Source organism: Anabrus simplex, chromosome 4, assembly GCF_040414725.1.
Source record: "Anabrus simplex isolate iqAnaSimp1 chromosome 4, ASM4041472v1, whole genome shotgun sequence".
Lineage (NCBI taxonomy): Eukaryota > Metazoa > Arthropoda > Insecta > Orthoptera > Tettigoniidae > Anabrus > Anabrus simplex.
The window spans coordinates 48,032,117-48,305,524 of record NC_090268.1 but is presented as its reverse complement, the minus strand read 5'-3'; the positions used below and the strand labels follow the sequence as shown (position 1 = coordinate 48,305,524).

Sequence of the window (273,408 nt, the reverse complement as noted above, 5' to 3'; positions counted from 1 at the left end):
GTTCCTTCAATGTAACTGGCTTTCCCACAAAATCAATTTTCTTTTGAACGCTTGAAATTTTTCCACCAAATCGATGATATTGTGCTTTTCGCCCTAAAGCAAAGTGTTCAAAGTATTCAGAGGGGCAGTAATATCACTTAAAATTGCCAAGTCCACCACCTACTTAGGATCAGGCAAAAGAATTTCGGGTCGCTCTTTCATGTCACAAAAGGTATCTATTGCGTTCTGCAAGTAGAATACACGATGAAGCACATTCGCCTTGCTCAGCCATCTCACTTCTGCATGGAACAGGATATCCGGATATTTGTACTCCGCTTCAATGTAATCCAAGAACACTTTGAATTGACGGTGCGTGAGTCCATGGGAGCGAAGATAATTTACCATTCGCACAACCGTCCCCATTACGTCTTTAAGCTTGGCGACTTTTGCACAGATTGCCTCCTGGTGTATCAAGCTATGGATCGCCGCCATTGGGGTCCTACCACTCTCAGCCATTTTTAATTTTACATAGCTGAGGAACCCCATGCATAGACCATGTAAAGCAGGAGCTCCATCTGTCATTACAATTGTTAGACGCTCCCATTTTAATCCCATTGGCTCAAAAACACCCTCCACAGCTTGGAAAATATTGAAACCGGTAGAGGTGTCTTTGAGAGCTACCAAGTCTAGGAAATCCTCAGTGACCTGAAGGTCATCATCCACCCCTCGAATGAAAATAACGAACTGAGCTGTGTCCACAAGGTCAGCTGATTAGGGCAATGGAAAATGATAAAAGAATTTGCTGCCTTCTCCATTAATTGCTGTTCCATATCAACGGCCATATTGTCTATTCTGCGAGCCACAGTTTGAGGAGAAAGGGAGATCTTGTCAAATTTCTCAACTTGCTCCATAGGACGAATACATGCTGCCATGTCCATTAGGCACTCCTTGATTAATTCCCTTCAGCAAAGGGTTTCACAGCTTTGGCAATTCACATCGAACATTTGTAGCTTGCTCGTAAAATGGGTCCACCAACCTCGACTCTCCTCTATCTCCTGTCAGACAAAATATGGCATGTCACTATTTAAGTGTTCTTCTGATAGTTAAATCATTTCTTATTTCACGTTTGTAAACAAGCATTTTAAAATTAAGACAATAATACTTGCAGAATAGTGCTACTTGAAATTTTCTTTCAATTCTTCCAGCTTCGATTGGCGACTGGCGTCAGTCAAATCACCATAATCATCCCTGAGGTTGGCACTGTAGTGCCGTTCCAAATTGTGTTTTTTAAACACATTAAATCTTGGCAGTACACTAAACATTTGGCATGTACTTTATACGCTGTACAGAAAAGTGAAATTTCTCATTCTGCTTTAAAGGCTGCTGCTTCACCACTCCTCCTTTTCTTTGTATGATGTTCAATGATGACAACTGCGAAACTGATTTAGTTACACGCTGTCAACACAGCACATAGAACCAGACTAGTGACTGATGGATTGACTGCTCACTTCAGCGTGGCAAGCAGACCATGTGCTCAGCGAGCCAAGCTCTTCCCACCACTACCAAAACTACCTTTAACCAAAGCGCTCGGAGCGCTGGTTTAGAGCACGTCCAGAGCACTAGCGCTTAGGGAGCACTGTGTGGATGGCCCTGAGTTAGACTAAAACTAGCACGCTGATACTTTACTATGTTTGTTGCGATTAGTTACTTGAAAGGCATTTCCAGTCAGTGGCCTTGGTAGTTTCCTTGCAATGATGGAAATAAACTAGTGCAGTGTCTCCCAGATGTCACGCGACCACTCCAGAGTTCATGTAGGATCTACTTATACTTTTTAATCATCAGTTCTACACATCAACCATGGAGATTCACTCACTTGAATGCAATTTTAGTAAAACCATTCACAACAAAATCCACACTGAATCCATTCTGCCCAGTTTTTAAGAGCTATATCATTGGCATGTGAACACACAGTGTCATTCTTTTTGTTAGAAGATTTTCTTATTTTGCTAACTGGTGGTTTTCTGTTGGCTTCCCGGAGATCTTGGATCTGGTAGTGGGATGAGAACTTTAGCCTTGGAGTAATTTTCTTGTAGCTTTATGCTGGTAACATTCAATGTGAATCCCAACTGCTGCATTTCAATTACATATTTGACCAGGCTTAGTTCAATTTTTCTTAACAGAACAAAGGGTCTTCCTAGTTTCTGTATCTCGTGAAGTTCTTCGTCATTATGATGACTCACATGGACTTCTAGGGAGTTCCACGGTACACTAAACAATTTTAGAAGTCTTGTATAGTATCCAGTTCTCACTAACAACCTTTACTACAACACTTAGAAGTCAATTATTAGTAGGCCTATAGCTGTCACACCACAATTTTTGAATTCCCGCTCACCCAGATGCACCAGCTCGAGATCTGTATGAAAGAAGGCCAAATTCATAAGCTTCCCCAGCTCCCTCCATTACTCATAACTAGCATCAAAGCATACCAAAAGCAATTGAGCCTTCTTTCTGCTATGGATTTATAAAACAAATATTGTTTCTCTATCATGCACACAGTTTACGCTAACTTCAACACATTCAACACACTACTTCCCCATTTTCTCTTCCTAATTCACATTTTGATTTCCTCTGCTGTTGTATCTGTGGCTTCTTGGTCTGTGCCATCGTGGTCACTGCAGGTCCACAGTCCAAGGAAATTATTCTCTTTGAAAATGCTCTCTACTCCATTTAGTATTACCGTTATAGAAGTTCAAATGAAGTATCACGATATTACCACATACCACAATAATACCTAACTTTACCCTACACAAGATTCTAGGAATGATCTGATCTCACTGAACATATCATCACTGCTGGGACAAAACCTCCTATGTGAAATATTTTAGCTTAGAACTTTGGCCTGTAAGGTTCTGTCATCTAAGGTGCAACATTGTGTGAATGTGGTCAAGGCATTCGCGCTCTTCATAATGTATGAGCTGCGGGTCAGTATATCTCCAAAAATATTATCACATAGGAGGTTTTGTCCCGGCAATGATGATATGCAGCATTATGTGATGTTCTCTTGCAAGCATAAAACATTTCCATATACAGTGAACGCTCACTAATTCTGACTAATGGGGACAAGACCTAGTCTGAATTACTGAAGGTCCAAATCACAGAAATGTTTTCTAAAATAATTATCTGAAACTATAATGAGTAATATAATACATATACAATATATGTAATAGTTGAATAAAAACTATACTGAGCGGCACAAAAAATGCAACACCCAATAAATGACGTGTAATTATTGTGTAATTAACTATTTAATCAAAGTGAAGCACTTCAATAATTTTTTTAAGATGGGGTATGTTATTGGCATATCTTTGCAAGCAACAATGAAGTGTTGATTGTTTATTGCCCTAGCCTCAATAGTTTTTCCCTGCGCAACCTGGAAAACACATCGCTGGATGTGAGCCAATAATGATTTCCCGCTCTCGTAGCGCTTATTGTTGTACTTTAAATGTTCCCCTTTCAATCACACGTGTTTGTAGGATCCTTCTGTGATTGAGGGGCTGATGACCTCGATGTTAGGCTCCTTTAAACAACAAGCATCATCATCATATTTCTGTGATTGTCTTAATCAGCTTTCTGGAGTAAACATGTCGTTTAAGGCTTGAAAAAGCTGCGAAAGCTGTTGCTTTGGCAGAAGATGGTCGCAGCATGCGTTACGTGGCAGAAGTGTTGAGGACTACACCTTCCGTAATTTCCAGAACCGTACGAAGATACAGGGAAACTGGAGGCTTTGCAAGGAGACCAGGATCAGGCCCGAGAAGAGCAACATCGGAGAGAGATGACCGCTTCTTACAACTTCAAGTTCTCTGCAACCGTCACACCACCGCCGTTGAAGCACAAAATCGACTCCACCAAGTTCGAGGGGTCAATGTTAGTGAGAGAACCATTCAAAAAAGACTGGAAGAAAATAATCTTCAATCCAAAATACCCCCTACAGATCTGGAACTCACCACAGAGCATCACACAACTCGACTATGTTTTGTAAGGGAAGATCTTGGCTGGACAGTACAACAATGGGATCAAGTGTTGTTGCGATTTGGCCTCCAATCACCTGCTGGAAGAGAAAGAGTCTGGAGAAGGTCAAGAGAAAGGTATTCTCCTTGCACATTCTCATTCAGGATGCCTTTTCAGGGTGGATCTGTGATGGTGTGAGCAGGAATCAATAAAGCTGCGAGGATGGATTTGGTCTTCGTGGAGAATGGGAGCCTTACCGCACATCAGTATGTGGAGGAAATCCTTTTAGAGCATGTTGTGCCTTTCGCTCCATTTAGGCCTACTGGTGATGATTTTATACTAATGTTCGACAATGCACATCCACATGTTGCGAGAATTATGCAAGAGTTCTTGGGTGAAACAGGGATTCGTGCTATGGCTTGGCCTGGTCAAAGCCCTGATTTGAATCCTATTGAGCACGTTTGGGACCAGTTGGGGAGAAGAGCCTGTCCAAACTATCCAGAGACCCTACAGGACCTATGGAATGCCCTCCTGGAAGAATGGGAGATGATTCTTCAGCAGGACATTACCGCATTAATCAGGAGCATGCCTGAAAGGTCGAATGCCATCATTGGTGCAAGAGGTGGCAATATGCACTTTTGAAGATGCGAACAGAGGTCCCCAAGATCATCTCCGAGGTCTGTGAAGTGTATAACATCAAACAGATGTGCATTACTTTTATGAGCTTACTCAATATTTCCTTGAAATTTGCATCATCTCTGGCTTAATTTGTTTAATTTATTTATAATCGTCTTTTCTTTTCAATGTTAGACTCTTGGATGGGGCCGTACCACAATATTCTATCATAAGATAGTGGATTAGTGTCATAAGAGTGTCATAAATTTAAAACAAATTTCAGTTTTGAAAGAAATTGAAGTGTTGTGTTTTTCATGCCGCTCAGTGTACATGAACGTAATATTATGTGGAATGCTGTACAGTATATTTCATTTTAAAGCAACTAATATTATCACAATAATGAACAGTACGATTAAGCAAATTAAAGTTATAATATTCAAAGGTTTCATCAAACAATCTTGATAATACACTACTGTACATACACAGTTTACGGAACATAATAAAAAATGGAAGTCTATACAAATTAAAGTGTGTAGTGAAATGATTCCCAATACAGTATTGCAACATTTTACTTCACATTGAAATCCAGTCCAAATTAGAGAGGGTTCACTGTATTAAAATAAACATTCATGCAACTCACACATCTTACATAACACTGTCCTCAACCATACTAACACACAGTTTCATTCACAGCAGATGCCGTCCACCCTCACCGGACAATCTGCCTTACAAGGGCAGTGGCAGGCTTTCAATGGACAAACAAAATAATAATAATAATAATAATAATAATAATAATAATAATAATAATAATAATAATAATAATAATAATAATAATAATTGGTACGGAGTTTTCCATGGTAGTTAGAGGTGAAAGAAGGTGCTGGGATGAATAGGTCTCAATCTATGAAATTAAAGTTAATTTAAAATTTAACAAGGTTATATTTTCTTTTTAAGATCAAGAAATAACAAATATAACAGGTACTCAGTAGCCTAGCAACAAATCCAACATGTACAATTACAATGTTACAGGATTTGGACTCCAAGAGCCAGACACATAATTCTTGAGCAATTAGCCCAACTTTAGCCAGATACCAGGTTTGACAAAGGGGCAGAAAACCCCAATCATGCCCAGGAGCTCTTGCTCCCAATTACACAGTAAAGCCTCCTCGAGGCACGCAGAAACAATTTTTTGGGGAAGAGCAACCCGCTCTCAAAGTTCCAGTCTATCAAAGGCCACACCAAACTCCACCTTCAAGTTGACCTCCAAGCACATGAAAACAGGGGTAAAAATACCCAACCTACTGAGGCCTACTCAATAAAGAAACAGGACAATTACATGGCCTCCAAAATACCAACTTGAGAGGAGGCGTCCTTGCACTCCTAATACACTTTATTTAAAACCTATTTGGCACTAGGCCGCATATGCAAGGGCTAATCCCATACTAAAGAGGTGACACGATAGGAAAACTTATTACATTACGAAACGAAGAAAAATGGTTGAGAAAACGTAGTCACCTCAAAAACAATATGGAAGGGAGCTCGAGAGGGTTAGGCACTCTCTATCCCAATTTGTAGTTTAAAGAGATAGAATTTATACCAAGAGTCTTTTACATTTTAGAGGAAAATTACATGGTAAGAGGTATCGAACCTGCCCCGAGAGTTAAACTGCTGAGCTAGCAAGAAAAGAAGTTATTAGAAGGCCATTACCTTATTGAAGAACTGCTGCCCGAAGAAAGAGGCGCTTCCCGCCCCCTGCTACTTAATTTACACAATGATAGGTGTTACTGAAGTGGCGCGGAGACCCGAAAATCAGCAGTTTATATACCCTCGCGGAACATTCGAGACCTTTCATGAATGAGAACGCCCGCCCACAAGCCTTTTATTGGACGACCAAAAGATTACATGTCAAGACTGAAGAAGAAAACCAGGATTGGTGGAAAATTAATTACAAAAATTACTCATTGGTCGAATTCAAAACTGGCGGAAAGAGAAGGGTTATACAGCCAACCTAAACAATGACTGAAAGAAATTTAACAAAGAACAAACTTATGCATACTAAACTTCTTCAAAAATGTTCTTTCACTTCGCACTAGGGTGCACCGTTGTATTTCTTCAGTAGTGCCATCTAGAAGAGAATGTTCACACTTCTCACTACAGACAAAACAAAAATAAATCGAAAAAGACACAGTTCAGAACTCTTCAAAATTTACAGATAGCGACATCTTCTGATAACCTTTAGAATTAACATGGTTGTTAGAGTTCAGGCTTCCTCCAGTAGAGGAGTTTCAACTGGTGCAAAGTTTGAATTAGCGGCACGGAGGTGTACCGCCTGGTACAATAATAATAATAATAATAATAATAATAATAATAATAATAATAATAATAATGATGTGTTTTTGTTTGTTATTTTAATTTTCTTATTCATTATTTTTGTAACCAAATGAATGAAGTCTTACGTACATGAATCATTTCAGTTCAATTGATGTTCCCTATTATTATTGAGTTGATTTTGAGTCGATCTCATCTTCATGTAAATTGTGAAAAATGTATTCCATATTTTAAATCCCTGTCATATGAATGTAAATTAAGTAACACATCTGGTTTTTTATAGTATTTTATTATTATTATTATTATTATTATTATTATTATTATTATTATTATTATTATTATTATTATTTATTCAAGATTGCTAAGTATCTTGATTAAAGCAGGATTCATGACTATCCTGGTATGTATTTATCATGTCAGAAGCAAATGACAGAACAGATAAGTTCATAAGTTAGCTGCATCAAATGTCTACACCAGATGTGTTTTTGTTTGTTATTTTAATTTTCTTATTCATTATTTTTGAAACCAAATTAATGAAGTCTTACGTACATGAATCATTTCAGTTCAATTGATGTTCCCTATTATTATTGAGTTGATTTTGAGTCGATCTCATCTTCATGTAAATATGGTGAAGAATGTATTCCATATTTTAAATCCCTGTCATATGAATGTAAATTAAGTAACACATCTGTTTTTTTTTAATAGTATATTTACAAAACACCTACAGATATATTATAATTTCATGAGCTCAACTCTGCCAAATGACATAAGTATAAAGTCTTATCCAAACCTGGATGTAAGCTTCTTAGTTTAGTGCCCTCAGTTAAATCAAAGGACCAATGATCAGGCACCCTTAACTGGAGTTTATTTTTTGTGCTAGGGTGACTTGATCTATGCCACTCCCCATCCAGTTTGCAACATGCACTCTGTCCATTAAAGAACTTGGCACTAAATAGTATAATGACCATAATGCTTATTTTTCTTCTACCTCTTTTCCCACACTCTGGTAGGGTCACAGGTGCAAACTGTGTTGCATCGCATATCTGGTCTCCACTCTGTTTTACAGCTGGATGTCCTTCCTGTCACTAACTCTATGCGCAGGAATGTATTCAGTATTGTATCTTTCTATGGTAGTTGGTAGTGTGCTGAGTGTATCCAAAGAGATGAGTATTGAGACAAACACAAACACCTAGGCCCTAAGCTAAAATCTCGTATCTGGTCAGGAATCTTACCTGAACTGCCTACAACTGCTCTCTGAACTTGAATTAGGCAACTACAGTGCTTGCAAGTTCATATACGAGGCCACTTGTAATTCAAGTAACAACCAGCTACAATTATTGAAGTAGAGGGATGTGATAGCTGAGTGATATCATCACTGGCTTCATATCAAGTTGCCTATGGTTTGTGCCCCAGTCATTCAGACTCTACATAAAACTGTCTTCAATCTAAATGCTACCTCGGCCGTTGCTAACAACATGCAATTGAATGTCATTTACATTGATGTAGCTAAATCATTTGACTCCATTAAACTACAAGCTGCTCATATACAAACTATCCCACAGGTACAGTATAATGGTGATCTTTTAATTCTTATAAAAATATCTTCTCAGTTTTCAACAGCCAGTCATATTTCCAGGTCCCCAGGGAGGAATTATATCACCTCTGCTACTTTCTCTCTTTATAGATGACCTCACAGATGAAATAAAGAACATCCTATGTTCCATATTACTATATTCAGATGATCTAAAAATGTTCAAAATCATAGCAAACTCCAGTGATTGTGAGTGTATTCAAAATACTTTGGACTTGTGCTATGACTGGGTGATTAGATGGAAATTCAAAATGAATGCAGAAAAAAGTGTTAAAATGTCAATCTGCCTAAATGAATGTGAGCTTACCCACAGGTACTGTGTGAAATAAATGACACTCCACTGAAGGGTGTTACTGAAGTCAAAGATCTTGGAATAATTCATAAGAACAAGTTAAATTTCTCTTTTCATATAGACCAAATAAAATCCCATGCCATGAAGTATCTTGCACTTTTATTCCGATTTACTGAAATTCATGACTTAAACACTCTTAAACTATACTTATGCATTTTATGTTTTTCCTATCATTGATTTGATCATCAGCTGTCCCCTTAAATCAGGGTCTCTCAAACACACAAAATCTCACGCGTGCAAACCGAGGAGCAGAGGTTCTGTGCACAGTGCATCAGCCCAACTCAGCTCTGTTCAGACCAGAGTTTTGTCTCGGGACAACTCGGCTAATCTCGGCTCAACTCTGCTCGGGTGGTGGAGCGCTGCAGAGTAAGTGAGGAAGAGGGAGACAGGTGGAGCGAGCAAGACAGGCGAAGGAAATGAGAGAGCGCTATTGCTCAAACACGAGGAGTGGGTCAACCTAGCCAAGTCATCTTTTGCACTGCGCCATGCAATGCACTCTGATAGGCCCTGCCTTAAATGTCAATAAAATTAACCATATATTCTCATTCCTTGTGTAAATGTGAAAGCCCGTAACCCCAATCTGAGACAGTTTAATACCAAAAAAATTCTTCATAATTCAACATCATTGACCTGAGTAAATGTCTGCAGTACACAGAATTCATAACCTTCACAGAATTGTTAATGGTACTTTTAAACGTACATCTTTGGTACCTGATTTCCCGTTACATGATCATCCTCATAAAACCTGAAATAAACCGTTATTCCATGTTCGTCATGTGTGCCTAACACTCCATATTCTCCTGACTTCCCACAACAGCAAGTGCCCTGCATGAAATTGACATCTTCATTCCCTATCAACTCTTCAAAACCAAACTGAAATGTACACTAAAAGAGCAAGCTCTTGAATCTCTGTAACAACCTGGCCAGAATGTTACCAGTGACAAGGATATGATTATAGCTGGGTTTTTCTTGTTTCTTTCTTGTTATTTAATTCCTAAAGAACTCATTAATATGAAGTCCACAGTGTTACCTTTTATCACCAGTTGTTTTTTTTTTTTACTGTTACTATTTTTTATTGTTGTACTATGAGTGTAAAATAGAGTAGGCCCTACTCCATATCTGTACCTGATTACTACTAAGTAAATAAAAATATATAAAATATAATATTAACAGACATAAAACTGCTTTGGATTAAAACATATATCCTACAGTACTCACTAGGTGACTTGTGTTCTTTTATGAATATTATATTGTGTAATTAATTTAATAATCTGGTCAGTATTGCAAATTACCTCTCAATGAAGTCCTAACTCAATTTATACCTCCTCATATTACAAGAGTTGATAAAATAATAAATGTTACTGTTAGCTTTTAGTGTAAATTTAAGATATATTAATTAAGTTTTTTAATTAAGGTTTGTGGTGGTGGATGTAATTTAAAGCTGCAAAATAATGTGATTATTGGCTCATTTCACTACAGCTTCCACAGCCTGTAATACTAAGCATAATAACTCACCATATAATTTATTATGTTTAAAATGATGCATACATTATCTCTGTCTCACATCATAAATAGAACCTTGAAAAGAATTCTTTCTGTGGAAAAGGAATTCTATCAGCAAAAATATTAAATAACAGATGTATTATGGTACTTATTCACAGCTGGAATCAAAATTAATGGAAAACAAGTACATTCTATAAGATTTGCTGATGATATTGCCATACTAGCAGAAACCTCAAAATGAATCCAAGGAAAACAAAAACCATGACAGTATGCAAACTCAAGAAAACACCTACAACACACATCAAAATTGGTTCTAATAAAATTGAACAAGTAAAACAGTTTTGTTATCTAGGAATCTAATCACGAGTGATAATCAGAGCATATCAGTAGTCACAAAAAGGATAGCAATGGCATAGAGAGCCTTCCAAGAAAAAAAACATCTGCTGGCCAACAGACATAAAGATACAGTATTCAAACTTAAAAAGCTGCAAAAACCTTTGTATGGAGTGTGGTTCTGTACGGTTGCAAAAGCTGGACATTAGGAGAGCAGGAAAAGGCTACAGGCAATTGAATTATGGATCTGGAGGAGAATGCAGAGGATAAATTGGACTGAAATGAAGAGCAATACCAAAGTCCTTAGAGAGATAGGAGGAAAACGGGGTCTGGTAACTGAAATTCAAAAACGGAAAATAAAATTTATTAGTCCCATTCTGCAGCATGAAGAGTTCCTTTGTAACATCATTGAAGGAAGAATTGCAGGGAAAAGAGGACGAGGAAGAGGATGACCCAGAGTGTCTTATTTCAAGAATCTGCTCCAGAGAATGAACTGCAAGACCTACGCTGAGTTGAAAAGACTTCTATGGCTGCGACGACAAAGCTTAGCCTTTATAAGATGATGATGATGCTTAGTCACAAGCCAAATATTCATGATTACAGAAATACAGTACAAAAGAAAATGAAGTAGAAGATGGAAATAGTGAAAGAGAGAAATGAAATTACCCTTAAGCTTTCAATAATGAGGCCCAAGGGTCTTTGAAGAAAATAAAGTCATGAGAGACTGACAAGGAAGATATACAGGGTTATTACAATTGATTGAAGCGATTTCATAAATTCACTGTAGCTCCATTAATTGACATATGGTCACAAAACTCAACAGTCACGTAGAAAAACTCAAAAAGTTTTGGTCTGCTGAAGTCGCACTTCAGATTTCTGCCATGAGAGCACAGCAGCAGTGAGCAGTGCACAGCGAGACAAGATGGTGACAGGAGCCAAGAAAGCATTTGTTGTGCTTGAAATGCACTCACATCAGTCTGTCATAACAATGCAACGACGCTTCAGGACGAAGTACCACAGAGATCCACCAATTGCTAACTCCATTCGGCGATGGTATGTGCAGTTTAAAGCTTCAGGATGCCTCTGTAAGGGGAAATAAACTCCCGATGACAAAATCAAACACCTTGAATTTTTGGCACGGTTGTAACAGTGTATGGAAGAGGACGAGTTTAGTACGAAACTTGTCTTGTGATGAAGCAACATTTTTTGTTAATGTGCAGTGATCAGACTCAATGTGCGAATCTGGGGGTAGAGAATCCCCATGCTATCGTGCAGCATATTCTAAATTCGCCAAAAGTTAATGTGTTTTGAGCAGTCTCACGGTTTAAAGTGTACAGCCCCTTTCCTTCTGCAAAAAATCCATTACAGAACACATGTATCTGGACATGCTGGAAAATTGGCTCATGCTGCAACTGGAGGACAGTGCAGACTTCATCTTCCAACATGATGGTGCTCCACCCCACTTCCATGGTGATGTTCGTTAATTCTTAAACAGGAGATTGCCAAACCCATGGATTGGTCGTGGTGAAGCTCCATGCCTCCACGTTCTCCTGACCTAACCCCATGCGATTTCTTTGTGTGTGAATATGTGAAAGACTCAGTGTTTACACCTCCCCTCCCAACAAACCTGCCAGAACTACAAGTTTGCATCAACCATGCTTTTGAATCCATTGATAGGGACATACTGCGCTGAGTGTGGGACGAACTTGATTATAGGCTTGATGTCTGCAGAATCACTAAAGGGGCACATATCAAACATTTGTAAATGTCAAAAGCACTTTGAGTTTTTCTATGTATGTGCAAAGCCTTGTGACACTATGTCAAATAATAGAGTTATTGTAGAGCTTTGGAATCGCTCAAATCATTTGTAATAACCCTGTAAATTAGATAGCTGTAGTTTTCTTCTTATTGTTATCACAGAAGCATCATAATAACGGGGAAAATGTTCAGTCCTATCCCCAGCGTGAGTTATACATTAACTGAAGATATGTTATGTTCTATGAAAGACATGTAAATTTTAATCCTAACTTGAAATATTCTTTATTTTTTTAATGGTTAAAGAAATCTGCCCATACATATGTGTCTCCAGCTGCACACACCTTCTCTGATTGCTCGGTAATCATACTAACCAGATACAAGTAACAAACTAATTCCACTTGCTGCCATTCCCAATGTTGTAAATACCACTACCAGCATCTCCCACATCAAATATTGAACATAACTGTACATTTGTAAAATGTTTGTCTCAAATATATAATTGTATTTTAATAATTTGGGTCTGTGATGTCTTACTCTATGCAGAGTAAATGTGTACATTAATATATTCTGTGATTTTATATCAAAAGAAAAGACGAAACATATCTGGATAACCTTATTTCACCTCTTTCCACTCCTGAAAAATTAGATGCTGGAAAACTATTATAGCCATGACTGTAGCCTAGACAAATCTCCAAAACACTACAAAGACAGGACCAATGTTTCAGTAGGGTTCCATGAGTGCTCCCTTGTCTCCCTTCTCCTTTTCATTACAGTCATGGATAGGCTGCTCTTACAAGAAACCTGCAAAAAACTGTACATTCTACTGCACAACCATTAAGAAGTCTATCTACAGATAAACAAAAAGAAAACAATATCTGACAACAAAGCACAAGGGAATCAAGTCACAGTAATACAGTTTTGAGAAAAAGAGACAAACTTTTTGCTGAATAGTTAATTACAGGGAAAAGCTTACAGTGTTTAAAACCATTTGAGCAACAGAAAATACTTTGTATAATATATTCTCATATTAAAGAAGGGTAAATTTATGTGCTTTTACATTGTACTTTGAGTGGAAAAGTGAAATTATGGATTTGATTCTTTTGTGCTCTGAATATATTGTACTTTTTTATTTATTTTTGTTTTCTTGGTTTTATAAAAGAAACGGTAAAGAAAACAACTTTCTTGAATATACTACATAATCATAATTTTATTCCATATCTTATAACAAATATTTCCAAACAGAAACTTCTCATACATTGGATCCAAAAAAATCTGTTTCGTCTGATTGCTCTTGCAAAGCTGAGGACACTCTTGTTGGAGTGTCACATGGTACCGTAGAATGGGATGAATAGGAATGATTTTCTGAGATATTTTTATATGTCATCTCACTGATATAATTATATTAAGCATTTTACACTGGAAGAGTTGCTACTGCCTTTGATCTTCATAGTGAAGTACTTTCATAACAATTTTGCAGCACAGTTTCAAATCTATTTACATAAATATCAGCATTCCTATTCACCCCGATAGCGGGTGCAAAATTCTATTCTACCTTTATAATTGGTGAAAAAGAACAACATACATGTGCCATAAGGTATGCTTAAGGAACAAAGATTGTTTATTGACTAATATGTGTAGAAAATCAATAATAACTGACACTAATTTGCAAACACTGAGATACAAATTTGTAGATGAACACATTATTTGAACAACTGATAAGGAAAGTCTTCAGTGTTAACATCACCATAAGTTGAAGTCAGCAGAATGGAATTTTAACAGCCCTCTTCGTTCTGCTGTGGGGGAATCAACAACACCAATTATAGCTCCCAAATAGAGTGTGCATATGTTATCCATCTCAGGCCATTTGAACATCTTACCACTATCAATTTTCGTTGGGAGGTGTTTAGAGAACTTTACATTTACTTCATCTGCAGAAACAATGTCAACAACACTTGCAATAAAAAAAAAGTCTATTTGGAGGATGTTTGTTTAGCTGCCACTTGAAGTGAAAAATCTGCAACAACCCAATCACCAGAGTCTCATTTCCTGTAAACACCAGTGAGCTTTTCTCCATTTACACAAACTTCATCAACATTTCTGGTTCATTTGTCACACCTGTTGATATCAGTAAATAATGGTCTCTTACATGCCTTTCCTTCACTCCTTTTGACACTGCACGTATCAATATCTTCTCCACTGCTTACAGAAGTGTCATCGTCCTTAGAATGAATGTCTGTTCTCTTCATACTCTCACCCGGGACAACATTAAGTTTTTGCCATCGAACGTGTGTTTTTGGCTGGTCATTGTAGCACAATTCATTAAGAGCAGACAGGATTGAATCATCAGCTGAGAGTCGGCATGGGTGTTATCATTGCCAGCATTTGTGCTTGGAAGGCGTTCTAGCACTTTCTCATGATTCAGAGAATAATGCCACATTTCTCAAAGCCAGATTTAATATTCTCGTGGTTTTCCTTTATAATACCCATGAGTTTGTTGAGAAGACGGGGAATACTGCTTTTGGGACACAAGTTACTGAGTGCCCTTCCTTTTGCTTCCATTCTAGAAGAATTTTCCGCCAGGATACCTTCAGTGTGTGGAAGAAGGCGACGTCAAGTGGCTGTGTGAGATGAGTACAATTTTTGGTAGGAAAACAAACTCAATCTCATATTTCTCACACATTCTAATACCATCCACAGTCAAATGAGATGACAAATTGTCTCCAATTAGGACTTTTCTCCCAGGAAGGTACCTCACAAATGGTATTACAACTGACTTCAACCAGTCTTTAAAACATGTAGCAACGAACCAACTTGATTGGCTCCTGTTATAACGTGTTCCTGCAGGACCACCAACTGTCCAGATGTAGTACAGATGAAGTGATTTGTAAACGACATAAGAAGGGAGTACCTCCCCTGCACCAGCGCATGCAAACATAAGGGACGTTGATGCTTTGCTGAAATTTAAGATTTGCTCTGGATATTTAGTGCCTCGTTTCAAGATTACTTTGTTCCATCCAGGGTCATCTTTTAGACTGGTTTCATAATAGTTGATGATGTGAGTCGGTGGAACGTCAGCAATATTTTCCTTTAGGTGATCAAAATACTCATTGACTAAGGCCAAAGAAACCTCAGCTCTAGATCTTTTAATGTTCTGGCACATTCTTTCAGATATTAGCTCTTTGTGATGTGCTAAGAAGTTTTTATCAAATTCAATTCCCGGCAATTTGTTCTTAAATTTCTTTTCAGTTACTCCCTTCTATTAAGATAAGCTTTAACTATCAAGTGCAAGTCAGTTACATCCAAAGTATAACCCGAAATTGAACATGTCACTAATCTGGATGTGATATGTTCTTCAATTTCAGGAGATAAAACAGTCTGCCTTCCTTGTTTTCTAACTGCCTGGCCCTTTCTCAAATATCCAAAATGAGGGTGGAGAACACCAACTGGTATATCAAACTTTTGACTACATGTTTTGTAGGACAGTCCCCATTCCAAATCTTGTAGTGCAGAAAACATTCTCTTGGGAATAAACTTCTTGTATTGTCTTTGCTCGTTTGGCTTGTATTTTCTGGGCATTTCTGAAATAATAAAAGACGTTTACTGAGTGAGAAAAAAAAGTTATGAACAATTGTAAATATTGCCAAGGTTATGTTTGGAATACTAATATAAATTAATATTCCCCATTAAAAAGGTCGTTAAAGAAAATAACAACTAGTTTAATTAAAGCGCACAATTGTTCCCAATAACCCCATAAGTTATAAAATTTTGAACTTCCTGATAATACACACAGCAAATAGTTAACAAGCAAATAACAGATAAAAAATAAATATGGGCTGTTATCTAGATACATGATATTGTATAATGAATACTAAATCACTTACCTGATATCAAAAATGTTATGTACCGGTACCAGAAGATTTTCCACAAAGAAAAACAAGTGATAATTCCGCTGTAAGAAATTTAGTAGACAAAACTAAGATTAAGATTGGAATTAGCAGGAAAACAGAAGAATGTTAACAGCAACAACAACAACAGCGCAGCCAACTTTTGAAAAGATAAAATTTCTCATTGTTATATTTACTCTTTGATCCGTAAAAATAGCAGAAAACCATTCCTATTCGGCGCTGCATTCCTACTGGCCCTGTTCTACGGTAGCTTCTTGAAGAAATGGTCATTCTCAGGCAGATTGTGATAATAATTGACATAATTGAACATGTCACTAATCTGCGTGTGATATGTTCTTCACAACGAGCTGGAATAACATAGAGAGGCGGAAGCGCTGCCTGGGTGAAGCTAATAGAATGAAAGTCCGCCATGTTTCCTGTGGTCACACAAGCAAGGGGGCATGGCCTTTAAATGACGAAAAGTGTAGAAAATACACATTTTAGAATCACCGGGGGAGAATTAAAGACCGTTGCCGATAGCTTGAAGCATTAAAGCGAATACCGCCATTTCATCATATTGCGGCACGAGGCCAACATCATGATCAGTTGATTGCAGAGTTGTTCGAAATCATCGCACAGTGACATACGAATAGGCCTACAAATCGGAACAAGAGCGTTACCCTGCTTGGCTGTTGTGGTTAAGCGTAAATTAGAAAAAAAGATGGACATAAATATTTATGACAGGAAACCTTAAAATCATAAGGACCTACAATAGGTTACAACCTCATTCTGTTCATATTTTTAAAATTATTGCATCCTCATGAGTACTGTGTTCCTTTTTTAATCTGTTTACCCTCCCGGGTTGGTTTTCCCCACGGACTCAGCGACGGATCCCACCTCTACCACCTCAAGGACAGTGTTCTGGAGCGTGAGACATTGGGTCGGGGGATACAACTGTGAGGGAGGGCTGCACCTGAGGGCTGCACTGGCTATGCTGAACAGGGGCCTTGTTGGGGGAGAGGGAAGCGGCCGTGGCCTTAAGTTCGGTACCATCCCGGCATTTGCCTGAATGAGAAGTGGTAAACCACGGAAAATCACTTCAAGGTTGGCTGAGGTAGGAGTCGAACCCACTTCTACTCAGTTGACCTCCCCAGGCTGATATAATCCCGTTCCAGCCCTCGTGCCCCTTTTCAAATTTCGTGGCGGAGCCGGGAATCGAACCCGGGCTTCCAGGGGTGGCAGCTGCTTACGCTAACCAGTACACCACAGAGGCGGCCCATGAATACTTTACCACAATAATGGTTTAGTGTAATTAGTTATTATAATATAGGGGGGATATCATGTTTCTCCCAATACCATATAATACTGGGATTACTAGCTGAAAGGTAAGCTTGAAAGTTGTCCATTATGAAGTGTGGCATAGTTTTAAAAACCAAGGCAACAGACATCTACAATAAAGGCTGTATACATTTCAAAAATAGCAGTAAAATACTGTATTTACCATACTTGGTGTACGTTTGAACGAAATAAGTGACTTTTTGTGCTTACGTTTTCTTGGTGGTGGGCACTCCATTTCCTTTATTTGTAAATGTGAATGAAAATTAAATAGGGCTGGAAATGTACAGAGCATAAGGAACTGAATTGAGTGGGATGCCATTTATCTCTTTTCGCCCTCACAACGCATTGTTCCGTTAATTCCTTGTTCTTTAAACGAAATCTGAAACAAAATTCGACAAATAATTACCGTGGCTATCCGTACTTTCGCTAAGTAAACAATAAAATGGATTTAATTACAAACAGAAATTACAAAAATGAATTTCGGCTATAATTCAGTAATACTAACTAAAGTACGATGTATCCTTGGTTTTATTACTCCGATTAGAACAACCATACGCTGAGCTTACGGCTGGCATTCTTGAAAGCGAGAATCTATGCTTTCACTTCTTAAAACTTAGGGAGTTAAATTGGCATGCACGATCTCCCTGTTACCTCCACATATGCTCTCGCGCCAATTCGCTTTGTTTTGACAACCGTTAACATGGCTGCAACTTATCAACTTGCTTCAAGCAGGGAGCGCTGATGACAGGCATACAGCCCCTCTATGGTATTCTAGCTCGTTGGTTCTTCAATTTCATGAGATAAAACAGTCTGCCTTCCTTGTTTTCCAACAGTCCCCATTCCAAATCTTGTAGTGCAGAAAACATTTTCTTGGGAATAAACTTCGTGTATTGTCTTTGCTCGTTTGGCTTGTATTTTCTAGGCATTTCTGAAATAATAAAAGACGTTTACTGGGTGAGAAATAAATAAAAAGTTATGAACAATAGTAAATATTGCCGAGGTTATGTTTGGAATACTAACATAAATTAATATTCCCCATTAAAAAGGTCGTTAAAGAAAAAAACAACTAATTTAACGCTCAATGTCCTCTTCCTCCGCTTTTGTTTCTGGTCTACGTTGGTTATAAAGAGGGCCCTAGTGGATGTTACAAAAATGTGTGATAGGATGGCTGGGTAAGTTCTCCCTTAAGGCCGGTCTCCACTGATTAAAATTTAACAACATGTTAAATGTTAACTGGTGACACCATCAACATGTTAAATGTTAAATGTTGAACACTCTTTTATTTAACATTGTGTCCACACTTAAAAAACATGTTAAACCTGACTTTCTTTGTTTATATATAGGTAGTTCACCATATCAATTTGCGGTAATACATTTAGGCGGTGTCTAGTATTTTCAAACAAGGACAATGGACTCAGATGAAGAGGATTTCACCTTTCCTTTGCCACTGTTGCTTCTTGTTATGATTTAGAAATGCAGTTTTATTAGACACATTTCCTTCCTTAATCCTGCTCATTGCTTCAAAAACAAACCTCTTTGAAGTATAAACTTCGTCCGCTCTCGGCCCCCGACTTCCGACTTTTCTGATTTTTTGTTTGCAATACACGACTGCACTGGGAGCGGAGGGACGCTAGGGTTTTTTTCGATGCACTCGCGGGAATAATTATAGATAATTTAGAGTTCCTGGAAACTGTCGGCTTTCTTCGCTTTATCTCTGTATTCCTTTGATGAGACATCCCACAAAAAAGGCCTTTCAACTACATCATTAATTAAGACCAAAGTAATCTTGCTCCACTCCATTTCTGTCTATAAATTTTAGTATAGTGCAGAGAGAACGACACGCGTGCGCGTACCGGTACCGGTACCGGTACTATATTTGTAGCTTATAACAAAGATAATGAGTGTTGCGGAGTGTTGTAACTGTAATCCTCCTGCACGAGAAGCACGTCGTTTGCGTCGTTTGGCTATCTGTTGACATAGAAACGGTAAGGAATTGCCGAAGCTGTACCAACATCTCAAAAAACGACGAATTGAATTGACATGTTTTCCACTTTGAGCGGAAATCACGCCAACATGTTAAAAGTGTTAACCAAGACAATGTGAGTTAACATGCAAAGTCAATTGGAAGACACAATCACAATATACATGTCAATGATAACATGTTAAATTTAACATGTTGGTGTTAAATGTTAATCAGTGGAGACCGGCCTTTAAGTAGACTTCGCCAAATTGCACATAAGAGTTCAGAGTCTGTTCAAGCATTAGGGTAAAAGGAGATTCTTTGTCACAAATTAACCATCTTACAGTCAGCCAGTTGAAAACATAACCACCAACTGTTTTCTTTCTGTTTGTTACTGAATTCTCCAAGCTTACAGCAGATAATAAATCTGAGGTTTCCATTTCAGTGACCTCATATATTGTAGATGTTGATGTATCCACAAGACGCACACAAAATGCTGTTAGTTGGTAGGCCTATACTTATTTACACTGACTGACAGAGCAAATGCAACACCAAGAAGGAGTGGTCAGAACTTTATGCCAATTGCAGGGTAGACTGACGTCACTGAGGTATGCTCATGATGTGAAATGCGCCGCTGTGCTGCGCACGTAGCGAACGATAAATGGGACACGGCGTTGGCGAATGGCCCACTTCGTACCGTGATTTCTCAGCCGATAGTCATTGTAGAACGTGTTGTCGTGTGCCACAGGACACGTGTATAGCTAAGAATGCCAGGCCGCCGTCAACGGAGGCATTTCCAGCAGACAGACGACTTTACGAGGGGTATGGTGATCGGGCTGAGAAGGGCAGGTTGGTCGCTTCGTCATATCGCAGCCGATACCCATAGGGATGTGTCCACGGTCCAGCGCCTGTGGCGAAGATGGTTGGCGCAGGGACATGTGGCACGTGCGAGGGGTCCAGGCGCAGTCCGAGTGACGTCAGCACGCGAGGATCGGCGCATCCGCCGCCAAGCGGTGGCAGCCCCGCACGCCATGTCAACCGCCATTCTTCAGCATGTGCAAGACACCCTGGCTGTTCCAATATCGACCAGAACAATTTCCCGTCGATTGATTGAAGGAGGCCTGCACTCCCGGCGTCCGCTCAGAAGACTACCATTGACTCCACAGCATAGACGTGCACGCCTGGCATGGTGCCGGGCTAGAGCGACTTGGATGAGGGAATGGCGGAATGTCGTGTTCTCCGATGAGTCACGCTTCTGTTCTGTCAGTGATAGTCACCGCAGACGAGTGTGGCGTCGGCGTGGAGAAAGGTCAAATCCGGCAGTAACTGTGGAGCGCCCTACCGCTAGACAACGCGGCATCATGGTTTGGGGCTCTATTGCGTATGATTCCACGTCACCTCTAGTGCGTATTCAAGGCACGTTAAATGCCCACCGCTACGTGCAGCATGTGCTGCGGCCGGTGGCACTCCCGTACCTTCAGGGGCTGCCCAATGCTCTGTTTCAGCAGGATAATACCCGCCCACACACTGCTCGCATCTCCCAACAGGCTCTACGAGGTGTACAGATGCCTCCGTGGCCAGCGTACTCTCCGGATCTCTCACCAGTCGAACACGTGTGGGATCTCATTGGACGCCGTTTGCAAACTCTGCCCCAGCCTCGTACGGACGAGCAACTGTGGCAAATGGTTGACAGAGAATGGAGAACCATCCCTCAGGACACCATCCGCACTCTTATTTACTCTGTACCTCGACGTGTTTCTGCGTGCATCGCCGCTCGCGGTGGTCCTACATCCTACTGAGTCGATGCCGTGCGCATTGTGTAACCTGCATATCGGTTTGAAATAAACATCAATTATTCGTCCGTGCCGTCTCTGTTTTTTCCCCAACTTTCATCCCTTTCGAACCACTCCTTCTTGGTGTTGCATTTGCTCTGTCAGTCAGTGTATTTAGAACTTAGTAACAGATCACACGTTAAAAAGCACATAACCTAGACAACTGCCGTCACAACAAAACTCCACATCAACAAACACCATTCTTAACAACTGCCTATCACTAAGCACAGGGAGATTACGACCTTGAAACAGTTGGCTGCTGACTGTCTGTAAACCAGTGGCGTGCGGTGGTTTTGAAAAGTGGGTATGCTATCGAAGGTAGGACGTACTAATTACCGGGCGTACATCATTATACAAAGGAATGTAACCAAGCTGTAACGATATAGATTTACAAATGTGTAATCTCATGAAAATTGAAGGACTTCTAACAAGAGCGTACTGTATCATGTCAAATACTTGGCTTTTCAGGAAACACAAAATAACTAGTGACATCACATCTACAGATTTTAAAAATAGATATATTTTTAAAGCTGCAATTAACTTATTGAGATGTATAGAAATAGTTTAATTATTCCCAATGAGAGTGCAAAATCCGTTAAAAAAAAAGGAAGACAAACGTGTCATTGTTGCGTTTTTGTCTAAAAAATTTAATCAGTTTCCTACACGAAAGTGCATAGATTAGTAGAAAGCACGTCTATTTCATGTATCCCCCCTCACTATTCAGTTAAAAACTCTATGATCTCTTATGTATGTATCATAAAACTCTCTGTCCTGTTACACTTTTCACCCTTCAGTATAGAAGCCATCTTGAAATACCTCTGACACTATTGCAACAGTATTATGCATATTACATTGTACACATAGGCCTATCAAAAATGATAGTAACTTATTTGCTACGTTTTTGTGAGAAGTCCAGTGGAAAAGTGGAGGTAAAAATGGTGCTAAAAATCAGTAACAAAAAGGACGTTTCAGCGCTGGTTAAAAATTACATGAAACCTTGTGCCGCTACTACTGTTTCACTGTCCCAATTTGAGCTTTCATCTAAAACATTCCGAAAGAATTCAAGGAATGAAGTGTGATGTTCTTTCACTGTGTAAACAAGACGAGATGAAAAATTCCACAGTGTTGGAGCATTTCTAGGCATCCTTTTTGTAGTAAATTCTTTGTCCATGAGATCGTTTTGAGGACTTGTGAAAAAATGATCCTAATCCCGTCAAGGTTTGAAAAAATATTCTACATTCCTTGATACAGGAAACTGACTGTGACAAAATCAGATTAAGCTTGTGACTGAAGCAATGGATAAATATGGCCTTCGGAAAGAGATCTTTTCTTGTACTTTGGTTCTTAGTCCACTTATGTGGCCGGCCATCACAGCTGCTCCGTCGAACGTCTGTGAAACCTACCTATAGTTTAAGTCAAACTCGGTAACGATGTTTTTCACATGTTCAAACAAACCACTGGCTGTTCGATCTGCGCTAACATCAGTGAAAAGTGAACATTTCGTGAACTTTACCACTTTCAGAATCAACGTATCTCAGAGTACCTGATAGATGAGACAAATTAATAATGTCTGCAGTCTTGTCAAGAAGAAGGGCAACAAAAATAGCGTGTTTTATTTCTGACTTCACTTTTTCCAAAACTACATCACTGACTGCCCTTATTAAGTCATTTTGTATCCTGTTTGAAGTTCCGCGAAACACGGTCGATGTTTCTAGGTGTGTATTTAACGTCGCATCGTAAGTGGTGAGTAAGTTCAATGCACCCAAGTAAGCACCCCTGTTCAAAGAATCTTTACACACAGAATGTCCTCCGAATGGTAATTCGTGAGTAGCTAAATAACACACAACATCAATCAATCGCTTGGTCAACTCTCTGTTTTTCCGAACGGTCTCATATTGTACAGTGCTTGCAAGCAATTGAGCATCAAGCTGAATATCAATTCCAGATTTTCCAAACGTTCTCAGCCGTAATAGTGCAGAAATGTGTGACTGCAATTTCTCATGCTTTTGAATGGCATTGTGCAAGTTACTCAGATTATCATAACAAGTGTCAGACCAAACAGTTCGGTCTCTTGCAAAGAGTAAGCGTGGCCAGCAAAACAGTTTATTAAATTTGTAACTTCCAGCAATCCATTCTGTTTTAATGTACTGTGAAGTTTGGAAATGACCAGCGTACTCTTGACTTTTGTTTTTATGCGTCCCTTTAAGGTTGGGCATATCTGGAGAAGGTTTTCCAGATTTAACAATTTCTTGTTTCTCACATAAGCTCCTAAAACGAAGCGGTTTGTCCAACAGTTGTTCAATAACACAAATAGAGTAAGCCATCGCAAATATTACGATAGTTGAAACTAATAAGAAATTACCGTATATTTCACTAAATACTTCTACGTAAGTACACAATTACGACTCACGACAGAGCACTGTCCACGTTGCATGTTATTATTATGAAAATCATTAGAACGTACGCCCCCCCCCCACTTAACACGCCACATGGTCCACAACAACTCTGGTACCTACTAGTAGACAAGTTTTTCTCACACCGTTACACTTAAGAAAAAGCTAATTTTCATTCTAAAATGAACTGGATATCCGTATTGTTAAAACGTTCTTCACCGGGCGAGTTGGCCGTGCGCGTTGAGGCGCGCGGCTGTGAGCTTGCATCCGGGAGATAGTAGGTTCGAATCCCACTATCGGCAGCCCTGAAGATGGTTTTCCGTGGTTTCCCATTTTCACACCAGGCAAATGCTGGGGCTGTACCTTAATTAAGGCCACGGCCGCTTCCTTCCAACTCCTAGGCCTTTCCTATCCCATCGTCGCCATAAGACCTATCTGTGTCGGTGCGACGTAAAGCCCCTAGCAAAAAAAAAAACGTTCTTCACTGCCGTCACTTATCACTCGCAAGAGCTGTTTCAGCAATAAGCCAAACCACAATAAATAAACGTATCATAAACCCGCACAAAGTTGCTTCACACTGCTACACCATGCGATCAAGCCGGGCAGCGATGAGTTGTAGGCTTACCAAGCTCACTTACTGGCGTGGTTACTACGCATGCGTCACCTTGAACTCAACGCTGGGCGAGCCAAGCGGTAGGTGTGTCGCGTACCCTCGCTAATGCAGAAATTCGTACTGCAGAATACACTTGCTGCAGCAACTGTCATCATTAAAAAATAGTATTGCCAAATGACAAGATAAAACTAATTCTTGCACTTTACAGTTGCATTACTGCTTACTTTGCTTCTCAAGTCCAACGGATAAGCCCGGCTTAGCCTGCATAACCACAATGCACGGTACTGCTGTAAACATGTCTGCCTAAACACAATAGAAGGTCACAAGTACACTCCTGTTAAACCATAAGTCCAACCAAGCAATAACTCGTCTCTACCCGAGACCATCTCCTTATATATGTGCCTGGCCAGGCTTCTAGAAAGATATGTTAAAATGCAGTCTCGTAAATTCTAGAGTGCTTAATACATAGATATAGTGTACAGAATACTCTACCATCGTCTAGTGTCAAAGATACGTCATTTTGGATGTTGCAGTGTGCTTTCAATACTGTAGTGGATTACACATCAAATATACAGGTAATAACAAATTATATAGTATTAATTACAGGTTCTTACATTAACTGAACTCATGTAAATTTCTATATACAGCACATGTTTCATGACATAACCTCACAAACAATGCGATCATCCGACTTCGTAAATAATAATACTAACACTAAATTGATGTAAACACTTTATAGCCATACATTACAAATCATAATAATAATAATCATCATAATCGTAAAATGTTAATAATAATCATAATAATAATTCGAGCTCGATACTTTCATTATTTACCCATGTGTAAGAGAATATTGTTTTCAAGTTATATCGGTTTATCACACTGGCGTCAATGTTTCCTTTGTTTGTCTAAGGATATGCATCCAATCATTTAGTGTGTAAATGTGTGGTATTTCCCTACTGGCTTTTTCCACCAAACCAAAGTAATTATTGGATTATCTGAGCTAGAAAGCTGAAACTCTGATGAGCTATCACGAATATCTTCAAATGAATCACTCATAATCACAATCCTTTTTAATAAAGCTGGCACACTGACAAAACGAACCATGCAAATTGTCACAATCGGACTGTTCGCATTGTACTCTGAACAAAACACTGCTTCCCTGGATGCTCAACAGTATTGTCAATCCTATAAGAGTTATTTAAAACATTACCCTTTTATGCTCTGAAAGCTGTTTCAAATATAGAAATTAGAAGTGTAATAACTCCAAACTGACCAAAATGGACTTGAATCCCTTGTGCTTTGAAATCCTCAAATGTAAATGATTTGGATACCAACCATCAAAATCAGTGGTGTTAACTTATCAACAACAATGCCATTTAAGTACCTTGGCTTGACAACTGCTGTTGCTGGAACCCTCAGCACTGAAATCTCTTAAAGGGTGTTCTGTGATGGTTATACCCTGTGACAAGAAGCTCCCAGATCAGCTCAAGGCAAAAATATACAAACCTACAGTTCTCACAGTTTTCCTGTATTGTGCTGAATGTTAGCCCTCATCAGAAGAAGTAGAACAACAACTTGCAAGCAACGAAACAAACATCTACTTCTTGGTGAAAGTTATGGGTTTTTTACGTGTCGGCCAGTCACACGATGTAATTTATAGGATCACTTTCACTAATGCCATTAAGCACTCACCCCTCACACGTAGTAACCCATATATTCAGAGTCCGTCCAACAATTGCGCATATACAAATCACTATTGGAAACAGGAGCGTATGACCTTCATTTAAAAAATGGAATACGAATGTTTACAAAACGAATTTAGTCATCAAGAAACCGATTATTTCAATTATAGCGGGAGTGGGCTCAAACAATAAACAAGAAACACTGGTTGAAAAGGGGTTTTAAAGTGTGCAAGACGGGTCAAAAATTGTCGCCGCGCTGAAGAATAAACAGGACATTGAAAAATTAAGTGATCACCACATATGCAGTGAGGCAGGATGGTAATGTGAGAGCGATATTTATATTGTGGTGTAAAGGGATGATTAAAACGTAAACGAATGATGTTAGTGATGTTTCGTCGGATATAGGAACCCAGCATATACCAAGGTTTGAGAGGTATATGGAGCTGAATTTGATAATAAAATTTTCCTTTGCTCCGAGCAGAATTGCACCAATCCTCTTGCCAAATATGATAAGCTATATCTTTGAAGAAGGGATAGTAATGAGGGGAAGGTGTAAGCTACTGTAAGGGGAGCCGTCGGAAGCTGGGCCGCTTGTCGGATAGAAAATAATGCAGCAAAACAAATAGAGACCTTGTTCGGTATATGGTGCTGTTCAGTAACGAGAGTGTTGGAGCCGAAGAATGAGGCGCCGACTCCCTGCAGGGTTTTTTTATCCATCCGTATTTTATCTTTTTATGCCCTTCCTGCGTACAGATCGGTCAATGTAAAAGAATCCCAGCCAGCTTCTCACGGTTTATCGAATTTGCATTACAGTTTTTCGTGGGATCCGAAGGAGTTTCGACGCATCGATCCGATGTTAACCTATTTTCAACCTTCCCGATGGACGTCTCCATCCGATGCATCAGTGGAGTGACATTCAGGCTCGAAAACGCAGTAACTTATCTCTAATATTCCTTATTCTACCATCAAATCTATAAATAAGCGCTCAATCATTTTTTGAACTACAGCTATTTATTGATAAAATGAAAGAATACAAAGAAAAATTGGAAGAGAATAAGAATAATAATTATGTAATGAATATCAAATTGATTAATTGCTGCTGAATATCTGATATCTTACATTCATATGGTATGATCCTGTTTCATCGTCCACTCTCTTCTCGTCATTAATTTGAAATGGGCTAAAACTTAATCTTTACACATTCTTATAAAATGAAAAATTTTAACTGCAACCTACTCTTGAAAATACAGATTACTTTAAGCTCATTCCTGTACACTCGATCTACAGCATTAACTGAAGACTGAAGCATAATATATCATAGTTTACAAGGAATTATAATATTTAACATTTCAATTTCCAAGTCATAACTTAATTACTTTCTTCGATTGAACTAAATTGTTATTAAGTTCTTTAGTGGATCTAAGTTTTATCATGGATTCCAATATCTGTATAGATTTCAGAATTTCACAATAAGTTTTTTGTATTAGGTGGCTAGTATTCCATGCCATTAACCTACCATTATTAAGAAATAATATCATATTTAAACAAATATATAATTCATATAATATATTCGCAAGGTTAAACATATCATGCATAGCTCATATTTTACTTAAATGGGAACTACGAACTCACATGTGTGCCAATAAACGTTGGGAAAACGTCCATTATTTGAATATTTATTACCACATGAAATTAATTATTCTCTCGTGTGCCATTGTAAAGATTCATTTTATAACTTCAATCACGATTTGATTTGTTAAGAAGACTGTAGCTCTATATGTGCCGATTTACCTTATCATATCACAAAATCATGACATTTATTTATAGTATGGAGGTTATTGGATGAATATAATCTATTATCATGGGTCTTACTACAGGTTGAGTACGCTGCAATCATAATGGTATACATATACTTGAAGACAAAAACATCGCTATCCAATCTCTGACAAGTATGATTCTATCTCGTATCAACTATTATATAAAACATTCCTTCTCTTCTTATACTCGACGACGGATGCATTTCCTTCCATATACTTCACATTTCATCTTATTTTTAATCAACTCTACTACTTCGTAACATCATGCACTTCACATCGCATGTCTTCTTAATATCTATAACTCTTCGTAGAATTAACTTCCCTCGAAGTAACATTGCTTCTATTCTCACACATAATTAACATAGGATCCATTTCTTCTCATATATTCATAGCCATCGTCCCGTCTACATTTCACATCCAAGCTTAATAATATACAGCGTATAACCTCTCCACTACTCTTTGAATACCATCTACATTAACCTTAATAATGATCTGGGGTTCCACAAATATTCTCGTAACACCCTCATCTATGGTATAAAATCGATGGTAATACTGAAATTCGTTTATATCTAGGTCACTTCCTACTCCTATATAAACTGACTGGCACATAAGTTATTCGCGATATCTTTCCACATACAAGAGGTTAATTTCGAAGATCACGTCTGTTACATTGATTTTATTTCACTTACAGGCAACCTACAAAATTATTTTCTACAAAATCATATGAAAAATTTAAAGAACAAGAAACGTATCTCCATTCCTCGCGTTTTGGGATGATGCGGTCGTCATTTTTTGTCTAGGTCGATTATGTTGGGCTGGATTAGGTAATCCTGGACAGTCCGTCCCCTCATCTTCTTATAAGTATTCCATGGCGTTAAGCTCATCCATGAAAAAATAAAATACAATTTGTATCAGACAATACATGGTGATGACGTTCTTTAAACCTTCTAATTGATTAAAGATTAGCGTCTTATAATTTTCTTGCTTTGGTCCCTAGCTTTCATACAATTATTTCTCCAAATATATATATATATAGTGTATAATGAGATTTATGAAGATTGGATCTGTTTTCTGGAATATTGCGATATTAATGCGTAGTTCAAATCATTCTCTTCTTCCGGTGGGTTGACTGAATCCGCGTATAGCGCTCTGGTCTTCTCCCGACCTTGTTTAGTAATTTGTATGAAATTTTGAGTTCTCTCTTCTTGTTTTTCGTTTTCTTTTGATAATTTATCAAAATATTATTATTATTATTATTGTTATTATTATTATTATTATTATTCTCTCCTTGCGAAGTTTTATTGTAATCTTTTTTGCTCCTGGCTTAACTACGTCTGTCTCTTGGAATTGCCGATCAAGAAGCCATTTTCCTTCTATTGCTATCTCAACAGTCCAGATCCCATTTCGTGGTCTTTTACGCGGCCATCGCGATTCTGTGTATTCTGCTATTGTGTAGTTGATTGTGTCAGTCTGGACTTCTGTGACATTATACGTCCATTTAACCTGTTTAACTTCACTGCCTGTAATTGCATTTACTACTATCTCATTAAATTTCCAATTTAGGGATAGCGTAATGGTACAGTATATATGTCAATGTCACGGTCCGAAAGTTATAATCTCAACTTTTCGTTCTCGGGCTCCAAAACAGCCTAACTATGATATGTTCCTTAAAAATTCACTGCCGGGGGCATAATTATATGAGGAATGAAATGAAGGCTTGCGGAAGAAAAGGAAAACGAAGGCAGCGTAGGGGTTCTCAATAATGAAGGTCGATGTATATGTAGTACTGTATAAGAGTAATATATTGCTGGCCTGCAATCATTTTCAGGGGCTTTCGCAGTAGTTTCAATTTCGGAATTATTGGTCAAGTCGAGAGAGCAAGTCTTTTAGGAAGATATTTCTTAGTTAACATTTGTCGGTGGATCAAACGCGGGTGTTCGCCTGATTCTACTAGTAGGACATTTGTGAGGGTGGTTGTAAGGGCTCCCTGACAAATACGTTGGATTTGATTTTGTATTGTATTTAGCTGTGTTAGAGTAGAGATTGGCGCAGTATCAATAAGATGTGCACTATAATCCATATATGATCGTATTGTCGCTCGATATAAGGATATCGCTGTCGTAGGGTCCGCTCCCCAATGATGTCGCGTGACTGTTTTGAGTACTTTAATGTATGCGTCAGCTTTGTAGAGTAAGTTATTGATATGGTGTTGACAATTAAGTTTGTGTTCTAAGATTACCCCAAGGTATTTATGGTGAGTGGTAAAGGGATGTGTATTTAGTCAAGTTAATGTTGTACCCACAACACTTGACAAAAGTTGCCTGCACCCATCTATACTATCATGGGAATGATATATAACAAAATCGTCTGCATAAGCTAATAACCGGGCCGACTGCATGATAAGCTGTTCAAGGCCACTCGTATAGAGTGCAAAAAGAATGCAACTGAAAATATTACCTTGAGGTAACCCATCCGAATATTGATGACTAGGAATGTGATGTTGAGCTGATTTAATTGTTAGCATACGGTATGTAAGCAATTATTGTAAAATATGTAAAAATTCAAGGGAGATTTTTCCAGAGAAAGTGGAGAGGAACAGGGTGCAGGTGTTAAGGGAACAGGGAACTGGAAATCATGTAGGGATGACATAAAACTGTTAGTGCTCAACTGTAGAAGTATTGTAAAGAAAGGAATAGAATTAAGTAATTTAATAGATATATACTTACCAGATATTGTAATAGGAGTTGAATCATGGCTGAGAAATTATGTAATGGATGCAGAAATTTTCTCACGTAACTGGAGGGTGTATCGTAGAGATAGGATAGGAAATGTAGGAAGGGGAGTATTCATTCTCGTGAAAGAATAATTTGTAAGCTACGAAAAAGTTAAATATGACAAGCACGAAATTCTAGGGGTAAGGCTCATTTCTAAGGATAATAGGCAACTAGATATCTTTGGAGTGTACAGACCAGGAAAGGGTAGCGCAGATGCTGATTCAGAATTATTTGATAAGATAATCAGCTATGTGGGAAAGGATAAGGAAAGGAACGTGATCGTAGCGGGTGATCTCAATTTACCAAATGTCAATTGGGAAGGTAATGCGAACGACAGGAAGCATGACCAACAAATGGCAAATAAGTTAATATGGGAAGGGCACCTGATTCAGAAAGTGATGGAACCAACTAGAGGGAAGAATATTCTGGATGTGGTACTGGTAAAACCAGATGAGCTCTATAGAGAAACCGAAGTAATAGATGGTATTAGTGATCACGAAGCTGTTTTTGTGGTAATTAAAATAAATGTGAAAGAAAGGAAGAGATTAAAATTAGAACTGTTAGGAAGTACCATATGGCTGATAAAACAGGCATGAGGAAGTTTTTAATAAGCAAATATGAGCGGTGGAAAACGGTAAATAAAAATGTAAACAGACTCTGGGATGGGTTTAAAGCAATTGTTGAGGAATGTGAAAATAGGTTTGTACCTTTAAAGATGGTACGAAAAGTAAAGATCCACTATATTATAACAGTGAAGTAAAGAGAATAAGAAGGAGGTGCAGGTTGGAAAGAAATAGAGTTAGAAATGGCTGTGGAAGTAAGGATAAATTGAAGGAACTTACTAGGAAATTGAATCTACCAAAGAAGTCAGCTAAGGATAACATGATGGCAAGCATAATTGGTGGCCACACTAATTTTAGCGAAAAACGGAAGAGTATGTATAGGTACTTTAAGGCAGAAACAGGTTCCAAAAAGGACATTCCAGGAATAATTAATGAACAAGGGGAGTGTGTATGCGAGGATCTTCAAAAGGCAGAAGTATTCAGTCAGCAGTATGTAAAGATTGTTAGTTACAAGGATAATGTGCAGATAGAGGAAGTGACTAATGCTAAAGAAGTATTAAAATTTACCTATGACAGCAATGACATTTACAGTAAGATACAAACGTTGAAAATTAGAAAAGCAGCTGGAATTGATAACGTTTCGGTGGATATATAAAGACAATGGGTTGGGATATGGTACCATATCTGAAGTACTTGTTTGATTTTTGTTTGCATGAAGAAACTTTACCAAATGAATGGACAGTTGCTATAGTAGCCCCTGTATATAAAGGAAAGGGTGATAGACATAAAGCTGAAAATTACAGGCCAGTCAGTTTGACATGCATTGTATGTAAGCTTTGGGAAAGCATTCTTTCTGATTATATAAGACATGTTTGCAAAATTAATAAATGGTTTGACAGAAGGCAGTTTGGGTTTAGGAAAGGTTATTCCACTGAAGCCCAACTTGTAGGATTCCAGCAAGATATAGCAGATATCCTGGATTCAGGAGGTCAATTGGACTGTAATGCGATTGACTTACCTAAGGCATTTGATAGGGTAGATCAAGGGAGACTACTCGCAAAAATTAGTGCAATTGGACTTAACAAAAGAGTGACTGAATGGGTGGCTCTGTTTCTAGAAAATAGAACTCAGAGAATTAGAGTAGGTGAAGCTTTATCTATCCCTGTAAAATTAAGAGGGGAATTCCTCAAGGCAGTATTATTGGAACTTTATGTTTTCTTATATATATATATCAATGATATGTGTAAAGAAGTGGAATCAGAGATAAGTCTTTTCGCAGATGATGTTATTCTGTACAGAGTAATAAATAAGTTACAAAATTGTGAGCAACTGCAAAATGACCTCGATAACGTTCTGAGATGGAGAGTAGGCAATGGTATGATGATAAACGGGGATAAAAGTCAGGTTGTGAGTTTCACAAATGGGAAAAGTCCTCTCAGTTCTAATTACTGCGTTGATGGGGTGAAAGTTCCCTTTGGGGATCATTGTAAACACCTACATGCAACACATGTCAAACTTGCTGGCCTGTAATTTTCAGCTTTATGTCTATCACCCATTCCCTTACGCACAGGGGCTACTATAGCAACTCGCCATTCATTTGGTACAGCTCCTTCAACCAAACAAATAATCAAACAAGTACTTCAGATATGGTACTATATCCAAACTCATTGTCTTTAGTATATCCCCAGAAATCGAGGCTTACACCTAGAATTTCATGTTTCCCATTTTTAATTTTTCGTAGCTTACAAATTCTTCTTTCACCAGAATGAACACTCCCCTCCCACCATTCATATCCTATCCCAACGCTACACACTCCAGTTCCGTGAGAAAATTTCTGTATTCATTATATAATTTCTCAGCCATAATTCAACTCCTATTACAATGTGTGGTAAGTAAATATCTATTAAATTACTTAATTCTATTCCTTTCTTTACAATACTTCTACAGTTCAACACTAAAATTTTTGTCATCCCTACTTGACTTCCAGATCAATGTACCCTTATCACCGCTCCCTAGACCACCCTGTTTCCCTATCAATCAATCAATCAATCAATCAATCAATGAACCAATCAATCAATCAATCACTACTGATCTGCATTTAGGGCAGTCGCCCAGATGGCAGATTCCCTATCTGTTGTTTTCCTATCCATTTCTTAAATGATTGCAAAGAAATTGGAAGTTTACTGAACATCTCCCTTGGTAAGTTATTCCAATCCCTATCTCCCCGTCATACAAACGAATATTGGCCCCAATTTGTCCTCTTGAATTCCAACTTTATTTTCATATTGTGATCTTTCCTACTTTTAAAGACACCAGTCAAACTTATTAGTCTACTGATGTTCTCCCACGCCATCTCTCCACTGACAGCTCGGAACATACAACTTATGATATAGATGTTGGTTCCCATAGGGAATCTGAAAAATATTTGTCCCGAATGAGTAAATTTATAATACCAATATAAATGGTCCGTTATTGGACATTAAACATTTTCCAGCTAACTCATTCTTGGTTGCCAGCGTTTCGCCCTCGTGTGCTAGGTTGGGCTCATCAGTTGGTACCTAGCACAACTACCAAGACGCTAGCTACTGCATAACGTGGAGGCCATTGCGTGGGCTACTTGGAGAGACCGGCAGTGCCAATGCCTATGACAGACTTTGTCTCTTTACAAAAAATTGATGCCTGCTTGGCTATCAGATGATATAGATGTTGATTCCCATAGGGAATCTAAAATATTTGTCCCGAATGAGTAAATTTATAATACCAATATAAATGGTCCGTTATTGGACATTATGAATTTTCCAGCTAACTCATTCTTGGTTGCCAGCGTTTCGCCCTCGTGTGCTAGGTTGGGCTCATTAGTTGGTACCTAGCACACCGACCAAGACGCTAGCTACTGTATAACGTGGAGGCCACTGCGTAGGCTACTTGTAGCCACCGGCAGTGCTAATGCACTATGAGAGACTGTGCCTCTTTACCAAAAATTGATGCATGCTTGGCTATCAGATGCTATTGATGTTGATTCCCATAGGGAATCTGAAATATTTGTCCCGAATGAGTAAATTTATAATACCAATATAAATGGTCCGTTATTGGACACTACAAACCTTCCAGCTAACGCACTATTGGCCGCCAGCGTTTCGCCCTCGTAGTCGAGCAGCTCGTCTTCTTTATCCCAGTTCTCCCCAGCCCAAACTTTGCAACATTTTTGTAACGCCACTCTTTTGTCTGGAATCATCCAGAGCAAATCGAGCTGCTTTTCTTTGAATTTTTTTCTAGTTGAACCAGGTAATCCTGGTGAGGATGCCATACACTGGAACAATACTCTAGTTGGGGTCTTCAGAGATTTATATGCCCTGTCCTTTACATCCTTACTACAACCCCTAAACACCCTCATAACCATTTGCAGAGATCTGTACCCTTTATATGAAATCGCATTTATGTGATTACCCCATTGAAGATCTTTCCTTATATCAACACCTCGATACTTACAATGATCCCCAAAAGGAACTTGCACCCCATCAACCAACACAGTAATTAAAACTAAGAGGACTTTTCCTATTTGTGAAACTCACAACCAAACTTTCAACCCCGTTTATCAACATACAATTGCATGCTGTCCATCTCACCACGTTATCGAGGTCACGTTGCAGTTGCTCACAATCTTGTAACTTACTTATTACTCTATACAGAATAATATCATTCGCAAATTCCTTACCTCTGATTCCACTTGTTTACTCATATATATATATATATATATATATATAATAAAATATAAGGGTCCAATAATACTGCCTTGAGGAATTCCTTCTTAATTATTACAGGGTCAGATAAAGCTTCACCTTCTCTAATTTTTTGAGATCTATTTTCTAGAAACATGGCAACCTATTCAGTCATTCTTTTGTCTAGTCCAATTTTACTCATTACCCTCATTACACTACAAAACAAATTTCCTAACTTATACGTACCACTGCGGTTTAAGTGAAGGGCATCTGAGCGCATATCCCTACGTCTCACCCACCCATTACGATCTAGAAATCTCACTCGCAGTTTCCCACATACCAACTCCATAGTCTCATTTAAATCCCCAATCACTTTCCAGTCAGTAACCCTCCTACACAGTATTCCACTGATAAAAATCTCCGCTTCCTTAAACTTTACCCGTGCTGCATTTATCAGATCCCACACATCTCCCACTATGTTGGTACTTATACCATCTTGCCTTACGTTGTTGGTACCAACGTGAATCGCTACCACCTTCTCCTTCTTTTCTACTTTCCTCAACATCTGCCTCAAGCTAATTCCTGGACAACACACTAACCTGGTTCCCTTTCCTCCACACACTTTCCCTACATGTCTAACGATGGAATTCCCATGACCAGAGCCTCAAACCTACCCACCTCATTTAATCCCCTCCCCTCCTGGTCAGCCCTAACTTTCCTGATAGCTACAGAAGCTAATTCTCCTCCCTTTTCCCTTTTCTACCTTTTCCCTTCCTCCTACTTCCACACATCCCAGCAACTGTTCCCTGCCCTCATCTTCCCTCTGTTGTTCTACCTGGAGTGGCTCGTACCGATTTCTCACAGACACCTGTCCTGAATTCTGATCTTAAATAGAGGCCTGCAATAATCTTCCCCTTAGAACATTAGGCCAACTGTGTTCTACAATTTCCCCCTTTCCTCCAATCCCTCTTTTCACCTACTGTTACCTGTACATTGTTTGAGGGAAGCCTACCTTCCTTCCTGTCTTCCGTGAGAATCCTAATTATTTCCTCAAACTCTGCAACTTCCCTCATACCCGTCAATCTCTCGCCAATCCCACGGCACTTGCACTTCTTAGCCATTCTTTACGGAAAAAATGAAAAGAAAGGGAAAATAAAATAATTTGTTATGTCGAATTATAATCATTATAAAATATCAAAGCCATTTCTTATTAACTGTGCTGATGTAGTTATATTATTATTGTTATTAATTATATACAGTCGTATCAGCACACACTTTATTAAAACATAACCGGTTTTCGGACACTAAGGCCCATCATCAGCGTTAAACACTTAAAGTAAATAAATGCAATGTAAATTTTAATCTTATACCAGTTGTATAGTTTTATTGAATAATTTCACATACTTTATATGAGTCTTAGAGCCCCTTTTGCCACCACTTTTCAGAGTGCCTGAAGGGCCTTCACAGCTAACGTAGCGGTCCCAGAGCCCTCGAACTCCGCACTGTACTTCACCCTTACAGACAGTCCGCTACTTCGGCTGTCCAAACTCCATAGGCCAGGGGATGGAATTCATTTTTTCACACACATATTTTATTTACAATAACCTGCACTGTGCTTAACACTGATGATGGACCTTAGTGTCCGAAAACCGGTTATGTTTTAATAAAGTGTGTGCTGATACGACTGTATATAATTAATAATCTTAATAAAAAACTTATTATGTGCAAAAAATGAATGGAAAGAAATATTGTCTAGGATAGTACTCAAAGATCACACAACAAGAAGGCAGTTAATATCCTGCTGCACTACAATACTACTTAGTCGTACTATATTTTTATCCTGCTACACGCCAACAGGATAAAAATTGTTGTTAATTACGGTACTGAATACCGAAAGAAATACACAATTCTAAACTGCAGTTAAACCTATCCTAATTACAATAACAGAATTCTAGCAAGAGAATTTCTGCGGATATCTCTACTCTACTGCACAAATATTTTGCAATAATAAAATATGCACGCTAATTTCTAATAATATATCACTCGTATACTATTGTTCAGTACACTACAATAATTTTAAACTACGTTCAGACGTATCCTAATTACAATACCTGTACCGTATGACAATACAAAGCACAAACAGAAATGAAATTTGCAAGTTTGAAATCTGCAAGAACTACTGTACTCAAAGATTACCAGCAACGCTAAATGCTTAGACAGATTGTTATTAGCACTATGCTCTAATAGATACATACGAGAGATAAACACACAAAGATACACACGAATATAGCAGGTAAGATATGGTACTATCAAAATATACCGTATCTACACAACAATTCTCAACTGAAATGTGGTAATACGATTTTTACCGCTGGTGGATTACCATTATTTCTCCTACTACGCGGGACGGATAATAAAAGTGTCCTTAAATGCTGAAAAATAAGAGGTTGTCTACAATAATGTCAAATCAAATCAAATCAAATCAAATCAAATCAAATCAAATCAAATCAAATCAAATCAAATCAAATCAAATCAAATCAAATCAAATCAAATCAAATCAAATCAAATCAAATCAAATCAAATCAAATCAAATCAAATCAAATCAAATCAATATCTCTTTATTTGCAAATGAAGTGTCTACCTCGGTGGCAAATGGTACACTAAAATACATCATTGTCAAGCGGTAAATTTTAAATTAACAAGAGAAGAAGAACATTTTCCTACAATACAACATTATACAATTTACACAAACATTTTTTCTAGTAAACACACAGCTCATCCTTAAATAATTTATATTGTTTAAAAATTCTACTTATTATATCTCCTGTACTTATAAACATAGTCAACTCATATAAAGTATGAGAAATTATTCAAATAATACTATACAACTGGTATAAAATTAAAATTTACATTGCATTTATTTACTTTTTAACCCAATTTGGAACCTAAGTAGCATACCGACCTGCTGCGTGTTAATCAGGGCCCCTTTTGCCATCGCTTTCCAGAGTTCCTGAAGGGCCGTCTCAGCTACCGTAGCGGTCCCAGGGTCCTCGAAGACTCCACTGTACTTCACCCTTACAGGCTGTCCCCTACTTCGGCTGTCCAAACTCCATAGGCCAGGAGATGGAATTCATTTATTCACACACATATTTTTATTTACAATAACCTGCACTGGTCGAATGCCCTCTACCATTTCATTTATTTTCTCTGTTGCTGTTTATTCTCTTCTTGAATATCTGTACAGATTTTGGAAAAGGAACAAACACTACCCCCTGGTAAACTGTTCCACTCCTTCACGCCCTTCCTAATATATGAAAATTTACCCCAGTCGCTTCTGCTAAAGTTCCTTCTAATTGTATTCTTGTGGTCAGTCCTGCCGATATAATTATTTTCCAACTGAAGCCTCTCACGGATTTCTCCCCATACTTCTTCTCCTGTATAGGCTCTATATAATCCTATAAGTCTAGTTTTCTCCCTTCTCTTACTTAAAGTTTCCCACCGAAGTCCCTCTAACATTTCTGATACACTACTTTTTCTCCTGAAATCCCCCGTTACAAATCTTGCTCCTTTCCGCTGCACACTATCTATTTCTTTTATTAGGTACGGTATTCTTGGTGAGTATTCCGAACACGGTGTGCTTCTTCCAATAATAGACGAACCATACTTAAGTCATTTTTCTCTTTTAATTTTTTGTTGCATCCTTTAGGTAGCCTCATTATGACATGTAACGATCTGTATGCTTTCCCAACAATGTCATCAGTGCAAATTACTTTCAAATTTCACACCTAAGTATTTGCACTTGCCATCTTTTGGGATAACTACCTCATCCAAAGTATATTCAAATTCAGGTTTAGAGCTCCTGTTTGTAAATGCTGTAACAGTTGATTTGCCTCCGTTAACCTTCATAAAATTTTCTTCAACTCATTGTTGGATACTCTCCTAAATGTTATTTATTTCCTTATAAACAATTATGTCATCTGCATACAATCTTATTTTTGATGTTATATTGTTCCCTAAATCACTTGCGTTTATTGCGAAAAATAGCGGGCCGATTATACTACACTATGCAGTTCTCTCGAAAACTTTCTCTTCCTGTGATACATTATTTCCTACTTTGACTTTCTGAACCCTTGAATTTAGAATAGTTCTTATCCAACGTATAACCCTTACATCCTATTCTATTCCCTCCAATTTTTTAGATAATATTCCATGTTCCACTCTATCAAAGGCTTTGGAAAGATCTACGGCTATGCAGTCTAATTAGCCTCCTGAATCCAACTGATCTGATATGTCCTGCTGAAATCCCACCAGTTGTGCCTCACAAGAAAATTTCTTTCTAAACCCATACTGGCTCCTCATGAACCAATTTCTATCATCACATATCCCTCAGATGTACTTTACTATTAAACTCTCCAGTATTTTACAAACTATACTGGTTAGGCTGATTGGTCTGCAGTTCTATGATTTCCTTTTATCACCCTTTCCTTTATATATGGGTATTATTATAGATTCCTTTGGTATTACACTATTATTTATGACATAGTCAAAGAGAAATTTTAAATGAGGCACTACGTACCACCCCATTGTCTTTAATACCTCCCCAGTAATTTGATCACTTCCTGCTGCTTTTCCTTGTTGAAGCAGTTGGATTTCTCTGAAAATATCTTCATTTGTGAATGAGAAGCTTCTTGTTTCCCTATGTGTCTCTCCCTCTCTATCCTCTGTTTTGGTTTCCAACTCCAGACAATCTTCTACTGAATCTCTGAATTCCCTACTAAATAGATTTGCTTTCTCAGTGTATGTTAAATAGTTTTCACCTCTTCTCCCACCATTGTAGGAATTTGGATTCCTTTTCCTTTTTGGTTCCTAATATATTAATACAGCTTTTACCATTTCCCTTTGTGGTCATTACCCTCTTGAAGTATGCCATTCATATAATTTTCTATTGCTTCCTTTTTCACTCTATTCAGTTCCCTCATTAGCTGTTTTCTAGTTTCTCTACTCTCCCTACCCTCTTCGATTTTCCTGTTTGCTATTCTACATTTTCTTTTTAATAATTTTCATATTTCCCTTGTATAATAAACAGGGTCTGAGGTCACTTTACCCTTCTTAACAGGTAAAAATCCGTTCTCTCCTTCCCAGATGATTCCTTTAAATTTAGCCCAAAGTGTATCCACATTACTCCCTTCACTTATCCAACGACTGGATTGTGATTTAAGGTAAGTCCCAAATTCATCAACTTTAGTTTTTCTGTACAATTTTTTGTCTTGTGTGACCCTCTTACTAAGCCTTTTTGGTACCAGTCCTACATCGATTATTACAGCCTTATGGTCACTTATTCCTTCAATTACCTCAGTTTTATCAACAATTTTCCATGGTTTAACCAAGAATACATCTAGCAAGTTAATGAGACGAGTCGGTTCTTGTACTAGTTGTGTAAATCCTCCCTCCCAAATTAACTTATTTGCCAGTTTCTGTTCATGAGCTTCACTTGCAGCTCCATTCCATTCACCTTCAGGTAAGTTTAGATCTCCCCCAATTATTACCGTATCATTATTATTGTTTTTATGAGTATAATCTATTATTTTCTCAAATATTTTCATGTCTCTTTCCTCTCTTCCAGGCCTATATGTTCCTATAATTCCCACCTCTTTCATATTATCACAAACTAATTTTATCCTTAATATTTCATCCCTTTCATCGGTAAACCATTCATGTGAACAATAAGTTTCCTTCTACAGAATAAACACCCCCTCCATTTTTTATCTCCTCGATCTCTACAATAGACTGTATACCCTTCTGGAAAACTTCTTTATTACCCACCCCTTCTCTCAACCACGGTTCTAATCCTATCACCACATTAGTCTCATAGGATTCGACCAATGTACCGAATTTTAATTGCTTATTTACTACACTCTGGCAGTTTAGCAAGAACAATCTCAGACCCCTCCCCCCCCAAAACGTGACTGTTGCAATTGGGTAACTTGAAATTCCTTACTTTCCTGAGTTTCATTTCCTACTTGACTGAGCCAGCTTGAAGTACAACTGACTCTTTCTACTAGTTTTCCTGGTCAGTATTATAACTCAAGGGAGTTGCCTTTTTTTACAGTACATATCTTATGATTAATAAAATCTAGAACAATATTTGCAATCTTTCGTTTACCTGAATTGTTTAGATGAAGGCCATGCTTTGTGTAACAGTGTCTCTCGAAACTGCTGCATTCATTTACCTGAGTATTAGGAAAATGTTTACAAATTTTAACCAGATCTGTATTAACTTTGCCCACTTCAGTGTTCACACAAGAGTCTCTAATCAAAGCATGCCTGTGGGGCACGTTCACTACAAAGATGTTAGTGTGAGTCAGCTTACCTAGTGTACATTTAAGTTGAGAAGTGACATTCTTAGCGTCGTTGTGAGCTACGTCGTCAAAATTACGCCAAGGGCTTGAACTGCAATATTATTGGGATATACCGTAGGAATTTGATTTTTAACTTTTACTCGAAGAATAAACAAGGTGCAAGTACAAAGTATTACGGTAACTTAGACTACAAATTATCAGAATAAAGTAATCATCTGAATTTGTATTTGTCTACACAAGTACCATGTGCATATAGCCTACTCTTGGATCTCGTCGGGATGCACCAACAATCGTCAACAATCCAAAAACTGTTAAGCAGGTACCGTAAATATCCAGTGAAATTCTTTTTAACTTCTTTTAAAATCGAAGTTTACAGGCGTATCGTGTTATTTAATTTAATAAATTATTGCCTTCGTGATATTTTGAACGGATATCTATACGAAATACAGAAAAGTTGCAGCGGAAGTTACAACTCCTTATGATAATCTGCCTTTGTAAGTATTAAACCAACGAACCTACAGATACCTTCAAATATTTTTAAAGTTAATATTTTTACCTAAAGTATATCATAAACCTAAATTCGAAACAAGGTACACCTAGCTAGCCTACTTAACCTAGAAAACGCAATCCACTGAACACCAGCTGAATTACTTGTTATAAAATTCAAATAAATATCACTACTCCCACATACACGAAATTAAACAATTTGAATAGGTTTTAACTACTTTATCACTACAATAATGTAAGAGCTCTCTCAACAGCCGACCGTTTACAAGCGCTCTGTTTGGGGTTCAGTCCCGAGTGTCAGGATCGACTGAGACTTCGGGGATGTTAGCAAATATGTGGGACGAGGTGCGCGTCCGAATGGATTCCGGGGGCGACAAAGCGCTTCGACTTACAGGATGGTCGCCACGAAGTGATGGCGGGGAGGGGCCATCACCTCTACGAAAGCTTCCTGCGTTAGTTCTAGGAAGCAAGAAACCCTCATCGTATTTGGTGGTATCTATGTGGTGAATGCCGGACTCCAGATGAGGTCAAGTACTGTTGATCTGTTTTGAGGATCAGTCTGCGACCGAGTCACGGGGACATCTGAAGCCTCGGAGGCATCAGGAAAGACGTGTTTCGTACAGTGTGCGTCCGAAAGAAGACAAAGCACAACCCCTCACCCCCCTGTATGAAGGGTAGTCACCATTTCAACTTGTTGCATTGGTCAGTTAGGTCAAGATTGACCTATTTCTCCTTGGTTGATTCGTTATGTCCCCATAACCGACTTCCTTTGGCCTCAAGACCGCTTGTGTCTTACAGCTTCCTCTTAATTTACAAATTGGCGTTCGAGAAGATTCTGAAAGAAGCAGCACTGAATCTCCAGATCATCTCCACGGGTAAGGGCGTGGACCACCTTCAAAATGAAGTTAGATAGCAGAGTACGTTTGTATGATAGCTTCCAGGAAGATCTGCTTAAAGCTGTTGTGTAAAACGTTTCTTCAACGTAGGGGCAGATGATCTAGCTGCTAAGCCCGTTTAAACAACAAACATCATCAGCATCATCGGTTTCTTCAATGCTTTCCTCTACTCTACTCTAGTTGTTGTTGGCTGCTGCTACAGATAAGACAGATGGATTTAGGAGAATTTCTACCCACTATCGGACAAGAGAGAGCTGTGAATCGACAAAATGACGCATGTTTAGTTGTTATGAAGAGTTTCAATTGTAAATATTGGTATCAATGGATGGTCATGAAATCTACGTATGAATAAATTTGTCTATCCATGCGATATTTGCTAATTATAATTCGACATCACTGTTCTTAACAGCAAACGTAGATAAAGAAAAACAGGATATATATATGTATTGTTGGTGCATATATATATATTGGTGAGAGATCCTACAGCGTCAGGAACACAAGAGTAAGACGATTGATTCTGGGTGATAGAGGAACCATCAACAGAAATGTTTTCGAATGGCGGCAATCGTACAAACTGGACCGAAATATTGAATAAAAGTTGTTACCACGATTATAAAATTCTAAGTATCAATTATGCGAAACCATTTGTATGGGAAATATAAAATTTAATTTCCTCCCGGCAGCATAAAAATTGCATATCCTTGAATGCATTAATATTTCTTTTACGAAACCAACAAATCATGTATTTTTTCAAAGAACTTGTGAGCTGTTCTGTCTTTTGGCAAACATGTACTGGTGTCAGAATGAATTTTTTAAAATGAATATATCATTCAAATATAGAAGGCTAAATATATTTACGCTATCTGTACTACATGTGGCTGATGGGTTATGGAAAACTCACAACCATAGGAGAATACAAGACAATGCACCTCTCCCATAATCTCGGAATCCATAGAACCGGGAGAGGGTAATGATTATTTTAATCTTAATTTTCGATACATGCAGTTTACAAAACTGAATATAGCATAACTGAAACGCATGCAGTAAAAAGACAAGTACAGTATAATTTGTCCGGAAAATATCATGCGTCAAAATTTAATATTTGTAAGTGATTTAGAAACTGAACAGAGTAAGAATGGCCTGAAAGTGTGTTAGAAACATTATTGTAAGAAATGAAACTTCTCGGACATGCTATCGATGTTCATCAGACCGAGATCGATAGCTGCAGTCGCTTAAGCGCGGCCAGTATCCAGTAATCGGGAGACAGTGGGTTCGAGCCCCACTGTCGGCAGCCCTGAAGATGGTTTTCCGTGGTTTCCCATTTTCACACCAAGCAAATGCCGGGGCTCTACCTTAATTAAGGCCACGGCCGCTTCCTTCAAATTCCTAGGCCCTTCCTATCCCATCGTCGCTGTAAGACATATCTGTGTCGGTGCGACGTAAAGCAAATAGAAAGAAAAGAAAAGATGTTCTTCACATACCCCGGAAATATGACACCCCCCTCCCCCGCCAACAAGGAGATCACCACAGTAATCACTCTCAGTCCCTCTAAATCATTTCCGACTCCTAAAATTAAAATTAATGTTGGCTATCCGAAGTAAAACAAAACACATGTAGACTAATAGAACTGCGACGATAAATTTATCATATGCTATAACTATAATCTACGTATGTAAGTGCTCTAGACTTCAACGGAGTTATATTTTCTAGGTTGCCTTAGACACGATTCTGTTACTAACTAGCATGTATCACTTCCTTTCCTTCCACCAATTTACTACTTCACATTTTCCTAAAAATGATTAATAATTTTGCAATTCTTCCCGGATACATCCACTCTCTGTTTAATAACTTTACAATCGCATATAGCTGATTTTCGTTACCAATTATTTTCATTTCCTCCTCATCTATAAATGTATCTCTTATTTCCCTTGTCCCGAACCAATCTTTTATAAGGTGTGCCGTTTCCATTACTCTGAACATAGTAAACATTTATTTTCATCTCTATTTGGCCTTTATGCTTTATTTTGTGTACCCCATTATCGATCACATTACGCCCCTCATTCCCTTACTTCTTATATTATATATATTTATCCTCATTCTCCCAATTACATCACAAAATTCCTGTAGTGACCTTTTATTTTTACACTGTGATGCAATTTGTTGTTTTTCAATATCATTATCACTTAGAACTATCGCTTTATATATTCTTAATTACTGCTCTATGCAATCCCTTTCCCGGTAGACTCCCACTTGCATCGTATCCAAAATGCCCCGTTCCATATCCACCCAGTATCCATGGTTCTGATATTTCATTTGGTGTAAGTAGGCTATCTGTAACACTTCGTCACCGAATCCCAACTTCAGTCGCAGTCAATTATCTTTTTAACAATATATGTCTGCAGACTTACAACATTGTACATCATTCTCACTCCACAGTTAGGTTTACAACTGGGTAGTCCCATAATTATTTTAGCAATCCTACGCGAAATTGTATCAATTGTATAAAATTTCCCGTCAACTCGCCAGACCTCAGGTCCACACAATTCCCAACATTTAACTAAGGCATTAAAAACGTGTTCATACAATCTCTAATAAGTGTTGGTCATCTTTTTTCCGAAACGTTAATAGCTGTCAGTGAACTCATACCCATTAGTTTGGCTCCTTTTATTTGTGCTGATCATTTTCCATTTCCACTTAATATCATACCCAAATAAGTACTTTGTTCCAAGTCTCGCCCATCCGCAATTTTTCATTCTTTGACAATTTATATCCTCTTTTTCGTTAGATTAATTTTTAATTCCACTCTTTACTGTAATTTGCCACTTAGTTTATACTTCCCTGCATGCTAGCGAGAGTCAATGTGAGCAGGATTTCATCCGCAAAAAAATGAAACCTGGAATATCCTGATTCTCATGACTTGGGTAAACCCCTGACTCGACGCCTTTCGATTGAAAGATATCATTCATCTATATAAATAATGTTATAGAGGATCCGATATCTGTAATTTTGTTTATTTTGCCCATTTTAAAAATATTTATCCGTTTTAGGTCAAGTCAAGACCCATATCAGTTTTTAGCTTCCATATCTGTCTGTTTATCCGTTCCACCATTACGGAAAAACGGTTGGGTAGATCTCGACCAAACTTCATATTTAGGGTATACTCACCCAGGAGCTGGTATTTGATACGCACATGTTTTAAAATACACGGAACTTGCTGGGGGTTTATAGGGAGATCAACGAGTTATATGATATTGTCCCATACACTTTTGAATTTCTGTAAAATCTGTAGACTACATGTGAAACGTCCCTTCATTTAGAATATTTTTGATATCTCCTTAATTTCGCTTACTCTTCAAATGACGGAGAAAATTACGGTTACCATGGCAACGTCTCTGGCTGTTTGCCAGCAGGGAAGTAACGCAATCCCCTTTTCGTTATCAATCGCGCAAACTCGTGGTTGCTCGTTGGGTAGAAGGCGAGAGAGACTCCAAAGCTGCCATTCTGCGGGATATTTGTGGAATACCGTTGGAGGTTACAATCGTCTTCGAATAGCACTAAGGGTGGCTATCAACATTTCAACAGTACCTCAGAATGAAGCCCATTGGCACAAACAGTGGCCATATACGAGTCAAAGTTTATGATTCTAGCTGCCAAATAATTATGCGAAAAATAAAGCAGTGTGTGGACACTGTACCCAAATTTCACCCTATTCATAGTTTCTAACTCAATCAATGGTATAAATAGAGGAGATATGAGAAATTATCATAGGACCAACCATGTAGACCACTATAAAAATGGAGTCTGATCATCAAAGCTCACCAATGCGCACCTTACATCGGAAAGAAGGTATGGGGACCACCCCGTCTTGTTTTCTGGATAACGCTAAGAGATATATAATTTAATAAAATCTTACTCTCTGCGTGTGCAGTAATTTACGTAGAAATCTGTATACAATGTAGAGTACCGTAGCGAAGCATGGGTATATTTAATAGTTAAGAAATATTTGCCACTAGCACTATCAATTGGTTAATATACACCTTACACATTTTCTGAATTATCTGGTAAATAATAATAATAATAATAATAATAATAATAATAATAATAATAATAATAATAATAATAATAATAATAATAATAATAATAATAATAATATACAACGAAAACAATAATAGCTAGTGGTTTAACATGATAACAATAATAGCAAAACATTAATTTCAAATTCACATATAAGTTCAATAGCAACTTAACTGACCTGTAATTTATAGTAGTTCTACATAACGTAAAATAACATAGAATAGCATAGAAGGTGCACAGTAGTTGTCATGATAATATTTATATGATCATTTACAAACGGCAATAAAATGCAAACACTCGCAGTCGAAAAGCTTACAGGGAATCTTGTACCTTTTTTGTTTTTAAGCTGACGCTGTCTCATTTCTTGTGCCATCAGCCGTTCGATGTTTCATTCTTATACATGAGGCGTTGGATCCCATAGAACTCGTGGCCAGGCGCGGTTCTGCCTTTAGGTCACATGATCACGTGCCCCTCCACCGATTAAAACTATTATAAAAATCAGAACAACATTATACACGATTAGTGCCACGACCATCTTCAGCGAGTTCAAGAGGCTATGATTAACCATGGTTGTTCTCGTTCTAGCAGCCCTGGACTAAACTAGGCAACATAGTAAAGGTCTAATCCTGTATGGGACCGACTCGTTCTTATACCTGAACATCATCCCCTCATTCTACGAGCTGTGAGGGGTGAAGGGGGTTATGGCAAATTCCATTGACCCGGTCACAGTATTTCTGCGACGTGACACTTCAGCGCTCGTTCGTATTTTGAACTTACTTCTCCTACAGCCTACTAGATAGCACCCAGCTACTTTCTTGTCGGCATATGTATTATTAACGCGCGCAAAAGTAGTGTTTGTAGCAAACCTGTGCTTACCTTGTACGTCTGTTAGATTAATCGTGTCCATCGGTGTCGATGCTCATTGTAAGTCTGAAAAGTGTGTGAAGGTTAGTGTGATGTATCTGAGTGTATTCCTGTGCGAGCATAAGTGTTTTTAAAATGAATCAAGTGAGCTACTTACAAACAAATTCGCTTAATTACGAAAACAGATTATTTGCTAAAGAAATGGGCCGACTAAGACCAGAGCTTAGGATAAATCAAGTGTTCAAAGATAAAAATAGAACCTACAATCACAGTTTTATATGCAAGAAATAAAAAGGTAAGATTAATTTAATTGATTTGATTCGTAGTGTTCCTAATATGTTGAACGTGCCTCACCTATTTTTATCATCACGAGTCGCCACTGCTCGTGGCTCGAATAAGTTGATGAACATCAAACTTGGCATAATTTCAATTAAAGTACGGTTCCTGGATGGTGTCATGATGACACTCAAAGTGCTAAATTTCCTTTCACAGTCAGCGCTAGTTATTGGCAATGTTGATATAGACAGTCTTACTTTATTCAAATTGTCTTTACACATTTAGAATTACTGTTTATGAAATCTTTGAAGTCTTCACGAACCATGTCGAATGGGGTTCGGAACCTTTTACATACTTCTGCAAATTTGTTCTCTCATTCAAGCCCTGGAACAACTACATCTACTGGCCATGTATAAGGTTCCATTACTTGATTTATTCGATCAATGATTTGACCTCAGATGTATTGGCAGCATCACTTTGGGAATTACAGTCGCGCTAAATTAAAAAACAAAATCGTGTGAACAAATAAAAAGGCAGGGACCTTTAAACATTGAACGCTCCTTAGAACTGTGATTCTGATCATCTGATGTCATGAGGAGATATTCATATAGCCAGCTACCCAGCGCACAAACACCATACTCCGTACTTTTGCTATTAGAATTCCTAGGTCGTTTGGCTGCAGTTGATAGTGGTTCTTTTGGTATCTGTGGTACAATGAATAGACTTTACATTTGAAAATCTAAAATCCATTTACTCCACACACGAAGTTTACGGTTTTTCCCGCGTTCAAATCTAATTTATGACGCAGACTATATCACTTGATAATAGTAGGATACTTCAGACTCAGTCATTTTACCGCACCAGTTATTTACCTATCATAGAACTCGGACATATTTTACATACACCAATCAAATGTTTTGCTAAAAACTTATGTGAGATGCCACCAGAATATAACTGATTTAGAAAAGGTGTTCACAATATTCTCATAAGTAGCAGGCTACAATTACTGTATACCAATTTAATGAAAAATAGTATTGATTCGTCACCAGTGAAATATGCACGGATATATACCATTAAAAGTATTTTGATGATATTGCTGTCGATTCATCTACAAAAACAGACTATTTAGAATCCGTTGCAAGGGCGCCTATGCCCGGGGGGATGTGGGGGGGCCGCAGCCCCTCCCTAGCTTTCAAGGAAAGGCAAAAATCTAATGTAGTCAGGTATTTTTCTTTCAAGAAAATGATTTAAAAGTTGGTATTCCGTAGAAGTGGTAGTACCGCCCCCACCAACGGACAGGGGATACCGTGGGTGTTATTCTACCTCCATTCACCTTCCAACATTTTAAAAATACTACATACCCCCAGGTCTAGCCCCCCGCCCCCCTACAAACTGTCATATGGGCGCCCATGATCGGTTGCAACTATTTACTCGCATAATATTAATACGATTTATACTGGAGGTTGATATAGGATTCTGGAGGCCTATAACCTTTTCCAGTTCACTGGCTATCTTTAGATCTATTAAATCATGATATTAGTTATATCATATGAAATGCAACCTTTCGCTGCACTGTATATTGTACGGAAAACATTATTGGTATATGCATGCTGTGTACTGAGTTGTTGACCGATAAGGTATTGTAATTAGTGGTTTCCTGCAAGGTTAACTTTATCTGAGATTGTTCTTCTTGGCTTTTTATGAATAAAATAATTTCTTCCCCTTTCTTGCTTCGATAATGCGTAACTTCAGTGTTTTCCCATTCTTTTGAAATACAGAGCTCTGATTTTCCTTCAACACCCAAACCAAGTTCCATCCCCTTTGTACAACCATATAACATATTTTCTGATATTCAACAACTATGCAAGGGTATGTATTCATGTATGGCATGTATGTATGTATGGTATGTAGGGCATCTGAACTTAAATCACATACAGTGACCACGTGGCCTTCATCTCTAACTTGAGTAGATTCTCCAGATTCCTTACAGTCCGTCCGTTTGTTAAAATAACTGAACAAGGTCTTCTTAATCTTCGTGAAACTGACATCTACACTTTATTAAAGTTGACTTCATATTTACTTTATAAACTTGATCAAAACTCAAGACTTCCAGAAGCAAAAACCGACACAAGTGGGATCAAGGAAAAAACAAAAAGAAAGAACGAAAAAAGATACTACTGAAAACGGCTAGTATTTATTTCTGTTAATTTAAAAATTAGAAGTTCTGCCACGTTTAGAAATTTGAAGTAAGTAATATTCAATATCTCACACTACAGAGATTTGATGAATCAGTGTAAGTAGACATACAATTGTCAATAGTGATTTAATACAGAAGTTCTTCACTATTGGCCTTTGAAATACTGTGGGAGATTTAAAATATTAAAATATTACAAAACAAAGGAAATGTAGTCAATTAAAGAAGAATAGGTTTCAGACTGCGTTCCGCCTTTCCATACAGATTTCAGATCCGTTCCACCATTGCATCCCTGGTCCCAGTAAAACTAAATTTAGGACTAGAAATCACGTATGGATGTATTAAAAATTAGAAGTTTATCAGCACTTGTGATACAAAATATAGTTTCTGATTACTTTCATAAAATAACTGTACAGTATAAACATAACATCTAAACCAAAAGGAAGTGAACTCCATAACCATTTTGATTTGTACAACATGTGCATAGAACTTGAAAGATTGTGTCGAGAAGTTATAGGTCCGTTTTGACACTACTCTGCCGCGTGACAAGTGCTTACGTTCGTTCCTACTAACTTCGCAAGAGAAAGACGAAGTCTTGAGAAGTATGAAAGAGTCTCTGATAATGTCCTGACAATACCCTGCTGGGAGATAAGAGTTTAAGTTGGGATCCACCTTCACAAAGGTAAGGCGAAGTCTTGAGAAACATGAAAGTGTCTCTGATAATGTTCTGACACTACCCTGTTGGGGGAAAAGTGTTTAATTTTGGACCTAACTTCACACACATAAGAAGAAGTTTTGAGGTACATGAAAGAATCTCTTATAATGTCCTAGCAATGTCCTATAAAGGTCCCTACAACTCACGGTGTTCGTATTAGTCGTTGCGTACTCGGACCTCAGGTTTCGCCAGATGGTTGTGGTCTGGTTTCTCTCGTATTTTTTATGTGGGTGGCGAAGTCCGCTCCCCCCGCGTGGCGGTCATCACAATCTACATCACCTCCGACGTGCTGTTATATATAAGAAGAGAAAGAAACAGTAGGGAGGATTGCGAGTAAGTGATATTGAATGTAGTATCTTCCTGTCCCCATGCTGAGCATGCTACCAGGCCAGATGAGGTGATGAATTATCATAGCGGAGTAATCGGGTAGTAAGTATCAAGACAAAACCACATAGACAGAAATAGAAAAATGCCTACATGTTATACTTGACATATTGCAGATAGCACATGCAAGAATAAGGGCTGAAAAAGTCCAGGTAATATTCTTAGCTGGAACAAGTACCATGCATAAGTAATTAGCCCGTTCCACGCCAGTCCAGTTATTCAGTGAATCAATCCTTATGGGCACTGCTATGACTAGCGTGGGCCTTCCTGGTTACCGCGCCATGCGGTGAGAAGTCCAAGTACCTAGCGCACCACTCGTTCCCCTTGGGATCCCTAGTACACAGTCTCGGATCCCGAAGAATGAGGCCATTCCCGACTAGGCGGGGACTGCTGGATGGTTGAGGCACATGACGCCGGGCATCCTTCCTCTCCTCCTGGGCCATGGCCCTGTAAACCGGACAACTGCGACGAGAGGCCGAATGGGCGCCCACACAGTTGGCACGTGCTGGCGCCGCTATAGGTGCTATGCAGGCTGTGTGGTTGTGATCACCAGAACAGTGATTGCCGTGTCCGTGGAGCCGATAGCTACCCTGTGGTGGCAACATCTCATACATCAGAAACAATACAAGGCCTGTAGAGGAGACGTTTGGGTCTCATCTGACTACCGCTTCCCGTCGAGGTCTTCTCGTGATTGGCTCCGCGTTCGACAACCTTCCTGGAAGCAGTCCTGGGTTGCAGCTGTGCAGCCCTCCCCTGGTGAGCCGACGTCTTCTTCCTGGCATGAGGATGGCATCGTTGTCCTGGCATCGGTCTCTTCTTGGCGGAGGAGGAGGCCTCATCTCGTCCCTGACGCTCCTCTCGGCCTGGGGACCATGGTGGATCAGGTAGTCCCACTGTTGTATCGACCTCTCTTACTTGGTTGGTGGCAGCGTCGGCGACTGTGGATGCTGGAACCTTAGTGTTTACCTTGTTTTGTGGGGCGTACATTGATGTCTGCATCGAAAAAAAGGCACTAGCAAGTCGGGAATAAGTAGCATCCTTGGAGCGCAAGGGGCCGCCCTTCTCCACTGCTGTGCTGCCATCCGTTGTCCGGAGCGCCGTCGTCGATTGCGCCCGGGTGATAGGGCCTTGCTGGTTGGGCCATGATTGCTTCGGAGTGTTTTGAGCAGTGGCCTTTGTGTTATTCCGTTTGGATGTGAGTCTGCGTCCACTTGATGGAACCGGGCTGCTCGGCCTGGGTCGCACAATCGCGACGCCACGATGCGTCCTTGTCTACCACAGTGTTCGCGTCGTTGGCCTCCACTGGAGCTAGAAGCCACAAGTTTTTACCAACCGCCTTGTTCCTCAGCCCCTTGTTAGTCTTGGTGGTCTGGGTCGTGGTGGTGCTCCTCGCCGTGGCTTCTATCCGGCACATGGAAGTTTCACAACTTGAAACATTCTATTGTTGGGAGATCAGAAGAATGCACGTGCCCGGTGAGGAACGGGGCGAAGGGGTTTTCACCAGCAGAGCCAGTGACGCAATGGTTACTATAGCAACTCCGCTACTACCCAGACGACTTTATATTGTCTTCTACTGGCAGCTCTTCGCTCTTGTCAGTTGTAATCCAGAAAACTGCGAAGTGTGAGTCAATGTTTTTGTGTAGCAGATAAGAGCAGATAAGAGCCGATCTGTCTGTGCAGAACAGGAAGTTCGTGCTTGCAGGGCACATTCCTCACTCTTGCATTCTTCTCATCTCTACACAGTACACAGACATGCCTTGGCCTCATTGAGGCGCTCGATTTCCTTGTACCTAATAATTAGTCCTCCTGGTAGGAAGCTCTCGGAGTACGTAGTTGGAGACGTCCTTGTCCAGCTCTCAGAGGGGTAGCTTGGGACGTTGATGACCACGTTTCTCCCTCGGTTGCTCTGTCTTTTAATAGACGAGGAAACCCGGCATTCGTGGGTCTACGGAATGCTCTCGGAACATGAACCCATCGGGGGCTCACAACCTTTCCTGTACCAGTAGCGCTCTACGTCGTCCATCATACTTCCTCCTGAAATGAAAGCCTGGAAGAGAGCACTGAGAAGTGTTAGTTGACAATGCTCTTCAGTGTGTATGACCCTACTTAAAGGACACTACCAGTGACAATGCTCTATTGGTGAAGTATTGATAAGTACAGGTTGCCTGACTTGTACTTAAAAGTACGGGAAAGCCTGGCGAGGAGAGTGACATCGGCTAGATGAGGCGGGTGTGTTCTAGAAGGAATCTGCGCGGCGCGCGACATTCAAACAAGCATCGCAACATAGAACATACTGTTTTGGTATGGTAAATTAAATAACTTATTATTGCAATTACTAGTAAATTGTCAATTGTATTTATTTATTTATTTATTCATTCATTTATTTATTTATTTATTTATTTATTTATTTATTTATTTATTTATTTATTTATTTATTTATTTATTTATTTATTTATTTATTTATTTATTTATTTATTTATTTATTTATTTATTTATTTACACTGACTGACAGAGCAAATGCAACACCAAGAAGGAGTGGTTCGAAAGGGATGAAAGTTGGGGAAAAAACAGAGACGGCACGGACGAATAATTGATGTTTATTTCAAACCGATATGCAGGTTACACAATGCGCACGGCATCGACTCAGTAGGATGTAGGACCACCGCGAGCGGCGATGCACGCAGAAACACGTCGAGGTACAGAGTCAATAAGAGTGCGGATGGTGTCCTGAGGGATGGTTCTCCATTCTCTGTCAACCATTTGCCACAGTTGCTCGTCCGTACGAGGCTGGGGCAGAGTTTGCAAACGGCGTCCAATGAGATCCCACACGTGTTCGATTGGTGAGAGATCCGGAGAGTACGCTGGCCACGGAAGCATCTGTACACCTCGTAGAGCCTGTTGGGAGATGCGAGCAGTGTGTGGGCGGGCATTATCCTGCTGAAACAGAGCATTGGGCAGCCTCTGAAGGTACGGGAGTGCCGCCGGCCGCAGCACATGCTGCACGTAGCGGTGGGCATTTAACGTGCCTTGAATACGCACTAGAGGTGACGTGGAATCATACGCAATAGCGCCCCAAACCATGATGCCGCGTTGTCTAGCGGTAGGGCGCTCCACAGTTACTGCCGGATTTGACCTTTCTCCACGCCGACGCCACACTCGTCTGCGGTGACTATTACTGACAGAACAGAAGCGTGACTCATCGGAGAACACGACGTTCCGCCATTCCCTCATCCAAGTCGCTCTAGCCCGGCACCATGCCAGGCGTGCACGTCTATGCTGTGGAGTCAATGGTAGTCTTCTGAGCGGACGCCGGGAGTGCAGGCCTCCTTCAACCAATCGACGGGAAATTGTTCTGGTCAATATTGGAACAGCCAGGGTGTCTTGCACATGCTGAAGAATGGCGGTTGACGTGGCGTGCGGGGCTGCCACCGCTCGGCGGCGGATGCGCCGATCCTCGCGTGCTGACGTCACTCGGGCTGCGCCTGGACCCCTCGCACGTGCCACATGTCCCTACGCCAACCATCTTCGCCACAGGCGCTGCACCGTGGACACATCCCTATGGGTATAGGCTGCGATTTGACGAAGCGACCAACCTGCCCTTCTCAGCCCGATCACCATACCCCTCGTAAAGTCGTCTGTCTGCTGGAAATGCCTCCGTTGACGGCGGCCTGGCATTCTTAGCTATACACGTGTCCTGTGGCACACGACAACACGTTCTACAATGACTGTCGGCTGAGAAATCACGGTACGAAGTGGGCCATTCGCCAACGCCATGTCCCATTTATCGTTCGCTACGTGCGCAGCACAGCGGCGCATTTCACATCATGAGCATACCTCAGTGACGTCAGTCTACCCTGCAGTTGGCATAAAGTTCTGACCACTCCTTCTTGGTGTTGCATTTGCTCTGTCAGTCAGTGTATTTATTTATTTATTTATTTATTTATTTATTTATTTATTTATTTATTTATTTATGTATTTATTTATTTATTTATTTATTTATTTATTTATTTATTTATTTACAATGAAGTGGCTGCGTGGTAGCTGTAGCTGTACATTTGGATGCGGGAGATGATGGTTAGTACACCGCCATCTTCAGCCCTGAATGTAGTCTTGCACGGTTTCCTGTTTCCACACGAGTCAAATAATGCACCTCAATTATTAATTCCACAGCTACTTCCTTCCCCACCCGTGATTTTTTCCAATTCAAAAGTCGCCGAAAATTAACCTGAGCAAAAATTTTAGCTATTATTATTATTATTATTATTATTATTATTATTATTATTATTATTATTATTATTATTATTATTATTATTATTATTATTACTATTATTATGGCCTCATGAAGCTGGAAGAAGCTTTAGAGGCTGGAGCAACATGCAGGATGTCGTGGAAGAAATCTGCAGAAGAACTAGAGCAGAGACCAACTACCACGGAGAATAAGGAATTGTCCAACACATCACCAGTGACATGTGACTCGGAGGAAGATCAAGGAAAATGGGAAACGTTTCTGCCTAAGAAGAAGAGAAAGAAGAATAGTGAGGATAGGAAGCAAGGAGATATCCCAACGAAACAGGCCAGTAATAATCCTGAAAGTACAGTGCTTAGCGAAAGTGGGAAATGACCTCATTCTAAATCTAGGAGTCGTTCAGAAGCCGTAATCATCAAACCAATGAACGGTAAGACTTTCGCTGATGTTTTGAAGGATATCAGGGACAGGGTGAAGCCGGAAAACAGTGGAGCAGACATTCGATCTATCCGTAAAACAAGAGCGGGAGCTGTTCTTCTCGAATTTAACAAAACAACTAAGATGGAAAATAGAGAGGTATTCAGTAATTCTCTGAGAGACGCCCTCGGACTAGATGGCGATGTAAAGGCTTTAATCCCCCGAACTACACTGGAGATTCGAGACATGAATGGTGTCACTACCGCCGCAGACGTGGAGGAAGCTGTAAGACGAAATTCCGGCAACCCCCATGGAGAACTGAAGATATCGGTCTCGAAACCAAACAGCTGGGGACAGAAACTTGCCATCTTCGAAACCAAAGACGAGGACGCTCAGAAACTACTGGAAGCAGGAAGAATCAAGGTAGGATGGCTATAATGTAGAGTACGAGCTAAAACTATGTTACCTCGCTGCTTCCGATGCCTATCATATGGCAAGGAACTGCACAGGCCCAGACAGAAGCAAGCTCTGTTTTAAGTGTGGAGAATCTGGCCAAAAGGCAGTAGACTGTAAAAAGAACACTGCACGATGCATGCTTTGTTCAGACAATGGTGTCAATGAAGCTGAACGAAAGCATATTCCTGGATCGGGAGCATGTGCAATATTTCGTGAAGCTCTGGAAAAGGCAAAAAATCATAGTAAATGACGTGAATACTTCAAGCAAATATGCACAGGAGTCAAACAGCTAACGATCTTATGACACAGCTGATTTACGAGATGGAAGTAGACATCGTTATTATTAGCGAACCATATCAAGAGAGAGACCATCCAGGGTGGTTTGTGGATAACCTCGGAACAGCTGCAATTTTGATATCAGATCCAGGAAAAGTCCCAGTAACACAGCATGGATGCGATGATGGTTTTGTTTGGGTACAGACTGGGGGAATCACTATTGTATGCTGTTATTTTACACCAACTGAATCTGTTTCCAACTTTCAGATGAAACTTGATAGACTTGAGGACGTAATACGCAGAATGGAAAACAAACTAGTGGTCGCTGGTGACGTAAATGCTCAAGCGTTGGAATGGGGCATGCCACAAACAGACTCCAGAGGACGTCGTATAATGGAGATGGTAGCCAGAACAGGTTTGGTGGTCAACAACATTGGAAATGTGCCAACATTTCGACGGCCAGGATGTCAGGGAACAATACCGGATGTAACCTTCTCATCAGAGGATATTACGCCTAAGATTTGCGAATGGAAAGTGATCGAGAACTACACGGGGAGCGATCATCAATATATCATCTTCCGACTGCTCCAAGAATCTCCTCAAGAAAGAAACATCTTGCGCAGGTCAGCACAGTGGAACATAGCCGGTATTGACAAGGAAAAGTTCATTGATGTAATTCGGAATGGAATGGACAACATAACTGAAAAATATTTTGCTCGTAGAGGGAAAGAAGCAGCTGGTATATGTGTTGAACTCACTATGCAGCTAATCCATCAAGCATGCAACGCCTCAATGTCCCGAAGGAGGCCACGAAACAGCAAGCGCCCAGCGTACTGGTGGACTGAAGAGATTGCTGAACTGAGAAAGAATTGTCTGCCACTTCGACGCAGGGCTCAGAGGATGAGAGGCAGTCAAGAGAATACCTCAGTCACAGCGGAGTACAAGTCAGCGAAGAAGGAACTCCGTAATGCAATCAGAAAAAGTAAAGCCGATAAATGGTGGGCACTGGCTAAAGAAGTAGAAGATGATCCATGGGGACAAGGTTATAAGATTGTCATGAAGAAACTTGGGACATTTTCAACCCCGAGTGCGGATCCGCAAACAATTAAACAAATTGTGGATACACTATTCCCAGACCATCCAGAGAGGATTGACTGTGACGACGAGAAAGAACTGGATGATATACCCCTCTTTACTGTAGAAGAGCTGAATAGAGCCATTAGCTCTCTTAGAAACAAGAAACCTCCAGGACCAGATGGTATACCTGCAGAAGTGCTAAAGATAATAGCAGAACTATGCCCAGAACTGTTGCTGAATATGTACAATCATTGCCTGCAAACGGGTGTTTTTAGTCCCCGATGGAAAATGGCTCGTTTGGTTCTGATCAGCAAAGGAAAACTTGGTGGTTATAGACCTTTATGTATGCTGGACACAGCTGGAAAAGGCCTGGAGAAACTTCTGCAGCCCAGAATCCTCTCAGCAGTTCAACTAGCAGGGGATCTATCTGTTTGCCAACATGGATTTTGGAGAGGACACTCGACGCTAGATGCAGTGTGGGAGGTGGTGAATACAGCAGAAAGAGCACAAACGGGCAACCATCATTCCCGTAAATTGACACTTCTCGTGACCCTGTGATGCATGTGAAGAATGCCTTCAATTCGGCAAGATGGAGCGACATGTTGGTAGCTCTTGAAGAAACTTTCAAGCTGCCACAATATCTTATGCGCATAATGAGAGATTACTTCAAAGATCGCACTCTGTTGTATGATACGGAAGATGGAGAAAAGACAAAGCGTCTGACGGCTGGTGCTGCGCAGGGATCGATCCTTGGTCCAGATCTTTGGAACATAATATATGATGGCTTGTTACGTGTGGAGATGCCAGAGGGCACGAAGCTTGTGGGCTACGCTGATGATGTGGCCGCCTTTATAGTAGCTCGTAATGTTGAAATGGCTCAAATTAAACTGGACCAGGTGATGCGGCGCATAAAAGAATGGATGATGAGCCACAGTCTAACATTAGCCGAACACAAAACGGAGATAGTTCTTCTGACGAGGAAAAGGATCGAAACTCTTGTACCAATGACTGTTGGAGAGTTAGTGATAGAAACATCTACGAGCACAATATATCTAGGAGTGACACTTGACTCCAAGCTCACATTCTGGACTCATACTCAGAGAGTGACAGACAAGGCAGTAAAATACATGACTGCACTTAGCAGACTAATGGGAAATATTAAAGGTCCGAAATCCAGTAAACGACGTCTTCTCATGTCGACGGTTCAGTCAGTGCTTCTATATGGTTCTGAAATCTGGGCTGAATCCTTGAGATTTGCTTGGTATCGGAGAAGGATAGCTGCCGTACAACGGAGAGCGGCTTTACGAATTGTGTGTGCATACCGCACTGTTTCCGAACCGGTAATCCTAACGGTGGCAGCAATAGCCCCAATAGATCTACTCGCATTGGAGCGTCATGAAATCTGGAGTACCAAAGGAGAGCTGGAAAAGAAATGTGCGAAGAAGCGCGCCTTCAGTCAACTGATGAGGCGATGGCAACTCAGATGGGAAAGTGACCCTCGAGGCAAATGGACCAAGCGACTGATACCACGCTTGGATATCTGGGTTGAAAGGGCCCATGGTGAAGTAAATTACTACCTCACGCAGCTTCTAACAGGACATGGATATTTCCGGAAATTCCTGCATAAAGTGGGCAGAGCGAGTGACGCAGCATGCATATACTGCGATGATATTGACGACGTATATCACACCGTTTTTGCATGCGGCCATTGGACAATTCAGAGAAGATGTGTGGAAACTGAACTAGGAGAAATGACAACAGATAATGTTATTTCGGTGATGCTGCGAAACCAGGAATCCTGGGATCGCGTGGCAGTACATGTGGAGGACCTCCTTCGTCAGAAGAAGAAGCATTTGGAAGCATACGAACGTTCGTAAAGGAGAAATGAAGAAAGAAGACGTCTGAAAGACAAAGCACGATATCACCCTGACGTAATGCGAGAGCGGTTCCGGGGTGATGACTCACATCGTGGGAAAAGGGTGTGTGGTTTTTAGTGGGTAAGAATCCCACACACTTGTGGAGTGCGGACCCTTCACAAGTGTCTTTCTGAAGATTTTCCACAATCCCTCGCAAAAAAAAAAAAAAAAATATATATGCGAATGATATTAGCAGGTACTATGCCAAATACTGAGAGGCGTGCATTTGCATCCACATTTTGCCCACACTTCTCTTTCATTCTTTAACCGTGGGCTCCCTTTTTGTCTTCTGACCACTTTGTTCCATGTTTCAGTCTTCTTCTTTGGTCTGTCCTCTTGGTCAATTTTTTAAATTTTGGATCTTAAGATTACCTTGTTTTGGTCATCTGCTGCGTAATTCCTGCCTGTTTCAAATCGGCTTCTTCTTCTGCTACTCTTATTTTTATTGTTCGTTGTCTTTTTAGGTCTGCATTAATATCTTATGATCGCGTTGAAATATGTTGATGTACAGTAAAGTATTCGAATCAAGGCTTTTGTTTTTATGGATGTGACCAAATAGATTACAAAGATCTTTGTAACCTTTGTGATGTAACCATGTATTTTTATCTTCGAAGTTGTCTCATGTTTATTACTCCATATCAAGGAGAACATGGCTGGCAGCCGTATTTAATTATGCATTGACTTGCAATGGAACGTATTTTTAGTTTGTAATTCTTATTATCTCATAACAACGAGGTTCAGCCGTATTGGGTAACTTATATTCAGCTTAATATACATTTTTAGTTTTTACTTATATACGGGAGCTTGTCTAGCTTTGTAATTAGGAAACGTTGTAATATATTAAATTATTGCTTATTCCTATACACTATTCTTATTACCCTGTGTAATTGTTATTATTCTGACTGATGGTTATTTGTGAATCCAAGCTTATGTTTTTTGAATTTTTAAGTGATTAAAAAAGACTGTTTTGTTGAGGGATCTTTAGAGGTTATTCACTACACACTATTTACGCATTTGATCCCCGGTGTTTTTTATGTTTTTAATCATGATCCTTAGTAGAGAATATGGCTCATATCAAGTAAGCGAAAGCGTGAATACTGCAATTGCAATACCATGTGTTTTATACAAGCGCACGGTGGACTGGAAGGTTAGATGGAGTCAGTGGCTGCCCACAGCAGGCCTTGACTGATGTAAACAAAGCGGTCGTGTGCGGTATGCGTTGCGTTCCTTTACAGACAATTCACACTTCGGTATCCTAGGATTGTTTCTGCTAGCTGCTACCGATTGCCCTCGAAATAATGTATAATACATTAAAACGTAACCAATGATTATTACTCCTATTCCCCTTTAATCTCGTATTATGTAAATGTCAGTAGCCTAGATTCAAAATGAATGAATAAAATAAAATTACTACGCATGATAGACCCTACATAGCTTTTACTTTGGCCACTAGTTACATCATGGTAGCTCAAAAGAAACAGCAGCCAGTAGATGAATTGAGACAAATAAGGACCCAACTAATACATTAGTAACTTCGATTTAAAAATAAAAAAAAAATAATGGTTTAACGTCGTACTAACATCGAAGGCGACGCAAGTATGGAAATGGGATACGAACCCACCATATCCCGAATGCAAGCTCACTGCTACGTGGCCAACTCGCTCGGTGTAACTAAGACCTCTCTAGGCCTTTGCTTTACTAGAGCTTGAATTGTGGTGCTTATAGATCTTGCCATAGACTGGAGATATTCTCCTTCATATTTGTAGTATAGTGCGTGAACCTTTTATTGATCCCAAGTTCCCGTTCAGCTTTATGGAGCTCAGGAATCAAGAAAAGGTACGCATACTATAGGTGCTTCTGCCATCATGTTTTCTTTCTTCTCGTAGATGATTGGCTCTTTAGTTAATTCTGACCCCTGACCTTGGAATTGTGATCATTTCACAAGTTAAAAAATATTTCATTTATCCTTAATTAGACTGTTACCTTTCAGGGTTAAATTTCTTTCTAATAGTTAAAAAAAGAAAGCTAGCTCTGTTGCTTGCTATGTGTGAAGGAAAGGGTGATGAACATAAAGTGGATAATTACAGACCAGTCAGCTTGAACTATGTTGCTTGTAAGCTGTGGGAAAGCATTCTTTTTGATTATTTTAGACATGTTTGGAAAATTATTAACCAGTTTGATAGAAGGCAGTTCAGGTTTAGGAAAAGTTATTCCACTGCAGCTCAACTTATAGGGTTCCAGCAAGATATAGCAGATAGTTTGGGGAGGTCGAATGAACTTGATTGCTATCAACCTGTCTAAGGCTTTTGATATAATAGATCATGGGAGACTAGTTACTGACAAAAATAAGGGCAATTGTACTAGACAAAAGAGTGACTGAATGGGAATTGGGTGAAGCATTCTGATCCAGTAGTGATAAAGAGGGGAGTTCCTCAAGGCATTATTATTGACCTTTATGTTTTCTTATACATATAACTTAAATAATACATACATGCATACGTTATCATTATAGACTGTTATGCCTTTCAGCGTTCAGTCTGCAAGCCTCTGAGAATTTACTAAACGTCGCCACAATCCTCGATTTGCAACTAGTGTTGTGGCCTCATTTAGTTCTATACCTCTTATCTTTAAATTGTTAGAAACCGAGTATAACCATCGTCGTCTTGGTCTCCCTCTATTTCTCTTACCCTCCATAGCAGAGTCCATTATTCTCCTAGGTAACCTATCCTCCTCCATTCGCCTCACATGATCCCACCACCGAAGCCAGTTTATGCGTACAGCTTCATCCATCGAGTTCATTCGTAAATTAGCCTTTATCTCCTCATTCCGAGTACCCTCGTGCCATTGTTCCCACCTGTTTGTACCAGCAATCATTCTTACTACTTTCATGTCTGTTACTTCTAACTTATGAATAAGATATCCTGAGTCCACCCAGCTTTCGCTCCCGTAAAGCAAAGTTGGTCTGAAAACAGACCGATGTAAAGATAGTTTCGTCTGGGAGCTTACTTCCTTCTTACAGAATACTGCTGATCGCAACTGCGAGCTCACTGAATTAGCTTTACTACACCTTCATTCAATCTCACCTACTATATTACCATCCTGGGAGAACACACAACCTAAATACTTGAAATTATCGACCTGTTCTAGCTTTGTATCACCAATCTGACATTCAATTCTGTTGAATTTCTTACCTACTGACATCAAGTTAGTCTTCGAGAGGCTAATTTTCATACCATACTTTGCACCTATTTTCAAGTTCCAAGATATTAGACTGCAGGCTTTCAGCACAGTCTGCCATTAAGACCAAGTCGTCAGCATTGTCCAAACTGCTTACTACATTTCCACCCAAGTGAATCCCTCCCTGCCATTTTATACCTTTCAGCAGATGATCCATGTAAACTACGAACAGCAAAGGTGAAAGATTACAGCCTTGTTTAACCCCTGTAAGTACCCTGAAGCAAGAACTCATTCTACCATCAATTCTCACCGAAGCCCAATTGTCAACATAAATGCCTTTGATTTAATTTTAATAATCTACCTTTAATTCCATAGTCTCCCAGTATAGTGAACATCTTTTCCCTCGGTACCCTGTCATATGCTTTCTTTAGATCTACGAAACATAAACACAACTGCCTATTCCTCTCGTAGCATTTTTCAATTACCTGGCGCATACTGAAAATCTGAAATTAATATGAGTAAAAAACTGGAATCAGAGATTTTAAAATGTCAGACGTTATGCAGTATTAAATAAGTTATAGGATTGTCAGCGACTGCAAAAAGACCTCAATAATGGTGTGATATGGACAGCAGGCATGGGCTCTGTTCACAGCTTGTTGGTCATGAAATGCCATCTGAAGTTGAAGGAATGCAAGGAATTTTTTTTTTTTTTGCTATTGGCTTTACGTCGCACCGACACAGATGGGTCTTATGGCGACGATGGGACAGGAAAGGGCTAGGATTGGAAAGGAAGCGTCCGTGGCCTTAATTAAGGTACAGCCCCAGCATTTGCCTGGTGTGAAAATGGGAAACCACGGAAAACCATCTTCAGGGCTGCCGACAGTGGGGCTCGAACCCACGATCTCCCGAATACTGGATACTGGCCGCACTTAAGCGACTGCAGCTATCGAGCTCAGTGAATGCAAGGAATTAAAATCTAGACAAGTTGAAAGAAAAGAGTGTGAGGGATTGTTTCAAGGAGCATGTTGCACAAGGACTAAATGAAAAGGCTGAAGGAAACACAATATAGGAAGAATGGACAGTCTTGAAGAATGAGGTCAATAAGGGCTGTTGAAGAAAGGTTAAGAAGAAAGGCAGGTTCAACTGAGAATCAGTGGATAACTCAGGAGATACTAGACGTGATTGACAAACAACGAAAGCACGAGAATGCAAAAAATTAGGAGGGCAGAAAAGAATACAGGAGATTAAAGAATAAAGAGCATAGGAAGTGCAGGGCAGCGAAGGAAGAATGGCTGAAAGAGAAGAGCAAGGATGTTAAATGTTGTGTGGTCTTAGGAAAGGTAGATGTTGAATACAGGAAAATCAAGGAAACCTTTGGAGAAAGGAAAACTAGATCTATGAATATTAAGAGCTCAGGTAGAAAACCACTTCTAGGGGAAAAAATAAGGCAGAAAGATGGCAGGATCATATCCAAGATTGTAACAAGGTAAATACATAGATGATATCGTTCTGTAACTAGAAGGGGCTGTTGATGCTGATGAAATGAGAGACCTGATTTTGAGGTCAGAATTCGACAGAGCCTTGAGAAATTACGAAAGATAACAATGTGAAGATAAAGCTGGAATTCAAGAGGACAAATTGGGGCAAACATTCGTTTATAGGAAGGGGAGTTAGGGATTGGAATAATTTACCAAAGGAGATGTTCAATAAATTTCCAATTTCTTTGCAATCATTTAAGAAAAGGCTAGGAAAACAGGTAGGGAATCAGCCACTTGAGTGACTGCCCTAAATGCAGATCAGTAGTGATTGATTGATTGATTGATTGATTGATTGATTGATTGATTGATTGATTGATTGATTGATTGATTGATTGATTGATTTAGCTGAAGATGCCCAAAAGAGACTGAAACATGTCTTACTGATGGTGTAATTATGTTTGCAATATAAAATATTGTACAGTATATAAGTGTAGTTGTATTGACTGGGTGGACAATTATATTACTGTTTTCCTCTGATTTGCTTTGCATTTTTTTTTTTTTTTTTTTTTTTTTTTGCTAGATGTCCTGCTTAAGAGAGAGTGTGATTGTAAAACAGATTTTTTTTTTTTTTTTTAATACGGTTAAAATTACAAAGGAAATGCTAACAAACTATTTTTATAGGAAATCAAATTTTAAGTACACTCACTGACTCCATTATTTAATAGGAATAACCATTCGGGCAGGGTGTTCACTTTTAAGGGTTCCAGGCGTACATTTTCATATGACTAGCTTCACATTTTATTTCCCTGCATGGCCCCCTTAAGATACTCTATAATAGTAAGTAGCCTGTATGATAACCAAAGGTTCCAGTTGTATGCTTGCCAAATTTGAGCACTATCCATCAAGTGGATTTTACATGAGAGAAAACAAGGCAAAAAGACCATGCACCAAAACACGGCAAAATCTCTTTTCACAAAAATAATTAGAGGTACAAAGAAGATTCATACAATATTTTTTCTTAGAAATTGAATTTCGAGTACACTTGGTGCACTCTAGTGTTCAATAGACCTAACCGTTTAGGCAGCGTATTCAATTTTAAGGGTCCGAGTTTACGTTTTCCTCTGATTTGCTTCAGATTTTGTTTTGGTACATAGCCCACTTGAAGGATAGCATAACAGTAAGTTGCCTATGTGTTGACCGAAGGTATCAGCTATAAGTCTGCCAAATTTGAGCTCCATCATTCAAAGTTTTTTTTACATGAAAAAAGACAACCAACATACAAACTTTCAGATTTATCATTGTTGCCATTTTTTCCTTCAATCTCAGTTCTCATGGGAATCCTTTCATATTCTGGGATGATATAAGAAATAAATTAAATACAATATATCAAGTAAATGATATTACATCAGTCCTGGGACTAGTTTCAGCCACTTAGTGGCCATCTTCAACCAAATAAAAATTAAACAGATTATGTGATAACTAAAAACATGTTTACCAGACAATGTTGCAGGAATAATTATAACTTTAAAATACATTTAATAATAAAAATTATGGTTATGATCTTCTGGTTATAATATGATGTCTTTAAGTTGACTTAGGACCTCAGGCAAGGAAGTAAATCTGGAAATGATAGCCAGAATTAGGACTGAATAAATATACAGAAAAGAAATTAACAAGGAGAAAAATTATTTACAAGACTCACCTCTAATGCCTGATGTAGAGCAAGAACTGACTTGCTGGAGGAAGCAGGCAATATAAACAAAAGAGTAGATAGGGAGAGGAGACAAGGGGGTAAAGAAGGGGAGGGAGGAGAGAAAGGGTGTCTAAGGTGGGTCTGAAGGAGACCGCTCCTGAGAGGGGAATTTAAAGAGATTATAAAAGAATTATTTTAATCTGAGACATGATTACTAAAAATAGGAATTAAAAGGTCAAATAAAATGTTTGAATTCTTTGAAATTTCATTTAGATTGAAGTTAGGATAGAAAAAAATGTTCCTGATGGATAAAACAATTTTCCGTAACATTGAGCAGGGGGCCTTTTTTGTATAACTTTGGGAATTTTCATGTCTTGGTTGATATTAGTGACTTATGGTTAGTATCACCCATGTACTGTCCCGTGGCCGAAAGTCTGTTTTATTTCAGGGCATTAACATGCTCTAAGTGTCTTGTATCTTTGACTGATATAATATGCATTACAATTATCACAATTGAGTGAACTTACTGCTGTGATTAATAGAATTGGTATTGTGTAAAATATCTGTGTTTCTGTTATAAGTTTTGAAGGCTGTTTTGTCATCATGCTTTTTAAATATGTTTGTAATTTGGTAGACTTGTTTATTATTAAACGTAAAAGTAGATAAAAAATTGTTGTGAGTTTTTTCTTTTGTTAAGGTGGTTGGAGGTTGGTTTTTATGTTTATTAATTATTTTCTCTATAAAGCAGCTGTTATAGCCATTAAATTTAGCTATACTGCGAATGGTGTTTATAGCTTACAAATATTCTGGGTGAACAGTACCACATTGAATTCTGTACAAGAAGAACAATGTCTATAAGTGATTATGCAAATATGTAACCCATCAATGTAACCTATATTCTCTGTTATGGCTATTTGGCTGCATTAAATATATTTATTTATTATAGCATGTGTTACCTAAAACGATATTATCTTTCAATTCTAAGATTACCTGTTACATACAAACTCGCGGTCTCTCTTTATATGTTAGTATACAGGGTGGGTGCGATGCAGCTCCCTAGTTTTAAATGTCCCTGCAGTTTTTGTTAACGAATATTTTCACATGGAACAAGTTATGGTCAGTTCTCAAGACCATGAGCGTGTGTGTATCACACTAAAATTCCACTTATGCTCCTGCGTTGTCAACTGAACAATGTAAACGTATAGGAATGTCATCAGTTGACTTCTGCAGGAAAATCTTGATGTACATTTCTGAGGACAACTCTGATTCTCTCCTCTAATTCATCCAGAGTGCATGGCTTTGTTCGGTAACTTCTTCTTTGGCCCAACCCCACAGAAAGAAGTCACAAGGGGTGAAGTTGGGACTTCTAGCAGACTATTCCTGTGGTCCTCGCCGTCCTATCCAACATCCTGCAAAGTGTTCATCCAGCCAGTCACGAACGAATAAGGCAAAATGAAGTGGTGCTCCGTCTTGCTGAAAAATCTTTCAAAGAACTATGCTACCATATGTATTACCACCAGTAAGGCTAATGGACAACACTTCAAATAACTAAAGAATATCTGTAACCTTCCAACAAGTCACGGTAGGAATGTCATTACAGCCTCTTACCTGTTACAAAATTATCACTTGCTCCTGCACAGGAGTGCACGCTTAAAGCGATCTGTTGTACCTCCTTATGAAGCCTAATATCCATTAGCCAATTAGAAATATCCTTCTCTTCCCTAGGTTTTGCTGAGACAGTTACTTGTGTATTAGGGTCTCCAGTGGAAAATGATATTTCTGGAACAGGATACATTATCATGTTATGATATTTAACTCCTATCTCTGTGGTCAATAGGAGTGGAAATACTAAAAAATGTGTCCCACATTGATGTACTTGTATGATAAGAAAGGAATATCCAATGAAAATAAATAAATAAATAAATAAATACCCTTGGACCATATCATAAAAAGATGCATTTATAAATGCAGATCAGTGGTGATTTGATTGATTGATTGATTGATTGACTGATTGATTGATTGATTCTTATTTATTTAAGCTCATCTTTTCACCTTTCCATTTCTCTATACTCTACAAACTGGAGTATTATTGCTAAAATGTTGTATTTTATTTTCAGGTTGCCATCTTCAAGTATTATGGCATCAGTCAAAATTCCTGAACAGAAGGTTATTCTGTGTGGTGAATTTGGTGTGGGTAAGAGTTCACTCTTTCGTCGATACACCACAAATTCCTTTGTTACAGCAACTGACAGACAGTCTACATTAGGATTAGATCACTATGACAGAGAATATAAAGTGGGAGGGAAAATTATCAGAGTAAGTATCCTGTAAGTTAATGTACTTTAAATAAATGACCTATGTTTAATAAAATATACATGCAATCCTTAAGCCTTCATATTTTCTTGATTACTGTTTTGGAGAGCAGTGTTTGAAATAGCTCAATGGTACATTATGTCTTTCTCTGTGATTAACAAATTGTAGACAAAGAAATAATTGTATGAACTGCTGAATACCTCATTTTGTGGCTATACTGGCAATTTTCCCATTTTCTTTCCTCATTGCTCTTCTTTTCACTCATGGATACTATTATAAAGGAACTCAAAGAAATAGATAAGGAAGATCTTAATGCATTTGTTTTTGTGGATAATGTTGCCATTTGGGGAGAAACTGAGAGAGATGTTCAGAGGAAGCTGGATCTTTGGCACACCAAGTTTAAAGAGTGCAAGTTAACTATGAGCAAGAGCAAAACAGTGGTAATGGAAATTAGTAGGACAAATACACCTTGTAACCTCACCCTGGAGGGAGAGAAGATTGCATGTGTCAATTCCTTTAAATATCTGGAGAGTGCAATATCAATAGACGGAAATGCCAAGAAGGAAGTGTTGAACAGGGTGCAAAAAGGAACCAGCTTCTTCCATCAGGTACGGAACATAGTAGTTCCTCAGAGGGCTAAATAGACCCTGTTTAAGACTTATCTCCTGCCCGTCATGACGTATAGTCTGGAGAGTTGCATCATAGTTTGTATCCTCTCTCCAAATTCCTTTTAACCTATACCCTGAAGTTACTTTTTTGAATTGCTGTTTATGACTATGATAATGAATCAAGATCAACAACACCTTTCTGAGTAAAGACCCAATGATAGAAAAGTAAGTCAACTGCAAGCTGTTGAAATGAAGTTCTTTAGATCGGCTGTACAGAAAACAAGGAAGGACAGAATTAGGAATGATCAACAAAGAGATCTGCAGGTCAACCTGACCATGGAGGAAAGGCTGGATTTTGCAAGGCTGAAGTGGCTAGAACACATTAAGCGGATGCTGGTGACTCGAACACCAAGGAAGTTTTTTGAAAAGATCATTCCGCGATGAAGTCCAATTGGACATCTTAGAAAAGGGTGGTTAGATCAGATAAGAGAATGGAGGAGAAACATTGGGTGCCTTAGAGAGAAAAGTAGCATACCAGGACCGTAATAAATGGAGGCACGTCTTTCTTAAACTGGAAGAAATTCATGATGATGATGATTGGCAATTTTCCTGGCTTGTCAGAGTATCTCCTTGTTGGTGATGTTGTCTACCCGTGGGATCTTCAACATTTTGTGATAGATCCACATTTCAAACATTTGCAGTTTGTAGCCTAAGTGTCCATCCTTCAACATCACAGGCAGCACCACTAATAATAATTATTAAAACTGCACAATTCACCAAGTTGCCAATCAGAGGTCACAGTTGCACACAAGATGTTTTAATTTCAGAAACACATTCCTTGCAAGTCTGATTCTGGTTTTGGTTTCTATATTTGGATCCCATTCCTGTGTTAACCAGTATCCTAGGAACGTGATTTGTGGCACTCTTTCAATGACTTTTCTGTCAAATATAACAGCATTCATGATTTTCGGCTTGCTGATTACCATGAATTTTATTTTCTTAATGTTTATTTTAAGACTGAACTCCTTTCTTACATTGTTCATACTGTTCAGTTGGAATTGAAGGTCATTTAAATTGTCAATGAAAATCACGGTCTCATCTGCACAGCAGATGATATTTATTTGCTTCCTGTTGATCTTGATTCATTATCATAGTCATAAATAGCAATTCAAAAAAGTTACTTCAGGTTACAGGTTAAACGAGATTGGAGAGAGGATACAAACTTGCCTCCCATTTATTTTTAACCCAACATGCCATAAATGTGGAAATATGATTCTTTAGGGTTTATGGTCAGAGGGGGATGTTAAGGGTAAGACTCCTGTGTTATTTCATCTCTGGATACAGAGATGATACAGTGAACTGCTTCATCTGTCAGTCTTCAGCCCCAGGGGAGTCTGTTGATGAACAAATGAATGTGGTACTCGGTTACAGAGATTACAGAGTCAGCGCCATGATTCATCTGAAAGATGGGGGTTGATAGAAAAACCTTGCTATTCTTGAGGACCAAATCTCAGTTCTTCTGGTTGGGAAGCTAGTACTTTACATTATGACCCACCATACCTTTTAAGTCTGTTGCCATATTCATAACTTGTACCTTGCCAGTTTGTTTTAATACACTAAGCCAAGCCTCTGATAGGGTTGCCAGCTCCTTTTAATCCTTTCACCCACCAACAGAACACAGTCACCTTTCCAAATACTAACCACATCTATGTTACTTAAGATATTAGCAGGACTCAGTGTTTCAGCAGCCATCACTGTTGGCTGTCTAGTTGGATACAGATTATTCTACTGTAAATTGTGGTTCTTTGTAACCTGTAGATAGCACAACCTCAGGTTGGACAGTTGGAGGGAAATGAAATATCTTCCATGAACCAACAGGTACTGATAGAGGAGAGCAGTACCTATCAGGATGAGGTATAAAAAGAATGACTTTGGACCTACTCATCAATGGGTTATCATGTTCGTCACTGGATTGGCATCAATGACTACTATATTGTGACATGGAAGGCAAAAGGTCCCTGGTGTAAATGGTTATTATGGATGTATATGTGACTGACTAATGAAACTAGTGGAACTTCGTTAGTACTTTTTGGAAGGGACTGAAAAAATTGGACATCAAAAGCGGGAAAACTTAGTACTGAAAATGCTATACTGTATTTACCCCATGTACAAATAATTTTTTTAAAGCATGCCATAGACGTGCGCATGAAATTGTTAACCTTAAGAATTAGTTACATGCACTACTACAGTCGCAACATAAACATAGGCTTGTCATTAACTTACAGGGGTAATAAATAACTGTTTAAAAATGAATTGCAGTATATGAACTAATAATAATTTCATGTGGCTATTTCTAGCTGAGTGCAGCACTTTAAGGCAGACATCTACCTTGTGTAGTTTACTGCGTGTTATTGTGGTAGAGGATAGTGTTATGTGTGGTGTGTGAGTTGCAGGGATGTTGGAGACAACACAAATACCCAGCCCCTGGGCCATTGGAATTAACCAATGAAGGTTAAAATCCCGACCCGGCCGGGAATCAAACCCGTGACCCCTCTGAACCAAAGGCCAGTACGCTGACGATTCAGCCACTGAGTCGTACAGTATATGAACTTAATTTAATTCTAACAATACATCTTATTTCACAGTCGAACATCAATATTTACGCTGGTTTGAAATATTTTGTATGGTTGATTGCTTTCTTGGTTTTAATTTTAAAATTGTACTGTTCATCTTGTTTAATAAAGTCATTACTTCGTCATTAACTTCGAAACTACACACATATCGCTTCACTGGATCCATTGCCTCCATTACTTTTGACACTGTAGGAACTGGCTCGTCATCACTGTCATCCTGCACTGACACTTTTTCCATCTTCTGTTCTTCAAGTATTTCATTTGTTGTCATAGTTTCACACACTGGATCATCATCATCAATATTGATGTGACCTGTCCTGCTATTCGGCACCATCTTTACTTCAGAAAAATCATCTAGCGTGACATCATCAGTGTGAACATGAGAAAAGCCGGTTTTATTGAAGCTGTTCCAGATAGTGTTTTGTTCTACAGAATCCCAGGCAGCCTTAATGAAATGTGTGGCATCGTAAGATGGTGATTTTTCTCATTGTCGAGTACACTGCAGCTAATCTTCTCTGTACCAGCCTCTTACGATACTTCTACTTCATGCACCATGTTATGCCTTGGTCTAATGGCTGTAGCTTACTCGTGCAGTTTGCTGGGAGGAAAATAATCTTTATGTTTCTCAAATTAGAAACATTTGGAGGATGAGCGGGGCACTGACCGAGGAAGAGTGCCATTTTCCTGTTTCTTACGCCAAGCCTTGCATCCCATGCGCATAAGAAATGTTCAAATACTGCGGAAGTTCAATGCTAGAGTTGAGAATGATAGAGGAGGATGTGAAACACTTATAGGAAGCCACGGAGAAGATCACAGAAATGATGAAGGGGAGATGTTGTTAGACATGTGTCTGAGATATAAATGGATCATTGGTAATGGATGTTATAAGAAAAGAGATAGTCACAAGTTTACCAGATACAGTTGGAACTTGCAACAGAAATCCATAATTGATTATATAATAATAACGGAAGAAATCAGAAGATGCTTGACAGATGTGAAAGTGATATCAAGGATTAATCTTGATGGCGACCACTGACTATTGGTGGGGACATTGTTGAAATTCAAAAGGGGTAAATATTGAGGGAAAAGACAGGCAAAAATCAAATGCTTGAAACTAAAAGATAGAGAAATCCAAGAGATATATATAGTGAAAAGATTAAAACTCAACTTCCTAAAGATGAGAGGAAGAATGGAAAAGGTTCAAACAGGCTTTAGTCAAATCTGTGGAAGGACATCAGCAAAAGTCAGACACAAAGAAACTCCATGGTGGAGAATTGCAGATGCAGTCAAGAAGAATAATGCATGGAGAGAATTGTTCAGAAACAGAATGGAACATAATAGAGACATATGGAAAAGACTAAGCAGAGCAGCAAGAAAAATGATAGCATTGGCTAAAAAACCGTCCTGGGAAAAATTTACAAAGGAGATAAAAGAGAATTATAAGAATGACAAGAAAATATTATACTGCATATTAGGTAACAGAAAGAAGCAAAAGAAAAATACATCAGAAGTCATCAGCAAAGATGGAAAACCTGTGTGGGAAGAAAAAGAAGTTTTGAAAGTAGAGGAATAGCATTACTGTGTCATTGCATGAAGAATTATGAAAAAATAATCTGACAAAAAATCAAGAACAAGATAGATTCACAATTAAAAGAAGAACAACAAGGATTTAGACCTGGAAGATATTGATGTCATATTTACAGCTAGACAGGTAGTAGGAAAGAAATGGGAATTACATTACAGTTGCATTCATAGATATACAAAAGGCTTATAACACGGTTAGAAGAGAAGAGATATGGCAAGGGCTGAATAGAATGGAATTGTCAAGAGAAATCCAATTCAGAATTAGAAACATGTATAACAAATGTCTGAACTGTGTTATAATAGATGGCAAAAAATCAGAATGGTTTAGAACAGACAGAGGAGTTTGACAAGGAAGTGTACTTTCACCAGTGCTCTTTAATATAGTGATGGACAACATTATGAGGAAAGTTCGCCAAGGGTCAACAGCAAATGATATGAAAGTCATAAAAATCATAGCATATGCAGATGATGTAATGATATGGGAGGAAAATAAACAAAAATTGGAAGAACAACTAAATACCTGGCAGAGGGCAATTGAAGAAGCAGGCATGGAAATAAGTTTAACAAAATGTGAGGTAATGAAAATCAGTAGAGGAAACAAAAAAGTGAAGGATGTTAGGTATAATGGAAAAATTCTTTAAAGTAGATGCTTTTAAATACCTAGGAAGTAAGCTAACTGAGAAAGGAAACATCAAGGAAGGGATTTCAGAGAGGATAGGAAATTGCTCAAAATTTTATTACTGTGTATCAAGACAGAAATTTGAAACTACCTACCAAAGCAAAGATCATGATATATAAATCATATTATTTGCCGATATTGACGTATGGAGCAGAATGTTGGACTTGGACAAAAAAGATCTGAGTAGATTACAAGTGACAGAGATGCGAGGGATCTTGGGTAAAACAAGGAGGGACAAGATAAGAAATGAAATCATACGAAACATGCTACAGATCAACCCTCTAAAAGAAACTATGGAGAGAAATAGGCTGAAATGGTTCGGCCATGTCAAAAGAATGGGACAAGAAAGATTACCAAGAAGAGCTCTGGAATGGACAGAATCTGGAAGAAGACCACGAACAGGATGGAGGGATCAGGTGGAGGACTACAGTGGCAGACAGTGATGTACAATAGAATGTGGGAAAAAAGAGAAGATTGGAAGAGGCTCTGTGAACGACCTGCATGAGCAGAAACATATCAGGAGGAAGAAGAAGATTGCAGAAGTTATCCACGCTTTTGTGTTAGAAGTGTACTTGCATGATAAAGATCACACATTCTTGAAACATCGTGGATTGTGGATTTTTCCAATAACCAGTGGTACCAACGTCTCGGTTCCAGGGCGAGTTGGCCATGCGGTTAGGGGCGCACAGCTGTGAGCTTGCATCCGAGAGATAATGGGTTCAAATCCCACTGTCAGCAGCCCTGAAGATGGTTTTCTGTGGTTTCCCATTTTCACACCAGGCAAATGCTGGGGCTGTACCTTAATTAAGGCCACGGTCGCTTCCGTCCAACTCTTAGGCCTTTCCTATCCCATCGTCGCCATAAGACCTATCTGTGTCGGTGCGATGTAAAGCCACTAGCAAAAAAGTCTCGGTTCCACTTTCATTACAGCACAAGAGAACTGTAAGCCTTTCCTTGTTAAGTTTGCTGCCGTGATACTTTGCGCCCTGAAAATCCAGGGTTTTGTCTGGAAGAAGATGGAAAAACAGCCCTGTTTTATCTGCATTAAAAATATCGTCAGGAGTATACTCTTTCAAAATTGGAGGAAACATTGTAGTTTTCCCTGTTTCAGTAGTTTTGCACAGTGTGGTGTCATTATCCAGGGCAGCAGCTTTGCCTCGCACACATCTATAAACTAGGTCATGTTGATTCTTGAATCTGTCAATCCAGCCATTAGATACTTTAAAATCATCAAGTCCCATCTTCTGTGCAGTAAGTGTTGCCTGAGTTCTAACCACAGTACCATTTACCGGCACCTTTTAAGCTTGCACTTGCACAAACCACTGTAGAACAGCTTCTTCGTATTTTGGAAACTGACCCTGGTGATTACGTTTTCTTTGAGCACTTTTCCTTTCAACAGCAGTTTCAATTAGCTTATGTTTACTAACAGTTGTATTTAAAGTTGACAGGGCATTGTTTAATTTCCGTGCTTGCAATCTACTTCTTAAAGGATTTGTAGTCTCTCACTGTTTGTTATTTGCCTCTTCCTCTCCATTGCAAACACGTAAATAATGCCCAGATAAAAATAGCCAAGAGCACTATACCACTAAATGGCAAGCAATCATCGCTGAATGACTATAGTAAATTACACTACAGGGAGCACATTCGCTGCTAAACTGAGCTGAGCTCTTGTCTGCTACCACGTCAAGCGTAGGCAGTCACTTAAACTTGGCCAAAATGACCCAATCTGAACCAACGCTGCTCAAATGAGTTTGTTGGCGGTTACAGGAAGATTCATACTGTTGGAGTGAAATGGGAATCAAACTCGTAGTATTAATAAGCAATACCGACGTCTGTATGATATTAGAAGTGAAGACTACCACAACAGAATTCAACAAGATGATGCTTCAGACAGCAATTGAATGTCAGTCGTTCTAATACAGTACAATACGAAGCTATGTGAAGGTATATAGTGGCCATTCTCTCGACTCGTTTCCTAATGGTAGCGGAGAAAACCGAACATGTGACGTCATGAAGCAAGTCTGTCAATGCTCCAGGGCATGTTCCAGTGTTTACAACATAAAATGTATGGCACCAGCTGTCTGTAAGGGTAATTAAACATTCTACACACATTGCATCACTAACATCACAGTGGCTGCATGTCCAGCTGGACTGACAGATGCGCAAGGACTGGCCAAAATATTGAATGAAGAACGTCAGAATTGGAACATGCTAAGCGGGAGCGCGAAACATGCTCAGGTTATATTTTACATAAAATTTAGTGCTTTGGGACCAGAACTTTAATAATTCATCGTGATTAATGGGAAAATATGTTAACGAGGAATATAGCATCGGGATTCCACTGTAGAATTTAAAAGGTAAAACACCATTTGGATCTCCTAGGTGTGTCTGCGAAACATTGACATGCTAGTGGATTTTTACTACTAACCAGGACAATGCTGTATACTTCTCTTGATCTGAAAAGGTTAAAGTTAGTCTACTTTGACAATTTTTATTAATTTGGGGTGAAGATCATATGATCTGAGGATTTTTTTAAGTATGGACCTATGGATATTATCATATACCTTTCTGATTTCTTATTGTTAGATGCTCGTTTATTAACGACAGAATTATACATATCACTTTTAAGACTCTTGATATCACTTGCACATCATACAGGTTTGTGCACCTTTACCTGTTGTCAGTGAGGAAGAAATAGAGGAATTTATGGCAAATTAGGTTAAGTCATCAGCGATATTCCAAGTAAGGTAATGGCTTTTTCCATGTCAAGAGACCTAAATTGTCCGCAAACCCTTGGCAGTTTGGCCTTTATGGGGGGTTTTGCTCCAGTTTTTATTTTTGATGCGTTTTCCTTTTGGCATAGTTTCATATTGAAAAGCAGTGGGATAATCTGTCACCTTGTCTGAGGCTGGTTTTTATTATAAAAGTTTTTAACACTTCTCTCCTAATCTCAACCTTGGAATTTGTGTTGGTTAAAGTTAGTTTGAAGATTTTTATTAATTTGGGGTGAAGACCGTACAATCTGAGGATTTCTAAAAATGTGGGTCTGTGGATACTATTATATGCTTTTTTGAAATCTATGAATGAGATAAAGAGCTATTTATTTCTGCACTTGTATTATTCCATTGTTAGTTTCAGGCTGAGAATTTGGTCTGGACAGCTTCTGTATGGGTGAAATCTTTATATAATATGGTTTCAGTAATAGAAATGTGGTCCATTTGCTGCTGGTTGGCCCCACCTGCTCTCCTTTCACCCCTCCCAACCCCATTGTTGCCAGGTAGTAATTCCTCACAGTCAGTGCCTCTGTTAATATACACTATGATTGTGATCAAAAGTATCTGGACACCTGGCTGAACATGACATACAATTTCATGGCGCCCTCCATCGGTAATGCTGGAATTCAATATGGTATTGGCCCACTCTTAGTCTTGATGACAGCTTCCATTCTCGCAGGCATACATTCAACCAGGTCCTGGAAGGTTGCTTGGGGAATGGCAGCCCATTCTTTACGGAGTGCTGCACTGAGGAGAAGTAGCGATGTCGGTCGGTGAGGCCTGGCACGAAGTCGGCATTCCAAAACATCCCAATGGTGTTCTATAGGATTCATGTCGGGAGTCTGTGCAGGCCAGTTCATTACAGGGATGTTGTTGTGTAACCACTCCTCCACAGGCCGTGCATTATGAATAGGTCCTCGATCAATCAATCAATACTGATCTGCATTTAGGGCAGTCGCCCAGGTGGCAGATTCCCTATCTGTTATTTTCCTAGCCTTTTCCTAAATGATTTCAAAGAAATTGGAAATTTATTAATTGTCTCCCTTGGTAAGTTATTCCAATCCCTAACTCCCCTTCCTATAAATGAATATTTGCCCCAGTTTGTCCTCTTGAATTCCAACTTTATCATCATATTGTGATCTTTCGTACTTTTATAAACGCCACTCAAACTTATTCATCTACTAATGTCATTAAGATGCAATCGCCATCTCCAAAGTTCTCTTCAACAGTGGGAAGCAAGATGGTGCTTGAAACATCAATGTAGGCCTGTGCTGTGATAGTACCACACAAAGCAACAAGGGGTGCAAGCCCTCTCCTTGGGAAGCACGACCACATCATAACACCACCGCCTCCGAATTTTACTGTTGGCACTACACATGCTGGCAGATGGTATTCACCGGGCATTCACCATACCCACACCCTGCCATCGGATCGCCACATTGTGTACCGTGATTCGTCACTCCACACAACACTTTTCCACTGTTCAATCGTCCAATGTTTACGCCCCTTACACCAAGCGAGGCGTCATTTGGCATTGACCTGCGTGATGTGTGGCTTATGGGCAGCCGCTCGACCATGAAATCCAAGTTTTCTCACCTCCCGCCGAACTGTCATAGTACTTGGAATGGATCCTGATGCAGTTTGGAATTCCTGTGTGATGGTCTGGATAGATGCCTGCCTGTTACACTTGACGACCCTCTTCAATCGGCGGTCTCTGTCAGTCAACAGATGAGGTCAGCCTGCTAGCTTTCATGCTGTACGTGTCCCTTCCACTTCACTATCACATCAGAAACGGTGGGCCTAGGGATGTTTAGGAGTGTGGAAATCTCGTGTACAGACTTTTGACACAAGTGACACCCAATCACCCGACTACGTTCGAAGTCTGTGAGTTCCGCGGAGCGCCCCCATTCTGCTTTCTCACAATGTCTAATGACTACTGAGGTCGCTGATATTGAGTACCTGGCAGTAGGTGGCAGCACAATGCACCTAAGATGGAAAACGTATGTTTTTGGGGGTGTCCGCATACTTTTTATCACATAGTGTAACTGTGAAAGCATTAGTTGTGTGGAGGACAGGCATACATTTTTCCTGTTTTTCTCAAAATTGTTTCGTCTTCTCTATCATGAAGTGTGAATTCAATTAAATGTTCTTAGTTTTGCAGGAAGAATTAATTCAGTTTATTATAGCGTTAACAATCTGTTGTGACCAATAGGAGTTTATATTCGCCAAAAAGATTTTTGTAGAATGATGAGTAAAGAAGTCTCTTCTAAGCAATTTTTGGGCGATATTTAATTTCTTTTGCACCATATTACCAACTTTTGTTTCATATTTTGGTATCTTTTAAGGCATAAGTGCATGCTTATTTCCAGAGATTTAGGTCATAGAAATCTGAGCCCTTTTATTGTAAACATAGGCTATATAGAATTATGATTTTCCAAGTTACAAAAAATGTTATTAGGTATTTTTAAAAGAATCTCTATGAAAGCTTGAATATATTCAATACTGTTAAATAGTCCTTCTCCATAGCGTAATGGTTAGCACTATTAGCTGCCGTCCTGGGGGCCCGGGTTCGATTCCTGGTACTGTTAAACATTTAGGAATGACAGGAGGGCTGATATGTGGTTAAAATGGTACATGCAGCTCACCTTAATTGGGGGTGTGCCTTAAAAGAGCTCAGTATGAGGACACGAGTTTAGTTACTATTAAATATAAATTTTAATTATGTGAAATGATTTCAGCAGTGAATATTTGTTAACAGTTGCCATTAAAAGAAAGTCTGGCATTCGTTTCTGTTTCCTGCCACTCCCTGGTGCTCTATAAATGAATGTCAGAAGAGTCTGAATAACTTTCATCATCTGAGGATGCTATGCCACTTGCACTTTCTGTAACATTGTTTGTTGTTTTAAGGGGCCTAACATCGAAGGTCATCTGCCCCTTTCTGTAACATTACGCTTGGATGTAATGTTCCTTGAATCAAATTCTTTTATCACTTGTCCATCTGGAAACAACAGCTAAAATATGAATAACATATGAATGCCATCTATTCAGTGTCTTTAAACACATTACCCTGCTTTTTTTCTTGTCAGCTGTTGAAATTACAGAGATAAGTTTTTTAAGGTTCAACCTTTTCAATACAAATTACGATTTGTAACATTTATTTAATAATGGTACTGGTTTCGACATTTAAATGTCATCATCAACCATAAAACACATTAATCACACAATTGAGAAAGGTCATAATAATTAAAATTGACATTGTGACACATTAATACATACATCGTTTTATACCAATAAAAGATTAATTTAACAAATTTTAATTCAAATTTTGACATATTATCAACATATAAAAGTCTTTGAAATGCTTATTTACACTGTGCTAAATAAAAAATAATAAACTTTTAGCAGTACTCTGTTTTTGTTGATCTATTTATGTGCTAATACTCAAATCATCACTTGTCATATTTACAGTTCCATTTGAATCTTTAGCGATAATTTGTCAGTCTGTAAGACACTTATTGTTCAACTGTTGTCAAAGAGAGGATGTAATTTTAGTTGATGACACCTTGTTAGTGTAAAGAACTTATAGAACTATGCGTCAATATATCTCAATACATACGTTGTCTTGAAAGGCTTGTTGTGCTTGTTAAAAATTTTTTATATTGATGTATATACAAATTTCTAAAGTATGAAACAGTTAATGTTAATTAGTTGTTCTTCCGTCTTCTCTTCTGATGTAGTACAGGTGAACTAGTATTTTTCTCAATTCAATTGGAAGGATTTGAATCACCCTGAAGCAAAATCAAAACAAAGGAACTATAAGTATTGAAGTGTAATGGGCCTGGACAAACTAAAGTGTGTGTAATATACGTTATATGTGGCTCACCTTGTGAGAAGGTACGGACTATTATGCTGACGGGTGGAGTGTAGTGTGGTAGGCTATATCTGGAGGGAAGAGAGGAGTGGGTTGGGGGAGCAGAGGGTAAGAGGAGGGGTTCAAGGCGGGTCTTATGAACGGTGCAGTGGGTGTTTGTAACGTGATAGGGTATTGTGTATCGCGCTAAATATTGACCGTCTCTTCGGAAGATCAACACACCTAAAGACTAATTAAAAAATCAAAAAGAATGTTTGTTTTTTCTGAGATTTCGTTCAGGTTCGAATTGGAGTTAAAGAACTGATCCAAGTGGGTGAAGCAATCTTCTGTGATATCGAGATCGAGGCCTTTGTTTGCATTCATAAGAACCTCTAAATCCTGTTTTATGCTACTGAAGCTATGCTTTAAATCTTGAATGCATTGTCCATTTACATGCTCCATGTATCTGGTTTTAAAGCTTCTTCTGGTTTGCCCGATATACGAAGACTCATAGTTTTGACATTAGAATCTGTAGACGCCCAACTTTTGATAAATGTCAGTTTTATTAATTGAGGTGGGATTATTTATGATATCCATTTTTCTATTATCAGTTCGATATGCGATTTTAGTGTTATGTTTCTTCAAAACATTTGCATTGCTGTAAATATCTTCATTGAAAGTGAAGGTGGAATAATAATCAGGTTTAGTTTTCTCTATAGTTAGAGTTGAATTTAAGCGATGTTTGCATTTATTGATAATGTGCTCTATCATACCCGTTATATTTAGCTATGAAGTGAATTGTATTCAGTTATTTATTTAAATTTTCTTTATTAAGCGGTATACTGAATGGCCGGTCTACCATACTGCTGTAGATAGCACATTAATGTGCTTTGGGATGGAAAGAATTTTTCTTGGTGGTAGTGGCTGTCTGTGTCGGTTTCCTGTAAATTTTGTATTCTATAGAAGAAGGGAGTCTGTTTAACGTGAGATCGAGAAAATTTATTTTTCCATTTGACCCAGATTCCAGAGTGAAATTTATCTGCGGATCAATATTGTTTAAATTGTTAAGAGTGGACACTGCATCAGTAATTCTTTTGTCAAGGATGATGAGTGTGTCATCCACAAATCTGGCCCAGAATTTTATGTTCGCGAAGTCACTATTGTTATTAATTGCCGTATGCTCTAAATAGTCAATATATATTTCCGCCAGCGACCCCATAGCCAAACCATCCTGCTGGTATATGCAATTATTAAAATGGAAAATATTTTTAACTACTAGTTTCAAAATTTCCATGAAATCTTGGATTTCGAATTTACTGAGGTTGCTATATTTATTTAAATTGTTTTGGATAATAGGAAATAGTTTCTTAGTATTAATACTTGGATACATATTTGCCATTGATGGTTATGAATGATCTTTGCTCCAATACGGCTGATGATGACCCCTAGATGGGTCGAAACTAGTACCGTATAATTTTGTAATTTTGTGAATATATTGTATTGAAAAGGTGGAAACATTTACGTTGTTATTATTATTATTATTATTACTTATACATATTTGCCATGTCGAAAGAATGTAACGAGTGGAAAGGTTGTATTTCAAAGCCATCTAATTTTTTAATTAACTCAATGGTATTCTTCACAGACTTATTTGACAGAAAACTATTATAATAATAATAATTATAATAATTTATACTTGATGTTGGGGCGTATGGGGATGCCGGTCTTATAGATCTTAGGTAAAGCTTTTGCTACTAGCAGTCCGGGGTTCATGGTTATTAGTTTTGTCTTCTCTTGTTCTGTAAATAAAAATTACATCTTTTTTAGGGTTGATTTTAGGAGATGATGTATCTGTTGGGTCAGATCTTTTTTAATCACCGAAAAAGAGCTCTTCTTGAAAAATTCTTCGGTTTTTTTCGATGTAATCTGTTTTTCCCATTATTATCATGTTCCCTTTATCTGCCCTAGTGATAATAAGGTTCTTATCTTTAATTTTCTTTTTGAGGTTTATTATCTGTTCCCGTTCTACAAAATATTCTTGGTTCCTATTGTTACTAGTAGGTTAAGTAGCGTTTTTCTTTTTGGTGCATGGATTTTATTCAGTTTTCTCCTAATATCGAATCTGACCTCATCTTGTATTTCCGGAGGGCATTTTATTAACAGCTACTTCCGCTTCTATAATCAACTGGGTAGTGGTATTGATTATATTCGTATTCGGCCAATGTCAGTAATGGTGGCTGTCGCCTTTGTTCTGTGACTAAAATTCATGTGAGAACTTGAAAAGAAAAATTAAAGGCATTAACCTTCGCTTGGGTACTTAAGTAATTTTGTTGTTGTTGTTGTTGTTGTCATATTTGAAGCCATTTCTTTTCAATTTTGACTCAGTTAGTTTATAACTGTCCAGTTCTTCAGTCTGTCAAAACTATGAATAAATGAAAGTTAGAAAACCAAACCAAACCAAACCAAACCCCATGGCACTACAGCCCTTGAAGGGCCTTGGCCTACCAAGCGACCGCTGCTCAACCCGAAGGCCTGCAGATTACGAGGTGTCGTGTGGTCAGCACGACGAATCCTCTTGGCCGTTATTCTTGGCTTTCTAGACCAAATGAAAGTTAGAAACCACCTGAAAAATGAAATGAAATGGCGTATGGCTTTTAGTGCCGGGAGTGTCCGAGGACAGGTTCGGCTCGCCAGTTGCAGGTCTTTTGATTTGACATCCATAGGCGGCCTGCACGTCGTGATGAGGATGAAATGATGAAGACAACTCATACACCCAGTCCGTGTGCCAGCGAAATGAACCAATTATGGTTAAAATTCCCGACCCTATGGGAATCGAACCCGGGATCCCTGTGACCAAAGGCCAGCATGCTAACCATTCAGCCATGGAGCTAGACACCACCTGGAAAAGAAAAACATGTAACAGAATTATACCTTTAAAAAAGTAGTAGTAGCTAAGTGCATACAATGTTTATATTCAGTGTTTTAAGTTTGTTTACTGCATTCTGTTCTCTGGCTTTTATGTTAAGAGTAGGAAAATCTGAGCTCTTGTTTTAATACATCGTGCTGATAGTGTACCTCTGGCTGTGTTGTAAAACTGTTGGCAATATAACTTGCACAGACATACAGTATGTGAACGAGTTACAGTTATGTAGTATCGAGATTGTCTAGCTGTAAAATCCTTCCAGCTATGAAAATATTACTGATGGAGTTCCAAGTGTCTTTTATACATTGAAAATATTATAACAATAATATGTTACAGTTTTTCCGTACCTTCTTGTTCTCATTACAAATAATATAGACAGAAAGCAGGGCTATATTTAAAATTTGAGCTGTGTGGAACTTGTACTAAATGCTTTTATCTTTAATTGAATTTTTAAATAGTAATTTTCAATAATTTCTCAATAATATTACTTCTGGTTGTTGACAGAAACTTAATCTATCTTGATCATAAACCATAGCCAAGTTGAGCTCACACAAATATGGCCCTGAAATTAGATCATTATGCTTTTGAACGCAGTATCTAATGAATTTGATCAACAGTTACAGTTATGGGATACTGGAGGGATGGAACGAGTTGCTTCTATCACGTCTAGTTATTATAAATTTGCTGAAGCAGCTCTTTTAGTTTTTTCCCTGGATAATCCTGCTTCATTCCATGTTTTATCGCAACATCTTCTTGATATTGTGACTTATGCAGAAAATGCTAAAATTTTCTTATGTGGCAATAAGGCAGACCTTGAAGGACAAACTCCTCAGGTTACTGAAAGTGACATGGAAAATTTCTGGTAAGTTTTATATATTAAGTGTTCTTTTCCTTGTGGTTGTTACAACTTGTTTTTTTTTTGTTTTGTTTTGTTTTTTGTATTTAAATCAAGTTATAAAAAATGAATGATCAGACTGTTTTGTTTTCTTATGATTATAGTGAACAGTGTCATAACTTGATCAGTGCAACCTACAAAACATCGTGCAAAACTGGGGAAGGTGTGGAAGAAATGTTTGCTGATATTGCTCAGCATTTGGTGGAATCTAATCGTTCGCGTTTAGAATTGCAGACGATGGACAAGGAGTCATTTAAAATAACTCCTCCAGATGAGGCTACAGAACCATCTTGTTTGTGCTAACATACATGGTTGTGACAGTTGTTATCATGCTCATTTAGGCCTATGATTGATTATATGGTCAAGTTCTGTAGCTCCCAATATTGTTCTAGTGGCATATTTCATATACAGTAATTCCATCCTATCTTAATTTTTATTATAGGATTGATTGATCAGTGTGTTTTGACAGATGTTGAGATGTGTGATGTACTGTGCTGATGTGGATAAAGATGGTCTAGGTGCAGTAATAACCAAGCACTGAAGTTCAAATGAGAACATTTTAATAATCATAGCTGTTCCTTGTTGCAAAACTTGGTTCTAACAAAGAACTGCCATTTGTTTTCTTTTAATTGTGTAAGTACGTTTTCTGTGCAAAATAATCAGACTTGTATATATTATAATAATAACTACTAATTTTATAAAGAATTTTACTGCTTTGAATGTTTTTTTACTGTTTAATACCTAGATCCTAAGTTTCCATTTGTTACTGTGATGTCTCAGATGTGATAAATCTGTATATTTCACTCATTCTATGATACTAGTCTTCTTAAGGCTTCAAGTTGTCCAGTTATGACTCAGTGACCTATCTTTTTTTTTTTCTTTTCTTTTCTTTCTATTGGTTATATGTCTCATTGACTCGGGCAGTTCATCATCATCATCATCATCATTTCCCATTATCCAGCTGTAGCCGGGTAGGGCCAAATATGGTTCCTCTCCACTTTCTTCGGTCTTTCCACCACTCCTCCTCCAACACTGTGTCCCAGTCCAGGTTTCTCTAATACTGCATTGGATTGTGTCCTTCCATCTCAATCGTGGTCATCCGCGGCCTCTCCTTCCTTGCATTTCCATCATGTTTTTTGGCATTCTTTCATCACTAATTTGCTCTTTATGTGCCCAAACCATCTTAATCGGCTCTTCTCTATTCTATCATTCATTTTTTTCCACTCAAATTTCTTCCCGGATTTTCTCATTCCTTATTTTGTCTCTTCTACTCTTCTGTATCATACTCCTCAAGAACTTCAATTTTGGCTGCCTGTATTCGACTCTCATCCTTCTTTGTCATTGTCCAAGTTTCTATTCCGTAAGTTGTTATGGGTATGTAATACATCTTGTACATAGTTTCCTTTGCTTCCATTGGCACATCTTTGTCCCATAACATGTTTCTTACACTATGATAGAAACTGCTTTCAGCTTGAATCCTCTTACTGATTTTAGCATCCAGTCGAGCATTCTCCATTAATTCATTCCCCAGGTATTTGAACGTCTCCACTACTTCCAGGGGCTTGTCTGCAAGTCTAATCTGACCTTTCCCTTCTTTTTTCCCTCCAGTCAGAACAAGAGTTTACTCTTTTCTACCCTTATTTTCAATCCACATTCTTTGATCTTCCCATTCACCACATCCAACTGTTCTTGAACATTCATGTCCTCTTCACCCCAAATCACAATACCATCTGCAAATAACAACACGTTCAATTATCTTCCTCCATATGCTGCTTTTGCTGTTCTCATGATGTCATCCATGACTGTTGTAAACAGGACTGGCTTCGCTGTCTCAGCCCACTAGTGATTTTGAATCAACTTGTCCTGCCAACTTGTGTTTGCATGCAACTACAACATTCCTTGTACATTGCCATGATCATTTTTATTAATCCCTCTCCAATTCCTTTTTGCACCAGACTGTCCCAAACTTTAGTCCTGCCGACACGGTCATATGTCAGATCTTAATGGCGATGAAATGTAATTTATATTTATCCCCAACTATAATATATTCCATGTTGTAATCCATTTATTTCAGATATTTTGCAAATACATATGTACTGTATTTTGTGATGCATAGTATAACACAGTGTTTTGCAGAAACTCAGGACCATTGTTTAAGTGGAACATTTATATTTAGAAGGCATAAACTAATTAATTTTCAGATTGTGAACTTGTAAATACACCCATAGATTTTTTAATACGTTTAATTGAAAGTGTTTGGATGTAATTATGGACATACTAAAGCAAGCACTGCATCATCAAGGAGTAGCCTTTGTGTTAAAACTAATACCAAAAGCTGCAAAATATAGCTGAGTTGTTTCATATTTTGCTTCTTTTCAGTAAAATTCAACTAGAGAGAGGGGAATAATGCAATTTCAAAATTTGCAATGTATCTTCTAGAATATGAGAATGTGAACTTTTATGTTTGCAACATTTATGGAATTTATTGACTGCTATTGTGGACCAGATTGATGAAATTCATACCATCCTGTTGTTGGGAGAAGTGAACTATTCAGCTGAATGAGGCAAAATGTTAACATAAAATCTATTGATTCAAGTAAGTTACTGGTTCACTTCCACAGAGAAATGTTGAAGCATTATATCTAGTTTTTAATACTCTTGGATATTTGGCTTCAGATTTTGCTGAAGATTAATTTGTAATTGCTCCTGTTAATATTTACACCACCGTGCTCGATAGCTGCAGTCGCTCAAGTGCAGCCAATATCCAGGATTCAGGAGATAGTGGGTTCAAGCCCCACTATTGGCAACCCTGAAAATGGTTTTCCGTGGTTTCCCATTTTCACACCAGGCAAATGCTGGGACTGTACCTTAAATAAGGCCACGGTCGCTTCCTTCCCACTTCTAGCCCTTTCCTGTCCCATCGTCACCATAAGACTATCTGTTTAGGTGCGACATAAAGCAGCTTGCAAAAAAATATATATATATTTACACCTTCATTATTAATATTAGGTAACAAAAGAGGTTCAATTCCTTTTGCATCTTTCTAACTGCTTGTCCAACAGAAAGGTTTATAGCAAGTCTTCCTTCAGTGTGCAGTGTGTTGTAAAAACATATTACTGCAGTTTCTAATTGTTGTAAATGTACTGTATTTTAGTGGTAGGACTTGTTGTTTAAATTATGTTGTCTATCCTTTGACTTTTTTGATTTGAACTGAAGTATGAATAATTTAGGAATATTTAGTTTTTGTGAATTACAGATTTGCAAACCATGGTTGTATTGAGCATATAGCAAGTACATTCTCTTTCAAGCCCTCGTAGGTCAAAATTTTAATAATTTTATGCTCATGAAATAATGCAAGATTTTTATTTATTTATTTTTTTCCTGGGAAAGTTCCAAATTTTTTTAACATTTGACGAAGAACACTCAAATCGGAAGTTTAGTGCTGTGGATTGAAAGCCAAACTGCCACCTGACTCATTGAGTTAGCCGTGATGCCTTAGCTTGAAACTGTATTGCTCCCAGTGTACTGCATGACATAACAAGCATGCTTAATCTTTTCGAGTAGGTATGGTAGATGAGAACTTGCCTCGCCTACAAACATATTAATATAAATATGCCCATGCTATTTATGCAACAGCAATAGCAGAGCCCCCTCTCCCAACAGTATTTTGACCTCTACTGTTGTTTGGCAGACATGTATGGCACATGTATTGAAGTTGGGAACATCGCTGACTAACTGTTGCTACACAGTATTGCCAATGTAGCTTTATGCAAATGCATATAGCTAATTTTATTGCAAACCACAATATATTGATGTGCAAATTCTACAAATCTGTTGTGTTTGTAGAAATATGCCATATATTGCACTATGAGGGCTGTAAAGTTATTTTGTTTTTGTGTGAAATAACACCAGATTTATGTTGTTGTTTTTTAAATATGAAATAACACCAAAATTAATCCAATTTTGACAACATTTGAGATTTTGATTCACCATAGCTTGAACTCTCTTTTAATGTATGTAGAAATATAGGTAATTTAAGCTGTATCCTGTATCCAACTAAAATACTCCAATAATTTAAATGTCTGTATTTTCATTTTTTTTAAATGTGCATGATTGACTAACTAATGTGTTTCATAATGTAAATCCATTTTCTACTGAAATTGTAAGCTTAATCTGATGGTATGTTTGGACTCTCAGCAGTTTTCTCCTTTGTTTTCCTTAAATGTATACCATCCTTAAGTAATAATCCATTTTGAATGCTTTTAAGTTCTGAAACAGTTTTATTAGTTATGATAGTAGGGTATATCAAGAGTGTGTATTCCTTCAGAGATCAAGAAAGAAAATTCAAGGTAACAGGCATTCATGTACAGTGGCTTAAAAAAAAAAAAAAATGGGCGCGCGGTATTGTATAAGTTCCTTGCAGATACTCTTTTCTTTGAACTAATTGAACCTGTACATGTGTTTGCTGTGAATTATATTTTGATAATTAAAATTAATTCTGATAAAATATTAAATGCATGGAACGTACAATATAATATGCTCATTGGTTTTTTGAGTTACTATACATTTTGAAAGAAAATTGATTCAATGGAAAATTTTGGCAGAAACAAAGACATATAGTGGACATTCGTCCAATGACTTCAAAGAAGGAAGCTAGAAAGAAGGATATGAAGATACGGAAAGGAAGAACAAAGACAGTCATAGAAATAAAGAGGCTGTGCAGTTAGGAGCGTGCAGCTGTGAGCTCGCATCCGGGAGATAGTGGGTTTGAACTCCAGTCAGCAGCCCTGAAGATGGTTTTCCGTGGTTTCCCATTTTCACACCAGGCAAATGCTGAGGCTGTACCTTAATTAAGGCCATGGCCGCTTCCTTCCCATTCCTAGGCCTTTCCTATCCCATTGTCGCCATAAGACCTATCTGTGTCGGTGTGACGTAAAGCAAATAGCAAAAAAAAAAATAATAATAATGAATAAAAGTACTCCAGTCTTCACACACTGGCATTTTCTACCAGCTAACCTTTTTAAATAGGTCTAGAAGAACTAGATTTGATAAAAGAGCCCATGTAGATGATAGTTTTATCCTTGTATTTTTACATTTTATCTTATCTTTGCCTCTCCTACCTGCTGTTCCTGTGTTTTACACACTATATATTTGTACATCTGGTTGTTTCCTTTTGGTTACCTATATACAGGGTGAATCCTTTCTCTATGGCTAAAAGCATATAACGTACAATTCACTCTTAACAATAACGTAATTCCAGGTCTTTACTTTGATAGTAAAATTAAATGTTCATAGATGATAACTTTCCCATTAATTTGTAATTGCCTTGTAATTCAGAAGGTGACAAGAAAGGTAAAAAAGCCACGATGTTTAGTCCAATTCACCAATTAACTACCGTTGTACTATGTACTGGTTTTTTTCCCCAAGTTGGTTTACGTTGCACCAGCACAGATAGTTCTTACGGTGACGATGGGGGTGGGGAGGAAGCGGCTGTGGCCTTAATTAAGGCACAGCCCCAGCATTTGCCTGGTGTGAAAATGGGAAACCACGGAATACCATATTCAGGGCTGCCAACAGTGGGGTTCGAACTCAGTATCTCCTGAATGCAAGCTCACAGCTGTGCGCCCCTGTTTTCACACCAAGTTAGTCTAGTTTATTGCATTCCAGTCCAGTCAATCCTGATGAAACTGTGGAATTCAGTCAGTAAAATCATACATTAAAAGTGGATTGCCCCCCCACCCCACCCCTCCCAAAAAAAATTGAAAGAGCCCACTTCAGAAATTTTACTCATCTCTATCTATATTTATTGGGAAATGAAAATAAGTTCAGCAATTCTATAAAATTTGTTATACTGAAATACAGTGTTAGTATATGAATTAATACTGTATTTACCATGGAAAATACTAGTTAGAATTCATCGAATCTATAGACGTGTCTTGTGGGTATCTACATGGGAGGTGAATTAAATTTTGATAATAAGTAAAATTAAGTCTGATGAAATATTAAATACGAGGAACATACACTACCGTGTGCCTATTTTGCTGTTTGCTGAGCTGCTGTACATACAGCATCACTGATGGGAATGGACTGGATTGATCAGAGATTCAATAAGAATACACATTTTTAATTCTGTCTACTGCATTTTAAATTATCAAACTTGCCTAGACTGGCTTAATATAAAGGTAGCCTCCATAATAATACCACCAGGATTTAATGCAGGGATTGTAGCAACAGGCTCTTCTAGACCTATTGAAGTTTAATTCCATCTTATATTTTACTGGTGTTTATACTGTCATATTGAATGGAAAGAAATAGTTCACACTGGTTAGTCATGAGTAAGTAGTACCAATTATGAAGGCAGCAGCACCTACTTTCATTCTTTCCTTATGATATACTGTAATATTAGTAACCTCCACCCATTTCAACTTGCATTTAGAATGTACCTGCATAGTTGGCTTGAGCAGGAGAACTATCATCCAGTTGTTTGTTTGTGACAAAAAACTGGACATTAGTAATGCAAAGAAATGTTCAGTTGCACTCTGTGATTTCAGGATAGAGATAGTAATTTTTAAAACCTACTCTTTCAGAGTATTTGTCTTCCTATCATCTGTAAATATTACCATTGATTAATCTGCATTTTTATGCAGTTTTGGTCAAGAAAGGTTTATGGTAACTCTACGGAATATTATTACACTCTAATTTTATATTCAGAGTATATTAGTTAAGAATTTACAAACCATGTTCTATTTCATGTTGCGAAGTTCAACCAGATCAAAATACTTTATCCATTTAGCCCAAAAATGTACCATTTGGCAAGTCAGCTTGAGCTAGTGCTGACATGAAAATGTAATTAATTTAATGTATGAATGTATTTAATTTAACAATATTTAAGCTTTGCTTACAAGCAGAATTTTAAAATATGTAATGAAATGGTTTGCGGTAGATTTGATTAGTGGTAGGTTTTATATTTTACATAAATTCCCAGATAGACCTACAGTTACAAAAAACAGTAGGCCTATTCTTAAAAATGAATGTAAACAGGGTCCTCTGCATTTTGATATATAATTCTGCCTGTCTGTTGAAAGTTGCTTCATTGGATGAAATTTATATATCAGTGTAGTAATCTATGAATAGGTTTTATTTCCTATTACCAAGTGTGGTTCATTTTTGACAGGGTGATGTTTTTTAATGGTATTATGGCTAGTATGCACAGGAGCACCCGTTTTCTGAAGAAGAAAAAAACAGGGAAAACACAGAAAACACTACTCTAAAGTTGGCAGTACACAAAGCGTGCGACATATCTAGTATTGCATTAGTTCAAGTGTGGTATAACGTACAATTCACTCTTAACAATAACGTAATTCTAGGTCTTTACTTTGATAGTAAAATTAAATGTTCATAGATGATAACTTTCCCATTAATTTGTAATTACCTTGTTCTCATTAAATGAAAACTTAAAATATGATAATATACCTGTAAATTAAAAAATACAATCACTCCTACTTTCTTAATGTTCCTTTTAAAGTGCTCAGTATTTTAAATTCTACCCATGTAATTTTCATAACATAGAGGTGCTAAACATTATGAATTGCCCATAATTATTATGGATTTTGCTTCACTGAAAATGAAAACCTACAACCTGTTTTCCAGTCATATACCGGGGCAGGGATGTAATGAATGAAACATATATAGGCTGTTATTACAATGGGGTCGCCACTCCCAAGGTGATTTATTAATGAGTGATAAATGCTATGAAATGATAATGGAGAGTGTTGCTGGAATGAAAGATGACAGGAAAAACTGGAGTGCCCGGAGAAAAACCTGTCCCGCCTCCGCTTTGTCCAGCACAAATCTCACATGGAGTCACCGGGATTTGAACCACGGTATCCAGCGGTGAGAGGCTGATGCGCTGCCGTCTGAGCCACGGAGGCTTCCATTATTTTTGCTTCACTATTAAGGAGAAATTATTACAGAAAAGTTAAATTATCATTTTTAAAAATCTACAAAGAAAGGAATGTGTCAGGGGTGCTTGTTTTCTGTGCATACTAGTTGATCAGCATACGTATTTGAACGACACCTCCATTTGCTACAGGAACTCTTCCTGAGTTTCGTAACATGAACCCATATTTCTTGTTACAAGCGTGTTTAGAAACTGCCATGCTCACTTATGCCAGTTTCAAGAATAAGCTCCGTGATGAACACAGTGATTGACCAATGGCTGCTGTGAGCAATGTACCAGTGAAACCCCCCACTTCGGACACCCCTTTTGATGAGACTTATATTGAATGCACTGTTTAATTCCATGTTAAAAATCCTCTGTACATTGGACAGCTATTAAATGACAGTTTGGACAGGTTCAAAATATTTTGTTTTATACTTTGTAATGGTTTAGTGCAAGCAATTTTAACATTGTCATTGGAAATGATGCCTGCCCAAGAGCATTTAGAAACAATAATGTTAAGACAGAGAGTCTTCCTGTAATTTGGCTGATAAGTACAACCACGCAATCAAATTTACATGGAGTGTGACGGTCCTCAATGCAGTTGCTGGATCCATGGTGCTTGGATGGACATGTCTAAAGAAACAATTGTGAAATGTGTTAACCGAGGAACTGAGATGTCCCCCTGAAGTCCTTCGCAGTGAATTGTGAGACAGTGTTTTTAATGATTTTTATAAATTGTTGGAAGTCCACGATGATATTCCTGGAACAATTGATGGATTGTTACAAAAAGTTATTTCTTCAGAAGAATGATTGTCTTAGGAAGAAGAAATCTATTTCTGTCCCCCAAGGAACTACCTACTCGTCAAAAAGCTGTGTAGTGTATTAATGAGTTGGAATGTTATGCGTTTGTGTAGAACCAACCAGAAATTACTGAAACACCATTTGGCTTACGTCAAAAGTTGAATCAGGATGAGCACGTGCAAAAGCCGAAAAATAAAACAGTCTTGTGACTGATTTTTTTCGCTAAATTGTAAAGGGTGAGCACTGAACAGTACAATACGCAAAATTCTGTATTTTTTTTTTTTTTTTTTTAACTTTCAGTAGGCATGAAATTCAGTGTACTGTACTGTACATAAATTCAAAGAACCACTGTTGTTGTTACGTAGGTGGTTTGAAAAGTTCTCGGAATGTGCTAGAATTAAGTATCTTACGTCAGTGAAACGGCTTTTATTTTTCAACATAGTCTCCCTGTAGACTAATGCATTTGGTCCAGCGATGTTCCAATGCCTTGATCCCATCTCGAAAATGAGATTCCTCCAGACCTACAAAATACCTCTCCAATTCGGCTGTCAGTTATTCCCTTGTAGAAAATCTCCGTCCACCGAGGAAAATTTTCAGCTTGAGGAATAGATGAAAGTCCGATGGTGCCGAATCAGGTGAATAAGGTGGATGTGGCAACAATTCGTACCCCAGTTCATTAAGTTTTGCCATGGCAATAATATTTGTGTGCGGCGGAGCGTTGTCCTGATGAAAGATGACCTTTTTCCTTGCCAAACCAGGCCTTGTTTCGTGTATCTTTTCCTGTAGTTCGTCTAGGAGGTTTGCATAGTATTGCCCTGTAATTGTTTGGCCAGTAGGAGGATAATCTATCAGCAGAATGCCTTTTGCATCCCAGAAAAATGAGGCCATGACCTTTCCGGCCGAACGCACTGCCTTTGCTTTCTTTGGTGATGGTGAATCAGCATGTTTCCACTGCTTTGACTGCTGTTTTGTCTCTGGGGTATAGTAGTGGACCCAAGTTTCATCTGTAGTCACAAACCGGCGCAAAAAATCTTGTTGGTTGCACTGAAAACGGGCCAGACTTTGTTCGGACATTTCCAATCTGGTGCGTTTATTGTCCAACTAGTTGATGTACCCGTGCTTCGCTACGGAATTCTACATTGTATACAGAATTCTAGGCTAGGTAGTGTACACGTTGTGAGCAAGATTGTATTAAAGTGCATAGCTCTTAACGTTACCCTAGAAACGCAACGGAGAAGTCACCAAACGTCTTTTCTCATATGAAGACTGTGTTAGGGAATTTTCATTGTAATGATAGGCCCGCTTGCCTACCATCAGTCACCACCAGGTTGGGGAGTTTTCATTATAATGGCAGACACCGACTCTCCACCAGCCATTTTACATCCTCAGAAAAACTGTCTTAGTGGTTTTTCCAACTGAAATGAACATAGGTCATTGCAATGAGGTCAGTAGGAATGGCGCGATTAAAAGCAATACTTTCATATGAAATACTCCATTAAATGAAAGACCACACACTTTCTCACTTTTAACGAACAGTACTATGCTGGAATTCCAGAGCTGGAATGACCAAGTCGCAGACAGTTCTGATCCGTGAACACTCTTCATCTTTTTTCTGCGGGGGGGGGGGGAAGGCGAATAGTGGAGAGTCCCAGGGCAAAAACTATGCCTTTTTAATAATCTGTTTCCGAGGAGTACCCGATGAGTCGGAAAATCTCAATTCACTACAATGGCAACGGAAAAACCTATCTGATTTGGAGGGAATTTTTTTCCTCCAAGCCAGAGGAGAAGGCCCCTCTTCACTGCTAATATGGAATTAAATGAATGTAGAATTTAATAAAAGTGAAGAAGAAGAAGCTTTTCTTAAGAAATGGCTCTTTTCAGGTTTGACTTTTGAGTTATTTAGTGAATTGTGGTGCTTTAATTTTAAATAGGCTTAAATAGTAATTCTTGACCAGGTCATACTACTACTACTAAGTGAACCTCTGCGGTAAGTGTGCATACAGCTCATTCAAAACAGCGTGTCAGAGTAGGGATCGAATAACTGGAATACTATGATGAACCAGTGTGTTACGTACCTGCAGTATCAGAAAATGTATGAACCAGAGGAAAATGAAAATGAAAACCTACAACCTGTTTTCCAGTCATTGACTGGGTCAGGGATGTAATAAATGAAGCATGTATATATATAGCTGTTAGTACGATGGGGTCGCCACTCCCAGTGATATATTAATGACTGATAGATGCTATGAAATGAGAATGGAGAGTGTTGTTAGAATGAAAGATGACAGGGAAAACCAGAGTACCCGGAGAAAAACATGTCTCGCCTCCGCTTTGTCCAGCACAAATCTCACATGGAGTGTCCGGGATTTGAACCACGGTTACCAGCGGTGAGAGGCCGACGCGCTGCCGTCTGAGCCACAGAGGCTACATGAATCAGAGGAATGGCATGCTAAAGAAGAAATTTTTCCAACTCCCCAGCTATTTCCCGCCTATGTTCAGTCGGGCTGTTATACTTGGTACGCAGTAGTAATCCCATCTATCGGAGTTGAGCGGGACCATAAGAAACGAAGAACATCACAACAAACAATGGTCAATGTAAAGTTATTGTTGATCAGTAACAAACAATGTTCAATGTAAAGTTATTGTTGATCAGTGTTATGCGCTTTCGATATTGTAGGCCTTCTGAAATACCACTCCTATCATAGTCAGTACAGTAAAACTGAATGAAACATAAATGATCATTAATTGTATTGTCTATAACTTTTGTTATGTAGTACTTTTCGATAGCACCAATAACATAGGTACCGGTATTTAAAAATTAAATTTTAGGTGCCTTCCCCTAAACTACCATTTCATCTCGGGCGAATATAATTATTTACAGCCTAGACTGTAGTTTCTTATTCCCCGACTCTATATAGTGGTTTTTATTAAATTCTGTTAACCCATTTTCTCGTGGCTAGGTGTTGATATGGATTTAGCAACAAAACTACAAATTCATTAATATCTGTGTTATCAGAGCCGGTACGGTAAAAATGTATAAGACATAATTGATTTGAAATTTAATTCTATATAACTTTAGTTATATAGTATTTATCGATAGGACCGCTAATAATATAAATATTCGAGAATTAAATTTAAGGCCTTTCCCTAAACTACCATTTCACTTGGTGTGAATAAAATTATGTATACCTTTGTAGCGGCTCATCCCCCGACTTTACATACCGATTTTCATTAAATTCTCTTCAGCTGTTTTCTCGTGATGCGTGTACATACAGACAGACAGACAGAAATTACGGAAAAGTAAAAAGTACGTTTTCTTGTTACTATGGACATGACCGATACAGAAATACCATTCTTTTCAAATTCTGAGCAATGTACAGACAAAACTCTTATTTTATATATATAGATGTCAAGAGCCACGGCACCCATCTTGCAGATAATTTTTTCATACCCAATTCTTCGGTTAAAATATAATATACCCGTTCAGAAGACATCCCTACAGCTTCATCAATCTCCCGCACTTTCAGTCGAAGATCCTCCATGACCATTTTATGCACTTTTGCGATAAATTCTGGGGTCGTAACACTTTTTGGCCGTCCACTACGCGGATCATCATCCAAGCTCTCCCGACCAAATTTAAACTCGTTGGTCCACTTGGCAACAGCTGAAAATGAAGGAGCAGAGTCCCCCAGTGTGTTCTGAAAGTCAGCATGAATTTCCTTTGTTTTCATACCTTTCTTTACAAAGTATTTAATCACTGCTCGAATCTCAATTTTTCCATTGACACAAATCACTACGTGGGAACAACAACAAAGAGTCGTCACTACCACACTCCTGCAGCTAGAGCACTGACGCACCACGTGTTCACTCACAAAGGATGTGTGATTATTGTGCGGGAACCTCGTTGCTCTAGCACTGACATCTAGCAGTGATTCTGAGAACTTTTCAAACCGTCCTCGTATGTATGTACAGTACACTCATCCTAAAAATTGGACATTGGACACATTTTTAAGGAACCGTAGGTGTCCAACTTAGAGGGGTTTCACTGTAGTTCATTTTTGTTGTTTCTTGCAATGGCGTTTATGATGGTATTACTGATAACTAGGGCCGGGATGTTTATGACCTAAAAATGTTAGAAATATGCAAGCATTTATGACCTAAAAATGTATTAAAATATGACAATAAATATGACTAAAATTTTTTGATCACACTTTCGAAATTTTCAAAATTTTGCCAATGTTTAAATTAACATTATATTGAAAATATACTTTTAAAATCTAGAACATTCAATAATAATATATTTCTCCTTCTTAATCTGTTTACCCTCCAGGGTTGGTTTTCCTCTCGGACTCAGTGAGGGATCCCACCCCTACTGCCTCAAGGGCAGTGTCCTAGAGCATGAGACATTGGGCCGGGGATACTACTGGGGAGGAGGACCAGTACCTCGCCCGGGCGGCCTCACCTGTTATGCTGAACAGGGGCCTCGAGGGGGGATTGGAAGATGGGAAGCGGCCGTGGCCTTAAGTTACTGTAGGTACCATTCTGGCATTTGCCTGGAGGAGAAGTGGGAAACCACGAAAAACCACTTCCAAGATGGCTGAGATGGGAATCGAACCCACCTCTACTCCGTTGACCTCCCGAGGCTGAATGGACCCCGTTCCAGCCCTCATACCACTTTTCAAATTTCATGGCAGAGCCGGGAATCAAACCCAGGCCTTCGGCGGTGGCAGTTAATCATGCTAACCACTACACCACAGAGACGGACAAATAAGTAATAATATTAATTTTATTATTATATTTTGAATTTATTTAATTACTCATTCCAGGGGTAACTCTAGACTCTGCACAGAATGAAATAAAGGTCACATTTTGATGGGCGATCAGATTACAATAGCAAATAACATTTATTTAAAAGTTTTCAAATAGGAATGATCTTCTATTTTCATGCTACATTGACTTGTGAAGGGGAAAAAAGACCGCTCAACATCGCAGGATGTTACTGGGCCGTATTTGAAATACATCATATCATTAGAGTTCAATTGAGGCTCACTATTCTGTTGCTTTATATGCATCTGTCTCTTTCTATACAGCTTACTCTTCTAATTAACATAAATATATATTTCCAAGAAAGATAATCTTAGAAATTACAGACAATAATTAGGGGATGTGAAAAATCCGTATTTGAGACAACTAAAAGCAGGTATGCAAAAATCTAATAAAAATATGACAGAAACATGAAAATTCACAGGGAAATATGACCCTAATATGAAAAATGACAAAAAATGTTTAAAGAGCCAAAATATGATTTTATATGACCTGTGAAAATTGCATAATTTTAGACACTGTAGATAAAATCATGCTTAACTTGTATTTTCCATGGAAATAATATAAAGAAACAAAATATGACATGTTATAAACATCTGGGCCCTACTGATAACCCACTTCATAGAGTGGCACTTTACTTCAAGTTCTTTATGCCATTGTAAGTGTTTGTGCATAATATGTTTCAAGATGATGATTCCATAGTATGATAAACATACTTAATCGTCACTTTTATGTACCACGTCCCACTAAATTTAATTCAGGGAAAATGGGAATATCAGAGGGAAAACATGTAGGTTACTAGCGGGCACCCTGATACTTTTAATGCTTTAATTCCAAGACTGCCAGTCTATACTGTAAAAGGGATTATTTTGTTGTTTTCTCAAGTGGTCTTTTAACATGTATCTTAAATGTACGATGTATACACCTAGGTATATTCTGATTTATGATTCAGTTCAACAGACAAAACAGTAAGTTATCATCCCATGACTAAATAAGGAAGAATTCTATTCCTTGTGGGATAGAGTAGTAGGTAAAGGAAGATAGGGGGAAGTGAGACTTCTTGGACATCAAAAATCTCATACTGTCAGTTTCAAAAAGGAGCAAATGGATGAAAGGAGGTTGAATGGGAAAAGTTAAAGAAGGGGGTTGCTGGTCCAAGTCGCCAGTCTCATGTGGTGTTGGGTTTTGTGATTGCAACATACAGTATATCTCACAAGCATAGCATCCAGTATCATCGGTGGGCAGAAAGTTATTTGTATTGAGGTGGATTTCAGTATTTTCCTTGTAAACTGATTTGATGATATGCGGGTACATGAGTGAACTGAAGTTTTGGTATCTAATAACATCTTTATTGCCATTGGTTTTAATGAAAGTTGAAATACCAAATTTAACCGTTTAATATGCCACTAAATCTCACAGTTAAGCACTCTTTTATGCCAATTAACTGTGCTGGGATTTGATCTGATAACCCTGAGCGTAGGAGGTGAATGTCTAACTAACTATTCCACACAGCCAGTCAGATTCATGATTACTTAAAACTTAGACAATGCTGACTTAAAAGCTGTTACGAAATGAGCATATTTTGCAGGAGAAGCAAATGTTTAGAGTAAGGTATAGAACATTCAATGTGGTGAAATATTAAGTGATCCAAATATTTTGAGTGAACCTTATTTGATAGGAAGGTAAAGGATTCTTAACAGCATATTGTAACAACATGATTCACCTAAACTTTGAAGAATACTGACTTCACTTCTTTTTTTTTAAACAGTAAATTTACTTAACTGGAGCTCTTTCAACCATTTGGGAATGGTTATCCTCAGCAACTGACTGCCAGGACCGGAAGATGTATTGCTAAATTTTACTTATATTTATTAATTCTCCATGAGGGACAAGTTTGTGGAATATACAGTGTGTATCAGTGGCGTATGCTGGAATTAAGACATGGGCTACCATTAGACTTAGGTTACCTCTTTTCGATGGTTGGTTTAGTGAACGTCAAGCCTTCAGCGTTTTGAGCTGCAGCCAGTAGCCAACGGAGAAGCTTGCTGTGTTGTCAAGGCTGCTTTACAGGCTACAGCCCTGACCTCTGGTACTGCCAATGTTCCACCCCTGATCAGTGGAGATGGTAGCCTAAGGTTTAGCAAATGAAAGTCCGGCTTTGTGGCTAAATGGATAGAACATTTGCCTTTGGTCCAATGGCCCCAGTTCAGTTTTCACAATCAACCCCCTCATACTGTTAATTCCCCTGGCTTGAGGACTGGGTGTTTATGACATCTTTGCCATTCGTTTTATCCCCATTAGGTCAACACCAAGCCTATATAGATGTCATGCCCCATTATTATTATTATTATTATTATTATTATTATTATTATTATTATTATTATTATTATTATTATTGTTGTTGTTGTATAGCGGTCGTACCCATCGTTCACTGGTTAATTAGCTTCCTCGGGAGATCAATGGTGGTGTCTGACCCATGATCACGGGTTCAATTCCAACCAACAAAAGAAAACACTGAACCTGAAAGATGGCATTTCAGTTTAGCAGATCTGCCAATAAAAATAAAACTATATTGCTCCTCTAACAGCAGCCCTGCAGTCTCTTCCTACAAGGATGTAGAAGTAAACGGGAGTGAGGAATACCTGCAATCTCTTATCTGTATCATTAAGCCAGAAGTATGAAGTGAGGAAGTATATACGATGATTAACGCATGGTTGATAGTTAGCAGTGGCGATCTGACGGGCCGAAGCCGGTCCCCGCTCCTATCCGATATCCAGCAGCAGGCCGTGTGTGGCGAGTCCGGGGGGGGGGGGGGGGGGGGCAAGAGTCCGATGCCTTGCTTTCAGAAATGTGTGCGACGTTTTTTCTCACTGCTTTCAAGTTTTGTAAATTGAACAATGTTTCAGATGCTTAAATTATAATGTGCTTTAGATGCCCATCATTCTCAATTGAGATTTGGGCTTCACTGATAGCCTTGGTAGCCCTCAGTATACGTCACTGGTGTGTATAGGTACAAATAACTTCAAGTTCATCTGCTTTCAATGCAGGAAAAAAGAACAAGGTTGTCTTCTTAAGTTTGTAGAAAATTGTGGGATTAAGTGAAGTCGACTGAATTCTCATTGTAGTCTGATTAAGAATGCAGGACGAAGTAATATTAGAGAAGTTTTTTTTAATTCATGGTTTCAGCAGTAAGAGTTATTAGTCACGGCATGCGGAATTAATCTGAAGACTTAACCAGAGTTTTCAAACTACACAACAAAATCCTTCAGAGTCATAACTTCAGGCTCACAAATCAAAGAGCTTTCAAGACTGTCCATTTATGACTGCTGTTGGTGTATGTCTACATAAGTTATGGACCTTGCTTAGGAAACTTAAGGTTTGCAGTCATGCACAACGTTGAAATCTGAACATACAGGGATTTCTGGAATTGTTTGAACAGAGCATTATACGCCCCAGTCCCTGTAAGTTTGGATTGTGATTGCAACACGGTTGTTACATTAGAATAAGACACATATCCATTCAGTCATCTTATTACATCTAGAAACTTGGGATTCTTAAGTCAGATAAATCCAAGGTAATCAAGGTGAGCTCTGTGTTTTCCGTGTTCTGACTGGGGGAATTTGTCTTCTATCACCACATAATTCACTATTGATCAAGTCTTGTAAAACAGTCAGAAAGTCTCGGGCTTGAGTTCTAAGGATTTCCTACATTTACAACTAACTTCTTTGTATAATAAGTCAGTGGAGGTTTTTCGTTCTTTTTATCTGATGTACTCCTGGTTTTTAAAATAATTGTTATTGTTATCAATCAATCAATCAGTGATCTACATTTAGGGCTGCCCTCCAAGTAGCAGATTCCCTATCAATTGTTTACTAGGTTTTTCTTAAGCATTTTCAATTTGTCCTCTTGAATTCCAACTTTATTTTCATATTATGATCATTCTTAGTTTTAAAACTCTGCTCAAGTTTATTCGTCTATTTATGTCATTCCACGCCAGCTCTCCACTGTCAGCTCGAAACATACTACATATTACAAGTAATAAATTTCATTGTTATGATCCGTATTGAAAATTACTATGTATGAGCAATTACAATTTGAGGGTCCACCTGTTCAGTACACAAAATAATCCATTGATTATTATTTCATTATCCTTTTACTCGCAGAACATGTTTCAAATTTCTATAGAACACTTTCCCGCCTTGTCAATACTTTACATACTTTACAAACTAATTTCTTTGTATAATAAGTCAGTGGAGGTTTTTTACACACAAAAAAAAAAACGTAAAGTATTGACAAGGCCGGAAAGTGTTCTACAGAAATTTGAATATAAGTCAATATGGACAGGATTAACCAACATGGCGAAAATAATCAATTCCGAACATGTTTCATTCAATATTTGGACATCATCAGCTGCTACCTACTGACTAAGATTAAAATTGAAACTAAATTAAAACACAGGTTTTTAAGGAGTACTCCTGATGCTTAAGTTCTCCAGTCTAAAATACAATGATTAATAAGTCAGTAAAACTTAACACTACAACTTCGTGCTTGTAACACTTGTAGAATGGAATCCTGACTTGATTTTGATTTGAAGAGATTAAACATCTTGTAAAGTTCAATAGATGGCTGGTTCTCAAATATTCTTAAAATGGGGCTTAGAGATGATTGTGTCGTATAAGGGATTTCTCAAGTTATTAATAAAACGGACCACGTATATTCTTACAAACGTATCTCTGTGGATATACAGTACTTGTAGTTCTTTTAAGTCCCCTATATTGTTTCCTCCCCACAGCTGACTCGAGTGCCTTTCTGCCTGCCACCTTGTGTCTGGTGTAGTATCTATACTGTTTGGGAGATGAAAATTATCTTCATTAATCAATGACTGCTGTGAAACAAACATTTATCAGTTCTGTCACTTAGAATACTGCAGGGTGCTTGAAATGTGAACATAATTCTTTGATCCAACCAGGACAAAAAAATATACATTAAAAATAGACTGTAAGAACTTACAGTATGAAGACATGTTGAAGTGTTATTTAGTCTGTGTAGATTTTATTTCATATATCTCATCATTGGCAGGAGTTCAATAATAGAACAAATTTTAACTCCTTTTTTTATTAAGTAGGGTAGAGCATTCATTTCTTTATTAAGTTATATCATAAAATTAAATGATCATTGGTTTTATTTTAATCAGAAGTACAATAGAATAATACTACATTTAAAAGAAACAAACTATATACACAAATACTGTGTATACAACTGAAAGGTCTTCTGGTGCTAAAAAAATATAATCATACCATAAAATAAAATGATTATCACTTTTTTCCTGGTGCTCAAGAAAACACAGTTTCTAAGCAGTTTATTCATTAAAATCCATGTTTTAGCCATTGTTTCTAGTGTTTCTTCATACCCCTTCTGATAAATGAGAAAAATAATTTCCTACTTGTATTTTCAAGACTGGTAAAATATATTTTGACAGTGCTATTTTAAAAGATTCAGTGAAATGTGGAAGAACAGGTGCTTCAGAATTTCTGTATTTCTTGATGAAGATACTTGAGAACAATATGTTCAATTTAACTGACTTTCATCTCTATTGAGGGTTCTCTTTTCTAAAACTCCCTAGTAATATAATTTTATATTGATGGAGAACTGGAAGTTTCTATCATTTATTCAAATTTTTATTTGTAAATACCGGTATTCTGTGTGACTTATTAGAAAACTCCGCTGGCATTATTAGTGGTTCATTTCAAAGCTTATTTGATGTGAAATTAAAATTTTATTCATTATTTTTTTATGAATATGCAAAGGAATTTGAAACTATTTTCTAATACAGTAATTAAAAATAGGAAATCCAAATGATCATAACTTGAAGAATCAACGCAAAGAGTTGGTGTGTACTTAGTATAAAACAAAGTCCTAGATCCTATCTGTCTGTCAGTCCGTGATGGCTAATCTCAAGAACCACTGGATGGATTTTGATTCAGTTTTCACCATTCTGTTAAGCATTTCTCGAGAAAGGTTGGTATATAGTAACATTCATCTATGACCAAAGGAAGCCAAGCAGTAACGATTTCAGTAAAGCAAGTCGAAGTAAATGGCCTTTCATGTCCCTTTTTAGGTTACGCAGGCTAAACCGTTAAAAATACATCTATTCTATGCAGGTAAGAATTGTTCAGCATAAAAAGTTCTACAAAATACTCCACAACAGCGGATATCTATCTTTAACACATACCCTGCTATAAGTATTTTTATGTTCCAGTAATGATTTAAATGAAGCAAGTCAGAGAAGACACGGTCGTCCGTGCAGCAAAGAAGCAAAGTGTGAGAAAAAATTTCAACTTGAAACAACATTATAAGACGACAGCACACATCACATCAAAACAGAAGAAAAACCACACTCCTTATTCATGTAAAACCCAAGTCTGAGATTAACACATTTTCAACAGACCTCTGTAAAGCTTTGGTATCTAGCAATATTCCATTATATAAATTTCATAATCCAGCTGTCCGGCTCCATGGCTAAATGTTTAGTGTGCTGGCCTTTGGTCACAGGGGTCCCGGTTTTGATTCCCGGCAGGGTCGGGAATTTTAACCATCCTTGGTTAATTTCACTGGCACAGGGGCTGGATGTACGTGTCGTCTCCATCATCATTTCATCCTCTTCACGATGCGCAGGTCTCCTTTGGGCGTCAAATCAAAAGACCTGCACCTGGCGAGCCAAACATGTCCTCAGACACTCCCTGCACTAAAAACCATACTCCCATTTCATTTCATAATCCAGCTTTATGTTCTTTTATGGAAAAATACTGTGCAAGTCAAAAAGTACCAGATGAATCGACACTTAGGAAAAACTAGCTGTTGTCACTGTATAACAACCATTGACTCAGTTCAAAGTGACATTGGAGAGAACTATATCTACGTATCATTAGATGAACAAGTTATGCCATGCAAGTATGAAGTTGTTAACTTCAAACATTTGTAATAAAGTATTGATTAGGTGGAAATCTCATTCTTCATACTTGCATTCTTAATTCATCAATACGGACAATGAAGCTGATAGATTATAGTAAGTTATGCCATGTCGTTGAAGCATAACAAACTTCATAATTAAGCTCTGCCTATGTGAATGTGGAAAATCTCATCTTCTACCATGCACAGTACTTGAACTAATTATAATACTATAGGAAGATTCATTAATGATTCTCTGCAACTATTGTGGCTAACTGAGACTGAGAATAGTTGTTCCAAGGTGCTTGTGTGATAGTCACAGATGCAGCTCCATATATGCTGAAAGCAGTTAAGGCCTTCAAGTGTTTTATGCTAATCTAATTCATGTTACTTGCTTGGTTCACGGACTATATTGTATTCCAGAAGAAATACGGATACACTATACAGTTGTTAACAGTTTAATTTCAAGTGAAAAACAAGTGTTTCTTAAAGCTCCATCTCATGTCCAGTTCTACGAAGATCCCCCGAGTTCTGTTTGTTTTCCAGATAATTCATGCAATAGCGAGATGTGTGCCTGGGGTCATTGTCTTGTTGGAGGAAAAACCCACATTGTTGTCCAGATGGAAGAGCATAACGAGATAGGATGGAATGGTAGCCATTTTTGTCCAGTGTTCTTTGAATTCGGTGCACTCTACCAACTCCACTGAATATGAAACAACCCCAAACCATCACAGAGCCCCCTCCATGTTTCACTGTAGGTGTTATACAGTAGGATGCATTTTTTCCGATGCTGAACATCGAACATAAACTCGTTGGTAGGCATAGAATCTCAAGGATAATATAATAAAACCAACTATTCAATACTTTCCACTTTTAATGTGATTTGAATCTACATGAATTTATGTAGACTTATCACATCAGGTACATGTTTCACCCATTATTTGGGCATCTTCAGCCTGTAGACAACCTTTAGGTCAAGATTTATGACCTTTTTAATCATATATAGTATACAAACGTTAATAATTTCTTAAGACTAACATGCCAGGATAATAATTTAAACATATGAACAAAACCTGTGGGTAACAAATTGATGGAGTTTTAACACAATTAAAACTTGTCAGTCATATTCTATCTAACTTATGTCTAATATGGATCTTCTTCCTCTATCATAAGTTTTGGGTAAAGAGGATATTACAAACCGGGGTTCATTTGACCCTCCTATATAATTTCATGTTCTTGACGTACCATAACTAATGTCAGAATGTGTTGTCAACCACAAGTGGAGATTTAGAACTGATTGTTCGTTGTAGGCTGGTCAAGATTGTTGTGAATGAAAAATATAAAATTTAAATTAATGGTGTTTTTTACACGGTTAAAACTTGTCAGTCTTGGTGGGGCTTATTTGAACCACTTGTAATACATATATTTTGGCCAGCAGTGTACTTGGTGCATAAAGTATATCACAATTCACATCATCCATACACAAGAGATGAGAATTATCAGAGATTTTTATCTTTTGCACGAAGAACATGGAAAATGTAAGCATAACAGAACAAAATAGAAATCTAATGCAGAAGAGAAAGATAGCTATAATCATAATAAAGTAATTTGATCTGTTGTGGTATCTCAAGAAAAAATGACCTTTCTACATCACAAGAAGTGACAAATGCTTACTTAAATGAAGATATTTAGGACAAAGTGAGATCAAAATGTATGTCTTTTGCATCTTCACCACAATACGTATTTTATAAGCCTGATGAATTCAAAATCAGGATTTGAATGGATCACTTTGCTCAGCTTATCTCTAGCTGCTGCAGCTACTTCTCCATGCGATGATTGCAAACACATTTTGATGTCCTCAATAATTGATAACGATTCCCTGCTGCGATAACAAAGATATGTGACGAGTGAGAGTTCCGGGTAAAAAATTCCAGGAAAACAACAGAAGTGGGTTCAGTGCAAAACCAAGGTTTGTAAGCTGCTATCTCAGTAATGCGGCATCACAGAACTGCGATACAAATCTTGTTTTATTCGTCTAATATAGATGAAAAAATTAGCCGTCAATGAGTAATGCACAATTTACGGTTCAATTTATAACTGGGACACCTTATTCCTAAGAAATACAGAGATCGACGTGGGGCCTTCCGGCTTACGTCAATATTTACTCAATCAGCAGATAAAAATGTGCCTGGTTAATTGGATTATAGAACCTCTACCGTATGTACTAACTTTGGTTGTCACACAGGATGCCAGGAATACATTCTCACCGTCATACTGTATAACATGAAAAAATGGTCCCAAATTCTGCAAACCAACATTCGTAAAAGGCACTATCATGCAAGTTAACATTATATATGTGCCAAAGTCAGAAGAAAAGTCATATTATACAATATTAAACATCCAAATATTTGCTATTAAATCCAAAATCTTCAAAATATGCATTGTGCATGAATTTTCTCGTAAAAAGGCCAAAACATGCAAACATGCAGGGAAAAAGAATGATTATTTGGAATCGTTAAACCATAAAACGAATATTTGAGAAGTGTAACTAGCTTATTTAAAAACATGCATTTGCATGGAAATCCAGGCTCTACAAATCACCAATTGCTGTTTGAAGTGATCTTTTTTGAAATGTATACAATCCCTCTGTTTCTGGCCGCTCAGCAATAGAATTATATAATGTATCTACTGTACATTGAGATTTATCACTGACTTCACACTAGAGAGCTTCAGCCTGGCAACACTGGGGCTTTCTTTTTGGTCATATCTTGACAAAGATCACAATTTGTAGTGCAGAGGGTTGAGATCAGGACTACTCGATGGCTAAGCACATTCATCTCCTTGACCACACACTCCTGGGGTGCTCTGGCTGATGTTTCCATTTCTTTCTCTCAAATTGTGCTTGCTTGGAGTCTCCTCACTAGCTTCTTATGGCCTTCTAACATACTGCCTTGCATGAAGGTGCAAGCTGCCTCTTTAATTCACCTATTCCTATTCATCATGTAACAACGCTCCATTTGGTACTTTGCTGTTGCTGATCAGTTGTAAGGAAGTGACTTTTATGTTTATTTATTTATGGTATTGAGCATATGGCTTTTAGCGCCACGAGTGTCCGAGGACATGTTTGGCTCGCATGGTGCACGACTATATTTGACGTCCTTGGGTGAGCTGAGTTTTACATTTTTTTTAACCTTTTAGTTGCATGTTACACCTTAATTTATGAGTAATGAACATTTGGAATTGGTGTACTAAAAAGGCAATTACTGGTTGCTTTCGTGGTCAGTTTCTGTGCAGACACCACCATTGCTTTCACTACTTTCACAGTCCTTACAATGCGTAGCTATCTTTCCTGTTCCCAAGTCTGTGAGTTGCTAGGTAGTGTGCTGCACAAAACTTTATGAGATTTCAAGATTCTAGAGGATCTTGAAAATCTTGTCCACTGACTTCTGTATATACCTTTTGTAATTCTACAACAACATAACATGAGCAACCTCCCACTTTCTGAAATCACTTTTATAAAGTAATATTAAATGAGAGCTGTAACAGTACTACAATCTATCAACTTTGTTGTCTGTATTGATAATTTGAGCACACAAGTATGAAGGATGAGTTTTCCACCTAATCAATATTTTATTGATGAGTTTTCCACCTAATCAATACTTTGATTAGGAGGAAAACTCATCCTTCATACTTATGAGCTGTAACAATTGTTATAAATTATACCAACTAGATACATAATGTGTGCAACATTATGTTCCTTAATGTTTTAAAGATGCTACATCTATAAAGTTGAGGTTTTTGGAAATGACAGTGCCACTGATTTGTACATTGTGGAATCATCATCCATTTCCCTCATCTAGCTCCTGCTGTGTTGGGATGTTGATCATTTTCAACTGCCTTAGTCTGGGTCTCCTCATGCCCCACTTCCTTCTGTCTGGGTCTCCATCATCTGCTTTGGCATCCTTCCCTCTTCCATCCTCTTTAATATGTCCAGACCAAACCAAAGTTTATCCCTCTTCATTCCATCGTAAAACATTTTGCACTCCAATTTCTTCCGTGATGTCCTCATTTCTTACTCTGTCCTTTCTTGTCATCTTTAAAATTTCATTTCACTGGCCTGGATTTTATTCTCCTGTCTTTTTGTTAGTGTCCAGATCTCTGCTGCATATGTCAGTATTGTGCAGTAAAACCTGTTATACATCACCTCTTTACACTTATTGGTACTTCCTTCCTCCATACCAGGTTTCTCACACTCGGGTAGAATGCATTTCCCTGTTCAATTCTTTTTGTGATATCACCTTCATCAGTTTGCTTCCTGAGTACTTGAAGCTCTCCACAGTCTCGAGGTGATATAATAGAATATCACATCTAAAATGATCATATTAGTTCTAAAATATTAGAAATAATATCATCAGTACTCATTAAGAGCTCTCCCTTCAATACAGATCATATGATTTTTATTTCTCATAAAGGAAATAAGACTGCTCTAGAATGTAAGAATCTGAACATAGGGAATCTAAAGAAATCTATTATTATTCAGACTCTACTGCTTTTTGTGATTTACATAATATTAAGAAGCAGAGAGAAATAAGATGAAGTGAAGAGAAGTCTGCTGGTGTATGAAGATTGATCCCCTTGAGCTGCATTTGTGGCTTTTCCCCTAAAAACTGGGAGAAGCCTTTTGTTTTCTTTCCATAATTAAAAGTTGTATCCACTTTGTGTATCAAACCTTCACCCACCTTTCCAAATGTGGTTGTAGAAAGGTGAAGCAAACCTTGTGGTTATGTTATACAACTTGTTGGAGTCTGTACTGAACAGTAGGTTACGTTCCTGTTCTTCATGTCTTCTATCATCAGTCAATCAATGATCTGCATTTAGGGCAGTCACCCAGATAGCAGATTCCCTATCAATTGTTTGCCTCATATTTGTAATTGTTTACCTAGCTTTTTCTTAAATATTTTCAACAAACTTGCAAATTTATCAAACATTTCCTTTGATAATTTATTCCAATCCCTTACTCCTCATCCTATAAATGAATACCTGCCGCAAACTGTCCTTTGGAATTTCAACTTCATGATCTTATATCTTCTACTTATGTCATTCCTCCTCAACTCACCACTGACAGCTCGAAACTTACCACATAAATACAAAGTATGTTACAAGTGTTATTTCTAATATCCACCTATTCAATACAAAGCGATCTAGTAAATTAAGAATTAAATCTTATCATAAAAAGTGACAAGGGACATGTTTTGCCCATTTTAAGGGCATCATCAGCCTCAAACTCAAACCTGAAAGGTTAATAATCAGGATCCTGATTGTTCTTACAAATCTTAAAAAGAGGATATCAATGTAGGTGTTTGTCTAACAAAAAATTATTAGAATGTCCTTGGTTAAAATCGTAGTATCAAGCTGCATATCACAAGTTCACAAGATTACACTCTCCGGGGCACTGAGTCAATGCGCCCAAAACCTGTTGAGGTAGAGCAATAAGCAGCTCATTTATGTACATTTCAATACGGACCTAACGTGAGAATTACTTACCACATAGTCGAGCATCTCGTCTGCTTACTCCCAAGTCTTCCCAGCCCAAAGTTTGCACCATTTTAGTAATGCTACTCCTTTGTCGGAAATCATGCAGAACAAATCATGCTACCTTTTTTTAGAATGTTTTCCAGTTCTTGTATCAAGTATTCCTGGTGAGGGTCCCATACATTGGAGCCATACTCTTACTAATATATAATTGCCATTGATGTCTTAATTAGCATCTACAATAAAAGTTTCCGTGAGTCTCTGTGGCTCAGGTGGCAGCACACCGGCCTCTCACCACTGGGTTCCGTGGGTCAAATCCCAGTCACACCATGTGAAATTTGTGCTGGACAAAGCAAGAGGTGGGGCATGATTTTCTCCGGGTACGCCAGTTTTCCCTGTCATCTTTCATTCCAGCAACACTCTCCAATATCATTTCATTTGCCGTTCATTAATCATTGCCCCAGAGGAGTGCGACATTCTTCGGCAGCCAGCACAATTCCTATCCTCACCGCTAGATGGGGTCTTCATTCATTCCATTCCTGACCTGGTCGAATGACTGGAAACAGGCTGTTTTAGAAGTATGTTATACAAATGTTATAACTGAGAGACTCTGCAGTGCCCATTTTATAATGCTGCCGCTATGCAACATCACTGGTTCTCGGAAGAGAGTGGAGACAACATTCTTCTAGCCTCTACAAAAACACTCCTCAAATCTGCAGATTGGCATCAAAACATTGTTCACATTTTGTGTACGCAGGAAATGTCATTTGAATTTGAATAACAGCAGTGACAGTTGCTCGACTCTTCACATTCTTAGTAAGACCACGGCTACTCAGTGGTAGATTTATATCGTGTCCCACTGTACATTTCCTGAAAAATGCCATAATTTCAGGCCATGTCTATAAGTTGAAAACTAGAACAAAATCAACAAAATTTAAAGTTCTTTCAATTCAGCAAGTTGAGAAGTCCCCTCTTCTACATCAAGTGTGTTGATCATTGTGAAAAAGTTGACAAAAACAGTAAGCATGGTAAAAAGTTAATCATTAAACATTTTGTAACTTCAGGATTTTAATATTTTTTGATGAGTTTATGTTATGTTACTCAGTAAGAAGGATTCATTAGAAAGTAAGAATGCTATTCTGTTGCAATCCGAAGTATGCATTTTATGTATCTGACTTCTGATCTTCGAAGACTAGTATATTTGAGTTTCAAGAATCAAGAATCTTTATTTGCCATTGACCATATACAGTGAAACAGGCTTCGTCAACTGATAATAATTTAGTATGTAATATTAACAAGGTTAAATGAACAAACACCTTTTATTAAAACTTAATACTAACATTATGCATTTCTAAGAATTCAGAAGTATTATAAAATGGATTTTGTATTAACCAATCATACAATTTCCTTTTCAGATTCGTTAAAGGAGTGGACCGTCCAGAATGTTGTAAATTGTTTTGCTATTTGAGTCTTATGGCGGCGATGAGATAGGAAAGGCCTGGGAATGGGAAGGAAGCAGCCGTGGCCTCAGTTAATGTACAGCCCCAGCATTTGCCTGGTGTGAAAATGGGAAACCACGGAAAACCATCTTCAGGGCTGCCGACAGTGGGGTATGAACCCACTATCTCCCGGATGCGAACTCACAGCTGCGCACCCCTAAATGCACGGCCAACTTGTCCGGTGTGGTAATTTATCGAATAATCTTAAACAACTAATTTTATGTGAGTGAGCAGCTTTTGACAGCCTATGAATGGGGATGTCAGTGTTTGATTTTCTCCCGAATATCATAAATGTGAATGTTTTCCTAGTACTGAATTCATTTATGTTTCTAGCATATGTCAAAGAAACATAAATATACAAATTTATAAATGTCAGTATTTTAAGCTTAATGAAGTGAGGTCGACAATCAATGGTCATCTGCACCAGCCTTATACATTTTGCGGACAACCTTTTCCTGTATTAGAAGAATATTATATACGTAAGAAGAATGCCTCCATAATAACAGTCCATAAGTAATGTGTGACTGGAAGAGACCAAAATATGCCATCCTTAGGTAGTCACTGCTAACTAAATCCCTCAATTTCCACATAAGATAGATCAGTCGCGATATTTTTCTTTTTTTTTTTTTTTTTTTTTTTTTACAAACATGATCAATGTGTGTTTTCCAGTTCAGTTTGGCATGAATATGAAAACCCAAAAGTTTGACTGACTGACTGACTTTCAATATCTTTGGATTAACATAGTGTGAAAAATTTAACCATACCATCAAAGTTTGAGTGAATATACAGCACTGAGCATCACAATTTGTTTACAAATTGTACTCTATGTGTTTATTGAACTCCTAATCCTCTTCAGGGTAGCAGACTTGAAGTGTCAGGATTGTAGTCTGAGGCTCACTCTTGTTCTACTAATAGAATTTCATAAAAATAAACAAAATTCTCATACACAAGAATCGATGTAACACAAGTGTGTTTTCTACTAGATACTCTACAAGAGAAAGTTAAAAGACTGAACATGTTTAATAACAAGATGTTGAATTTCTATGTGAATTAATAAATAACTTTTACATATGAACTGATAAAATGTATTCTTGTCAGCAATAGAGCAGAACATAACATTGCATTGTATGGTTATTCAGTGGAAGAAATAATACTTTCAGGAGAACATCTTACTATGTGTTACTCTCCCCTAGTGATGGGAATATCAAATGTTTTAAATTATCGGTAGACTACCGATTGTGAAATGTGACTATCGAATGAAAACATTCAATAGTTTTCATTCGGTTTGAAATTGGTTAGAAAGTAGTAAAATACTTTTGTATTGTGGTACTGCTAGTATCTAATAATAAATCATTTGCTAGTAACTACAAAGATCGAATGTTGAAATGTAGATTGTTGTATTTTACTACTGATTTTTATAGCATGTTTGTTTTATTGCTAGTGATATAAGCAGAAATATAGAGACTAGTAACATACATTACACATTGGTCTACAAAATAAGATAAAAATTTCTGATTAAATTAATTGTGGTCATTATGTTTCATGGTAAATAAAATGTATTTTTGTGTCCCTAACCACAAGTTAATGAATGTATGATCGTCTGTTCATAAAATACAAATGTTAGGTAATTTCAGACGAAGGTTAGGATTACACCTTATTTTAATAATAATAAATTTTATTGCGCACAATGTGCATAGAGGTTCGCAATTAGATAAGACAGTGTGGCGTCTAATGCGCTCTGCATAAGTGTTAGTCCTTAATAAATTCACTAATCGAGCAGGACCTCGAGGAACACTTCTGGATATGATATCTTTTACATACTTGGTCACATAGCCTACACACACAGTTTATGTTCGGATCGTGAAAAACTTTGTTTTTACACATCTTGAAATGGAATCCGTGCACAGTCAATCTCGTAACTATGTGTCTCAGTTGGTAGCCCGTTTCCATCCATTTCCGATTCGTCATGGCCTCCGTTGAGTAGAAGTCTTCCCAAATATCCCTCTTTTTTTCTCTAAGTTTATGCAACAGGTTATCGTATGCTGCGCCTTCTGGTAAAACAAGATTGTATCTCAGGTCCTCAATCAGGAAAGTTTCTCTCGCGAGTTCATATACAAGTCGAGATCTTGTAGTCTTTGAAACACTGAGGACTCGCTTCAGATATCTGGATTTTATCTTTTCCAGGTCTTCTAATTGCTTCAAACTCAGAAATTCCCCTATGATCTCAAGCCCATAGGTTAATACTGGTAGCACTTTTACTTGAAAAAGCACCATGGCTGTATCCACTGCAATTTGTGTGATATTCTCAATGCCATTCATCGCTTTCAGAGCTGCAATAATTCTAGCTCTTATATGGATCCTGAAACTGCTGCATGTGGTCTGCAAGGTTACACCTAGGTATCTGAAACTGCTAACTCTGCGAAGGCGGACATTATTACACCATATGTGCTCCGTTTCCTTTAGTTTACCTCCTTTCCTGAATACGACTAGTTCAGTCTTATCCTCATTTATTTTCATTTCATTCCTGTTTGTGAATACAGCAACTAAACTAAATGAAAAGGCAGCATATTTTCCTAGGACCAAGTAATACTGCATATATTAATTTAAAAATCATTCCATTCTGTTAATGTTCAATCATTACAGGTTCATGGTTAGTACATGGAAAGTATTTATAAAAAACTATATCATGATTATCTATTGATAAAGTGCACAGTAAGAAAATTCCATAAATCATTATACAAATTTGAGTCAGAGTCTGCGAGGGGGAAATAAATCTGAACATATTATTTGCTTTATTATGTTTACATCATAATTCATGCCAGTCAAGGGTTTCATGCCAAAAAGTATAGAGTCTACTACCATTTCTGACTTTATTCCATGGCGAAAGAGGAAGTCGAGGAGGAATTTGTGATCCGAATGAAAAACCGAATGCAAGCGGAAACATCGGTTGTAATGGTAGTTGATGACTAGCGAATAATTTGGTAGTTTTCATTTGATAGTCCCGTCACTGCTCTCCTCTATATCTTATCGAAATATCAACAAGTTCTGGAAGTAGAATCCTTCATAATATGTTGATGTGATCAGGTTGAAAAGAAGACATACTGGTAGTGTCTTTATTACCTTTTGTGAAAATATCTATTTCTGCTGTAATGTGAGAACTGCACCAAACATGTGTACATACATATCCGCCATATCACTGGTAGAGAAGTATTCACAGTGGAATTATGGTAACTTTAGATGCGAGTATAATAGTTCATTTCACAGAAAGTTAACTTAGATATCTCACAGCATGTAAAATATAATTTAATATACGGACATTAAAACAATGGATGTCATGAAAATATTTGGTCCAGGGAATAGATATCTATATAGAATGATCATACTTTCAGATTGATTCATTAATATATTTAGTAAAAAGAAAGCTTTCATTTTATCAATTTAACTTGATTGCAGTGACTTAGGAAACCATGCATTCGGACTCAGGACTTGAAAATTAACTCCGGTTTACCTCTTGGTTTCTTGACCACTGCAAATGGGAAATTAAGAAAAACTGTCAAGTTTCTGTTGTTTACAAGTACAGTATAATACAGTTGGCTTTAGGTCATAAACTTTATACATTTTAATATTAACTTCTTTTTTTCTTTTTGTTTTCAATTGATATAATCACTGACTTCCTTTTCTTCTTAGACTAGCAAGTAAATACAAGATCAAAGCAGTGTTCTGGAGATTGTCCATGTTTTCCTATATATATATCCAAGTGTCATATGTCTCTTTCCCCCATTGAGACAATCCAAGTGCAAGGAGAAATCTAACACATTATTTACAGTAATTGTAAAGAATTGGTATCTACCTTCTATATACCTGGGGATATTTTATTCAAGATGCTTCACAAATCAAATCCTCGAAGAAGCTTTCTGTCATCTAGTCCATTTTGATATAGTCGTCTGAAATATAATACTGAATATACATTAAAAGTTAAATATGTTATAACAATGAAGTAACTATATGATGAAGTTAACATCATAATAATTGATATGAATTTGTATATGATATTATGAAGTCTCACTCTTACATTATTTGTAAAATATCCAAATGAGTAAAAAAAGAGGAATAAGAACATAATTAGCCTTCCTGTCTCCTGTAATGTTTCTTGCTCTGTGATGAATATCTTGTGGTATTAAAATGATGTGATCATTTTTGGGAGCACTGCAGTGGGATGATCTGTTCTGTCCAGCTGGCCGTCCATACAAATGGGAAATTTAAAGTCCTCGGCCTGCCTACCTACATATGTTTCCTGATTCAGTAATATTTATAATATTTTTTAGGTTATATTGTCTGAATTCTCTTCAAATATCAAGTGCAAATTACTGTCTGGTTTGTAACTTATTTCTACCGTCCATACTATGCAAGCCGAAGATTATTTTGTTGATGTTTAATGAACGATCAGAATGTTTATAATGCTGCTTTTGTTCTTATTCCTTGTTTTATTTGTTTCTTGTACTTTATATTGAATATGTATACTATATATTGGCTTAAATGTAAAATATAACATTTTTGAGATAATTCACTAAATGTGAATGATTTTTAGTAACATATGATGATTTCTGGAACAAACATTTTTAAGATATTCATAAATAAACTACTCTTAACAACCCGATTTTGTTATAATTTGCTACTAAGTCTCCTTATAGAATTAAGTTACTTTCAACCAAGCTTGATGAAAGATAAGGCACTTTAAGAAGTGTAAGAAATTAAGACATTGGAAAGAAATATAAAGTGAAAGAGTAAAGTAATTACGGTATATAAATACAAATGATTTTGATTATTTGGGCATATTGGCCATAAGGGAATGTTGTATTAAAACTATTAGGAATGGCTGAGAATGGTATTTGCATGACAATAGACACAAATTTCTAAACAATCATTTTATTTTAGTTTTGTAATATACTATGATAGAAACTTAAATGCAGTAGCTTGCTTCTGCCATAACAAGACAAATCATAAAGTTTGTTATCAATGGGATGATGTTGGAAGAAGTCCATCTTTGTATGGGAAATTAGTAACAAAAAATCTGTGAGTGCTGAAGAACAAATATTACCAGATATGAATTGATAGCAATAATGGCTCTTTATAGTTATTTAAGGCTGCCATCAGATTGTACTGGGACTAGTTTCTTGATCTTTGAATACCTCACAGGCAAACACTGGTTGCACATCTCAATGATTTTTTAAAAACAGGTTACGTTTTATCACCCCATTATTGAGATAATGTTAGCACAAGACAACTTTTTGGATATTTTTGAACAGCACCTATGAGAAGCATGTGGTGTGTCACCCAAGAGTTTCAGTAGTTCCCATGGACAATCCGAGTATTGTACGAAGAGTGCCTGTGATTATCACGTGCAATATGTATATTACTTGCAAGAAGAGGATTTTCACACTGGCAAGAGTTCTCTGCATGGTTCTTAAATAAAACAGCAAAACAGCCATTTTTTTCTCCCAAGTATTAGAATCAGGTGAAGCCTGATATCGTTATTTTATGTCCCACTAACTACTTTTACAATTTACGGATGTTGAAGCCTGTTTCTTCAGGGATAGGGTATTTAACTTCACATAGTATCCATCCATGAGCTGTCATTAATCTTAACACGGATGATAAGAAGAGACATTTTCAGAGGGAGTAAATATATGGGTAGAAATCATTGGTGATTTGCTGATTGAACCTTATGTATTACTCGTGTATCTACAGGTGCAAGTTACCAACCTTTCCTTTGAGACAAACCACCTCAGGACACAGTGTGAATATTAAATTTTCATGGCCGTATTGTACTCGAAATAAACTTTCAGTGTATTGGGTCATGTTCAGTACATATCAAAGAGATGTTAAATACAGAACTGGCCAATCAGACACCAGTGGGATTCATACCCACAGCCTTACGATTTTGCATCGGATGTTCTGTCCAATTGGGCTATAGTGGCCTAGGACATATTTGTTCTGCTGGAAAGGATCTAAGCTTAACATCTCTTCAATATGTACTGAACACCACCACATCATCATCATCATTTCCCCTTTTCCAGCTGACACCAGGATGAAGCAACTATGGTTCCTCTTCACTCATCCTGTCTCTCCTCCATTTCTCATCCAACTCTGTGTTCCAGTCCAGGTTCTGTTGTTCTGTGCTGTTCTTCACCAAGTCCATCCATTGTAAGCTTGGTCTTCCTCATCCTCTCTTTCCTGTCATCTGTCTCTCTAGTGCTTCTCTTGCCATTCTTTCTTCTTTCATCTGCTTGATGATGATGATGCTTGTTGCTTAAAGGGACCTAACATCTAGGTCATCGGCCCCTAATGGCATGAAATGAGACGAAATGTAATGACAACTTAAAAGTCCAAAATCATCCACCGACCAGAATTCAAAACATGATGATGAAGAATGAATGGATGGATATTAATTTAAAACAATCAGTGGATTCGACCTGCAATGCTCCACATTCCCAGAAACTAGCATTAAACAATAGTATTACTGACCAAGGGACTGCTTCTAAAGCACAATCCTGAAATGATGATGCTTGTAGTCTAAAAGGGTCCAAAATCCAGGTCATCAGCCCCTCATAATGGTACATATTGCTAGGAAAGTATAACCATGGTATTTGTCATGTTGCGGTACTAATCGAAAGTAGCATACTCACGGTATTCCACACATTATGGTACTACTCACAGGTAATGTAATACGCACATGTAATGCAGACCTATGGTCAGGGGTAGAAGAAAATAGAAATAATTCAGTAGCCAGCCCCTTTTCATCAGGAGCCAGCGCATTTTTCACAAATATACATTATGAACACCACAGGTTAGACTAGGATAAAGCTACGTATTATTTTTGAAATGTGACCGTAAGTAGTATAGTCTCATTGCATATAAGAATGTAAATTTATATTTTAAGATATACTAACCCAAATAATCATCAGTCACCTTCAAGGGCAGCATCTTTTAAAATTACACTTGTGCCTGTTTGATTTCCCACCAGTAACATTCAACATGCTTAACAATGCAAACAAACCTCCAAAATCAGTGTAGGGTCTGTTTTTTTAGCATTCATTTTCTTGACGCACCTCGCTAAAAGTGCACATTCAGGATTTTTCATGAAACTTTCAGCCTTTTGCCGGCCCCGCGGTGTATTGGTAGCGTGCCTGCCTCTTACCCGGAGGCCCCGGGTTCGATTTCCGGCCAGGTTACGGATTTTGACCTGGATCTGAGGGCTGGTTCGAGGTCCACTCAGCCTACATGATTACAGTTGAGGAGCTATCTGACGGTGAGATGGCGACCCCGGTCAAGAAAACCGAGGATAACGGCCGAGAGGATTCGTCGTGCTAACCGCACGACACCTGATAATCTCCAGGCCTCCGGGCTGAGCAGCGGTCGCTTGGTAGGCCAAGGCACTTTGGGGCTGTTACGCCATTTTTTCAGCCTCCTAACATTTCGAGTGAGGATAGAATTTTTCGTTTGTTTTAAACATTTCCAGTTTAAATGGTCCTGAAAATCCGGATACACCTTTAGAATGTTTGTCGGCAATACGACGAAAGTTAATGCATAATTTACACTTCGCAACTCTTTCTTCATAGCACAGCCACGGTAGTCATTCAAGCTACGATTCTGTGCATTGTGTATCATTCTCATACTTCTCTGAATCAGTAACATTCAGCTTGCTTAACAATGTAACCAAACCTTCAATATCAGTGTAGGGTCTGTTATTTTTTGCAATATAATAAGATGCCATGAACAATGCATTCATATGCTGTAACATTAGCATTCATTTTCTTTACGCACTTCGCTGAAAGTGCTGAAATTTCCGTTTGCCTGAAAATTGAAATTTCGACGTATTTTTGATGTTTGACCTATCATTGTCTTGAACACCATAAATTTCACGCTGGTCATTGTCGTCCTGAACTCTACAGTCGGCACTTCCATCAAGTGTTTTCTCACATTCACGCCCTTTTGTATCACTTTGTGTTACATTTACAGACCCTACTTATGAAGAAATCTGAAAGAAGACACTGTTACTCACATCAGTCAATTTGTGCGGTTTTGTTCGTTTCATTTTGCCGATTTTCTCAAGTATAGTAAAATACACCAGCGGTAAATGGCTTCCGAGTTCGCGAGCTTCGATGTCTGATGCTCCGTTGCAAATTTTCCGTAAACGCACAGGAATAAACACAACCGTATTTATAAAGTGCAAATCGTTCAATACCAAGATGCTGTAATTAAATTAAAAGTATAAATATTGTTCGGTGAAAATACAATAATTGATAAACACGTCATTCCATATGTTCTAAATGCAAAGAATGAATTCCACGGGAATTTATCAGCACTGCTTAGGAGGCAATAGTTGAGGAACGGCTAGTCACGGGAAGGATGGCGGTAATGTAGTGTTTGTGGAATTATTTCACTTAGTAGTTCTCTGCATTTCTCCACAACTCTGGTCTGATCTTTGTACTCGGCTACCGATAGCTGATCATCTGTAATGGAACTCGATGTGTTATGATATGTCCAACACTTGTTGGACGAGTTACACCGATATCTCCCAAGACCGCTAGGCAGCTCCCGCGCAGAACTGAAACGTCCAGTTCCAAGGTACGAAGAGCAATTACAGAATTCAAGGCTACCAGAAGCACAGAAAATGTTTATTGCACATATTAGAATATATGAGCTACAGAAAACAACGTGAAACACCACACGCCTTGTTACTTTGTAAAGTGATGGGAACGTACATGTAAGGGAACTCCGGATTTCAAAAAATAAATTTTCAAAACCGAATTTGAAAATTTAGGCGCCAGGTAAAAATTTTCAGGCGCCATGGCGACTGGGCGCCCGGTATTTTTCGACCCCTGCCTATGGTGTTTCTCATATTGCGGTGCCATTTACAGGCAACACAAACCTATGGTGTTCCTCACATAGTGGGTACTAATTATAGGCAAGACAGACCCATAGTGTCGCTCATATAGTGGTACTAATCACAGGTACTGTATAACTCACCCTGATTCACACACTGTCGCTACAAATCACTAACTTATTGTGTACCTAACACAGTGGTACTAAGCGCAAGTAAAGGTGACCCCTGGTGTTCCCTGCGTGATGGTACTAATTACAAGTAGTCTCACGGTTCTAATCTGATCATCCCTTGGTCGCCCCTTTTAGTCGTCTCTTACGACAGGCAGCGGATATCGTGGGTGTATTCTTCGCCTGCATCCCCCACCCACAGGGGGATGCGTGTTTGGTCCACGAGAGCTATTTTATTTCCCTCAAGTCCGCTGGCAAGCCGGTTAGTACCCCATCCCCTATCCACCACCTGGGACGTGCCACGTGGGAGTATCACCTCTCCCCTGCTATGCCAGCATAGTAGGGTTCGTTGCTTTCATCTTACTTGACATATCCAAACAATCTCTGTCTGTTCTGTTCCAGTTTGTCACTTAGTTTTTGCACATTTAGCTCTTTTCGTATGCCTTCATTTCTCACTCTATCCCTTCTTGTCTTCTGTACCATACTCCTCAGGTATTTCATTTCAGCTGCCTGTATTCTACTCTCATCTTTCTGAGTCATTGTTTAAGTTTCTGCTGCATATGTCATTATAGATACGTAATAATATTTAATATTAAACACAGTGTGTACATACGATATTAAAATAAAGAAATTCACTGTCAATACAAGGTTTCACCTTTAGCATAATGAGAAAGAGGAAGCGTTCTCTGTGTGCAGTCGAACAGGTGGTATAGTGAACAATGTGAGCCGCAGATTTCACAAAGTCGCTGTATATCTGGTGAAAACCTTTATTATTACAAATACGGTGATGAAAGCCTTGAATTGCTCCCCTCGTATAGAGGTGACATAGCTCAAAATTGGCTGATTTCCATTCATCATTGTTCATGGCGGGAGTATTAAAGTATTAAAGGCTGCAATGGAGATTCGCAATCTCAAATCCCTTTCACTAAGAACAGCAATGCCATTATTCAAGCTGAAAGTTGCACCGGTAGCATTGTAAGCAATTGAGATAACATGCCCATAACTTTCATATAGAAATCTGAAAACTTTGGACAGAACTAAAGCCAGGTACATAAAAAGAGACCTCTACATCTGAAAGTTTTCACCAAATCAACTTGTATACCAGCTAGCATAAACATCTTCCTTCATAGAAGACTTGATGACAACTTATAATCTGACACCAACCCCACCTACCAAAAGGTTCCTGGACAAACGACTCCAGAAAACTGCAGAAAAAGACCCAGAATTATAGGTAAGTAATATCCCTTGCACAATTTTTCTTTAGCCTTCATTGGTACATCTTTATTCCACATTAATCTCCGTACCTGGGGTTAAAAGGCACTCCCTAGCTGTATCATCCTACTAATTTCCATATCCAGTCTTCCATTTTCTGTCGGTTCCCTTACCAATTATTTGAAGTGTTCTTCTGTCTCCAGTTCCTTGTCTTCAATTTTGATAGCTCCTATTCCTGTTTTTATTTCCTCTACTCATCACCATTGTCTTACCCTTCTCCACGTTGATCCTCGATTGCCACTGTTCAATCTTTCTATTCAGTACATTCAGCTGTAGTTGTACCTCCTCCTAATCTTCTTCCCAGATCACATAATCATCCACAAACATCATTATTCATTCTTTCCCATCTAGTAATCTTCCTTTGCAGCTTTTACAATGTCATCAGTTATCATTATGAACAGTTTTAGCCCATTGTTAATTCCAAACCATTCTGATCTACCCACTGTTGTCTTCACACAGCTGCAACAGTTATCACATATTGCTTTTATCATTGTTATTACTTCCTTGCCAATGCCCTGTGTGTCAAATTTTCCTTTTCTAAGTCTATAAAAGTCATTACTATATCCTTCACATATTTCCAGTGCTTTTCCATGATCTGTCTCAGAATTAAAATGGGTTCCACTGTTGACCTTCCACTTCTGAATCCAAATTGTTCCTCTTGTAACTGATTTTTCACCTTTTCTCTAATTCTTCTTTCCAACATCCTCTCCATTTATTTTGGCAACATGGAAGATGATGATGATGATGATGATGATGATGATGATGATGATTCCTCGGTAATTACCACACATCTAATCTACCTTCTTGAATATTGTTATTACAAGCCCCTTTTTCCAATCCTCGGACATTTTTTCCTCTCTCCATACACACTTAAGCATAACAACATCATTTACAATAATACAAAAGTTGAAAACTAGAAAAGCAGCTGGAATTGATAAGATTTTGGGGGATATAATAAAGAAAATGGGTTGGGATATAGTACCATATCTGAAGTACTTATTTGATTATTGTTTGCATGAAGGAGCTATACCAACTGAATATAGAGTTGCTATAGTAGCCACTGTGTATAAAGGAAAGGGTGATAAACATAAAGCTGAAAATTACAGGCCAGTCAGTTTGACATGCATTGCATGTAAGCTTTGGGAAGGCATTATTTCTGATTATATCAGACATGTTCATGAAATTATTAACTGGTTTTATAGAAGGCAGTTCGGTTTTAGGAAAGATTATTCCACTGCAGCTCACCTTGTAGGATTCCAACAAGATATAGCAGATATCTTGGATTCAGGAGGTCAAATGGACTGTATCACGATTGACCTGTCTAAGGCATTTGATAAGGTGGATCATGGGAGACTACTGGCAAAAATGAGTGCAATTGGACTAGACAAAACAGTGACTGAATGGGTGGCTATATTTCTAGAAGGGCCGATGACCTTAGGTGTTAAGCTCCTTTAAACAACAAGCATCATATTTCTAGAAAATAGATCTCAGAGAATTAGAGTAGGCGAAGCTTTATCTGACCCTGAAATAATTAAGAGGGTAATTCCTCAAGGCAGTATTATTGGACCTTGTCTGGCCCCATGGATAAATGGTTAGCGTGCTGGCGTTTGGTCACAGGAGTCTCGGGTTCGATTCCCGGCAGGGTCGGGAATTTTAACTGTACCGGGAGGTACACCTCAACCCCCCGCTCATTCAAAAGAAGCACCAATGAAGAACTCTCTCTATCGAACAAAACGTGAAATTGCTACTACATGAAGTTGGGACATTAATCAGAAGATGTCACTACTGAAGTATTGAGTAATTGTGTTATTGTGAAGTTGCCTAAACTGACTGGATTTATTTGCTTTGTGTTTGTTTACTTCAAGAAGTTTGAACATTTCTCCATAGATGTCATTACAAAAATGGAAGTCATGCACTCTGGTGCAAGGTAAAAGAATTTGTTATTGAAAGAAATTTTCTGTTTATGGGTTTTCTCAAGTAAATTAACTTTCATTTAATTTTCTTTTATATTTAAAGTTTGCAACACTTCCCTCTCATTATGCCAGTTTTGAATCTGGCCAGTAGGAATTTTCTGTAATTATTTTTCAGCCTATCACAGGCTTCTTGTTTGTTCTTCGGGTGTAACTTTTGATTCTGCCAATAAAATTGAGAGGGTGTGTCCGGATTAGTCCAGAACCCTCTAGAACAGTCCCCCTCGTGTATTTAAACCGCGGCTTTTCTAGCTACCTTGTCTATTGATTCTTCGCCAGGCAGTCCAGCAGCCAAGGTAATGTCCACCAGGCTTATTTATCTGTAGCTACCTCCGCAGACATACACAAGGGGAAGATTCAGATTTCTAATTATGTAACCTGTTTTCCAAAATGTAAATCTTTTTTCGGCTAATGTCAAATTTCAGAAACTCTTTAAACTGTAAATCGGGGATAGAGAGTGTGTTACCCTCTTGAGTTCCCCTTCAATTTAATTTGAGGTGACTATGATCTTATAACTTTTTCTCTTTTGGTAAAGTGTTAAAATTAACCTTCATTCTAATCACCTCAGTAGCTTGGTATTAGCCTCTGTATCATCGGGCTGAGAGCCCAATTAGGGTTTCATATTAAAGTTTCTAGGAGAGCAAGTGTATGCCTCCTGCCATTTTGTGTTCGGGTCAGTAATTTAACCTGTTCTTCTTTCCACGAAGGCCAGTAAGATGGGTAATAGATACCCCTGTGTAAAAGTAATTTCAATTGTAAATTGTGCCTAGAGAGGCCAAAGATTGTAAGGGTTTGTGTAAGGTTGCCCTAAGCGAGCTGTAAGAGATTAGTTAAAGTTGGAGAGCATGTAAGCTCTTTTCTGTGTTCAACTGCAATATTGAGGTGCGCCTCTGGAAGGCTGTAAAGTGGTTGGAGCAAAGTGCTCTTAAATTGGAATATTCCAGTTCTTGTCTAAACATTGAGATTTTGAAAAATTTTGTAAACTGGATCTGGTATCTCAGAATTTGTAAACTAAAAGCTTGAAAACCCAAATCTGTAAAATTCCCTAATCTTGGGTTTTCCAATTCTTGTTTTCTAGATTGCTATTTGTACCTGTCACTTTATTCTTTCACTAAGTGAAAAGTTGTTATGTTTGTTTTTGAAAAGAAATATAACCTATGTTAAAGTTTTATATTAATTTTTGATATTGTAGTTAGACCCATTCTACCCAGCACCTTCTTTCACCTCTGCGTTCCACGGATATCTCCGTAACATTAACCCTAATCAAAAGACCAGCATCTGGTGAGCTGAACTTGTCTTCGGACACTCCCGGCACTAAAATCCATACGCCATAACCTATTATTGGACCTTTATGTTTTCTTCTATTTATAAATGATATGAAGTGGAATCAGAGATAAGGCTTTGTGCAGGTGATGTTATTCTGTATAGAGTAATAAGTAAGTTACAAGATTGTGAGCAACTGCAAAATGACCTCGATAATGTTGTTTAGAAGGACAGTAGGCAATGGTATGATGATAAACGGGGTTAAAAGTCAGGTTGTGAGTTTCACAAATTGGAAAAATCCTCTAATTTTTAATTACTGCATTGATGGGGTGAAAGTTCCTTTTGGGGATCATCGTAGGTATCTAGGTGTTAATATTGGGGTAATCAAATAAATGGGATTGTAAATAAAAGATACAGATCTCTGCACATGGTTTGAAGGTATTTAGGGGTTGTAGTAAGGGGTAAAAGATCTTCATAGGTTGACGCCCTGAACAAATAGCATTTTTAAAAAGGTGTTGTAGTAAGGATGTCTCTGGTAAGATTCCAACTAGAGTATGGTTCCAGTGTATGGGGCCCTTTTAAATTTTAACATAGAAGTCAAATAACAGTTGCTTTGAATAAACTGGAACTTTGGAAGGAAAAAAATTTTTTAGCCAAATTTTCAACATTTTGAAAAAATTTTACTGTGTTTTGGAAGTCAACGTCTTTAGAATTAACGGATATTCCAATTTTAGTATAGTCATTCATATTGTTAAACTATCAATGTGTGTCAAATTTCTATGTTTATGTATTTTTACTACTTAATTTTAGAATTATAATTAAACACAAATTTGTCGAAGCAAATTATAAAATGACAGGTCTTAACCTTGATATGATTACATAGGCTGAGTACGCTTGAAATTAAGCGAAACATGTCCCTATAAAATAAGTGTTGTAGCATCATGATTTTCTAACAACGTAAAATCAATTGTATTGAAAAGGTGGAATAAAAAAAAACTCGCTTAATACTATTATATGAGAAACACCATGGGCCTGGGCGTTGCCTGTGATTAGTACCACTATATGAGCAACACCGTGGATCTACGTTGCCTATGATTAGTACCACTATGTGAGGAACACATGGTACTGGACTGCTTTTGTGATTAGTATCACTATGTGAGGAACACCATAGGTCTGTGTTACCTATGAGTTATGCCATTATGGGAGTTACACCATAGATCTGCGTTACCTGTGAGTAGTTCACTACCTGTGTTCGACCTGTTATATGTTCCTTTATGTTAGCATGGGCAAATGCATTAGAAACGATACAGGTTACTTCCTGCTTTAATATTGTTAAAATAGAAGACAATTCACAAATGGTGCTCGTAGTGGCAAGACCTGGCAACTGGGCACCAAATTACAAAATCAGTGCTAGATCATATACAGAAATGGATAAATTAATTAGTCTAGAAAGAAGGTGTTACTAAGATATTAACTTTAAAGTTGCTGAAGCAATTCTGGATACATCAAAAAGAATTATTTAGTAGGATAATATTTCACTCACTGCTAGGGGGCTTTACGTCGCACCGACACAGATAGGTCTTATGGCGACGATGGGATAGGAAAGGCCTAGGAGTTGGAAGGAAGCGGCCGTGGCCTTAATTAAGGTACAGCCCCAGCATTTGCCTGGTGTGAAAATGGGAAACCACGGAAAACCATCTTCAGGGCTGCCGATAGTGGGATTCGAACCTACTATCTCCCGGATGCAAGCTCACAGCCACGCGCCTCTACACGCTTGGCCAACTCGCCCGGTGGATAATATTTCAAGACAAAATTTAGGATATGAAATGAACTATTGTAAAGGGGCTTGATCTTTCATTCATGCATTACGTTTCTTGCTTCCTTGGGCATTCCTGCCTGAATGTTTACTGTTAGATTCTTTTCACCTCATTCAAAAAACTTTGTATGGTCACATTACGACACTTACCATACATCCCTAAATATGTAGAAATTTACTACCTTCTCCTTAACCTCCTCCTTCCCTCCTCCTTCCCTTCTACTTTTCTCAACCTCTGCCTGAATCTAATTCCTACCTCCCTTTCCTCCACACACTTTCCCCACATGCCTAATAGGGCCACCCATAACTATAGCCTCAACCCACCCAACTCATTAGATCCCTTCTTCTCCTGATCTTCCGTAACTTCCCCAATGGCTGCAGAACCTACTTCCTCCTCCCTTCTCCCTTTAATATTAAAGTAGTAGAATCTGTGTGCTTTGCTGCATGTCTAAATCGCAAAAGTTTCAAGAACACTTACTTACACCTTTTTTTTTTTTTTCTTCTTTCAAACCCTACCCACAGGTTGAATTCCTTCAAGAGTTTTGGCCATTTTGATAATTTTTAAGGATACGTGTGGTATCTGGTTCCAAATTATAAGTTTCTAGGGTGCATAATTTTTATACCTTTCTTAGTAACGTCACTAAACTTTGCCATCCATTTATAAGTACAGATTCCCTCCTTAATAACTCAAAATTTTCCCGTAACTATTTCTCAGAATTTGATATGAAAATAAAACTGGACTTTTAGGAAACTTGTAAGTTCACAAGACTTCACTTTGAGAGAAAGGTTCCCCAATGGGTAAAGAATTGCTTGTGTACTTTAGCTGTTTTCGTTCTGAACCCCAAATTCGACTCAACGAGTTCACCCCTCAGGAAGTTTTTTTCAATGTTTCTAGGGATCTTGGAGATTTTGTACAATTTGTAAGAAGTCTCTGGTACTGAGTTTTAAGTTTCTAGGATGCATAGAAATGCTGCCTTAAATAATGCCGGAAACAACGTGAACAGGGTTAGTCATGCTGATAAATAATTTGAAAGAAATTATTCAATATCTCATGTTATGATTTTATAAGCAGCTGAAGCTAGCCAATCAGATTGCTTTGCGGGCAAATTAAAATGGGCTATGTGAGGAGTTGTTGCTAAATTTGCATGTGGCTTAAGACTGGCTTGAGAGTCATGCTGAGATATAAGCATCAAGCACAAACACACCGTGGGTTTCAGCCGGCATCACTGTAGCACAATCCTGTCAGTTGGAAGGTCAATATTAAAATCTCTCCCCTGGCAAAGTTGCTTCTTCAATTGATGCTCTCGAGTGGGAACTATGTTAAGGCTTGCGGAGGCTACTTGTATGTTGTGGAACACTGCTTACAGTTGTGGAAAGCTTGTTGACCACTTGACATGCCTGTACAACATAAGTGAAAAGATTTCACCCAGTTATCAGAGAGAGAGAGAGAGAGAGAGAGAGAGAGAGAGAGAGAGAGTGAGTGTGTGTGTGTGTGTGTGTGTGTGTGTGTGTGTGTGTGTGTGTGTGTGTGTGTGTGTGTGTGTGTGTGTGTGTGTGTGTGTGTGTGTGACGCTAGATGTTTGTATCAACAAATTTCCCATCACTTAGGTCATTCTGACCAGAGTGTTAGGGTCTGCTGGGACCAGTAGATGTGAAGAGTACACAACACATGGCAAGGGGGCTCATGATGCCTTCAACTGACCACCAGGGGAAAGGATCATCTTATTTTCCAACAAGCACAAGCAGATTTAACCACCCAGGCATGTGAACACCATCATTGCTGGTCTCTGTGTCTACCCAAACAATTCCCAGGCGCTTGGTTGAAGGAAATGATGATGATGATGATGCTTGTTGCTGAAAGGGGCCTAACACATAGGTCATCGGCCCACGATCATACGAAATGAGATGAAATTTAATGACAATTATAAAAGCCCAAAATTCATCCACTGACCAGAATTCAAAACGTGATGATGAAGAATGAATGGATGAATATGAATTTAAAATAATTAGCAGATCCAACTCACAATACTAAAAGTTAAAAACAATTCCACAATCGATCCACTGGCTAGAATTCAAAACATCGACGATGAACAAATGATTGTGAACTTAAAACAGTCAGTTGATCCGACCCGCAGTGGCTCCAGAAACTACCGTACTTACGCGAATAATCCCCGCATAATTTTTTTAAAAATTGAGGCACGAAATTGGGGTGCGGGTTTCATTTGCGTCAAAGTTGGCAAGTTTTCGATGTTGGATGTACAGTTATGCTTTGTGTAACCACAGATGGAAGAAAACTGCTCCATACGTAATACTTATGCGGAAAACAATTCAGACTTTTAATTTAAAACTGCATTTACATTTTTTTAAATAGTATTTTACAGAGTACTTTAAATTCAGAATTTCTCCGTATCACGATAGAATGCGTCTTCCGCAATGTGTAGGGGTAGCTTTCCGTACTTTGTTTCACTTCGGTGTGTCAACAGTGTGTTTCATAGTTGCTAAGTCGGAGTGAAATCGTAATTCTTTTGTATTCAGCGTTTTAAGGTACGCCACAATATCACGTAACAGGTAGTGTGCGGAGAAGCAGAACCCACGAACACTGGCGATGCCGACAGTTGGTGAAAAAGCGCGGCTCATAATTATAATCAATTCGTACGCACCGAACAATACTGTCAATGCCAATGAAACTGCATTGTCTTGCAATGCAGACGGAAGTGAAAGACTTCCTCCCCTCGTCATAGGAAAGCTCGATAAGCCACGATGTTTTAAGGGCGTCGGGTACTTTCCGTGCAATTACAAGGCATCTAAAAATGCAAACAGTGCAGTAATCCAAAAAAATAAAGCTCTTGCACAGGGGAGCCAGCATAATTTGTCCTCGTCTTTGAATCGTGTTTTTTTTTCTTTTGTTGCATGAGGTTATGATCGTCACCGAGTTATCCAAGTAAATTATTTGAATACTGTCAATGCACCTCGTTGGATACATTTTGGAATTTTTTTTCCATGGCATTTGAAAGGATTCTACTGTGAATCAATGTTAGTTGCATGCAGTAACGGGTCTTGAATATTTTGTCACGCAGCAAGGGTTGGCAGTTCTGAAGCACGAGTTGGCAGTTAATTCAAAATCACATAATTCTATAAGTCAGATTTTTGCATCCCAAAGAGTTCGAATTAACTAGGTTTTACCATGACGAATATAAGAACCAAGTGTGATGACTCATCGAGTTCAGGCGCGCGCCGCCAGGCAGCGCTAGAGTGTGGTAGGTCCACAGTACCGATCAGCTGGTCTTAGGAATGGTGACACAGGAAACGTACTACTCTGTAACTGATAAGTATATACACTGTCTTTTATAAATAAAAAAAAAAGAGATTACAATTAAAATACCACAGCAGAGAACAATGGAAAAATATCATACACGGAAATAAGAGCTTTCTTAAGGAAAGATATTTACTCACTTCAAACACTGAAATAGGTATTAGAAAGATGATTGTTGTTTAAAGGGGCCTAACAGCTAGGTCACTGGCCCCTAACGGTATGAGGTGCAACGAAATGCAAATCAAATTAAAACTTCAAAATGTATCGACAAGAATATAAAGCGAATAGTGATGAAAAGGTCTCTTCGGCTTCAAAGCATACTAGAATAATAACACAAATTTGATCAACATTACACCGACCTTTTAATTCTCCAATCGCTGATGCACTCCCATCTTCAATCTTGTTTCTTCTTTTCCTAGTGGTGTCTAGATTCTTTTTCCTGTTGAGAGTTTCATGGGACTTAATCTCACTTGAAAGGTATTTCGGAAAATTAGGAAAAATGTGAGAATTGCTCCTGGACGTAATTTCCATCTCACAAGAGACATAACCACTTTTTCACCATTCACTATAAAATTATCTGATTTTACTATCAAATTCTACTATTGCTCGTTAACACAGTATCCTTTAGTGGAATAGCTCTGGCCCATTTTTCACATTTATTTATATCCTTCGGTGGTGAAAAGAATCTTAATACCATTAACTACTCTACCATAGCCTGACTTACAGCCAGGCACAAAACAGTACGGCATGTTGAACTATTAATTTAATCAAGCCGCATAACACATGTGCTTTAAGTGCACAACACACTATGAACTGAGTATAGGAACTGAAAGCAAAGAAAATTCAACTCATTGACTTGAAATATCTCGCACAATAACATCTGCTGCACTTTCCTACACATGGTTTGCCGGTCCATTGAAGCACATGTTGGACACCGTCGTTTGCAGTGCTCCCAGTGGCGGGTCCACAAACTACCATGCTATAACGGTTGAGTCATCACACTTGTTATTATATTTGTCATGGTTTCACAGTATCACAAAACTAACATCGGTGTTCGCAAAAAGAATTATCCACCACCGGTCGTGTTAATATCCGAGTAAAAGGAGACCGCATGTGAAAAGTGTTTTAGGCATGGAGTGTGACGAATTTGTAAGTAGTTTAGGAGAGGATTTTAGTGATGCAAGAGACAACGAATCTTCCGATCTAAGGGAATCGAGTCTATTGCCTATTGCTAATTTTCATGGCAAATATATTTTATAGCAGTGATAATGTATTTTTATCATCTCAAATATGTTCAAGCAAAGCAGCTATATCCATAAATTTACACGTTCATATTTGCGTAAGGACCACGTGGAACTCGTGGAGTGATATGAAATGTTTGTTTATGCCTACGTTACCGTACTCTCTCGATGGAAGGAATTTTAGTTCATTTCATTTTTTTCAAAATGATCCTCCCTGAAATTCGGATGCGGGGATTATTCGCGTAAATAAGGTATCTTAAAACAATAGTATTACCAACCAAGGGACTGCTTCTAAAGCACAATCCTTAATCGATGACGCTTGTTGTCTAAAGGGGTCCAAAAACAAGGTCAACAGACCCTCATAATGGAACTTATCGCTAATAAAGTAGAACCATGGGATTTCTCATGTAGCAGTAATAATCATAAGTAACGTGGACTCACGGCATTCCACACATTATGGTACTACTCACAAGTAATGAACGTCACACAGGTAACGCAGACGTACAGTGTTTCTCACATAATGGCATCACTCACAGGCAACGCAAATCCATGGTGCTCCTCACCTTGGTATACTAATCACAGGGACCCGAACTATGCCATGGTGTTCCTAACGTAGTGGGTACTAATCACAGGCAAAGCAGACCCACAGTGTTGCTCATATAGTGGTACTAATCACAGGTACTGTAAACCCACAATGAACCACTCTCTGCTGCTACTAATCACACCGGACAAGTTGGCCATGTGGTTAGAGGTGCGTGGGTGTGAGCTTGCATCCGGGAGATAGTGGGTTCAAATCCCACTGTCGGCAGCCCTGAACATGGTTTTCCATCGTTTCCCATTTTCACATCAGACAAATGCTGGGGGCTGTACCTTAATTAAGGCCACGGCCGCTTACTTCCAACTCCTAGGCCTTTCCTATCCCATTGTCGCCATAAGACCTATCTGTGTCGGTGCGACGTAAAGCCATTAGAAAAAAATTTAAAAAGCTACTAATCACAAACCTATTGTGTACCTAACATAGTGGTACTACTCGCAAGTAAAGGCAACTCGTGGTGTTCTCCGTGTGATGGTACTATTCATAGTTCTAATTCAATCATCCCTTGGTCACCCCTTTTAGTCGCTTCTTACGACAGGCAGAGGATACCATGGTTGTATTCTTCGTCTGCCTCCCCTACCCACAGGGGGAGTCTCAATGTGCTCGTTATGTATCCTACCACTGACACCCACCCACCCACCATCATCATCATCTCTGTTTACAGTCGTGTCATGAATGACAAACCTGAACTACTACAGGCTGTACCCAGACTGTCTTTAGTGACGAATCAAAGTTCTCTTTGTGCACTGACAACAGTCTTGTTTGTGTTTTGGAGGCTTTTCTCATTCCTGCCTTTGTTGTGGTTTGACACACTGCCCTTGCGAATGATGTGCTAGTTTGGGGACAACTGCATAGGACTCAGACATCCCTCCATATGATATTACAAAAGATTTGGATATCAGAAAATTTCCCAGAAAAATAGACAACAGCTATAATTAATCCAATTCATAACACAGGTGAAAGAAGTAATCCAGACAACTACACAACTACAAAGGTATTTCCATCCTTGACTGCACGTATAAGATTTTCTCAAAGATACTACTGTATATAATCGGATTAAAGAACTACTAGATGAAGAGTTAGGTCAATACCAGGGAGGCTTCAGACCTTGGAGAAGCTGCTCTGAACAAATAATAACTTTGAAGCTAGTCATAGCATATTACAGAAAACTAAACAAGCCCCTTTCAGTAACGTTTATAGATTTCAAGAAAGTTCACGAATGCATCCACAGACCATCATTATTAAAAATTTTAAGACATTTTGGACTTCACCCAAAGCTAATCAAACTGACTGAATTTACTCTAACTAATACAATTTCTAAAATTAAGTTCAGGTGAAAACTTTCTGAACCATTCTTGGTAACAACTGGTTTAAGACAGGGTGACAAAATTGTCACCTCTTCTTTTTTAACTGTGCACTAGAGTACGTTATGAGGGAACGGTACAAGAACAACTCGAAAAATATAAAAATTGGAACCCAGAAGGATAACATACATTTGAACTGTCCAGGATTTGCTGATGATCTAGCTCTTCTGGCCAATGATATTCAGGAAACAAAACAACAAGTAAGATCTTTACGGGAAATAGCTCAAAATAATGGTTTGAAAATTTCATTTGAAAAAAACAAAAATTATTTTAACTCAACTTCTGATTACAAACAAAATTAAGCTGGGAGACTAAGAAATAAAAATTGTAGAAAAATTTAAATATTTAGGTGAAATAATCACATATAACCTGAACAAGAAACCAGCATGGCAAAATAGAATAGATAAACTGGTTACAGCACAGCATGCTTCTAAGAATACATATAATAAAAAGTGCCTCTCAATAGCAACTAAATTGAAACACTACGAAACAGTCACGCAGCCACAAATTACATATACCATGCGAATATTATTCAAAACAACAAATACATTTGCAATAGATAGAGTACTCAAGTTAGAAAGGAGGAAAGTGAGAACCTGTTTAAATAAAAATTATCAAGTAAACTGAGTCTGGAGACTAGCTTCCGATGAAACAGTTTATAAAGAAATAGAACCTGTGACTAGCACAATGAAAATGAAATGAATATCATTCTTAGAAAATAGAATCGGTAGAAAAATAATAGAAAAATTATGGAAGAGTAAGAATAATATTAGATGGATCACAGAACTTAAAGAAGACACATGACATATTACAATAGAATATTTAAAATACAAAACAATAATACACTCAAGATATTGAAACACACTAGACTACAGACTAAAATCAACAAGTAGAGAATAGGATGTGATTCCAGAAGCAGAAAGAAAATTACGTTCAGAAAGGATGAAACGGTATTGGGCTGACAAAAAGAAGAAAAACCTCCAGAAACCTGACTAAAGTACTGTAGTCCTATTTTGGCTAAAAAAAAATTAAAATAAATAACACTGAATTACGTATAAATGGCTTACGTACAGATGAGGTTTAATCGACATGTTCCTCAGTTATATTTTGCCAGGACCTACAGAAATGAATGTATAAAACAGAATTACGCAGAACTGAGTAAGGTATAAACCAGTCTCAAATGTATATACCTCTCTTATGGTAGTAGGAGAAGTTACCATTTTAAAAACTTGTTGTAACAGTAACTTCTCGACTATTATGCTGATCCAGCAGAACAGAATTCTAAGATCCCCTTATAGAAGAGATAACTGATATTAGATACTTTAGAACATTTTGAATTTACATGCTGCTGAGTTCTTTCATTCCAAACCATCATCATATCGTGGAATTTCTCAAGGTCCATCCTTTACATTCACAAAATTGATCCTAATAGGACAGGCAGTAGGGCTTCTCCATATCTTAAAAAAAGTTTGTAATACCCAATCCTGTTAACCCACCAGTGGTCGCTATATGAGCAAAATGCTCACAGTCATTGATAATCACCTGGTCTTTTTTACAGCATGTAGTTTCGAACTTGAACCCTGGTATACATTCACACAGCAGCTTTGTGAAGAGGATGGATGCGCTGACACATAAACCTGTGACTTTGAGAAGGTACAGGGAGGAAGAAAATATCAGCGTCCGTCAACAGTGAGCATTCTGCTTCATGCACAACGAGTTGCATTTGTGCTGATTCCTGTGTGTTGGAGTTTTGCTATATATGTTACTAGCAAATGTACCCGTGCTTCGCTACGGTATTCTACAATATATATGGATATCGAAGTACAGTAAATCGCTGTACATGAAGTGAATAAAAAAATTTTAATTGCATGTCTCTTGGCGTTATCCGAGAAAAAGCATAAGGAGGTCCGCAGATGTTGTTTCCAATATAAAGTGCGAGTTGCAGAGTTATGATGATAACGACAGGTCCACTTGTCTGCCGCAATTCACTATGCATAACGTCAGTCACATTTTCATGGGTAAATTTGTTTATAATCGGGGCACCTATACCTAATGATAAAGAGAATCAGGTAAAAGAGTTTAAAATAAAATGCACGCTCCCTTGCCTTCTGCTAGTCAAACCAAGAAGGGAATTATACATTACAATGGTACACAGGCGTTGGAGAACTACCCCATTCCTATTGCTAGTTAAAGTCGATGTGGAGAGTACTGATTACAACAGCAGACGCCCTCCTGCTGAGAGTCACTATTGATTTGTAAAGTATTAATTACAATGTAAGACACACCCCTTTCTAGATCGCTACAAATCTACTTAAATTAATAAATGTAGATCGACAAATGGAAGTATATGCATGTTCACCTTCATTTACAGAATAACTGCTGCTAAACGGTGCATTCATATTGAAAAACGGATTGTATAAAAAGACGACTCTGGCCTCATTTAGCTATCTAAATGGCTGGCCCTATGATCTTTCCTCATATCTCATCTATTTAAAGGCAAGATTATTTTAGAACCGTTGAATAGAGTGCAATTTGTGTAAGGTTTCCACACAGTGAATTGCTTTTCAGATACTTATGCGACAGCTTCAAACATAGAATTTGGCTGGGTGGGCCAATATTCATGTAGAATTTGATGATCCCATCTTTCCTATAAGTGAATCAAGCCATCAATTATACGTGTACAAAGTGCAAAATTTAGGTAAGTCCAGAAATAGAGCCAAATTTAACATAAGGGATAGAGATACGACAAAAAATCATAGGACCAAAGTTGTAGATCACTCCAAATTGAACCAAGATTGTGCCATCCGTTTTGTGATACAACTTACCGTTTAGCCACCAAATACCTCGAAAGGAAGGTCTGCACCGTCATTAAAATTGCCTCCATATTTTAATATTTTTGGGGGGTAAAAAAATTATTTTTTAAACAACTCGTAAATTTTCCATCGGTTACAGGCAAAAAGCTATAATTTTGCCAAATTTCTATTTTCTAACTCGTCTGGGAGATTGTGCTGCCATTTTGATATGGGGGAGGGGGTTAAAAATTAGGACTTTCAAGAAACTTTTAAGCCCATGAAACCTATAGGTTATCGTTCAGGATAAATATCACCGACTGTGTTCTTGTGCAGATTTGAAACTCCCAACGTGTCCCTCTCAGAGAATTTTTGAGAATTTTAGATTTTTCTAGGGATCCTGAAGTCATCAGGTTGTCTGGTACCAAGTTTTAAGTTTCTAGGATGCCTAGAATGGTCTCTCGTCGCCATAAGACCTATCTGTGTCGGTGCGACGTAAAGCCCCTAGCAAAAAAAAAAAAAAAAAGAATGGTCTCATTAATTCACGTCTGTTTTCATTTTTATGCCTTAATTTATATATGTATAGTACAGTATATATAGATCGCGCCACACTGACTTCTATTTATTAATATGGATTATATATTTCACCCGTTTCCGAAGTGGTTCTAGGGGCGTCTTACTCCCACAGTATGTTTTCCAGGTTGTAAGTCATACTGGAACATACACACGTCTATTACCTTGGGCATTTTTGACAATTTATTTTTTCACCCTTTCTCACCCTCTATGCCAAAGGGGGCTGAAGCTGGACTTTAAAAATCCGGAATGTTACTATTCATCTCAGCGACCCGGAAAACTATGGATTAGGCCGTATATTCGATTATTATTATATCTCACTCCCCCTTCCCCCTAAAGGGGGTTAAACTTTGAGTTTTAGGAAATCGGGAGTGTTACTATTCATCTCAGCGACCCCGAAAACTATGGCTTCGACACTATTTTCGATTATTTTTAAATCTGAATCCCCCTCACCCCGCCCCCCCCCCCCCAGAAAGAGGGGTGAACTTGGACTTGTAAAATATCCGGGTTCTCACCATTCATCTCAGCGACCCCGACAACTATGGATTCAACATTATTTTCGTTTATTTTTATATATCACTCTCCAATTGCGACCCACCACGAAGGGGGCTGTAAAAAAAAATTCCGGAGTGCCATTATTCATCTCAGCGACCCCAAAAAGTATGGATTCGACACTACTTTCGATGATTTTTACATCTCAGCCCCCTCGCCCCCCCCCCCCCCTCCGCCCCTAAGGGTTCCTGGGGTGTCCAACCCCCATGGGGTTTGTCTCCTGATACTAAAATTTCGAAGTGTACAATTCACCTCGGCGAAATTGAAAACTATGTATTCGACACTATTTTTGATTAATTTTATATATCACTCCCCCCTCACCCCCGATCAAAAAGGGGGATAAACTTGGACTTATAAAATAACCGGAGTCTCACTATTCATCTCAGCGACCCCGACAACTATGGATTCGACACTATTTTCGATTATTTTTATTACCTGATACCCCTAACCCCCCACTCCTAAGTGGGCTAGAGGTGGCTTACCCCCACAGTGCTCGTCTCCGGATAGCAAATAAGAAGTGTTCAAAATTTGATTGAAATTGCTCCAGGGGTTTAGGAGGAGATGTGTCATTTACACACATACATATATCCATTTTTATATATAGTAAGATAAGATTAGTGAATATAGTATACACAAAAAGCTATATAATTTTCAAACTGAATACAGAAACTTTATTAGGTCGTTGTACCTACCCGAAGAACGCAGCAACGGAACTTTTGAAACCCCATGTAGGGCATCACTTCTGAATTCAACACTAACATTTGTTCGGCAGATCAAACAAGTTGCTTGCATGACTGAGGTGGAAACTAGGCCACTTCCTGTCAAATGAATGTGTGCTCTCTGCGTAAGAAGGAAAATTCAGTGGACAAAGAAAAGTTGTTCAAAGAGCATGCTGCCAATCTGCAATGTATGATGAGCAGAACCAGAAGAGGAAAATGACAACTAAAGTTGTTCGTGAAGCAATACTAATTGGTCATTGTGACTAACCCATTACTGTGTAACTGACTGTTTTAAAGAAGGAAAACAACAAAAAAACCTAGAACAAGTCACAGCTTATCATAAGTCCTCATACCTGCTAACTTTCCTGATTTAGGCGGGAGACTCCCGATTTTCAACATTTTTTCCCACCTCCCAGTTATTCTATTATTTCTCCCGATTCCAGCTTATTTTTTGGTGAACTTCAAACATTTGTTGTTACCAAATCCCACCATTTCAGCTTTGTACGCAAGTGGCCGGAAGTCTTTCGCTCATTGACCGCTTTCAAATGAAATATCGACGTTTATTAACGAGAAATACGTGCGAATGTGCGATGTTTATTGAAACCTGTATATCAGGATGCATTATATCGATTGTCAATCTCTCGTTCTCGCATGCTATGTTCGTGTACATTCACATCAGTCTAGTTGATTCTAGAAACTAGTCGCCAGATTTGGAGTCTTTTCTAGTAATTTAGTGACAGAATGTCAAGGACAACAACTAGTGACTTTTCAAGAGATTTTAGGAGCCATTTGGAGACAATTCTGGCGAATTTTAATTTATTACTTGATAAAAATAACATTGCGCTTCGCATAATTGCACAGGTATTACAAGTTGTCCATTTCATGACCGTATCGATGAGTATAATCAAGAAGTTAATATAAAGAACCACCTAATCGATACTTTATTTTATGCCTTGAAGATTAAGATAGATGTTCGTACTATTTCCTGCTTGGTTAACTTGTAATACGAATGCTTAATCTTAAAGGCATAAAATAAAGTATTGATTAGGTGGTTCTTTATATTAACTTCTTCATTATACTCATCGATACGGTCATGAAATGGACAACTTGTAATACGAATACTAACCAAGCAGGAAATAGTACGAACATCTATATTAATCTTAAAGGCATAAAATAAAGTATCGATCAGGTGGTTCTTTATATTAACTTCTTGATTATACTCATCAATACGGTCGTGAAATGGACAACTTGTAATACGAATGCTAACCAAGCAGGAAATAGTACGAACATCTATCTTAATCTTAAAGGCATAAAATAAAGTATCGATTAGGTGGTTCTTTATATTAACTTCTTAATTCCACGGGCGGGTGATGCAATATATTAATCTATGTATTTGCTAAGTAATGGCATCTTAAGTGCATGACTGATTCACACGTGTGGAGCATTAGTTCAAACTATTTTTGGAAGACTTACCAGAGACCAATTATATCTCTCACATACTTCCTGTGAGGGAATAGAGAGTGTAATTTTTAGCCTCGTAGCCTCGTATAGCAACAGTCGGGTTTTGAGACAATATGTGTTATAATATACCATAGAACTTCTGTATTGCACAAGACATTTAGAGTCAGCAGTTTTTGCCAATTGTATCTCCTGATTCCTCCCGATTTTTCCAGATTTTCATATCTGAATCTCCTGATTTTTGGTTTTGTAAAGTTGGCAGGTAAGGGTCCTGAAACCTTATTTGTAATTTTACATAGTGCTTTATAACAATTTCAAATATGTCCATATGTTCATTTAATTTGTAAATACATTCACATGCACAAAATCAGTTGGTATTAATGTAAACACGTCATATCATACCGGTACTGTGAGCAGTTTGCTCAATGAGCGACCACTCATGTTCCTTTCATCCTAGCGACCAATGGAGGGTTGAAACTGTTTACACATGTAAAATACAGAATGTTCTTCTCTTCATGATATTGCATAGTTTTAAAAACTTGAAGGTAAAGGTGAAATAGGATTTTATTTACATTTTTACAAACATCCAATATAACTTGGGCAAGACAAACATTATAAACAGATATCTTATATTTGTCTTTATGGTGGGAGAGTTGATAGTACTATTATTTTCACAGTTTGGAAATTACAGAAAAATTAAATAATCATCCTGAAATACATTCTCAAAATGAAAATAAGATACCTTAAGGCAGCATACTTCACAATGCTTATGCAGACTAACATATGTATGTATTAAGGTGCTTTTTTTTTTCTTCCTAATTTAAGAGAAACTATATGCACTGAACAGTACACAAACAAGTAAACCTTCAGGTGTACTACAATTCAAGTCAGCATAACATGATACAACATCTGCTGGTTTTCTTGTTAGATAAGTAAGTTTATTTTAACTTCAGAATGTTGCAAATGATTGACTGAACCAAAAGCTATGGCAAATCTCAATATGTCTGTATACATACTGTTTAAAAGAAAGAAAAAAAATAAAGGATCTAAATTGAACATTAAAACAAATAAAAACAGGAAACTTTAAAGTAAAGAGAAGTTGTGTTGACATGATCTGGTTTGACCAATTAAGAGAGATAAGAAGTCTGACACCCATAGTTAGTTTCCACACTCTCTCATATTTAATGAAGAATTTCAAAAAACATACAAACAAGTCTCCAACTAAAGTACAGAATGTAAAGGTGAAATAAAAAGGATAAAAAGTAGTGCAAGAGCTAATGAACTTTTAACAACAAATAACTACAGAGCACTTGGCTTTCGAATCAGAGATCCTCAATGACAAGGTACTCTCCAATCAACAGCATTGCAAGTTAACAAGTTCATGTAACTGGTGACAGGAATCGTAGTATAACACATCTTCTAGTCTATCAGCATATGAATGTAATCACTTCAAAATTTATTCTTAATTAAGTAGATATCATTAACACTTACATGACAGCTACAAATTTCAAACTTCAGCATCAGTATCATTAGGCACAAGCCATCTTTTTGTCAGAGAAGAGAATATATAATTAAGTAAACGGTAAACTCACTTAACTTTTACTTCAAATAAGCAAAGCCATTATGAACTCTTCTAAATTATTGGGTTTTTACATGGAGCTGTTCAATTCATTTAACAGGAAAACAAGTATATTCACTATTTTTATTATTTTAAACACAGTGATAAGGGAACTACTTCTGCAGTGTTCAATTAATGCTGCAGATACAGTTAAGTTGACAGCAGCAGTAACTGTGCCATTTTATTGCACAACATTGCTATTCTTAGTTATGTGGAATGCTGACAAAGCAGAGTATGAGAAAACACAGGATGTCAACAGCGAGACATGTTAGTAATTACTGTTTCTAGCTGATAGTAACAGTGTCTAGCTGATGGTCACAATGCCAATAGTAGTATAGTAGTAGTAGTAGTAGTAGTAGTAGTATTAGTAGTAGCAGCAGCAGCAGCAGCAGCAGCAGCAAAAACTGAAGAAATTATATCTGACCATGATTTCGCCATATCAAATACGGAAAAATCAAATGTATTCATTTTAAGTATCTTGGAGAGATCATTTCCTTTAATATATTGGAGAAAGAAGCTCTGAATTGTGCATGGAAACAGCTTTTCACTTTTGCAAACCCACTTATTAGCCCAGATCGATCTCATTGCAGGCCAAACTGCCACAACACTACAGTAGCATGTCCTAAAAACCTTATATGCTACTGAACGCTTAGCCCTCACCACAATGAGATAGAGAAAATTCAAATGAAAGAGGGGACATTTCTATGAAAGATTCTTGGGCCATGTCAAAATTCTGAGGGGAAATATCGTCTGATGCCAAAAGCAGAGCTGTACTCTAAATTTGAAAAGCTTCCACTTGTTATGAGGAGAATACCCCCCCCCCCAATATCTTGACGAATTCTTGATCTTCTCAAGATTTAGAAATGTAAAACTCCATGGGCAACTGCAGCAAAGGAATATCTGGCCAGTGTCTTTGAGACAATGGTTTAAGAAAGAAGCAAGTTCAGGACCTTGGTAAACAGGTTAAAGGATATTCTGGGAAGAATGAGGGGACTAACTGGTGCAAAGTGGTCCAAAAAGAGAAGAATTGCATTCTCCATCAAGATGGAGTAGGGAAAATCCAGAAAGGCTGACTAGTGTTAACCAAGGTCCTAAGAGACCAAAATTATATGTTAAAAAGGAAATAACAACAAAAATAATAATACAGTAGAAGTCCGCTATAGCGAGTACGGCATATAACAAGAACCCTGATATACCGACAATGTCTTGCTGTCCTTTCAAAATTCCTATATTAAACTGTGTATTATCCTTCGGTTACAGCAAGAGCCCTATCACTGACGCATCCGTTATTATGAGCGATTAAGCGCGCGCAATTTTTTCCGTTACCGATATTCACTCACCCCAGTGATTATGTTGTATGCAATCGATTATCTTCGGTATAATTTCCTCGCTATGTTCACTAGCGAGTTCTCTCGTCGACATTCGAAGGCGACTAAATGATCTCTTAATTTTTATGCTAAATACTGCATTTAAGAAAAAAATGGGATACACCTAGAGATATGGCAGAGTGCGTAATTGATTTCAGAGGTTAGTTTATATTTTCTCGCGTCTGGTTAAATTATGATAAGGTCATTATCATGTAAATTTATAGCGAGAAAGTTATCATTTCTCTATCAGCGCTTGAAGTATGTTTTCATCATATGTAGGCCTATAGTACGGTTAAGCTAGGATAGGTGACGCTGTTGAATAATGAATAAGGAAACTGCCACAAAATGTGATCGATCCTCTTTGGTATGGTATAGTTTTCTCACTATGTGCATTTGTGTACTCTCTCATCGACATTCGAAGGCGATGTTGGAGTCGATTACTAATACCCAACGACTGCTGTTCTCTAAAGAAAATGCGATATGAAAGAGGATAACAAGTTTTCGTAATAAATGCGTAAATAACGTGGCCGACAGCAGTTGTTAACTCGTTAAAAATGATGGCTGAAGTACACGATCTCTTAATTTTATATACTGAAATTAAGTCAGAATATGATACACCTCAAGATATGGCATAGTACATCACTGATTTCAGAGGATAGTTCATATTTTCTCGCGTCTAGTTAAATTTCGGAAAGGCTATTCGCATGTAGATTTTTAGCGAGGGTAACTCATTTCTCTACATGCGTTTCAAATATGTTTTCATGACGCACATACGATTAGGTTAGATGACGTCATTTGAAGAAAAAAACTGGAGTGATACCGTATTTCTCTGAATCCAAGACGACGGTTTTTTCCTCAGAATCTCGTGTGAAAAATCAAGATCTGTCTTGCATTCGCGGCCTAACAGTAATGAATACCACTGGCAACTACCACAGTAACAACGCTGCTTATTTTCACCCCCGCACGCACACACAAAATTTGTTGACAAACGACTGCCTCTTTATTATACATCGTTAGCCGTGATAACCGGTTTGTACAATGCCTGTGTGTAACGTCACTGGATTTCGGAAAAGAGTGATGAGATAATGACATTCTATTAGCCTTTACAAAAACGTTTCTCAAATCTGCAGAATAGCATCAAAACATGCGAGCCTTCGAATTCTTAGAAAGGCCACGGCTAGTCAGTGGCAGAGTTATAACGCGTCTACTGTACCTGACTTAGTAAAATTAAGTTTTACAGACAGCAGAAATATTTTCGTGATGGATAGTCGTAAAGATACGTGGAACAGGTATTGCCGGCAAATTTTCAACGTCGATATTATGATGCCAATTTGGTTATTAAACACTCGGAAATGTAGAATACCATCAATGTGCAGCTGCAAGGAAATATGGCACAGGCCTAAGTAAAGTCAATATTTGATGTCAGCATGAAAACAAAGACAAATGTGTACTGAACAAAAAATGCATTCAGTGGTCTGCAACAAGGACGCTTTAAAGAAGTCGAAAATGAAATTGTGAGGTATATGCACGAAAAATGCAAGGGCGGAATGGCCATACCATGGCGCAATAAACTAGTTCGTTGATCTGCAACGTCCGCGATTAGGCCTATACATCGCTAGCCGCTGAAGTTGGCCAAACCTGGCAAGCGAGACGTGCGTGTAGTGGTAGCCGATTATATCTGACGCTGAGTAAAAGTACCGTAACAGTTTTATAGACAGCAAGAATATTTTCTCGACGGATCGCCGTACTGTAGAGACGCATTGAATAGGTATTGCCAGCAAATTTTCAACGGGTTCTCTTCAGTATTATGATGACAATTTTAAGTTAATGGTCATTAAACCCGAGGAAATAAAGAATAATTGTGCAGCCGCAAAAAATACGGCATAAGGAAAGCCAATGTTCGGCATCTAAAAATAGTCTAAAAATGCGTACGTACTCTACAACAAAGGCATTCATATGATTTTACAAAGCACTTTTTGATCCTGATTTAAATGGATTGAAGGAATAAGTGGGGTTCGTCTTGGATTCGGAGAAACGGTATTGTAATTTTTTCAGAATGAAATTAAACATACACTTTCACGTAGTATAGGATATTGAAAAGTAACGAAAAAGTAAGCCGTAGTGTGGATATCATCTGCGGAAACGCAAGTTCTGAACAAACTGTTTGCCGTTTCATACCGATTTTAATGTGCATGGGGTGGAAGTCGGATATAACGACAATCCGCTATAGTGAGTAAATTTTCCGCTGTTATGAATTCTCGCTATAACAGACTTCTACTGTATTCATATGATGTCAACTACCATGTGCAGGTATTTTGATTTGATACCAATATAAGTGGTCCGCTATTGGACAATATACATTATAAATTTTCCAGCTAACTCATTCCTTTGTTACCAAAAATTGATGCCTGCCTGGCGCCATCAGATGATGCAGATGTTGACAAAGTCTCTCATAGTGCACTGGCACTGCCGGTGGCTCCAAACAGCCTACGCATGGGCCTCCACGGTATGCACTGGCCATGCGTTTTGGTGGATGTGCTAGGTACTAATTGATGAGCCCAACTTAGCACATGGGGGCAAAACACTGGCAACCAGGAATGAATTAGCTGGAAAATTTATAATGTCCAATAGAGGACCATTTATATTGGTATTAAAAATGTACTCATTAGGGACAAATATTTCAGGTTCCCTATGGGAATCACCATCTATATCATTTTGATTTGACACCATCCAGGCTGCCTGCATGTCAATGTTTAAAGTTCCATTTTGCTCTACTAGATGGCAGGGAAACCAACCTCTGTTGGACGATCTATGGCCAAGTTTTTAACTCGCCAAAGGTGTCACCAGAGATCTTTTACATACCACCAACATGGCGTGCCAGATGGATTTTTTATTCCATTACCCTTTTGAAGTTTGAAACGGCAAATCTGTAACAATGATCCGCAGAGGGAGCTAGAAGAAAGAGTTTCCTCACACAGATTATAAGTTTAGAGAAAGTGTGAAACTTGAATATTTCTAGAACATTTTCCAAAACAAAATCTCCACATCATGATTTGGTGATACTGGAGATGTACATTAAGTCCTGAGAATTAATAGATATTCAGTTTTAACTGAGGAAAGAACAGGAGACAGGCCCCAATTCAATTTGTGAAGCCAAAGTAAATCAATGTGGACATTAGCACGACAGACCTCTGTGCCTCTGTGGCCATCACAAAAGACCTAGTGAGAAACCTGCACTCTCACATATACGAATATACAGCTCTTAACGTAAATGGGTCAAACTCTGCCTTCAGCATGGAGAAAAGCCCTTCCAGCATCTACTGTGGCGAGTTCTAGCATATATATTCATTGATATTCTTTATCATCATCATCATAACCATCATCATGTTCGACTCGCTGTCTAAATGGACATTGTACTGGCCTTCGGTTCAGAGGGTCCCGGGTTCGATTCCCGGCCGGGTCGGGGATTTTAACCTTCATTGGTTAATTCCAATGGCTCGGGGGCTAGGTGTTTGTGCTGTCCCCAACATCCCTGCAACTCACACACAACATAACACTATCCTCCACCACAATAACACGCAGTTACCTACACATGGCAGATGCCGCCCACCCTCATCGGAGGGTCTGCCTTACTAGGGCGGCACTTGGCTTGAAATAGCCACACAAAATTATTATTATTATTATTACCATCATCATCATCATCTGCCTCTGTGGATCAGTGGTACAGTGTAGGCTTCCAGATCCCAAGATCGCGGGTTCAAATTCGGACAAAAAAGGAAGTCCAATCGACACTCCATGTCATAGAATATTGACATGTAAAAGATCTCTGGTGATGGTGATACATCTGGTGTTTACCCGACAAGATTAATTAAAACTCGGCCATAGACACCCAAGAGAGATAACCGATTTACTCTGCCATCTAGTAGGCCTAGAGTAAAACAGAATGTCAAAATTGATGAGCATGCAGCCAAATGGCGCCAAGTTAAAATATCTACACATGATAGCTAAAGCCATACAATTATTATTATTATTATTATTATTATTATTGTACCGGTAGGTACACCTCAACCTTGTGCATTTAAATGAAACGCCTTGAAGAACGCTATTTAACACATTAAGTCTGCAACAACTATTTCAAGAAATTTTGACTTTTCTCCATAGATGTCTCTGTTAAAAAATACTGATGTCATGCACTCTGGTGTAAAGTGGAACTACTAAAAATTTAAAGAAATTTTGTATTTATAGGCTTTCTAAACTGAATCGAGTATTCCTTGTTTTTGATATTTCAAAGTTTGCAACATTTCTAACCCATCCCACCAGCTTTGGAGTCTGGCCAAACAGAAATTTTGTGTATTTAATTTTCAGCTAATCATATACTTCTTGGAACTATTTGATTGTCCAATAAAAAGTAGAGGGTGTGTCCGGACTTAGTCCAGAGCCTTCTCGAACCTTCCTCACGGGTATAAAAGCTGACGCCTTTTTGAGCTAACTAGTCTTATTGATCGTCTTGTTACTGAGCGTGTGTGTTAAGAGAGGAGGCGGGGGCCTCATCCACCGGCAAGCAGAACATCAGCTAAGGTAATAGCCACCATTTTTCTAACTCAGTAGTTACCTCTGCAAGCTAACTCAAGGGGAAGGTTTCCTATCTTTAATAATGTAACCGTAAATTTCCTAAAATGTAAACTTTTTTTTCTCATGTAAATTTCAAGTAAGTCAAGAGTATTTAACTGATATCCGGGGATAGAGAGTGCTTTACCCTCTCGAACCCCCTTTCAATTTAATTTGGAGGTGACTACAATTTTGTAAGTGTTTTCACTATTGTAAATTGTAACTTATCTTCTCCATCTAGACACCTGAGTAGTTTAGGATTAGCCTCTGTATTGTCAGGCCACAAGCCCAAGTAGGGTTTTAATCTTTGATTTCAAGGAGCGCAAGTTTCCGCCTCCATACATATTTGATTTTTGGGCCAGTAACTGAACCTGTTGCTTTCCACAAAGGCCCGATAGAATGGGTACTCGATACCCCTGTATTATTTCTTCCATGTAAACTTAAAAGACAACTGATACGGTCTTGTAAATTGTAGGTCGTGCCTAGAGAGGCCTGAAAGTGTAAATTTTATTGAACAAAGGCGCTCTAATCCCAAGTGTAAAAGTTAAAGGTTGCCTTGAGTAGGCTGTGAGGATTGTGGAGTGCAGTCTCCTTGGTAGAATTATAGAGCATAGAGGCTCTTTCTTGTAAAATATATTTTTGTGAATACTGAATGGTGCCTTTGGAAGGCCATTATTTGTAACCTTTGAAGTAAAAGTTGCTCTTGAAAATTGTGATTTAAATATCCTGTAAAAGAAATTGGGAGATTCATCTAATTGCTTATCTAACTAAACACAACAGTAGTGATGTTGGGATCTTTATAAATTGGGAGCTTGAAGCTCAAATTGTAACTAACCATTTCTTGTTTTTTCTGTCTTTTCCCTACCTGGTACCAAACTAGCTCTGTACCTGAAATCTTGTTCTGTTGCCAAGCAAATTGTTTTGTTAAAATAAGTTTTAAATATATCTTTGACTGTTGTAGATAGACCCATTCAAGCCAGCACCTTCTTTTACCTCTCTGTGATCCACAAAAAAATTGTAACTATTATTATTATTATTATTATTATTATTATTATTATTATTATTATTATTATTAATATTATTGCTGTTACTACTACTACTACCACCACCACCACCACCACCACCACTACTTTTATTTCCACTGTCACTGATTCCGTATTTTAATTCTTACTGATTGTCATCACTACTGGCATTCAGACAGTACTGTATGAGATTCTTAGTTATGGCATGGTACCTTTTAACCCAAGAGGTGAGATCTGCTGCCTACTTAATGAGTTGAGTGCTGCCCTTACTTCACTGCAAAGGGACTACCCTTCTTCACTGCAGAAATGGAAATAATCATACATTTATTCAGTAAAATTAAATAATACTGTATATTTTCAATTTATTCACATCAGTAAGCCACCCTTCTGTTTTCTTCAGACAATGATGTAAAAAAAGACATATCGAAAAGTAATATATACTACAAAAAATAAATCCCATCCAACCAGGCTATATCAATTAACAATACAGCTTTTCAGTCTTACTCCATTAAATGTATGTACATTGACTGACAAACCTCTTCTTAGTGCTGAGTCCACTTGATTGACTTAATATCAACTCCCTCTTGTACCATCTCCCACAGCGGGCTGAAACAGAAAATTCAATAAGGTAAAAATCACCTGAAAGAAGTCTTTATTTCCTTAATAGCAATTTAGTAATTTTGTTACATGAAATAGGACACAAATTCAGGTAATATATTAAATTACAAGTTTTAAATCAGTCTTAAGAATAGATTGTGAGTATAAACTTCACACATGAGCATGGTCAATAATTTCACTGTCACTGATTGTGTATTTTAATTCTTATTGTTTATCATCACGAGTCTTATTATGAACTGTCCCCAGGAGAAACTTGTGTTGAGAATACTTTTGTATATATGCCATTTGGGAAAATATTACACTTCTGTATAATTTATTTTAAACTGAATTATAAACCTTTTGGTTTTATCAATAAATAGAGATAAGAATGGTTTGATAACAATGAAAAGAATGCTTGATGCAAGTTTGATAACAAAACTTCTATAGGCAAATGAAAGAGCTGTATGGACCAACTGTCTCTTCATCAGGAACTATGAAAAAGCTGATGATACTACCATCCTTACAGATAGCCAGAAAATCTTAAATGACATCCTCATATGCTTTTAAATGAAAGTTCCAATGCCAAGATCTTTCTTTGGGTTGTCACAACAGTACTCACAGTATACAAAATATAAAACAAGGATACATTAAAATTCACATGCACTGGATAGCTCTTGATAGGTTCTGTCCAATTCAGATTAAAAACATAAACGTTGTCAACTGGTGTTGAGAACTGGTTACAAAAGTTGTTTATACAAATTTCTCGAAAAAATTATTACCAACAAGTAAGCTGGTAAGGTTGGATTGTAGAATTACTACAACCGAGTATATTTGAAAAATTAAATTATTAGACTTGAGAGAAGTTCAAGTTCCTTTGGCCGGTGAGATTCTATTCTAAAGCTTGGGATAGGAGGAACTTTTCTTGAAAATACACTGACCGGGTGTGGACTAGTCTTCGCAAGATGTCAAGAGAAGTAGTCCTGTTGTGTATAGAGGTTAATGAAACTAGTGTAGCTGCCTTTATACTCATTATCTATGTCATTGTTGCTCATCATGATACTGCTTATTGAAAGCTTTAGTTATGTGGATCGTCACTATCTATCTAAAGCAACCATTTCTTGTAGGAATCTCGTTGTAGCTGCACACTCCTGATTTTTGGGAGTCTGGGGTTTCCCTTTGATTACTGTTAACTGCTAACTCAGTAAATTATTTCAATACAGTACCATAGGAAAGGGTAGTTGCACTAAAACATATCGGCATTCAGTGACACAAGGATGGCAAAGGGCTAGGAGTGGGAAGGTAACAGGCATGGCCGTAAATTAAGATAACACCCTGGAAAATTGGAAATAATGAAAAACCATCTTCACGGTTGCAAATAATGAGACTAGTGCACACCACTCTGATCTTAGAAGAATTTTGAGACTTTCACACAGAACTTCAAAAAATACTATTTAATTACCTCATTTCTCGTAATCTTTCAACATGCCTAATACAGTTTTCAGCAGTGTAGTCCGTTTCTTCCAAAGTAGTAAAACGTCCAAAGCCAAATCTAATAGAAGAATGAGCCAAGTCTTCATCAGTGCCAATAGCTCGTAGAACATACGACGGTTCCAATGAAGCTGAAGTACAAGCACTGCCACTTGACAGGGCCACATCCTTCAGAGCCATTAATAATGATTCACCTGGAACACAACCAAGTCGTGCGAATTTTCAAACTGACTGCTGAAGTATGTAACATTAATAACTGACAAAATTAAGTTGCACAAATAAGATAATACAAGCAGAACTACTCATCCTTCTTTCCTTATCAAAAGTTCACTTATTTACACCTGTAGAAGCTGAGGCTAGTTATGTTCAATACAGGTCTCTTCCTTAGATAGCAGGGGCAGTTCAATACAAGCAAACACTGTACAAAGCTGTAACTACAGTATAGTGTGTAGGGTAGGTATTTCCTTGTTTTATTGCTGTCATGTAAATAATGTGTGATGGTGCAATTTATGTTAATACAGGCAGAGATTTCTGGAAAAAGTGTGTTTTCTAGTGAAACCTCAATATAAGGTAAACTCCCATTTAAGAAAAAAATTCACGTCCCTGCAAAAACGCTGAATAGGGGTTTTATTGTATATATTGTACAAAAACATGATAAATAAACTCACCTTCAACAAACGCAAAGGAAAGATTAATGCAGCCAGGATAACCATGTTCAGGGTCGCCATTTCTAATCACATGTGGTAGTCTGGACATTATTTTACTAAGGAGGTGATTAGACAACTTCTCCATCCACCTGTGGTCATACTAAAACAAAGCACAAGAATAAATTACACTCAAAAATACATAATTATTAGTAACAGAAAGGGGGAAAAAAAAAAGGCGACAATTCTAGTCATATACAGAAAGATGAGTGGGAACATATAATGGGATGAATACAATGATTGTCAGCATTGGAAGAGAGAGCAATAGACAGAAGAGAAAAGGACAAATATGAAAACACAAAAGGTCAAAGACAATCACATCTTCGTTCACATCATCTGCAAGTAGATAAGCATTCTCCTCATTAACCCCAGTTCTTCAAATCCATTTATTCTCAGCCCCTGACAAGCTCATTTCTGCTTCCCAGCTTCCACTGGAATCCTTTACTCCTATGTTTGTCCTGTGTTCCTAGTCTGTTACCTCCTGTATTTATCTTCATATTTGTGTCTCTTCCATTTTCCTGAGTTTACCCAGCTTTTTTTTTTTTTTTCCCCACATCAACACCGAACATCTATCAGGAGGAACCCTTCATTAGCACTGAAGCCTGCCCTCGTCATGAAGATTGGAAGTAGAAACGAGCCCCAAATTACAACCTATAATTATTTATTTATTTATTTATTTTGGAGCCTTTGTGGCTCAGGCAACAGCGTGCCGGCCTCTCACCGCTGAGTTCCGTGGTTCAAATCCCGGTCACTCCAATGTGAGATTTGTGCTGGACAAAGTGGAGGCAGGACAAGTTTTCCTCCATGTACTCCGGTTTTCCCCGTCATATTTCATTCCAGCAATACTCTCCAGTATCATTTCATTTGTCATTCATTAATCATTGCCCCAGAGAAGTGCCACAGGCTTCGGCAGCTGGCACAATTCCTAACCTCACCGCTAGATGGGGCTTCATTAATTCCATTCCTGACTCGGTCGAATGACCGGAAACAGGCTGTGGATTTTCATTTACAGTAGAAGTCCGTTATAGCGAGAATTCATAACAGCGAAACATTTACTCGCTATGACGGATTGTCGTTATATCCGATTTTTGTATAAACCCTCATATACATTAAAATCGACATTAAACGGCAATGTGTTTCTTTAAAACTTGCATTTCCGCAGATGATATCCACACCGGCTTACTTGTTTGTTATTTTTCAAAATTTGATACTACGTGAAAGTGTATGTTTAATTTTATTCTGAAAAAGATAGTACCGTATTTCTCCGAATCCAAGATGAACCCCACTTTTTCCTTCAAAAAATTTAAAACAGGCTCAAAAAGTACTTTGTAAAATCATATGAATACCTTTGTTGTACAGTAGCCTACGCATTTTTAGACGCCAAACATTAACTTTCATCATGCCGGCTTTTTTTTTTTTTTTTTTTGCGGCTGCACAATTTTTCTTTATTTCCGCGGGTTTAAGGACCATTAACTTAAAATTGGCATCATAATACCGAAGAGAACCCGCTGAAAATTTGCCGTCAATACCCATTCCATGCGTCTCTACAATAAGACAATCCATCAGGAAAGTATTCTTGCTGTCTATAAAACCTTTACTTTTATTCAACATCAGACATAACCGGCTACCGCTACACGCATGTCCCGCTTGCCGGGTTCGGCCAAATTCAGCGGCTGGCGATGTATAGGCCTAATCACGGACGTTGAAAGTCAACGAACGAGTTTATTGCGCCACGGTATGGCCATTCCACCCTTGCGTTTTTCGTGCACATACCTCACAATTTCATCTTCGACTTCTTTACAGCGTCCTTGTTGCGAACCACTAAATGCATTTTTTGTACAGTACGCATTTTTTTTTTTAGCTCTTTGTCTTCACGCTAACGCCAAATATAGGCTTTAGTTAGGCCTATGCCATCTTTTCTTGCGGCTGCAAATTATTCTATATTTAAGAGTGTTTAATGACCATTAACTTACAGTAAAATTGGCATCATAATATCAACTAGAACCTGTTGAAAATTTGCCGGCAATACCTTTTCCACGTATCTTTACAATACGACTATCCATCACGAAAATATTCCTGCTGTCTATAAAACTTAATTTTACTAAGTGTCAAGAACAATAGACGCGTTATAACTCTGCCACTGAGTAACCATGGCCTTTCTAAGAATTCGAAGGCTCGCATGTTTTAATGCCATTCTACAGATTTGAGAAACGTTTTTGTAGAATCTAATAGAACGTCATACTCTCTTCACTATTACCTGAGATCCAGTGACGTTACATACAAGCACTGTGCAACTGGTTGTCGCAGATAGCGATGTAGGCTATACTAAAGAGCCGGTCGTTTATTGTCAACGAGGTTTGTGCGCGTGTGAAAAAGAAGCGGCGTGGTTAGCGCGGTAGTTGCCAGTGGTATCCATTACCTTACTGTTAAGCCGCGAATGCAAGACAACCCTTGAGTTTTCGCACGAGATTCTGAGGGGGAAAAAAGTCTTGGATTCGGAGAAATACAGTATCACTCCAGAGGTTTCTGTGGCAAACACTTCAGTTTTCTTTTTCAAACGGCGTCACCTAACGTAACCGTATATGTATCATGAAAACATAGTTGAAACGCATGTGGATTAATAGCCTACTCGCGAAAAATTTACATGTAAATAGCCTTTCCAAAATTTAACTAGACGCGAGAAGATATGAAATATCCTCTGAAACCAGAAATGTACTCTGGCATATCTTGAGGTGTATCACATTCTTACTTAACTTCCGTATATAACATTCAAATCAAGATATCGTTTACTTCAGTCATTTTTAACGAGTTAACAACTGCTATCGGCCACGTTATTTACCCATTTATTACGAAAACGTGTTATCCTCTTTCATTTCGAATTTTCGTTAGAGAACAGCAGTCGACCGGTATTAGCAATCAATTCCAACATCGCCTTTGAATGTCGACGAGAGAGCTCGCAAATGCACAAAGTGAGAAAACTATACCGAACCGAAGATGATCGATTGCATTTTGTTGCAAACGTTTCAGTTTTCTTATTCAAAAGGCGTCACCTATTCAAACTTAACCGTACTATACGTATGATGAAAACACACTTCAAGCGCCAGTAGAGAAATGATAACCTTCTCGCTATACATTTTCATAATAGCCTTTCCGTAATTTAACCAGACGCGAGAAAATATAACTAACATCTGAAATCAATTAAGCACTCTGCCATATTTCGAGATGTATCCCATTCTTACTTAATTGCAGTATTTAGCCTCAAAATTAAGCGGTCGTTTAGTCAGCCTTTATTTTTAAAAAGTTAACAACCGTCATCGGACACATTATTTACGCATTACGAAAATATGTTCTTTCATTTCGAATTTTCTTTACGGAACAGCAGTCGACGGGTATTATTAATCGACTCCAACATCGCCTTCGAAGGTCGACGAGAGAACTCGCGAGTGCACATAGCGAGGAAACGATACCGAAGATAATCGATCGCATCCAATATCATCGCTGGGGTGCATAAATATCGGTAACGGAAAAAATCGTGCCCGCTTAATCGCTCGTAATAATGGATGCGTCAATGATGGGGCTTTCGCTGTAACCGAAGGATGATATACAGTTTAATATAGGAATTTTGAAGGGACAGAATATAATCGTCGCTATAGCGAAGTTCTCGCTATATGCCTTACTCGCTATAACGGACTTCTACTGTATTTATTTATTATGCCTTTGTAGGTGACAAGTTAAGGGTGTTGGCCCTCTCTTACACTCAACCACTGTAGTAATACATCAATGGGAACAGAGCTTAGAGTACAAAATAATATATGGTAAATAATTTACACAATATTATATTACATTTTTCTAACAGTTGTAACAGTACAAACCAAAACCCAATCTTACCATACAAAAAAAATTAAATCATGCAAGTCATGGTTCATGATACTGTGTCATGTATTTAATAATAAAGTAAAACTTCATTAACCCTGGAGAGGGCGCGGTTCAGAGATAAATGTTTATAGTTTTTTTACGTCGCACTGACACAGATAGGTCTTATGGCGACGCTGGGACAGGAAAGGCCTAGGAATGAGAAGGATTCGGCCGTGGCCTTAATTAAAGTGTGCCTAGTGTGAAAATGGGAAACCACGGAAAACGATCTTCAGGGGTGCCAACAGTGGGGTTCAAACCCACTATCTCCCAGATGCGAGCTCACAGCTGCGTGCTCCTAACCGCATGGCCAACACGCCCGGTTTTATAGTTCTTAACGTAGCAGACCACTAGCTTCCATCCCCTCAGTACCTTACATTGAACCCGTCCACTATCAGCATGCGTAAACAATTCACCCCTCACGCTCCTCAGTTTCAGCTAAAGTGCATTGCTTGACGGACCCGGTCTAAAACTCCTGGCGCGCCCCATAACGTATGTGTGTTTATGAGTTAAGTTTTACTTCATTGTTTCAGTTAATATACCAAGAATACATCAGTTTTGTTTTATTTTCACGTAAAATAGTGCCTTCACATATTGTGAAGTCTAACCCATAGGGATAGAAAAAGGGAAGAGAAATCGAAGGACTTATAAAGAGCAATACTCAGTTTCACGCACAACCAACCGTTGGCTAATGACTTTGTTTTTTACTATCCTGAACATTACTAAAATTAATTCGTATATTATTTACAAGCATGCGAAAGGTAACTGTAACATTCAAAGGCGTAATTATTTGAAAGAACTGAACCAACAGCTATGTGTGAGGTATTTGCAAGAATGGTATTCACTCTCTCCCAACGGGGCTAAAAAAAGGAACATTTGCTTAATGTCAGGATTGTCTTAAGAGCAGCCATTTGCAGCTCCACAAGAACTAGAAGGGCCTAAAGATGTGCCTACTGCAACAAAAATAAAGAAACCAACAGAAAAACTTAAGACTAGATGCCGTGTATGCCAGTGACGTGTGTTCGGTGCAGTACGGAAAGTCAAGAATCGAGTGATGATGCAGAATGAACGTCAATTGTTTAACATCCAATTATTGTATTGTCAAAATACCTTTGAACATTATTTACAAGTTTGTGCAAAATTATTATTTACTAGTTCTGTAACATAAAAAATAGTTTTTGCTTAATTCGTGCTATTTATTCATGACCCAGTCTAAAACACCATGCGCACCTCCTCATGGGATTATTTTTACGTGCCCTCTCCAGGGTTAATTCGAAGTCGTTGGGACGTAAAAATCAGACTTCAAATTACGTGATTTTGAATTAACCGTCAACTCGTAACTCCTTTATTCATTGGATTGCTGTACTGTACACATTTTAGATGTACTTGCATGGAAAGTACCCGATACCTTTAAAACATCATGGCTTATCAAACTTTCCTATGCCGAGAGGAGAAAGTCTCTCGCTTCCGTCCACATTACAACACAGTACAGTGACCCTATCCTTGTACAATTTCCCGCTATGGTACTTCTCTCGTAATTCGGTTTTCCAACCCTTGTCGTGTCACGAAGTATTCTAAAATTCACTAATGCATGCAATCATCTTGATTCACAGTTTAAACCTTTCAAATGCCATGGAAAAAACTATTTCTAAAATACATCCAACAAGGTGCATTTATATTATGCAAAGAATGCACATGGATAAATTACTGGCAAACTTAACCTCACGCAATGAAAGGAAAAAAAAAAAACACGATTCAAAGGCGAGGACAAATTATGCTGGCTTCCCTGTGCAAATGCTTTGTTTCTTGGATTACTGTATTGTTTGCATTTTTTTGATGCCTTGCACAGAAAGTGCCCGACACCCATAAAACATCGTGGCTTATCGAACTTCCCTATGGGGAGGAAGTCTCTAGCTTCCATGTGCATTGCAACACAGTACTACGACCCCCACCCTTGTACGATTTCCCAGCTGGCGCTTCTCTCCTTTAAGACAATAAGTCCGTTTGGGTTCGACATTAAAAAAACAATGCAGTTTCATCGGCATTCACAATATTGTTTGCTGCGTTAGGAATTGATTATATGAACCATGCTTTTTCGCCAACTGTTGGCATTGCCAGTGACCGTGGATTCTGCTTTTCCACACACTGACTGCTACGTGATATAATGACATTCCTTAAAACGCTGAATACAAAAGAATTACGATTTTACTCAAATTTAGCAAATATGAAGTACACTGTAGACACACCAAAGTGAGTGAAAGTACGGTAACCTACCCCAGCACGTTCTAGAAGACGCGTTCTGTCATGTCGCGGAGAAATTTTTAATTTAAATTACTCTGGAAAATACTACTTTCTTAAAATGTAAAGGCAGTTTTGAATTAAAAGTCTGAATTTTGTTAATGGAACCAACATTGTTCTTTGAATTACGAATTATCTGTTCTTCGAATTAAACAATTTAAATAACACGCAAAACCGTACCTCACGTTTCCGGAAACGAGAACTTCTTTGAATTAGGTGGGATTTTCAATTAACCGATTATGAATTATCGAGGTTCTACTCTAGTTATCAAACAAACAACTGTTATGTGCATATGTAAGTGATATGTTAATTGATTATAGGTTAATGTATTTGATTTTTTATATTCTTATATATTTTTATTCATGGGTCGTGTATGTTTACACACATAGATGTGCTTGTAAGTTCTCAGGAGGAGGAGGAGGAGGAGGAAGAAGAAGAAGAAGAAGAAGAATAAGAAGAAGAAGAAGAAGAAGAAGAAGAAGAAGAAGAAGAAGAAGAAGAAGAAGAAGAAGAAGAAGAAAGTTGACTGAACATGTTTATAAAGAATTGTAAAAAGAAAGACTATCAATTGTCTGATAATCTTTTATGAATTATAAGTATAAAACCATTATAGTGAGAATTTATAACAGCGAAAAATTTACTCGTTATAGGAGATTTAAGCCAGGGGAAAACCCATACACATTTAAATTGGTATGAAACGGCGATCAGTTTTATTCAAAACTTGCGTTTTCGCGGATGATATCCACACTATGGCTTACTCGTTTGTTATTTTTTGAAATCCGATACTATGTGAAAGTGTATGTTTAATTTCAATCTGAAAAAATTGTAGTATCACTCCAGAGGACTCTGTAGCAAACGTTTCAGTTTTCTTCTTCAAACAGCGTCACCTAACCTAACCGTATAAACAACATGAAAACATTTCAAGTGCACACAGAAAAAATATAACCACCATGCTACGAATATACATGGGAATATTCCAAAATTTAACTAGACGCAAGAAAATATAAACTGTTCTCTGAAATCAGTAATGTATTCTGTCATATCTTGATGTGAATCACATTCTTACTTAATTTCAGTATATAACATTTGCTTCAGCCTTTATTTCTAACGAGTTAACAACTGCTATCGGCCACGCCATTTGCGCATTTATTACGAAAACGTGTTTATCTCTTTTATTTAGAATTTCCTTTTAGAGAACAGCAGTCGATGGGTATTACTAATCGACTCCGACATTGCTTTTGTATGTCGATGAGAGCTCGCAAGTATACATGGTGAGAAAACGATACTGTTCGATGATCAATCGAATTTTATGGGAAATGTTTGTTTTCTTATTCAAACAGCATGACTGTACTATATGTATCGTGAAAACACATCCCAACCACCAGTAGAGAAATGATAACATCCCACTAAAAATTTACATGGGAACAGCCTCTCCGAAATTTAAGAAGACGCGAGAAAATATAAACTAACCTCTGAAATCAGTGATGCGCTCTGCTATATCTTGAGGTGCATTGCATTCTCACTTAATTTCAGTGTATAATATTAAAATTAAGCGATCATTTAACGGGTTAACAACTGCTATCAATCATGTTATTTACATATTTATTATAAAAACATGTTGTCCTCTTTCATTTCTGATTTTCTTTACAGAAAGGCAGTTGACGGGTATTACTAATAGACTCTAACATCGTCTTCAAATGTCGACGCGAGAGCTCGCAACAGAAAACGATCCCGAAGGTCGCTTTTTGTGGCGAATGCTTCAGCTCTCTTCTTCAAACAGCGTCAGCTAACCTAACTTAACCGCATATGTACCATGAAAACATATATCAAGCGCCAGTAGAAAAGTGATAACTAGGGGGCGGATTTCTATGACAAGTCATATTTTTCCCCTTAACATCTTATAGTCTTGTATTTTCAACACGTTTCCAAGCATGATAATCAAAATTAAACAGGTTTCATTGGGCATATAAATGCATATTTAGGCTTTCTTAAGTTTTATGGCATATTTTGGACAAAATATCATTATAACAGCATATTTTGGTAATTTTCATTTGAATTTCGTTTTATAAAAATCAAAATAAGCTCTAGATATTATTTTTCAGGATAGACTGGAATATACTAATGAAGAACCATTCTAAAGTAGTGTATGGAATGTTTCTAACAGGTAGGAGTTATTGTTTGCTAGCTGGGTCAATTCCTGGAAACTGGGCTATTGTTTATGTTACCGAGTTTTTGTGGTAGTTATGCGTGAAAGAAGGTGCGGGGTGGTGAACAGGTCTCAAGCTACTAAAGTAAAATTAATTTAAAATTTAACAAGGTTATATTTTCTTTTTTAAAACAAAGAAATAACAAGCATGGCAGGTACAAAGTAGCAAGTCCAAAGGGTAGTTACAATATTTACAAGATTTGGGCTTCGCGCCCTGACTCCACAATGCTAGGGCAATCAGCCCAGTTTTACCCCAAACACAAGTTTCAACAGAGGGGCAGAAAACCCCATTCATGCCTAGGAGCCCTTGCTCCAAATTACACAGAAAAGCCTCCACGAGGCGTACAACACTCAATTTTCAAAAGAGCCACTCGCTCTCAAATTTAAGCCTCTCCCAGGCCACACCAAACTCCACCTTCAAGTTGTCCTCAACGGACCTAAACACAGGGGTAGAATACCCAATCTACTGAGGTCTATAAAATGAAAAGAAGGTTAATTAAATGACCTCTAAGGTAACAATTTGAGAGGAGGCGAACTTGCACTCCTAATACACTTTGATTAAGACCTACTTGGCACTAGGCCGTTAATACAAGGGCTAATCCCATACTAAAGAGGTGAATTAAGAAGAGAACAATTTGTTTTACGTTAACGAAGAATAGGTTGAGAAAAATAAGTTCACCTCAAAACAATATGAGTGGGAGCTCGAGAGGGTTAGCACTCTCTATCCCAGTATGTAGCTTTAAAAGAGAATATATGAAAGAGTAGTTACATTTAGGAAAAGGTTACATGGTGGAACGCTTAGAACCCGCCCCGAGAGTTAAACTGCTGAGCTAGCCAAGAAAAAAAGTTATTAATTGGCCATTACCTTGTTGTTGACCGCTGCCGAGGAAAGAGGCGCTTCCCGCCTCCTGCTATGTACTTAATACACTGAAAGATGGAACAGAAGTGGCCCGTAGACCCTAAAATCAGCAGTTTAAATACTCTCGCGGAAGGTTCTAGGCGTTAGGGGAATGAGAACACCCTCCCACGAGGATTTTATTGGTTCATCAATAAACCCCCTACACAATACTAAGAAGAAACACATAATTGGTGGAAAATTAATTTAAGAAATTCGGGATAGGCTAGATTAAAAACAAGGGGAAAGAAGGGGTTAATATTGCCAACTTAACCAATGACTGAAAGAAATTTAGCAAAGAACGAACATTTGAAATAAAATTTTCTCCAACAAAATAGTTCTTTGACTCCGCACTAGGGTGCACTATTGTTGATCTTCAGTAGTGTCCTCTAGAAGAGAAGGTTCACACTTCTTACTTCAAGCGAAACAAAAACACATCAAAAATGACACAGTTCAAAAACTCAAAATTTTCCACGTGGTGATATCTTCTGAGAAAGTAGAGAATTAATAGCGTAGATAAAGTTCAGACTTCCACCAGCAGAGGAGTTTCAACTGGCGCAAATTTTGAATTAGCGGCGTGGAGGTGTACCGCCCGGTACAGACCTCCCCCCCCTAAAAGTACCTCCAGGGGTGACACATGAAATCTGTTTGAAACAAGGTCCAAGTTATGCTGTGGATATGAAGATTGATTGCAGAAGCATTTATAAGATTTTCTTAATTTGGTTTGATTCAGTTTCAAAATTTTGTTGTTGCAGGTGAAGTAAAGTCTTTATATTTGTAGAAGTTGAATTTCTGAAGATAAACTTTTAATACTTAGAGGTGAAGAAAAATTTTGCAATTGCCGCCAAATATTGCTGTTGAATTCCCAAGTGTAGTCATTGCTTATCGTAACTGTCCATGTAGTTGATGTTGATTAAGTTGAATGGCCAGACCGGCCGTTGCAGCTTGCGTCCAAAAGGAGGCCGCTCGGACCCCTCAAGTACCCTGAGATACCGCTCGCCCGCACTATGAGGGGAGCAGAGGTGTTGAAACACGCCGCGCCCGCGGTGAACATATACAGGCTGCGGGCAAGTAGCAGGTCGTGCACCGCGCATCAGCCTTGGCCGGGAGGAGAGCTCCGGCTCGCCGTGCACCTGACGTCCTCGCTGGAGAAGAGGGGGCCTGTCCTCTGCCCCAGTTGCTGCATGGCGCCCCGCGGCTGCGGGGGCACTGAAACATTAAAGCTAGGCGGCAGAATTGTGTTGGACCATCATCTTTTTGAGGGCACAGGCTTAGTGAAGAGGTTGAGGGGTCAGCGGCGTGCAGGTGTCCATGACATTTAATGTAATCAAGCCGCAGTGTGTATAGCAGGAGACGGGAGCGTGGTAATGGCCATGGTAAGGACAAAATGGCAGTTTAACGGATCGGGGACGGTTTTACAAAAAGCTTACATATAAGACAAAATATTATAGAAAGGGCAGAAAGCCTTAAGAGTGAAACACAAAAAAGATATAACCTTCATATCCTTTCAAAATAATATGAAGCAAGTTAACACAGAAGTTACACCGGTTTCACCTGAGACAGGTGAACCCTAAATATCCTCTCGGTGGCTGGATTACTTAACAATAAGGTAACCGGCGTAAGGAAATCCAGAATAATGCATGGCCCATGGAATCTGGGGGCAAGCTTGCCCGCGGGAACAAAGTTCTTGACCATCACCTGGTCACCTACCTTCAAAGTGGTGGGTCTCCGTCCACGATCATACCTTTCCCTAACCTTTTCATGAGATACCTTAAGATTGGCTTTAGCCTTCTTCCAAAGATCTTTAATATTATCCGGATCTATTGTCTCGGGTAGAATGTCACTCAGAGACCAGAGGTTAGAGAGCGGCGTGTTGGGAACAAATTTGAACATCAAAGAAGCTGGAGTAAATTTATGTGATTCATGAACCGCCGAATTCAAAGCAAAAGCTAACCAATGCAGGGACGTGTCCCACCTGGAATGATCTTCATGATGATAGGCAATAAGTGCGGACCTGAGATTACGATTAACCCGTTCAGCCAGATATGGTTGAGGGTAATAAGCAGAAGTAGTTACATGAGAGATGGATAAGTCAAAACAGAATTTACGAAATAAATTAGATGTAAAAGCCTTAGCATTATCAGATACAATATATTGGCACGGACCAAAAGAAGCAAAAATAGAATTTAAGCAAGTAATGGTAGACTGAGCAGTAGCCAGCTTAGTCGGAAATAACCAAGAAAATCTGGTAAAACCATCTACACATACGAAGATGAACTTGTTAGCATTACCCTTTGACTGGGGGAAGGGTCCTACATAATCAATGTACAGGCGTTCCATGGGGCGCGACGCTTGATGGGAAGACAAAAGGCCTACCTTGGTGGACATGGTTGGTTTACTAATCAAACAGGATTTACAAGCCTTTACTAGTTCACGGATTTCACCGTCCATACCTTTCCAGATGAACATTTCACGAATCTTTTCACGGGTTTTAAAGATTCCAAGATGCCCTCCTAATGGGGTCTCATGATAATATTTGACGATCATAGGCACGAGAACAGCTGGAACGACAACCTTCATCATCTTGTCATGCCTCGATGGGCAACATAAAACACCATTCCTCAGAACATAAGGGACAACATGTTCCCCAGAAGAAAGGGTTTCCATTATCGGAGCCAGCGTCGGATCTTCACGTTGGTATTTCTCAATGTCCCTAAAAAGCATGGGAGCATCTGTTAAGATGGCATTAACACCGGATAGTATGGACTCGGGAGGTGATGAACTGTCGACCGGTTCCTGGGTCTCGACGTCGTTAGAAAACATACGGCTGAGTCCATCAGCAACAACATTTTCGGTACCTCTGATATGCCTGACATCGAATTGGAAGGCAGAAATACGGATGGCCCAACGGGCTATACGACCAGTACGACGCGGCCTACCTAAGACCCAGCTTAAGGCTTGATTATCTGTCTCCAGGTTGAATTTAACATGTTCCAGATAGAGGCGGAACTTCTCTAAGGCGAATAAGACTGCCAAACCTTCGAGCTCATAGATGGAATACTTGGCTTCTTGAGCCGACAAAGTCCTAGATGCATAGGCGATGGGTCGCCTCCCTAGTTCAGTCTCTTGAAGAAGGACTGCCGCTACTGCTGACGACGACGCGTCGGTTTGGACGATGAATTTCTTCGAGAAATCAGGCATAGCAAGTACAGGGGCATTACAAAGAGCTAATTTAAGGTCTTCAAAAGCGGCTTGTTGAGAAGGTCCCCACTCGAATTTGATGCCTTTCCTACGAAGAAGGTTTAAGGGCGCCGCTCTATTAGCGAAGTTAGGAATAAACTTCCTGAAGAAATTCACCATACCAATGAACCTGGCGATACCTTTAATGTCCTTGGGAGGTTTAAAATCACGGATGGCCTGTGTTCTAGAATGATCGACGGCTACACCATCAGATGACACAATATGCCCTAGGAAAGACATAGAGGGCTTAGCAAAGGCGACCTTGGACAACTTAACAGTTAACCCAGCCTTGCGAAGGCGATCGAGAACTTCTCGCAGATGATCTAGATGCTCTTCAAAAGTCTCTACAAATACGACTACATCATCCAAGTAGTGATATAAGTACTCAAATTTGATGTCGGAGAAGACCCTATCTAGTAGCCTAGTGAGTACAGCTGCTCCCGTGGGGAGCCCGAAAGGCACGCGGTTGTATTCGTATAAGTTCCAGTCCGTGGCAAACGCTGTAAGATGTTTAGACTCTTCGGCAAGGGGAATTTGATTATAGGCCTGATTCAAGTCCAAGATAGTAAAGAACTTGGCCTTACGAAACCATGAAAAACAAGAATGAAGGTCAGGAAGGGGCACAGATTGCAACACCACCTTCCGATTGAGACCCCTATAATCAATGACAGGCCTGAAACCTCCTTGGGGTTTCGGGACTAAAAAAATAGGCGAAGAATACGCTGACTTAGAGGGCCTAATAATACCGTCCTTCAACATCTGATCGATAATTTCTTTCAGAGCCTTCATTTTAGGTGGAGATAGCCTATACGGTGGAAAACGGACAGGAATCGAATCCGTGACCTCAATTTTGTATTCAATCAGGTCAGTAACACCAAGAGTATCAGAAAACACCTCTGGAAACGACTGACACAGCTTACGAATACTATCAGCCTGCTCCTCAGGTAGATGTCTAAGATCTAACAACATCTCATCCTGGGTAGGCGAAATAGAAGAACATGATGCAGAATTACACTTTAATAAAAGGATGTTACAATTAGAGGCAAATTTGAAAGTGCAAGACCTACTCTGAAGGTCGAGCACAAGACCAGTGTGAAAAATAAAGTCCGCTCCCAATATAATGGGGCAAGACAAGTGCTTGGCCACAAACAATTTAACTTTCCATGTGAATTTAAAAATACGAATTTTGACCAATAAGGAACCTAGAATTTCTAATGGGGATGAATTAGCCGAAACATATTGAACCGGAGATGAGACATAGTCAGGTAGTTTACAAACAGATTTCAATTTAGAATACCATTCAGCCGAAATAATCGAACAAACACTGCCTGAATCTAAGAGAGCTGTTATAGGCTCGTTATTTAACTCAATCTTAAGAAAAGGAACCGGTGCGGGGGAATCCGCCGCAATCCTAAGACACTCTTTGGGACCTTCAAAAGATAAATTTGAAAATTGCTCGTTCCCTGAATTTACAACCTGTTTACTAGGGGCTGAGTCTCGGGAAGATGGATTAGTCGACTCAGCCGAAGCCACTAGTCACTTTTTATTATTGGCATAGGTAGAATTTGCACCAGAAGTTGAGCAAGAGGGGGTGCTAATCGAGTTTGGGCAATTCTTGGCGATATGTGAGAAAGCCCCACATTTAAAACAGCCTTGTGCTGAACCAGCTCCATTATTTGCCCTACTAGTTTTGACCAATGAACATTTATTGCGAAGATGGTCAGGCGACCCGCAAGCATAACATTTACGGGGTGTGACTGGTCGGCGAGGTGGAGGCCGAGTATTACTAAACGAAGGAGGGGGTTCTTTTGCCACACGCAAAGAGTCAGCGTACCTCACTCCTTCCGCTGAGACGGCCAACGCTTGAAGTTCAGAGAAAGTTTGCGGGCACGCCGCGAAACACAAATATGACCTATAAGATGGTGAAATGCCTTCTACAATAGCCTGTACAATCTGATCTTCAGGAAAATGAAGGGCAAACACCCTAGTATAAAACTTAATGTCTTGTATGAAATCAGCCAAGTTCTCATCCAAGCGCTGTACACGATAATAGTACTTCTGAATCAGAGATGACCTCACGCGGGCGGGAATAAAATTTGCAAGCAAGTGTGCATGAAAATCTTCAATAGATGACTGTTCGGCTATGGCTCTTACTATTTTGTCAGAAAGAATACCAATTGCATAAGGATAGATGATTTGCAAAATTTGACATGGAGAAAGAGAAAACACAAGGGCATGATCCTGAAATTCAACCAGAAATCTTAAAAATGAAATTACTTCACTGGTGGTATTAACCGAAAACTTAGAGATACCTCTGAGCAACATTGCCAATGGATGAGGCAAGCTGCTAAACCCGGGTGACATAGTAGGTAAAGATTTCAATGGCAAGGTAGTTAATTCAGAACGGATGTTACTCAACGATGCACGGCGTTCAGACTCGTCCAATGGGGCAGAAGTTGTTTGAGCAGCAACGGTTATCCTATTGACTTCTCCCTTATGAGGCTCTTCCTCGCTACCTACATTCACTGTGACGGGTTGATCAGTTTTGGGAGGAACCTCCCCAGTTAACAATTGAGTGACCTTGCTAGATAATTCAGACATATTTTCAAGCAGCGTACTAGCTTCCTTCTTCTGAACGTCATTCAACTTCAGAGACAACAGATCATTAACTCTATTTGAAAAGTGATATAGCCTAGCTTGCACACGCTTAATTTGATTAGGAGAAGGATCATTTTCATCAAAAAAACTAACTACAGAAGCTAGCCCAGTAATATTCTCCGTGATCGTGGAAAGAGAGTCGTCAATTTCTTTCTCTCCCAAATTGGGGATGGAAATGGGCAAATCTAGGGACTCTCTAAGCTTGTTTGTGTCTACTGCAACCGTGCCTCCAGATTGTACATTTCTAATAGTCAATTCATAGATCAACTCCTCCTTGCGCAAATAGTTAAGATGGAGAACATCGCGAGGGCCGGGCATGGTGACAGAACAATTTTGAAAAACTCAAAAAATTCCAGCAACTGGGAAAATAGTTAGAGTTCGGAACAAAACAATGTTTAGCCATCAAAAGGGGCTAAATTGAGACCCATTCAACCACGCTCTGCTACCACTTGTTACCGAGTTTTTGTGGTAGTTATGCGTGAAAGAAGGTGCGGGGTGGTGAACAGGTCTCAAGCTACTAAAGTAAAATTAATTTAAAATTTAACAAGGTTATATTTTCTTTTTTAAAACAAAGAAATAACAAGCATGGCAGGTACAAAGTAGCAAGTCCAAAGGGTAGTTACAATATTTACAAGATTTGGGCTTCGCGCCCTGACTCCACAATGCTAGGGCAATCAGCCCAGTTTTACCCCAAACACAAGTTTCAACAGAGGGGCAGAAAACCCCATTCATGCCTAGGAGCCCTTGCTCCAAATTACACAGAAAAGCCTCCACGAGGCGTACAACACTCAATTTTCAAAAGAGCCACTCGCTCTCAAATTTAAGCCTCTCCCAGGCCACACAAAACTCCACCTTCAAGTTGTCCTCAACGGACCTAAACACAGGGGTAGAATACCCAATCTACTGAGGTCTATAAAATGAAAAGAAGGTTAATTAAATGACCTCTAAGGTAACAATTTGAGAGGAGGCGAACTTGCACTCCTAATACACTTTGATTAAGACCTACTTGGCACTAGGCCGTTAATACAAGGGCTAATCCCATACTAAAGAGGTGAATTAAGAAGAGAACAATTTGTTTTACGTTAACGAAGAATAGGTTGAGAAAAATAAGTTCACCTCAAAACAATATGAGTGGGAGCTCGAGAGGGTTAGCACTCTCTATCCCAGTATGTAGCTTTAAAAGAGAATATATGAAAGAGTAGTTACATTTAGGAAAAGGTTACATGGTGGAACGCTTAGAACCCGCCCCGAGAGTTAAACTGCTGAGCTAGCCAAGAAAAAAAGTTATTAATTGGCCATTACCTTGTTGTTGACCGCTGCCGAGGAAAGAGGCGCTTCCCGCCTCCTGCTATGTACTTAATACACTGAAAGATGGAACAGAAGTGGCCCGTAGACCCTAAAATCAGCAGTTTAAATACTCTCGCGGAAGGTTCTAGGCGTTAGGGGAATGAGAACACCCTCCTACGAGGATTTTATTGGTTCATCAATAAACCCCCTACACAATACTAAGAAGAAACACATAATTGGTGGAAAATTAATTTAAGAAATTCGGGATAGGCTAGATTAAAAACAAGGGGAAAGAAGGGGTTAATATTGCCAACTTAACCAATGACTGAAAGAAATTTAGCAAAGAACGAACATTTGAAATAAAATTTTCTCCAACAAAATAGTTCTTTGACTCCGCACTAGGGTGCACTATTGTTGATCTTCAGTAGTGTCCTCTAGAAGAGAAGGTTCACACTTCTTACTTCAAGCGAAACAAAAACACATCAAAAATGACACAGTTCAAAAACTCAAAATTTTCCACGTGGTGACATCTTCTGAGAAAGTAGAGAATTAATAGCGTAGATAAAGTTCAGACTTCCTCCAGCAGAGGAGTTTCAACTGGCGCAAATTTTGAATTAGCGGCGTGGAGGTGTACCGCCCGGTACAGTTTACACGGAAGCAGAGGCAATTCTGCAGTTATTTGTCATTGTTCTTATCTCTCTCCTTCACCCTTCCCTCTTCCACCTTCAACACACTGAATGACCTTGGTCATTAGGGAGCTTCATTCAGTTCCTTTCAATATGCCTAAAACGAAAGTCTCAGTTTGTGGGAAGTTGCGAAGTTTCGTTCGCGAGTTTGGTGAAAACATATTCTGTACGGATGGAGTGATATTATTCCGTAAACTGTGCGAGGTAAAAGTTACTGCTGAAAAACGCTTCTCTGTGCAACAACACTGTAATACTGTAAAACATAAGAATTGTGGTGTAACTAGATATTCTGCACTCGAAAATAGGCAACGTCTGCTATTCGAAACCCCGACATCAAGTTCACAGTGTTCACAATTTTCACAAGATCTCTGCAAGATGATGGTTTAGTCTAAAATTCCTTTAAAGAAACTTAACAGCCAAAGCTTCGGACAGTTTCTTGAAAAATATACAAAGCATCCTGTTCCCAACGAATCTAATCTCAGGAAGGACTATCTGACCCCTTGTTATGAAGAGATGTTGGATATAATAAGGCGTGGCGTAGGAGACAGTAAGATATGGGTTTCAATAGACGAGACCACAGATGTGGATGGAAGATATGTACTAAATGTGATCGTTGGCACGCTGAAGGAAGACCGGCCTGAAGATACGTTCCTCCTGACGTGTGAAGTGCTAGAAGAAGACAAACCATTCCACCATTGCAGTTCTCTTAGACAATTCAATGAATCTGTTGTGGCCAAACGGGGCAAAGATAGAGCACATTTTTCATTTTGTAACTGACGCTGCTTCGTATATGGTGAAGGCAGCCAAGGGACTTAAAATGCTATACCTGAAAATGATACATGTGACATATTTTGCACATGCCTTGCATAGGGCAGCTGAAGAAGTTAGAAGTAGCTACCTTGAAGTTGATAAATTAATATCGAACTGTAAGAAAGTGTTTGTAAAAGCTCCACTTCACGTTCAGAAATTTCAAGGAGAAGCACCTTCACTACCCCTACCTCCCCAGCCAGTAATAACGCGATGGGGGACTTGGCTTGATGCTGCAATGTACTATTGCAACAACTTAGATGTCGTGGAGAAGATCGTGAAGTCTTTTGATCCTGCAGAATCGTCCTCCATAAAAACCACTCAAGATTTATTTTCAAGCACTACATGAAAAGCGGACCGGGCTTAAATAAAGTCCAATTTTAATTCTTTGTCTGGAGCAATCACACAACTGGAAGTTTCAGGTGCACTGGATGTTGTAAAGTGCATTGAACAGGAATTAAAGCATGCGAAAGGAACAATAGCATCTAGGGTGTGTATAAAATTAGAAAATGTACTGGAAAGAAATAGCAGACTTGTGTACCTGTGTGGAATAAGTGACATTCTTTGTGAAAACCCTTCATCTGCAGATTTCCAGGAATTTTCTCCAAGTGATCTAACTCTATTCAAGTATGCTCCCGTTACATCATGTGATGTCGAAAGAAGTTTTTCTCGCTACAAGATGATACTCAGCGACAACAGGAGGGGATTCTCATTCAACAATCTTAAGATACATGTGGTCATTAATTGCAACAATTCTGATAATGGAGACTAGATCAGGTATGAAAGTTTCATTCAAATAACATATGTTTTGTGTATAAATTAAAATCTGATTGAATATTGAACAGTGAAAGTAATTGTAGTGTTTATGTCTTCCACAGAGTCCATCCTTGCCTAGGAGTATGCAGTGTAACCTTAACGAGTTCATAATATATTCATCATTTTAGTTGATTTTGGGTTAAAGATTTCAAAGAATTAAAACTTTTTTAACTTTAAATTAATTGCAGCCTGTAGTAATGGTAATAAAAGTGTTTCTATGTAACGTAGACGCTATTCATTAAGTCATATTTTGAATTTTATATATCATATTTTTATGTTTTTTAGGTCATAAATGCATACATATTTCATACATTTTTAGGTCATAGAAATCCGCCCCCTAGTGATAACCTTCGTGCCATAAATTCACACGATAACAGCCTATCCGAAATTTAATCCGATGAGAGAAAATATACACTAACCTCTGAAATCAATGATGCACTCTGCCATATCTTGAGGTTATCCCATTCTTACTTAAATGCAGTATTTAGCATTAAAATTAAGTGATCGTTTACTTCACCCTTTATTTTTTAACGAGTTAACAACTGCTGTCGGACACGTTATTTACACGCTTATTACGAAAACATGAACTCCTCTTTCACATTCACTTTTCTTTACGGAACAGAAGTCGAAGGGTATTACTAATCGGCTCCAACATCGCCTTCGAATGCTGACGAGGGCGCTTGCTATTGGACATAGTGAGGAAACGATACCAAAGATGATCGATCGCATGCAATATATGGGTGCATAAATATCGGTACCAGAAAAACATCACACACGCTTAATCGCTTGTAATAACAGATGTGTTAGTATTGAGGTGCTGTAACCGAAGGATAATACACAGTTTAATATAGGAATTTTGAAGGGAGAGAAAAATCTGACGTTATAACGGTGTTCTCGTTATATGCCGTACTCACTATAGAGGACTTCTACTGTGTTATAAAGAAGTGTACAAGGTTTAGAAGGTTAATAGAGATGTGTCTTATACTGAACTAGAAGACTGAAGAGTTACGTAAGACATTGACAAGTTACGTATATCATTCATCCCATTTAAAATATAAACACTGATGTTGCCATGACTTTTTTTTCCCCTTTGGAACAGAAGATAATAGTACAGTGATTATAAGAAGTGTAAGTTGTCTGGAGGAACGTTGTTGTAAGTGAAAGTATGACGAGGAATGCAAGCAGAACTTGTTATTGCAGAGGAGTTCATTTAAAAAGGAATTAAGTTTCTGTGAAAAATATGGATCTGGATTGTAAAGGAAGTTGTGTGTCATTGAAGGCGCAGTGGATCGCCCACATGAATTCAAGGTTGAAGAAATTATTTTAAGCGGCACTTGTAAGTAGTCGGCCAGTGGGTCTTCATGGTCATCAAAATACTACGTGTAGATTGGTTTTGATTTTTTTATAAAAAGAGCAGCTTGTAAATATAATTCTTGAAGACAAAGAGGTATGTGTATTAGAATATACGTGCATTGTTTATTTTGTTAAAGATATTAAATAATTTATTGAAGTGAAAAACACATTGCAGTCTATGCTTGTGTGGAGAGATGTGAGGTCTTCATTAAGATTCCAGATTTCATGTTCCTAAGTATTTAAACAGAAACAAACATAAATGCTTTTACATGTCTAAATATTTAGGTGTGATTTGATAGAACGTTACGATGTTCTTTCAAGAATGAAACATGATTTTCTACTTTAAGTTGTTTCTTTTTCAAATATCACACTGTCACCATATATTTTCTTTTCAGGTAGTTCATAAATGCACTACTCAAAATTAGTTTCAGCAGACTGAAGAAAAATGCAGTACAGACTTTTTAAACCAGTGCTAAGATGGTCAATTTGTCCTTGTTCTTGTCGCATGTCTCAGTGTGAACTATCTGTATCAAATGTGTTCTTGGATGCCATCTGCAGAGTGCAAATGAAACTATCACGGCAGGTAAGTCTGACGCTGATAACTCGCCCCAAGACCTTAGGCCATACATGACAAAGATAAAGAAAATCAATCAACTTGGCACTGCTTTGAAATAAAACATGCAAAAAAAAAGAACTGTGCCGCACACTTTTGGAATATTTATACTAAAATGGACCCCACCTATTGCTAAGTCTATAAAAAAATCTTGGTGGTGATATTTGCACCAATTAGAGCATACAGTACATTATAATACCAATTTTTTATTTATATTTTTTGGTGTGACCTTCCAAGAGTTAAAAATTCATCACTTTTATTGTACTTGGACTAACTCAATGAAATCAGGCAATATATATCCTATTAGACGTGAGAACTAAGAAAGAGAATTACAGAGGTCTAGTGACACAATTTTAGGTTCTAGATGACATTTCGTGATTTCTTTATGTGGTCCTAAACTTTTGACTGGTACTGTATTTGGTTAACGGACCATTTTGCTTGTTGGACAGTTTTACACACTGGACATTTATATTTACTGGACCTTTTGTTTATAGACTAGATGTCTTGGACCAATTAGTAACTGGACTTTCCAGTATGGATCTTTTGCACATTTAGACCTTTTCGTTTGGAACTTTCCTCTGCGAAGCATTTAAGGAGGGCTCACATACCTGCCAACATTTAGAAATCAAAAATAGGAAGATTTTTTAATTCTTGGATTTCATCTCATATGTCATGGTCTAGGTGAAAAATGGACAGGATAGAAGGCATACATATCTACAGTGACAATGCAAATTGACCATTAAATTTCAAACTAAAACATAAAAAAAAATGGTTACAAGAAAATATACATAATCATTCTCATTTATGACACATACATATGGATAATAATATTTATATCACACCGACACATGCAACAAAATGCATAATAGTTCCCTTTATTAGACTGTAAAATGAATGGAAATTTAATTTTAAAGGTATCTCTGAACACTTTGAAATAACACTTGTTATGTTTTTTGGCCATAACATGAAGAGAAAATACCAGAAACTGTCACCGACACAACTCCCTGAAATACATGCAACTCATTAAAATTATGAAGTAAGAATGAAAAATGCACAGAAATTCGCAAGACTACCACATACAAACAGGTTAATGTGTTTCATACGTTATCAACATACGACTTTGACAGTGGGGAAAAGCACAGAACCACAAGAAAAAACACATGGCCTACAACTCCAACGAAACTACGCACAAGAACAATGTTAACCCCTTAAGCGGGGAGCTCGGTACACATTAGCTCACTCTCAGGTGGGGAGCGATTTCCCTGATTGAAGAAAATATTTAATTACTTGATTAAAAACAATCTTAGACTAAAATGAACTATTGAAGGGCCAAAAGAGAAATATTTACTTGAATATAATGAATTTAATTCTTGAAAAATTCTATTATTTTAATTTTTCAATACTTTGTGCAAAAACGTACTAAGTGCTTTCACACTGTGATATCGAGATTGCTTCTTCCTAACAGCAAAGCTCTGGTTTTTGTTTATACAATAACTTTCACCTGAATATTTTAGGCAGTTTACTATCAATCTCTGCCTGGAAATAAATGTTTCTGTATAATAAAATCTAAAGTTTACATAGTGCAATGGAATAAATTATAATACTCACGAAATTTTCTGTTATGTTGGTTTGCGCTTTTGAGGGATCAAGTTTATATAGCCTCCCTACAATTACTAAGTGACATAAACAGACTACATTACACTACAATACAGGTAATATTTACAGTATTTACAGTCTTCACAGTGTTATGTCTTTTACAGCTGTTCATTATGATACACACGGAAGCAGGTCATGTTATATAACCTGTCTCGCCTTTGCATACTTTATATAATCCCATTCCGAAACGCGATCGTTTTCTTGTTATGTAAACTTTACATCCTAGCCATCCTTTCCATACCAAGAGGTTCTCATCAATTGACATTTTGCCATCAGGGTATAAGCTTCTGAAAATTTTGCTAACAGGTGGTCAAATACTGGATTTATCTCATATATTTTTGGAGGAAGTTTTGCATTATTCACCTCATTGTCAGAGATATGTATAGAGCTGTGGAGGAAAATCTAATAATAATAATAATAATAATAATAATAATAATAATAATAATAATATTGGCTTCACGTCCCACTCACTACTTTTACGGTTTTCGGAGACACTGAGGTCCGGAATTTAGTCCCGCAGGAGTTCTTTTGCATGCCAGTAAATCTGCTTACAAGAGTCCGACGTATTTGAGCACCTTCAAATACCACCGGTCTGGGCCAGAATCGAACCTGCCAAGTTGGTGTCAGGAGGCCGGCCAGGCCACTCAATCTGGCGAGAAAAATCTCTTCTGTGTCATCAGCTCATAGAAAATAGGCGTAGTGAACAAGCGATTGCGAGAAATAATGTCCTAATTTAGGTTTCTGTACAATCCCCTGCGCCAACAGTATGGCCATAAGAAGCTTTATTTCGTCCTTATTTGTTCGGACACTGTCTTGATCTCGATTCCTACCTTTCGTCTTACTAAACTGGGTTTTATGTGTGATTTCCTGCTTGGCATCTTTTGTCTGTTCAGCTATGTTCTGGCATATCTCGTCATAAAAAAGTAATTAAAATATTTCGCTCAGTTTTGTTTTCCCTAAAAACACTCATTACATCACGATGGAAATTTGGATCAAAGCGGGAATTTCTTTGTCCATTTTCCGTATAAGTTGATGAAGAACTTGCAATGGTTGGATTGTAATCAGTATTATCGTCACAACTGTCACTGTCATGATCGCTACTTGAACTGGAATCGAACATGTATCGTCTCTTTTGCGACTGCTGAACATTTGCATCAGCTACGAGCCTGCAGTACTTATTCCAGGTAATTTCCTGTCACTTACGAATTCCCCTTCGGCAGAATTTACTTCACTAATACCACAATTCTCTCCACTAAATTCCAACATTTCGTTTATCATGACCCGTAAAACATCTTCCTCTAAGTGGGGGCCGGTAATTCGTTACAGATATTTTAGCGGAAAAAAAAGGAAGAAAAAGGATCAAATAGAACCCTGGTCTCAGCAGTTTCGACGGAAATCATAAAATATTACGGATGCGTACGATAATAAAATGTCGTGTAACTCGCGACAAACACACACTCCAGTCGTGAAGGAAGGGGATAATAAATCAGGTCACAGTTCTAAAATGTCATCAGAGATGTCTTTTCAGTGTCATAATCACTAGAAATCCCTTCAACAGCAATATTATTACATCCCAGGGACGATTTGGCAGTGAGCTAAAGCTTCAGCGCGGAGCTATTAGGCCTTAGGTCATTCTTGCCCGGACGTCAGTTGCGTTCTTTATGTTGCAACTCATGGATGACACATAGGTATTGGGAGAACATAGTTGAAAAAATTCACATCGGAGGGCAGACTCATCCGGAATACGCTGCTGAAAAGAAAATAAACCTCTGCAGGCAGGCAACTGAGAAAAAATATATAATTTGAATCAGCGGATATATCCGCGTTCCCCACCGAGCAAGTGACTTGTAGCCGCGGATCTCGCCGCATCGCCCACCCAACGGGTTAATAGTGCACGACCACACAATAACAAACTCATTCTTTCGTCTCGATTAACCAAATCACTAGCGCGCACTAGCCTCCCTTGCTTTTAGGAGAATTTCCGTCCCGAATCTCCAGCTGTAAAGCACATACACTACACGAAGGCAACGGACGACACACTCACAAAATAAAGAATTAAATAAATACTCAAAAATGGGGTAGCATAAATTACACAAGCACATAAGAATTCATCCTTTATCCTATGGGAAGATTATTGGCTGAACTGGAGGTTATATTGGTCAAAAATAGGAAGAAATAAGAATAAATCAGAAAATTGGAAGACACGTTAAAAAACGGAAAGTTTCTGGGTAAATCGGAAAGGTTGACAGGTATGAGCTTAGTCAGAGATTTGATTTTAGTTGGATCATTATTTTTAAAAACAAAAGCAGAATCATGCCCCATGAAATAAATAGCTGCGATGATCATAATTTGAAAACTGTCCACTAACACAACAGGTATGCAGCTCAAAAGAGTATATCACCAGTTATAAAAATTACCTGAAAAAACTTCAGATCAAAAAATTAAGTAGCAAAGGAAAACACAATCAAAAACTTGATCAGTGACATTCTAAGGACCTTTTTACCTCCATTTCTCGTTCACAAATTGCACATGCCTGGCCCATGCCAACAGCTAGAGGAGTAGGTACTGTTCCACTTCTCATACCCCTCTCTTGCCCTCCTCCACTCTGAATAGGTTCAACTCTCACACGTGGTCGTCTACGCACATACAAGGCACCAATACCTACAAGAGATGAAAAATCAACAACTCTCATTAAATAAAAACAAGGGAAAATGTATGCAGTATTTCTGACGGGGGGGGAGAAGAAGAAAAGAAAAAGATTATTTCAAATTTCCCTTTGAAAAATCAAATGATCATAAATATTTATGTCCTACAACAAATGAATATAAAAATGATAATGTTACTGGTTTTACGTCTCCCTACCCACTCTTACGGTTTTCGGAGGTGCTGAAGTGCCAAAATTTAGTCCCGCAAGAGTTCTGTTATGTGCCAGTAAATCTACCGACATGAGGCTGACTTATTTGAGCACCTTCAAATACTACTGTACTGAGCCAGGATCGAACATGCCAAGTTGGGGTCACAAGGCCAGCGCCTCAACCGTCCAAGCCACTCAGCCTGGCTTTCAATAAATGAAATTCAAATTCAGTGCATCGAAAAGAGGAAAGTAACTCAGGGCCTATGAAACTATTACGAATTACACAATCAGTTCTCTAGAGCAGGGTTTCCCAAACTTTTTGTGTCTAAGGCCCCCGCAGAATATCACAATCATGTCCAAGGATGCCCTAGCCACAGAACGTCATACTGAATTCAGTAAACAAAAAACAGGATTTTGTTATGTTACCATGTTTGATTGTATTTGGATTCATTTGAACCTCAATATCTCGAACCTCCATTACTAGAATTTTCGTATCTCGAAGCAACTTAAATTTCCCGGCCGTTTTTCCTATTCTTCACGTGTATTTATTTCTGGATTACTTGAAATTCGGTTACATGAATTTCTTGATTTCTTGAAGCAAACATTTCCTCCCTTGAAGCAAAAAATTCTCTGTAACTCTAATTTTGTGCAACATTAACTGTACAATATGGCATTTGTGATATGTGAACAACAGTTAACAAATAAAGAAAGGGTTACAGTGATGCTGGGGCTAATATGAAGGGAACCGAAGAACTAAAACTTCTAGTGATCGGAAAAACAGCGAAGTCTCGCTGTTTCTCGGGTGTAATTAATTACCGGTCACGTATGAAAGCAACCCCCAAAGTCGCAGATAATAAGCTCCATTTATGAATCTCAGCTGTGTGGTATTGATGAGAAGTTTCGACGTGAAGGGAGGAAAGGTTAACTGTAACAAACAGAAGAGACAACAGCCCTATTCATAATGCAAATGTAACCGTAAACTTGACAACGTAACGTAACCGTAAAATTAATGCAAAAATTTGTGGTATTCACAATGGAGGAACGTAACATTAACGTAAAGAGTACACAGCAGCCAATCAAAACACTGCCATGTTATTTAGCACGGAAGTCGGGTTTGGGGCTATCTTGCAGTTTTATATTTCAATACCTCGATGGAATCAAACAACGTGGTAGCGGAATTCATATTACTTCAAACATCTATTGCTTTGCTCCTGGGAGCTGTGTACCTGAAAAGGCGATCTGAACAATGGTGCAGAAAATGGGTTCATCCCTTTTAATCAAAGAAGTTTATCTCAGGGCGATTTTGGTAATCTACTGTACGAAATGACCCTCATCAGTTTGTTTTGTACATGCAAATGAAACCTGAACTGTTTGCCTTTCTTACGATTTAATTCCCTTTTTCTAATAAAAAGAAATGTAAGGTCTCCTTTACCAACATCTATGCCCCTATCTATCACACCCCATGAGATGTTTGGATCTATTTGTTTGGATGATATAATTTACGTAAACTAGTAGTCTGTCATAATGTTAAGAAATATACAGGGACACTTTTATCTGGGTTTATTTATGACAGGGATGTCACTCGCCCGGTCGCCAGCGCTGCGAGCTTGTCTCCCGCCATTTACCATCAGATTTCATTGCTACAGCATATTTATTTCCACATATTCACTTTCGGTACAGCGTCTTTGTAATTCTTTTTCCTTTTATCATACATACACACAAAGATTATTTTGAAAGAGAATTACAAGTGTTTCGTCGAAAGAAGTCTTCATATCGCACACAAAATACAATGTTTACTTCTGCTCTGATTGGCTGGTTCTGAAACTTAACGTAAAATTAACCGCAAGAGCTTGGAGTTTGCAATCTCTTAATTTTACGGACTCGCAGTTAAATTTACGTCGGCACATTGTGAATGGTTCCATCAGATGACATGGCCACAAACTTCTAAGTTAACAGTAATTTTAAGTTTACATTACGTTACGTTTGCATTGTGAATGAGGCTTAACAGATTTTTTTCCAAAGGTGTTAACAGAGGTATGTTTCTTGTTTCACTATCGTATGTACCGTATCCAGTCTTCTAAAAAGTTACTATAATAGGGGTTATAATTAAAGTGATGCCGCAAAATAGAGTTTGTTTGTATATTTTTAAATACTGTTAAAAATAATGTGTTAAGTATAAGCCCATAGATACATATGATTCAATTATGTGCTATACATGCTCAACAACGGTATTCTCTATATCTCGAAATTTTTATAACTCTAAATATAGCTCCCGAGATGATTCGAGGTATCAAAGTTCCACTGTAATTTAGGACTATTTCATTTCCTTTAAATTTAACTTTATTTATATAAAGATTATATATGCATAGAAATTATAACACATTGTGACACTTGGCTAATAATTACAACAGTCTGGATCTGGAAAATTATTTGAGAAAATTCACTTGGCATGGTTGTTGGAACAATGAGACAGATGGTCCTGTTTTCCAAACACCAAACGTTTTGCAAGCGTAGTCACCTAAACCGAAGCTCAGCCTCTAAACTTCGTTTTCATTTGTGTGAGAGCAGAAAAGGTACACTCACACAGGTATATTATCATGAAAGGCATTAAACGCAGTATTGCCTTTCTAGGAATTATAAATACACAAGTTGGCATGGAAAGACAAGGAAAGGAAGATGTTGTAGGGCCCTATGGATATGGAAATGTGAATCTAGAAGGAAAATTGTTGGTGGACTTTTGCAAGAGGAACCAAATGATTGTTGGAAACACCTGAATTAGGAAGAAGAACAGTTAAAATATTACAAGGCATGGTTGGGGAGACAGACGAACAAAGACCACGATTGATTATATAATCATCGAGAAAGAACACCAGAAGAACCTTTTAGATGTTACAGCCATGCCTGAAGAAGCTTTTGGTGGAGATCATAGAGTGGTGATAGGAAAATTGAAAGTGGGAAAGATTTAAAAAAAAAAAAATGAAGAAGAGAGAAAAAAATTAAAGTATGGAAGTTGAAGGAGAAAAGCATACAGGAATTTTAAAGGGAAATAATACCCTTGGTAACCAGAACGGAGATGGGGAATGTTGACGATGAATGGAAAAGATTTAAAGAAGCACTGGTTGAATGTACAGAAAAGGTATGTGGTAGAACACCGGGAAATGTGAAAGACAAAGAGACACATTGGTGGAATGATAGGGTAAAGATTAAAGTGAAGGAAAAGAAAATGGCATGGAAAGCATCTAAGACTGAAGAAAGTAGAAGAAAATATGTGGAGGCAAAGAATATAGCCAAGAAAGTAGTGGAGGAAGAAAGAGAGGAAAAACTGGGCCTTATTCACACAAAAATTTGAAATATAATATGCAGGGCAGCAGCAAGAAATTATTGTATGGTATCTTAAGAAAGAAAAAGAGAGATCTTTTTTTTTTTTTGCTTTACAACTCACTGACACAGATAGGTCTTATGGCGACGATGGGATAGGAAAGGCCTGGGAGTGGGAAGGAAGCGGCCGTGGCCTTAATTAAGGTACAGCCCCAGCATTTGCCTGGTGTGAAAATGGGAAACCACAGAAAACCATCTTCAGGGCTGCTGACAGTGGGATTCGAACCCACTATCTCCCGGATGCAAGCTCACAGCCGCGCGCTCCTAACCGCAAGGCCAACTCACCCGGTGAGAGATCAAGTAACCACCAGATTTGTGAAGGATGAAGCTGGCATAATATTAACAAAGCTAGAAGAAATAAGAAATAGATGTAGAGAGTATTTTCAGAAGTTGCTAAACAGGAGAACTAATGACACTCATTCAATGGACCACCAGGAAAGGTTTTTTTTTTTTTTTTTTTTTTTTACGTTGCACCGACACAGATAGGTTTTACAGCGACGATGGGACAGGAAAGGTCTAGGAATGGGAAGGAAACGGTTGTGGCCTTAATTAATTAAGGTGCCTGGTGTGAAAATGGGAAATCACAGAAAACCATCTTCAGGGCTGCCGACAGCGGGGTTCGAACCCACTATCTCCCGGATGCGAGCTCACAGCTGCGCGCTCCTAACCACACGGCCAACTCGCCTGGTGAAAGGCATTTAGTTGATGAAGAAATGGATAAAGAAATTATTAATGAAATTTAAATGGTAGTAAGAAAGATGAAGAATGGAAAAACTGCTGAAATAGACGAAATTTCATTGGAAATGATAAAGGCAGCTGGAGCTGTAGGTCTGCAGTGGACATATCGAGTTCTCAGGATTGTCTGGAAGAATAAGGAGGTCCCTGAGGATTGGGAAAAAAGGAATAATCATCCCAATTTTCAAGAAAGGTGATAAGAAAGTATTGAAGAAAAACAGGGGAATTACTCTGATATCCCATGTAGCTAAATGGGGAGGATACTGGAAAGTAGGATAAGGTTGAGGGTTGAAAATCAGATACAGGAAAATCAGTTTAGTTTCAGAAGTGGAAGGTCAACAATAGAGCCCATTTTCATTATGAGGCAACTAATGGAAAAGCAATGGGAGTATGGGAATGATATGGTGATGACATTCATTGACATTGAAAAGGCATATGACAGTGTCCCCAGGACTAAAGTTTGGGACAGTCTGGTGCAAAAAGGAATTGGACAGAGATTAATAAAAATTATCCTGGCATTATACAAGGAATGTTGTAGTTGCGTGCAAACACAAGATGGCAGGACAAGTTGGTTCAAAATCACTAGTGGGCTGAGACAGGGAAGTGTTCTATCGCCAATCCTGTTTACAGTAGTAATGGATAACATCATGAGAACAGCAAAAGCAGCATATGGAGGAAGAGAAATGAACATGTTGCTATTCGCAGATGATATTGTGATTTGGGGAGAAGAGGACATGAATGTTCAAGAACAGTTGGATGTGGTGAATGGGAAGATCAAAGAATGTGGATTGAAAATAAGTGTAGAAAAGAGAAACTCTTGTTATGACTAGAGGGGAGAAAGAAGGAAAAGGTCAGATTAGACTTGCAGGCAAGCCCCTGGAAGTAGTGGAGACGTTCAAATACCTGGAGAGTGAATTAATAAGTTTGCGGCCGATGACGACACACGTGTCACATTCCGCGCCAAATATTAAAGCTATTTTTTCCGCCAATATGTATGTAAACAAACAGACCTTTTATCTGTGCATTGTTAAGGTGTTATTTAATATATGCGCCATCCGGGCATCAGATCAATTGTTAGTTACAATCTCTGTAGCCATTACAAATTGGCATACATTTCCGCGATGTCAAGAGGGAACAGTGAACTTTCAGAACATTCTCACCGGAAGAAACCCCGTCTTAGCGGGATAAACAGGCGATTTGCAATAGTCTGGAAGCTCTCCTGAACGCTATTGACAGTGACAGCATTGATAGTGATGACAGTGATAAAAGTGACTGTAGCCACCTGAGTGACAATTTTAATCACGGATGTGTGTGTCGAGTGTCTACTCCCAATTCTCACATTACAGAAGATGAGGAAGACGTAAGTAATATCTCATCTCCAAATCTCCCGCCAAATAACATGGGCAATATTTCAGGGGTCATTTCTTGGAGTTCAGATTCGTGCTCAATGAAACAAATAACCTTTATTGGTCGGCCGGGAATGAAGGTTCCACTGCCAAGTGACACGAAACCTATTGATTATTTTCGCTTGCTTGCAGATGGCAACTTGCTGAATAACATTGTAACTTGATGTAATGCATTTGCAGAGAGTTATTTTTTATTTTTTTATTTTTCTGCTAGGGGCTTTACGTCGCGCCGACACAGATAGGTCTTATGGCGATGATGGGATAGGAAAGGCCTAGGAGTTGGAAGGAAGCGGCCATGGCCTTAATTAAGGTACAGCCCCAGCATTTGCCTGGTGTGAAAATGGGAAACCACGGAAAACCATTTTCAGGGCTGCCGATAGTGGGATTCGAACCTACTATCTCCCGGATGCAAGCTCACAGCCGCGCGCCTCTACGCGCACGGCCAACTCGCCCGGTGAGAGTTATTTTTGCGAGGAAATGTCACTGAAAAGTAGCACACTGCACCCGACAAACTAGGGGAAGACCAACAGCTACGGGTGGAGGAGTTTTCCCCTAGAAGGTTTGATGAGACCCTTGTGTAGGAAATGACACATAAATTCATCAGCTGCTGCCTTGCAGTGAGGTAAGGGACTGCTAAAGGCTAAGGGAGAATACCCCTGACAGAAAATCCCCAGCAGTGTTAGGCTTAACAAGTCAACTGAAGGATTATATCGATTGCTTTCAACTATAAAACGAGCCTCGGAACGCAAAAATACCGGATAGACACATCTTCTCAAACATCTGCAACGTATGATGACCGTAAGGCTGATGTTCAAGTACGATGTTCTGAGAAGAAGCCCGAAAGAAAGAGTCCTAAACACAGAATTGGAACAAATATCCTGACCCTGACTGGCAGAAGCGAGGAGCTGATAGATATGATGGAAAGGAGGAACCTCTGTATTCTTGGCCTGAGTGAGGCAAAGTGGAAGGGAAGAGGAACAAAAAAGCTAAGAAAAGGATACAAACTACATTGGAATGGAAATAAAACAGAAGCCAAAAATGGTGTAGGTTTTATATTAAGAGAGGACATTGATGTCATCAGTGAGGTAATATATGTTAATGAAAGAATTATTAAGTTGAACATCTCGCTTAACAAAAGTGTGCTGACAGTAGTCCAGGTGTATGCCCCACAGACTGGCTGTAACGAAGAGGAAAAAGAACAATTCCGAACTGATTTAGAAGCAGCTATAGAACGAGAGGAAAATATCATAGTAATGGGAGATCTAAATGCTCAAGTTGGATCAGACAGGCTTGGATATGAAAATGTACTAGGTCCACATGGTTATGGAGACAGGAACCCAGAAGGAGAAAGTCTTCTAGATCTATGTGCAAAGAATGGCTTGAGAATAAACAACAATTGGTTTCAGAAGCAGCTAAGTCATAAACTAACAAGATACAGTTGGAATGGAGATACTAAAACTCTGATAGATTATTTTATATCAGACAATGAAGCAGGAAAGACCATATGTGATGTCAGAGTTATACCAAGTGAAAGCCTGGACAGTGACCACAGACTTCTCCTCGCAACAATAAAGTACATTGAAATTTATAGACCTCAGAAATACAGGAAACCAAAAATCAAGACATGGGAGCTAAAGAAGGCAGAGAAACAAGTTGAATACACAAAAAACGTGAGCAATAAATTACCATCAGATGCATTACAAGAAGGCAACATCGAGTGGACTAGATTCAAAGAAAGCATTGTCGAAGCTGCAGTAGAAGTTTGTGGTAAAACTAATAGCAAAACGAAGGCAAAAGAAACTCCTTGGTGGAAAGATCGGGTGAATATTGCTGTGAAAGCGAAAAATGAAACCAGGAAAGCCAGAGACAAAGAAATGCAAAAAGGAAGTCAAAGGAATGAATCTAGAGAAAATGATCTACAGCAGAAATACAGAGATCAGAAGCTACGAGTAAAGAAAATTGTGGCCGAAGAAAAACAGAAAGCTTGGACTGATTTCACAGATAAACAACAGTACTGGGAAAGACTCCAATGATGTAACCACACAGGTCAGTTTAAGCTGCAATGATGAGCCTGACCAAGAGAGCCCGTCAACATGGAAGGAAGTATAGACGGCCCTTAATAGTATGCCCAAAGAAAGATCAACAGGATTTGATGAAGTCAGTGCAGATATGATCAAAGCAACTGGTGCAATAGGAATACAGTGGCTTCATATAGTAATTAATGCAATATGGAAGGATAGGAAAGTCCCAGATGATTGGAAAAAGGGAATAATAATACCTCTCTTCAAAAAAGGAAGCCGGAAGAAATGTAGCAATTATAGAGGGATCACTTTATTGTCTCATGGTTTGAAAATATTTGAGAAAATACTTGAAAAAAAGGCTAAGGAAAATAATAGAACCACAACTACAGGAAGAACAATATTGATTCAGAGAACACCGATCAATTACCGATCTCATATTTGCACTTAGAATACTGGGAGAAGGGCAAAGACTTAACACTAGTGTTTTTAGATCTCGAAAAAACATTTGATAGTGTTCCAAGGAAGACTATATGGGAATGCTTAAGGAAGGAAAATGTACCCAAAGGGCTTATCCAGAAAGTTTAAATGCTTTACGAAGACTGCTGCAGTTGCGTACAGATAGGAAACGGTAATTCTGATTGGTTCCAAACCACTAAAGGAGTGCAGCAAGGCAGTACCCTTTCACCCTTACTTTTTATCACCGTCATGGATGAAGTCATGAAAGAAATTAAGCATTTGCAGATGATGTAGTAATTTGGGGATATACAGAGAGGTTGAACACCTGGAATGAACATTTGTAAGCACACGGATTAACAATAAATAAATCGAAAACTGTTACTATGTCTGTCAACAGACAGAAGAAGAAAGGAAAAATAATGCTGGAAGGTACACAGCTGAAAACAATAGACCAATATAAATATCTTGGGTGCATCATTTCAAGTGATAATAGAATACAGCATGAGATTAACAACCGCATTCAAAAATCAGCTCAGTTTTACCATCAAGTTCGGTACCTCCTCTGGAACGAACAAGTTTCCTTCAGATCAAAGCAGATTCTATTCCAATCATACTTCACCCCCATAATAACATATGGCCTAGAAACCAGCACAACAACCCAACAAGTGGATAGCAAACTACAAGCCGCAGAAATGAAGTTCCTACAAACTATGGTACAGAAGACAAAAAGGGACAGGGTAAGGAATGAAAGAATAAGGGAGGAAGCTGGTGCGTACCCATCCCTGAATGAAAAAGTGACAAGGGCCCATTTGAAATGGTTTGGCCATGTCAAACGAATGGACGATAGAAGGACAACAAAACAATGGCTACACACAGTCGTGGCCGGAAAACGACCAGTAGGAAGACCTAGGAAGAGATGGCTGGACCAAGGGAAAGAGGACATAGGAACAAGAGGAGTCAGCTGGGATGTCATCTTGAGAGAAGAGTGGTACATGGACAGACAGAAGTGGAGAGAGCTCGTAAACCACACCCAGGCAACTGGAGTGGAAAACTGATGATGATGATGATGTTGATGGAGTAATGTAAGTATACAGTGTTCACACAGCAACAATAAGATTCTACTGCACAGTATTTTTGTGTGAAATGTTCAAAACCTTATTTTTCTGCTGTAAAGAAGTTCTACAATCGAACAAAACATTATTTTCTTCGTTCCACTTCATTACCAGCCATGACGCACATGCTGCGTCAAACGGCACCGAAGGCGAAAAGTGCATTGGTAGTGCTGCTAACACAGCGCGTGCGTCATGGCTCGTATGCACATAAATAATATTGAAATAATTAAAATAATAATCTAAAATACATAAGGACACAGAAATGAACTCCTTTAAACAAAAAAAGTATTACGGTACCACGGTAATGGTTGCCGATAGCCGAGCGGCCGCGAACGTGTTAATGGAGAATGCTCGACTGGATGCTGAAATTAGTAAGAGGATTCAAGCTGGAAGCGGCTTCTATCATAGTGTAAGAAACATGTTATGGGACAAAGATGTGCCAATGGAAGCAAAGGAAACTATGTATAAGGTGTATTACGTACCAGTAATAACTTATGGAGCAGAAACTTGCACAATGACAAAGGAGGATGAGAGTCGAATACAGGCAGCCGAAAATGAGGTTCTTGAGGAGTATGATACAGAAGAATAAAAGAGACAAAATAAGGAATGAGAAAATCCGGGAAGAAATATTGAGTGGAAAAAATGATTGGTAGAATAGGGAAGAGCCGATTAAGGTGGTTTGGGCACATAAAGCGAATGAGTGATGAAAGAATGCCAAAAAAGGTAATGGAAATGCAAATGCAAGGAAGGAGAGGCCATGGACGACGACGATCGAGATGGAAGGACACAATCCAACGCAGTATTAGAGAAAGAAACCTAGACTGGGACACAGGAAAGACCAAAGAAAGTGGAGAGGAACCATATTTGCCCCTACCCAGCTACAGCTGGATAATGGGAAATGATGATGATGATGAGGTGATGTCACAGACCCAAAAGTTCATCAGGGACATGGAATTGTGGCACAAGGTCTTCGCAAGATACTGCCAAACTTGTACCATTTATCGGCCAAGAACTGCATGTTATTTATTTAATTTTTTAGCCAATATAGGACTACTTTAGTCAGGTTGATGGAGGTTTTTCTTCTTTTTGTCAGCCCAATACTGTTTCATCCTTTCTGACTGTAATTTTCTTTCAGCTTCTGGAATCACTCTTCCCATTCTCTGCTTGTTGATTTTTGTCTGTAGTCTAGTGTGTTTATCTTTCAATATCTTGAATGTATTTGTTTTGTATTTTAAATCTTCTATTGTAATATGTAAATCTCTCATGTCTTCTTGAAGTTCTGTGATCCATCTAATATTATTCTTACTCTTCCATAATTTTTCTATTATTTTTCTACTGATTCTATTTTCTGGTAACTGCATTAGATGCACCAAGAATGATATTTGTTCCTTTTTCATTGTGCTAGTCATAGGTTCTATTTCTTTATAAACTGTTTCATTGGAAGCTAGTCTCCAGACTCCGTTTACTTGGTAATTTTTATTTAAACAGGTTCTCATTCTCTTCCTTTCTAACTTGAGTACTCTATCTATTGCAACTGTGTTTGTTGTTTTGAATAATGTTTCCCATGCATATGTAATTTGTGGCCGGGTGACTGTTTTGTAGTGTTTCATTTTGGTTGCTATTGAGAGATACTTTTTATTATATGTATTCTTGGTAACATGCTGTGCTGTGACTAGTTTATCTATTCTATCTACTTGTAGTGTTTCATTTTGGTTGCTACTGAGAGATACTTTTTATTATACGTATTCTTGGTAACATGCTGTGCTGTGACCAGTTTATCTATTCTATTTTGCCATCCTGGTTTCTCTTTCATGTTATATGTGATTAATTCACCTAAATATTTACATGTTTCTACAATTTTTATTTCTTGCTCTCCCAGCTTAATTTTGTTTGCAAGCAGAAGTTGAGTTAGCATAATTTCTGATTTTTTTCAAACTACATTTTCAAACCATTATTTTGAGCTATTTCCGGTCAAGATTTTATTTGTTGCTTTGTTTCCTGAATATCACTGGCCAGAAGAGCTAGGTAATCAGCAAATCTTAGACAGTTCAAATGCATTTTATATCCTTCTGGGTTCCAATTTTTATATTTTCCAAGTTGTTTTTGTACCATTCCCTCATAACGTACTCTAGTGCACAGTTAAAAAAAAGAGGTGACAATCCGTCACCCTGTCTTAAATGAATTGTTACTAAGAATGGTTCAGAAAGTTCTCCTCTGAACTTAATTTTAGAAATTGTGTTAGAGTAAGTTCAATCAATCTGATTAGGTTTGGATGAACTCCGAAATGTCTTAAAATTTTTAATAATGATGGTCTGTGGATGGAGTCATAAGCTTTCTTGAAATCTATAAACATTACTGAAAGGTGCTTGTTTTGTTTCTGTAATATGCCATGATTAGCTTCAAAGTTATTATTTGTTCAGAGCAGCTTCTCCAAGGTCTGAAGCCCCCCGCCCCTGGTATTCACCTAACTCTTGTCCATTGTTCCAGAAAATTTTCTGATATCCATATGTTTTGTAATATTATACGGAGGAGCGTATTTCCACATTTCTACAAATCCTGGTCTTCTCCAAATGCTTTGTAGTTCTTCATTTCCTTGAGCACAGATTGAACTTCTTTTGCTGTAGGTGGGTTTATATTTTCTGGTTTGGTTTTTATCGGGGTATGTGTATCAATTAATAAGAGATTTTCAGGTTCATCACTGTTCAAAAGCTTGTTAAATGCTTCCGCCATAATTTCTGCATTTTCCTTATTGTTATAAGCTATTTTTCCGTCTTTATTTTTCAACAAGAACTGTATGTAAGTTATACAACACTGTAGACATAGTCCCTAAATTTAGAATAATGTTCTATGAATTTTGCGTGTACAATAAAATTTCGCTCTTAAAACACTTACAACTTACATTATTATTGTGGGCCCCTTGGATTGGGGTCGCGGACTACAGCTTGGGAATGGCTGCTCCAGAGTATCAGTTGAGTCTTCTTTGGCAAAAGGGCCTTCTACAGTATATGTTCCTCAATACTTCACTTTCAGCCTGCACGCTTGCTAGGTAACAGTGTCACATTTTGTATGCCTAATTTCAGATGATTCCCAGCCATAAGACATTTATGTCAAAATCTTTGTCTAACTTAAGCATGTAGGAAGAACTTAGGAAGCTAAATAAAGATTGAGGAATGTGGGGGAAGTACTGTAGTGATAGTGGCGACACCGACGACGACACAACAAGAACTGCCCTATCGGGTGATGTATAAGTAGCTCAGGGAGTGGGTATTTGTGTTCCTAAAAATAAATAATATAAATAATAATGTTACTAACTTTAGATCCCACCAACTGCTTTTAAGGTTTTCAGAGATGCCGAGGTGCCAGAATTTAGTCTCGCAGGAGTTCTTTTATGTGCCCATAAATCTACCGACACAAGGCTGACGTATTTGAGCCCCTTCAAATACCACCCGACTGAGCCAAGATCAAACCTGCCAAGTTGGGGTCAGACGGCCAGCACCTCCAACATCTGAGCCACAAAACACCACACTACCAAACAACAGAAACAAGCAACAGTAAATACATCCCTTCACACTGAAAGGCATTCGACTGCAAAACATCTTAAACAACACATAGTGCAGATCCCAAGTAATTGGAAAAATGCAAAGAAGAGGACTATATATAAAAACATGCACGTACTTCAAATAATATGCTTTGAAAATGGGTCATTGCCTTGGGTAACATGTCTGGAACCAACAGCAGGACGAGTCTCTTCATTTCAAAAATCTTAGATGTTTTGGCTAGGACTCCTACTCTGAACATTTTTACTATGCTGTCAAGTGAGAACACAGAAAAATTAGATTCATTCATCCCTTCGCAACACAAGTACCAAGTGCAATCTATCGTTGAGTTTTAATTCATTCTGTCAATTAAACACAAATTACATCTCCAGAGACCTTTACATGCCAACATTTTACGACATGGAGTGCCAAACAGACTCCTTTCTGTCCTCCAAAAATCAAACTACTGTACCTCTGTTGGGTTTGAACCCATGATCTTGGAATTTGTAGCCTGACACTCTACCAATGACCTGCACAGGCAACTACAGATTCCATTAGTTTCATCAACTGTCAACAAACATTGTATATTTGACATAGTTGCTGAAAAGTACAAGTGGTCTTCACATCAAATCAAGCACTTCAGAATGGAAGATTAAAGTTTGAATATCCTACTGAGCAACAAGTACAGGGTCACTCTTATAAACCCAGATCGAGCGCACGGTGGCTGTACTCTGCGCTACAGCAGTTGCCTCAGCCCAACTTACGTCGCGCGTGGTTGCCCTGCTTTAAGCATTTATACACTCTTATATTACTTACGTCGCGCGTGGTTGCCCTGCTTTAAGCATTTATACACTCTTATATTACATCTTACCTTATAAAAGATGCTGGAAGTATCATCCTTCATAATGAGGGACTTCATAAACACCATTAGGATTTCCTGCACACGAATACTGAAGAGTTATGACTGTTCACACAACCATTAAGATGAAACCTGGCCTCATCCGAAAAGAACACAAGCTGTGGGTCGAATAAACGATCATTCAATTATGCAAGATACCACTCACAATATCTCACTCTTATGGCTGGATCAGCAGGTTTTAAACAATGGGCCCGTGTAAACCTGTACAATTTGACGTGTAACAGCTTTGTAGCTCTGTATAAAGAAGAAACTAAAACTCCTACTTATGCTAATTTTGTCTTATTTGGTGACCGTTCAAGATCTGCACCAATGTCATCTAGCTTTTCCTCTGTTAAAACTGTTGTTCATTGTGTGCGCATGTTTTTTATTGAGCACAGAGCCAGTAGTTTCAAATTTATTTACAATTCTGTGAATCTGTGCTCATGAAAGTGGCACTTCACCAGGAAATTGCTGAACAAATGCATCATATACCCGGCGAGCCGACTCGTACTTAAAATAACTTTTACATATAAAATACGGTATTGCAATGATAACTGTCTCACCATGTTAACAGCTGAGATTCAGACTGGCTATTGATGTTAGGTCAAGAACTATGCGCGCGCTTCCCATCCAGCTGCTTAGGTCTCCGAGAGTAAACATACCTCTGGACAGCCTGGGCTTATAAGAGAGACCCTGTACACACTGATTACCAAATAAAACTTACCTTTGGGCCCATAAATTTTATGTCCACTCAATGACATTAAGTCAATATTCAGCTCATTTACATCTAAAGGAACCTTTCCAAGTGCCTGGGCAGCATCAGTGTGGAAAAATATCTTCTTGGACCTACACAGTGCTCCTGTAACCAAAGACAAATTAATAAATGAATGGTGAAATGTCAGACATACCAAATATCGGAACCATTCATTCCAAAAGCTTATAGCACCACTCTACGTCCATGAAAAGTTAACCATCAATGGCATAGCATGCAATTGTACAGTGACATGCCAAAAGATACGAGATGCCTAATAACGAGTTAGTAATGGAAATCAATAAACAAGTGACAAATCTATATACATATATAAAATAAGAGTTTTGTCTGCACATTGCTCAGAATTTAAAAAGAATGGTATTTCTGTATCGTCTGTGTCCACAGTAACAAGGAAATGCACTTTTTAATTTTTCATCATGTGTCTGTATGTATGTATGTATGAAAATCGGTATGTAAAGTCAGGGAATGATGCACTACAATCTAGACCATAAATAATTTTATTCACGTTGAGTGAAATGGTAGTTTACGGGAAGGCCTAAAATTTAATTCTCAAATATTCATGTTATTAAAGGCCCTGTCTATAACTACTACATAACTAAAGTTTTATAGAATTAAATTTCTGATCATTTATGTCTTATACATTTTTACCATACCGGCTACGATAACAGAGGTATTAGTGAATTTCGATTTTTATAGTTAAGTCTATATCAATGCCGAACCAAGAGAAAATGTTGAACAGAATTATGAAAATCGGTATGTAATGTCTGGGAATAAAGTGCTACAGTCTAGAATATACATAATTTTTATTCACACTGGATGAAATGGTAGTTTAGGGGAAGGTGCATAATTTTTGTAAATACCTATGTTATTGGTCCTTTTGAAAAGTATTACATACCGTAACAAAAGTTACAGAGAATAAGTTCCAAAAATGTACCCCTTATACAGTTTTACTGTACAGACTATGATAACAGAATAATGAATTTATACTTTTGTTACTTAGTCCATGTCAATAATAATAATAATAATAATAATAATAATAATAATATTGGCTTTACGTCCCACTAACTAATATTTCGGTTTCCGGAGACACTGAGGTACCGGAATTTGGTCCCGCAGGAGTAAATCTACCAACATGAGGCTGACATATTTGAGCACCTTCAAATACCATCGGACTGAGCCAGGATCGAACCAGCCAAGTTAGGGTCAGAAGGCCAGCGCTCTACCGTCTGAGACAAACAGCCCGGCTAGTCCATATCAACGCCAAGCATTTTTAACATGGAAATATTGTTTAATCGTGTTAACTGGCAATGGTTTTCGTAATGATTCTCTTAAGGTGTAAAACTGCGTCGTCACCGGTCCATATCAACAAGGAAAAATGTGAAGATGATTATACAAAATTAGGAGAAAATAGTAAAGGAACAATCAGTTGATGAATGAGATAAGAGGGATTCATGAAAGAAGGAAGGACTGCCTTTACATTAGATGCTCTAATATCCCAGAGTCAGAAGAAAACTAAATGTGAAGGCCTACAATATCGAAAGCTTATACAACTGATCAACAATAACATTGTATTCACCAATGTTGTGATGTGATTTCTCTTTTCTGCTGGCATCTCTCATAAATGGGAATACTGCTGCATCCCGAATAAAACAGCATGCCTGAATAATGGCTAGGGAGTTAGATAACTTTGCAGGTTCTATACGATTGTCCCATCAACGACAGGTACTGTAGCTAGTCAAGTAATACAGTAGAACCTCGATAATTCGAAATCTGTTAATTCAAAATCTCGCCTAATTCAAAGCAGCTCTCGTTCCCGGAAACATGAGGTACGGTTTTGCATGTTATTTAAATTGCTTAATTCGAAACATGGATAATTCATCATTCGAGGAATAATGTTGGTCCCGTTACCGAAATTCAGACTTTTAATTTGAAACTGCCTTTAGATTTTGAAAAAAATAGTATTTTACAGAGTAATTTAAATTCAAAATTTTTTGTCATGAGAGAACGTGTCTTCCGGAACGTGCAGGGGTAACTTTCCGCACTTTCACCCACTTCGGCGTATCTATAGCGTGCTTCATATCTGCTAAGTTTGAATGGAATCATAATTATTTTGTATTCAGCATTTTAAGGAACACCACAATATCACATAGCAGGCAGTGTGCGGAGAGGTAGAATCCACAAACACTGGCGATGCCGACAGTTGGCGAAAAAGTATGGCTTATATAATCAATTCGTACGCACCAAACAATATTGTCAATGGCGATGAAACTGCATTGTTTGTTTGTTTCATTTTTTTAAATGCTGAGGCCAAATGGACTTATGGTTCTAAAGGAGAGAATTGCCAGCCGGGAAATGTACTGTGTTATAATGCAGTGCACACAGAAGCGAGAGACTTCCTTCCCCCTATCATAGGAAAGTTCGAAAAGCCACGATGTTTTAATGGCATCAGGCACTTTCTGTGCAAGTACAAGGCATCTAAAAATGCAAACAGTACAGTAATCCAAAAGATAAAGCATTTGCAGAGGGGAGCCAGCATAATTTGTCTTCGTTTTTGAATAGTTTTTTTTTTTCCTTCCTTTCATTGCGTGAGGTTATGTTTGCCATTCTTTTATCCAAGTGCATTATTTGAATTAATAAATAATAATAATAATGTTTTTTTTGCTTTACGTCCCACTAACTACTTTTACGGTTTTCGGAGACGCCGAAGTGCCGGAATTTAGTCCCGCAGAAGTTCTTTTACGTGCCAGTAAATCTACCTACATGAGGCTGATGTATTTGAGCAATTCAAATACCACCGGATTGAGCCAGGATTGAACCTGCCAGTTTGGGGTCAGAAGGCCAGTGCCTCAACCATCTGAGCCACTCAATCCAGCTGCTCAACATCACAAAAAGTTACATGGACCGTTCTAAACCTTGCAACATCTTTAGCAGATAAATCTAGATCTAGTTCCACACCTCATTCACTATTTAAAATTGCGCTGATTTTGCACAAATCATTAATTTCTGGATTCTTGGCTAACACTGTGTTTAACTTCACTTTTGCAACTTTTCCAACCTTATTATTACATGTTATGAGTCTCATTATGATAGCCGTATTGGAGTACAGAATGTAAAAAGCTTCAAACAAATTTATTAAAAACCACCAATCCAATACTTTACAATCTTTAAGTTTAAGTTACAAATATTACATAGATGTTAAAATGGGACATGTTTCGCTTAAGCTTTGTAAGCATCTTCAGCCACACTTAATCTAAAGCTGAGTTAGGGCCCTGAAATGGGTTCCTCATTAAAGTATAATACATGCTTTAATACAAAATAAAACAGTCATAAAAATCTAGTCTGTGGAGAAAGCGATGCTTAAATGTAACTAAAATTCAACAATAAACTTGTCATGGTATTATATGTACATGTAATGAATACTAGCGTTTGTCTAAAAAAAGTACAAGTTGGTAATTTGTAGAACAAGACATAGTCATAAGGGTCTGCCATACAAATGGATTGTACAAATTATTTGATATTAATAAAGCGTGGATTAATTAAAATATCGAAAAATAAATCTTCAAACGGTGAATGAGAATCGTGTACGTAGAATTACAGTAGAGTTGTTGACTCCAACTGGTTGCATGATAAGGTCAAAAGGCGCTTGAAGCATGTGTTGTGCCTCCTTCTAGAATAATCTTTGTAATAGATTGTAGTCGTGAGCTGTCTAACATAGATTCAACAGATAGGGTGTTCAATAAAGCCTTAGATGTGGGAGAATTCGCAATGTGGCACGTGTTGAAAACCCTAGTGTTGACAGAGAGGTAACTAGTCTTGTTTATTGTTGAATTGTTGAATTTTAGTTACATTTAAGCATCGCTTTCTCCACAGACTAGATTCCTGTGACTGTTTTATCTTGTATTAAAGCATGTATTATACTTTAATGAGGAACCCAGTTCAAGGCCCTGACTTAGCTTCAGATTAAGTGTGGCTGAAGATGCTTACAAAGCTTAAGCGAAACATGTCCCATTTTAACATCTATGTAATATTTGTATCTTAAACTTAAACTTAAAGATTGTAAAGTATTGGAATGGTGGCTTTTAATAAATTTGTTTGGAACTTTTTACATGTTCCAACCTTTCCACTGCAGCAGTTGAGACGTTCACCGACTTCCCTTACAATGGCATAAATGGGATGGCATGGGAGAAAGGAGACGAGCTGCTCGATTAAGTGGTATCTGATATAGATGTTTCCTATAGGGAACCTGAAACATTTGTTCCGAATGAGTAAATTTATAATACCAATATAAATGGTCCGTTATTGGACATTATAAATTTTCCAGCTAACTCATTCCTGGATGCCAGCGTTTTGCCCCCGTGTGCTAGGCTGGGCTCATCAGTTGGTACCTAGCACACCTACCAAGACGCATGGCTAGTGCACACCATGGAGGCCACTGCATAGGCTAATTGTAGCCACCGGCAGTGCCAATGCACTATGACAGACTTTGTCTCATTACCAAAAATTGATGCCTGCTTGGCCATCAGATGATATAGATGTTGATTCCCATAGGAAACCTGAAACATTTGTTCCGAATGAGTAAATTTATAATACCAATATAAATGGTCTGTTATTGGACATTATAAATTTTCCAGCAAACTCATTCCTGGTTGCCAGCGTTTCGCCAGACAAAGTCTGTCATAGTGCATTGGCACTGCCGGTGGCTACAATTAGCCTACGCAGTGGCCTCCACGGTGTGCACTAGCCATGCGTCTTGGTAGGTGTGCTAGGTACCAACTGATGAGCCCAGCCTAGCACACGGGGGTGAAACACTAGCAACCAGGAATGAGTTAGCTGGAAAATTTATAATGTCCAATAACGGACCATTTATATTGGTATTATTAAGTGGTATCTTCCGAGCTGTCAGTGGAGAGATGGCGTGGGAGGACATCAGTAGACGAATAAGTTTGAGTGGTGTCTTTAAAAGTAGGAAAGATCACAATATGAAGATAAAGTTGGAATTCAAGAGGACAAATTGGGGCAAATATTTGTTTATAGGAAGGGGAGTTAGGGACTGGAATAACTTACCAAGGGAGATGTTCAATAATTTTCCAATTTCTTTGTGATCATTTAAGAAAAGGCTAGGAAAACAACAGATAGGGAATCTGCCACCTGGGCAACTGCCCTAAATGTAGATCAGTAGTGATTGATTGAATTTTGGGCAGAATGGTTTCTTGCTTTTAGAGAGCATTTAATGCTGCTGTGATGCATGAGAAGTTAGCTTGTATGTAAACTATGCCATTTTTCACTGTTTTGTCACCAACAACTGACTTTCCAGATACAATTGAAGCAGCGCTGTCAAAGTCGAAAACACTTACCACATTCTCAATGGTTTCAGCGTTAACTGCATATATGCTACTGCCTCTAACCGCGTTCCTCATCAAGTTACGATTAGTTTGGGTGGCAGTGGCATATTCGAATATATGTCTCTCAAAATCTGAATCCTGCAAGGAGCCTTCAAAAACACTTTCTTTGTTGAAGACATGAAGAGGTCCACTTCAGGGTAGCTAGCTAGAATAAGTGTATGCACACTGATGAAGAGCATGAGCTGTGCAAGTGAAGTGACTCATCTAGGGATATATTACTTTCAATGCTTTACCAGCTTTGACCATATATGGAGCTGCATCATTCAGAAGCATGAACACATTTTCATATCCAATACCATTTGGCCATAGCATTGCCATGGCATCACTGAATCCAAGACCTCACATGTTAAAAGAAGGGGTTTACAAGGCTCACCTTTCATTAAACCAATGACAAAAGCTCACCATTCGTTAAACCAATGACAATGTTCCCAATCCTTCTCTCTGGAATGTCCACCATCTCATCAAGTGATATCCACATTGGAGAGTCTTGCATATATTTCGTTATTTCTCCCAGCATTTCTTCATAGATCAATGGTGCTTAGTTTTTCCTTATGATGACTGATCTGGTATACTCCGTACTGTGTATTTTTCCAAGACCTCCTTGAAGTACAGGTTGTACAACTAGTCGAGTGGTATACCTTTACTGACAAGGGTTCGACAAAGGTCATTCCTAAATTCACTCTTTCATGCTCATTTGCACAACTGATGGAAATATCTGTTTTTCCTTGCTTTTTAACTTTTTGTTGACCTTATTAGCTGAGGACAGAAAAGAGTGGTTGCACAGACACGGCATTGCCTTTAGACATCTATGTTGGTCACGTGTTTCTCTGTCTAAATGTGTTGTTGCACTAGAAATCACTGAAAACTAGACACACTATTTTGGTAAGCATTACAAAAAATTACTATCTACTGATAGTCCTTTGTTCAGAAAATCACTTATACACAATTCAACCACATGACAGAAGACATTATAAATGCACTACAGACACCAGAGGTAAACCTTATAATGTATGCAGATGACATTGTTTTGCTGGCTACAGGCCACACCATTGCTCAGTTAGCACTTGACAAACTCCAGAAATGGGGAGATCGTAACTCGTTTAGCATTAACAATACCAAAACAAAGGTAACAAAATTCAGAAGGGGTGAAAATCTTAGAACAACAGATGTGTTTACCTGTAATGGCACACAATTGGAATCAAAATCAAAAGATAAGAATTTCATGATTATTGATTCGTATTGAACTGTAAATTACAATAATAGTTAAATATTTAATATTTAATGTCCACCTTTTCAATACAAATTTTAAATGATATACATTTATATTAACATTCAGGAATAGTTTTGACCAAACTCGCAGCTTTTAATATATTGCAGCGCATCAAATTTTATGAACCTCTATTAAAAGCAACTTTCTTTATACAGAAGAGCCTTTTCTAACGTCACGCATCGCATTCACATGAACTGAATATATAGTTTTGTGTACACAACTCAAAAACATTTTGATATCTAGAAGACACCTTGGCTTTGGATCACTTGAACTTTGAACGGACTGCAGCTTATTTGGAGAGCCAACTTCAATTGCATTTCTATGTGTGAACCGCAACCAGCATTTTATGAATATCTATGAAAAACAAATTTTTAACATAGAGCAGCAATCCAGCATTTTAGGAACCTCTATTAAAAGGATCTCTTCAACGTAGTGCAACAAATATCTTGAACATTACCTTATTTCTCATATAGTATGTACATATCATTTTTAATATTATTGACAATATACTGTCTTCCATTGCTTAAACTTTTTACGGAAATTATTTTATTCAAGCAGCCTTAACTTAAAATTCTATTGATTGTACATACAGTTTTTAAGACCATTGTGTTGTTACATTGTTTATTTTATTTGATACATTTGTGTAATTTGCTTCATGGCTGATAATGACCTACGATTTAGGTCGAAACTAGTCCCTGAAATTTCCAACCATCAACGTCCATTACTACTGATTCAGGCCCTAAAAGATGCTGCAGCCACCAAGGAGAGGGACTGTTTCACTCAAGAAATGCTCCATTACTTGGTACTAAGCATGCCCCATCACATTCAAGACTGCCTCAGAGTTCGATGAGGACCAACACATTATCGCTTCGTGACTGCAATGAACACTGTTTAATTTGTGATGTTCTAACTGAGGAGGCTCCTTATTTGTTTGACTTAGTCACATACCAAGTGTTTTTCCTTTCATACTGAGTCCAAAGTTACTGAGAAGTATACATTTTTGTCATATTTACTATTCTGAGTTACACATCTATATATATATATATATATATATATGTACACACATATAAAATAAGAGTTTTGTCTGTACATTGCTCAGAATTTAAAAAGGATGGTACTTCTGTATCAGCCATGTCCACAGTAACAAGGAAATGCAATTTTTAATTTTCCGTAATTTCTGTCTTTCTGTATGTATACGCATCACGAGAAAACGGCTAAAGAGAATGTAATGAAAATCGGTATGCAAAGTTGGCAAATAAGTCGCTGAAATCTAGGTTATTAATAATTTTATTCATGCTGAGTGAAATGGTAGTTTAGGGGAAGACCTAAAATTTAATTCTCAAATATTTATTAGCGGTTGTATCTTAATTAAAATCGGTAGACAAAGTCAGGGAATAAGTCGTTACAATCTAGGCTATAAATAATTTTATTCACACTGGAAAAATTGTAGTTTAGGGGAAGGCCTACAATTTTATTCTCAAATATTTATGTTCTTAGTGGTCATATCGATAAATACTACATAACTAAAGTTATATAATATTAAATTTTCGATTATTTATGTCTTATACATTGTTACCATACTGGCTATGATCACAGATATTCATGAATTTGGATTTTTGTTACTAAGTACATATCAGCGCTGAGTCATGAGAAAATAGGTAAACAGAATTTAATGAGAATCGGTATGTAAAGTCGGAGAATAAGGAAATACAGTCTATGCTATAAATAATTTTATAAGACACCCTAATATAGCAGAGTCGAAAGAAAATTAAATGTGAATGGCTACAATATAGAAAGCTCATAAAACTGATCAACAATAACATTACCGTACATTGACCATTGTTTGTTGTGATGTACTTTGTCTTTTCTGTTGCCACTCATCCCCGATAGATAGGATTACTGCTGCGTGCCGAGCATTTTTTTAATTTGCTTTACGTCGCACCGAAACAGATAGGTCTTATGGTGATGATGGGATAGGAAAGGGCTAGGAGTGTGAAGGAAGCAGCCTTGGCCTTAATTAAGGTACAGCTCCAACATTTGCCTGGTGTGAAAATGGGAAACCCCGGAACACCATCTTCAGGGCTGCCGAGAGTGGGGTTTGAATCCACTATCTCCCGGATACAAGCTCATAGCTGCGCGCCCCTAACCACACGGCCAACTCGCCGGATTGTACGGAGTGTAATAGCCTGCCTGAATATTGACGGGAAGTAGCTGGGGAGTTAGATAACTTTCTTCTTTAGCATGCCATTCCTCTGGTTCATAAATTTTCTGATACTACTGGCACGTAACACACTGGTTCATCATAGCATATGAGCTATTCAATCGCTACTCTGAGGCACTGACTGGAATGAGAAGTGCGCATATTCAATGGAATAATGGCAGAGGAGCTTTCACAGCAGCTGTCTGCAGCCCTGTCACCCCAGCTCTGGGACAATGGACTGTTAGATCGGCACTTTTAACGAACAGTACTACAGTATATGAACATTAAAACAAGAATAATAGTTAACACCACCTTTCCAATACTTATCTTTCCTTATATTTAGGAAATAAACATTACAACAGGCGTTGTAAGATGGGACATGTTTCGCTTAACAGTCGTAAGCATCATCAGCCGAAAATAAATCTTAGCCTAAAGTTAGGTCAGGGCCCCGAACCTAGTGTCCTTGACATATATGGCACCCTAAGAATCAACATTTATATTTAAAAAATCAAAATAGGCTTAAAACTAGTGTGAAAAAACATAGAATGTTACAATATGGCTAAAAAAAAAACCACAATTGTGTTGAGACAGAGGATAAGAACAGAAAGTACAATACAGAGCTGGTAGTGAAATAATTAAAATTATTAGGATATCATTGCTACCAGTCAGTCAATCAGAATGTTCAAACATAAAACAAGAGTGAAAATATATAAGAGTTAGAAAAAACACGTAATCGTGTTGCCAGAGGTTAAAAATATAAGGTACAACACAGAGCTGGCAGTGTAATAATCAAACTCATGGCTGCCAGTCAGTTAATAAGATTGTTCATACATAACAAAACATGATGGTTATATTCTTTGAAGTGAAGAAATAATTAAATCCCACTCTTGTATAGATACGTACGAACGGGCAAGAGAAATCATATATTGGAGCAGACATGGAGTAGTAACACTTAAAACAGAGTTGATCACGCCTGAAGCCGCTTCATTTTTGCTGGGAGTTCAAGACAAAATAAAAATTTTAAAAAAAAAATAATAATAAGATGCCAAGTGCATGAACTGAAATCTGAAAATGGAAAGAGGAAAAAGATGTACTCGGGCCTTGAAAATAGGGTGTTCAAAATGGGAGACTAAGATCGCTTACCTCTTATGTTGGATGAGCGTTGACCGGAGACATTAGCCGTTCGGGGGGTCTGTTAAACGTATGCCCGTTGCTGCGTGTTGTATCTGTGTGCTTGCCTAAGCGGAGAGTAAGTTGGGACGGGAGGGGTAGGCGCAACAATGAGAGTGCTGGAAGCTGGCGGCGGAGTTGTATTATGGGGAGGGGGTAAGGTGGAATCTGTTGTGACGACCGGAGGGGTATTTAAATGTTTATAACTGAAGATTTTTGTGAAATTGTTATGATTTATATTGAGATTAGTGAGTAAATTGGGGACTTGTTCAATTAATGGGCTGTTGTTCTCAGGGACATCATTCAAATTATTATTATTATTAAAATGTTGATCCAAGACAATGTATGTATTTTCCAATCCAGTCATTAAGCTGCTTTTATTTACATATTTTATAATGTGGAGGTCCTGATCAATTGTAGAATAAGTGTGGCTGGAATCCCTCATGTGGTTGCTCATGGCAGAGTACTTTTTATGCCTTAAGGCATTATAATGTTCCAAGTATCTAGTTCTAAAACTGCGGCCAGGTTTCCGATATAAGAAAATTCACACTGGGGGCATTTGAGTCTGTAAATACCAGACTTTGAAAATTTGTCTTGAGAAGTATTTACCAAGTTGGAATTAAAGAATATATTCCGATTAGTGTTGCGAGTTCGGTAGGCAATTCTGGTGTTGTGCTTCTTAAACGGGTTAGTAATGCTGTGTATGGCGGGGTTAGTGAAGGTGAAGGTGTTTATTCTTTTGGGCTTATCTGGAATTAAATTTGTAGTATTTTTTGATTTTATTTTACCAATAATCTTATCGATCAGGTTAGGTTTATAGCCATTTTTTGCAAGTTCTTTTATATATTCTAACTCTTTTTTTTCAGTTAGAAGGGGATAGTGGAATATTTAATGCTCGATGAACTAAACTGTAGAAAGTTGCTTGTTTATGAGATTGAGGGTGTAAAGACTCATTCTTTATTGTCAAAGGAGCAGCAGAGGGCTTTCTGTAAATTTGGAAAATAAAATTATCACTGGCTCTGGTCAGGGTTAAGTCCAGGAAGTTTAAAGACCTGTTGATTTCGTCTTCCTTAGTGAACCTGATATTGTGGTCAAGGTCATTAAGGGTCTTTAAAATGTTATCACTATTATTGCGATGTGTGTCAATGATGGCAAATGTGTCATCGACGTATCTTAGCCAAAGCTGTAGACCATTGATTTTATTGATTATCTTGTTAATCTCGAGGTGATCCATAAAAATGTTAGCAAGGATTCCAGATATCGGGTCGCCCATCGCTAGTCCCTCCTGTTGGTAAATTTTGTTATTGAATGTAAAGAAGTTATTGTTTACTACAAATTTTAGCAAGTTGATCAGTTCATCTATTTCACATTTGCTTATAGTGTTATGTTTCAAAAGGTTAGTTTCTATTAAACTAATGGTTTCATTTACTGGTATACTAGTATACATATTGGTGACATCATACGAAACCATGATTTTATTGATTATCTTGTTAATCTCGAGGTGATCCATAAAAATGTTAGCAAGGATTCCAGATATCAGGTCGCCCATCGCTAGTCCCTCCTGTTGGTAAATTGACTTATGTAACTTGAATTTAGAAAGTTTATTACAAAAATCAACTGGATTTTTGACATAGGCTTCATTATTGAACTTATAATGGCTATTTAAAAAATGGTGTAAAAATTTAGAAACCTTGTAGGTGGGACTATTTCGACAGTTGCACTGGCACATCTTTTTTATGTATTTTTGGTAAGGCTTTAGCAGTAGGTAACCTGGGAAAGGTGGTGTTAACTATTATTCTTGTTTTAATGTTCATATACTGTAGTACTGTTCGTTAAAAGTGAGAAAATGTGCAGTTTTTCATTTGATCGAGTATTTTATATGATAACATTGCTTTTAATCACTACATTCCTACTGATGTTTTTGTAATTACCTATGTTGACTTCAGTTAGCAAAACTACAAAGTCAGTCTTTCTGAGAATCCCGTAGCAAAACACGGGTACATTAGCTAGTTAAATAATATATCGATTCCATCTCAACACTTAAAAGAAAGAAATGTAGTAATTACATTCTTATTTAAATGGGACCGGTTTCGACCTTAGTCCAGGTCATCATCAGCCGTAAAAACATGTACAATGTTTATGAATATTGGAGGTCAGTTTCACACTCTGATAGGCACAAAGACACGACACCACATTCTGTCATGCACAAAGTCACAACACTATCAACTAATATACGAAGATCAAAAATAACTTGAAGTCGCAGACGAATAGATTTGTAGTAGAAAGCCGCCAGCTCCTGGTGATCAGCGCGGCACATTCAAGGTCATGCGCTGCGGTCTAACGCCAAAGTAGAGTGGAGAATGTTTTGAAGGTCCAGAATTTGTCACAGTTGCGGGAAGTTAAGTACGTATATAAAAATATACAACGCAAATCAGTATAATTGAATGAGTACTTGTACTTCTGCTAAGTTCTTGGAAAACAGTTGACTTGAAAAAACAATTGTAGAGAGAAGAAAAAAATGTAGTAAAAAGCGCAATATCGGAAAACAAATGAAAACTTATATGCACAGTGCGCTATTTTTTAAAATGAAAAATTTTTAGGTTATGATTGAAGTAGTTGAAGTTGGCGCAAGACAAGAGTTTAAATTTGAAAGAGGAGAACCGAAATGAAGGTCGTGGTGTTTTTTTTTTTTTTATAGAGAAGGAAGAATAAATTAAACGAGGAAGAGTGATAGTGAAATAAGAGAAAGAATAAAAGAAATTGAAGTTGGATGGTAATGAGGAAGGATAAGATAGGGAAAGGAAGGAGGGGTAGTTTAGGGTGGGTTATTGGAGGCAGAAAATGTGGGTGGGAACTATGTAAGGCATGGAAAATAGAATTGGGGTTTTGGAATTTGGAATTTTTGAGAAGAATTAGGAAGTCAAAAAGGATATTGGGTTTTTCAGAAATGTCGTTTAAATTGAAATTAGGGTTGAAGTACTGGTCAAGGTGGATAAAGCAATTTTCAGTAATGTTTAAGAGGGGGCCTTTGTTAATGATTTTAAGTATATTTATGTCATTGTCAATACTGGTGAAACTATGCTTGGAGTCTTGTATGTGCTGTCCTATGGCAGAGAATCTGTTGTATTTAATGGCGTTGACATGTTCAGAGTATCTGATATTGAAGTTGCGGCCAGTTTGTCCGACGTAGGAGGAATTGCAGTTGTTGCATTTAAATCTGTATGCACCAGATTTAGAAAAAGCATTAGACTTATTTAGAGATTTAGAGTTGTGTAAGATGTCAAGACTTCTATTGTTAGTTCTAAAAGAAATTTTCATATTATGTTTTTTAAAAATATTAGTTATTTTATAAGCATCCTGAGTGAAAGTGAAGGTGGAAAAAGCAGTTGGTTTTATTGTGTCTTTAGATAAAGTGGTTTTTGGACGGTGTTTGAATTTGTTGATGATGCGGTTAATGAAGGAGTTGTTAAAGCCATTAAATTTAGCAATGTTGCGGATGGTGTTTAATTCATTATTTAAATCTTTTTTGGACATAGGGGTGTTGAAGGCACGAAAAATTAAGCTGTTATAAGTAGCACGTTTATGAGCTTGGGGGTGCGAAGAATCTTGTCTTATTGTAGTTGCTGTTTGGGTTGGTTTTCTGAAAATTTTGTAAGATAAAGAAGAAGGATGTCTAGTAATAGTTAGGTCTAGAAAATTAAGAGTTTGGTTGTGTTCTGATTCGAGGGCGAATTTAATGTTAGAGTCTAAGTTGTTGAGATGAAGAAGTGTAGAGGCTGCGTTGGTTGATTCCTCATTTAATATTACTAATGTGTCATCGACATATCTCGCCCAAAAGAGGATGTTGGAGAAATTATTATTATTATTAATTCTTGAGTTTTCTAAGAAGTCGAGGTAAATTTCAGCAAGAATGCCAGAAGCAGGTGAGCCCATAGCCAAGCCATCTTGTTGATAAATGGTGTTGTGAATTTTAGGGAGGGCTTTGGCAGTGGGTAGTCCAGGGTTCATGTTTATTAGTTTAGTTTTTTCTTGATCTGTGAGGAGAAAGGAAGTGTTTTTTAAAGTATGTTTGAGTAGGCGTTGGATTTTTGTGGTTGGGTCTTTTTTTATTATAGAAAAAGAAGGGTCACTGAAAAAGTTTTTGGTTTTATCTAAGTAGTCAGTTTTATCCATTATGACAGTAGTGTTGCCTTTATCAGATTTGGTGATAATGAGATTATTGTCATTGATTTTCTTTTTAAGATCTGAAATGGTTTTATTATCTTTAATTAAATTAATATTATTATTATTATTATTATTATTAATAAGAGAAGTGTTTTTGTTATTGTTAATGAACCTCCTTTTCAATTATTTAATTTTTAACATCAATAATTTCAATACGGAACAATGAAATTTTTATCTTTAAATCCATCTCAACACAACAGAACATGGTATATATGTAACTTATTTGGTGAGTGTATATGAAGGGGTGATAGCCTAGTTTACTTCCCACCGATCTCGATAGCTGCAGTCGCTTAATTGCGGCCAGTATCCAGTATGATATAGATGTTGATTCCCATAGGGAATCAGAAATATTTGTTCCGATGAGTACATTTTTAATACCCATATAAATGGTCCGTTATTGGACATTATAAATTTTCCAGCTAACTCATTCCTGGTTGCCAGCGTTTCGCCCCCATGTGCTAGGCTGGGCTCATCAGTTGGTACCCAGCACACCTACCAAGACGCATGGCCAGTGCACACCGTGGAGGCCACTGTGTAGGCTAAATGTAGCCACCGGCAGTGCCAATGCACTATGAGAGATGTTGTCTCACTACCAAAAATTGATGCCTGCTTGGCCATCAGATGATACAGATGTTGATTCCCATGGGGAATCAGAAATATTTGTTCCGAATGAGTAAATTTATAATACCAATATAAATGGTCTGTTATTGGACATTATATATTTTCCAACTAACTCATTAATAAGATGGAATCGATATATTATTTAACTAGCTAATGTACCCGTGTTTCGCTTCTGGATTCTCCTTAATAAGAATGGTGACATCTTAGCGAGCACAGAAGAGAAACTGAAGGAATGGATGGAATATGTATAAAATCTCTTCTTGGATCGCAGAAATGTGGATCGTGGTGCTTGGGCAGACGATGGTGTGGATATCACATGTGCAGAAGTAGAATATGCCATAAGAACAGCAAAGAATGGGAAGGCTCCAGGCCTGAGATACTGAAACTCCTTGAGAAAGAAAAATCCCTTTCATTATTAGTTGACCTATTCAACAGTATTCACCGCAGTGGAACCATTCCGAGACTGGTTCAAATCAACTTTCGTAATATTGCCTAAGAGAGCCAATGCAAAATTCTGCAATGAATATAGAACAATTAGTTCGATGAGCCACGTTCTGAAAGTATTCCTGAAAGTCTTGCATGCGAGAATTTATCATAAATGTGAGAAGAATATCGGAACCTCGCAATTTGGCTTCAGACGTGGTTTTGGTACTAGAGAGGCATTATTCAGTCTGCAGGTATTAGTCCAACAGTGCCGAGATGTCAATGTCGATGTTTTTGCTTGTTTCATCGATTACGAAAAGGCTTTCGATACAGTCCGCCATGATGAACTTATGAACATTCTTCAGGAATTAGGACTTGATGGACGGGACATTCGTATAATTGGTAATCTCTACTGGAACCAGTGTGCTGGCATAAGAGTTGATGGTCGTGTCTCGGAAGAAGTCTCAATTATGAAAGGAGTTCGCCAAGGTTGTATTCTTTCCCCCATGCTTTTCAACATCTATTCACAAAAGATTTTTCGAGATGCTCTTTACGGAAAGACTCAAGGAATTGTGGTTAATGGTTTCATCATAAAGAACATCAGGTACGCCGATGACACTGTGCTACTTGCAACCAATCTCCAGGTTCTACAGGAGCTACTTAATGCTGTCACTGAAGCCAGCAGCGCAATGGGCTTGAAGCTTAATGTAAAGAAGACCAAGTGGATGGTTATAAGCAGGAAAGAAGATGGCATTCGAGGTAATCTCACAACAGCGAAGGAACAGATCGCGAGAGTAACAACATTTAAACACCTGGGATGTCACATCAATGATGACTGGGACCTTACTCACGAGATCCGATGCAGAATTGACCAGGCCAGAACTTCTTTTCAGAGACTTAGGAAACTTTTGACAAGCCGTGACCTTTCCATTTCACTACGGACATGACTACTCCGGTGCTACATTTTCAGCATTCTGTTATACGGCGTTGAGGCACGGACACTAAATGAGACCATGTGCAAGAGATTGCAAGCATTTGAAATGTGGACGTACCGAAGGATGCTGAAGATACCTTGGAAAGCTAAAATGACCAATATAGACATTTTGCACCGTATGAACAAAGAACCAGAAATTCTCACTACCATCAAGAGAAGGAAACTAGAATACTTTGGTCATATGATGTGGAACTCTAAATACCACCTTCTGCAAGTAATACTCCAAGGGAAAATTAATGGAAAACGTGTCCGGGGAGAAGTAGGACATCATGGCTCGGCAACTTGAGCCAGTGGTTTGGGGTGACAAAGCTTACTCTGTTCAGAACAGCTATGAACAAACAACAGATCATGTTACTGATCGCCAACGTTCAGCGAGGACATGGCACATGAAGAAGAAGAAGAACTAACTCATTCCTGGTTGCCAGCGTTTACTCATTCGGAACATTTTTCTGATTCCCTATGGGAATCAACGTCTATATCATCTGATGGCCAAGCAGGCATCAACTTTTGGTAGTGAGACAAAGTCTCTCATAGTGCATTGGCAATGCCGGTGGCTACAATTAGCCTACGCAGTGGCCTCCACGGTGTGCACTGGCCATGCGTCTTGGTAGGTGTGCTAGGTACCAACTGATGAGCCCAGCCTAGCACACAGGGGCGAAATGCTGGCAACCAGGAATGAGTTAGCTGGAAAATTTATAATGTCCAATAATGGACCATTTATATCAGTATCCAGTATTCGGGACTTGGGTTCGAATCCCACTGTCGGCAGCCCTGAAGATGTTTTCCGTGGTTTCTCATTTTCACACCAGGCAAATGCTGGGGCTGTACCTTAATTAAGGCCACAGCCGCTTCCCTCCCACTCCTAGCCCTTTCCTGTCCATCGTCGCCGTAAGACCTATCTGTGTCGGTGCGACGTAAAGCAACTTGCAAAAAAAAAATTTACTTCCCCTTAAAGGAATAACCACCATCACCACATACATTTCAAAGCACCAATATTCTCAATAAGCAGACACATGCATTGTATGACCACATACAGTACAAAAATGTCATTCTAACCATAAAGTTGATACCAGACACACAATATCATATTATGTTCCAGTCGAGGCTCAATTACTGAGGGTGGCTACTCAAAACTGGTTGAAAACACTTTAACAATGTAAATTATTTACCATTATAAATCATAGGAAAGTTGATATAATCTTCCCTTTATTATTATCATCACTAAGGTATTTCCCGGCATAATCGTCGCACTTTTTATACCAAAATTTTCAAACAAATAGTACGGTGCGACCATTATACGAAGAATTTTTAATACCAGTATTTGTATTACTCAAAAATTTTATAACTAAATTGTATTTGATACAAATTTAAGATGCACGTAATACTCATGTTTATACATCAAAATAATTAAAATAGTCTAAAACAAAATTCATAATTATTCGCAACAATTCGGCAAACGTTTTTCCAACCTGAAAATAAAAATGAACGTATTAAGTTAATTGTCATTAATTTGAGTATTAAAGTTAAAATATTACACTTGCAAAAAATTATCGCTTTGTTGTGAAATACGGACTTACCGGTACACAATTTATTCCAAATCTTCTGTGTCGCTATCGCAGGTTTCGGTATCTGATACGTTGTCCTCGCCACTGTTAATACCAGTATCAGATTCTTCGTCTCTCTGCCACACTGTGTCATGTCTAGTGCATTCGAAATCCCAGTCCTTTTGAAGCTCTTGGAGACTAGTTCAGGTGGTATAAGATCCCAACTCTTCATCACCCACGAGCATAACAAGTCCAAGGGTGGACGCCTGATATTTCCAGCGGGCGTCAATTGCTGATCGCCGCTCATCATCCACTCATTGTAAAATCGACGTAAGTGGTCTTTAAAGGGTTTATTAATACGTACGTCCAGTGGCTGCAAAGCAGACGTTAGACCACCAGGAATGACTATCTGTCGTGTCTTATTTTTACTGAGAAGTTGCTTCATTTCGTTCAACGAGGTGACCTTGGAAACTATCAAAAACAAGCAGAGCTGGTTGTTTTAGTAGTGCACCGGGTCTTCTATCCCACACAGTTTTAACCCAGTCCAGCATGAGTTCTACTTCCATCCACCACTTTGGTTGCACTCGTACATGAATTCCGTGAGGAAACTGTATATTCTTAGGCATCGTTTTCCTCTTGAAAATGATGTAAGGCGGCAACTTTCTTCCGTCAGCTGTAATAGCTAGCACTGCAGTGCATCGCAACTTCTTACCACCGCTGGTTTTCATTAATACACTCCGTGATCCTTTTAGCGCAATAGTGCAATTGCGAGGCATATCAAAAAAGATTGGAGTCTGATCGGCATTACCGATTTGAGAAAGCAAGTACGAAGTTTCCTTGCGCAAACGTATGACAAATCGGTGAAAATTTACAATCTTGTTCGTGTAATCAGCAGGCAACTTTTGGCTTAGTGTTGTTTTCCTTCGCACTGACAGATTGTGTCGTCGCATGAACCCCTTAATCCACCCACGACTCGCCTTAAACTGAGTTATGTTGTGTTTGCGCGCTACCTCCCGTTCCTTAATTTGTAACATTTCATATGATACACTGCAGCCATTGCTACGTATTTCATCGACGTACATAAATACTTCTTCGTCAATTACAGGAAACTTCCCTGTTTTAGAACCTCTAAACACGCGTTTAGAAGGGTTTGTGCTTTTTAGCTTGTTTTTTAATTTCCGCCAGTCATGCACCAACTTTTCACTCACTGAAAATTTTCTTTCTGCAGCTCTGTTCCCGCGCTCTTCAGTGAAGGCAATTACGCTTAGCTTGAAGCCCGCAGAATAGTTTCTATATTTACCCATAATCGCTTATAAATGCTTCACACGTTAATGTTTTGCAATATAAATGACTTTCCGTAATTGTTCACTATTAAAACAAATTATTTCTACAAACACCCCAACCACAAACTAAAATTCTCACGCACACGTGTCTACAGTAATCACGTCAGTCACAAACAAATAAATGCATCTGTGATCTGTCCATTCCAGAGCAGCCAATACTGTTAGGCAGCAAGAAAGCATGCAGCAATTTATCATCAGTTGAGCTCGTTGGTTGTGACACACTAGTGCGCTTGCGCAAAGCTCGCAAACCGGAGCACAGACGTCTTCATACATCGCTCTAGCTAGCGGGGTGTAGATCTACTGTAGTTGACCGTGTTCCGAGACGTCAGTAACAAACATTCATTTTTTCAATTTCTTTTAAACATACGGTAATTAGGTTAATATTTCTTCCCAGTTATTGATGATTTTACATTACATTACTGACGAGTTTATAAAATAAAACTTTAATACCATTGGATAATAATTATCTTGACTGCTTGGGTAAAAGTTTTCATCCCATGCCCGGACACTTATGACATAGTAGTAAGATAAGAGTCTAGCGATGACAACTGAGACATCGTAAATAATTCGGCTGACCGTGAGCTGAATAACTCCGTGAATCTGCATTATCGTCTTAGATTTCACTTCATGCCAATAATGCAGGAGCCGGCCCCATGGTGTAGGGGTATTGCCTGCCACTAACACGGAGGCCCCGGATTCAATTCATGGCCAGGTCAGGGAATTTTACCTGTATCTGAGGGCTGGTTCGAGGTCCACTCAACCTATGTGATTACAATTGAAGAGCTATCTGACAGTGAGATGGCGGCTCCGGTCTAGAGAGCCAAGAATAACGGCCGTGAGGATTCGTCGTGCTGACCACACGACACCTCGTAATCTGCAGGCCTTCGGGCTGAGCAGCGGTCGCTTGCTAGACCAAAGTCCTTTGCGACTGTTGCGCCAGGGGCGGGTGGTTGTAATAACGCAGAATTCTATCAGACTTCTTGTCTACTAGAAGACAAGTGTGTGTTGGTACCGGTATTTCCTGGCGATGTTGCCAATAAGCGATAACTTACAGCCTTATGTATTTCAAATGAGAATTCATAATGTGTAGGTGATGAATAAATTGTACACTGTCTCGCGACCACGTTGTCAAACTACCGATAGCCTACTGGTAAGCCATGCGTCGTACATATACCGGTATTATTTATTTATACGTTGTGCAACATCTCGCAAATGTGACTGTGTTGCCAAATTGCCCATAAACCATACACGTATTTAAATTGCGCATTCATGTGTAACTTACATTGCAGTTCCATTTACCTTTTAACCAGATTGGTGAACAAAATTTGGACATGCGACGAATATGCGATTAAATGTTAAAAGTCCGATTTTTGTATTGAAAATAAAGGATGCGACGATTACGCCGGGAAATACGGTATATAATGGATGTCAGTTCTGAACATTTATTTACTTAGTTGCATTTATAATTAAATAACTGATAAGTTATACTGTAAAATAAACATCCATCTTACAATATTGAAAATCACAAGAATAGTCACCTATTTCTTTGATAGGCTGTTTCACTCCAATTTCATTATTTACAGCCATTACTGACACAATTGAGGTGTCTGGTCTCAAAGCAGCTTCTAGCTGTTCCATCTCAATTCGTCCAGTCGGTCCCACAGGCAAATAGGTCACTGAGAATCCTTCTCCTTCCAACGCACGGCATGAGTCCAATACACACTTGTGTTCCTATAAAGAATGCAAGAACCCTCTAAAGAGACACTCATTATGGAGAACTTTGAGAAACTATATTTACCAACCAATAATGTTATAGAGAATGGCCCTACAAAATGTTTTTGCTTTTCCATGGAATCCTTCTTCTATGACACTCAGCAACTACAACCCTATAACACACCTATAAAAAAAGCATTATTAAACAAAGAATAAAAAATACACTATTAAACAAAGTATGTCACCTATCCTTGTTAAAGAGACAACACAACAGAATCTGGTAGATGCGTAACTTTTTTGATGAGTGCATATGAAGGGATGGTTGCCTAGTGTACTTTCCCTTAAAGGAATAACCACCATCACCACATACATTACATCTCAAAGCACCAACATTCTCAATAAGCAGCCATAATGTAAATTACAAGCATTCTAAGACCATATACAAAACCGTCATTCTAATCAAAAGGTTGATAATAGACATAAGATATCATGTTGCGGTCTGAGGCTCAATAACTGAGGGTGACTAATCAAAATTGGTTGAAAACACTCGTATAAGGAGAGATGATGAACTGCTGAGCACTTCATCAAATATTAAAGCATACAAGCAGAAACAGGTTTTTACATGTAGTAACATGGTAATGATCACAGAGTTGTTCACACAGTTCACATACGCATTTTCTGTTGGGGTCTTGAAAACTTTTCTAAATTATTTTCATCACAATTTTTCATTAAGAAAATTCTGAAAGAAAAAAAAAAAAAAAAAAAAAAAGGCGCCTGCTAGGAACTTGAAATTACAGGACTTCCTCTTCCACTTTCCTCAATTCTCACTGGATGGGATACTGGGTTGAAGGTGCAGTGTTTATCTTTAACCATTTTAATGTTACATGTACATACCTGCCAACATTTCCGATTTACCAGGAAACTTTCCGTTTTTTAACTCGTCTTCCGATTTTCTGATTTATTCTTACTTCTTCCTACTTTTTACCAATATAACCTCCAGTACGGTCAATAATCTTCCCCTTGGATAAAGGATAAATTCTTATGTGCTTGTGCAATTTATGCAACCTCATTTTCATGTGATATAATGTTGATTCCCATGGGAAACCTGAAATATTTGTCCCAAATGAGTAAATTCATAATACCAAATTATTGGACCATGATGATATATAATCTATATCATCTACTGGCCAGGCAGGCGTCAATTTCTGGTAATGAGACAAATTTATAATGTCCAATAACGGACCATTTATACTGGTATTATCTCATTTTCAATCGTATTTATTTGATGCTTTATTTCGTGAGTGTATCGCCCGTCGCCTTCATGTATCGTGTTTCCCGGTCACTGCAGCAGCGTATGTGCTTTACAGCTGGGGATTCAGGACGGAAATCGTCCTACAAGCAAAAGAGACTAGCGCGCGCTAGCGACTCAGTTAATCGGGAATAAGTTTTTTTATTGCTTCGTGGAATGTTAACATCGTTTCTGTATATAGTTTCGTTGGAGTTGTAGGCCAAGTCTTTTTTCTTGTGGTTCTGTGCTTTCCCACTGCCAAAGTCGTATGTTAATAATGTATGAGACACCTTGATCTGTTTTGCATGTGGTAGTTTTGCATATTTCTGTGCACTTGTGTTCATTCTTACTTCATAAATTTAATGAGTTGCATGTATTTCAGGGAGTTGCGTCGGTGACAGTTTCTGGTATTTTCTCTTCACATTATGGCCAAAAAACAAACATTATCTCCAAGAGTTCAGAGATACCTATAAAATGAAATTCCCGTTCGTTTTACAGTCTAATAAAGGAAACTATCATGGATTCTGTTGCATGTGTCAGTGTGATATAATCATAAATGAAAATGATTAGGTACATTTTCTTGTAACCATTTTTATGTTTTTTTAGTTTAAGATTTTAAATTTAATGGACAATTCGCATTGTAACTGTAGATATGTATGCCTTCTGTCCCGTCCTTTTTTCACCTGGACCATGGCGCAATATTTGTGATGAAATACAATAATTATAAAATCTTCCTATTTTTTATTTCCAAAACTTGGCAGGTATGCATGTAATTTACCAAATAATTCCTTAGCTGTGACAAAGAACTAGCACCTAAACAGGAATTGCAAGATGATCATTTTACTGTGCATGGCCACTCTTTCCTGACAACTACAAAGAACTAGCACCTAAACAGGAATTGCAAGATGATCATTTTACTGTGCATGGCCACTCTTTCCTAACAACTACCATTACACAACTGGAGGATCAGTGCCCTCAGAAAGATGCGCAAAGGGCTGCTTTCCTTTACAACATACTAGTACTTATTTAATGAGTGGAGGTACAGCTTCACTGATGAAAAGAATAAATACATAAATAACAGTTCCTGGACAAGCAAGTTTAATAAAGTTGTGTTGTGGGACTGTCTTTAGACAGACTTTTTAACCCTTTATTGCACACTGTTGCCTTCAGGCAACATATGACTTTTCACCTGTATAATTGGATACAGATTGTGGACAGAGGTAGTTTTTCAGCACTGTAAACATCCACGCGTACCAACCACATTTATTTTACGTAGGCCCTCCCCATCGCATTACCACAGGCTTCAGGAGTACCTCTGGCTCAACCTCAAAGACATTACTGACCTATGGTCATGCAAGTATACTTGCGCCTTGCAATACATACCCATGGCCAGTACGCAGTAATGTTCGGTCTTTGAATGTGAAAGAGTAAGATCATTAAAAATCATATATATACCCCATTATGGCAATTCACATACGAGTGTTAAGCTATTAGCCCCAGTTAAGAACACTGAACATAGGTTGAACATTAAAGCTTGAAATTTTCTTTACCAAACAAAAACAGAAAATAACTTGATGAAGCTGAGAAGCAGAAATGGACTCATAAAGGACTGTGAAGTAATAAATATGGAAGTATTGGAGCTGATAAAGGAGTTAGTTGGTCTCTGCTTGGAAGAATATGAATCATGGTTTCAATCAGATATTTGTTCATCTACTTACAGTCTGAGTAGTAACTATGTGTTTCTTCTTGCTTGCATAAAAACGTGCAACACCCTTCAGTGCTATGTTATTCGATTCTGTGGCACCAGATGTGAAAATGATCTCCTTCGGTTCACAACGTATTAACTGTGCGATTTGCTGCAAAAAATAATATAGAAAATTGGGTACAAAGATTGAAGTCAAAAATCTAAAATATCAATATTGAAAATAGCTCACAAATCATTATAACAAAATGAATGAGGATATGAAAATTCCCAAATCAATGTTAATACAGAGGCTTCTTTAAAATTATTACTGTACTTAAAACTTAATGCACTTTTTTTTTTCAGTGAAATTTAGTGTAAATTCAAGGTGCACATTGCAATCAATAGTATGGTAGACTTGAATGCAAACTCAAAAAATATACTCAACTTTCTACTTCTGCATATGCTTCAGCTCTGTTTGTGTTAAATCATTACTTGTCATTCCATGCTTCTGCTTTGTGCACTTTTTTTATTCTTCTTTACTACCAATACCATATTTTTGTAAGCATTGCTGATAATAAAAGTTTCAATGTGACTTGTGAGTCTGACATAATCAAAATGATGGAAAAAAGCAAATGGTTTCATGTGAAGTGAGCTTCAAACTGAGGCTAATACTTTATGCAGAAAACCATGGAAATGGACAGGCTGCAAGAGAATTTCATGTAGCAAAGAGCAAAACAACACAAAATAGCAATATTTGCTTGTAAAGTAAAGAGAAAGAAATTCAGTGGTCCATGAAAAGGAAGGTACCCTAAGGTAGACAAAGATTTTGAAATCAAATATATAATTATTTTTTTTGCTAGTGGCTTTACGTCGCACCAACACAGATAGGTCTTTTGGCGACGGTGGGATAGGAAACGTCTAGGAGTTGGAAGGAAGCAGTCGTGGCCTTAATTAAGGTACAGCCCCATCATTTGCCTGGTGTGAAAATGGGAAACCACGGAAGACCATCTTCAGGGCTGCCGACAGTGGAATTCGAACCCACTATCTTCCGGATGCAAGCTCATAGCTGCACAGCCGTAACCGCACGGCCAACTCGCCCGGTAATTCAAATATAAAAGGAGCAAATAAAAATCATTATACAAATCCGTTGTCATATAAAGTAATGTTAATGTATCTGTATTGTAATAATGGGGAGTCCATAAATGGAACTCATCGTATGCAGTAAAATTACACTTTGCAGCTGTGCATTAACCCCACCAACCTGGATCCAATGTTTGGGAAGTCAGACTCTGCCTGTCACAAGTCAGGACAAAGGGCGAGTGATAGAGGAGTAACACCTCTTTAAAAAACCTTGGTCCAGCTGACCCGGCTGGTAGTCCCATGTACGGGTCCCTTGCCAGGGTTACGGCGAAGACCTCAACGGCAGTGAAGGCGGAGAAGAGGGACTTCAGAACGGTGGAATTGGCGGAAGGGGTAACCCTCCTATTCTGGGTGAATAAAATAGGAACTGCTGCCTTGCAGTAGAAGTGGGAACTTCAAAAGCTAAGGGAAGAAACCCCGACAGAAAATCAGCCTGGTGCCTCAGGCTTAAGATGGCAGCCCTGTCAAGGCACTCGGAAGCAGTGGGTTAATCACTCGCACTTCTTAACACAATGCTGTCCGCTCACGTACCGATACGTGTTTCCAAGCGCGGTGCTCTGCAGCCGCTCACGTATGAATACGTGTTGGTGCAGCACTGTCTTCTGATGCCATCTAACGGTTATTGGGGAACTGCTTGCAGATTATCGTTGATGTACCTAAACGGTAGAAAATCTATGCTTCTTTTAGTACCGGTTTTCCCCGTTTTAGAGCTTCAGTGGCATTTGTTTTCGCCTTCGAATATCTGCCGTGTATCCATCAATGCTAGTAAACAAAAATGGCAGCGCCGGTAAACAGTGGATTGACTCCTGGTGATATTATATGTGAATTATACGCTGATAATTTGTCAGATGTTCCCAGTGATTGTGAGGAGAATGAAGATGAATTGTCTAGTGATAATTCTAGTGCTAGTGTCGTGCATTTATGTGGAAGTGATGCTGTGAATGACACGTTTATTGCACCATGTGAGCAGTCAGAACAACAACCTGTTGCTTCAGATAGTGAAGATAATGTAAGTACTGTTGATAGTATTCTCCCTATTTCTGGCAGTGAGTGGTCTGATCAAGATATTGTACCGGTTTTAGAGCCTTTCTCGGGGATGCCTGGCGTTAAAATTTTGCCGAGCGAACCTGAAAATGTAAGTTGTGTCGTGAAGTTGTTCATTGGTGATTATCTGTTGGAGTATATGGTAGAGGAATCAAACAGATATCATTACCAGAATGAACTGAAATATAAAATCTCACCAAAAACTTTAAAGTGGACAAATATAACCGTGAATGAACTCAAAAAGTTCTTGGGACTGTTACTTTTAATGGGACAAGTACGTAAAGATTCAATCAATGATTATTGGACCACAGATCCCCTGACTGAGACACCAATATTTTCTAAGACGATGAGTAGGAATAGATTTAGACAAATATGGCAAGCATGGCATTTTAGTAATAATGAAGAGCAACCAGAAAATTCCAGTAGAATATACAAAATCGAGTATGTTCTAAATTATTTGCTACAGAAATTTCAGACAGTTTATAAACCTAAACAGCAGCTGTCACTTGATGAAGGTATGATTCCTTGGAGGGGGCGACTTTCCTATCGAACATATAATCCAGCGAAACTGGTAAAATATGGCCTTCTTGTCCGAATGTTGTGTGAATCAGTCAGTGGGTATATCTGCAACATGGAAATATATTCCGGGCAAGGGAAAAAATTGGAGGACACTATATTGTCCGTGATGGGAACTAGTCTCAATTTGTGGCATCATGTGTATATGGACAATTATTACAAGTGTCCATATTGCTGAGGTGCTCCTAAAGCATGGTACTAGAGTGTGTGGGACAATTAGGTTGAATAGAGGCCTTCCTCAGTGTCTAAAATCTGTCCAATGTTTCGGAAGACAGTAAAGTGGACAAAGAGATCCATCATGTACCTTCTAAACTGTGCTATATTTAATTCATTTAGAGTGTTTAGAGAGGTAAATCCACAGCTAAAAATGCCATACAAGGTTTACCTGCATGCTGTTGCTAAGGAATGGTTGAGTGACAGTGCTACCCCACAAACTGACACTGACATTCAGGAACGACCAACTGGACCTCCATCTAAAAGAGGACCTAGGCAAGACCCCCCAGGCAGACTTTCAGGAGATATGAAGAAACATATCATAGACAAAATTGTGAGTACAGGTGTGAAGAAAATTCCCCAGAGACCCTGCAGAGTTTGTGCTGCAAAGAAGCTGAGGAGCAAAACACAATTCATCTGCAAGTTCTGTGAGGTGCCACTACACAGAGGAGTGTGTTTCGAGAACTATTAAAAAGGTTAGTGGAAATATATGATAAGTTTCAGTGCATTCTCATTCCAGGTTTAGGAATCACAATAATTTGAATGATACCCTGCAACAACTCCATGTCTCTGCCAAAACCTTCCGGCCACAGGGGCCAGTTACACGTCAGATGGGCCGGACAGCAATGTGTTAAATAATCTGATTATAGAAACCGAAGCGAAATTACAAAACTGGACGGATAACCTGATGATGACCTTTGGCATGAAGAGGATAACGAAAATTGGTTTCTGGAATGTGAGGACCTTGAGGGAGAAAAGCAGACTAAAACAAGTGACATGGGAAATGAAGAACTACGGGCTGGACATTCTGGGATTGAGTGAGGTGAGGTGGCCAGGATTTGGCGAGATACAGACAACAGATGGAATTACATTTCTATATTCTGGTGGTGAGGACGAAGATCACAGGGATGGAGTGGGGTTGCTGCTCAGTAGAAATGCAATGAGAAGTCTTATGGAGTGGAAGCCAATTTCCAGTAGGCTACTGACTGCTAGATTCAAGACCAAGATCAGGAATGTGACCATTATCCAATGCTATGCACCTACAGAACAATCGGAGTTGGAAAGAAAGGAAGAATTCTACCAAATGTTGCGAGATGCCACAATGAAAAAAAGTAAGAAGGATATTTTCATAGTTATGGGAGACTTCAATGCGAAGGTTGGCTCAAAAAATGAAGGATTGGAACATATCATGGGTATACATGGTCTTGGCGAGATGAATGAAAATGGGGAAAAGTTTACGGAATATTGCGCCAGCCAAGACTTGGTGATAGGTGGCACGGTGTTCCCGCATAGGCGGTGTCATAAGGTCACGTGGGTGTCTCCTGATTAAGTCACGGAAAATCAAATTGATCACATTGCGGTGGGCAGGAGGTTCAGAAGGAGTTTGGAAGATGTTAGGAACAAGAGAGGGGCGGATATTGGCAGTGACCATCATCTTGTTGTCGCCAACTTCCGTATAAAGATCGTGGCAGTCCACCAGAAGTTCAACACTCGGCACAAGAAGTTTGATGTTGGTAAGCTAAAGAATCAGCAGACGTTGGAACAATTTCAACTGGAATTTAGCAACAGATTCCAGGTGTTGGATTCCGAGATAGAGAAGGATGTGGAGACTGTATGGAGTGAGGTGAAGAACATCTTTGTGGAAACAAGTGAGAAGCAGCTCGGGTACAAAAACTACCTGCGGAAGGAATGGATATCTGATCAGACCTGGGACAAGATAAATTATAGGAAGGAGATAAAGGCCAAACTAAATATATGCAAAACTAGACAGCAGAAGGCTCAAACACAAGCTGAGTATTCAGTAGCAGATAAGGAAGTAAAGAGGAATGTGCGAAAGGATCACAGGAAGTGGATTGATGAGCAGGCAGAGAAAGCAGAACAGGCGGCAAAAAGGGGTGATACAAAGGAGCTTTATGGTATCACAAAGATGCTTTCGAAGAAAGGTTTCAATAAAACTAGGCCCATGAAGAGCAAGACAGGCGAGATCCTCACTACGTGTGAACAGCAGCTGAGTAGATGGAGGGAACACTTTGCGGAGGTTTTTAATAGAGATGTGGGACTGGAAAATAAGCAGAAAGGAGACGAAGGTGAGGAAGAAGCAGAAGGTGATCCAGGCATCGGCCTTGACTCTCCAACCCAGGGTGAGATACGGAGAGCATTGAAGCAAATGAAAAACGGGAAGGCACCAGGTCTGGACAACATTCCAGTGGAAATACTGAAAGCAGACCTTGATACTACAATCAAATTGCTTCACCCACTGCTGGAGAAGATATGGAAAGAGGAAAAAATACCGACCGACTGGAAGAAGGGGCTGATAGTCAAGTTACCGAAAAAAGGGGACACAACAAACTGCAACAACTGGAGGGGTATCACCTTGCTCTCCATTCCAAGCAAAGTGCTGTCGCGAGTCATCCTGAATCGCATAAAGGATTCAATAGAAAGAAGACTTCGAAAGGAACAGGCGGGATTTCGGCAACATCGCAGCTGTGTGGATCTCATCAATAAACTTCGGATCATCATAGAACAGAGTGTGGAATGGCGGAGTATCCTCTACCTCGCATTCGTGGACTTTGAGAAAGCCTTTGATTCTGTAAATCAAAGAATTATGTGGAAGACCCTCAAGGAATACAGAATTCCATCGAAGATTATCAACATCATGAAAGAGATATACGAAGGGTATGAGTGTCAGGTTCTTCATGAAGGGAAACTAACAGAAAAGATAAACGTCAAGTCTGGAGTGAGACAGGGGTGTGTTCTTTCTCCCACTCTGTTCCTGCTGGTCTTAGACAGTGTGATGAAGAAGGTAATAGGAGGACGGAAGAGGGGTGTTCAATGGGGGATGAGAGACAGGCTTGAAGATCTTGACTTCGCAGACGACATTTGCCTTATGGTGCAGCGGTACCGGGACATAGAAGATAAACTGAGTAGGTTGCAGAAGGAAGCAGAATGTGCAGGTCTCATGATCAACACAAATAAGACCAAAAAGATGAGGATAAATTCGGATATCATGACCAGCTTGACAGTAAATGGAAAGGAAACTGAGTGAGTTGAATCCTTCCTCTACCTTGGAAGTATAGTTACAACGGATGGGGGAGCAGAGGAAGATATTCGAAGCCGTATCCGGAAGGCAAATGGTGCGTTTGTCCAGTTCTATCCCGTGTGGAAGAATAGAAACATCTCCAGGAAAACTAAGCTTCGCCTCTTCAACAGCAATGTAAAGTCGATTCTTCTATACGGCTGTGAAACATGGAAAGTTACAAAACAGATCAAAAACCAGCTACAGGTGTTCATAAATAGATGTCTGCGTCGCATAACAAATGTGAGGTGGCCAGACATAATCTCTAATGAAGATCTTTGGACCATGACCAATCAGCAGCCGATTGACATCCAGATCAAGGAGAGGAAATGGCGCTGGATCAGCCACACATTAAGGAAGCCGGATGGAGCTGTTGAGAGGGCAGTGCTGGACTGGAACCCTCAAGGCACCAGAAAGCGAGGTCGGCCAAAGAAGACCTCGAAGAGGACGATCGAAAAAGAAATTGCAGAGGTTGACAAGACCTGGAGCGAAGTGAAGAGAATGGCCATGAACCGTACTGTGTGGATAAATTTCGCCAAGGCCCTATGCTCCAGAGAGAGCAACAGGAAATAAGTCAAGTAAGTCAAGCTGTGCATTAAAACTGCAAGCAAACATATTTCTTCTTTCAAGTATTTTTAAATTGGGGTGTGCACTGGAATCAAAGGCACATTAGATTTCAGTAAATACAGTACTTCTGATTAGCTAATAATTGTCTTCAAATCTCTTTCAAACAGGCTCACTTATAAATTCATTCACTGGTACTAGCTCATTCTCTCTCAAATATTCATTCCATGTCAGTTATAAAAAGCAAAAGCAAGCTTGTAGTTTTACATGACTGTTGAGTTTGTTTGTTTGTTTGTTTGTTTGTTTGTTATAGTGGAAGCCATTTCTCTTCAGATTTGACTTTATCTATAACTGCGAGTATCTTCAATCCACTGAAAAATAAAACAAATGTACCAGCTACAGGAACACATTACTTAAAATTTAACTCACTCCTCGTGCTAATTCTACAGCAGCTTCACTTTCCCAACCATATGCATGGGTTCGAGAATGTGGATTGCCCCAGTGTGATGTAAAATAAGGCATCATAGCATCCAGGACTCGAGGATCCTGAAAAGAATAATAGTGATAAGTAATATGACCCAATACAGGTATAACACAAATTAATTTTACAAGTTGCTTTACGTCGCACCAACACAGATGTGTCTTATGGAAATGACGGAATAGGAAAGGTCTAGGAGTGGGAAGGAAGCTGTGACCTTAAGGCAATGTATTGGTGAAATTTGGTGAAAATGATGCAAAAACTCCATTTTTGGCTTTTTATGTTTTTACTATGTTCATACCTTATCCTTTCTTTTTGTACTTTGTTTTATTTAAATATCAGCCATTAAAAGCCCTTAGCAGCCATTTAAATGACCCTGTGCAAGTGGGAGTTGCCTCACATTGTCACTATTCTCATAAATATCTTTAGTTTTGTTTTTTGTAGATTCACCAAAACATGACAGTAGCAACATTAAGTCTATACTATCTCCACAGGTAGGATGTAAAATAATACCTGTGTATCAGAGACTTGCTTCAAATGAGGTTTTAGAGTGCTTCACAGTAGGTAAAACACAAAATACCAATGAATTTTTGCATAATGTAGGCCTAATTTGGGCTAAGAGCCTGAAGGAAGTGTTTGTGTCAAAGAAAAAACTGGAGATTACTGTAACATCAGCAATTGTTGAATTCAACATTGGTTGTGAAGCAACTGAGAAACTAAAAGCTAGTGTTAGGGGTATTAAGTTAGCAGCTCAGGACAGAAAATTAGTGTAATGAGGGACAAGCATAGACTTGACCACAGTTGAGTGTCTGAATGACAAGAGTTCAAAACAGCACAAAGGAAACTAAGACTCTCAAAAACTGCTAGTGAAACCAGAAAGAAACAGCAAAGGGTCCAACATATGGTGCTAGGGAGTTTTAAGTCAACTGTATTCAGGTACTGGACTATTGATCATCTCTAAAATTTTTCTCAGAATGTTTTTTCCAGCAATTTTCAAGATTCAAAATGCTCCTCATGCCACAATTATCAACCAATTTATTAGAAACTCTTAGGATTGCTTCAGATACAATAGAATAATAGACTGATATGCAAATTTTACAATATATGCGGTAGTTCAGGAGCAATTTTTTATCATAAAATATAAAAATCGAGTTATGCTTATGTAAAAAAATTTTCTTTCAGCATAATTAAAATTTGTCAAATTTGTATTTTAAAACAGCCAGATCTGTTGAGGAGCATGTTATAAATATATTGAAAAGTTTTAAAAATTGTGTTAAATTTTTTAATATCTCAAAAACTACTGTTGTAGAAACTTTGTATGTTGTATCATATTGATACTGACATAAAATGATCAAAATTGTAAGGTGAAAGGATGGAAACTATAGATTATAGGATTTTCACAGATGCATTGCTTTAATTAAAGTATAGCCCCAGCATTTGCCTGGTATGAAACTGGGAAACCACGCAAAACCATCTTCAAGGCTGCTGAGGGTGGGGTTGAAGCCCACTATTTCCCGAATCCTCCTCCATCAACTCTCCCATCTTTAACTACTAGCCTATATCATACAACATCAATGGAACATCAACATACTCCTTTGTTATGATAGTGAGCACATTCTTTACATCCAATATAATTACTGTCAATTCTTACCAAAGGTGTCGTTGCTTGAGCATCTAAGTATAGTGGTCGGCCATTTAGGTTTAAATCACTTTTCTTCCGAATCACATCTGAAAAAAAAAAAAAGGAAGTTAATAAGGAAAATGAAAGATATTATGCTACAAAATAATAATAAGTAGAAGAATAACAGCAAAACATTAAACGTTTATCAAGTCAAGTCATATTTAGAAAGAGGGAGTAACAAAAAAGGAGACAAGGGCAAATACAAAAACTTTATTAAAGGACAAGTACAATCTCGACACTCCATACAGTGCAGTCTTCAAACAGATGGGCTCTCCCCTCACCAATCCTGGTTCTTCTACATTCATTCTTGTCATCCCCTGACAAGCCTGTTTCTAATTGCTAACTTCATCAGGAAAAGGGCTTAATAGCCTACTAATTGAGGGACAATCTAGATAGACCTCCACTGATTAAGAAAGTGTAGGGTAAAAAAAATTTTAAAAACTGGATAAACATACCAAAATGGGAAGAGAAAAAGATAAAAATGAATACAGGTGGAAAAAATCAGGAACAAAGGACAAACATGCCAGCTCTCAATTAAATGAATCCCCCAGGATGCTAAAGAACTTTCATAGGTACCACTTCCAAGGCAGTAGATACCAGCACAACTCTGACTCTGAATTAAGATATCCACGTCACCCCTTGGACTCAAGAGGACAGTTGGAGCTGATCGTTATTTAAGTGGACTACATACTGGATGACACATCATGCACTCTGACCATGGATTTTTACTACTTCCGTGTACTTTCGTGACCCATTCAAATATTTTGATGTCTTGCGTTCTATGGGTGGCAAAGAAATGTGAATTTTACTATCCATGTTTTACCTGTAAAGGCTGGTCTCCACTGATTAACATTTAACAACATGTTAAATGTTAACTGGTGACACCATCAATAAGTTAAATGTTGAATACTGTTTCATTTAACATTGTGTCCACACTTAATAAACATGTTAATCTTGACTTCCTTTTTCTATATACAGGTAGTTATATCAGTTTGTGGTAACACATTTAGATATTTTCAAACGAGGACAATGGACTCAGATGAAGAGGATTACCGGGCGAGTTGACCGTGCGGTTAGGGGCATGTGGCTATGAGCTTGCATCCGGTAAATAGTGGGTTCGAATCCCACTGTCGGCAGCCCTGAAGATGGTTTCCTGTGGTTTCCCAGTTTCCCACCAGGCAAATGCTGGGGCTGTACCTTAATTAAGACCACGGTCGCTTCCTTCCAAATCCTAGGCCTTTCCTATCCCATCGTGGCCATAAGACCTATCTGTGTTGGTGCGACGTAAAGCCACTAGCAAAAGGAAAAAAGATGAATAGGATCTGTCCTTTGTTACTGCCACTGTTGCTTCTGCTCATTGCTTCAAAAGCCAACCACTTTGAAGTATAAACTTCATCCACTCCCACCCCCGACTTCCGACATTCCTGAACTTTTTACAATTCTCGACTGTATTGGGAGTGGAGGGACGCTAGTTTTTTTTCTTTTATGCATTATCGGGAATAATTAGAGATAATTTAGAGTTCCTGGAAACTGTCGGCTTTCTTCACTTTATCTCTGTATTCCTTTAATGAGACAAGGCCTTTCTATTATATCATTAATTAAGTCCAGCGTAATCTCCTTGCTCCACTCCATTTCTGACTATAAATTTTAGTACCGGTGTAGTGCAGAGAACGACATAGGTGTGCGTATTGTATTTGTAGCTTATAACAAAGAGAATGAGTATTGCGGAGTGTTGTAACTATAATCCTACTTCACAAGAAGCACGTCGTTTCCATCGTTTAGGCTATCTGTTGGAATGGAAACAGCACGGAAGTTGCCGAAGCTGTGCCGACATCTCACGAACAATGAATTGACTTGACATGTTTTCCACTTGGAGCGGAAAACACGCCAACATGTTAAAATTGTTAACCTCAACATTCTGAGTTAACATGCAAAGTCAACTGGAAGATACAATCACAATATACATGTCAAGTGTAACATGTTAAATTTAACATGTTGGTGTTAAATGTTAATCAGTGGAAACCGGCCTTATCACTAACTTTCCTGCATGTCTCAAAATACAGGAATACTTCATAAGTTCTTCCTTTTAGTTCACCACTGCTTGTAACAGAGTCTAACTTGGAAATGTGTTGGCCAATGAACGAGACAAGTGAGAGTGAACATTTAATAATGATCATTAGGTAAGGATGGTAGTAAGATCACAGTGGATTTTTTTCAACCACAACAAATATATTATTCCTGAGAATAATCACTGAAACATAAAACAAAATCTTAAACTAAATGTGCCCAAAAAACATATAAAAATATTAACGTAATAATCATACGAGGAATAACAATTCCTATAGCAAGGCAATAAAATTAAAAGGTTAGCATGGTGGTGGTGATGACCAAAGAAAGAGGAAAGCATACAATTTGTCTATCCAAACTGAAGAGATTAATTTCAAGATACGATCAGCAAACTTCCTACTGACAGGAGTCAATGATCTTAAAGCTGTTCTCTGCATGTTCTCTTCTTTATTCAATGGTTCCTCCAAAGAAAATTCTAGACATCTAATGAAATGTTCAATTCATAGTAGACTTCAAGTGTGTATTACAAAATAATAACTTACTTCCTTTGCAAATGGGGCAAAATTAACCAGCATTTTAACAAGCAAAATGCACTCCAGCAGGACAAGATACCGGTAAACTACAAACCTCAAATGATGATTGTTCTATTGAGGATATAATTCCCTCTAACTGTAGGAAAGGAAGTGGAAGAACACTTTGAAAAATGAATATATCAGTAAAAGACAGGAAATAGCCATGAAAGGAGTGAAACAAAAGATTCACTAGAACTAGCAAACTTTATACAGTCATAAAAGAACAAAGAAATAAAAGATTTGTGATATTTTTCCCCTAGATGTTTAACGAGGCACTAAACATTGAAGATTTTCGGCGACAAAAGATGAGAAAGGGCTAAGATTGGGAAGGAAGCAGACGTGGTCTGAGAAACCACGGAAACCATCTTCAGGGCTGCTGATGGTGGGATCTGAACCCACCATCTCCCGTATGTAAACTCACAGCAAAGTGACCCTAACTACACGGCCACTCGCTCGGTGGAAAAATATTTAAGGTCCTATCTACGCTGCCAAATATTCCAATTCTGGGATCTATAAATAAATATCGTCGATTCATTCTTTTCTCTATTTCCTTCTGAAATAACGTGCGGATCTGAACAACTTCAACCTTTGGTGGTTTTTCTAATTTGGCTAAGATAGTTCAATAAACCATAAGGTATAGTCTGTTTAAGTGAAATGTAACCATTATTATTTTGACAGAAGACTATAATGTGCCTTTTTAAGCAAGACAATGTTCTGCTACGATTGTACATAGTCAAACGTAACCTCAAATAAAACTTAAAAGCAGCAAAACTAACGCTAAGAATTATACTACGACATAAATAATTTAAATTCAAAAAGAATACATTATTTTGTGAAGTAACTTCACCTTGTGCTCTGTCAGTACCGGTACCGTAATATCGGATACACATATCAGGTTCTGAAATCCCACAGCTCAAATGTCCGTCATTTCCAATTAAATGCCAGGGAATGACAACATCACGAGTGATTTTGTTCTTTAACAAGGATATGCAATGATTAGTCCAACGGTTCATTTCACCGATTAAATATGTTACTTTGTATACAATTTCAGCATTTATATCACCAAATGTCACTACTAAACAGCGATTCTTCGCCTCTCGCGTCCTTGCTTCTTTGTTGTTCTTTTTGTTTTTTTGTTTTTTCTCTTTCCCCACACTGCCAGGTTAGCCAAGAGTTAATCTAATAAAAAAAAACTTCCGCAAGAAATGAGATTTGAAAACTGAGCATTCGAGGAAGTCCAAAGATAACAAAAACAACTTTTACTAGAAAAAGACAGCTATTTTTTGCACAGTAATGAAGCAAGAAGATTTAACAAAAAGACTAATGGTACTGCCATATAGTGAAAGGGGAGTGATGTCACTTTCTGAGAGCTTTGTGTAATGGTTATATACGGATGTTCATTATTTATTATTATGTCAATCCATTCAAAAATTGTCATTGCAAGGACTCAGGGATGTGAATGAAGGGACTCTGATGGTACTACAAATATATTTTAGCCGATCTGAGGTCTAGGGGTAGCGTGCATGCCTCTCACCAAATACAGTAGAGACAATACGGCACACTCAGCGAGATATCGAGGTAGAGCAATTAGAGCCCTCTCTAGCGGACTGACCTGAGAACTACTGATGCTGTCATAAGAGCACGTGTATTTGTGTGTGAAGTTTTTGGTGTTATTTATGCGTTTTCAGTGAGTTGATGTAATTAAATTGTAGCGTGTGTCATTCCTTGATATCTCCTCTCAACATGAGGGGAAAGGTATGTGCTGTGTTTGGCTGCAGTAACTATGAAGTAGAAAAGAATGCGCGGTCTTTCTTCCATTTCCCTCGTGACAAAAAATGTAAGTAATATTGCGTTTGCATACATATTCTTCCAGTGATAAAGATATTTTTATAGTACTTCATAATCTTCTGACCTGCTCGACCCATATTTTAACTAGCTTAAAATATAATACGCATATTTTATTGTATAGTGCAGCAGTTAACCTTCAATACTGATGTGTTGTTGTAGGCGTGATCTGTGGGTTTGATTCAATTCAGGAAAATACATATGCATATGAGTGTGGCTGGTTGTGTTCCGAGTTACCCCATTTGGAATGCCGTAATGCGTTGTCAAGCACAGAAGAAAATATGGGTGATTTAAGAAATGTACATATTTTGTTGAAAGAATATGATGATGCAAATTTGCTTTTCCCTAATATAATGGCATTACGCCAAGTATTGCTTATAGGGAAAGTTTGAATGTTTTGAGGCTACATTTTTAGATTTTCTTCCTGTTAGTAGGCTTCAAGTTAAAAGGAAAATTGTCCAGCTCTTGAATGTTAATTCATTGAATCATGTGCGTAAGGAATGTGCCGATATTTTTGTTGGCAAGTGTTTTAATATGATGATACCGTGCTTTTAAATGAGAAAAAAGAAAAATCTAGCCGTGAACGTACAGGCAGGAATTCTAAAGCTAAAAAAGTAATGCATGAATGAAAGATCAAGCCCTTTCACAGCAGTCCATTTCACATCCTGATTATATGTCTAATTTCAGTCTTTAAATAATAACCTGTTAAATAATTCTTCATTCATTTATCCAGAATTGCTTTAGCAACTTTGAAGTTAATATCTTAGTAACACTTTATTTCTAGACGTAATTTATTTATCCATTTCTCCCATATACATTTCCAATGATATTTGATTTAGCGCGAATATTCAGGTAAAGAAACTAGGAGCGCCACTTGCGACTTGTCTCCCATTTTCACAAGGTTAAATCCGGATGTGTCGCATATTATCTCTACAGTATTTGCCCTCACCAGGAGGCCCCGTGTTCGGGTCTTGGCCAAGTCAGGCATTTTTATTTGGAACTGAGGGTTGGAGTCCACTCAACCTACGTGACTACAATTGACGAGCTATCTGACGGTGAGATGCAGGCCGTGGTCTAGAAAACCAAAGAATAACGGCTAGGAGCAATCGCTGGACAGACCGTGCGAAACCTTGTAATATTAACGTTTAAAAAAATTCAATTCTTTAAAAGCATTTTTTGTTTTGATCCACCTATTCAGTGCTTGACATACGATAATAATTATATAATTAGTTAATTTTACATTTGTAGCATATGTTTTGGCACTTATTTGAGCCAACTTCAGCCAAAAAATATTTATTGGTCACTTTAAAAGTGATACGTAATTTACAAAGATACGCAATGATTAGTCCAACGGTTCATTTAACCGATTAAATGTTACTTTGTATACAATTTCAGCATTTCAGCATTTTCTCTTTTCCCCACACTGCCAGGGGACGTAGAATTTTCTTAAATGATTGCAAGGAAATTGGAAATTTATTGAACATCTCCCTTGGTAAGTAATACCAATCCCTAACTCCCCTTCTATAAACGAATATTTGCCCCAATTTGCACCCTTGAATTCCAACTTTATCTTCATATTGTGATCTCTCCTACTTTTAAAAACACCACTCAAACTCATTCGTCTATTAATGTCATTCCACGCCATCTATCCACTGAACGTACATTAAAAACACACACAATATAACATTCAAAATAAAAGGTCCTCTTGTAAGATGCTGCTTGAGGTTCACAGCTTTGAAAATTTTCTGATATAGTCTTTGGTAAAATGCAAATAAAAGCGATTTGAAGATGCCGCTGTTTGTTACCAACGTGTACTGTGGTGGGTCGGTCTGAAATACTGACATATTTAGAATCCTCAAACTTTTGTGTGGAGCTGTACATTGTTAATGTTGACAATATGGAAACTGGGGAAACTAATGAAAGTCTTCAGCCAGGCTCGGTGGCTCAGACGGTTGAGGTGCTGGCTTTCTGACCCCAACCTGGCAGGCTCGATCCTGGCTCAGTCCGGTGGTATTTGGAGGTGCTCAGATTCGTCAGTCTCGTACCGGTAGATTTACTGGCACGTTAAAGAACTCCTCAGGGCATAATTCCGGAACCTCGGCGTCTCCAAAAAACGAAATAGTAGTTAGTGAGACAAAGCAAATGACGTTATTATTATTATTATTATTATTATTATTATTATTATTATTATTATTATTATTATTATTATTATTATTATTATTATTATTATTATTATTATTATTATTATTATTATTGTAACGTGAATTACACTCCCTCGCCGTTCATTACCTTTTTTACCCTTATCTATTAGGCCAGATCGATCTGTGTATATTCTTGTATTATTTATGTACCGTTATGAGATAGTTTTCCTTGTTCCTTGTGGATTTCCCCATCTTTATGTTGGCAAGCGTTTCTCCGATCTTCACACCCGTCTCGTCACTTCCCGCCTCGCCCGCTTCTCCCGAGTGGGGGGAGGGGCGTGGCGCGTATGGACTCAGGTCAGTGCCTCTTGTGTAGAGTTGCTCAGATCGCTCGGTGCGAGAGCCTGTCTGGCCGAAAAACAGCGGCGTGTTCCGCTCACTTCATCTACGGGTGTGGAGGTTGGGAGAATGTTCGTCGACTTTCTTTTGGGCTAAAGGAGCGAGTTTCTTAAATCTTGAAAATATAATGTATTTGCTAATTGAGCTAAGAGAGGCTACGTGCCTCGTGTGTTGCAAAGAATATGGTTCGAACCAGACGTTAATGTATGGGATCTGTTTTTAACCTAGTTTGTCATACTACGTTTTAAGGACGTTGCTTACGAGGCTGAGCCTCTGTTCTTTGGTATAATCAAAATTGCTGAGCAGTTTTGGCGATCAGTATTATTTCGCCATCATTGAAGTTAATTCGTATGTGGGCAAATGCCTCTAAAATTGTTAAATATTTGAGAATTGTGTTGTGATACTCGAGCGAGAACGTATTCGAGAAAAAACCCACTCATTTTATGAAAAGAATAGTGGAGACTTTGTATAGTGTAGGGGCAGGACCCCATTTGAAGCAATGTTTATTCTTGTTGGAATGCGTTATAGTAATAAATATCTAGCATAGCAGATGGCCTCGGTTTCCGCTAACTATTCTATAGCCCTTATTGCATGACTGGTAAATGGCTCTGATCCTAAAGCCCGCACACCTTCCTTATTTCCAATTCCGCTGCCAATTTTTAGTACAAATATTATTGGAAGTCTCCATTAATAAGTTGTCAGGATCTGCTGTCTTCCAGCACCTGATGTTGATATATTCATTGACAGTTGCCGTTCATGCATATCTTGTTACAGGTATGAAAAGAATCCACTTCCCACACAATAAGAACACTACAGCCTAAACCTACAAATTTATCATATCATCATATCATCATATCATCTTCTTCTTAAAGGCGCCTTCTCCTAGTGGAGGTTGGCGGTCCACATAGCCAGCTCCGAACGTGATGTATCTGCATGGAAAGCACCTTTGAAGTGTAGTTGTTTACGTATGTCCTTCAATTCGAACTTTGTTGTTGTAATCTTTTCCAAAACTGCCGGGCTTTCTAGTCATATCAGTTTTCAAAGCATTCCCCCCCCCCATTGTTCCGAATGGGGGAACAGAAACTTTGGATAATAACTGCACGTTAAACAGAGCCATGCTATATGAACTTAAAGGGATATCCTTCAGGATCTTTAATGCAGTGGTTTCCCGTTGCCTTCTGCATCCTAATGCCGTTGACCAGTTGTAGGTTCTTCCGCCTTTTGGGACCATTTCCTGTCCCAAGGAACATAGAGTGCCCTAACCTCTACCCGCTCATCCACCCTCAAGAAGACTGTTGGCACTTGGTAGAGGGGATTTTCTTATACCGGAAGATACTCGTCCCTTCATTCGTTAGCCGCCTGCAAATAACAAAATTGTCATAAACAGTAGTTGCCCCCTCTCTATCGCGGGGAGGTGAATGTCAGGATTTCACCGTCATTGGAACTGAGACCATAATGGCTTTTCCCAGTTTCTCTGGATCTTCAGAGAGGCATCATATCATACATATCTTTATTACCCACCCTAGAATACACCATCGGCTTTACAGGTAATAAAGACAGACAGAGCGAAACCCAAAAACAAAACGAACAAACAAACAAACAAACAAACAAACAAACAAACAAACAAACACTAGGCACTACATCTCTCCTAAAACTACTTAGCTAAATTATTTACCTCTAAATCTACTCAGTGTCCTCCCACACGCACGCGGATAGCCGGCAAACGTGCAGGAAGCACCGCACTACAAATTACCCTGTTTCCCTATTCCCCTATTCCTATCAACCACATAGAAAAAAAATAGTAGACTGGTCTCTGCGTCAGCCCAGGTATGGAATATATGCCCACCAACCCGTTGATCGCAGGGACCAGCCTCGCCACGTGAGAACTGTTCTTATTTCTCACCTACACCTGCTGACAATGTATTCCTTACCTACCATGTGTGACAAGCCAGCTTGGCGGAAACCAGACCCATCACATGGCTTGTCACACACTTCCGCTATATACGTCACACCTTCTCTGTTCATTGTCAGCTCACTACCTTCCCTCTTCTTTTTCTTTTCTTGCCGTACAGACATGCTAAAGCCTAGCTTCCTTGGGTTGGGTCAAGCCCCAAACCCTCCCTCTTCCCTTGATACGCCACCTTCTCCTCTCTCGCACTATTCCCGCCCACTACATCTCACCTTCTTGAACTTAAGACTTAAACATCAACAATTTTTTTTCACTTACACACAAACAGACAGTTTCCATTCCAAGTCCATCAGTTCACTCAGTCTTCACAATCTACAACACCATAGTTGCCTCAAACTGTTAGACATAATTTTTATACTGCCAACATTTTCTCCTTAACTACAGTTCCCCTTAATCTATCTAAATTACTATTACACACACCATCTTTTTCCTCCCTCCTCACACAAATACTTGTTTTTTTACACCTCATATACACACAAACAAATAGTACTCCATTCCAAGTTCATTAGTTCGCTCAGCCATCTCACTACTTTTTTTTACCTAAGCTTCATTACAACCATCCACGGTAAATTTAAACTATATAACAGCTTCTCAAATTTACACTACCCTCAAGCCAACTCAACCTCCCCTATTCTCAATTCTTACCTAATTTTCTCAGTCTTTCCCTTGTTACCAACTCTTCTCTTAAACACCTCTGCTCTCAAATTCCTCAAGTCATTAATCTATCACCTCCTCCCATCCTACTACTTCCCTATCTACTTCCCAACACTCTGCCCCAGGCGGATCACCTTTTCCACAGGGCAAGGTGCTCACCCCATTTCCCCTAACACTACAGCCCCCTTTTCTGATATCATCCCCTTCCCGCATCTGCTCAGGGCGGATATCCATTCCTCTGAGCAGAATGCTCTACCCCTTCCACCCTCGGCAAGAACCACATTATCTGCACATCCCCTGTTACTCCCTCAATTTCTCTATAAATCTACCTCTGGCCACATTTAAGAATTTCGCTATATTCGTTCCTTTCTCCCACTCTCTACATAACCAAGATGTCATCTTATAACTTTTCCCTATCAAATCCAGCTCCTTCTTACTTAGTAGTTTAATCTTCTCCAAAGCTCGGCATTGATTAAAAATATGCAGATCCTCCCACATCCCTCCACATAACACACATCTATCACTATTCTCACTGCCTACCCATCCCCTGTTCCTCGGAACCCCCAATACCCACCAATACAAACCTCTCTTATCCCTTCTACCCTCAAACTCCGTTTTCGGGTTTATTACTTCCACCAATTTATTTAATACTGATAAAGAGACTCTCTCTCTACATTCGCCTATTAAGCTCTGTCTTTCAATATCTAGTAGTCTTCCCTTTATCCTTTCCCATACCCATTTATTCCTACCACCCCCCCCCCCCCCCTAGGCCTCTCCATATTCCACAAACCAACCTGTTGTAACCATTTTTTGCACTTATTCACCCAGTAACCTTCATTCGTCATACCTTTCTGAAAATTAAACGTTTCTTGTACTAATGCCCCGCCCTTCCCTTCCTCCAATCTAATCCAATACTTAAACACCCTCTTAGCTATTTCAACCTCTATCGATTCTTTACAAACTAATCTGGCACCGGCATTGGCTGTACAGTTCGGTAGGTCCATCATAATCTTACTAAATTTCGCCACCACCTGGTTTAGTTCACCCCTGCCCTCCTCCATTCCCCATACTTCGACCCCAAATAGCATTTTGCCATTACCTGTGATTTGAACACCGTTTTCTGAATTTTGTATTTAACATCTGGGAATTTCTTCTGTAAAACCCCCACTACCGCAAGTGATCTTCTACCTTTGAATTTTGCGTTCCTACACTGATTTTTCCAAGAACCATTCTTACTAATTATTACACCAAGATACTCCATTTTTCCTCCTGGTCTAATTTTTTCCTGGTCTAGCCTCCAAACTTCCTTATTCTTTCTCCCACCCCTTTTCCTACATACCATTATCTGAGTCTTCCTTGCATTTTTTGAGAGACCACTTCCTATTATACTCAACTACCTTGTCCAACCCTTTTTGCAACCCACTTTCAGTCAACGCCAAAATCAATAGGTCATTCGCAAATAACAACCCCGGAACCTCCATTTTTCCTATACAAGGTCACTGCCATGCCTCTCCACCATGACCCTCTAAAATATTATTTATAAATAATATCGGGGATAGTTTACACCCCTGTCTCACCCCACTCTTCGGTTCAAAATACTTACTCAACCTTCCATCCTGCAATTTAATCATCACAAACACTTCCTCATAAATTGTCTGTATTGCCACCCTCATTTTTTTCGACATTCCAACCTCCCTTAGTCTCAAAAATAGCGCCTCCCTGCTGATCGTATCGAAGGCTTTTTCCAAATCAATCGCTGCTACATATAATTTACGCCCTGCTATCCTCACATACTTTGTAATCAAAGTGTCCAGAATCCAAACATTATCGACTGTGTACCTTCCTTTCCTAAATCCATTTTGGAACTCAGATATCCTACCGTACTGTTCCGCCCAACTTGTTATCCTATTCGCCAAAACCCCTGTGTACACCTTCGACAACGATTCTAGGAGTGTAATTCCTCTATAGTTGTTAGGATCTCTCCTAGCTCCTTTATTTTTATAAATAGGGCATAATACCCCCTTCCTCCATTCTCTAGGGAATTTCCCCTTTTCCAGCAACCTATTAAAGAACTTCACGATCCCCCTCAACATCGATTCATTTGCCTCACCCTCCTTCCATACACTATTGGGAATATCGTTCACACCTCCTGCAGCCTTGGGTCTAGCATTTTTAATACTCTACTTACCTCCTGGCTTGTTATCTTCCCATCCAAAATTGTAATGCCTACCTCCAATTCACTTCCTATATATGGCTTGACTAATTCTCTACCCAATTTCCCCACCCCTTCTAAAAGCCTTTTAAAATGCCTAAGCCACTCGTTTTCTCCTATTTTATCCCCCTTCCCCACAGGTTTCGTTCTTCTGATCTTGTTTATTACCTCCCATATCCTCTCAAATTTTTCTCTCTACAATATCTATTTATTTTATTAGCTTCCGCCTCCTTCCATCCTCTTTTCTTCTCATTCAATGCCTCCTTATATTCCCTTCTCAATTTACAATATTCCTTCCTCTTTTCTTTCTCACCCTCCTTCCTAAACTCCGCTAGGGCTCTCATTACAACCTCACGTTTTCTCCTGCATTCTTCATCAAACCATCCATTCATTTTATTCTTTTTTCCCTCTACCCTCCTCCTTACTTTCTTTCCCACCCTCCATACAGGGAGTTCTATTAATTTTACCGCGCTATCCATGTCGTTCCCTTCTGCCGCCCTTTCAATTCCTACCCTTAATATACCTCCCTCCTCTTTCGAATGCCGTCCCAATTTCTCTTTAGTATTGTCATCCCATAGATACTTCCATCCTCCATTCCTATATCTCTCCCTACTTTCCTCCATCTTTCCCTTCTCATCAGCAACCAAAGTTCTCAATTTTATTTTGATAGGCATATGTTCCGTTAACCCACATTCTAACACCTCAAAACCTATTATTCTCCTTAACACTATCTCTAAGCTTATTCCTATATCCACTACACTTCCTCCATTTGTTGTAATATACGTCATATCTCCCACAACCTTCATCCACCCATTTAAAATAAATAAATGTTCTATAGCACACAGCTCTAATAACCTTTCTCCATAACTATTTACAACATTATCCTTACTCTTCCTTTGCAGTTCCCCTTCTACTTTTACTTCTTTCCCGTATACCGGTACCCTATTGCTCACTCTCGCATTCCAATTCCCCAATAAGATCATCCCATCTTCTACATATATCCCTTTAATTGTATTTATTCCTTCAATCAATTCGTCAAAAAAATATTTATTAGCATAAACTGAATCGCTCGGATGGTTATACAGCAGTGCCAGACAAATTGCTTCTGCTGCCCCCTTCCCCATTTTTACTCTCAGCCACACTACCCCTTCTACCCTAGTCTGTAACGTCTCCACCCATTCCGCTACCTCATTTCTTATTAAAACTACTATGCCCCCTGGGTTTCGGCCTCTCTTCCCTATTCTTTTCTTAACTCGTTAACTACTCTATAACCGTCCCATGTAATTTCAACCCCTTTCCCTAACCACGTCTCTACTAGCACAATTATCTCAAAATCTTTCACTAGATCCACAATTTCCCTATTCCCTAACTTCCCCATCAACCCCTCAATATTCAGCACCCCTATCGCCATCTCTCCACCACGTCACTCTCCCCTTCCCACCCTTTCTTCTCCCCCAATCTTCCCCTTTTCCGTGCCAGAGCCTTTTTTCCCACCCCATAGATCTTTTAAACTTAACGATCTCGCCTTATTCAACGCCTGTTTTCTCTCCAGGTTTCTTTCTGCATTTCTCTTATTCGGGGAGGTTGAGTCACTACCCTGACTGCTTTCCCTTCCCGTCACCTCTTCACTACCTGTATCCACTTCACTTCGGTCTAGTGTCCTACTTGTTGATTCACTCCTTCCTGGGTTGTTCTGACTCACCAAGGACCCTGCTGTCTCCGCCACCTGACCGCTGATATCGCAGTCCCGTCTTCTCTCTTCCTTCTCAATACTGATGTCGCCCTGCTCTCGATTTCTGCAACTCATTTCCTCCTCACATTTCTCCATCCTCAGCAGTTCCTCCTGAGTCCACGATCGCGACCAATTTCTGCCTGAAATTACCAGACACCTCCCCACAATCTTGGTTCGCAATCCCTGAGCTCTAGCCCGCCAAATATGCCGCTTATAGACATCCAACCGCATCCTGTCTTCTTTCTCTGTCTCAGCTTTCAAATAAATGTTCGATCCTTTTAGATTTCCAGCATTCCTAAGAATTATATCTGCCATCAGGGTTGAAATTAGCCTTAACTTCACCGGCCTATGACCCTTGATTCTTCCTACTCTATATATATCATCTATATCAACTTCAGAAAAGTTTATCTTCATTTTGTTCGAAACTATGTCCACCACTTTCAATACTAATTCCACTTTTGATTCTGTTCCTTCCTCAGGTACACCATACACAAACACATTTTTTCTTGCTGATTCGTTCCTCGCTAATCCCACTTCTCTCTTCATTGCTGTCAATTCCTCTTCCAGTACCACCACCTTCTTTTTCAAGCTCCCCAACTCATCTTCTATCTCCACTACCTTACCATTTAGCCCGTCCATTTATTATTTTATAAAAAAATTCAAGTCCTTCATCTCCTGCGTTTGGTTTGCCTGGTGTTCCTGCATCATTTCCTTTATTTCATCTCCTTTACTCGCTTCCTTCACAACTCTCTTGCTCTCTTCAAGTTCCTCCCATCCGAGCGGTCCCTGGTTTGGCCCCGGGTTCACTTCTATACCTCCTACCACCAGCATTGTCGCAATCACCGCCGCACGCAACATAATCTCCAACTGTCCTCTATAACCACTAATTTCTCTCCCTCTCTCAGGTCCATTTCCTTCCAACTCGCTCTTGCACCATGCCATCTACCAATTCTCATCCTGTATTGCTGTAGCGTTATTCCCATATTGCGCACCTCGTCTTTCTCACACGTCTGCACTTCCCGATGTCTCGCTCGTGACTGACGAATTTATCAATCATATTTCTATTTTCAAAATCTTCCTCCACCTGGAGGCTGCTAAAACAAAAAATACAGAAAAAGTCATTCAAAAAAGTAAATTATGCCTCAGTCTGGCGAATATAAGTAGGTCTTGGTATCAAAAAGAACCCCTGAGCGCTTCACCCCCACCCCTCCCAGTCGATTAACTCCTTGGAACTGATGTTGAAGGTCGTCATCAGCTCTATCGTCTTCTTAGGGACTCTCCCTCTCGCAGAGATAATGCAACCCCTTAATTCCACATCGTCCAGCTCGTATTTCTTTAATATAATAGGATACTGTACGCAGGTAGATAGACTTACTTTCTCTGCCTACTTCGTCTGTCAACCAACCACTACTGATCTGCATTTAAGGCAGTCGCCCAGGTGACAGATACCCTATCTGTTGTTTTACTAACCTCTTCTTAAATGATTGCAAGTAAATTGGAAATATATTGAACATCTCCCGTGGTAAGTTATTTCAATCCATAACTCCCCTTCCATAAGCAAATATTTGCCCCAATTTGTACTCTTGAATTCCAACTTTATCTTCATAGTGTGATCTTTCCTTCTTTTAAATACACCACTCAAATATATTCGTCTATTAATGTCATTCCACGCCATCTCTCCACTGACAGCTCGGAACATACCACTTAGTCGAGCAGCTCAGCTCATTTCTCCCAAGTTTTCCCAGCCCGAACTTTGCAACATTTTTGTAGTGCTACTCTTTTGTCGGAAATCACCCAGAACAAATCGATTTGCATTTTTTGAATGTTTCAGTTCTTTAATCAAGTAATTTTGGTGAGTGTCTCATACAGTGGAACCATACTCCACTAGGGATTTTACCAGAGACTATTATCCCCTATCCTTTAGATCCCTAATACAACCCCTAAATACCCGTAGAATCATGTGTAGAGATATGTACCCTTTATTTACAATTCCATTTATGTGACTCTCCCAAAGAAGATCCCTTCTTATATTAACACCTAGGTACTCGTACTTTCAATGATCACCCAAAAGGAACATTCAACCCATCAACGCAGTAATTAAAACTGAGACGACATTTCCTATTTGTGAAACTCACAACCTGATCTGTGACGGTAAGTGTCATAGAAAACATCACAGAGCGTGTGTTAAATTAAATAAACGGAATTCAAGACACTAATTGAGGACAAATAAAAGAAGTGGTACTGCGGCAAGTGTGATAGTGTGAATGGTGATCTGGCTGCAGGGCCGAGTGACCATAAGCTTGGGGATATGGAATCAGTAGTTAGGGACATCCACAAAAGGTTGTGTAAACTAGAAGGAATCGAAGCTGAACAAGCGGAAATTAGAAAGTCGGTGACCTTCTGTGCTGAGAGTTTTGACGACATTAAGCGTCAGCTGCACAAAATAACTGATGACTTTAAAAACGCTATGGCAGAAGTAGCGGCATTGGAGCCTAAGGTTGCTGTCCTCGAAATGGAAAAGACAATAGCAGACGAAGAAGTCTCTAAGCTTAGAGAGGAAAATCAAGACCTCCAACAGTACGTCCGGAGGAACAACGTAGAAATTCATGGACTGCCTCAGCTTGGTGACGAGAATACAGTCGCAGTTATGAAACCACTTGGCAATGCGCTCGGTGTCGAAGTGACCGACAGTGATATTGATGCGTGTCACCGTCTACCCCAAAAGAAGCAGGAACTCCCTCCTCGTCTCCTTGTAAAATTTTGCAGCCGGTTAAAAAAGGATCAGCTGCTCGCAGCAAGGAAGAATAAATCAACACTAAGCTCAAAAGATTTAGGTATCCAAGCAGCTAACCGAGCTGTATATATCAACGAACATCTAACATCGGGGAATAAATATCTCCACAAGATGGCTAGGGATCTACGGCAACATGGATATAAATATATTTGGACAAGGGACTGCAAAATCTACGTAAGAAGGACTGAAAACCATCGATCAGTGCGAATTAGGAGCATTGATGAAATTAGAAAGTTGCAGAGCGAAGACACAAGTGTAACGGCACAGCCAAGATATCATACCAACACTCGTTAATGGCAGTACCTAAGTGTTACAACAAATATTCCATGTTTCCATTAGGCTGTTATGAAATACAATACGATTCCATAAATGGTTTTGTTTTACAGAACATCAGTTCATATACAGTTGCTTCTCACCTGGACGGAAACAGCTCTACTGGCCCGTCAAAATCTTACAGTGCGGTTAGGTGCTTGTACCTAAACAGCAGGAGTATCCGAAACAAACTTGAGGAAATAGAAATTCTGTTGCACATTATAGGCCAGGTAGATATATTGGTTGTGACAGAAACTTGGGTAAAAAGTGAGGAGGCGAAATACTATAATATACCAAATTATAGAAGCATCTTTTCACACAGAGACGGCAAAGCTGAAGGTGGTTTAGGTATTTATATTTCGCACTGTTGGAAAGCAAATGTGAAAATTAATTGTGAACTTGATCATAGCTTGATATGGGTTAAAATTTATAGGGTTAAATTTAGTAGTAGTAAATATAAAAGTATTGATTTAATTGCGGCATATAACCCAAATAGGAATAATTCCATACCATTTCTAGCATCCCTCGAAAATTTTCTAAGTAAAACAACTAACAATTTATGTCTATTTTTGGGTGACACGAATATTGATATCTTAACTAGTGACCAACTAAAAAGAAAATACATGAACCTGCTTTCTTGCTATGATTTCAAGCAAGCAATAATGTATATCCAACACGAGATACTACAAGCACTTTAACAGATCATGTGTCTATAAATAATTCTGGAATATATTATTATTTATCAAATGTTGGTAGCTATATAAGTGACCATAATATATTAATATTTGATATTCTTTTGCCAAATTCTAAATCTCCATCACAATCGCTTGAACTGAAAAGGCTGAAAGCAACTAATGTAGACCAAAATAATGATAGACCTGAAAGTAGAAATATCACTGAACATAACACAAAAGTCATAAACAACACTACTAGTAGAATTGACATAATGTATAATTCCTTTATTGACCAGCTAACGCTTGGTACACAAAAACAGAAAGCACAAAGTCATCGAACACAAAGAACTGGTAGCTTGCCATGGATATCTTCTGAACTTCTCAGCCAAATTAAGCGACGTGACATTTTACTTGCAAAACTTAAAACTCCCCCCCTAAAGAATAACATCAATCTCAATCAGGAATATCGCAGGTGTAGAAACAATGTGACAAATCTAAAAAGGAGCTTAAAAAACAAATATTACTCTGAAAAATTTAGAATTCAATCATGAACCCAAAGGAAACGTGGAAAATAATCAATGAAATCATACATAACAGAAAAACAACAAAAGGCGATAATTGTACATCTCTAGAAATAGATAACAAGATAATTACAGACAGTCAGGAAATATGTGAATCATTAAAATATATTTTACAAATATTGCTAAAATCCTGGCTTCAGCAAACCCTCCCCAGAGCACTGAAACACTTGCGGTTCCTAGTTACTTGAACTCATTTTACCTATATCCAACTGATGAAACAGAAGTAAGATCTACAATATCAAATCTGAAAAACAAGAGTAGCTGTGGGCACGACGGTATAAATTCCAACTTTCTAAAAGAATTCTAGGATTCTTTAAGTGGGATGCTAACAGATATCATTAATGAATCTTGTCATCTGGTACATTACCTAGTGAGCTAAAAGTAGCTAAAGTAGTTCCTGTCTTCAAGGGTGGGGACGGGAGGAATCCTAGTAACTATAGGCCTATCTGTATTCTTTCCATAATCTCCAAAATATTAGAAACTATTGTTAAAAGAGACTTCTCACTTTTTTAAACAAAAATAATTTCTTTTACATGCACAATATGGCTTTCGTGAGAACGCTAACACTGAAATAGCAACCGTAGATCTCATTAATATGCTGCAAGAGTCAATAGATTTTAATAGTTTTGCTGGTGGGTTGTTTATAGATCTAAAGAAGGCCTTTGATACAGTGGACCATGAAAGACTGTTAGCTAAATTAGAGAGAGCAGGAGTTCGCGGTGTTGCATTGAAGTGGTTTGATAATTATCTGTCTGAGATGCTGAATAACTATAGGAGCTCAGCAATTAGGGTAACCCATGGCGTTCCACAGGGGTCGGCATTAGAGCCGATACTCTTTCTAGTCTACATCAACGACATTGCAACTTGCCGCTTGAAAGGACGTATCACACTGTATGCCGACGACACAAACTTGTTCTATACTGGTAGTAATATAGACTCCATTGTTAAGGATATGCAGGAAGACCTCAATACTCTGTGCTTTTGGTTTCAAGCAAATAAATTAACTATTAATGTGCAAAAGACTAATTATATGATAATGACAAAACAAGGTCAGAATGAAATCCCACACAGTAAAATATATATGCAGAATACTGAAATAAAACTGGTTAGAACTGTCAAATATCTTGGGTTGGTGATTGATAGGAACTTGAACTGGACAGACCATGTTGATTACATTACTAAAAAGATCACACCTGTTGCAGGAATTTTAAATAAACTTAGTTATCTTATCCCACAACATCTTCTAAAACAGATCTACTACTCGTTAATTCATAGTCACCTACAATATTTGAATGTAATCTGGATGCGCTGTAAGAAGTCCGACTTGAACGAGCTAATGGTAGTACAAAATAGAGCTGTTAGAAATATACTTAATCTTCCCTACTTAACACCAATAAAATATATATACCTAAGTGCTAAAATACCACCCCTAAGAATGAGTGCAGAAATCAATACAGCTGTACTCAGGTATAAAATAAAACATAAATTTATACAACACAACACTACATATACTCTGAATTCTGACAACCATCCATATAGTACTAGGCATGCAAATGACTTTGCCTTATACAATGTTTGCTCTTATAAATATGGTATAAACAGCTTGAAGTTCTCTGCGATCCAGTTATTTAATAACATCCCTGTGGAGATAAAAACAGCACCAACTTTGGAAAAATTCAAACAAAGAGTCAATTTTATTTTTGGGAAATGTACAGTGCTGTTTAAATCAAAATAACGGTTGTCATTTAAGGCATTCTCCCAAACAATCTTGCAAACTGTCCGGAACTATTCTTGTACCTCTACAACTTTCATGTTATGTAAATGTAAATACTCTGTAACCTGTTCTTGTACGCCTGCAACTCTGTGTTATGTATATATACTGTAAATACTCTGTAATCAATTCCTGTACGTCTGCAACTTTTGTGTTATGTAATTGTAAATAATCTGAAATCTATTCTTGTACTTCAGCAACTCTTATGTAAATGAAAATACTCCATAATCCATTCTTGTACCTTTGGAACATTCATGTTATGTAAATGTAGATACAGTCAGAAATAATTCTCTGTAATCCTCATATTGATGATGTACATACTTTATATATTGTATGTATTTATATGTTCAACCATTTACTAATTATCTTATATACACAAACTATATTTTGATGTGTAAGTGCCCGCCAGTATGTAATGTCCTGTACAATTCCCATGTATGAGCCTGCAGGCTCGTTGGAATTAATTGAAATGAATGAATGAATTATTTTTAAGAAAATATAGATGTCAAAAAATACTGCCTTGAGAAATTCCCCCCCCCCCGCTTAATTATTACACGGTCAGTACTTTATTCTCAGAGATCTATTTTCTAGAAATATAGCCACCCATTCGGGCACTGTTTTGTCTTGTCTAATTGCACTCATGTTAGCTAGTAGTCTCCTATGAACTACACTATCAATGCCTCAGATAGTTTAATCGTGATACAGTCTATTTGACCTCTTGAATCCAAGATATCTGCTATATCCTGCTGGAATCCTGCAAATTGAGTTTCAGTAGAGTGAGCATTTCTAAACCTGAACTACCATCTATATAACCAGTTATTAATTTTGCAAACATGTCTAACATAATCAGAAAGAATGCTTTCCTAAAGCTTGCATGTAGTGCATGTCATCCTGACTGGCCGATAATTTTCAGCTTTATGTCCATCACCCTTACATTTATACACAGGGGCTACTATAGCAACTCTCCATTCATTTGGTATAGACCCTTAATATAAACAATAAACAAATAAGTACTTCAGGTATGGTACCATAGCCCAACATATTGCCTTTAGTATATCCCCAGAAATCTTATCAATTCCAGCTTCTTTTCTAATTTTCAACTTTTTTATCTTATTAGAAACATCATTGTTATCATAGTGTCATTTTAATACTTCGTTAGTATTATTCGCCTCCTCTATCTGAACATTAGTACTATTGCCATATTTTTAACACCAATGTTACTTAATTGATTAATAATCATTTAGAACACTTGGAAATTGATTTTAAATTGTTACAAACATTTGAAACCATAGAAACAGTAAGTTAAAATACTATCTTACGGGATATAAATTTTTTGTCCATCTCCTAGATATTTTGTATAAAATCGAAGATACCGCTAGCGAAATTTTCCTCTGAAACACGTGTATTTAAAATGGCTTCAGCAGTGAAAAATGATATTATCAGCAAGTCATCAGAAAGTTCCGATGAAACCAAAAGTGACTCTTCAGTTACTTCGAAAGAAATAGGTAATACTGTTGCCTGTAGTACAGAAGAGACCAGAAAAATCAATACAAAGGTGTTAATAACAAATTTCAAGGAAGGAAAATACAAGCATATTCTAATTATGGCAGGAGCAGGTATATCTACTTCCTGCGGTATTCCTGATTTTAGATCTCCGGGATCAGGCATATACTACAATCTCGAGAAATATAATTTACCATACCCTCAGTGTATTTTCGAAATTGAATTTTTTCGTAAAAATCCGCAACCATTTTTTGATCTTGTCAAGCAGTTATTGCCCGGGACTTTCAAGCCAACTGTGTCCCATTATTTCATCAAACTCCTTCATCAGAAGGGAATATTGCTGAGGCATTATACTCAAAATATCGATGGTCTTGAGAGAGTCGCAGGTCTGCCTCCTAATAAGATTATCGAAGCACATGGAACAATTTTCACGTCACATTGCCTTTGCTGTGGGAAAGAATATTCTCTCGAATGGATAAAAGAGCAAATTTTTTCCGATATAATACCAACGTGTACTCGTTGTAACGGTACAGTGAAACCAGATATAATATTTTTCGGAGAGAGTTTGCCAGATATATTTTTTGAAAACATCCTCAGTGACTTTTCTAAGTGTGATCTCTTAATAATTTTGGGCTCCTCCTTATCAGTGGAGCCATTTGCATCATTGGTCCACCAAGTGCGCGAAGAGTGTCCACGTTTGTTTGTGAATCGTGAAAGAGTTGACAGTGGAATAGACTTCGATGCAGATGATAACCATCGTGACGTAGAATTATTAGGGGAATGTGACAGTGTTTGTCTATACCTTGCTTCTCAATTGGGCTGGGAGGATGACTTGAAGAAATTAATTGACCAAATATAAAGTAATAATATTATTGTATGTGGCTTGTACTGGCTACGATGTTTTGATGAAAAGATATTGCTCACAGAAAAATTAGGTCTGAGAACAAATTTCCTTTACTGTAGATAGGCCGTGGAAGGTGTGGAGACAAATTCCATTAATACACACAAAGCTACATAACATCTATCGAAAATAGCTTAACGGTTCCAAATCGAACTCAAAAGAAGCAAATGTCCACTTACCTCTGAAACTGTATATAGGATAAGATATAATTGTCCTGTTTTGTGTTTCCATGAGCAATGTGCTGTTCTAAGATTAAATTAAAAATGTGAGACCCTAAATAATTTATTAATACCTTTGCGAATATATCCCTTATAAATAATACAGCCTACTCCCTCCCAAAATTTTCTTCGTCAAGTTTCGATCTTCCGAAAGAAGTAGGAAATGTTTTATCGTTAATTCAGTTAGTCTGCCGTGTCTTCTACACTTTATAACGTATTCTCTGTTGATTTTATGTAACAGAATAATTCTCGGACTTGCATGGAGTAGGATCAGTATGACGAAAAAATTATCAACCCCACTTTACACTTAACATATCATACGAGAAAGTGTTCTTTTTCTCCAAAGAATGAAAATGTGTTTTAAGGAAATGGAAGAGCCAAGAACGACGAGAAAATGAAAGCCTCTATACATCTCAAAAACAACGGAAAGCCGTCGAGTTCGTGAGAGAACATGATTTGACCCATGGACACATTAAAAATATGTCAGCGAGGGTTCTGACACAACTAAGTGTAAGGAATTCCAGACTCAGCTGGCCCTGTGGTCCCAACCATTACTCCCTCATTGTAGGCTCCTGAAAAATATAATTATGACTCCCATTCATAATCACGCTTCAAAACTTGTCAGCTATTTTCAAATACTCCACGTTTGCACCTAACACATTTTGAAAGTAAAACCCGTATTGTCGTTCTTCCTTGGGGAATCCGAACTTCTTTCGCATGGTCGTGAGTACGATATGAACTCCGTCATGGTTTGAATTCAAGTGCAGATCAAGTATTATTAAATCAGTCATCCTGTGGTTATTTCGAAGGAGCATAGGAAGCCGAATATTCTCTTCGCCTTGACGTCTTGTTAGTCCAGACGGGAGCTTGATAATCCCATTACAGTCTTTCAAATTACAGGGTCTTTGGGATTGTATTTGTGCCTGAATCAAATGTCTCCGATTGTATGATCTTCACTATTTATTTTTCGTCAGCATCCAATGCGTAGAGTGTTCTTCCTTAAAGTGTTGGGAAAACGCAAAATCCAGACCACCATCATCAGAATCTACGTGTAAGGCAAGAAATAACTCAAGTGCCACTTCTTTTTATGATTGGCGAAAACTATGCATGTCATATCCAAATTCTCTTTCTCTTGGTCAACTATTGACGCTGTACATATTTTATGTATTGTATGTGTTTATATGCTCAACCATTTACTAATAATCTTATATTCACAAACTACATTTTGATGTGTAAATGCCCGCCAGTATGTAATGTCCTGTACAATTCCTTGTATGAGCCTGCAGGCTCGTTGGAATTAATTGAAATAAATGAATGAATGATTGAATGAATATTCTAATGAAATTATGTCGAGCTCATACAATTCTAAAATCCCGTGGAAAACATAAATGATATAACATGTAGAAAGGAGAAAAGAAATTAAGATATAGACAGCATAAATCCTACAGACTCACAAGGAACAACCCAACCAACTTTCATTGCAGACAAAATAATAGATAATTTCAGTGGTATAGGTTTTGAATTTGCTGAAAAAATAATGAATACCAGCAAAGAACCTAACGACACATGTACATATGACATTCATGCAATATCTCAACCACAATCAATCTCTTTTCTTTCCATAACAGAAACAGAAATAATGCATCGCATAGCTGCACTAGAAGATAACTCAGCCAATGGCTATGACAATATCTCAAGTTAAACAATTAAAGCAATTACTTCACATATTCTACAACCTCTGCAATATATTTTTAATCTTTCACTAATGGAAGGACAATTTGCAGACCCATTCAAAATTGCTATCATAGACCCAATCCATGAATCAGGCGATAAGAGAGTTAAACAATGATCGCCCAGTTTCTCTCACAACCCACCTTTCAAAATTACCAGAGAAATAAATTAAAACCAGACTACTTAATTACCTGAATAAGTATAACATATTGTCACAAAGCTAAAAAGAGAGAAAGATGTTCCACCTATTTAATACAATAATATTGTTGCACGAATAAATGTAACATCATATTTAATATGTTATGGGACCGGTTTCGACATATGTCCATGTCATCATCAGCCTACACAAAAATGTCATATTGTCTCCAAATCAGTTTGGTTTTAGACCAAAAATTAGCACTCAAGATGCAATATCCTCCTTAAGTGTATATTTGTATAAAACCATTGATAGCTCCAAAAGGACTACTTCTATATTTTTGGATTTAACAAAGGCATATTATACCGTAGACCACAATATACTCTTTAGAAATCTTGAAAAGTGGGCATCTGAGGAATTCCTCAAAATCTAATTAAAAGCTTTCTTTCTAATAGAATACAAAAGGTAAGACTCAAGGACACCCTAAGTAAAAGTGCTCAAGTAAAAAATCGGAGTACGCCAAGGAACAGTGTTTGGACCAATTGTTTTTCTGTTATGTATCAATGATTTGTGTGAGCTAAACTGTAATGCAAAAATTAACTCATATGCTCATGACACTGTCACTGTCACGGCTGAAACTTGGGAGTACGCCTTCCACAGAGCTCAAGAAGCTGTAGTAATAGTTCAGAAAAGGCTAAACAACCACCTACTTACCTTAAATGAAAATAAAACAAAATTCCCCTGCTTCTCGAATAATAAAACAACGCAACACTCAGACACCCTACACTAAGACTCCACACACCTAGTTGCAAAAATACTGATAGCTGCAACTGTTAAACTTTACAGAAATCAATAAATGTTTCATACCTAGGGATAATTTTAGGTAGTTACCTGAAATGGAAGTTGAATGCATCAAATTTCATCACTAAACTTCAGAAACTTATTTATATATTTTACAGAATTAGAAATGTTATTTCAACAAAAGCCTTGAAGTCTGTATACTTTGACCTCGTTCAATCACAACTGCTATATGGAATTAACGGTTGGGGCGGAATACTTGATTCACACACGGTTCAGGTAAAATATACATGCCAGACCTACATACGGAAAGTCATGTACAAAAACCACTAATGTTTTCAACATATGAACTCTTCCAGCAAAGCATGGTACGTAACATACGGCAGCTATTTTTGCAATCAGTGACAGTATAAATGCATAAAAATTTAAAGCTCTTCGGCAAAGAACACAAGTCAAAATTTGCACTAGGCTGCAAGATAGAACTGGATTAAGTATTCCACGCCGTAACATTTTACTTGGAGAAAGAAATCTAAGATGTCTACGCCCATGGATACACAATGCATTACCTGTGGACGTGATCACTGGCAATCAGAATACCCTGAAGAAAAGGCTATTCACATGGCTCGTTAACAATTATTTCAAAGTAAATGAACTTATAACTTTCCATTATAATATTTAAATCAACTAGCACACTATTCCTCTCTACTTATAAACCAACCTTCTCATTAACCCATGTTCCTTCTTTCCAGCTTCCTGGTTCTTACACCAAATGAAGAAAAACTTTTCATAAAATTACTGTAGTACAATATCACCAAAATGATAAGGAGTAAATGATATTCACTAGATGCCATGATGTGCATAATCTAGCTATTGTATTTTCGAAGACTACACACAAGTTTACCATATGTGGGATTCACACTGTATCTTTTACTACCTCTGTATATCTGTGTAAGATATTGATTGTCAATAAAAATGTTTAAAAGAAAATAAAAAATAAAATGGCTTTATTGCTGTGAGCCGACAATTTAGTTCCTTAAGAACACCAGTTTAAAGTTTGCTCAACGCATCTGCCAATCAATATGGAGAATGTACAACTACGACATCTGAAATTTGAAGACCTTATTTTCTTAGCTCCTTCACAAAAGCACATGGACTAGGTCCACATACCATTGGCTGATCCAATACAAAAACCTACAGGTAAAGTCGTCCACCAGACTGGCCAAGTGAATGTAGTAATATCGATGCTTTATCTTCCGTTATTAATGGTTGATAAACAATCTCTTGAGCTGTTCTTTTCAAAATGTATGATCATTGTGAACCAGTATCGATTATTGCTCTTACTGTTCGTTTCTTCCCGCTAGTTTCCAAATTAACAAGGAGAGTTTGAACAGTGGCGGCGATAAGGACGCCGCAGACCACGCGGGACGGGCTCGTGACTGGTGAGGGCCAATGATTGTTTTTTAATTTAGTAGCTTAAAGGAAATTGTACATACTGATAAAGCTACAGCACACAACACAGTATTATTTGTATTACAGAGAGTTATTCCAAACTTAGGCCGTCGTCGTACAGAAGTTCTTTCGACAATAGGAATACGGTAGTTATTTCTCAAAGAACGTGGGTTTCCCAACTTGTTCCAACAATAACCATCCAACGAACTAGGATAACACAGAGAGGCGAAAGTGCTACCTGTGTGAAGCTAATTGAACGAAAGTCCGCCATGTTTCCTGTGGTCACACAAGTAACGGGGCGTGTTGAAAATACGAATTTTAGAATCACAGGGGCAGAATTAAAGACCGTCAGCTCAAATCTTAAAGCAAGACTGTACGCTGAAAGGCGTAACGTTCTATAATCATGATGTATGTATGTTAAAAATCATAGACTGCGAATACCGCCACTTCATCATGTTGCGGCACGAGGTCAACATCACGATCAGCTGATTGTAGGATAGTTCGAAATCGTCTCAGAGTGACATACGAATAGGCCTAGAAAACGGTACAAAAGCGTTACTCTGGACATAAATATTAATGACAGAAATCCTTAACAAGGTAGTGACCTACAATAGGCTTCATCCTCATTCTAATTATCATTATCCGCGAGGGATCCCACCTCTACCGCCTCAAGGGCGGTGTCCTGGAGCGTGAGACTTTGGGTCCGGGGATACGACTGGGGAGAAGGACTAGCACCTCCCCTAGGCGGCCGCACCTTCTATGCTGAACAGGGGCATTGTGGGGGGATGGGAAGATCGGAAGGGATAGAGAAGGAAGAGAGAAGAAAGCGGCCATGGCCTTAAGTTATGTACCATCGCGGCATTTCCTGAAGGACAATTGGGAAACCACGGAAAACCCCTTCGAGTTGGGCTGAGGCGGGAATCGAACTCACCTCTACTCACTTGACCTCCCGAGGCTGAGTGGACCCCGTTCCAGCCCTCGTAACACTTTTCAGATTTCGTGGTATAGCCGGGAATCGAAACGGTCTTCCGGGGGTGGCAGCTACTCCCGCTAACCACTACACCACCGAGGCGGCCCATGAGTACTGTACCACTATAACTGTTGAATGTTATTCTTTATTAGGCCTATAATATAGGGGACATACCAATTTTTCCCATTACAATATAATTTTGGGGTTACTAGCTGAAAGGTAACCTTGAAAGTTCTCCATTTTGAAGTGTAGGCTAGCTTTAAATACCAATGCATCTGAAATCTTCAATAAAGGCCGCATAGATTTCACAAATAACAGTAAAATACTGTATTTACCATGCTTGGTATACGTTTGACTGAAATAGGTGACTTTTCATGGTTACGTCTCCTTGGCGGCGGGCGCTCCATTTTCTTTGTTTGTAAATGTGAAGGAAAATTAAATAGGGTTGGAACAGCATTTGCCAGTAATCGCCACTGGTCATTTGTTTCATGCATGTACTTACCTTCGAAATGTACAGAGCATTAGCGACTGTATTGCGTGGGATACCATTTATCTCTTTTCGTCATCACAACAAAATGTTCCGTTAATTCCTTGTTCTTTAAAGGAAATCTGAAACATAATCCGACAAATAATTACCGTGGCTATCAGCACTTTCACTCTGTAGAAATTGCAATGGATTCAATTATTAACAGAAGTTACGAAATTTGACCTCTTCTATTATTCATCAATTCTTGCTTAAAATACGATATATAATTGGTTTTATTACTCCGATTAGTATTACCGTACGTTGAGCATACGGCTGGTATTCTTGAAAGCGAGAATATATCTTTTCACATCTTAAAACTTACGAAAACTTCCGAAATTAAATTGCCATGCACAATCTCCCTGTCACCTCAACGTACAGTATGTTCGCGCCAACTCGCTTTGTTTTAACAACCGTTAACATGTCTGCCCCTTATCAACTTGTTTCCGCAGGGAGCGCTGATGTCAGGCATACAGCCCCTCTATGTTATTCTAGCTCGTTGTAACCATCCCTTGGTGCCATTCGCAACAATTAACAACGCTTTTGAAGTAATTGGCCAGTTCGAAGAACCCAGTAGTCAGCGAATATGCGATAACAAGGACATGCTCCCTATCTAAACTCTGAATACTGAGTTTCGAGCCTGTTTATAATTCTCGGCAGTCAGTGAAGCTACGTAGCCTACAATGGATAGCTGAGTTGCCAATCCTTCGTTTTCAAATCATATCTGTGTTAAAAATATATTAATGTCAATAATGTATAAATATACATAATTATTATACAAATCAAGAGCCTCCGTGGCTCAGACGGCACCGCGTCGGCCTCACACCGCTGGATACCGTGGTTCAAATCCCGGTCACTCCATCGGTTTTCCCTGTCATTTTTCATTCCAGCTACACTCTCCATTCTCATTTCATAGCATCTATCAGACATTAATAAATCACTTTGTGAGTGGCGACCCTATCGTAATAATAGCCTATATCTGCTTCATTCATTCCATACCTGACCCGGTCTATGGCTGGAAAACTGGTTGTAGGTTTTCATTTTTATTATACAAATCAAAAGTTCACCAATTCACGTGTTATAATAATGCCGAAGAAGACGTAGCCTACTAAAGGCTCAAATGCAGACTACCTAACCAAATACCACCATGTATATAATTCAGTAACAAGTGAAATGTGAGCTTTGTATCCGGGAGACAGTGGGTTCGCACCTTACTGTCGGCAGCACTGAATATTTTCAACCATGCAAATGCTGTGATTACACCTTAATTAAGTCCACGGCCGCTTCCTTCCCATTCCTTGGCCTTTCCTATGCCATCGTCGCCATACGACCTATCTGTGTCAGAGCGGCGTAATGCAAATAGCAATAACAAGTGAGTTTGTTGTTTGTCCAACCATTTTCCCGTATATCTACGAGGTCGGGTATGGGGTGAGATGAATCTATCGTGGCGGGTTTTTATGACCGTATGCCCTTCCTGACGTCAACCTCATCAGAGGAGTTAATGAAATGAATGGCGTAATACACTGACTGACAGAGCAAATGCAACACCAAGAAGGAGTGGTTCGAAAGGGATGAAAGTTGAGGAAAAAACAGAGACGGCACGGACGAATAATTGATGTTTATTTCAAACCGATATGCAGGTTACACAATGCGCACGGCATCGACTCAGTAGGATGTAGGACCACCGCGAGCGGCGATGCACGCAGAAACACGTCGAGGTACAGAGTCAATAAGAGTGCGGGGCAGAGTTTGCAAATGGCGTCCAATGAGATCCCACACGTGTTCGATTGGTGAGAGATCCGGAGAGTACGCTAGCCACGGAAGCATCTGTACACCTCGTAGAGCCTGTTGGGAGATGCGAGCAGTGTGTGGGCGGGCATTATCCTGCTGAAACAGAGCATTGGGCAGCCCCTGAAGGTACGGGAGTGCCACCGGCCGCAGCACATGCTGCACGTAGCCGTGGGCATTTAACGTGCCTTGAATACGCACTAGAGGTGACGTGGAATCATACGCAATAGCGCCCCAAACCATGATGCCGCGTTGTCTAGCGGTAGGGCGCTCCACAGTTACTGCCGGATTTGACCTTTCTCCACGCCGACGCCACACTCGTCTGCGAAGACTATCACTGACAGAACAGAAGCGTCACTCATCGGAGAACACGATGTTCCGCCATTCCCTCATCCAAGTCGCTCTACCCCGGCACCATGCCAGGCGTGCACGTCTATGCTGTGGAGTCAATGGTAGTCTTGTGAGCGGACGCCGGGAGTGCAGGCCTCCTTCAACCAATCGACGGGAAATTGTTCTGGTCGATATTGGAAGAGCCAGGGTGTCTTACACATGCTGAAGAATAGCGGTTGACGTGGCGTGCGGGGCTGCCACCGCTTTGCGGCGGATGCGCCGATCCTCGCGTGCTGACGTCACTCGGGCTGCGCCTGGACCCCTCGCACGTGCCACATGTCCCTGCGCCAACCATCTTCGCCACAGGCGCTGCACCGTGGACACATCCCTATGGGTATCGGCTGCGATTTGACGAAGCGACCAACCTGCCCATCTCAGCCCGATCACCATACCCCTCGTAAAGTCGTCTGTCTGCTGGAAATGCCTCCGTTGACGGCGGCCTGGCATTCTTAGCTATACACGTGTCCTGTGGCACACGACAACACGTTCTACAATGACTGTCGGCTGAGAAATCACGGTACGAAGTGGGCCATTCGCCAACGCCGTATCCCATTTATCGTTCGCTACGTGCGCAGCACAGCGGCGCATTTCACATCATGAGCATACCTCAGTGACGTCAGTCTACCCTGCAATTGGCATAAAGTTCTGACCACTCCTTCTTGGTGTTGCATTTGCTCTGTCAGTCAGTGTATATGATAGTAGGGAGAGGGTGAAAACCAGTGCCGGCATATAGCCTACTCCTGTCGAAGAGCACCAAGGGGTCTGCTCAAGGATTAACGTCCCCATACGACGGAGGAATCACCATCAACAGCGTCATATGCCCTCACTCCATCTGAGTACTGCGGTGAGGTTTGGAATTTAATCCAGGCTTTTGGTACACAATATAGTGATTACAAGTTGTATACCACCACCTTCCCTACACTGCCGGCCAACATTCTGATGGCTAACCTCGATGTCAGACCATTTAGACTTCAGCGCCTTAACGATCATGGCCACCAGGCGGGCTAAATATATATAACAAGTGAGAACATATGTAAATTTTGATAAACGTGAAATAGCCAAAGAAGAGGATAAAGCCATTCTCAGAAGAAAACAAATAGTACAAATTTGTACATATCTTTATCTATGAAAATATTGTATAAATGTATACATTTTGTTCAATAAACGGGGAGAGATGTTACGCTCTGGGGTGACCCTTGGTTTGTGGTGGTGATTCCTGCGCCAGAGGATAAAATAGAGTCAACAAAAAGTCACTGCTGTAACGGACTCATCACATCACCGGCATCTACTTCAAGGAAAAATTCGCCGCACGCACACAACCTCCATAGTTTTTGCTACTACTATGGACACAAAGTTATTACGGCAATACGCCAGTTTTCTATCGGTGACTGTTATTGAATCACCTCATCGCAAATATTTATTGAAAATCCAATAGCACGCACGCATTCCAGCTCTATTTATGTTCGCCATGTTCTGTCAGCTAACTGCCTTCAAGACTGCTCACACTCCTGATGACGTCACACGATATTGTTGTGTTTAGTAGCGTATGCTCTCGTTAACATCTAGTATGTGATCGACTTGCCTCTCCTCATTTTCCCTCTCTACACATTCCTATATAAACCAGGCCTTCCACTGATTCAATTGAGAGGACGTGTTCGACTGCGCTAGCGAGAGGACGCACGTGCCTATCACTCCACTGTCCCTCTCCTCTCATCAGCGAGACCTTCCAGACTTCGAGAGTTTGCACTACCTGCCCCAACCGGACCGCTTCTCGGTACCTAGAGTTAGATAGGGAACTCTGTGGTCCAAGGACCCGCTTAACAACGGATCATCCCGCGCCCACTAGCTCGTACTAGAATGTCCCCACACCGATGCCGGCCCGAGCGCTGCATAGCTGAACCGGCGGCTGGCGTGGCGAAGACCAGCGTCGAAGAGCCGTCCGGCCCGGTGGCGCAAGAGGCCAAACCAAATATGGAGAGCACATCTCCCGCCCAACGCAACCCACTCCCTCCTACCCAACCTGGTGGCTGACCAGCCGGACGCCGGGAAAGCGGGACCGAGTCCCACCAACCAGCGCGAAGAGGCGACCTCCCGGGGAAGGAAAGAGGGTAGTAAGAACAGGACTCGGCGGAATGCGCCACCTAAAGTACAACCCCCCTCCGTGCAAGCCGGCAAATAAGACTCCGACTCTGATGAGGCCAGGATGGTGATGGACTTACCAAGCACATCCCACGAGGCCGACTCAGAAAGCTCGGAGGGAAATGACCTGCGTAAGCGCGGAGAGACCGAAACCTTGGACCCAGCCGGGAGACCACGGTGACAGTTACCGGGAGGCTAAAGGGAGGAAGAGGGGAAAGAGGAAAGACAAAGAACCCCCAGCTCCTGAGCCGAGAAGCTCAGAAAGGAGGGGTACGTAACCCGAGTACCCGAGCCGATAGCAGCACAGAAACATCTATCGGCTCAACCCAGCCCCCGTCCACCAAACAGCAGCACACCACACACAAGAGGCAGACCCGTCTGAGCCCACCTCAACCACCACAAACAACAAAACCAGTCAGCCGTAAAGGGTCAACCCCCCACCCCTTACGGTATACACCAAGGACACAAGACATTTGAAATGGAGCTCCTCAAAAAGCTGCGGCATGAACTGAGAAAATGTTATTTCTCTAGGCCAAGAGTAGACGCATATGAAGCGATCCGGCTACACATGTCGAGCTTTGAGAGCTATGAAATCGCTATCGAGGTGCTAAAAGGCTGAATATTAATTTTGTAAAAGTATTGGCCATCATCACCATGAAGCGGTTCTTAGTGAGAACCCCCATTAACGGAAATAATGCGGACGAAATCCAGCTTGGATTGAAAGCACAGGATATCCGCACATTCTCCGTAGTGCTGATGCGAACAGGGAATAGGTCAGCCAAGGGCAACCTACTCCTAGTTGCCGTGGCGGACACCCCAGGAGCGGACAATCTGCGGAAAATTCGGATGCTTGGGAATATGCTTGTGTCGGTCGAGCCGTACCGCCCCCAGCCACTGGCCCCCAATGTGGAATGTGTCAGAGGCATGGCCATCCAGGGGCGGCGTGCCGACTGGAGCCCAGATGCCGCAGATGCGCCGCCTCCCACGTATCCCGGGACTGCCCCCACGGCAGCGACCCCGTGTACTCTAAGTGCGCTAACTGCGGAGGGAAACACGCGGCTAATTTTAAGGACTATCCCAGCCGCAGGGACTTCGAAGCCGCCTTTCAAGGCAACGAGCCAAAGGGTAACAAGCGTGGCGACCCTAAAGCCCAAGCAGGCCCATCAGGCACTGGCGCTTCACGCACAAGTACATCAGGCCCGTCAGGCAAAAACGACCCTTCAGGTCCTACAGGCCCTTCAGGCACAAATGGCAAAAATCAAGGCCCTACAGGCAATCATCACCCATCAGGCGGAGGTCTATTGAACTTTAAAACTACACGGACGGAGGGTAAACACTACCCCGGGACCTTAGCCCAACCATCCCCTACCTCCGGCCAAACCAAGATCTCCAACCCAAATGGAAAGAAAGCCCAGCCCCATGCAATGAAACAAAGGCAGGTTAAGTCCACGCTAGCTCCCCCGGAGCTACCACAGGGACCGCCCCAAGCTAGCTCCACCCACCCCCCGTCGAAATCCTGCCACTAGTAAAACGACATCCGGACTCCCGCCCCACCCGCCCGCCCCCAGCTCCATACCAGACACTACCATCTCGCCACCCACACCTGAAACATTAGCACAGGAGCAACAGCCAGAGGGGAACATGGCAGGAAGGGTGCTCAGGGGAAAGTTATTCGAAATACTGAAACACGTCTTCCCGAACCTGAACCTAACTGAAATCATAAACACTGGATTTATGATAGCCAAATTGCTGGCCACGACCCTATCAATCCCATAGCTAGGGGACTTGGCGAACGCGATCTCCGACCTCCTAACCCAAGATGACTGAACAACCCAACGAGGATGATAATAATAATAGTAATAATAATAATAATAATAATAATAATAATAATAATAATAACGGTAACTATATCACCAACAACACACAAGGGCTTTGAGTACTAATATGGAACTTCCAGGGCGTCAGGTCCAGAAAATACGAACTCGAACCCTTCCTAGTCGCGAACACTATCCATGTAGCACTCCTAATAGAAACGTTCCTCCCGCCGGGAAAGAAGTTCAACATAAGAGGCTACAAAATACACAGAAGCGATAAGGCCAACGGAGTTGGAGGGGTGGCAGTTCTGGTAAGAAAAGATAACAAACGTATGGAGGTGGACATACCAGAGCTGGTCGAACTAGAGGCATGTGGAATTGCTATGCCAGTCCGAGGAACACTCATAAATGTCATAGCGGCATACTCCAGACCGAAAAGCCTGAACACACAAGACATAGACGCAGTACTAAGGCTAAATCGAAACACGATTCTAGGAGGAGACCTAAGTTCGAAACACGCCAGCTGGGGCTGCCTGAGACCTAACTCCGAAGGCACAAGGCTGTACAACCACAAGCTATTCCAGGACTATGTGGTAACAGCACCCAACGAACCCACGTTACTAGCGCCAAACGATCAGGTCGACGATAACTAGACATAGCCCTACTGCGACATATTCTTCAAAGGCATAGCATAACGGTAGTGAACGACCTTGGGTCGAGGCACCAACCAGTGATATTTACACCAAATGCTATCCCAGAGAAATATGAAATCAACCCCAAGCGTAGGCTAAATTATAAAGCAGCCAAATGGGGCAAATTCGAACACAAACTAGACACACTCCTAAGGGGAAGTGAGGGCATACTATTAGACAGCACAGCCCAAATTGACGAAGCAGTCAAAACCCTAGTAGAAGCAATTCAGGTAGTCGCAGCAGCAAGCATACCAGAAAGCAAACACAAAGAATACCCACATTTCGAAATTCCAACCCACATTAAGGAATTAAAACGCAAGCACAACACCCACAGACGCAACTGGGCACGACACCACAGAGGCTACGACCGAATTATGAAAGAGGGACCAAACGGCCCGGTATATGAGAACCGTGATAAAGCGGAAGTCATAGCGGACTCGATCGAAGCGGCATTCACTCCGAACGAAATACCATCCTACCCAGCCTTCACCAGGCAAACCGAGGCAAAGGTAGCTTAGTTCCTCGAAAACGCACCTAAGCCGGAGGTTAAAAGGACAAATACACACGAAATTAAGTGGATTATAGGTCATATTAACCCTAAGAAGGCGCCTGGCCCAGACGAGATAGAGAATATTATAATTAAGAAATTAACACACAAAGTCCTAACACCACTAACTAGCATCTTCAATGCAATGTTCAGACTCCAATACTACCCTAAACAATGGAAAAGGGCTAGGATACTCGTATTTGGAAAACCAGGCAAGTCAGACCCAAACAATTACAGGCCTATCAGCCTCCTGGACGCCTTCAGTAAAGTATTCGAGAAAATACTACTGAAAAGGTTAATAGGGCATATCAAGGAAAGATGAATAATTCGCAACGAGTAATTTGGATTCAGGAACGGGCATTCTGCCCCTCAACTACTCACGTGATTCATAGAACACGCTACCATAACTTTCAATAAACGAAGGGACACAGGTTCGGTTTTTCCTTGATATTCAGAAAGCTTTTGACAAAGTCTGGCACGAAGGCCTACTAGCGAAACTAATAGACCTCGAATTCCACCAGGCTATATAACGCTAATCAAATCCTATCTGGAGGGCCGAGAGTTCCAAGTTGACGTACACAACACGCTGTCAAGCACGCGAAGGATTAGAGCGGACGTAGCCCAAGGGTCCCTTATTGGTCCAGTCCTCTTCGTGCTATATACAAACGACATGCCCAATACGGAACTTACCTCTACACACCTCTACGCTGATGACACTGTTATCACAGTCCAACACCCACAACTAGCGTGCACTCGGAGGAGACTACAAGTAGCGCTACGAGCTCTCGAGCCATGGCTAACGAAATGGCGCATCAAGGTCAATGTTGACAAGTGCCAAGCCGTGCTGTTGACTAGGAATAACAGACGCACACCCAGACCAGTCAACATAAAACCGCTAAAACTTTTCAATCAAGATATAGCATGGTATGACCGTAGCGTATCGAAGAGTAAGTGCGACATCTTCACGAGTTACCTTGGACCGCCGCACAGATGGCACTGCCATCCACAGTGATGACTGAGCGCGAGGTTAACAGAGGCATTATCGGGACTATTACTTCAAAATCTACTAAGAAACTCAAGCATGCAACTTACGTTTGAAAATGATTTCATCTGCTGGACACTTTGGGATATTTCCTGGATAATTTCGCTGCCTTCGAAATATCCAGCTCCCTTCTTATCTCCTTCGTCCGGAAGAAGAATCGACATTTCAAGTAGCAAAATACGAGCTTTGGTAGCAAACACAGCACATGATCTTCACAGCACCCCAAGTGCGATGACTTCACTTTAATAACATCTAATTTAACCAAGCACTCGAAGAAAGTATCACCCCATAAACTATCCACACACGACAGCCTTTCCCCAACAACATTTTCCATTCGCAACAACACTTTATAAACAATTTCCGACGCATACGTGAGATATGTGGCGCTTTGCATTGAGCCGTAATATTTAATTATTGTTAGGGAAGCAGGCACATTATCAGTCGGTTTGCCGAAAAGGAAAAGACGACATAAATTACACTGAATCACTTTTGAAATATTCCGCACTATGTATCCGGTTAAATGATACACTAAGTACTCTTTGCTACAATTCTGCCCACTTAACTCAGGTAAACGGTTTTCCCGGTCTGGTACTTGAATGTCATTTTCGATGTTCACAGTTTTTTCCCTGATTTCATCTACAGCTTGTGTCTTCACTGCAAGATTTTTACTTTCAATTTCTCCTGCAAGAATACGCATTTGATTAACAAGAGACGTCAATGGGGATTCAGGTCTGTATTCACAGTTTCCGCCAGACGATAAGGCAAGATTAGTCGGTACGTAAATAGACTGCAACGTGTGTAAATGTAGAAAGTCAGTAGTGGACGGATGATCATTAGAACTTGGTGATCGCAGGATATCGAAATTAAGTTCTATGGGATCTTGATTAAATTTTCCCACAAATATTCAGACACTTCTAAGGTACTTTCCACGGTAACTATTAAAGACTCCAGTGTCCGTTGTGGAGCGAATGAATTTGGGTATCTCTGAGAACAGTCTGCCCTTTAATTAGAGTTTCATCTGCCTGTGATCCTTTGTAAAGTGCTTGAGTGGGAATAGCCGAATTCAGTGCGTCAATCAGACAGTTTAAATCGCTTGTGTAAATTTCCGTTTGTTCTTCTTCTTCTTCTTGGTTAGTTTTTGGACATCGTCGTAAGACGCTACGTCCAGTCACTGGTTTGCGGGATAATTAATGTCTGGGAGAGGTACCAACATGAGAAGAAATTAGTACACTACAAGATAGAAGGGTGAGCTATGTAATGAAGTGAATGACAACCGGTAATAATGAAACTGAGGAAAAAACCAATAATATAGAGGCTAAACTAACTAGGATAACCCAAAAACACAGGGATACAGGGTTCTAATGCTTCACGCCTGTGTGGTCTGCCACGACGTCTTACTACAAACAAACTCGACCGGACCACAAATAAGGGTTGGGATGCAAAAGTTCGTACCTATAGGGAAGGAAAAGGTTAGAATTGAAAGTTACAGGTAACTAAAAAAAAAATTAAATATTAAGTCTACAACGCGAAAAGGCGATTGAAACACTAAACACGAAACAGTTAACAGCAGTTGGCAACCCGCATGTAGAAGCTTAGCTACGAATGCGTGACGTTGATGTTCATATGTCTGACACTGAAAAATGATATGATTGACAGAACCTACTGCTCAAACACATGGACATAAGTTACTTTCGATAAGATTAAAGCGATAGAGATGAGCAGGCGTACACACATGATTTAAGCGGAAACGTATGATTTGAAGAATATGACGCCGAGTGTAGGAAACAACGGCGAACCACGGTTTAGTAGGAATATCAGACAGTATCGTGAATAAGTGCTTACCTTTCAACGGGGAAGTGCGGCGCCACTGCACACCACTGATCGTGGATGACGTGATGACAGTATTCCCATAAGTCTGTGTGTGAAACTGCGTTATAGTAGACCAATCCAGTACCCTGGGCGGCCTCGTTAGATAGGATATCCGCTATAACGTTGCCGTGTTTTCCAGAATGGCCCGGAAGCCATGTGAATAATACTTGAAAATGACGGAGGGACAAGTCTGAACGTAATTTACGGAAATGTTGAATGTACCAAATATTAGAATGTTCGGGATTGTCTAAAGCCATCAAGGTGCTTTAGTAGTTAGTACAAATGAAAGCTGTGAATATTCCAAAATATTGTATGATGTAGCATATGTAATATGTTCCGAGAATTCCAGTACAGGATCAGCATGTGTTACTTAGCAGTAGGGGAATGTCCAAGTGATAGAGAAAGGTCATCATATATTTCTTGTAGCTCTTTTTTCCATGGGTCTTTTGGGTCCATTACTGCGATTAAAGCTGCAAAATCGTTAAAGAGTTTTGGAAGCCGTACATCAGGGTGATCGTGTGATTTACCATGTAAAGCCAGGGCAGAGGGAGAGACCGATATTGGCGCAGGAGGCGCCGAAGGTTGCCCTTGAGGACTCGGCTTCCGGGATGTAGATGCAGGCTCGTTAGAAGTAGCAGGTATCAAACGTACGACTGGAGTGCCAGAATGTTCTGGAACCGTCTTCGGATTACTGAGCAAATTAAGATATGATGCCTTGTCATACCCTGGTTTAGCGGGTGGGCGGGAAGGGTTACTAACCACCATAGTAAATTTACGCTTTCGAGGGAAAGTTTCATCCGATTGAGATGATCTATTAGGTAAAGGAGGAAAATGTTGGGGCATCAGAAGGGGGTTAGATAAGGACTGTAATGGGGCAAAATAGTTTTTCACTTCGAAATATTATTTGTTTTCAACACTCATAATGCGTTTAATTTCTTTTTGTTGTCTGTGGATTTCACAATGTTCTGCTCCCGCAAGATGATTTCCGCCACAGTTAGCACATTTAACGACTGGGTGAGTGCAGTCTTCAGTAGAATGAGTAAGGGAAGACTTTCCACATCTCGGCTCCCTGGAACGACAATTAGTAGCGGTGTGTCCATACCGCTGACATCGTTTACATAATAAAGGAGAGAATATAAAGGCCTGAACCTCTAACATGACTTTAAAAATGGACACACTTTTCGGAAGTTGTTGACTCTCGAATACAACCTTCACAGTACCTGTAGGGATATATTCAGTTTTTCCGTCTTTAGATGAACGTCTATTTAGACGTTGTACCTTCACGATATGGCGAGTCTAAATAGGTGAGAATGTCGGATTCGGAAATAGTAGTGTCTACTCCCCGTATGACCCCTACTCGCTGAATATTCGAAGACGGAATAAAAGCTGTCAAGTTCTTTTCCGTAAGAATGGGATGAGAGAGAAAGGCGTTTGCAGCCTTACTAGACATGAAAGTAACTTGAATTCTATTTCTTCCCTTCCTATGGATGGCCTTGACGTCACTAATGTGCCTCTCGTAGAAAATCCGTCCCAGAGCCATAGGGTGAACATGTCCTATGTTATTGGTAGAGTCAATCGATTCGACAAATACTATGTAAGGACCAAGATGAGTGGTAGAATAGGTAGCTACAGGAACTTGCGGACGCTGGTCCGAATCACGTATAGTATCTTGAGAACTGTCACGTTGGGTAGCAGTATTACTAACGTCCATGGGTAAATCCTTACGCACGGCACCTGTACCAATATCAGGAGGCCGGCCTAAAGGGCCGCCGCCACTATCTACAGACATACTAGCCCAAAAAGAATTACCCTACACTAGCCCCAGAACAAACACAAAAAAGGACTAGAATATGAACACAAACATAAAAAACTCTACTTATCTACGGACAGGAAAAGGCCGCTGCACCAGTGACCAGAGCGAGACGTGTGCACCGCACAACAGCCGAACACCGAATGATTGTTCCGTTTGTTTACTGTCTTCTAAACCCTGTGTTTTAATACCCGATAGAATGTTATACCATTATCGACTAATCTACTGAATAGTTGAAATGCCAGTCTTACATTCATTCGCTGAAACGAATTAGGATCCAAGTGGGCAGAGGTCAGTTTGTAGCAAACTTTCAATCCGAAAAATTCAGGAGACGACTCACATTCATAAACTTTCCTGTAGAATGAATAATCGACAATATTGCCATTAAAATTAACCTGTCCTTTGTCATGAAAATGATTTCTTACGCATTTAAATATACGTGGCGCGTCTGAAAATGCCGATAATTTTCTGTTGGACTCAGATTCTTTATGTTACCAGATATTCCTCAGCATTTCTACAACGTTTTATTCGACTGGCTACCATCCAAAGTGAAACCAATGATTCGGACACCTACTTGCTCTAATTGTATGATGGATTGAATGAGAATGTTTGCAATTATATCACCAGGGATGGCGTTCCACCTAGCATATATCGCTATGGGTTGTATCCTGTTATATAGAAAAGGAACAAACATAAAAACTAGAGCATCATTTACCAACTGACCCTTGCTTTTATCTTCAGTAAATTTCACCATATCAACAAAACCATTCACTTGCAACGATTCCGAGTTAAAGCGAATTTCTTCTCGTAACTTTACCTCGTCAAATATCAACATCCTTAAGCGTTCATGTTCCTCCTTTCCATTTAAAAAATCGGCTATGGCAGCGGTGGCATGCTCATTTATGCCGTACGAACATTTTAGGCCCTTCACCAAATTTCTCAACTGGGATTCAGAAGGCAAAGACAGCAAGTCATCATTTAAACAGTGTCGATAACCCTTGGGAGACTTTACTTTTAAAAGAAGTACATCAAGAAGAAATTCATCACTGTATCTCATTCCTTTTTTGCGTTTCGCTTGGCATTTCTTTAACATTGTAACGACTACAATTTTCTTTTTTTGAGAGAGAGAGAGAACCGAATTGTTTTGACCTAGTGAAATTTCTTTTTGATTTTATATCAGAAATGTCTTTTTCAAGCAAATGTATCATAGCTTTAGCGACATTGAGTTGATTCTGCGTTCTAATTAAATTACGTTTCCGATTCTTCAATCTCCTTTAATAGTGCAATTGTTTTCCTAGCATCTGCGACATTAGAGCTATCTTCAACTTCTGAGCATACAGGTTGATCACTATCACTGATATTTATGATCTGTTCAGGGCTTTTATTAGAGAAATCTCTTCGTGTGGACTGCCTATTCGTTGGGGAGTTGCGTTTCTTAACTGCCTTAGAAATATACATTGGTAGATTAGGAAATATGTGAGGAAATGCTTTTAAGTTTTAATTTCCAGCGCTGTCTTGGTATCTCTGCTCTTTCACCATTCACGGTAAACGAGTCTACTTATAGTAGAAAGTCATCGCAAAAATGAATGTCACGCACGAAACAGTTATGAGTTATTTTTCGGTCTTTTCTATGGCTAGCATTTCCCCATTTCAGTAAATCGCCAGTCTCTTTAGGGGGCCTAAAGAAATGCCTGCATGAAGACGATCGGTCATATACAGTTCTGCATCCGGGTAAAAAATACGAGGCCATGATGTGGTAGTTTCCTCCCGCACTGATATACGTTGCCTTATAGCACAATAGGGACAAAGACCGAGGTTTTTTCATACATAACACCTCTCACACCACTCAATCATGAATACACTAATAATTCAAACTGTCGAAACACCTCTGACAGTGACAATAATGAGCAATAAAAATGACTACAACTAAAGGCGAATATAACGCGGGCTAATGGCCAAGGGTCTCTGTTGACATCACAATCGCTTGTGCTGCCACGAAGCGGGTGTCCCACCAACCTCTTGAGCTCTCTTATGGGCGAACGGAGATGATGTCGCACTTCCTCTTCGATACGCTATGGCATGACAAAGCCAAATACCTAGGAGTAGTCCTAGACTGAAAGCTCACCTTGCTACACCATATCAAAGATATCCAAAGGAAAGCTCACATTAGACTCAGCCAGCTATACCCCATACTGAACAAAAAGTCCAGTATAAACGCAAACGTAGCCAAAAACATGTATAAGGCCTCAATTAAGCCAATAATCATGTACGCAGCCCCAGCGTGGAGGTTCACTGCAAAGACAAACCTGGATAAGCTAGAACGAATACAAAATAAATGCATTCGAGCAGCCAGACTCCCTTTCGACACTCGATATTGCAAACGTCAGCTCGATAAGGCGCCACATACGTAAACAAACACTAATAATGTACAAAAAGTCATGGGGTAATAAGATCAACCCGCTAGTAAGCGGGATCGGACCCTACGACGTCGATCTTTACACCAAGTACCCCACACCGAAACACATTCTGTTCAGCCACAGTGTTGGGGAGACGGGGGACCGTTAGCCGGGCCCCTCCCCAAGCTGACACCTATACAACACATAAACCCACACAATGCAGACAAAATGAACCTATGTAAACATGTAAACATGTAAATATGCTCCTTTGATTACAGCTGTTTTTACCCCAGGGACCAGGTGAGGAAATATTGGTAAGAAACAACGCGAGAAGACGACGGCAACGCAGCCAGATGGCCAAGAACGAACCAATTCACTTCCGCCCTCCGAAAGAGACACGGGAGTGGAACGACAGCCCGCGCCCTATAACGAAGACAGCAGTACTAATATACTTTCTTATGTATTGATTTAGGTAGTACATACACTGGACATGAGAGCAGGAAAGCAGTCGGCACTCCAACGAACACCTGTATATATAAAATTACTCTACGAATAACCTTAGCATTGTTGCAGATCTGCAGTGACAAGTGTGTTCCTATAACACCGCACAGAGGGACATCGCCAGGCGGAAGAAGAAGACAGCCCCTTGCACCAAGTTAGGCTTGGCTCTTTATCGCCCTCTCCAAACGGAGACTTGGCACCAGGGACCACTGGCTGCTGGGCAAAGGGACGAACCTGTGGCCCAGAGCCCAGACGCCAGTGGACCCGAGCCGACCCGGCAGTGATAAGAACGACTGATCCCCATAATAACAGACAATGGCAAGGGAATTATTATGAGTGCATGACACATTTTCCTAACTATCCCAACCTCTGGACTCTTCCAGCCCACATCCTTGCATGTGCTATCACAAGATGTCAGGTTTTACATGTAGGCCATTTCTCTTTCTGCCTATGTGGTTTTCCACTGACCCTTCAACACCACACCTTAACACTACCTAACCAATACAAACTCTTGCCATGGTAGTGAGTCTAACTCGGAAACCGGCAGATAATCTTTGTAACACTTCGTACTCTTCCCTGCTATCTCTTTCTTCTTAGAAATTAATACAATGTCGGAGGCCATGTAGATTGAGTCGATGGTCACGGCGGGGAGCGGGCTACGGGGACCCCCCGTAAAAAAAAGATTCAATTGAGATGGACCTTTGCTTGTGTAGAGAGTGCAACGTGGAATATCGTCTTCGTTATTACGGATCCGTGCACTTTGACTGCATTTCCTGCTCTAGTGCAATGAACTACGAGATGAGGTGTGGAAAACATTTTTATCCATCCTCTTAAATTTGGAATCTCAGGAGGAACAAATTTCCTTTCAATATTTTAATCGGGAAGCATGCCATTTCTAAGCCAAGACTTCATCTCTTTCCCATCTACGGATAATAGTAAATTATTAACTTTCATTCATTCATTCATTCATTCATACTTTCTTTTATTTCAATTAATTCCAACGAGCCTGCAGGCTCATACATAGGAATTGTACAGGACATTACATACCGGCGGGCACTTACACATCAAAATATAGTTTGTGTATATAAGATTATTAGTAAATAGTTGAGCATATAAACACATACAATATATAAAATATGTACATCATCAATATGAGGATTACAGATAATTATTTCTGACTGTATTTGCATTTACATAACATGAAAGTTGTAAAGGTACAAGAATAGATTACAGAGTATTTTCATTTACAAAACATAAGAGTTGCAAAAGTACAAGAATAGATTTCAGATTATTTACAATTACATAACATAAAAGTTGCAGAGTACAAGAATTGATTACAGAGTATTTGCAGTACATATACATAACACAGAGTTGCAGAGATACAAGAACAGATTACAGAGTATTTACATTTACATAACATAAAAGTTGCAGAGGTACAAGAATAATTCCGGACAGTTTGCAAGATTGTTTGAGAGAATGACTTAAATGACAACTGATAGTTTGATTTAAACAGCGCTGTACCTTCACAAAAAAATGCTTGACTCTTTGTTTGAATTTTTCCAAACTTGGTGCTGTTTTTACCTCCACAGGAATCTTATTAAATAACTGGATCGCAGAGAACTTCAAGCTGTTTATACCATATTTATAAGAGCGAACATTGTATAAGGCAAAGTCATTTGCGTGCCTAGTACTATACGGATGGTGGTCAGAAATAAGAGTATATGTAGCGTTGTGGTTTAAAAATGTATGTTTTATTTTATACACGAGTACAACTGTATTGAATTCTGTACTCATGCTTAGGTGTGGTGTTTTAGCACTCAGGTATAGATATTTTATTGGTGTTAAGTAGGGAAGATTAAGTATATTTATAACAGCTCTATTTTGTACTACCATTAGCTCATTCAAGTCAGTCTTCTTACAGCGCATCCAGATTATATTAAAATATTGTAGGTGACTATCAATTAAAGAGTAGTAGATCTGTTTTAGGAGATGTTGTGGGATAAGATAACTAAGTTTATTTAAAATTCCTGCAACAGGTGTGATCTTTTTAGTAATGTATTCAACAGTCTCCCCAGTTCAAGTTCCTATCAATCACCAACCGAAGATACTTGACAGTACTAACTAGTTTTATTTCAGTATTCTGCATATATATTTTACCGTGTGGGATTTAATTCTGACCTCGCTTTGACATTATCATATAATTAGTTTTTGCACATTAATTGTTAATTTATTTGCTTGAAACCAAAAGCACAGAGTATTGCGGTCTTCCTGCATATCTTTAACAATGGAGTCTATGTTGCAACCAGTATAGAACAAGTTTGTGTTGTCGGCATATAGTGTGATACGTCCTTTCAAACGGCAAGTTGCAATGTCGTTGATGTAGACTAGAAAGAGTATCGGCTCTAATGCCGACCCCTGTGGAACGCCATGGGTTACCCTAATTGCTGAGCTCCTATAGTTATTCAGCATCTCAGACAGATAATTATCAAACCACTTCCAAGCAACACCGCGAACTCCTGCTCTCTCTAATTTAGCTAACAGTCTTTCATGGTCCACTGTATCAAAGGCCTTCTTTAGGTCTATAAACAACCCACCAGCAAAATTATTAAAATCTATTGACTCTTGCAGCAGATTTATGAGATCTACGGTTGCTACTTCAGTGTTAAAGTTCTCACGAAAGCCATATTGTGCATTTTAAAAGAAATTATTTTTGTTTAAAAAAGTGAGAAGTCTCTTTTAACAATAGTTTCTAATATTTTGGAGATCATGGAGAGAATGCAGAAAGCCCTATAGTTACTAGGATTCCTCCCATCCCCACCCTTGAAGACAGGAGCTACTTTAGCTACTTTTAGCTCACTAGGTAATGTACCAGATGCCAAGGATTCGTTAATGATCTCTGTTAGCATCCCGCTTAAAGAATCCTGGAATTCTTTTAGAAAGTTGGCAGTTATACCATTCTGCCCACAGCCGCTCTTGTTTTTCAGATTTGATATTATAGACCTTACTTCTGTTTCATCAGTTGGATATAGGCAAAATGAGTTCAAGTAACTAGGAACCCTCCGTGTTTCAGTGCTCTGAGGAGGGATTGCTGAAGCCAGTGTTTTAGCAATATATTAAGAATATAAATTTAATGATTCTCATATTTCCTGACTGTCTGCAATTATCTAGTTATCTATTTCTAGAGATGTACAATTATCGCCTTTTGTTGTTTTCCTGTTATGTATGATTTCATTGATTATTTTTCATGTTTCCTTTGGGTTCATGATTGAATTCTAAATTTTTCAGAGTAATATTTGTTTTTACGCTCCTTTATAGATTTGTTACATTGTTTCTACATCTGCGATATTCCTGATTGAGATTGATGTTATTCTTAATGGTGGTATTTTTAAGTTTCACATGTAAAATGTCACGTCGCTTAATTTGGCTGAGAAGTTCAGAAGATATCCATGTGTTCGATGAGTGCTTTCTGTCTTTGTGTACTAAGCGGTAGTTGGTCAATAAAGGAATGATATATTACGGTATGTCAATCCTACTAGTAGTGTTGTTTATGACTTGTGTGTTATGTTCAGTGATATTTTACTTTCAGGTCTATCATCTTTTCGGTCTACATCAGTTGCTTTCAGCATTTTCAGTTCAAGCGATTGTGATGGGGATTTAGAATTTGGCAAAAGAATATCAAATATTAATATATTATGGTCACTTATATAGCTACCAACGTTTGATAAATAATACTATATGCCAGAATTATTTATAGACACATGTTCTACAAAAGTGCTTGTGGTATAACATATTCGTGTTGGATATACATTATTGCATTGCTTGAAATCATAGCAAGAAAGCAGGTTCATATGTTTTCTTTTTAGTTGGTCACTAGTTAAGATTTCAATATTCGTATCACCTAAAAATAGGCATAAATTGTTAGTTGTTTTACTTAGAAAATTTTCGAGGGTTACTAGAAATTGTTTGGCATTATTCCTATTTGGGTTATATCCTGCAATTAAATCAATACTTTTATATTTACTACTGCTAAATTTATCCCTATAAATTTCAACCCATATCAGGCTATGATCAAGTTCACAATTCATTTTCACATTTACTTTCCACCAGTGCGAAATGTAAATACCTAAGCCACCTCCAGATTTGCCGTCTCTGTGTGAAAAGATGCTTCTATAATTTGGTATATTATAGTATTTCGCCTCCGCACTTTTTACCCAGGTTTCTGCCACAACCAATATATCTACCTGACCTATAATGTGCAAAAGAATTTATATTTCTTCAAGTTTGTTTCGGATGCTCCTGTTGTTTAGGTACAAGCACCTAACCGCACTGTAAGGTTTTGACGGACCAGTAGAGCTGATTCCGTCCAGATGAGAAGCAACTGTATATGAACTGATGTTCTGTAAAACTAAATTATTTATGGAATCGTATTGAATTTCATAACATCCTAATGGAAAAATGGATTATTTGTTGTAATACTTAGGTACTGCCATTAACGAGTGTTGGTATGATATCTTGACTGTGCCGTTACACTTGTGCCTTCGCTCTGCAACTTTCTAATATCATCAATGCTCCTAATTCGCACTGATCGTTGGTTTTCAGTCCTTCTTACGTAGATTTTGCAGTCCCTTGTCCAAATATATTTATATCTATATTGCCGTAGATCCCTGGCCATCTTGTGGAGATATTTAATCCCCGATGTCAGATGTTCATTGATATAGGCCTATACAGCTCGGTTAGCTGCTTGGATACCTAAATCTTTAGAGCTTAGTGTTGATTTATTCTTCCTTGCTCGAGCAGCTGATCCTTTTTTAACCGGCTACAAAATTTTACAAAGAGAGGAGGAGGGAGTTCCTGCTTCTTTTCGGGTAGACGATGACACGCATCAATATCACTGTCGGTCACTTCGACACCGAGCGCATTGCCAAGTGGTTTCATAACTGCGACTGTATTCTCGTCACCAAGCTGAGGCAGTCCATGAATTTCTACGTTGTTCCTCCGGACGTACTGTTGGAGGTCTTGATTTTCCTCTCTAAGCTTAGAGACTTCTTCGTCTGCTTATGTCTTTTCCATTTCGAGGACAGCAACCTTAGACTTCAATGCCGCTACTTCTGCCATAGCGTTTTTAAAGTCATCAGTTATTTTGTGCAGCTGACGCTTAATATCGTCGAAACTCTCAGCACAGAAGGTCACCGACTTTCTAATTTCCGCTTGTTCAGCTTCGATTCCTTCTAGTTTACACAACCTTTTGTGGATGTCCCTAACTACTGATTCCATATCCCCAAGCTTATGGTCACTCGGCCCTGCAGCCAGATCACCATTCACACTATCACACTTGCCGCAGTACCACTTCTTTGATTTGTCCTCAATTAGTATCTTGAACTCCCGTTTATTTAATTTAACACACGCTCTGTGATGTCTTCTATGACACTTACCGTCACAGATGATGTAGTCGTCCTCGGCAGTAATTAATTTTATGTACGAACCACACACAGCTAGTTGCTTATTGCCCGCCATCTTGAATTTTGGGCCCCATATAGTAAATTACATCGGTGTGCGAATAAGTTAACGAACAAATTTTCGAGTAGTTTTTGAATTTAATGGCGAGCTTAGTTTCTTTAAAATCGTTATTGTTGTGCGAATAGTTGTCTTTTTTTACGATTCATCAAGTGTAGATATGAAGGGTAAGACGCTTGCAGCTCGACACCATTTTTACACATAAGGATCTTCCTAGCGACCAGTTTTACTGTCCAAATTTCGTTCGGTGCCATACAGCCTCATTTTTTAAAGCAAAGTGCAACCTATATTTCCAAATATCACGACATCATTGATGATTTATGGCTTTTTAAAATGTTTCTGATGAACGACATTTTTTAATTAAAACTACTTCGGGGTTGTTCAGTTGCACAAGAACGACTAAATGCCCTTGGCATTAATTCTACTGAAGAAATATCTGGGTGTAACCTTACAAACAACAATAAACTCGTTCCGTATCCATATAAAACAGCGAGCGACAGCAGCTTCAAAGGCTATATTATCTTGATATCAGACCTATTACAAGATTATTCCTGAGGTCCGCCATGCTCCTCTTCGAAGCCAAAATAATTTCAGTACTCACGTGTTGCATAGAAGGAATTTGGAATAAGGTAAACATTGGAGATCTTCGAACAATCGATAGATAGCTGTAGATACTTAAAGGTTGTCCTTGGTGTGTCTAAATACACCCGCTCAATACTAGTATATGAGCTCGCTCGGGAACCTTTCTTATTGGAGGAGTTATGTTTCAAGTTTGTTTTGCCATCTACGACTAACTGGCAGAGGGTGCTGGAACGAATGGCATTGAAAGAAGAGAAATTTGGATTGAGCTCTACTCGACGAAGGCGATAATGAACAGAGCATACAGTAGATGGACGTGAATCAGGACTTTGTAACCTCTACGTTACCACGTTGTTAAGTGTATGAATCGAGAAAATCTTTCATAGACTGAACTGAAGTCAGTGTAAGTATTTGCAATTTTTAATTGATTTAATAGAGATGTGTACTTTTAATTTTATTTTGCACAAATTGTGCGCATCAATAAATTAACAATAACTAAGAATGGAAAAAACTGTATTTAAAGTGATTTTAGGGTTTGTTTATATTTAACATGTTCTTTTCTGTTTTGTAGGGCTGTATACCATTTCTTTATCTTTTTAGCATTATGTAATGGTGTTTTCCTCTAAAGTAACTGGAATTTTAATATTGTCTTAATGATTTGATAATGTTTGTTAGTTGTTTTATTAAAATTTGGGGATTAAATCAAGTAGTTGGCAGGAAGTATTTGTCAAGGGGCCCAGAAGAGCTCAACTGCCTATGGGTCCATATAGGGCTTAATCCGGCACTGTCTATTGCCTAGGAGGCATATTCCCTAACATTTGTTTACCTAGCTTTTTCTTAAACGATTTTAAAGAACTTAAAAATTCTTCGACCATTTCCCTGGATGAATTATTC

General features: G+C 38.7%; 3 protein-coding genes across 6 annotated transcripts; 2 read left to right on the top strand and 1 right to left on the bottom strand.

The window, feature by feature from the left end:
• The first annotated feature begins 60,322 nt into the window (after nucleotides 1–60,322).
• Nucleotides 60,323–85,025, top strand: RabX6 (RAS oncogene family member RabX6). The gene is made up of 4 exons (XM_067145063.2): nucleotides 60,323–60,452; nucleotides 68,168–68,366; nucleotides 84,032–84,276; nucleotides 84,414–85,025. Exons 2-4 carry the CDS (start codon nucleotides 68,187–68,189, stop codon nucleotides 84,610–84,612), a joined length of 624 nt encoding a protein of 207 aa, XP_067001164.1. The 5' UTR covers nucleotides 60,323–60,452; nucleotides 68,168–68,186; the 3' UTR covers nucleotides 84,613–85,025.
• On the bottom strand, nucleotides 82,024–227,232 carry LOC136871607 (cysteine desulfurase). Of its 4 annotated transcripts, none has more exons than XM_067145059.2 (11): nucleotides 226,968–227,232; nucleotides 223,452–223,528; nucleotides 221,752–221,868; nucleotides 214,744–214,881; nucleotides 211,563–211,755; nucleotides 190,786–190,920; nucleotides 176,169–176,326; nucleotides 151,203–151,341; nucleotides 150,506–150,728; nucleotides 148,986–149,055; nucleotides 82,024–83,390 (listed from the first exon to the last, which is right to left on the bottom strand). In XM_067145059.2, exons 1-10 carry the CDS (start codon nucleotides 227,131–227,133, stop codon nucleotides 148,992–148,994), a joined length of 1,410 nt encoding a protein of 469 aa, XP_067001160.2. In that variant the 5' UTR covers nucleotides 227,134–227,232; the 3' UTR covers nucleotides 82,024–83,390; nucleotides 148,986–148,991. The 4 variants fall into 4 exon arrangements, with proteins under 4 accessions (XP_067001160.2, XP_067001161.2, XP_067001162.2 ...); XM_067145060.2 differs by lacking the exon at nucleotides 82,024–83,390 and adding an exon at nucleotides 110,452–115,381; XM_067145061.2 differs by lacking the exon at nucleotides 82,024–83,390 and adding an exon at nucleotides 128,610–128,628.
• A 17,383-nt stretch (nucleotides 227,233–244,615) lies between these two features.
• LOC136872150 (NAD-dependent protein deacetylase sirtuin-2-like) lies at nucleotides 244,616–245,566 on the top strand. The gene has a single exon (XM_068227346.1). It carries the CDS (start codon nucleotides 244,616–244,618, stop codon nucleotides 245,564–245,566), a length of 951 nt encoding a protein of 316 aa, XP_068083447.1.
• The last annotated feature ends 27,842 nt before the right edge of the window (nucleotides 245,567–273,408 follow it).

Excerpts from the sequence above, each read along its gene's own strand:
- LOC136872150 (XM_068227346.1), top strand. The coding sequence starts at position 244,616 with ATGGCTTCAGCAGTGAAAAATGATATTATCAGCAAGTCATCAGAAAGT.
- RabX6 (XM_067145063.2), top strand. The coding sequence starts at position 68,187 with ATGGCATCAGTCAAAATTCCTGAACAGAAGGTTATTCTGTGTGGTGAA. Across the intron at positions 68,367-84,031 it reads TGGGAGGGAAAATTATCAGA|TTACAGTTATGGGATACTGG; the intron begins GTAAGTATCCTG and ends TTTGATCAACAG. Across the intron at positions 84,277-84,413 it reads AGTGACATGGAAAATTTCTG|TGAACAGTGTCATAACTTGA; the intron begins GTAAGTTTTATA and ends TTATGATTATAG.
- LOC136871607 (XM_067145059.2), bottom strand. The coding sequence starts at position 227,133 with ATGAACCGTTGGACTAATCATTGCATATCCTTGTTAAAGAACAAAATC. Across the intron at positions 223,529-226,967 it reads CGGTACTGACAGAGCACAAG|ATGTGATTCGGAAGAAAAGT; the intron begins GTGAAGTTACTT and ends TTTTTTTTTCAG. Across the intron at positions 221,869-223,451 it reads CTCAAGCAACGACACCTTTG|GATCCTCGAGTCCTGGATGC; the intron begins GTAAGAATTGAC and ends TATTCTTTTCAG.